The sequence below is a fragment of the Tachyglossus aculeatus genome, chromosome 1 (assembly GCF_015852505.1).
Source record: "Tachyglossus aculeatus isolate mTacAcu1 chromosome 1, mTacAcu1.pri, whole genome shotgun sequence".
NCBI classification, from domain to species: domain Eukaryota; kingdom Metazoa; phylum Chordata; class Mammalia; order Monotremata; family Tachyglossidae; genus Tachyglossus; species Tachyglossus aculeatus.
Genome location: NC_052066.1, coordinates 29,234,669 through 29,523,026, shown reverse-complemented (window position 1 = coordinate 29,523,026; position 288,358 = coordinate 29,234,669). Strand labels below are relative to the sequence as shown.

Below are 288,358 nucleotides of genomic sequence, written 5' to 3'. Positions count from 1 at the left end.
ACAGAGAGCTTACAGTCTGGAACAGGAGACAGACATTAATATAAATAAATATAATAATAATAATGTCATTTATTAAGTGCTTACTATGTGCAAAGCACTGTTCTAAGTGCTGGCGAGGTTACAAGGTGATCAGATCACAGTCTTAATCCCCATTTTACCGATGAGGTAACTGAGGCACAGAGAAGGTTAAGCTGACAAGTGGCGGGAGCGGGATTAGAACCCATGACCTCTGACTCCAAAGCCCGGGCTCTTTCCACTGAGCCACGAGACACGTATGTAAGTGCTGTGGAGCTGGGAGGGAGGATGAATAAAGGGAGCAACTCAAAAGTGATGCAGAAGGGTGTGGGAGAAGGGGAAAAGAGGCTTAGTCAGGGAAGGCCTCTTGGAGGAGGAGGGCCTTCAATAAGGCTCTGGAGATGTGGAGAATCATTGTCAAATATGAGGAGGGAGGGCGTTCCGGGATGTGGGCAACAAATTGGCGGTGAGTTAGACGAGAACAACACGCAGTGGGAAGGTGAACGTTACAGGAGCGAAGCGTGCGAGCTGGACTGTAGTAGAACAGCGAGATAAGGGAAGAGGGGGCAAGACGATGGACTGCTTCAAAGCCAATGCTGACAAGTTTCTGTTGGCTGTGGAGGTGGCTGGACACCGACTTTTTATTCTCTGTCTCCCCCTTTTAGACTGTGAGCCCACTGTTGGGCAGGGACCGTCTCTAAATGTTGCCAACTTGTACTTCCCAAGCGCTTAATACAGTGCTCTGCACACAGTAAGCGCTCAATAAATACGATTGATTGATTGATTGATTGATTGACTGGAGTTTCTTGAGAAGCGGGGAAGCGTGCCCTAAATATTTTTTGTAGAAAAAGGATCCCGAAAGACCAGAGTGAAGTAAGGGGCTCTCTTCCTCCCTTCAAGGCCCTACTGAGAGCTCACCTCCTCCAGGAGGCCTTCCCACACTGAGCCCCTTCCTTCCTCTTCATCCCCCCATCTTACCTCCTTCCCTTCCCCACAGCACCTGTATATATGTATATGTGTTTGTACAGATTTATTACTCTATTTATTGATTTATTTTACTTGTACGTATCTATTCTATTTATTTTATTTTGTTAATACGTTTTGTTTTGTTCTCTGTCTATTTATTTTACTAGTACATATCTGTTCTATTTATTTTATTTTGTTAATATGTTTGGTTTTGTTCTCTGTCTCCCACTTCTAGACTGTGAGCCCACTGTTGGGTAGGGACCGTCTCTATATGTTGCCAACTTGTACTTCCCAAGCGCTTAGTACAGTGCTCTGCACACAGTAAGCGCTCAATAAATATGATTGATTGATTGATTGATTGACTGGAGTTTCTTGAGGAGCGGGGAAACATGCCCTAAATGTTTTTTGTAGAAAAATGATCCCGAAAGGCCAGAGTGAAGTAAGGGGCTCTCTTCCTCCCTTCAAGGCCCTACTGAGAGCTCACCTCCTCCAGGAGGCCTTCCCACACTGAGTCCCCTCCTTCCCCCCATCTCCATCCCCCCCGCCTTACCTCCTTCCCTTCCCCACAGCACCTGTATATATGTATATATGTTTGTACGGATTTATTACTCTATTTATTTATTAATTTTACTTGTGCATATCTATTCTATTTATTTTATTTTGTTAATATGTTTTGTTTTGTTCTCTGTCTCTATTTATTTATTTTACTAGTACATATCTATTGTATTTATTTTATTTTGTTAATATGTTTGGTTTTGTTTTCTGTCTCCCCCTTCTAGACCGTGAGCCCACTGTTGGGTAGGGACCGTCTCTATATGTTGCCAACTTGTATTTCCCAAGCGCTTAGTACAGTGCTCTGCACACAGTAAGCGCTCAATAAATACTATTGATTGATTGATTGATTGATTGATGAGTTTCTTGAGGAGCGGGGAAACATGCATATATGTATATATGTTTGTACGGATTTATTACTCTATTTTTACTTGTACATATCTATTCTATTTATTTTATTTTGTTAATATGATTTGTTTTGTTCTCTGTCTCCCCCTTCTAGACTGTGAGCCCACTGTTGGGTAGGGACCGTCTCTATATGTTGCCAGCTTGTACTTCCCAAGCGCTTAGTACAGTGCTCTGCACACAGTAAGCGCTCAATAAATACGACTGATTGACTGATTGATTGATTGGAGTGGGGAGAGACAGGAGATGGGAAGGTCAGCAAGGAGGTTGATGAGAAGCAGTATGGCTCAGTGGAAAGAGCGTGGGCTTTGGAGTCATGGGTTCACATCTCGGCTCTGCCAACTGTCAGCTGTGTGACTTTGGGCAAGTCGCTTCACTTCTCTGGGCCTCAGTTCCCTCAGCTGGAAAATGGGGATTAGAACTGTGAGCCCCCGGTGGGACAACCTGATCACCTTGTAACCTCCCCAGCGCTTAGAACAGTGCCTTGCCCATAGTAAGTGCTTAACAAATACCATCGTTATTATTATACAGTAATCAAGGTGGGAGAGGATAATGCCTAGAATAACATGGTAGCAGAAAGGGATTTTAGCGATGTTGTGAAGGTGGGACCAGCAGGTTTTAGTGACGGATTGAATATGTGGGTTGAATCCTCTCTCTCACTGTGAGACAGGAAGGCTTGTGAGACAGGAAGGATGGAGGTACCACCTACAGTGATGGGAAAGTGAGGGGGAGGACAGGGTTTGGGTGGGAAGATGAGTTCTGGTTTTGACATGTTAAGTTGCCAACTTGTACTTCCCAAGTGCTTAGTCCAGTGCTGTGCACACGGTAAGCGCTCAATAAATACGACTGAATGAATGAAGAAAAGGTGACGGGAGGACACCCAAGTAGAGAAGTCTCGAAGGCGGGTGGAAATGCGAGACTGCAGAGAAAGAGAGATCAGGGCTGGACATGTAGATTTGGGAATCATCTCCGTAAAAATGGCAGTTGAAACCATGGGAGCGAATGAGTTCACCAAGGGAGGGGGTGTAAGTGGAGAATAGAAGGGGTATCAGAACTGAACCTTGAGGGACCCCCACATTTAGGGGGTAAAAGGCAGGGGAGGAGCCCGTGAAAGAGACTGAGAAGGAGCGACCAGAGAGGTAGGAGGAGAATCAGGAGAGGACAGTGTCAGTGAAGACGAGGTTGGGTAATGTTTCCAGGAGAAGGGGGTGCTCAACAATGTTGAAGGCAGATGAGAAACTGAGGGGGGATTAGGAGGGACATTGGATTTGGCAAGAAGGAGATCATTGGTGACCTTTGAAAAGGCGGTTTCTGTGGGGTGAAGGGGATGGAAGCCAGAATAGAGGGGGTCCAGGAGGGAATTGGAGGAGGTGACGTTGAGATAGCAGGGGTAGACAACTCTCCCAAGGAGTTTGGAGAGGAAGGGTTGGAGGGAGATGGGGCGGTAACTGGAAGGAGCTGTGGGCTTCTTTAGGATGGGGAGACTTGGGCGTGTTTGAAAGCAGTGGGGAAGAAGCCAGTGAGGATTGAACACTTGAAGATGGCAGTCAGGGAGGGAGGAATAATAATAATGACGATGGTATTTGTTAAGCGCTTAGTATCATCATCAATCGTATTTATTGAGCGCTTACTGTGTGCAGAGCACTGGACTAAGCGCTTGGGAAGTACAAGTTGGCAACAAATAGAGACAGTCCCTACCCAACAGTGGGCTCACAGTCTAAAAGGGGGAGACATAGAACAAAACCAAACATACTAAAAAATAAAATAAATAGAATAGATATGTACAAGTAAAATAAATAAATAAATAAATAAATAGAGTAATAAATATGTACAAACATATATACATATATACAGGTGCTGTGGGGAAGGGAAGGAGGGAAGATGAGGGGGATGGAGAGGGGGACGAGGGGGAGAGGAGGGAAGGGGGTCAGTCTGGGAAGGCCTCCTGGAGGAGGTGAGCTCTCAGTAGGGCTTTGAAGGGAGGAAGAGAGTGAGCTTAGCGGATGGGCAGAGGGAGGGCATTCCAGGCCCGGGGGATGACGTGAGCCGGGGGTCGATGGCGGGACGGGCGAGAACGAGGCCTAACGGTGAGGAGATTAGCGGCGGAGGAGCGGAGGGTGCGGGCTGGGCTGGAGAAGGACAGAAGGGAGGTGAGGTAGGAGTACAGTGCTCTGCACACAGTAAGCGCTCAATAAATATGATTGATTGATTGATTGATTAAGCACTTACTATGTGCCAAGCACTGCTCTAAGCACTGGGGTAGATACAAGGTAATCAGGTTGTCCCACGAGGAAGGGAGGCAAGCAGCACGGCCTCGTGGCAAGAGCACGGAATTAGGAGTCAGAGGTCGTGGGTTCTAATCCCGCCTCCGCTACTAATCAGCTGTGTGACCTTGAGCAAGTTTCATTTCTCTATGCCTCAGTTACCTCATCTGTAAAATGAGGATTAAATGGGATCTGATTATCTTGCCTGTATCTTCACCTGTATGTATGTATATCACCTGTATATATGTATATATGTTCGTACATATTTATTACTCTATTTATTTATTTATTTTACTTGTACATATCTATTCTATTTATTTTATTTTGTTAGTATGTTTGGTTTTGTTCTCTGTCTCCCCTTTTAGACTGTGAACCCACTGTTGGGTAGGGACCGTCTCAATATGTTGCCAACTTGTACTTCCCAAGTGCTTAGTACAGTGCTTTGCACACAGTAAGCGCTCAATAAATGCGATTGATTGATTGATTGATTGATTGATCTTGCGTCTACCCCAGCTCTTGACATCAAGAAGCAGCGTGGCTTAGTGGAGAGAGCCCGGGCTTCGGAGTCAGAGGTTGTGGGTTCTAATCCTGGCTCTGCCACTTGCCTGCTGTGTGACTTTGGGAGCGTCACTTCACTTCTCAGAGCCTCAGTGGCCTTGTCTGGAAAATGGGGATGAAGATTGTGAGCCCCATGTGGGACAACCTGATTACCGTGTATCTACCCCAGTGCTTAGAACAGTGCTCGGCACATAGTAAGCGCTTAACAAATGCCAACATTATTATTAGCAGTAGTAAGTGCTTAAATACCACAATTATGGGGTAATTGGTGTGCTGCTGGCAAAATGAGGAAGGAAACGCAATACTATTTCAAATGATAGACTTGAAAATCCCCTTCTACTGAGAGGATTATTTCTCTAAACTCATGCCTCCTTATCTTAATCATAATAATAATAATAATAATGGCATTTGTTAAGCACTTACTATGTGCAAAGCACTGTTCAGGATAAAAGGTGATCAGATTATCCCACGGGGGGCTTACAATCTTCATCCCCATTTTACAGATGAGGTAACTGAGGCCCAGAGAAGTAAAAGTGACTTGCCCAAAGTCCCACAGCTGACAAGTGGCAGAGCCGGGATTTGAATCCACGACCTCCGACTCCCAAGCCCGGGCTCTTCAATAATAATAATAATAATAATAATAATAATGGCATTTATTAAGCGCTTACTATGTGCAAAGCACTGTACGAAGCACTGGGGAGATTACAAGGAGATCAGGTTGTCCCACGGGGAGCTCACAGTCTTAATCCCCATTTTACAGATGAGGGAACTGAGGTCCAGAGAAGTGAAGTGACTTGCCCAAAGTCACACAGCTGGCAAGTGGCAGAGCCGGGATTTGAACCCACGACCTCCGACTCCCAAACCCGGGCTCTTTCCATTGAGCCACGCTGCTTCTCTGCTACCTATAGGTGAACAATTCAATTTCTGCAACAATTTATAGGTTTTATGGATCGGTCATTGGAAATGGAAATAAAAACATGGGCATCCTCTTGGTAATTAAAGGAGAGGCCTTGTCACTCAGGGTCCGAAACTGCAAATTCCTTTTAGGTAGGAAATGTGTTTACTGACTCCGTTTGACTGTTTCCTCCCAAGTTCTCAGTACAGCGCCTTGCCCACAGTAAGCGCTCAATAAATACGATTGATTGATCCTTCTTTACTATCGTTCCTCTTCCTCATCTTCATCATCCACCACAGCATCCGTAAGCATCCTTGGATGATTCAGGGTCTCTCAGATTTTTCTACCTCCAATTCCGTCATCAAGCCCCAACCCGTGGAAGGGCAACACGGCTTACCGCTTCGCTTTAAAAGACATTCATTTTCAATCAATCGTATTTATTGAGCGCTTAGGATGATTGTACATATCTATTCTATTTATTTTATTTTGTTAGTATGTTTGGTTTTGTTCTCTGTCTCCCCCTTCTAGACTGTGAGCCCGCTGTTGGGTAGGGACTGTATGTGTTGCCGACTTGTACTTCCCAAGCGCTTAGTACAGTGCTCTGCACACAGTAAGCGCTCAATAAATATGATTGATTGATTGATTGATTCAGGGTCTCTCAGACTTTTCTACCTCCAATTCTGCCATCAAGCCCCAACCAGTGGAGGGGCAACACTGCTTACCGCTTCGGTCCCACTGTTGGGTAGGGACCGTCTCTAGATGTTGCCAACTTGGACTTCCCAAGCGCTTAGTCCAGTGCTCTGCACACAGTAAGCGCTCAATAAATACGATTGATTGATTGATTTAAGAGACATTCATTTTCATTCAATCGTATTTATTGAGCACTTACTGTGTGCAGAACACTGTACTCAGCTTCTTCTGTACAAAGATAGAGCCCGGGCTTAGGAGTCAGAGGACGTGGGTTCTAATCCCGACTCCCGCCACTTGTCTGCTGTGTGACTTTGGGCAACAAAGCGCTTGGTACAGTGCTCTGCACACAGTAAGCGCTCAATAAATACGATTGAATGAATGAATGAATCAATCAATCAATCGTATTTATTGAGCGCTTACTGTGCGCAGAGCACTGTACTAAGCGCTTGGGAAGTACAAGTTGGCGACATATAGAGACAGTCCCTACCCAACAGCGGGCTCACAGTCTAAAATGAACGAATGAATGAAAGTCATCTTACCTCCTTCCCTTCCCCACAGCACCTGTATATATGTATATATGTTTGTACACATTTATTACTCTATTTATTCATTTATTTATTTTACTTGTACATATCTATTCTATTTATTTTATTTTGTTAGTATGTTTGGTTTTGTTCTCTGTCTCCCCCTTTTAGACTGTGAGCCCACTGTTGGGTAGGGACTGTCTCTATATGTTGCCAATTTGTACTTCCCAAGCGCTTAGTACAGTGCTCTGCACATAGTAAGCGCTCAATAAATACGATTGACGATGATGATGATGAAAGTCACTTCACTTCTCTTGCTTCAGTGCTTAGAACAGGGCTCTGCACCTAGTAAGCGCTTAGTAAGTGCCATCATTATTATTCTCTGGGCCTCAGTTACCTCAACTGTATAATGGGGATGAAGACTGTGAGCCCCCCGTGGCACAACCTGATGACCTTGTATGTACCCCAGCACTTAGAACAGTGCTCAGCACATAGTGAGCACTTAACAAATACCACAATTATTAATTATTCTCTGTGCCTCATTTATCTCATCTGTAAAATAGAGATTAAGACTGTGAGCCCCATTTGGGTCAGGGATTTTGTCCAACCTGATTTGCTTGTATCCACCCCTCCACTTAGGGCAGTGCCTGGCACATAATAAGCACTTATTATACCCCAATTATTATCATTATTATTATTATAGCACAGGCTTGTGAGTCAGAAGGACCTGGGCTCTAATTCCAGCTCCGCCATTTGTCTGCTGTGTCACTTTGACTTCTCTGTGCCTCAGTTCCCTCATCTATCCCTCAAGCGCTTAGTACAGTGCTCCGCACACAGTAAGCACTCAATAAATACGATTGATTGATTGATTGATCTATAAAATGGGGATTTAGACTGGGAGCCCCACGTGGGACAAGGGCTGTGTCCAACCCGGTTACCTTGTATCCACCCCAGCGCTTAGTTCAGTGCCAACTTGTGCTCCCCAAGCACTTAGTCCAGTGCTCTGTACACAGTAAGCGCTCAATAAATACGATTGATTGATTGATTGATTCTGTGCCTGCCACAAAGTAAATGCCCAACAAATACCACAATTATTATTATTATTCTGGAAGACCATCCCGATTAATACAGATGTGCCTACTGAGAAGCAGCGTGGCTTAGTGGAAAGAGCCTGGGCTTGGGAGTCAGAGGTCATGGGTTCAAATCCTGGCTCTGCTAACTGTCAGCTGGGTGACTTTGGGCAAGTCACTTCACTTCTCTGGGCCTCAGTTCCCTCATCTGTACTTGTACTTGTACTTCCCAAGTGCTTAGTACAGTGCTCTGCACACAGTAAGCGCTCGATAAATACTCGATTTATTGCGAGTATAAAGCACTCGATTGATTGATTGATCTGTAAAATGGGGATTAAGACTGTGAGCCCCCCGTGGAACAACCTGATCACCTTGTAAAATCCCCAGCGCTTACAACAGTGCTTTACACATAGTAAGTGCTTAATAAATGTCATTATTATTACTACCCCCTACCATCCAAATCACCATCACTTCTGACAAGTGAAGGTGCAGACATTTATGTGTCTCATAGAACGTCATTTTGGAATTTTTTTAATGGCATTTGTTAAGCGCTCACTACGTGCCAGGCACTGTACTAAGCCCCGGGGTAAATACAAGTTGATCAGGCCGGACACCTAGGTCTCAAGGTCTTACTCCCTGTTTTGCATTCATTTATTCATTCATTCAATCGTATTCATTGAGCGCTTACTGTGTGCAGAGCACTGGACTAAACGCTTGGGAAGTACAAGTTGGCAACGTATAAAGATGAGGTAAGTGAGGCATAGAGAAGTGAAATGACTTGCCCAGGGTCACACACAGGCAAGTGGCAGAGCCGGGATTAGAACCCAGGTCCTCTGATTGCCAGGCTCACGCTCTTTCAATTACCCTCAAGGAGCTTACAGTCTAATGGGGAAGGCAGACTTTAAAATAAATTACAGATAAGGGAAAAGGTAAGAGAAGAGGGATAGGTACACAAGTTCTGTGGGGCTGGAGGTGAGGAGGCTCTCAAAGGGCTTAATAATAATGATGGTATTTTTCACTCATTCGTTCAATTGTATTTATTCCCCCTCCCCATCCCCCCCGCCTTACCTCCTTCCCCTCCCCACAGCACCTGTATATATGTATATATGTTTGTACAGATTTATTACTCTATTTATTTATTTTATTTGTACATGTTTATTCTACTTATTTTATTTTGTGAATATGTTTTGTTTTGTTCTCTGTTTCCCCCTTTTAGACTGTGAGCCCACTGTTGGGTAGGGACCGTCTCTAGATGTTGTCAACTTGTACTTCCCAAGCGCTTAGTACAGTGCTCTGCACACAGTAAGTGCTCAATAAATACGATTGAATGAATGAATGAATGACTATTTATTTTATTTGTACATATTTATTCTATTTATTTTATTTTGTTAATATGTTTTGTTTTGTTGTCTGTCTCCCCCTGCTAGACTGTGAGCCTACTGTTGGGTAGGGACTGTCTCTATATGTTGCTGACTTGTACTTCCCAAGCGCTTAGTACAGTACTCTGCACACAGTAAGCGCTCAATAAATACGATTGAATGAATGAATTACTCTATTTATTTTATTTGTACATATTTATTCTACTTATTTTATTTTGTTAATATGTTTTGTTTTGTTGTCTGTCTCCCCCTTCTAGACTGTGAGCCCACTGTTGGGTAGGGACCGTCTCTATATGTTGCCGACTTGTACTTCCCAAGCGCTTAGTACAGTGCTCTGCACACAGTAAGCACTCAATAAATACAACTGAATGAATTACTCTATTTATTTATTCATTTTATTTGTACATATTTATTCTACTTACTTTATTTTGTGAATATGTTTTGTTTTGTTCTCTGTCTCCCCCTTCTAGACTGTGAGCCCACTGTTGGGTAGGGACCGTCTCTAGATGTTGTCAACTTGTACTTCCCAAGCACTTAGTACAGTGCTCTGCACACAGTAAGTGCTCAATAAATACGATTGAATGAATGAATGAATGAATGACTCTATTTATTTATTTTTTTTTGTACATATTTATTCTATTTATTTTATTTTGTGAATATGTTTTGTTTTGCTGTCTGTCTCCCCCTTCTAGACTGCGAGCCTGCTGTTCGGTAGGGACCATCTCTATATGTTGCCGACTTGTACTTCCCAAGCGCTTAGTACAGTGCTCTGCACACAGTAAGCGCTCAATAAATGCGGTTGACTGAATGAATTACTCTATTTATTCGTTTTATTTGTACATATTTATTCTGTTTATTTTATTTTGTTAATGTGTTTTGTTTTGTTGTCTGTCTCCCCCTTCTAGACTGTGAGCCCACTGTTGGATAGGGACCGTCTCTATATATTGCCGATTTGTACTTCCCAAGCGCTTAGTACAGTGCTCATTCATTCATTCATTCATTCAATCGTATTTACTGAGCGCTTGCTGTGTGCAGAGCACTGGACTAAGCGATTGGGAAGTACAAGTCGGCAACATATAGGGACTGTACCTACCCAACAACGGGCTCACAGTCTAGAAGGGGGAGACAGACAGCCAAACGAAACACTGTACTAAGCGCTTGGGAGGTACAAATCGGCAACACATAGAGACGGTCCCTACCCAACAACGGGCTCACGGACTAGAAGGGGGAGACAGACAACAAAACAAAACACTGTACTAAGCGCTTGGGAAGTACAAATCGGCAACATATGGAGACGGTCCCTTCCCCATAACGGGCTCCCAGTCTAGAAGGGGGAGACAGACAACAAAACAAAACAAGTAGACAGGTGTCAATACCATCGGAATAAGTAAAATTATAGCTATCTACACAATAATAATAATGGTATTTGTTAAGCGCCTACATAACAATAATAATAATAATAATAATGGTATCTGTTAAGCGCCTACTGTGTGCCAAGCACTGTTAAGTGCTTAGTATGTGCCAAGCACCGTTCTAAGCGTTGGGATAGATACAAGATAATCAGGTCCTGTTCCACATAGGGCTCTCAATCTTAATCCCCTTTTTCCAGATGAGGTCACTGAGGCACAGAGAAGTTAAGTGACTTGCCCGAGGTCACACAGCAGACAAGTGGCGGAGCCGGGATGAGAACCCATGTCCTTTGGACTCCCGGGCCTGCTCTCTATCCACCCGGCCAAGCTGCAGGCCCAAGTCTATAGACAACGTGGAAGGGAGGGTGACTAGGGTAGGGAAGCGCTTAGTACAGTGCTCTGCACACAGTAAGCGCTCAATAAATACGATTGACAATAAATACGATCGATGGAAAAGAGCGGTGAATCAGAGAAGGAAATATGATTTAAATTGGGCTTTGAAGACCAGGAGAGTGATGATCTGTCAGATGAGAAGGGGGAGGGAGTTCCGGGCCAGGAGGAGGACGGCCCGTATGTATTTGTACTTGTATTTGTACGTATTTATTACTCTACTGATTTATTTATTTTACTTGTACATATCTATTCTATTCATTTCATTTTGTTAATATGTTTGGTTTTGTTCTCCGTCTCCCCCTTCTCGACTGTGAGCCCGCTGTTGGGTAGGGGCCGTCTCTATATGTTGCCGACTTGGACTTTCCAAGCGCTTAGTACAGTGCTCTGCACACAGTAAGCGCTCAATAAATACGATTGATTGACTGATTGACAGGAATAAGGAGCCGGCAGCGAGAGAGACGAGATCAAGGAGCGCTAAATAGATTGGTGTCTCTTCGGCAAGCTGTTTGGGGCAGGTCACAGAAGGAGATCAGCGAAGTAAGATAGGAAGGAAGAACCTTCTCTGTGCCTCAGTTACCTCATCTGTAAAATGGGGATGAAGACTGTGAGCCCCATGTGGGACAACCTGATCACCGTGAATCCCCCCGGTGCTTAGAACAGTGCTTGGTGCATAGTAAGCGCTTAAGAAATGCCATTATTATTATTAGTATTATTCAGATTTGCATTATAAGCGTGGTATTTGTTAAAGCCATTGGTAAGAAGTTTCTGCTCAATGCAGAGATGCCTGGGATGTTTTGTTTTGTTGTCCGTCTCCTCCTCCGCTGTTGGGTAGGGACCGTCTCTCTATGTTGCCAACTTGTACTTCCCAAGCGCTTAGTCCAGTGCTCTGCACACAGTAAGCACTCAATAAATACGATTGAATGAATGAATGAATGAACCACAGGAGGTTTTTGAAGAGTGCGGAGACAGGCACAAAACTTTTTTTTAGAAAAACATCTGGGCAGCAGAGCAAATAATAATAATGATGGCATTTGTTAAGCGCTTACTATGTGCAAAGCACTGTTCTAAGCGCTGGGGAGGATACAAGGTGATCAGGTTGTCCCACGTGGGGCTCACAGTCTTCATCCCCATTTTCCAGATGAGGGAACTGAGGCCCAGAGAAGTGAAGTGACTTGCCCAAAGTCACCCAGCTGACAAGTGGCGGAGCCGGGATTTGAACCCATGACCTCTGACTCCAAAGCCCGGGCTCTTTCCACTGAGCCACGCTGCTTCTCTTGACTAGAGAAGACTACTAAAGACTAGAGTGGGGAGAGACAGGAGGCAGGGAGGTCAGTGAGGAGGCTGATGTGGGACTCAAGGTGAGATATAACACACGCTTGGACCAGTGTGTTTTATAGAATGTCATTTTGGACTTTTTTAATGCAGTAAGCGCTCAATAAATACGATTGATTGATATGTTTGTACGTATTTATTACTCTATTTATTTTACTTGTACATATTTATTCTATTTATTTTATTCTGTTAATATGTTTTGTTTTGTTCTCTGTCTCCCCTTTCTAGACTGTGAGCCCGCTGTTGGGTAGGGACCGTCTCTGGAAGTTGCCAACTTGGACTTCCCAAGCGCTTAGCACAGTGCTCTGCACACAGTAAGCGCTCAATAAATACGATTGATTGATATGTTCGTACGTATTTATTACTCTATTTATTTTACTTGTACATATTTATTCTATTTATTTTATTCTGTTAATATGTTTTGTTTTGTTCTCTGTCTCCCCCTTCTAGACTGTGAGCCCGCTGTTGGGTAGGGACCGTCTCTAGATGTTGCCAACTTGGACTTCCCAAGTGCTTAGCACAGTGCTCTGCACACAGTAAGTGCTCAATAAATATGATTGATTGATATGTTTGTAAGTATTTATTACTCTATTTTACTTGTACATATTTATTCTATTTTACTCTGTTAATATGTTTTGTTTTGTTCTCTGTCTCCCCCTTCTAGACTGTCAGCCAGCTGTTGGGTAGGGACCGTCTCTAGATGTTGCCAACTTGGACTTCCCAAGTGCTTAGCACAGTGCTCTGCACGCAGTAAGCACTCAATAAATATGATTGATTGATAGATATGTTTGTACGTATTTATTACTCTATTTATTTTACTTGTACATATTTATTCTATTTATTTTATTCTGTTAATATGTTTTGTTTTGTTCTCTGTCTCCCCCTTCCAGACTGTGAGCCCACACAGTTGGGTAGGGACCGTCTCTAGATGTTGCCAACTTGGACTTCCCAAGCGCTTAGTACAGTGCTCTGCACACAGTAAGTGCTCAATAAATATAAATAAAAATATAAATATAATATAAATGAATGAATGAATGAATAATAAGCACTTACTATGTGATAGGGAAAGAGGATGGAAAGGGAAGGGCAGATTCTAGAGCTGTTTGGAACTTAGAACCGAGAGGAATTTGGTGACAGATTGGATATGTGGATGGATTTTTTTAATGGTATTTGTTAAGTGCTTGGCTTGGCTCATGCTGTTGAGTTGTTTTCGACCCATAGCGACTCGGTGGAAGCATCCGTTCCAGAACATCCCTCTCTCCATCTGCAATCGTTCTGGAAGTTTATCCAGGGAGTTTTCTTGATAAAAATCAGGAAGTGGTTGACCATTGCCTCCTTCTGCGTGGTAAACTCGAGTCTCCCCCCTCGACTCTCTCCCAGGCGGGGAGTTTGGACTTGTAGCCGATCAATCAATCAATCAATCAATCAATCGTATTTATTGAGAGCTTACTGTGTGTAGAGCACTGTAGTAAGCGCTTGGGAAGGACAAGTTGGCAACATATAGAGAGAGTCCCTACCCAACAGTGGGTTCAATCGATCGCCAGCCACTCGACTCTCCCTCCCTTAGCCGAGACTGGTAACCGGTAACTAGAAATTCTCCGGGTGTGATCCTGAGGAGGGGGTTAAATTAATCAATCAATCAATCAATTGTATTTATTGAGCGCTTACTGGGTGCAGAGCACTGTACTAAGCGCTTGGGAAGTACAAGTTGGCAACACACAGAGACGGTCCCTACCCAACCGTGGGCTTTAAAGCGTGGCTCTATGGAAAGAGCCTGGGCTTTGGAGTCAGAGGCCTTGGGTTCAAATCCCGGCTCCGCCAATTGTCCGCTGTGTGACTTTGGGCCAGTCACTTAACTCCTCTGTGCCTCAGTTACTTCATCTGTTAAATGGGGATGTGAGCCCCACGTGGGACAATCTGATCACCTTGTACTTCCCCAGCCCTTAGAACAGTGCTTTGCACATAGTAAGCGCTTAACAAATGCCATCATTATTATTAGCATGTGTCAAACACCGTCCTGAGCACTGGGGCAAGTTAATTAGGTTAGATGCAGTCCCTGTCCTGAATGGGACTCGCAGTCTAAGTAGGAGGGAAAACAGGTATTTAATCTCCACTTTACAGTTGAGGAAACTGAGGCATAGAAAAGTTAAGTGACGTACCTAAGGTCACACTGAAAGTAATTATTAGGACTGGGACTGGAACCCAGGTCCTCTAATAATAATAATAATAATGATGGCATTTGTTAAGCGCTCACTATGTGCAGAGCACTGTTTTAAGTGCTGGGGAGGATATAAGGTGATCGGGTTGTCCCACCTGGGACTCACAGTCTTAATCCCCATTTTTACAAATGAGGGAACCGAGGCCCAGAGAAGTGAAGTGACTTGCCCAAAGTCACACAGCGGACAAGTAGCGGGGCCGGGATTCGAACCCATGACCTCTGATTCCCAAGCCCGGGCTCTTTCCACTGAGCCACGACCTCTGATTCCCAGGCCCACGCTCTTTCCACGTTGCTTTTCTAATATTATTATTACTGTGGTATTTGTTAAGCGCTTTCTAAGTGTCAAACACTGTTCTAAGTACTGGGGGAGATTCATTCATTCATTCATTCAATCGTATTTATTGAGCACTTACTGTGTGCAGAGCACTGGACTAAGCGCTTGGGAAGTACGAGTCGGCAACTTAGAGAGACGGTCCCTACCCAACAGCGGGCTCACAGTCTAGAAGGGGGAGATAAAAGTAACCAGGCCAGACATAGTCCCTGTCCCATATGGGGCTCACAAGATGAGTGGAGGATAATGCCAAGGTTATGGGCTGATGAGAAAGGGAGGTTGGTGGTTCATTCATTCATTTATTCATTCATTCATTCATTCATTCAATTGTATTGATTGAGCACTTACTGTGTGCAGATCACTGTACTAAGCGCTTGGAAAGTCCAAGTTGGCAACATATAGAGACGGTCCCTACCCAACAGTGGGCTCACAGTCTAGAAGGGGGAGACAGACAACAAAACAAAACACATTAACAAAATTTTTCATTCATTCATTCATTCAAAAGTTTTTATTAAGCGCTTACTGTGTGCAGAGCACTGGACTAAATGCTTGGGAAGTCCAAGTTGGCAACATATGGAGACGGTCCCTACCCAGCAGTGGGCTCGCAGTCTAGAAGGGGGAGACAGACAACAAAACAAAACACATTAGCAAAATTTTTCATTCATTCATTCATTCAACCGCATTTATTAAGCGCTTACTGTGTGCAGAGCACTGGACTAAGCGCTTGGGAAGTACAAGTTGGCAACATATAGAGACGGTTCCTACCCAACAGCAGGCTCACAGTCTAGAAGGGGGAGATACAAGTAACCAGGCCAGACATAGTCCCTGTCCCATATGGGGCTCACAAGATGAGTGGAGGATAATGCCAAGGTTATGGGCTGATGAGAAAGGGAGGCTGGTGGTTCATATTCATTCATTCATTCATTCAATCGTATTTATTAAGCACTTACTGTGTGCAGAGCACTGTACTAAGCGCTTGGGAAGTCCAAGTTGGCAACATCTAGAGATGGTCCCTACCCAACAGCGGGCTCACAGTCTACAAGGGGGAGACAGACAACAAAACAAAACATATTAACAAAATAAAATAAATAGAATAAATATGTACAAATAAAATAAATAAATAGAGTACTAAATAGGTACAAACATATATCCATATATACAGGTGCTGTGGGGAGGGGAAGGAGGTAAGGCGGGGGGGATGGGGAGGGGGAGGAGGGGGGGTGGTTCTGTCTACAGTGATGGGAATAATGATAATAATAATAACTGTGGTATTTGTAAGCACTTACTATGTGTGAATCACTGTTCTAAGCCCTGGGGTAGATCAAGACAAATCAATCAATCAATCAATCAATCGTATTTATTGAGCGCTTACTATGTGCAGAGCACTGTACTAAGTGCTTGGGAAGTACAAATTGGCAACACATAGAGACAGTCCCTACCCAACAGTGGGCTCACAGTCTAAAAGGGGGAGACAGAGAACAGAACCAAACATACCAACAAAATAAAATAAATAGGATAGAAATGTACAAGTAAAATAAATAAATAAATAAATAAATAAATAAATACATAAATAAATAAATAAATAGAGTAATAGAGTAATAGACAAATGCCATTATGATAATCAAGGTAATCGGATTGGACACAGCCCACGTCCCACATGGGGCTCATATTCTTCATCCCCATTTTACAGATGAGGGAACCGCCAGAGAAGTGAAGTGACAAGCCCAGGGTCACACAGAAGACAAGTGGCAGCGCCAGGATTAGAACCCGGGGTCTTCTGACTGTCTAGGCCCTTGTTCTGGTCGGGAGATGAGGGGCTCTGTTTTGGACGTGCTTAGTTTTAGGGGTCAGCGGGGCACCTAAGTCGATTTCTAGACTGTGAGCCCACTGTTGGGTAGGGACTGTCTCTATATGTTGCCACTTGTATTTCTCAAGCGCTTAGTACAGTGCTCTGCACACAGTAAGTGCTCAATAAATACGACTGATTGATTGATTAGGGAATCAGACGATGTAAGCACTCACGCATAGCAAAGCCCCCCAGACGAGGATGAGTGAATGTTGAGGGGCGGTCCACAAATGAAGGAGTGGATTCATTCTTTCATTCATTCAATTGTATTTATTGAGCACTTACTGTGTGCAGAGCACTGTACTAAGCGCTTGGGAAGTACAAGTTGGTAACATATAGAGACGGTCGCCTTGGTGGGCTTCCACAGCTACAGAGAAGGATGGACAACACTACAGCTCTGTAGACCTTGAGTTTGGTCAGGATCGCTTAGTACAGAGCTCTGCATGCAGTAAGCACTCAATCATCATCATCATCATCAATTGTATTTATTGAGTGCTTACTGTGTGCAGAGCACTGTACTAAGCGCTTGGGAAGTACAATTTGGCAACATATAGAGACGGTCCCTACCCAACAGTGGGTTCACAGTCTAAAAGTCTCAATAAATACCATTGATTGATTGATTGGAACCTATTGAGGGAAGGTTTCCCTTCCCTATTAAGGGAAGCAGCGTGGCTCAGCTAGACTGTGAGCCTGCTGTTGGGTAGGGACCGTCTCTATATATTGCCAACTTGTACTTCCCAAGCACTTAGTACAGTGCTTTGCACACGGTAAGCGCTCAATAAATACGATTGAATGAATGAAAGAGCAAGGGCTTTGGAGTCAGAGGTCATGGGTTCAAATCCTGACTCCGCTAAGAGCCCCCTCCTTCCTTTCCTCCTCCTCCCCCTTACCTATCCCCCCCACCTTACCTCCTTCCCCTCCCTACAGCACCTGTATATATGTATATATGTTTGTACATATTTATTACTCTATTGATTTATTATTTTACTTGTACAAATTACTTGTACATATTACTTGTACATATTTATTCTATTTATTTTATTTGGTTTATATGCTTTGTTTTGTTGTCCATCTCCCCCTTCTAGACTGTGAGCCCACTGTTGGGGAGGGACCGTCTCAATATGTTGCCAACTTGTCCTTCCCAAGCGCTTAGTCCAGTGCTCTGCACACAGTAAGCGCTCAATAAATACGATTGAATGAATGAATTGCCAGCTGTGTGACTTTGGGCAAGTCACTTAACTTCTCTGTGCCTCAGTTACCTCATCTAGAAAATGGGGATTAAGACTGTGAGCCCCATGTGGGACAACCTGATCACCTTGTCACCTCTCCAGCGCTTACAACAGTGCCTTGCACATAGTAAGTGCTTAATAAATGCCATCATTATTATTATTATTATTGGGAGTCAGAGGTCGTGGGTTCAAATCCCAGCTCTGCCACTTGTCGGCTGTGTGACTTTGGGCAAGTCACTTCACTTCTCGGGGCCTCAGTTCTCTCATCTGTAAAATGGGGATTAAGATTGTGAGCCCACGTGGGACAGCCTGATCACCTTGTATCGCCCCAGCGCTTAGAACTGTGCTTGGCACATAGTAAGTGCTTAACAAATACCAACATTATTATTATTATTATTATTATTATTATTATTCAAATTTGCATTATAAGTAGACTCTCAGTGCCTAAGACCAAAGTAAAGACTGCCCTCTGGAGGTCAATTCTTCAAAGTAAAAAAAATTATGGCATTTCTTAAGCGCTTACTACGTGCAAAGCACTGTTCTAACCGCTGGAGATATTTACTATACTATTCTATTTATTTTATTTTGTTAATATGTGTTGCTTTGTTGTCTGTCTCCCCCTTCTAGACTGTGAGCCCGCTGTTGGGTAGGGACCGTCTCTAGATGTTACCAACTTGTACTTCCCAAGCGCTTAGTACAGTGCTCTGCACACGGTAAGCGCTCAATAAATACGATTGAATGAATGAATGAATGAGTACAAGGGGATCAGGTTGTCCCATGTGAGGCTCACCATCTTCATCCCCATTTTACAGATGAGGTCACTGAGGCCCAGAGAATCAATCAATCAATCAATCGTATTTATTGAGTGCTTACTGTGTGCAGAGCACTGTACTAAGTGCTTGAGAAGTACAAGTTGGCAACATATAGAGACGGTCCCTACCCAACAGTGGGCTCACAGTCTAAAAGGGGGAGACAGAGAACAAAACCAAACATACTAACAAAATAAAATAAATAGAATAGATATGTACAAGTAAAATAAATAAATAAATAGAGTAATAAATATGTACAAACATATATACATATATACAGGTGCTGTGGGGAGGGGAAGGAGGTAAGATGAGGGGGATGGAGAGGGGGAGGAGGGGGAGACTAAAGAGGGGGCTGAGTGTGGGAAGGCCTCCTGGAGGAGGTGAGCTCTCAGTAGAGCCTTGAAAGGAGGAAGAGAGCGAGCTTGGCGGATGGGCAGAGGGAGGGCATTCCAGGCCAAGGGGAGGACGTGGTCCAGGGGTTGACGGCAGGACAGGCGAGAACAAGGCCCGGTGAGGAGGTGAGCGGCAGAGGAGCGGAGGGTGTGGGCTGGGCTGGAGAAGGACAGAAGGGAGGTGAGGTAGGAGGGGGCGAGGGGATGGACAGCCTGGAAGCCCAGGGTGAGGAGTTTCTGCCTGATGCGCAGATTGATTGGTAGCCACTGGAGATTTTTGAGGAGGGGAGTAACATGCCCAGAACGTTTCTGGACAAAGACAATCCGGGCAGCGGTGTGAAGTATGGATTGAAGTGGGGAGAGACATGAGGATGGGAGATAGGAGAGAAGGCTGATGCAGTAGTCCAGACGGGATGGGATGAGAGCTTGAACGAGAAGGGTAGCGGTTTGGATGGAGAGGAAAGGGCGGATCTTGGCAATGTTGCGGAGCTGAGACCGGCAGGTTTGGGTGACGGCTTGGATGTGAGGGGTGAACGAGAGAGCTGAGTCGAGGATGACACCGAGGTTGCGGGCCTGTGAGACGGGAAGGATGGTAGTGCCGTCACCAGAGATGGGAAAGTCAGGGAGAGGGCAGGGTTTGGGAGGGAAGACAAGGAGTTCAGTCTTGGACATGTTGAGCTTTAGGTGGCGGGCAGACATCCAGATGGAGATGTCCTGAAGGCAGGAGGAGATGCGAGCCTGGAGGGAGGGGGAGAGAGCAGAGGCAGAGATGTAGATCTGGGTGTCACCAGCGTAGAGATGATAGTTGAAGCCGTGGGAGCGAATGAGGTCACCGAGGGAGTGCGTGTAGATCGAGAACAGAAGGGGACCAAGCACTGAACCTTGGGGAACCCCCACAGTAAGGGGATGGGAGGGGGAGGAGGAGCCTGCCAAAGAGACTGAGAATGAACGACCGGAGAGGTAAGAGGAGAACCAGGAGAGGATGGAGTCTGTGAAGCCAATGTCCGATAGCGTGTTGAGGAGAAGGGGGTGGTCCGCAGTGTCAAAGGCAGCTGAGAGGTCGAGAAGGATTAGGACAGAGTAGGAGCCGTTGGATTTGGCAAGCAGGAGGTCATTGGTGACCTTTGAGAGGGCAGTTTCCGTGGAGTGTAGGGGACGGAAGCCAGATCGGAGGGGGTTGAGGAGAGAGTTGGTGTTGAAGAATTCGAGAAATTAAGTGACTCACCCAAGGTCAACCAACGGACAATTGGTGGAGCTGGGATTTGAACCCACGACCTCTGACTTCCAAACCCGGGCTCTTTCCATTGAGCCACGCTGCAATGATTAAGAAAAACCAAAGAACAAACAAAACCCCAAAACCCCTAACCCGCTGAATAGTCGATTCTTCAATCGTTCCGGTTATTTTTCCAGGTTTTATGTTGTTGTGGCTGGGATTCTCCTTCGGGATGTTTCACTTTTTGTTAGTTCTTTCCCCAAAGAGCGAGTCGGGAAAGGGAGAGGAGGTGAAACTTCAATCTGTTGTCTCCTTGAAAATAGCTTTATAAAATGGGGATTAAAAAAAGCTATTCTCTCTCTCTCCATTTGTCAGTGAGCTTTATAGGGGATGGGGTCTGTGTCTCACCTAATTGTAATGTACCTCAGTGCTTGGCACATAATAATAATAATAATAATAATAATAATAATAGTATTTGTTAAGTGCTTACTATGTGCAAAGCACTGTTCTAAGCACTGGGGAGGTTACAAGGTGATCAGGTTGTCCCACGGAGGGCTCACAGTCTTCATCCCCATTTTACAGATGAGGGAACTGAGGCCCAGAGAAGTGAAGTAACTTGCCCAAAGTCACACAGCTGACAGTGGGCGGAGCCGGGATTTGAACCCATGACCTCTGACTCCAAAGCCCGGTCTCTTTCCACTGAGCCACGCTGCTTCTCTAGTAAGCATAGTAAGCACTTAATCAATCAATCAATCGTATTTATTGAGCGCTTACTGTGTACAGAACACTTAAAGACCTCAATGACTGTTAATATTGTTATTTTACCCAGGTTTTTCTGTCTAATTGCTCTAGAGGAGAGGCCGGGAACGTGTCTACCTATTGGAGGGAACAATGCCAAAGCGTTAGGTACACATTTATAATAATGATGGTCTTTGTTAAGCACTTACTATGTGCAAAGCCCTGTTACCTGCCGTCGAGTCAATCAATCAATCGTATTTATTGAGCGCTTACTGTGTGCAGAGCACTTAAGACCTCAATGATTGTTAATATTGTTATTTTATCCAGGTTTTTCTGTCTCATTGCTCTAGAGGCGAGGCCGGGAAAGTGTCTACCCGTTGGAGGGAACTCTGCCAAAGTGTTAGGTATGCAATTATAGTAATGATGGTCTTTGTTAAGCGCTTACTATGTGCCAAGCCCTGTTGCCTGCCGTCGAGTCAATCAATCGTATTTATTGAGCGCTTACTGTGTGCAGAGCACTGTACTAAGTGCTTGTGAAGTACAAGTTGGAGTCGTTTCCGATTCATAGCGACTCCATGGATGATAATGATAATGGCATTTGTTAGGTGATTACTATGTGCCAAGCACCGTTCTAAGTGCCGGGGTAGATACGAGGAAGTCAGGGTGTCCCCGTGTGGGGCTCACAGACTCAGTCCCCATTTTACGGATGAGGAAATTGAGGCCCAGAGAAGTTAAGTTCATTCATTCATTCATTCATTCAATTGTATTTATTGAGTGCTTACTGTGTGCAGAGCACTGTATTAAGCGCTTGGGAAGTCCAAGTTGGCAACATACAGAGACGGTCCCTACCCAACAACGGGCTCACAGTCTAGAAGGGGGAGATAGGCAACAAACCAAAACATGTGGACAGGCGTCAATTCATTCATTCATTCATTCATTCATTCATTCATTCAATTGTATTTATTGAGCGCTTACTGTGTGCAGAGCACTGTACTAAGCGCTTGGGAAGTACAAGTTGGCAACATACAGAGATGGTCCCTACCCAACAGTGGGCTCACAGTCTAGAAGGGGGAGACAGAGAACAAAACAAAACATATTAACAAAATAAAATAAATAGAATAAATATCAATCAATCAATTGTATTTATTGAGTGCTTACTGTGTGCAGAGCACTGTACTAAGTGCTTGGGAAGTACAAGTTGGCAACATCTAGAGACGGTCCCTACCCAACAGTGGGCTCACAGTCTAGAAGGGGGAGACAGAGAACAAAACAAAGCATATTAACATTATGCTTTGTACAATATTTGTACATATTAGTACATATTTGTACAATAAATATGTACAAATAAAATAAATAAATAGAGTAATAAATACATACAAACATATATACATATATACAGGTGCTGTGGGGAGGGGAAGGAGGTAAGGCGGGGGGGATGGGCGGGGGAGAGTTGCCCAATGACTTCCCCAAAGTCACACAAAGTCACACAAAATCTTCTAGACTGTGAGCCCACTGTTGGGTAGGGACCGCCCCTGTATGTTGCCAACTTGGACTTCCCAAGCGCTTAGTACAGTGCTCTGCACACAGTAAGCGCTCAATGAATATGATTGAATGAATGAATGAATGAATGAATGAACACATTCTTTCTCGAGGACGTCCCGTCCTCTGCCATGATCTGCAACCTATCTGAGGGTTCTTTTTCTTTTTAATGGAATTTATTAAAAGTGCTTACTATGTGCAAAGCACTGTTCTAAGCACTGGGGAGTTTACAAAGCGATCAGGTTGTCCCCCGTGGGGCTAACAGTCTCAATCCCCATTTTCCAGATGAGGGAACTGAGGCCCAGAGAAGTGAAGTGGCTTGCCGAAAGTCACACAACTGACAGGTGGAGGAGACGGGATTTGAACCCATGACTTCTGACTCCAAAGCCCGGGCTCTTTCCACTGGGACACGCTGCTTCCCTGTTCTTCCATTATCGTTGTCTGAATCGAAGCCTTTCGGAGGCAGGAGAGTTGGAGGACGCCACTGATTCAATCAATCAATCAATTGTATTTATTGAGCGCTTACTGTGTGCAGAGCACTGTACTAAGCGCTTGGGAAGTACAAGTTGGCAACATATAGAGACAGTCCCTACCCAAGCTGTGCCATGGAGCGAAAGGTGAAAGTGGAGTCACCTCAGCTGGGCTGCAGCGGCCTGGGAAAGAGTCAAAGGCGTCGGATCAAATGATCAAAATGTGAATTAATTCATTCAATCATATTTACTGAGTGCTTACTGTGTGCAGAGCACTCTACTAAGCACTTGGGAACTACAAGTCGGCAACATTCATTCATTCAATCGTATTTATTGAGCGCTTACTGTGTGCAGAGCACTGTACTAAGCACTTGGGAACTACAAGTCGGCAACATTCATTCATTCAATTGTATTTCTTGAGCGCTTACTGTGTGCAGAGCACTTACTAAGCACTTGGGAACTACAAGTCGGTAACATTCATTCATTCAATCATATTTATTGAGTGCTTACTGTGTGCAGAGCACTCTACTAAGCACTTGGGAACTACAGGTCGGCAACATTCATTCATTCAATCATATTTATTGAGCGCTTACTATGTGCAGAGCACTTACTAAGCACTTGGGAACTACAAGTCGGCAACATTCATTCATTCAATCATATTTATTGAGCACTTACTGTGTGCAGAGCACTTACTAAGCACTTGGGAACTACAAGTCGGCAACATTCATTCATTCAGTCATATTTATTGAGCGCTTACTGTGTGCAGAGCACTGTACTAAGCGCTTGGGAAGTACAAGTCGACAACATATAGAGACGGTCCCCACCCAACAACGGGCTCACAGTCTAGAAGGGGGAGACAGACAATTAAACAAAACATGTTGATCAAAGACAATGCCAGAGACTCAAGCCTGGGTTAGATACAAGGAGATCCGGCTTCCCAAGCCCAACTTGTACTTCCCAAGCGCTTAGTACAGTGCTCTGCACACAGTAAGCACTCAATAAATACGATCGATTGATTGATTCATCCCCATTTTGCAGATGAGGGAACTGAGGCCCAGAGAAGCGAAGTGACTTACCCAAGGTCACACGGCTGACAAGCGGCGGAGTCAGGATTAGAACCCACGACCTGTGACTCCCAAGCCCGGGCTCTTTCCACTGAGCCGCGCTGCTTCTCAAACCCCAGTTCTTGATACAGTATTTGACATAATGATAATATTAATAATGGCATTTATTAAGCACTATGTGCAAAGCACTGTTCTAAGCGCTGGGGAGGTTACAAGGAGATCAGTGTGGGGGCTCACAGTCTTCATCCCCATTTTACAGATGAGGGAGCTGAGGCCCAGAGAAGTGAAGTGACTCGCCCAAGGTCACACGGCTGACAAGCGGCGGAGCCAGGATTAGAACCCACGACCTGTGACTCCCAAGCCCGGGCTCTTTCCACTGAGCCGCGCTGCTTCTCAAACCCCAGTTCTTGATACAGTGCTTGGCATAATAATAATAATAATAATAATAATAATAATGGCATTTATTAAGTGCTTACTATGTGCAAAGCACTGTTCTAAGCGCTGGGGAGGTTACAAGGAGATCAGTGTGGGGGCTCACAGTCTTCATCCCCATTTTACAGATGAGGGAGCTGAGGCCCAGAGAAGTGAAGTAACTCGCCCAAAGTCACCCAGCTGACAATGGGCAAAGCTGGAATTCGAACCCACGACCCCTGACTCCAAAGCTCATGCTCTTTCCACTGAGCCACCCTGCTTCTCTAGTAAGCGTTTAACAAATATCAAAACGATTATTATTAAGGGTATTTAGTAAGCATCTTCTGCATGCAAGTCCCGATCTAGTGGTGGGGGAAAAAAATACAGGATTTGAGAATCAGACACGGTCCCTGGGTCCCAACGGATCGACGACCTAAGAATTAATAATAATAAAATAATAATAATAATAATAATGGCATTTTTGAAGCGCTTACTATGTGCCAAGCACTGTTCCAAGTGCTGCGGGAGATACAAGGTGATCAGGTTGCCCCACGTGGGGCTCACAGTCTTAATCCCCATTTTATTTATTCAATTGCATTTATTGAGTGCTTACTGTGTGCAGGGCACTGTACTAAGCGCTTGGGAAGGGATTGACGCCCTAAGAATTAATAATAATAATGATGGCATTTGTGAAGCGCTTACTACGTGCCAAGCACCGTTCTAAGCGCTGGGGGAGATACAAGGTGATCAGGCTGTCCCACGTGGGGTTTACAGTCTTAATCCCCATTTTATTCATTCAATTGTATTTATTGAGCGCACTGTACTAAGCGCTTGGGAAGTCCAAGTGGGTAACATATAGAGACAGTCCCTACCCAACAATGGGCTCACAGTCTAGAAGGGGGAGACAGACAACAAAACAAAACATGGACACAGATCCCACCCAGTTTTTCCCACTCAGGCATTGATCAATGCTCCTTTTGGGCAAGAAGCGTGTAGGGAAGCAGGGCGTGAGGTGTTGCTACAAATAATAATAATAATAATAATAATAATAATAATAATAATAGTATATGTTAAGCGCTTACTATGTTCCAATCACTGTTCTAAGTGATGGGGGGAGATCCAGTTACCTCATCTGGAAAATGGGGATGAAGACTGTGAGCCCCCCATGGGACAACCTGATCACCTTGTAACCTCCCCAGTGCTTAGAACAGTGGTTGGCACATAGTAAGCGCTTCATAAATGCCATCATTATTATTATTATTATTATTACAAGGTGATCAGGTTGTCCCACGTGGGGCTCACAGTCTTAATCCCCATTTTACAGATGAGGTAACTGAGGCCCAGAGAATAATAATAACAATAATACTGGTGGTATTTGTTATAATAATAATAATGGTGGTATTTGTTAAGCACTTACTATGTGCAAAGCACTGTTCTAAGCACTGGGGCGGATACAAGGTGATCAGGTTGTCCCACTTAGGGCTCACAGTCTTCATCCCCATTTTAAAGATGAGGTCACTGAGGCACAGAGAAGTTAAGTGGCTTGCCCAAGGTCACACAGCTGACAAGTGGCGGAGCCGGGATTCGAACCTGTGCCCTCTGACTCCAAAGCCTGGGCTCTTTCCACTGAGCCACGCTGCTTCAAGTGACTTGCCCAAAGTCACCCAGCTGACAAGAGACGGAGCCGGGATTAGAACCCACGCCCTCTGACTCCCAAGCCCGGGTTTTGGAGTCACAGGTCATGGGTTCAAATCCCGGCTCCCCCACTTGTCAGCTGGGTGACCTTGGGCAAGTCACTTCACTTCTCTGGGCCTCCGTTCCCTCATCTGTAAAATGGGAATGAAGACTGTGAGCCCCACGTGGGACAACCTGATTACCCTGTATTCCCCCCAGTGCTTAGAACAGTGCTTGGCACATAGTAAGCGCTTAACAAATGCCAACATTATTATTGGTAGTACTATTAGAGTGCCTGGCTATAGTAAGCGCTTAATAAATACCACAATTATTAGTATTATTATTCATTCATTCATTCAATCGTATTTATTGAGTGCTTACTGTGTGCAAAGCACTGTATTAAGCGCTGGGGGAGTACAAGTTGGCAAAATATAGAGACGGTCCCTACCCAACAACGGGCTCACAGTCTATTAATCACAATCACAGCCACATTCGAGAAGCCGCGTGGCTCAGTGGAAAGAGCCCGGGCTTTGGAGTCAGAGGTCGTGGGTTCAAATCCCAGCTCCGCCAATTGTCAGCTGTGTGACTTTGGGCAAGTCACTTAATAATAATAATGATGGCATTTATTAAGCGCTTACTATGCACAAAGCACTGTTCTAAGCATTGGGGAGGTTACAAGGTGATCAGGTTGTCCCATGGAGGACTCACAGTCTTCATCTCCATTTTACAGATGAGGTCACTGAGGCGCAGAGAAGTTCAGTGACTTGCCCAAAGTCACACAGCTGACAGTTGGCAAAGCTGGGATTTGAACCCACGACCTCTGACTCCAAAGCCCGGGCTCTTTCCAGTGAGCCATGCTGCTTCCCCCAGAGACTTAACTTCTCTGGGCCTCAGTTCCCTCATCTGGAAAATGGGGATTAAGACTGCGAGCCCTCCGTGGGACAACCTGATCACCTTGTAACCCTCCCAGCGCTTAGAACAGTGCTTTGCACATAGTAAGTGCTTAATAAATGCCATCATTGTTATTATTATTATTATTATTATTAACTTCTCTGGGCCTCAGTTACCTCATCTGGAAAATGGGGATGAAGACTGTGAGCCCCAGGTGGGACAACCTGATCACCTTGTAACCTCCCTAGCGCTTAGAACAGTGCTTTGCACATAGTAAGCGCTTAATAAATGCCATCATTATTATTATTAAGACCCAAACAGCGTGGTTCAGTGGAAAGCGCAAGGTCTTTGGAGTCGGAGGTCATGGGTTCAAATCCCGGCTCCGCCACTTATCAGCTGTGTGACTTTGGGCAAGTCCACTTCTCTATGCCTCAGTTCCCTCATCTGGAAAATGGGGATTAAGACTGTGAGCCCCCCGTGGGACAACCTGATCACCTTGTAAATGCCCCAGCACTTAGAACAGTGCTTTGCACATAGTAAGCGCTTAACAAGTGCCATCATCATCACTATTATTATTATTATTATTATTATTATTATTATTATTATTATTATCGGCATCCTACAAGTTCCGGAGGCCCTGCTGCTTGCGGCCACCGCTTCTGTCTCTCCGGTCGCACAGAACAGAACGCGGGGGTGGACTTTAGGGAGGGGATGGCAAGGATTCAGGGTGATCAATCAATCAATCAATCAATCGTATTTATTGAACGCTTACTGTGTGCAGAGCACTGTACTAAGCACTTGGGAAGTACAAGTTGGCAACATATAGAGACAGTCCCTACCCAACTCACAGTCTAAAAGGGGGAGACATGGAGCATGGCGGCCTAATGGCGTGGAAACTGAGGCCGTGTGCCAAGGCCACAAGCACTCTGGGTATTGCCAGAGAAGCAGCGTGGCTCAGTGGAAAGAGCCCAGGCTTTGGAGTCAGAGGTCATGGGTTCAAATCCCGGCTCCCCCACTTGTCAGCTGGGTGACCTTGGGCAAGTCACTTCACTTCTCTGGGCCTCCGTTCCCACCTCTGTAAAATGGGGATGAAGACTGTGAGCCCCACATGGGACAACCTGATCACCTTGTATCCCCCCCAGTGCTTAGAACAGTGCTTGGCACATAGTAAGCACTTAACAAAGGCCAACATTATCATTATTAGTATTATTACAGTGCCTGGCTATAGTAAGTGCTTAATAAATACCACAATTATTAGTATTACTATTCATTCATTCATTCAATCGTATTTATTGAGTGCTTACTGTGTGCAAAGCACCGTACTAAGCGCTGGGGGAGTAAAAGTTGGCAAAATATAGAGATGGTCCCTACCCAACAGTGGGCTCACAGTCTAGAAGGGGGAGACAGACAACAAAACCAAACATCATATTAAGCACTCTATTAATCACAATCACAGCCACATTAGAGAAGCAGCGTGGCTCAGCGGTAAGAGCCCGGGCTTTGGAGTCAGAGGTCATGGGTTCAAATCCCGGCTCCGCCAACTGTCAGCTGTGTGACTTCTCTGTGTGTAAAATGGGGATTAAAACTGTGAGCCCCCTGGGGGACAACCTGATCGCCTTGTCACCTCCCCAGTGCTTAGAACAGTGCTTTGCACATAGTAAGCGCTTAATAAATACCATTATTATTATTATTATTGTCTCCCTTAGTGCGCCCACGCCCTTCTCACGGTCGCACCTGGAGATTTTCCGGTCCTCTGCCGGTCTCGGCTACGGCAGGGAAAGTCCAGCAGAGGCCTACCCATAAGCGCTTAGTACAGTGCTCTGCACACAGTAAGCGCTCAATAAATACGATTGATGATGACCTTGGCCGGTGGCCAGCGAGTGGCCGGCCATCGGCTACAAGTCCAAACTCCCCCGTACTGGGCAGCGGCGGCCTGGGCGAGAGTCGAGGGGGGAGACTCAAGTTGACCGCGTGGAAGGAGGCACTGGTCAACCACCTCCCCCAGCACTTAGAACAGTGCTTGGCACATAGTAAGCGCTTCACAAATGCCATCATTATTAGTATTATTAATCAATCAATCAATCAAGCGTATTTATTGAGCGCTTACTGTGCGCAGAGCACTGGACTCCGCGCTTGTGGGCAGAGGGATTTCCTGAAGTTGGGGCCCTGAGTCGGTGACCCCACCTTCTGAAAAAGTGGCAGGAGAGTCAGGGGAGGGAGAAACTCGGAATGACATGGGATATCAGAAAATGTGTGTGTGTGTATAGAAGCAGTGTGGCCCATCATCATCATCATCAATCGTATTTATTGAGCACTTACTACGTGCAGAGCACTGTACTAAACGCTTGGGAAGTACAAGTGGGCCACATCTAGGGACAGTCCCTACTCAACAGTGGGCTCACGGTCTAAAAGGGGGAGACGGAGAACAAAACCAAACATACTAACAAAATAAAATAAATAGAATAGATAGGTACAAGTAAAATAAATTAATAAATGAATAAATGGAGTAATAAATCTGTACAAACATATATACATATATACGGGTGCTGTGGGGAAGGGAAGGAGGTAAGATGGGGGGGATGGAGAGGGGGACGAGGGGGAGAGGAAGGAAGGGGCTCAGTCTGGGAAGGCCTCCAGTGGAAGGAGCCCTGGGCTTGGAGTCGGAAGGATCTGGGTTCAAATCCCGGCTCCACCACTTTCATTCATTCATTCAATCGTATTTGTTGAGCGCTTACTGTGTGCAGAGCGCTGTGCTAAGCGCTTGGGAAGTCCAAGTTGGCAACATAGAGAGAGGGTCCCTACCCAACAACGGGCTCACCATCTAGACGACAGGCTCACAGTCTAGGAGCTGTCAGCTTGTGACCTTGAGCAAGTCATTTCACTTCTCCGTGCCTCGTTTACCTCATCTGTACAATGGGGATTTAAGACCGTGAGCCCCATGTGGGACAGGGACTGCGTCCAACCTGATTACCTTCGGGCAAGTCACTTCTCTGGGCCTCAGTTACCTCATCTGTAAAATGGGGATGAAGACTGTGAGCCCCCCGAGGGACAACCTGATCACCTTGTTAACCTCCCCAGCGCTTAGAACAGTGCTTTGCACATAGTAAGCGCTTAATAAATGCTATCATTATTATTATTATTATTATTATTACAAGTTGGCAACATATAGAGACAGTCCCTACCCAACAGTGGGCTCCTTAGGTCATCGATCCCTTGGGACCCAGGGACCGTGTCTGGCCGTGTCCCCCTTCTAGACCGTGAGCCCACTGTTGGGTAGGGACCGTCTCTAGATGTTGCCAACTTGGACTTCCCAAGCGCTTAGTCCAGTGCTCTGCACACAGTAAGCGCTCAATAAATACGATTGATTGATTGATTGATTCTCAAATCCTGTATTTTTGTTCCCCCACCACTAGATTGGGGCTTTGCGCGCAGTAGATGCTTACTAAATACCCTTAATAATAATCATTTTGATATTTGTTAAACGCTTAATAGACAAGCAGCATGGCTCAGAGGAAAGAGCCCGGGCTTTGGAGTTAGGGGTCGTGGGTTCGAATCCCGGCTCTGCCCATTGTCAGCTGGGTGACTTTGGGCGAGTCACTTCACATCTCTGGGCCTCAGCTCCCTCATCTGTAAAATGGGGATGAAGACTGTGAGCCCCCAGTGGGACAACCTGGTCATCTTGTAACCTCCCCAGCGGTTAGAACGGTGCTTGGCACATAGTAAACACTTCACAAATGCCATCATTATTATTATTAATTCTTATGTCGTCGATCCATGGGGACCCAGGGACCGTGTCTGATTCTCAAATCCTGTATTTTTTTCCACCCACCACTAGATCGGGGCTTTGTGTGCAGTAGATGCTTACTAAATACCCTTAATAATAATCGTTTTGATATTTGCTAAATGCTTAATAGACAAGCAGCGTGGCTCAGTGGAAAGAGCATGGGCTTTGGAGTCAGGGGGCATGGGTTCGAATTCCGGCTCTGCCCACTGACAGCTGGGTGACTTTGGGCGAGTCACTTCACTTCTCTGGGCCTCAGCTCCCTCATCTGTAAAATGGGGATGAAGACTGTGAGCCCGCAGTGGGACAACCTGATCACCTTGTATCTCCCCCAGTGCTTAGAATGGTGCTTGGCACATAGTAAACGCTTCACAAATGCCATCATTATTATTATTATTAATTCTTAGGTCATCCATCCCTTGGGACCCAGGGACTGTGACTGATTCTCAAATCCTGTATTTTTTTCCCCCACCACCAGATTGGGGCTTTGCGCGCAGTAGATGCTTACTAAATACCCTTAATAATAATCGTTTTGATATTTGATATTGGCTCTGCCAATTGTCAGCTGTGTGACTTTGAGCGAGTCACTTCACTTCTCTGGGCCTCAGCTCCCTCATCTGTAAAATGGGGATGAAGACTGTGAGACCCCAGTGGAACAACCTGATCTCCTTGTATCTCCCCCAGCGCTTAGAACCGTGCTTGGCACATAGTAAGCGCTTCACAAATGCCATCATTATTATTCTTAATTCTTAGGTCGTCAATCCATTGGGACCCAGGGACCGTGACTGATTCTCAAATCCTGTATTTTTTTCCCCCACCACCAGATCGGGGCTTTGCGCGCAGTAGGTGCTCACTAAATACCCTTAATAATAATCGTTTTGATATTTGTTAAACGCTTACTAGAGAAGCAGCATGGCTCAGTGGAAAGAGCATGGGCTTTGGAGTCAGGGGTCATAGGTTCGAATCGCGGCTCTGCCCATGGTCAGCTGTGTGACTTTGGGTGAGTCACTTCACTTCTCTGGGCCTCAGCTCCCTCATCTGTAAAATGGGGATGAAGACTGTGAGCCCCCACTGGGACAACCTGATCACCTTGTATCTCCCCCAGCGCTTAGAACGGTGCTTGGCACATAGTAAGCGCTTCACAAATGCCATCATTATTATTATTATTAATTCTTAGGTTGTCGATCCCTTGGGACCCAGGGACCGTGACTGATTCTCAAATCCTGTATTTTTTCCCCCACCACTAGATCGGGGCTTGGCGCGCAGTAGATGCTTACTAAATACCCTTAATAATAATCGTTTTGATATTTGCTAAATGCTTAATAGACAAGCAGCGTGGCTCAGTGGAAAGAGCATGGGCTTTGGAGTCAGGGGGCGTGGGTTCGAATCCCGGCTCTGCCCATTGACAGCTGGGTGACTTTGGGCGAGTCACTTCACTTCTCTGGGCCTCAGCTCCCTCATCTGAAAAATGGGGATGAAGACTGTGAGCCTCCAGTGGGACAACGTGATCTCCTTGTAATCTCCCCAGTGCTTAGAACAGTGCTTTGCACATAGTAAGTGCTTAATAAATACCATTATTACTATTATCATTGTTATTATTATATTCCTTATTTTTACCAAGAAAACTCTCTGGATCCACTAGCGGAATGATTGCAGACGGAGAGCGGGGCGTTCTGGGAGAGATGTGTCCGTGGCGTCACTACGGGACAGGCGGTTTAAGGCAAGAGTGAGCTTGCAGGTGTGGTGTTTTACCTTGCTGCAGAAAGTCCTTGCTTTAAAATTGTCCAAATAATAATAATAATAATAATAATAATAATAATAACAATAATAATAATAGCATTTATTAAGCACTTACTATGTGCAAAGCACTGTTCTAAGCACTGGGGAGGTTACAAGGTGATCAGGTTGTCCCACGGGGGGCTCACACTCTCTTAATCCCCACTTTACAGATGAGGTAACTGAGGCCCAGAGAAGTCAAGTGACTTGCCCAAAGTCACACAGCTGACAATTGAGGGTGCCGGGATTTGAACCCCTGACCTCGGACTCCAAAGCCTGTGCTCTTTCCACTGAGCCACGCTGCTTCCCCACCATGCTGCTTCCCCAAATGAAGCTGAAGGGCCTTTATGGTCCCAACGCTACGTTGTTTAACTTTAGCGCTTAGTACAGTGCCTGGCGCATAGTAAGAGCTTAACAAATACTGCTAAAAAAGAACTTTACTAGTCACCTGATGATAATCATTCTGGGCCCCCCTCCCCTTCTAGACTGTGAGCCCGTTGTTGGGTAGGGACCGTCTCTATATGTTGCCAACTTGGACTTCCCAAGCGCTTAGTACAGTGCTCTGCACACAGTAAGCGCTCAATAAATACGATTGAATGAATGAATGAATGAATGAATGAATGGGGGAACAGGGGCACACAGGACCCAGGAGGAAATAGGGATTTATGGACTGGAAGCTCATTATGTCCGTTTATTCTCATATTGTACTCTCCCAACACTTAGAACAGTGCTCTGCACATAGTGAGCACTCAATAAATACCACTGATTGACTGATTCATCCTTTTAGACTGAAGAGTCCCAATCGTTTCAATAAAATTGGGAGATCTTACCCTCCCGTGGAGCTTTTGTCCGACCCAATATAAATACATTAACGTCGCTCTATTACTCATCTGTAAGGGATGGGTTATACAGTTCTGGTGAAAAAAAATCAGTGTATCCCATCTGGGTCAGGTCCAAATCCTCCATTTATAATGATAATAATAATAATAATAATGGCATTTATTAAGCGCTTACTATGTGCATAGCACTGTTCTAAGTGCTGGGGAGGTTACAAGGGGAAGCAGCGTGGCTCAGTGGAAAGAGCCCGGGCTTTGGAGTCAGAGGTCATGGGTTCTAATCCCGGCTCTGCCACTTGTCGGCTGTGTGACTTTGGGCAAGTCACTTAACTTCTCTGGGCCTCAGTTACCTCATCTGGAAAATAGGGATTAAGACTGTGAGCCCCCCCGTGGGACAACCTGATCACCTTGTATCCTCCCCAGCGCTTAGAACAGTGCCTTGCACATAGTAAGCGCTTAATAAATGTCATTATTATTATTATTATTATTACAAGGCGATCAGGTTGTCCCACGGGGGGCTCAGTCTTAATCTATTACTAAGCACTAATAGTAATTAGTAATACTAATAGTCTTCATCTATTACTCTATTTATTTATTACTCTATTTATTTATTTTATTTGTACATATTTATTCTATTTTATTTGGTCAATATGTTTTGTTTTGTTCTCTGTCTCCCCCTTCTAGACTGTGAGCCCGCTGTTGCGTAGGGTTATTCTATCTATTTTGTTTTGTTAATATGTTTTGTTGTCTGTCTCCCCCTTCTAGACTGTGAGCCCGCTGTTGCGTAGGGACCGTCTCTATACGTTGCCAACTTGACTTCCCAAGCACTTAGTACAGTGCTCTGCCCACAGTAAGTGCTCAATAAATACGATTGAATTGAATTGAAATTAATCCCCATTTTCCAGATGAGGTCACTGAGGCCCAGAGGAGTGAAGTGACTGGCCCAAAGTCACACAGCTGACAACTGGCGGAGGCGGGATTCGAACCCCTGACTTCGGACTCCAAAGCCCGGGCTCTTTCCACTGAGCCACGCTGCTTCTCCACCATTATTCCCATGGAGAAGTAGGTTCCGGCCGCCAACGCTTCCACCTGAAATGCGGTACTGGGGCACCAATCAGCGTGGCTTAGTGGAAAGAGCCCGGGTTTGGGAGTCCGAGGTTGTGGGTTCTAATCCCGGCTCCACCCCTTGTCTGCTGTGTGACTTTGGGCCGGTCACTTCACTTCTCTGGGCCTCAGTTCCCTCATCTGGAAAATGGGGATGAAGACTGTGAGCCCCACGTGGGACAAGCTGATTACCTTGTATCTCCCCCAGTGCTTAGAAGAGCGCTTGGCACATAGTAAGTGCTTATCAAATGCTATCATTATTATTTTTATTATTATTATTATTATTATCAAAAGTTCAAGGACTTCCTGGATTCTGTGTAAGAGGGGATGGTGCTGACTGTCTTACGCTGAGTCTCGGGCTCCGGGGCCGGCAGAGGGGCAAGTCAGAAGGTCACGGGTTCTAATCCCGGCTCCGCCGCTTGTCAGCTGTGTGACCTTGGGCCAGTCACTTCACTTCTCTGGGCCTCAGTTCCCTCATCTGGAAAATGGGGGTTAAGACTGTGAGCCCCATGTGGGACAGGGTCAGTGTCCAACCCCATTTGAGAAGCAGCGTTGCTTAATGGAAAGAGCCCGGGATTGGCAGTCAGAGGTCATGGGTTCTAATCCCCGTTCCGCCGCTTGTCAGCTGTGTGACCTTGGGCCAGTCACTTCACTTCTCTGGGCCTCAGTTCCCTCATCTGGAAAATGGGGATTAAGACTGTGAGCCCCGTGTGGGACAGGGTCTGTGTCCAACCCCATCTGAGAAGCAGCGTGGCTTAATGGAAAGAGCCCGGGCTTGGCAGTCAGAGGTCATGGGTTCTAATCCCCGTTCCGCCGCTTGTCAGCTGTGTGACCTTGGGCCAGTCACTTCACTTCTCTGGGCCTCAGTTCCCTCATCTGGAAAATGGGGGTTAAGACTGTGAGCCCCATGTGGGACAGGGTCTGTGTCCAACCCCATTTGAGAAGCAGCGTGGCTTAACGGAAAGAGCCCGGGCTTTGGAGTCAGAGGTCATGGGTTCTAATCCTGGCTCCACCGCTTGCCAGCTGTGTGACCTTGGGCAAGTCACTTCACTTCTCCGGGCCTCAGTCACTTCATCTGGAAAATGGGGATTAAGACTATGAGCCCCATGTGGGACAGGGTCTGTGTCTAACCCCATTTGAGAAGCAGTGTGGCTTAACGGAAAGAGCCCGGGCTTGGCAGTCAGAGGTCATGGGTTCTAATCCCGGCTCCGCCGCTTGTCAGCTGTGTGACTTTGGGCAAGTCACTTCACTTCTCTGGGCCTCAGTTCCCTCATCTGAAAATGGGGATTAAGACTGTGATCTCCATGTGGGACAGGATCTGTGTCTAACCCCATTTGAGAAGCAGCGTGGCTTAACAGAAAGAGCCCGGGCTTGGCAGTCAGAGGTCATGGGTTCCAATCCCGGCTCCGCTGCTTGTCAGCTGTGTGACCTTGGGCCAGTCACTTCACTTCTCTGGGCCTCGGTTCCCTCATCTGTAAAATGGGGGGTGAAGACTGTGAGCCCCACGTGGGACAACCTGATGACCTTGTACCTACCCCAGCACTTAGAACAGTGCTTGGCACATAGGAAGCGCTTAACAAATACCGACATCATCATCTGTGGGTTCTCCACCCGTCAATGCTTAGTACTGCGCCTGGCACTGAGCAAGCGCTTAACAAATACAATTATTATTATGATTATTCTTGTCCTTTGGGATGAAAGGGCTGTCGTCCAGGACACATAAACCTACCCCTCCTTGGTGTGGGAATCCTTCAGCGTTTGGGGAAATGTCGGCCCAATGATGTTCTCTGTTATCGGAAAGTGGATCGTGCTTCTAGGTCTATTTAATCCATGGATGTTTAGAGCAGAGTCACACATAGATAAAAATTTATTTATTTTACTTGTACATATTTATTTTACTTATTTTATTTGGTCAATATGTTTTGTTTTGTTCTCTGTATCCCCCTTCTTCTAGGTCTATTTAACCCACAGATGTTTAGAGCAGAGTCCCACATAAATAAAAATTTATTTATTTTACTTGTACATATTTATTTTACTTATTTTATTTGGTTAATATGTTTTGTTCTCTGTCTCCCCCTTCTTCTAGGTCTATTTAACCCACGGATGTTTAGAGCAGTCACACATAAATAAAAATTTATATATTTTACTTGTACATATTTACTCTACTTATTTTATTTGGTTAATATGTTTTGTTTTGTTCTCTGTCTCCCCCTTCTTCTAGGTTGATTTAACCCACGGATGTTTAGAGCAGGGTCACACGTAAATAAAAATGTATTTATTTTACTTGTACATATTTATTCTACTTCTTTTATTTGGTTAATATGTTTTGTTTTGTTCTCTGTCTCCCCCTTCTTCTAGGTCGATTTAACCCACAGATGTTTAGAGCAGAGTCACACGTAGATAAAAATTTATTTATTTTACTTGTACATATTTATTCTACTTATTTTATTTGGTTAATATGTTTTGTTTTGTTCTCTGTCTCCGCCTTCTTCTAGGTCTATTTAACCCACAGATGTTTAGAGCAGAGTCCCACATAAATAAAAATTTATTTATTTTACTTGTACATATTTATTTTACTTATTTTATTTGGTTAATATGTTTTGTTCTCTGTCTCCCCCTTCTTCTAGGTCTATTTAACCCACGGATGTTTAGAGCAGTCACACATAAATAAAAATTTATATATTTTACTTGTACATATTTACTCTACTTATTTTATTTGGTTAATATGTTTTGTTTTGTTCTCTGTCTCCCCCTTCTTCTAGGTCGATTTAACCCACGGATGTTTAGAGCAGGGTCACACATAAATAAAAATGTATTTATTTTACTTGTACATATTTATTCTACTTATTTTATTTGGTTAGTATGTTTTGTTTTGTTCTCTGTCTCCCCCTTCTTCTAGGTCGATTTAACCCACGGATGTTTAGAGCAGAGTCACACATAGATAAAAATGTATTTATTTTACTTGTACATATTTATTCTACTTATTTTATTTGGTTAATATGTTTTGTTTTGTTCTCTGTCTCCCCCTTCTAGACTGTGAGCCCGCTGTTGGGTAGGGACCGTCTCTATATGTTGCCAACTTGGACTTCCCAAGCGCTTAGTCCAGTGCTCTGCACACAGTAAGCGCTCAATAAATATGATTGATTGATTGATTGATTGTTCTCTGTCTCCCCCTTCTAGACTGTGAGCCCACTGTTGGGTAGGGACTGTCTCTATATGTTGCCAACTTGGACTTCCCAAGCGCTTAGTACAGTGCTCTGCACACAGTAAGTGCTCAAAAAATACAATTGATTGATTGTTTTGCTTTCTGTCTCCCCCTTCTAGACTGTGAGCCCGCTGTTGGGTAGGGACCGTCTCTATATGTTGCCAACTTGGACTTCCCAAGCGCTTAGTCCAGTGCTCTGCACACAGTAAGCGCTCAATAAATACGATTGATTGATTAATTGATTGTTCTCTGTCTCCCCCTTCTAGACTGTGAGCCCATTGTTGGGTAGGGACCGTCTCTATATTGTTGCCAATTTGGACTTCCCAAGTGCTTAGTACAGTGCTCTGCACACAGTAAGCGCTCAACAAATACAATTGATTGATTGTTTTGTTGTCTGTCTCCCCCTTCTAGACTGTGAGCCCACTGTTGGGTAGTGACCGTCTCTATATGTTGCCAACTTGTACTTCCCAAGTGCTTAGTACAGTGCTCTACACACAGGAAGCGCTCAATAAATATGATTGAATGAATGAATTACGGCTCCTAATGGGCCAGAACGTGCAGGGAAGCAGGGAGTGAGGTGGGCTGCACGACCGTGATGGAAAAGTGGGACCCCCACCCAGTTTTTCCCGCTCAGGAATCGATCACGGCTCCTTTTGCGCAGGAAGAGTGCAGGGAAGCGGGGCGTGAGGTGTTGCTACAAATAATCATAATAACGGTTATTTGTTAAGCGCTTACTATGTGCCAAGCACTGCTCTAAGCGCTGGGGGAGATACAGGGTCATTGGGTTGTCCCACGGGGGGCTCACATAGTCCCCATTTTCAGATGAGGTAACTGAGAAGCGATGAGATTTCAGATCCCTTATTAACTTATTTTGTTAATGATGTGCATTTAGCTTTAATTCTATTTATTCTGACGACTTGACACCTGTCCACACGTTTTGTTTTGTCGTCCGTCTCCCCCTTCTAGACCGTGAGCCCGTTGTTGGGTAGGGACCGTCTCTCTATGTCGCCGACTTCTGTAAAATGGGGATGAAGACTGTGAGCCCCCCCGTGGGACAACCTGATCACCTTGTAACCTCCCCAGCGCTCAGAACAGTGCTTTGCACATAGTAAGCGCTTAATAAATGCCATCGTTATTATTATTATTGCTATTAGTCCAGTGCTCTGCACACAGTAAGCGCTCAATAAATACTATTGAATGAGTGAATGAATGAAGCCAAGTGACTTGCCCAAAGTCACACATCTGGCAGAGAAGCAGCGTGGCTCAGTGGAAAGAGCCCGGGCTTGGGAGTCAGAGGTCGTGGGTTCAAATCCCGGCTCCGCCGCTTGTCAGCTGTGTGACCCTGGGTGAGTCACTTTACTTCTCTGTGCCTCAGTTCCGCTCATCTGTAAAATGGGGATGAAGACTGTGAGCCCTATGGGGGACAACCTGAATAGCTTGTATCTACCCCAGTGCTTAATACCAACATTATTATTATTATTATTCCCTTCTAGGGCAACCCGCGGGGACCCTCTCGAGGCTGCAAGCTCGTTGCGGGCAGGGACGTAGTACAGTGCTCTGCACACAGTAAGCACTCAATAAATACGATTGATTGATTGATTGATTGATTGCCAACTCTGTCTACTGTGCTCTCCCAAGCACTCAGTACAGCGCTCTGCCACGGTCAGCGCCTCGATAAATAGAGAAGCAGAGTGGCTCGGTGGAAGGAGCCTGGGCTTTGGAGTCAGAAGCCATGGGTTCAAATCCTGGCTCTGCCAACTGTCAGCTGGGTGACTTTGGGCAAGTCACTTCACTTCTCTGGGCCTCAGTTCCCTCACCTGGAAAATGGGGATGAAGACTGTGAGCCCCACGTGGGACAACCTGATCACCTTGTAACCTCCTCAGTGCTTAGAACAGTGCTTTGCACATAGTAAGCGCTTAATAAATGCCATTATTATTATTATTATTATTATTACCGCTGGTTCTTATGGGGCTTTGGCCAAGTGACTCTCAGTTCACACAGACAAGTTTGCGCCAACCTGCTGAACCACTTTGGCTACGGCTCGGGAACTAAGTGGACCGTGAGCCCGCTGTTGGGTAGGGATTGTCTCTATCTGTTGCCGAATTGCACTTTCCAAGTGCTTAGTAATGATAATAATAATAATAATAATAATGATGGCATTATTAAGCACTTACTATGTGCAAAGAATCAATCAATCAATCGTATTTATTGAGCGCTTACTGTGTGCAGAGTACTGTACTAAGTGCTTGGGAAGTCCAAGTTGGCAACATATAGAGACAGTCCCTACCCAACAGTGGGCTCACAGTCTATGTTGCCAATTTGTACTTCCCAAGCGCTTAGTACAGTGCTCTGCACACAGTAAGCGCTCAATAAATACGATTGATGATGATAAAAGCACTGTTCTAAGCGCTGGGGAGGTTACAAGGTGATCAGGTTGTCCCCCGAGGGGCTCACAGTCTTCATCCCCATTTTCCAGATGAGGGAACTGAGGCCCAGAGAAGTCTGTGAGCCCACTGTTGGGTAGGGGCCGTCTCTGTATGTTGCCAACTTGCGCTTCCCAAGCGCTTAGCACAGTGCCCTGCACGCAGTAAGCGCTCAATAAATATGACTGAATGAATGGACTTGCCCAAAGTCACACAACTGACAATGTCACACAACTGACAATTGGTAGAGCTGGGATTTTTTTTTTTTTTATAATGGCATTTATTAAGCACTTACTATGTGCAAAGCACTGTTCTAAGTGCTGGGGAGGATACAAGGTGATCAGGTTGTCCCTCGGGGGGCTCACAGTCTCAATCCCCATTTTACAGATGAGGGAACTGAGGCACAGAGGCCTTCCCAGACTGAGCCCCTTCCTTCCTCTCCCCCTTGTCCCCCTCTCCATCCCCCCTTCTTACCTCCTTCCCTTCCCCACAGCACCTGTATATATGTATATATGTTTGTACAGATTTATTACTCTATTTATTGATTTATTTTACTTGTACACATCTATTCTATTTATTTCATTTTGTTAGTACGTTTGGTTTTGTCCTCTGTCTCCCCCTTTCAGACTGTGAGCCCACTGTTGGGTAGGGACTGTCTCTAGATGTTGCCAATTTGTACTTCCCAAGCGCTTAGTACAGTGCTCTGCACATAGTAAGCGCTCAATAAATACGATTGATGATGATGATGATATGTATATATGTTTGTACATATTTATTACTCTATTTATTGATTTATTTTACTTGTACACATCTATTCTATTTATTTCATTTTGTTAGTACGTTTGGTTTTGTCCTCTGTCTCCCCCTTTCAGACTGTGAGCCCACTAGTGGGTAGGGACCGTCTCTATATGTTGCCAATTTGTACTTCCCAAGCGCTTAGTACAGTGCTCTGCACACAGTAAGCGCTCAATAAATACGATTGATGATGATGATGATGATGATGAAGGGACTTGCCCCAAGTCACACAGCGGACAATCGGCGGAGGCGGGCTTTGAACCCGCAACCTCTGACTCCATCATCATCATCATCATCCTCAATCGTATTTATTGAGCGCTTACTGTGTGCAGAGCACTGTACTAAGCGCTTGGGAAGTACAAATTGGCAACATCTAGAGACGGTCCCTACCCAACAGTGGGCTCACAGTCTAAAAGACGTCTAAAAGTCTAAAAGACTCCAAAGCCGTCCTTCCACTGCGCCACGCTGCTCTCTACACGTAGTAAGCGCTCAATAAATACGACCGAATGGATGAGCGAACGAATGAGACAATGTCAGCCGTCGGTTTCTTCATCGCCTGCCTAGGACGAACGCCGTCCCCCGGCCCTTCCGGGCCCTTCGTGTCCCCCTCCGCTCCCCGTTCTTCCTCCTGTCCCCGCGGACCCTTCCCCGGCCCCGGGATCAGAATTCCTCGTCGGCGGACTCCGCGTCCCAGCCGCAGGCCTGCTCGCCCCGAGGGAATTCGACTTCGACGTCGTAGACGAAGTTGGGGTCGTCTTCCTTCAACCGGTTCTTCTCGAAGAGCTCGTCCATGATGCTCTTGCGCTTGGCGAGCTCCTCGTCGTCCAGTTTGTTGAGGTCTTCCTCGGGATCCACGGTCGTTTCCCGCTGGAGCTGTCCCGCGGTCTGGGCCACGCTCCGTCCCCGCAGGTGACCTCTTAGGACACTGAATAATCTCTCCAGTTGGCAGAGGGATACGTCCTCCAGGTATTCCCTGTGCCGGTGGTTGTTCTTCAGCTGTTCGGCGGCTCTTCTGCTGTCTGCCAAAAAATAAAAAAATAAACGGGGAAGGGTAACTGTGGTGTTTGTTAAGCATTTTCTCTGTGCCGTGCACTGCAATAATAATAATAATGATGATGGTATTTGTTAAGCGCTTACTATAATAATAATAATGATGGTATTTGTTAAGCGCTTGCTATGTGCAAAGCACTGTTCTAAGTGTTGGGGAGGTTACAAGGTGATCAGGTTGGGGGGCTCACAGTCTTCATCCCCATTTTCCAGATGAGGGAACTGAGGCCCAGAGAAGTGAAGTGGCTTGCCCAAAGTCACACAGCTGACAGTTGGCCGAGCTGGGATTTGAATAATAATAATGATAATAATAATTGGCATTTGTTAAGCGCTTGCTATGTGCAAAGCAGTGTTCTAAGCACTGGGGAGGTTACGAGGTGATCAGGTTGTCCCGCGGGGGGCTCACAGTCTTCATCCCCATTTTCCAGATGAGGGAACTGAGGCCCAGAGAAGTGAAGTGGCTTGCCCAAAGTCACACAGCTGACGGTTGGCCGAGCTGGGATTTGAATAATAATACTAATAATAATTGGCATTTGTTAAGCGCTTGCTACGTGCAAAGCACTGTTCTAAGCGCTGGGGAGGTTACGAGGTGATCAGGTTGTCCCACGGGGGGCTCACAGTCTTCATCCCCATTTTCCAGATGAGGGAACTGAGGCCCAGAGAAGTGAAGTGGCTTGCCCAAAGTCACACAGCTGACGGTTGGCCGAGCTGGGATTTGAATAATAATAATAATGATAATAATAATTGGCATTTGTTAAGCGCTTGCTATGTGCAAAGCACTGTTCTAAGCGCTGGGGAGGTTACGAGGTGATCAGGTTGTTCCACGTGGGGCTCACAGTCTTAATCCCCACTTTACAGATGAGGTAACTGAGGCCCAGAGAAGTTAAGACATGTGGTGGAGTAGGGATTCGAACCCATGACCTCTGACTCCAAAGCCCGGGCTCTTTCCACTGAGCCATGCTGCTTCTACTACTGTAGTACTGTAGTACTGTACTACTGTACTGTACTACTTCTACTAATAATGATTTTGGTATTTGTTAAGGGCTTACTATGTGCAAAGCACTGTTCATTCATTCATTCATTCAATCATATTTATTGAGCGCTTACTGTGTGCAGAGCACTGGACTAAGCCCTTGGGAAGTCCAAGTTGGCAACATCCAGAGAGGGTCCCTACCCAACAGCGGGCTCACAGTCTAGAAGGGGGAGACAGAGAACAAAACCAAACATACTAACAAAATAAAATAAACAGAATAGATAGGTACAAATAAATAAATAAATAAATAGAGTAATAAATACGTACAAACATATACACATATATACACTGTTCCAAGCACTGGGGAGGTTACAAGGTGATCAGGTTGTCCCATGTGGGGCTCACAATCTTAATCCCCATTTTACAAATGAGGGAACTGAAGCCCCGAGAATAATAATAATGATAATGATGGCATTTATTAAGCACTTACTATGTGCAAAGCACTGTTCTAAGCGCTGGGGAGGTTACAAGGTGATCAGGTTGTCCCACGGGGGGCTCACAGTCTTCATCCCCATTTTATAGATGAGGGAACTGAGGCCCAGAGAATAATAACAATAATAATAATGATGGCATTTATTAAGCACTTACTATGTGCAAAGCACTGTTCTAAGCGCTGGGGAGGTTACAAGGCGATCAGGTTGTCCCACGGTGGGCTCACAGTTTTCATCCCCATTTTACAGATGAGGGAACTGAGGCCCAGAGAAGTGAAGTGACTTGCTGGGATTTGAACCCATGACCGCTGACTCCAAAGCCCAGGCTCTTTCCACTGAGCCACGCTGGGGTGGAGATAAGCAAATCGGGTCGGCCGCAGTCCCTGTCTCACGTGGGGCTCATGGTCTCAATCCCCATTGAGATTGGGTTCGAATCCCGGCTCCGCCACTGGTCTGCTGTGTGACCTTGGGCAATTCACTTAACTTCTCTGGGCCTCGTTGACCTCATCTGTAAAATGGGGATTGAGACTGTGAGCCCCACGTGGGACCACCTGATCGCCTTGTATCTTCCCCAGCTCTTAGAACGGTGCTTGGCACATAGTAAGCGCTTAACAAATACCATCATTATTATTATTTTTACAGAAGAGGTGGCTAAGGCCCAGAGAAGTGCAGTGGCTTGCCGAAGGTCACACAGCAGACAAGCGGAGGAGCTGGGATTAGAACCCATGACCTTCTGACTCCCAGGACTCCCATGCTCTAGCCACCACGCCACGTACTCAGAACCGACGTTTTGCTCAGCGTAACTCGCTTGCCTCCTCTGATAGCGATGCCGCCTTTAAGTGCTTAACAAATACCGTCATCATCATCATCATCATCATCCTGGAGAAGCAGCGTGGCTCAGTGGAAAGAACACGGGCTTTGGAGCCAGAGGTCGTGGGTTCAAATCCCAGCTCCGCCAATTGTCAGCTGTGGGACTACTTCACTTCTCTGGGCCTCAATTACCTCACCTGTAAAATGGGGATTAAGACTGTGAGCCCCCCATGGGACAACCTGATTACCTTGTAACCTCCCCAGCGCTTAAAACAGTGCTTTGCACATAGCAAGCGCTTAATAAATGCCATCATCATCATTATTATTATTATTATCCTCATCGACAGAGCTGGACCTCTTGAAATGATGATGACTGCTTTCTAATAGAGACGGAGCTTTTGAGTGTCAAAGAGAGAAGGGCGTCATTCCATTGTATTTATTGAGCGCTTACTGTGTGCAGAGCATTGGACTAAGCGCTTAGGAAGTACAAGTCTCTATATGCTGCCAACTTGTACTTCCCAAGCGCTTAGTCCAGTGCTCTGCACACAGTACGCGCTCAATAAATACGATTGAATGAAAAGTCGGCAGCATATAGAGACGGTCCCTACCCAACAGCGGGCTCACAGTCTAGAAGTGGGGAGACAGACAACAAAACATGGACACAGATGTCAAAATCATCAGAACAAATTGAATTATAGCTCTATTCATTCATTCAATCAATCGTATTTATTGAGCGCTTACAAATAGAATTATAGCTCTATTCATTCATTCAGTCGCATTTATTGAGCGCTTACTGTGGGCAGAGCACTGTGCTAAGCGCTTGGGAAGTACAAGTTGGCAACATATAGAGACGGTCCCTACCCAACAGCGGGCTCACAGTCTAGAAGACATCATTAACAGAATAAATAGAAGAGTAAATATGTACAAGTAAAATAAATAGAGTAATAGATCTGTACAAATATATACAGGTGTTGTGGGGAGGGGAAGGAGGTAAGGCGGAGGGATGGGGAGAGGAGAGGAAAATGGGGGCTCAAGTGTGGGAAGGCCTCCCGGAGGAGGTGAGCTCTCAGGAGGGCTTTGAAGGGAGGAAGAGACCTAGCTTGGCGGATGTGCAGACCTCCGCCACATCAATCAATCAATCGTATTTATTGAGCACTTACTGTGTGCAGAGCACTGTACTAAGCACTTGGGAAGTCCAAGTTGGCAACACATAGAGACGGTCCCTACCCAACAGTGGGCTCACAGTCTAAAAGGGGGAGACAGAGAACAAAACCAAACATATTAACAAAATAAAATAAATAGGATATGTACAAGTAAAATAAATAGAGTAATAAATACGTACAAATATATGCATATATACAGGTGTTGTGGGGAAGGGAAGGAGGTAAAGCGGGGGAGTGGAGAGGAGGAGGAGGGGGAGAGGAAGGAGGGGACTCAGTCTGGGAAGGCCTCCTAATGTCACATGTCTGCTGTGTGATCTTAGGCAAGTCACTTCACTTCTCTGAGCCTCAGTTCCCTCATCTGTAAAATGGGGATTAAAACTGTGAGCCCCATGTGGGACAACCTGATCACCTTGTGACCTCCCCAGCGCTTAGAACAGTGCTCTGCACATAGTAAGCGTTTAACAAATGCCATCATTATTATTATTATTCCAGGCCAGGGGGAGGACGTGGGCCGGGGGTCGACGGCGGGACAGGCAAGAACGAGGCCCGGTGAGGAGGTGAGCGGCCAAGGAGCAGAGGGTGCGGGCTGGGCTGGAGAAGGACAGAAGGGAGGGGAGGTAGGAGGGGGCGAGGGGATGGACAGCCTTGAAGCCCAGGGTGAGGAGTCCTAAACACTGTCCTAAGCGCTCAGTACTGCTTGGCACATAGGAAGCACTTAGCACAGACCACAGTTATTATTCCTGTTGGGGATTTACTCACTGTAGGTTTGAAGGCCAGGAATCACCCCGCTCCCCATCGCCCCAACTCCCTCCCTCTACTCTACCCCCTTCCCCGCCCCACAGCACTTGTGTCTATTTGTACATATTTATTATTCTATTTACTTTATTTATGATGTGTCTATAGCTATAGCAGCGTGGCTCAGTGGAAAGAGCCCGGGCTTGGGAGTCAGAGGTCGTGGGTTCTAATCCCGGCTCTGCCACTTGTCAGCTGTGTGACCTTGGGCAAGTCACTGAACTTCTCTGGGCCTCAGTTCCCTCATCTGGAAAATGGGGATGAAGACTGTGAGCCCCATGGGGGACAACCTGATTACCTTTTATCTCCCCCAGTGCCTGGAACAGTGCTTGGCACATAGTAAGTGCTTAACAAATACCAACATGCACATAGCAAGTGCTCTGCACACAGTAAGCGCTCAATAAACACGATTGAATGAATGAATGAATGAATGAACAAATACCAACGTTATTATTATTTATTTGATGTTATGATGCCTGTCTACTAGTTTTGTTTCATTTTGTTGCCTGTCTCCCCACTTCTAGACTGTGAGCCCACTGTTGGGTAGGGACTGTCTCTATATGTTGCCAACTTGGACTTCCCAAGCGCTTAGTCCAGTGCTCTGCACACAGTAAGCGCTCAATAAATACAATTGATTGATTGACTGACTGATTGACTGTTTCTATTTGTTGCCGACTTGTACCTTCCAAGCGCTTAGTACAGTGATCTGTACTAAGTGATGTCCCCCTCCTGCCCCTCTCCATCCCCCCCGCCTTACCTCCTTCCCTTCCCCACAGCACCTGTATATATGTATATATGATTGTACATATTTATTACTCTATTTATTTATTTATTTTACTTGTACATATCTATTCTATTTATTTTATTTTGTGAATATGTTTTGTTTTGTTCTCTGTCTCCCCCTTCTAGACTGTGAGCCCGCTGTTGGGTAGGGACTGTCTCTACATGTTGCCAACTTGTACTTCTCAAGCGCTTAGTACAGTGCTCTGCACACAGTAAGCGCTCAATCAATCAATCAATCAATCGTATTTATTGAGCACTTACTGTGTGCAGAGCACTGTACTAAGCGCTTGGGAAGTACACTGATTGACTGATCTGCACAAAGTAAGCACTCAATAAATACAACTGAATGAATGAATGCTTAACAGATACAATCAAAAAAAGATAGAATAATCCATCTTCATCATCAATCGTATTTATTGAGCGCTTACTATGTGCAGAGCACTGTACTTCTTCTTCTGAATACTTCTGCTGTCTAGAAAATCCTGAAGTTGTACACGCCAGAAGAAATGCGCCCAAAAAGGCACTCAATTACTTCTTTAATAATTTAAAATGCAGACGGTGTGGAGAGGGATTGGTGGGTGGTGGGAGGGAGAGAATCTAAATTGATGATGATGATGATGATGATGGCATTTGTTAAGCGCTTACTATGTGCCAAGCACTGTTCTAAGAGCTGGGGGAGGTTACAACGTGATCAAGTTGTCCCACAGGGGGCTCACAGTTTTAATCCCCATTTCACAGATGAGGTAACTGAGGCCCAGAGAAGCGAAGCGACTTGCCCAAAGTCACACAGCTGACAGTTGGCAGAGCAGGGATTTGAACCCATGATCTCTGACTCCAAAGCCCGGGCTCTTTCCACTGAGCCAGATTAAAGACACGTACCTGAATATTTGGAAAAGTTTCGGACCGGCATGATTCGCTGTCGAACTTGGCTCGTCGCCTTCCCTTCGTAGACGAGGATTACGGCGGGGGGCTGGAATCGGATCCCACATTTTTTGGCGGTGTACATCCTGACGATTCCTGCTGCTCGCTCAATCAGGGGAAATCTGATGGAAACGAGCTCACCGACGGATTCCCGGATCCCTGCCAAAGATGAGGAGACTTCCTAGGTTTGCAATCCCATAAAGTACCAAATGCGAGATCGGCTGAGGACCAACTGGCATTATTTGGCTTTCGCGGGGGGGAAAACCCTCCTCAAAATCTTTCTTTGTGCTTGAATAATAGTTAATAATCATCAATCGTATTTATTGAGCGCTTACTGTGTGCAGAGCACTGTACTAAGCGCTTGGGAAGTACAAATTGGCAACATATAGAGACAGTCCCTACCCAACAGTGGGCTCACAGTCTAAAAGGGGGAGACAGAGAACAAAACCAAACATACTAACAAAATAAAATAAATAGAATAGATATGTACAAGTAAAATAGAGTAATGAATATGTACAAACATATATACAATATATATCAATAAATACGATTGATTGATTGATTGAGCGCTTACTGTGTGCAGAGCATTGTACTAAGCACTTGGGAAGTACAAGTTGGCAACATATAGAAACAGTCCCTACATATACATAATAATAATAATGATGGTATTTGTTAAGCGCTTACTAAGTGCCGAGCACTGTTCTAAGCGCTGGGGGGGATACAAGGAAATCAGGTTGTCGCACTTGGGGCTCACAGTCTTCATCCCCATTTTACAGCTGAGGTAACTCAGGCACAGAGAAGTGAAGTGACTGGCCCAAGGTCACTCAGTTGATGAGTGGCGGTGCCGGAATTAGAACCCACGACCTCGGACTCCCAAGCCCGGGCTCTCATCATCTCCTACCGCTGCACTGTGTCCACCCTCACCAACTCTGTGATCCCTCTCTCTGATCATAATCTTCTCACCTGCCTCCTCACTCACACTCCTTTCCCCTGTAAATCCGTATTACTCCCTCACAGAGATCTCCGCTCTCTGGACCCCACCCATCTTTCGGAGCGCCTCACACCCCACCTCGCCGCCCTCTCCTCTCTACCCAGTCTTGATGATCAGATTACTGCTCTCAACTCTACCCTTTCTACTCAGCTAGACTCCCTCGCTCCCCTTTCCCTTCGCCGCTCTCGCACCACTAACCCACAGCCCTGGATCACTGCCACTGTCCGCCTCCTTCGCTCTTATGCTCGAGCTGCCGAACGCTGCTGGCGAAAGTCTAAACACCATGCCAACCTCATTCACTTCAAGTTTATCCTTTCCTGCCTTAACTCAGCCCTCTCTTCTGCCAGACAAAACTATTTCTCCTCCCTTATTGACACCCATGCCCATCACCCCCGCCAGCTCTTCCGTACATTCAACTCCCTTCTCAGGCCCCCGGTTCCTCCCCCTCCTCCTTCCCTCACCCGCAACGATCTGGCCTCCTACTTCATTAACAAAATTCAATCCATCAGGTCCGACCTCCCCAAAGTCTCTTCCCCCCTTTCTCCAACCCCCCGGCTCTCAACACTCTCTGCTACTCTCCCATCCTTCCCAGCGGTATCCTCAGAGGAGCTCTCCTCCCTCCTCTCAAGTGCTACTCCGGCCACCTGTGCTTCTGACCCCATTCCCTCTCATCTCATGAAATCTCTCGCTCCAGCCCTTCTCCCCTCCTTAACTTCCATCTTCAACCGCTCACTCTCCACTGGTTCCTTCCCCTCTGCCTTCAAACATGCCCATGTCTCTCCCATCCTAAAAAAACCCTCTCTTGACCCCACCTCACCTTCTAGTTATCGTCCCATATCCCTCCTACCATTCCTTTCCAAACTCCTTGAACGAGTTGTCTACACGCGCTGCCTAGAATTCCTCAACAACAACTCTCTCCTCGACCCCCTCCAGTCTGGCTTCCGTCCCCTTCATTCCACAGAAACTGCGCTCTCAAAGGTCACCAATGACCTCCTGCTTGCCAAATACAACGGCTCCTACTCTGTCCTAATCCTCCTCGACCTCTCAGCTGCCTTTGACACTGTGGACCACCCCCTTCTCCTCCACACGTTATCTGACCTTGGCTTCACAGACTCCGTCCTCTCCTGGTTCTCCTCCTATCTCTCCGGTCGTTCTTTCTCAGTCTCTTTTGCAGGCTCCTCCTCCCCCTCCCATCCTCTTACTGTGGGGGTTCCCCAAGGTTCAGTGCTTGGTCCCCTTCTGTTCTCAATATACACTCACTCCCTTGGTGACCTCATTCGCGCCCACGGCTTCAACTATCATCTCTACGCTGATGACACCCAGATCTCCATCTCTGCCCCTGCTCTCTCCCCCTCCCTCCAGGCTCGCATCTCCTCCTGCCTTCAGGACATCTCCATCTGGATGTCCGCCCGCCACCTAAAGCTCAACATGTCGAAGACTGAGCTCCTTGTCTTCCCTCCCAAACCTTGTCCTCTCCCTGACTTTCCCATCTCTGTTGACGGCACTACCATCCTTCCCGTCTCAGAAGCCCGCAACCTTGGTGTCATCCTCGACTCCGCTCTCTCATTCACCCCTCACATCCAAGCCGTCACCAAAACCTGCCGGTCTCAGCTCCGCAACATTGCCAAGATCCGCCCTTTCCTCTCCATCCAAACTGCTACCCTGCTAATTCAAGCTCTCATCCTATCCCGTCTGGACTACTGCACTAGCCTTCTCTCTGATCTCCCATCCTCGTGTCTCTCTCCACTTCAATCCGTACTTCATGCTGCTGCCCGGATTATCTTTGTCCAGAAACGCTCTGGACATATCACTCCCCTCCTCAAAAACCTCCAATGGCTACCGATCAATCTGCGCATCAGGCAGAGACTCCTCACCCTGGGCTTCAAGGCTCTCCATCACCTCGCCCCCTCCTACCTCACCTCCCTTCTCTCCTTCTACTGCCCAGCCCGCACCCTCCGCTCCTCCACCACTAATCTCCTCACTGTACCTCGCTCTCGCCTGTCCCGCCATCGACCCCCGGCCCACGTCATCCCCCGGGCCTGGAATGCCCTCCCTCTGCCCATCCGCCAAGCTAGCTCTCTTCCTCCCTTCAAGGCCCTGCTGAGAGCTCACCTCCTCCAGGAGGCCTTCCCAGATTGAGCCCCTTCTTTCCTCTCCCCCTCGTCCCCCTCTCCATCCCCCCGCCTTACCGCCTTCCCCTCCCCACAGCACCTGTATATATGTATATATGGTTGTACATATTTATTACTCTGTTTATTTATTTATTTATTTATTTTACTTGTACATTTCTATCCTACTTATTTTATTTTGTTGGTATGTTTGGTTCTGTTCTCTGTCTCCCCCTTTTAGACTGTGAGCCCACTATCGGGTAGGGACTGTCTCTATGTGATGCCAATTTGTACTTTCCAAGCGCTTAGTACAGTGCTCTGCACATAGTAAGCGCTCAATAAATACGATTGATTGATTGATTGATTGATTGCACACAGTAAGCGCTCAATAAATACGACTGAATGAATGAATGAATGATTGATTCATAATATTACATTTCTTTATTCATTCACTCAATCGTATTTATTGAGCGCTTAGTGTGTGCAGAGCACCGGACTAAGCCCTTGGGAGAGTACCACACAACAATATAACAGACATTTGAGCGTTTAGTGTGTGCAGAGCACTGGACTAAGCGCTTGGGAAGTACAAGTTGGCGACGTACAGAGACGGTCCCGACCCAACAGTGGGCTCACAGTCTAGAAGACTAGACGTCTCTACATGGTGCCAACTTGTACTTCCCAAGCGCTTAGTACAGTGCTCTGCACACAGTAAGCGCTCAATACGATTGATTGATTGATTGATAGAAGGGGGAGACAGAGGACAAAATAAAACACGTAGATAGATGTCAAGTCGTCAGAACAAATAGAATTACAGCTATATGCACGTCATTTACAAAATAAATCGAATAGTAAATATGTATGAGGAAAATAAATAGTACAGTGTTTTGCACCCAGTAAGCGCTCAATAAATACGACTGAATGAACGAAGGGGCTGTCCACTTGTCCAGTTTGCCTAGAGGAGTTGAGAGAATTAACAGAACAAGTTAAATCTGTCTTCTCTGTTCACTTCTCTCTACGTTTTTATTCATTCATTCATTCAATCGTATTTATTGAGCGCTTACTGTGTGCAGAGCACTGTACTAAGCGCTTGGAAAGTACAAGTCGGCAACATATAGAGACAGTCCCTACCCAACAGTGGGCTCACAGTCTAGAAGGGGGGAGAAGAAGAAGAAGAATGTTGGCATTTATTAAGCGCTTACTATGTGCAAAGCACTGTTCCAAGCGCTGGGGAGGTTACAAGGTGATCAGATTCTGCACACAGTAAGCGCTCAGTAAATAAAGCTGAATGAGTGAATGCCTATTTATTTTATTTTGTTAGTATGTTTGGTTTTGTTGTCTGTCTCCCCCTTTTAGACTGTGAGCCCACTGTTGGGTAGGGACTGTCTATGTCGCCAACTTGGACTTCCCGAGCGCTTAGTCCAGTGCTCTGCACACAGTAAGCGCTCAATAAATACGATATTGATGAATGCCCTCCCTCTGCCCATCCGCCAAGCTAGCTCTCTTCCTCCCTTCAAGGCCCTGCTGAGAGCTCACCTCCTCCAGGAGGCCTTCCCAGACTGAGCCCCTTCCTTCCTCTCCCCCTCGTCCCCCTCTCCATCCCCCCATCTTACCTCATTCCCTTCCCCACAGCACCTGTATATATGGATATATGTTTGTACATATTTATTACTTTATTTATTTATTTATTTTACCTGTACATATCTATTTATTCTATTCTATTAATTTTATTTTGTTAGTATGTTTGGTTTTGTTGTCTGTCTCCCCCTTTTAGACTGTGAGCCCACTGTTGGGTAGGGACTGTCTCTAGATGTTGCCAACTTGGACTTCCCAAGCGCTTAGTACAGTGCTCTGCACACAGTAAACGCTCAATAAATACAATTGATTGATTGATTGATGATGATGAATGCCCATGAGGGCGGGGCAGGGGTGACCATCCCTCCGTTTCCATGGTGACGCGCCCGGCCCCGCCCCGTAGGCCTCCTACCTCTGGGCCTCGACCGCACGAGTCTCCAACCAGGCGCTCGAGGCGGGCGTCGTGCGCATGCGCCCTACACGCGCCTGGCTGAGGCCCGAGGCGGGGAGGGAGGGCGATGCGCGCGCATCTGCCCGCCCCTCGGCCGGGGGGAGCGGCCTGCGCATGCGCTTTACCCTCGGCTGGCCGAGGCCCGAGGAGGGGAGGGAGGGCGATGCGCGCGCATCCGCCCGCCCCTCGGCCGGGGGGGGGGGGGGGGGGGGGAGCGGCCTGCGCATGCGCTTTACCCGCGGCTGGCCGAGGCCCGAGGCGGGGAGGGAGGGAGATGCGCGCGCATCCGCCCGCCCCTCGGCCCAGGGCGTCGTGCGCATGCGCCCTCCCCGCGGTTGGACGGGGCCCGAGCCAGAGAGGGCGGGCGATGCGCGCGCTTCCGCCCACCCCTCGGCCCGGGGAGTAGTGTGCGCATGCGCTCTCCCCGCGGTTGGACGGGGCCCGAGCTGGAGAGGGCGGGCGATGCGCGCGCATCCGCCCGCCCCTCGGCCCGGGGAGTGGTGTGCGCATGCGCTCTCTCCTCGGCCGGGGCCCGAGGCGCGGAATAATAATAATAATAATGGCATTTATTAAGCGTTTACTATGTGCAAAGCACTGTTCTAAGCGCTGGGGAGGTTACACGGTGATCAGATTGTCCCACAGGGGGCTCACAGTCTTAATCCCCATTTTACAGATGAGGGAACTGAGGCACAGAGAAGTTAAGTGACCTGCCCAAAGTCACACAGCTGACAATTGGCGGAGCCGGGATTTGAACCCATGACCTCTGACTCCATAGCCTGTGCTCTTTCCACTGAGCCACGCTGCGGAAGGTTGGGTAGGCGCCGTCTCTATATGTTGCCAACTTGTACTTCCCAAGCGGTTAGTACAGTGCTCTGCACATAGTAAGCGCTCAGTAAATACGACTGAATGAATGAGGGAGGGCGATGCGCGCGCATCTGCCCGCCCCTCGGCGCGGGGCGTCGTGCGCATGCCCGCGGCCGGCCGGGGCCCGAGGCGGAGAGGGAGGGCGATGCGCGCGCATTCGCCCGCCCCTTGGCCCGGGAAGCGGTGTGCGCATGCGCTATGACCGCGGCCGGCCGGGGCCCGAGGCGAAGGAGCGCGATGCGCGCGCATCCGCCCACCACTCGGCCCGGGAAGCGATGTGCGCATGCGGTATTACCGCGGCCGGCCGGGGCCCGAGGCGGAGAGGGAGGACGATGCGCGCGCATCCGCCCGCCCCTGGGCCCGGGGAGCGGTGTGCGCATGCGCTCTGCCCACGGCCGGCCGGGGCCTGAGGCGGGGGACGGTGGGTAGGGATCGTCTCTATATGTTGCCAACGTGTACTTCCCGAGCGCCTAGTACGGTGCTCTGCACACAGGAAGCGCTCAATAAAAGCGATTGAATGAATAAATGAGGGGGGAGATGTGCGCGCATCCTCCCGCCCCTCGGCTCGGGGCTTCGGGCGCATGCGCTCTACGCTCGGTCGGCCGGTGCCCGAGGCGGGGAGGGAGATGCGCGCGCATCCGCCGGCCGGGGCCTGAGACGGGGGAGGTTGGGTAGGGACCGTCTCTATATGTTGCCAATTTGGACTGCACAAGCGCTCCGCACACAGTAATTGCTCAATAAATACGATTGATACGTATTACGATTTAAATACGATTAAGTACGATGGAATGAATGAATGAGGGAGGGAGATGCGCGCGCACCCGCCCGCCCCTCGGTCCGGAGAGCGGAGTGCGCATGCGCTCTTCCCGCGGCCGGGACGGGGAGGGCGGGCGATGCGCGCTTATCCCCGCCCCTCGGCTCGGGGAGCGCTGTGCGCATGCGCTCTTCCTGCGGCCGGCTTGGGACCGAGACGGGGAGGGAGGGCGATGCGCGCGCATCCCCGTCCCTCGGCTCGGGGAGCGCTGTGCGCATGCGCCCTTCCCGCGGCCGGCTTGGGCCCGAGACGGGGAGGGAGGGAGATGCGCGCGCAGCCCCGCTCCTCGGCCCGGGGGAGCGACGTGCGCGGCCCCGTCCCTCGGCGTGCGCGCCCTCGGCGGCTCCCCTCAGGTCGCCGCCATGTTGGTGGCCTGCGCGTTTCTCCTCAGCCTCAGCGCCCACACCGACGCCAACCAAGGTCACTGACACTGCTATTAATAATAATATAATTATTATTATATATTATAATATAATAATAATAATTTATTGTCGTTATTAATAGTATTAGTAGTGTTAAGGGCTTTGTTAAGAGGGCCAGCAGGGCCTATTGGCGAGAGCCCGGGCCTGGGGGTCAGAGGTCATGGGTTCCTTCATTCATTCATCATCATCATCATCAGTCGTATTTATTGAGCGCTTACTATGTGCAGAGCACTGTACTAAGCGCTTGGGAAGTACTAATTGGCAACATATAGAGACGGTCCCTACCCACCAGGGGGCTCACAGTCTAAAAGGGGGAGACAGAGAACAAAACCAAGCATACTAACAAAATAAAATAAATAGAATAGATATGTACAAATAAAATAAATAAATAAATAGATAGAGTAATAAATATGTACAAACATATATACATATATACCATTCATTCAATGGTATTTATTGAGCGCTTGCTGTGTGCAGAGCACTGTACTAAGCGCTTGGGAGCTACAAGTTGGCAACATATAGAGACGGTCCCTACCCAACAGCGGACTCATTTATTTATTTTACTTGTACATATCTATTCCATTTATTTTATTTTGTGAGTATGTTTGGTTTTGTTCTCTGTCTCCCCCTTTTAGACTGTGAGCCCACTGTTGGGTAGGGACCGTCTCTAGATGTTGCCAACTTGGACTTCCCAAGCGCTTAGGACAGTGCTCTGTACACAGTAAGCTCTCAATAAATATGATTGATTGATTGATAGAAGCTCCCGCCTCCGCCACTTAATAATAATAATAATAATAATAATGACATTTATTAAGCGCTTACTATGTGCAAAGCACTGTTCTAAGCGCTGGGGAGATTACAAGGTGATCAGGTGGTCCCACGGGGGGCTCATGGTCTTAATCCCCATTTTCCAGATGAGGGAACTGAGGCCCAGAGAAGCGAAGTGACTTGCTCAAAGTCACACAGCTGACAGTTGGCGGAGCTGGGATTTGAACCCATGACCTCTGACTCCAAATAACAATAATAATAATGGTATTAAGCGCTTACTATGTGCAAAGCACTGTTCTAAGCGCTGTGGAGGTTACGAGGTGATCAGGTTGGCCCACGGGGGGCTCACAGTCTTAATCCCCATTTTACAGATGAGGGAACTGAGGCCCAGAGAAGTGAAGTGACTTGCCCAAAGTCACACAGCTGACAGTTGGCGGAGCTGGGATTTGAACCCATGACCTCTGACTCCAAATAACAATAATAATAATGGTATTAAGTGCTTACTATGTGCAAAGCACTGTTCTAAGCGCTGTGGAGGTTACGAGGTGATCAGGTTGGCCCACGGGGGGCTCACAGTCTTAATCCCCATTTTACAGATGAGGGAACTGAGGCCTAGAGAAGCAAAGTGACTTGCCCAAAGTCACACAGCTGACAATTGGCGGAGCGGGGATTTGAACCCATGACCTCCGACTCCAAATAACAATAATAATAATGGTATTAAGCGCCTACTATGTGCAAAGCACTGTTCTAAGCGCTGTGGAGGTTACGAGGTGATCAGGTTGGCCCACAGGGGGGCTCACAGTCTTAATCCCCATTTTACAGATGAGGGAACTGAGGCCCAGAGAAGTGAAGTGACTTGCCCAAAGTCACACAGCTGATAAGTGGCGGAGCTGGCATTTGAACCCATGACCTCTGACTCCAAAGCCCAGGCTCTTTTCCACTGAGCCACGCTGCTTTGTGAGCCCGTTGTTGGGTAGGGACCGTCTCTATCTGTTGCCGACTTGTGCTTTCCAAGCGCTTAGTACAGTGCTCTGCACACAGTAAGCACTCAATAAATACGAATGAATGAATGAGTTGGACCCAGTCCCTGCCCCACGTGGGGCTCACAGTCTTAATCTCCATTTTAATAATAATAATAATAATAATGATGGTATTTATTAAGTGCTTACTATGTGCTAAGCACTGGGGGAGATACAAGGTGATCAGGTTGTCCCATGTGGGGCTCACAGTCTTCATCCCCATTTTGCAGATGAGGGAACTGAGGCACAGAGAAGTGAAGTGACTTGCCCAAGGTCACACAGCAGACAAGTGGACCAGCAGGGATTTGAACCCATGACCTTCTGGCTCCCGGCTGTGTGACTCTGGGCAAGTCACTTACCCTCTCTAGGCCTGAGTTACCTCGTCTGTAAGATGGGGATCAAGTCTGTGATCCCCACATAGGAAACCCAATAAACTTGTATAATAATAATAATAATAATGCTAATGATGGTATTTGTTAAGCACTTACTATGTGCCAAGCACTGTTCGTTCATTCAGTCGTATTTATTGAGAGCTTAGTGTGTACAGAGCACAGTACTAAACGCATGGAAAGTACAATTCCAAGTGCTGGTGTAATAATAATAATAATAATAATGGCATTTGTTAAGCGCTTACTAAGTGCAAAGCACTGTTCTAAGCGCTGGGGGGGATGCAGAGTGGTCAGGTTGTCCCCCGTGGGGCTCATAGTCTTAATCCCCATTTTACAGATGAGGGAACTGAGGCCCAGAGAAGTGAAGTGACTTGCCCAAGGTCACACAGCAGACAAGTGGATGAGCAGGGATTAGAACCCATGACCTTTTGGCTCCCAGCTGTGTGACTTCGGGCAAGTCGCTTACCATTTCTGGGCCGAGTTACCTCGTCTGTAAGATAGGAAACATAGGAAACCCGATTGACTTGTATAATAATAATGATAATAATGGTATTTGTTAAGCACTTACTATGTGCCAAGCACTGTTCATTCATTCAGTTGTATTTATTGAGAGCTTTCTGTGTACAGAGCACAGTACTAAGCGCTTGGAAAGTACAATTCTAAGTGCTGGTGTAATGATAATAATAATAATGGCATTTGTTAAGCGCTTACTAAGTGCAAAGCACTGTTCTAAGCTCTGGGGAGGGATACAGAGTGATCAGGTTGTCTCACATGGGGCTCACAGTCTTCCTCCCCATTTTACAGATGAGGTAACTGAGGCACAGAGAAGTGAAGTCACACAGCTGACAAGTGGCAGAGCCGGGATTAGAACCCATGACCTCTGACTCCCAAGCCCGCGCTCTTTCCACTGAGCCACCCTGCTTCTCTAATGATGGTGTTCGTTAAGCGCTTACTATGTGCCCAACGCTGTTCTAAGCACTGGGGGAGATACAAGGTGAGCAGTTTGTCCCACGTGGGGCTCACAGTCTTCATCCCCATTTTACAGATGAGGGAACTGAGGCCCAGAGAAGTGACGTGACTTTCTCAAAATCACAGCGGACATGTAGTGGAGTCGGGATTAGAACCCATGACCTTGCGACTCACAGGCCCAGGCTCTAGCCGCTGGGCCACACTGCTTCTCTTAAGCACTCACTGTGTGCCAGGCACTGTACTAAGCGCTGGGGTAGATCCAAGCAAATCGGGCTGGACCCAGTCCCTCTCTGACATGGGGCTCACAGTTTCAATCCCCATTTTACAGAGGAGGGAACTGAGGCCCAGAGAAGTGAAGTAATATTAATAATAATGATGGTATTAAGCGCTTACCATGTGGCAGGCACTGTACCCCGGATGAAGTAATAATAATAATAATAATAATAATAATGATGGTATTAAGCGCTTACTATGTGGCAGGCACTGTACCCCGGATCCTGCTGTGTGACCTTGGGCAAGTCTCTTCACTTCTCTGGGCCTCAGTCTAGAGGGAGAGCTTGCAGTCAAGAGGACTGTAAATTTAAATTACAGTTTTCTTTTAATAATAGTAATAATTATAACCATGGTATTGAGGCAGAGCAGGGATTTGAACCCATGACCCCTGATTCCAAAGCCCAGGCTCTTTCCACTGAGCCACGCTGCTTCTCTACTGCTTCTGCTTCTCTGTTGACACCTGTCTACTTGTTTTGTTGTCTGTCTCCCCCTTCTAGACTGTTGCCGAATTGTACTTCCCAAGCGCTTAGTACAGTGCTCTGCACACAGTAAGCGCTCAATAAATATGATTGAATGAATGAATTAATTAAGTGCTTACTATGTGCCAAGCCCTGTTACCAACCAGTTGGGTTAAACTGACCTGGAAAGCATTATTTTCTTTCCGTTCTGGCATTTAGCAATATGTTTCCTGTCCATTCATTCATTCAATCATATTTATTGAGCGCTTACTGTGTGCAGAGCGCTGTACTAAGCGCTTGGGACGTCCAAGTTGGCAACATATAGAGACGGTCCCTACCCAACAGTGGGCTTACAGTCTAGAAGGGGGAGGCAGAGAACAAACTGTGGTGGTCTATTTCTCTACAGAATATATAGGCGTTGCATGGACGAGTGGAAAGAGCCCGGACCTGGGAATCCGATGTCATGGGTTCAAATCCCGGCTCTGCCGCTTGTCAGCTGTGTGACTTTGGGCAAATCCCTTCACTTCTCTGTGCCTCAGTTCCCTCACCTGTCAAATGGGGATTAAGACTGAGCCCCACATGGGACATCCTGATCACCCTGTATCCTCCCCAGCGCTTAGAATCAATCAATCAATCATATTTATTGAGCGCTTACTGTGTGCAGAGCACTGTACTAAGCGCTTGGGAAGTACAAGTCGGCAACACATAGAGACAGTCCCTACCCAACAGTGCTTTGCACGTAGTAAGAGCTTAACAAACACCGAAATTATTATTATTATTATGTGCGATTATTATAGAGACCTTAATTTGTTATCTTCTTACCCCATCAACCGTTTGGGGCAAATGTGAAAAACGATTCCCTTTTAGACTGTGAGCCCACTGTTGGGTAGGGACCGTCTCTACATGTTGCCAGTGTGTACTTCCCAAGCGCTTAGTACAGTGCTCTGCACACAGCAAGCGCTCGATAAATACGATTGATGATGATGATTCCCGGTTGATGGAGATGGCCGAAAGGATTAAAATTGCCGCAATTCCCGTCGAGTTTAGTTTTCCCGTATTTAGAAGGGGATGTCGTTTCAGGTTCGCGTGGGCAAAGAAAGTACCGTAAACAAGAACATACTGATGATTTGCTCTATGTTTATGTGTTTTCAGATGTCCAATCCACTTGTCCTGAAATTCAGGTGACGCAAGATCTCCTGAAGGAAGGCTTTCACAGGTAAATAGTTATGTCTCCTCAACAGTTTGGGGCTGATGGTTTTCATTCTAAAGTCTTGATTCGCTTTTTATGCTACAAATCGACTTCATTGGCACCTGTACCGCGGTTTGCAGTTTTAAGGTAACAAGATCAGCTGATCTTTTAGACTGTGAGCCCACTGTTGGGTAGGGACCGTCTCTATATGTTGCCAACTTGGACTTCCCAAGCGCTTAGTCCAGTGCTCTGCACACAGTAAGCGCTCAATAAATACGAATGATTGATTGATTGAAATCTGTTGTGGGTTTACCGTAGGCGGAGAACTGTGCTAAGCGCTCGGGAGAGTATACAGCATGACCTAATGGAAAGAGGATGGGCTTCGGAGTTCGAGGACATGGGTTCTAATCCCGGCTCCGAAACATGTCTGCTGGGTGACCTTGTGCCTTCCACCTCACTTCATTCATTCATTTCATTCAGTCGTATTTATTGAGCGCTTACCGTGTGCAGAGCACTGTGCTAAGCGCTTGGGAAGTCCAAGTTGGCCACATATAGAGACGGTCCCGACCCAACAACGGGCTCACAGTCTAGAAGTGGGGGGGGGACAGACAACAAAACAAAACGTGTGAACAGGTGTCAAATCACCACTTGTACTTCCCAAGCGCTTAGTACAGTGCTCTGCACACAGTAAGCGCTCAATAAATATGGTTGATTGATTGATTGATCAGAATAAATAGAAGTAAAGCTAGATGCGCATCATGAACAAAATAGAATGAATAGAATAGTAAATATGTACAAGTAAAATGAATAGAGTAATAGAGTAATAAATAATAGTAGTAATAGTAATAGAGCAATAAATAAATAAATAAATAAATAAGTAGTAATAAACAGAGTAATAAATCTGTACAAACGTATCTTTGTCCAAATAGTAATAGTAGTAACAGAGTAATAAATAAATAAATAAGTAGTAATAGAGTAATAAATCCGGACAAACGTATCTTTGTTCAAAGCCCGGTCTTTGGAGTCAGAGGTCATAAGTTCGAATCCCGGCTCCGCCACTTGTCAGCTGTGTGACTTTGGGCAAGTCACTTCACTTCTCTGTGCCTCAGTTACCTCATCTGTAAAATGGGGATTAAGATGGTAAGCCTGATTACCTTGTATCCTCCCCAGCGCTTAGAACAGTGCTTTGCACATAGTAAGTGCTTAAGAAATACCATTATTATTAATCAATCAATCAATCAATCATATTTATTGAGCACTTACTGTGTGCAGAACACTGGACTAAGCGCTTGGGAAGTACAAGCTGGCAACATATAGAGACAGTCCCTACCCAACAGTGGGCTCACAGTCTAAAAGGGGGAGACAGAGAACAAAACCAAACATACTATCAAAATAAAATAAATAGAATAGATATGTACAAGTAAAGTAAATGAATAGAGTAATAAATCTGTACAAACATATATACATATATACAGGTGCTGTGGGGAAGGGAAGTAGGTAAGATGGGGGAGATGGAGAGGGGGACGAGGGGGAGAGGAAGGAAGGGGCTCAGTCTGGGAGGCCTCCTGGAGGAGGTGAGCTCTCAGTAGGGCCTTGAAGGGAGGAAGAGAATATTATTATTATTACTATATACAGGTGCTGTGAGGAGGGGAAGGAGGTAGGGCAGGGGGGAAGGGGAGAGGAAGGAAGGGACTTCTCTGTGCCTCAGTTCCCTCATTTGTAAAATGGGGATTAAAGACTGGGAGCCCCACGTGGGACAACCTGATTACCTTGTATCTACCCCAGTGCTTAGAACAGTGCCTGGCACATAGTAAGCGCTTAACAGACACCTTCCGTCTCCCTTCGGGTTGGCAGCGCACTGAGCGGGGCCGGGGGTGTTGTCAACTTGTACTTCCCATGCGCTTAGTACAGTGCTCTGCCCACAGTAAGCTCTCAATAAATACGATTGAATGAATGAATGAATGAATGCGCCGCCGCCATCCGCCCGCATCGGGGCCGGAGCAGGTTGTAGAAGATGGCCAAGTTCAAGTCTTTTAGACTGTGAGCCCACTGTTGGGTAGGGACTGTCTCTCTATGTTGCCAACTTGTACTTCCCAAGCGCTTAGTACAGTGCTCTGCCCACAGTAAGCGCTCAATAAATACTATTGAATGAATGAATGAATGAATGAATCCGCCGCCGCCATCTGCCCGCATCGGGGCCGGAGCAGGTTGTAGAAGATGGCCAAGTTCAAGTCTTTTAGACTGTGAGCCCACTGTTGGGTAGGGACTGTCTCTATATGTTGCCAATTTGTACTTCCCAAGCGCTTAGCACAGTGCTCTGCACATAGTAAGCGCTCAATAAATACGATTGATGATGATGATGCCCGTGACCCAGGACAACCCCTCCGGCCGGGGGCCCTGTGCCGTCCCGGAGCAGTTTCGGGACGTGCCTTAATCAGCCGTTCAGCAAAGGAGATCGACTCGGAAAGGTTGCCGACCGGACTGGAGCCACCTACCAGGACAAGAGGTACCCAAATAAATACTGGTCCCAGTCTGGAGGCGGCGGCCAGTATGCGTATTCCCACGAGACCAGCTTCCAACTGGTGGACACGGCCCGGACCCAGAAGACGGCCTACCAGCGGAACAGGATGCGGTTTGCCCAGAGGAGCCTTCGGAGGGACGAGGACCGGCGGAATAGACTGTGAGCCCACTGTCGGGTAGGGACCGTCTCTCTGTGTTGCCAACTTGTACTTCCCAGGCGCTTAGTCCGGTGCTCTGCACACAGTGAGCGCTCAGTAAATACGATTGAATGAACTGAATGAACATGCTGCAGTTCAACGTGCAGACGCCACCGAAGGGGGCCAAGCAGAAAGAGAGAGACGGCTTACGACTGCAGAAAAAGTTCCAGAAGCAGCTTGGGGTGCGGCAGAAATGGGACCTCGTTGTCGCCCGTCCCGCCGTCGACCCCCGGCCCACGTCCTCCCCCTGGCCTGGAATGCCCTCCCTCCCCACATCCGTCAAGCTAGCTCTCTTCCTCCCTTCAAGGCCCTACTGAGAGCTCACCTCCTCCAGGAGGCCTTCCCACACTGAGCCTCCTCCTTCCTCTCCCCCTCCTCCCCCTCTCCATCCCCCCCCATCTTACCTCCTTCCCTTCCCCACAGCACCTGTATATATGTATATATGTTTGTACATATTTATTACTCATTTATTACTCATTATTACTCAGAGAAGCAGCGTGGCTCAGTGGAAAGAGCACGGGCTTTGGAGTCAGAGGTCATGGGTTCAACTCCCGGCCCCGCCAGTTGCCCGCTGGGTGACTTTGGGCAAGTCACTTCACTTCTCTGGGCCTCAGTTCCCTCATCTGTAAAATGAGGATTAAGACTGTGAGCCCCAAGTGGGACAACCTGATCACCTTGTAACCTCCCCAGTGCTTAGAACAGTGCTTTGCACATAGTAAGCGCTTAATAAATGCCATTATTATTATTATTTATTTTTTTATTTATTTATCTTCCTTGTACATATCTATTCTATTTATTTTATGTTGTTAATATGTTTGGTTTTGTTCTCTGTCTCCCCCTTCTAGACTGTGAGCCCACTGTTGGGTAGGGACCATCTCTATATGTTGCCAACTTGGACTTCCCCAGCGCTTAGTCCAGTGCTCTGCACACAGTAAGCGCTCAATAAATACGATTGATTGATTGACCAGAAATCCCAGAAGCCCTTGTACTTCCCAAGCGCTTAGTCCAGTGCTCTGCACACAGTAAGCGCTCAATAAATATGATTGATTGATTGATTGATCAGAAATCCCAGAAGTTCCGAGACTCTTCTGTGGAAGTCTGCAGCGACTGGGAGGTGAAGGAGGCGATGGATTTCCCCCGCCTGATGAGGATGCGTTTCGTGGAGGTGTCGGAGCCCCGAGACGTAGAATGCAGCGAAGCCCTGGAATACTATGATAAGGCCTTTATTCATTCATTCATTTATTCATTTGTATTTATTGAGTGCTTACTGTGTGCAGAGCACTGTACTAAGCGCTTGGGAAGTCCAAGTCGGCAACGTATGGAGGCGGTCCCTACCCAACAGCGGGCTCACAGTCTAGAAGGGGGAGACAGACAACAAAACAAGACACATTGACAGAATAAAATAAGTAGAATAAATATGTACAAGTAAATCAATCAATCGTATTTATTGAGCGCTTACTGTGTGCAGAACACTGTACTAAGCGCTTGGGAAGTGAAGCAGTGAAGTAAAATTAAGAGAGTAATAAATACATATATACCACGAGGAACGAGAAGACCCCGCGGAGCAGCAAGCGCATCTTCCACACCGTCGCGACCGCCGACGACCCCGTCATCCACAAGCTGGCAAAAACGCAGGGGGACGTGTTTGCCGCTGATTCCATCCTGGCCCCGTTGATGAGCTGCACCCGTTCGGTCTGTTCCCGGGACGTCGTCGTCCGGAGAGTCGGCTCCAAGCCCTTCTTCGACGAGAGAGACAACTCTGACTTTGACTGCAAGCTCCTAACAGGCAGGGATCATGTCTAGCAACTCTACTGCGTGACTCAGTGGGTAGAGGATATCCTATTTATTGTATTTTGTTAATGTGTTTTGTTGTCTGTCTCCCCATTCTAGACTGTAAGTCCGTTGTTGGGTAAGGACCGTCTCTATCTGTTGCCAGCTTGGACTTCCCAAGCGCTTAGTACGGTGCCCTGCACACAGTAAGCGCTCAGTAAATACGATTGAATGAATGAATGAATATCAGACTTTCCCAAGCGCTTCATACAGGGCTCTGCACACAATAAGCACTCAGTAAATACCATTGATTGATTCATTAATTCTGTATTTCCATGGTCAGGGACCCTGATCCGCAAGTACGGTTTCAGCTGCCACCACTGAACGGGCAACCCCCAGATCTACCTCTAGCCCTGACCTCCCTCCCCCTGTTCCTTCTCAGCTCTCGCCTTCAGGGCATTTCAATCAATCAATCAAGCAATCAATCGTATTTATTGAGCGCTTACTGTGTGCAGAGCACTGTACTAAGCGCTTGGGAAGTACAAGTTGGAAACATATAGAGACGGTCCCTACCCAACAGTGGGCTCACGGTCTAGAAGACCATTCATTCATTCATTCAATCAATTGTATTTATTGAGCGCTTACTGTGTGCAGAGCACCTCGGCAACATATAGAGACGGTCCCCACCCAACAACTGGCTCACAGTCTAGAAGCGGGAGACAGACAACAAAACAAAACAAGTAGACAGGCATCAATACCATCAAAATAGATAAAGAGAATTATAGCTATATACACATCACTACATCAGTACACATCAGTATGTCCAAGACTGAACTCCTTGTCTTCCCTCCCAAACCCTGCCCTCTCCCTGACTTTCCCATCTCTGTTGACGGCACTACCATCCTTCCCGTCTCACAAGCCCGCAACCTCGGTGTCATCCTCGACTCCGGTCTCTCGTTCACCCCTCACATCCAAGCCGTCACCAAAACCTGCCGGCCTCAGTTCCGCAACATTGCCAAGATCCGCCCTTTCCTCTCCATCCAAACCGCTACCCTGCTCGTTCAATCTCTCATCCTATCCCGACTGGATTACTGCATCAGCCTCCTCTCCGATCTCCCATCCTCCTGTCTCTCCCCACTTCAGCGTATACTTTACTCTGCTGCCCGGATCATCTTTGTCCAGAAACGCCTTGTATCCCCCCCAGTGCTTAGAACAGTGCTTCGCACATAGTAAGCGCTTAACAAATGCCATTATTATTATTATGTGGCTAGGTACAGACCTGTCGGCGATTCCAATCAAAATGCTCACCGGTTTTCCGTGGATTTCTTGGAAGGGATCTGCTGATCGAAGTGGAACTCGGCGGAAGCGTCCAGGACGCCGGCGGCTGCCAGGTGTTACTGAAGCAGGAGATCCCGTCGGGACTGTACGTCGACCCCTACGAGTTGGCGTCGTTACGGGAAAGCAATACAACCGAGGTACCGTCGTCGAGCTCGGACGGGGCGGGTGGTACCTGGGGTTTTCTCTCTGGAGACGCGGCGGGGTGTTTTCGGGGAGGGGACTGTAACGATGACTGAGCCCCTTCCTTCCTCTCCCCCTCGCCCCCCTCTCCATCCCCCCCATCTTACCTCCTTCCCTTCCCCACAGCACCTGTATAGATGTTTGTACAGATTTATTACTCTATTTATTTTACCTGTACATAGCTATTCTATTTATTTTATTTTGTTAGTACGTTTGGTTTTGTTCTCTGTCTCCCCCTTTTAGACTGTGAGCCCAATGTTGGGTAGGGACAGTCTCTGTATGTTGCCAATTTGTACTTCCCAAGCGCTTAGTACAGTGCTCTGCACACAGTAAGCGCTCAATAAATGCGATTGATGATGATGATGATGACGAGCAGCAGCGTGGCTCAGGGGCGGCCTAGGGGGCCGTCATGGGGCCTCGGGCCGCCTCCTCCGTGCTGCCTCCCGGCCCGCAGGGCTTCCCCGATGGGCTCCCCTGATCCCTGAAGCGGCGTGGCTCAGTGGAAAGAGCCCGGGCTTTGGAGTCAATCAATCAATCAATCGTATTTATTGAGCGCTTACTGTGTGCAGAGCACTGTACTAAGCGCTTAGGAAATACAAGTTGGCAACATATAGAGACGGTCCCTACCCAACAGTGGGCGCACAGTCTAAAAGGGGGAGACAGAGAACAAAACCAAACATACTAACAAAATAAAATAAAGAGAATAGATATGTACAGGTAAAATAAATAAATAAATAGAGTAATAAATCTGTACAAACAATAATAATAATGGTATTTGTTAAGTGCTTACTATGTGCCAAGCACTCTACTACGTACTAGGGTAGATACAGGGCAATGGGGTGAGGCCCAGTCCCTGTCCTTAAGCAGGCTCACAGTCCAAGGAGGAGGGAGAACAGGTATCGAATCCCCACTTTGCCGATGAAACAGAGGCACAGAGTTCCTTGACCTGCCCAAGGCCCCACGGCGGACAGGTGGCAGAGCCAGAATTAGAACCCAGGGCCTCTGAGACCCAGGCCCGTACTTTTTCCACTACACCACCCTGCTTCTCAGAGGTCATGGGTTCGAATTCCGAACCCATGTACTCCACCACATAATAATAACGGCATTTATGAAGCGCTTACTGTGTGCAAAGCACGGCTCTAAGTGCTGGGGAGGTTACAAGGTGATCATGGGGGGCTCATGGTCTTAATCCCCATTTGACAGATGAGGGAACTGAGGCCCAGAGAAGTGAAGTGTGAGACTGTGAGTTAGACTGTGAGCCCACTGTTGGGTAGGGACTGTCTCTATATGTTGCCAATTTGTACTTCCCAAGCGCTTAGTACAGTGCTCTGCACATAGTAAGCGCTCAATAAATACGATTGATTGATTGATTGATTGAAGTGACTTGCCCAGAGTCACCCAGCTGACAAGTGGCGGAGCCGGGATTTGAACCCGTGACCTCTGACTCCAGAGCCCGGGCTCTTTCCACTGAGCCACGCTGCTTCTCCGACGTCTGCTGTGTGACCTTGCGCAAGTCACTTAGCTTCTCTGAGCCTCAGTGACCTCATCTGTAAAATGGGGATGAAGACTGTGAGCCGCACGTGGGACAACCTGATCACCTTGTATCCCCCCCAGTGCTTAGAACAGTGCTCTGCACATCGTAAGCGCTTAATAATCATAAAATAATAATGTTGGTATTTGTTAAGCGCTTACTATGTGCCAAGCACTGTTCAAAATGCTGGGGTAGATACAAGGTAATCAGGTTGTCCCACGTGGGGCTCACAGTCTTCATCCCTATTTTACAGATGAGGGAACTGAGGCCCAGAGAAGGGAAGTGACATGCCCAGAGTCACCCAGCTGACAAGTGGCGGAGCCGGGATTTGAACCCACGACCTCTTGACTCCAAAGCCCGGGCTCTTTCCACTGAGCCGCGCTGCTTCTCTAAATGCCATCATCATTATTATCATTATTATTATTATTATTATTACTAGCTCTCTTCCTCCCTTCAAGGCCCTGCTGAGAGCTCACCTCCTCCAGGAGGCCTTCCCAGACCGAGCCCCTTCCTTCCTCTCCCCCTCGTCCCCCTCTCCATCCCCCCCATCTTACCTCCTTCCCTTCCCCACAGCGCCTGTATAGATGTATATATGTTTGTGCAGATTTATTACTCTATTTATTTTACTTGTACATATCTATTCTATTTATTTTATTTTGTTAGTATGTTTGTTGGTTTTTTTTGTTTTTTTTCTCTGTCTCCCCCTTTTAGACTGTGAGCCCAATGTTGGGTAGGGACCGTCTCTATATGTCGCCAGTTTGTACTTCCCAAGTGCTTAGTACAGTGCTCTGCACATAGTAAGCACTTAATAAATAGGATTGATTGATTGATTATTATTATTATCATTATTATTAGCCCAAGATGACGGGCAGCGGACTCGCTGCGGCGGGAGCTGCAGGGGCAGGAGCCGGCCATGCTGCCCATCCTGGTGGCCCTGGGGCTGCTGCTGCTCACCACCGGTCAGTCCCCTGCCCCAGCCTGGGGGCATCTCCTCCTCCTCCCCCCCATCATCGTCACGATGGCATTTATTAGGCGCTCACTATGTGCCAAGCACTGCTTCTAGACTGTGAGCCCGCCGTTGGGTAGGGACCGTCTCTGTCTCGTGGCTCAGTGGAAAGAGCCCGGGCTCTGGAGTCAGAGGTCATGAGTTCAAACCCTGGCTCTGCCAATTGTCAGCTGGGTGACTTGGGGCAAGTCACTTCACTTCTCTGGGCCTCAGTTCCCTCATCTGGAAAATGGGGATGAAGACTGTGAGCCCCCAGTGGGACAACCTGATCACCTTGTAACCTCCCCGGCACTTAGAACAGTGCTTTGCACATGGTAAGCGCTTAATAAATACCACCATTATTATTATTATCTGTTGCCAAATTGTACTTCCTAAGCGCTCAGTCCAGTTCTCTGCACACAGTAAGCGTTCAATAAATGCGATGGAGTGAATGAATGAATGTTCTAAGCGCTGGGGTAGATAATTGTATTTATTCTGATGGTATTGACACCTGTCTACTCGTTTCGTTGTGTTGTCTGTCTCCCTCTTCTAGACTGTTGCCGAATTGTGCTTCCCAAGCGCTTATTACAGTGCTCTGCACACAGTAAATGCTCAATAAATTCGATTGGATAAATGAATGTTCTAAGCGCTGGGGTAGATAATTCTGTTTATTCTGATGGTATTGACACCTGTCTACTTGTTTCGTTGTGTTGTCTGTCTCCCCCTTCTAGACTGTTGCCAAATTGTGCTTCCCAAGCGCTTAGTACAGTGCTCTGCACACAGTAAATGCTCAATAAATTCGGTTGAATGAATGAATGTTCTAAGCGCTGGGGTAGATCATTCTGTTTATTCTGATGGTATTGACACCTGTCTACTTGTTTCGTTGTGTTGTCTGTCTCCCTTGTCTAAACTGTTGCCGAATTGTACTTCCCAAGCGCTCAGTCCAGTGCTCTGCACACAGTAAGCGCTCAATAAATACGATTGAATGAATGAATGCGGATGAAGACGGTGAGCCCCACGTGGGACAACCTGATAATCTTGTATCCTCCCCAGCGCTTAGAACAGTGCTTTGCACAGAGTAGGTGCTTAATAAATGCCATCATTTATTAATTAATTAAGTATTAATTATCATCATTAGAGAAGCAGCGTGGCTCAGTGGAAAGAGCCCGGGCTTGGGAGTCAGAGGTCGTGGGTTCTAATCCCGACCCCGCCACTTGTCAGCTGTGTGACCTTGGGCGAGTCACTTGGTTTCTCTGTGCCTCAGTTTCCTCATCTTCTTCTAGACCGTGAGCCCGCTGTTGGGTAGGGACCGTCTCTAGGTGTTGCCAACTTGGACTTCCCAAGAGCTCGTCCGCTGTGTGACCTTGGGCAAGTCACTTGGTTTCTCTGTGCCTCAGTTCCCTCATCTTCTTCTAGACCGTGAGCCCGCTGTTGGGCAGGGACCGTCTCTAGATGTTGCCAACTTGGACTTCCCAAGCGCTTAGTCCAGTGCTCCGCACACAGTAAGCGCTCAATAAATACGAATGAATGAATGAATGGGGATGAAGACTGTGAGCCCCACGTGGGACAACCTGATAATCTTGTATCCTCCCCAGCGCTTAGAACAGTGCTTTGCACAGAGTAGGTGCTTAATAAATGCCATCATTTATTAATTAATTAAGTATTAATTATCATCATTAGAGAAGCAGCGTGGCTCAGTGGAAAGAGCCCGGGCTTGGGAGTCAGAGGTCGTGGGTTCTAATCCCGACCCCGCCACTTGTCAGCTGTGTGACCTTGGGCGAGTCACTTGGTTTCTCTGTGCCTCAGTTTCCTCATCTTCTTCTAGACCGTGAGCCCGCTGTTGGGTAGGGACCGTCTCTAGGTGTTGCCAACTTGGACTTCCCAAGAGCTCGTCCGCTGTGTGACCTTGGGCAAGTCACTTGGTTTCTCTGTGCCTCAGTTCCCTCATCTTCTTCTAGACCGTGAGCCCGCTGTTGGGCAGGGACCGTCTCTAGATGTTGCCAACTTGGACTTCCCAAGCGCTTAGTCCAGTGCTCCGCACACAGTAAGCGCTCAATAAATACGATTGAATGAATGAATGAATGGGGATGAAGACGGTGAGCCCCACATGGAACAACCTGATAATCTTGTATCCTCCCCAGTGCTTAGAACAGTGCTTTGCACAGAGTAGGTGCTTAATAAATGCCATCATTTATTAATTAATTAATTATTAATTAATTATCATCATTAGAGAAGCAGCGTGGCTCAGTGGAAAGAGCCCGGGCTTGGGAGTCAGAGGTCGTGGGTTCTAATCCCGGCCCCGCCGCTTGTCAGCTGTGTGACCTTGGGCAAGTCACTTGGTTTCTCTGTGCCTCAGTTCCCTCATCTTCTTCTAGACTGTGAGCCCACCTGTTGGGTAGGGACCGTCTCCCGATGTTGCCAACTTGGACTTCCCAAGCGCTTAGTCCAGTGCTCCGCACACAGTAAGCGCTCAATAAATACGATTGGATGAATGAATGGGGATGAAGACGGTGAGCCCCACGTGGGACAACCTGATAATCTTGTAGCCTCCCCAGCGCTTAGAACAGCGCTTTGCACAGAGTAGGTGCTTAATAAATGCCATCATTAATTAATTAATTAATTATTAATTAATTATCATCATTAGAGAAGCAGCGTGGCTCAGTGGAAAGAGCCCGGGCTTGGGAGTCAGAGGTCGTGGGTTCTAATCCCGGCCCCGCCGCTTGTCAGCTGTGTGACCTTGGGCAAGTCACTTGGTTTCTCTGTGCCTCAGTTCCCTCATCTTCTTCTAGACCGTGAGCCCACCTGTTGGGTAGGGACCGTCTCTAGGTGTTGCCAACTTGGACTTCCCAAGCGCTCGTCCGCTGTGTGACCTTGGGCAAGTCACTTGGTTTCTCTGTGCCTCAGTTCCCTCATCTTCTTCTAGACCGTGAGCCCACCTGTTGGGTAGGGACCGTCTCTAGATGTTGCCAACTTGGACTTCCCAAGCGCTTGTCCGCTGTGTGACCTTGGGCAAGTCACTTGGCTTCTCTGTGCCTCAGTTTCCTCATCTTCTTCTAGACCGTGAGCCCGCTGTTGGGTAGGGACCGTCTCCAAATGTTGCTAATTTGGACTTCCCAAGCGCTTGTCCGCTGTGTGACCTTGGGCAAGTCACTTGGTTTCTCTGTGCCTCAGTTCCCTCATCTTCTTCTAGACCGTGAGCCCACCTGTTGGGTAGGGACCATCTCTAGATGTTGCCAACTTGGACTTCCCAAGCGCTTAGTCCAGTGCTCCGCACACAGTAAGCGCTCAATAAATCCGATTGAATGAATGAATGGGGATGAAGACGGTGAGCCCCACGTGGGACAACCTGATAATCTTGTATCCTCCCCAGCGCTTAGAACAGCGCTTTGCACAGAGTAGGTGCTTAATAAATGCCATCATTAATTAATTAATTAATTATTAATTAATTATCATCACTAGAGAAGCAGCGTGGCTCAGTGGAAAGAGCCCGGGCTTGGGAGTCAGAGGTCGTGGGTTCTCATCCCGGCCCCGCCGTTTGTCAGCTGTGTGACCTTGGGCAAGTCACTTGGCTTCTCTGTGCCTCAGTTCCCTCATCTTCTTCTAGACCGTGAGCCCACTGTTGGGTAGGGACCGTCTCTAGATGTTGCCAACTTGGACTTCCCAAGCGCTTGTCAGCTGTGTGACCTTGGGCAAGTCACTTGGTTTCTCTGTGCGTCAGTTCCCTCATCTTCTTCTAGACCGTGAGCCCGCTGTTGGGTAGGGACCGTCTCTAGATGTTGCCAACTTGGACTTCCCAAGCGCTTAGTCCAGTGCTCCGCACACAGTAAGCGCTCAATAAATACGATTGAATGAATGAATGAATGGGGATGAAGACGGTGAGCCCCACGTGGGACAGCCTGATAATCTTGTATCCTCCCCAGTGCTTATAACAGCGCTTTGCACTGAGTAGGCGCTTAATAAATGCCATCATTCATTAATTAATTAATTATTAATTAATTATCGTCATTAGAGAAGCAGCAGTGGCTCAGTGGAAAAGAGCCCGGGCTTTGGAGTCAGAGGTCACGGGTTCAAATCCCAGCTCTGCCACTTGTCAGCTGTGTGATTTTGGGCAAGTCACTTCACTTCTCTGAGCCTCAGTTCCCTCATCCGTAAAATGGGGATGAAGACTGTGACCTCCCCCATGGGACAACCTGATCACCTTGTAACCTCCCCAGCGCTTAGAACAGTGCTTTTAGACTGTGAGCCCACTGTTGGATAGGGACTGTCTCTATATGTTGCCAACTTGGACTTCCCAAGCGCTTAGTCCAGTGCTCTGCACGCAGTAAGGGCTCAATAAATACGATTGATTGATTGATTGCTTTGCACATAGCAAGCGCTTAATAAATGCCATCATTTTATTATTATTATTGTCTCCATTTTACAGGCGAGGGAACGGAGGCCCAGAAAGTGAGGTGCCAGTCCTTTTCACTGTCTGAATTCTGTTTGATAGGCAACCGTAGTACCAGATTCCGTGGACGTAGAAGCCCCCGAATATTTGGCCGAAGGATTGGACGTCTTTATCTCTGCCAGAGCAGCCCCTGAGCATCCTGGCTTGTTCCGCGCTGTGTTTCCTGTTCACTGCCGCTATCACCGCCCGCAAGAGAAAGATGGGGTAGCTACGGTCGTGCTGAAGAAACCAGACGTACTGGTCCGCTGCTCCAAAGGTGAGGAGGGAGTCCCCCATTTTGGGGGGAAGGGCCAGCCAAGAAGCTCTCTCCGCTTAGGGCGGAGGGCTGACTGTGTGTCAAGCACTTTTCCGCGCACTTGGGACAGCTGTGACTTCATCAGGTCTGTCTCCCCGTCTAGACGGTCAGCTGGCCGAGGGCAATCAATCAGTCAATCAATCGCATTTATCGAGCGCTTACTGTGCGCAGAGCACTGTATTAAGCGCTTGGGAAGTCCAAGTTGGCAACATCTGGAGACGGTCCCTACCCAACAGCGGGCTCACGGTCTAGGAGAAGATGAGGGAACTGAGGCACAGAGAAACCAAGTGACTCGCCCAAGGTCACACAGCGGACAAGCGCTTGGGAAGTCCAAGTTGGCAACATCGGGAGACGGTCCCTACCCAACAGCGGGCTCACGGTCTAGGAGAAGATGAGGGAACTGAGGCACAGAGAAACCAAGTGACTCGCCCAAGGTCACACAGCGGACAAGCGCTTGGGAAGTCCAAGTTGGCAACATATGGAGATGGTCCCTACCCAACAGCGGGCTAACGGTCTAGAAGAAGATGAGGGAACTGAGGCACAGAGAAACCAAGCGACTTGCCCAAGGTCACACAGCTGACAAGCGGCGGGGGCGGGATTAGAACCCACGGCCTCTGACTCCCAAGCCCGGGCTCTTTCCACTGAGCAACGCTGCTTCTCTAATGATGATAATTAATTAATAATTAATTAATTAATGATGGCATTTATTAAGCACCTACTCTGTGCAAAGCACTGTTCTAAGCGCTGGGGAGGATACAAGATTATCAGGTTGTCCCACGTGGGGCTCACCGTCTTCATTCCCATTCATTCATTCAATCGTATTTATTGAGCACTTACTGTGTGCGGAGCACTGGACTAAGCGCTTGGGAAGTCCAAGTTGGCAACATCTGGAGACGGTCCCTACCCAACAGCGGGCTCACGGTCTAGGAGAAGATGAGGGAACTGAGGCACAGAGAAACCAAGTGACTCGCCCAAGGTCACACAGCGGACAAGCGCTTGGGAAGTCCAAGTTGGCAACATCTGGAGACGGTCCCTACCCAACAGCGGGCTCACGGTCTAGGAGAAGATGAGGGAACTGAGGCACAGAGAAACCAAGTGACTCGCCCAAGGTCACACAGCGGACAAGCGCTTGGGAAGTCCAAGTTGGCAACATATGGAGACGGTCCCTACCCAACAGCGGGCTAACGGTCTAGAAGAAGATGAGGGAACTGAGGCACAGAGAAACCAAGCGACCTGCCCAAGGTCACACAGCTGACAAGCGGCGGGGGCGGGATTAGAACCCACGGCCTCTGACTCCCAAGCCCGGGCTCTTTCCACTGAGCAACGCTGCTTCTCTAATGATGATAATTAATTAATAATTAATTAATTAATAAATGATGGCATTTATTAAGCACCTACTCTGTGCAAAGCACTGTTCTAAGCGCTGGGGAGGATACAAGATTATCAGGTTGTCCCACGTGGGGCTCACCGTCTTCATTCCCATTCATTCATTCAATCGTATTTATTGAGCACTTACTGTGTGCGGAGCACTGGACTAAGCGCTTGGGAAGTCCAAGTTGGCAACATCTAGAGACGGTCCCTACCCAACAGCGGGCTCACGGTCTAGGAGAAGATGAGGGAACTGAGGCACAGAGAAACCAAGTGACTTGCCCAAGGTCACACAGCGGACAAGCGCTTGGGAAGTCCAAGTTGGCAACATCTGGAGACGGTCCCTACCCAACAGCGGGCTCACGGTCTAGAAGAAGATGAGGGAACTGAGGCACAGAGAAACCAAGCGACTTGCCCAAGGTCACACAGCTGACAAGCGGCGGGGGCGGGATTAGAACCCACGACCTCTGACTCCCAAGCCCGGGCTCGTTCCGCTGAGCCACGCTGCTGGGATGAAGACTGTGAGCCCCATGCAGGACAGAGACTGCGTCCAACCCGATTTGACTGCATCCACCCCAGAACTTAGTACAGTGTAAGTGTACGGCGCACACAGTAAGCGCTTAACAAATACCATAATTATTACTTTTATTCATTCAATCGTATTTAGTGAGCGCTTACTGTGCACAAAGCACTGTTCTAAGCGCTTGGGAGAGTACCAGCAGCGTAGTTTAGTAGAAAGAGCTCGGGCTTGGGAGTCAGGGGTCGTGGGTTCTAATCCCGGCTCCGCCACTTATCAGCTGTGGGACTTTGGGCCAGTGGCTTAACTTCTCTGTGCCTCAGTTACCTCATCTGTAAAATGGAGATTAAAACTGCATGGGACAACCTGATTACCCTCTAGCTACCCCAGCGCTTAGAACGGTGCTTGGCACATAGTAAGCGCTTAACAAATACCATCATTATTATTACAATATAACAGTAAACATACACTTTGCCCGCCCACGGTGAGTTTACAATCTAGTGGATTAATGTACTGTCTCGATACAGCAGACAGTAATAATAATCATCACAATGATGGTATTTGTTAAGCGCTTACTATGTGCAGAGCACTGTTCAAAGCGCTGGGGAGCTTACAAGGTGATCAGGTTGTCCCACAGTTTTAGCTTAACAAATGCCATTATTATTATTATTATTATCCCCATTTTACAGGTGAGGGAACTGCGGCCCAGAGAAGTTGTGACTTGCCCAAGTCCACACAGCTGACAGTTGGCAGAGCCGGGATTTGAACCCATGACATTTAATGGGGAACGCTTCCTTTTCCCCGAGTCTCCCGGAGGACATCCTGAAGGCGAGCCTGGAGGGAGGGAGACGTCCCTCTGTGCCTCCAGCGCTTATAACAGCGCTTCGCACATAGTAAGAGCTTAACAACTGCCATCATCATTATTATTGTTATTTTAGTAAGAGCTTAACAATTGCCATCATTATTATTATTTGTGGCTGTGTTACTGGAAGAACACCCCTTGATCCCCAAAGGTCTCCCCGCCAAAACACATATTAAAAAGACAGAGGGGGTCAGGGTCTCCGATAGCTGTGGGTTCTCCGAAGACGTGCGCTGGTTGTTATAGTCGGTAACTCTCTCGACCACCGAAACTGCGTCGTCACCGAACGTTTCGTCGTATTCCTTGGTTTCTGCCCAGATGAGTTGCAGAGCAGCATCCGGCGTGGCTCGATGGAAAGAACCCGGGCTTTGGAGTCAGAGGTCATGGGTTCAAATCCCGGCTCCGGCAATTGTCATCTGGGTGACTTCGGGCAAGTCACTTCACTTCCCTGGGCCTCAGTTACCTCATCTGTAAAATGGGGATTAAGACTGTGAGCCCCCCGTGGGACAACCTCATCACCTTGTAACCTCCCCAGTGCTTAGAACAGTGCTTTGCACATAGTAAGCGCTTAATAAATGCCATCATTATTATTATTATTATTATCCAAGGGCGGCTAGAACTGAAATGAATTTTGCCAGTGACATCCAGCGCTTAGAACAGTGCCCGGCACATAGGAAGCGCTTAACAAATGCCATCGTGATGATAAAACGGAACGGAACAAACCCGTTTCCCCCTCTGTCTTTTTAATATGTGTTTTGGTGGGAAGACCTTTGGGGATTAAGGGGTGTTCTTCCAGTAACACAGCCACAAATAATTATAATAATGATGGCGATTGTTAAGCTCTTACTATGTGCGAAGCACTGTTATGAGCGCTGGAGGTACAGAGGGACGTCTCCCTCCCTCCAGGCTCGCCTTCAGGACGTTTCCACCTGGATGTGCTCCCGCCTCCTCCAACTCAACATGTCCAAGACTGAGCTCCTTATCTTCCCTCCCAAACCTTGCCCTCTCCCCGACTTTCCCGTCAGTGTAGACGGCACTACCATCCTTCCCATCTCACAAGCCCGCAACCTCGGTGTCATCCTCGACTCCACTCTCTTCATTCACCCCCCACATCCAATCCATCACCAAAACCTGCCGGTCTCACCTCCGCAACATCACCAAGATCCGCCCTTTCCTCTCCATCCAAACCGCTACCTTGCATGTTCAGTCTCTCATCCTGCCCCGACCAGATGACTGCGTCGGCCTCCTTCGTCTGATCTCCCATCCTCCTGTCTCTTCCTGCTTTTGTCTATACTCTGCTTCCCGGATTGTCTTTGTACAGAAACGCTCTGGGCATGTTACTCCCCTCCTCAGAAATCTCCAGCGGCTGCCTGTCAACCTACGCATCAGGCAAAAACTCCTCCCCCTGGGCTTCCAGGCTGTCCATCCCCTGGCCCCCTCCTCCCTCCCCTCCCTTCTGTCCTTCTCCAGCCCAGCCCGCACCCTCCGCTCCTCTGCCGCTAATCTCCTCACCGTACCTCGCTCTCGCCCGTCCCGCCGTCGACCCCCGGCCCACGTCATCCGCCGGGCCCGGAATGCCCTCCCTCCTCACATCCGCCAAGCTAGCTCTCTTTCTCCCTTCAAAGCCCTACTGAAAGCTCACCTCCTCCAGGAGGCCTTCCCACACTGAGCCCCCCTATTCCTCTGCTCCTCTTCCCTTCCCCATCGCCCCGACTCCCTCCCTCTGCTGTATGCGCCCTACCTGCCTCAAAGCACTTGTGTATATATCAATCAATCAATCAATCGTATTTATTGAGCGCTTACTGTGTGCAGAGCACTGGACTAAGCGCTTGGGAAGTACAAGTTGGCAACGTATAGAGACGGTCCCTACCCAACAGTGGGCTCACAGAAAACAAAACAAAACATATTAACAAAATAAAATAAATAGAATAGATATGTACAAGTAAAATAAATAGAGTAATAAATCTGTACAAACATATATAACATATATACAGGTGCTGTGGGGAAGGGAAGGAGGTAAAGCGGGGAGGATGGTGGCGGGGGAGAGGAAGGAGGGGGCTCAGTCTGGGAAGGCCTCCTGGAGGAGGTGAGCTCCCAGTAGGGCCTTGAAGGGATATATATGTACGTATTTATTATTCTATTTATTAATGATGTGTATATATTACCTGTATATATGTAATATGTTTGTGCATATTTATTACTCTATTTTACTTGTACATATCTATTCTATTTATTTTATTTTGTTAGTATGTTTGGTTTTGTTCTCTGTCTCCCCGTTATAGACTGTGAGCCCACTGTTGGGTAGGGACTGTCTCTATATGTTGCCAACTTGTACTTCCCAAGCGCTTAGTCCAGTGCTCTGCACACAGTAAGCGCTCAATAAATACGATTGATTGATTGATTGATATATCTATAATTCCATTTATTTATATCGATGCTATTGATGCCTGTCCACTTGTTTTGTTGTCCGTCTCTCCCTTCTAGACAGTGAGCCCGTTGTTGGGTAGGGATTGCGTCTATTTGTTGCCGAATTGTACTTTCCAAGCGCTTAGTACAGTGCTCTGCACACAGTAAGCGCTCAATAAATACACTTGAATGAATGAATGTTGGAAGGAACAGTTGTGGGCTCGGCCTTAGGGTGCTGGGACAGGCGCAGGTGAATACTTAATAGATTCCTTAATACAGGTTGTCCCAGCCCACACCGAACAGGAGAACCGGGTGGACGTAGGTGAAAGAATCATTTCCTGAAATGATCCATTTCCTGCAATAATCCATTTCAGCCTCTGTTCTGAAATAGCACACATCTGCTAATTTTGTTGTTTTACTACCTTTTCCAGCTTTCCCAACCAGGAAGTGTTGGAAGCCTTCAGAAGTGGCAGCTCCTTGTTCTCTGAGAAGTGAACAGCTGTGTCGCTGGAGCAGCGTGGAGTATAAATTGGTGAGCTGTTGTTCATTTTTTGCCCTTCGATTTTTTAATCTGTTAGCCATACCTACTAGTCTTACTTGGATTTTTTTTTTAAATGGTATTTGCCAAGTGCCTACTGTGTGTCAAGCACTGTTCTAAACGTTGGGGTAGATACGGATCAATCAGGTTGGACACAGTCCCGGTGCCACGTGGGGGGGGGCAGCCTAAGGAGGAGAGAGAACAGGTATTGAATCACCATTTTACAGGTGAGGAAACTGAGGCACACTTTACAGGCACCGATTAAACCCTCACTTTCCTCAGGCACATTTTATAGGCACCGATCAAAACCTCAATTTCCTCAGGCACATTTTATTGGCACCGATCAAAACCTCAGTTTCCTCAGGCACGTTTTACAGGCACTGATTAAAACGCAGGTCCTCTGCCCCCCAGCCCATATGTGTGTACATATTTATTACTCTATTTATTTATTTTACTTGTACATATCTATTCTATTTATTTTATTTTGTTAGTATGTTTGGTTTTGTTCTCTGTCTCCCCCTTTTAGACTGTGAGCCCACCGTTGGGTAGGGACTGTCTCTATATGTTGCCAATTTGTACTTCCCAAGCGCTTAGTACAGTGCTCTGCACATAGTAAGCGCTCAATAAATACGATTGATGATGATGATGATGATTTATTTTATTTTGTTAGTATGTTTGGTTTTGTTCTCTGTCTCCCCCTTTTAGACTGTGAGCCCGCCGTTGGGTAGGGACTGTCTCTATATGTTGCCAACTTGGACTTCCCAAGCGCTTAGTACAGTGCTCTGCACACAGTAAGCGCTCAATAAATATGATTGATTGATTGTCTAGAATAGAACATTTTCTCTATTTTTTACTATTCGGAGGGCTGGCATTTCAGGTAAGCTGTTAGAAACAGCTACCCCGTTTGCTTTCACAGTTGCTGCCACCACATCATTCATTCATTCAATCGTATTTATTGAGCGCTTACTGTGTGCAGAGCACTGGACTAAGCGCTTGGGAAGTACAAGTGGGCAATATATAGAGATGGTCCCTACCCCACAGTGGGCTCACAGTCTAGAAGGGGGAGACAGACAACAAAGCAAAAAAAAAAATATTAACAGAATAACGGAGTGCACATAGTAAGCACTCAATAAATGCCATCATTATTATTATTATCATTATTATTATTATTATTATCATATATACACACAAGTGTTATGGGGAAGAGAGGAGGGTAAAGCAAAGAGAATGTGTCGGGGTGATGGAGGGGGAAGAGAAGCAGAGGAAGAGGGGGACTTAGTCTGGGTTTATGTCCTTTTCTTTACATCTGCTTCTTTCCCCTATCTCCAAATAATAATTACCCTACCCTGAATTTTGAGGAGGGAATAAAAGACTATTTTTTGTACCGCACAACTGAAAGCAGCAATAACCAGGCGTCCCGCGGGCTGGGGAGGTGTAGAAGGGAGATGATGTGTAACGTGGCTCGGGTTGAGATGATGTTTTCGGCGCACTGAAATGATACAGTCTGTGGGCCGCGCTTGAAAAAATGCAATATCATCAATCGTATTTATTGAGCGCTTACTGTGTGCAATAGAAGTAAGAGTGTCAGTCTCAGCTGCCCTCAATCCTTTCTTTACTTTCATCCTTACTTTACTTCTAGACTGTGAGCCCACTGTTGGGTAGGGACTGTCTCTATATGTTGCCAACTTGTACTTCCCAAGCGCTTAGTACAGTGCTCGGCACACAGTAAGTGCTCAATAAATATGATTGAATGAAAGAGCATGGGCTTTGGAGTCAGAGGTCATGGGTTCAAATCCCGGCTCCGCCAAGAGCCCCCTCCTCCCCCTCCCCATCCCCCCCCGCCTTACCTCCTTCCCCTCCCCACAGCACCTGTATATATGGATATATGTTTGTACGCATTTACATATTTATTCTATTTATTTTATTTTGTTAATATGTTTTGTCTTGTTGTCTGTCTCCCCCTTCTAGACTGTGAGCCCGCTGTTGGGTAGGGACCGTCTCTATATGTTGCCAACTTGGACTTCCCAGGCGCTTAGTACAGTGCTCTGCACACAGTAAGCACTCAATAAATACGATTGAATGAATGAAAGAGCATGGGCTTTGGAGTCAGAGGTCATGGGTTCAAATCCTGGCTCTGCCAAGAGCCCCCTCCTTCCTCTCCTCCTCCTCCCCCTCCCCATCCCCCCCGCCTTACTTCCTTCCCCTCCCCACAACACCTGTATATATGTATATATGTTTGTACGCATTTATTACTCTATTTTATTTGTACATATCTATTCTATTCATTTTATTTTGTTAATATGTTTTGTCTTGTCTGTCTCCCCCTTCTAGACTGTGAGCCCACTGTTGGGTAGGGACCATCTCTATATGTTGCCAACTTGGACTTCCCAAGCACTTAGTCCAGTGCTCTGCACACAGTAAGCGCTCAATAAGTACGATTGAATGAATGAATGAATGCTAAGCGCTGGGGAGGTTAACAAGGTGATCAGGTTGTCTCACAGGGGGCTCTCAGTCTTCATCCCCATTTTCCAGATGAGGTAACTGAGGCGGCACAGAGAATAATAATAATAATAATGATGGCATTTATTAAGCGCTTACTATGTGCAAAGCACTGTTCTAAAAGCGCTGGGGAGGTTGCAGGGTGATCGGGTTGTCCCACGGGGGGCTCACCGTTTTCATCCCCACTTTACAGATGAGGTAACTGAGGCCCAGAGAAGTGAAGTGACTTGCCCAAAGTCACCCAGCTGACAATTGGCAGAGCCGGGATTTGAACCCACGACCTCTGACTCAGCCCACTGTTGGGTAGGGACCATCTCTATATGTTGCCAACTTGTACTTCCCAAGCGCTTAGTCCAGTGCTCTGCACACAGTAAGCACTCAATAAATACGATTGATTGATTGACTCCAAAGCCCGGGCTCTTTTCCACTGAGCCACGCTGCTTCTCATGAGAACAGAGAAGTTAAGTGACTTGCCCAACGTCACACAGCTGACAATTGGCGGAGTCAGGATGTGAACCCGTAACCTCCAGAGTCCAAAGCCTGTGTTCTTTCCACTGAGCCACGCTGCTTAGTACAGTGCTCTGGAAACAGTAAGCGCTCAATAAGTACGATTGAATGAATGAATGAATGTTTAACAAATATGATAATAATAATAATAATGATAGTAATTTCTGGAGAGCGATTTTTCATTCTCACCTATTTAGAAATGAAGCACGTAAAGGAGTTTGTGGCCCAGTGGTTAGAGCAAAGGCCCGAGAGTCAGAAGGACCTGGGTTCTAAACCCGGCACCGTCACCCGTCAGGCTCTGTGACCTCGGGTAAGTCACTTCACTTCTCTGTGTCTCAGTCACCTCATCTGTAAAATGGGGATTAAGACCCTGAGCCCCATGTAGGTCGTGGACCGTGTCCAACCTGATTAGCTTGTATCTGCCCGAGCGTTTGGTCCAGCGCCGAGCACGTAGTAAGCGCCTAACAAATACCATAGAAAACAGCGCCGGGAAACGACCTCAGAATGCCGATTACAAGTTTCTCTGGAAAAAACAAAGCTTGGGATTTGAGATCCGCCCGGTTCGAGGTAAGGAGGGCAAACTCTGACCAGTAATAGTGGCATTTATTAAGCACTTACTATAATAATAATAATAATGGCATTTATTAAGCGCTTGCTATGTGCAAAGCACTGTTCTAAGCGCTTGGGGAGGTTACAAGGTGATCAGGTTGTCCCTCGTGGGGCTCACAGATTTAATCCCCATTTTCCAGATGAGGTAACTGAGGCCCAGAGAAGTGAAGTGACTTGCCCAAAGTCACCCAGCTGACAATTGGCAGAGCTGGGATTTGAACCCATGACCTCTGACTCCAAAGCCCGGGCTCTTTCCTACTGAGCCGCGCTGCTTCAAAGCGCCTGTTCTAAGCGCTGAGGAGGTAACAAGGTGATCAGGTTGTCCCACGGGGGGCTCACAGTCTTAATCCCCGTTTTACGGATGAGGGAACTGAGGCCCAGAGAAGTGAAGTGGCTTGCCCAAAGTCACACAGCTGACAATTGGCGGAGCCAGGATTCGAACCCATGACCTCTGACTCCAAAGCCCGGGCTCTTTCCACTGAGCCACCCTGCTTCCCCAGTCAGCTCAAACGTCAAGAAGCAGTAGAAGGGAGGAAGTAGCGTCTCATATCCAGCTCTTTTACAATAATAATAATAATAATGGCATTTGTTTCTAGACTGTGAGCCCACTGTTGGGTAGGGACCGTCTCTATATGTTGCCAACTTGTACTTCCCAAGCGCTTAGTACAGTGCTCTGCACACAGTAAGTGCTCAGTAAATGCGATTGATTGATTGATTAGGCGCTTACTATGTGCCAAGCACTGCTCTAAGCGCTGGGGGGGATACAAGGTAATCAGGTGGTCCCCTGTGGGGCTCACAGTCTTCATCGCTGTTTTAGAGGTGAGGGAACTGAGGCCCAGAGAAGTGAAGTGACTTGCCCAAAGTCACACAGCAGACAAGTGGCAGAGCCGGGATTAATAATAATAATAATAATAATAATAATAATGGGATTTGTTAAGCGCTTACTATGTGCCAAGCACTGTTCTAAGCGCTGGGGGGGATACAAGGTAATCAGGTGGTCCCCTGTGGGGCTCACAGTCTTCATCGCCGTTTTAGAGATGAGGTAACTGAGGCCCAGAGAAGTGAAGTGACTCGCCCAAAGTCACACAGCAGACAAGTGGCAGAGCCAGGGTTAATAATAATAATAACAATAATAATGGCATTTATTAAGTGCTTACTATGTGCAAAGCGCTGTTCTAAGCGCTGGGGAGGTTACACAAGGTGATCAGGTTGTCCCACGTGAGGCTCACAGTCTTCATCCCCATTTTACACATGAGGGAACTGAGGCCCAGAGAAGTGAAGTGATTTGCCCAAAGTCACACAGCAGACAAGTGGCAGAGCCGGGGTTAATAATAATAATAATAATAATGGCATTTATTAAGCGCTTACTATGTGCAAAGCCCTGTTCCAAGCGCTGGGGAGGTTATACAAGGTGATCAGGTTGTCCCACGGGGGGGCTCACAGTCTTAATCCCCATTTTACAGACGAGGTAACTGAGGCCCAGAGAAGTGACTTGCCCAAGGTCACACAGCAGACATGTGGCGGAGTCGGGATTCGAACCCATGACCCCTGACTCCAAAGCCCGCGCTGCTTCCACTGAGCCACGCTGAGGTCCCGGGACCTCCTTGCTGTATCACCCCTGGACCTTATCGCTGTACTGTCCTCTCCCAAGCGCTTAGTACAGCGCTCTGCACACAGTAAGCGCTCAATAAATGCAAATAAATGAATGCGATGCAGGCCTTCTGCCTTAGGAGAAGCGTGGTTCCTTAAGGAAGGTTTTTCTCCCTCCCCCCGGCCCTCAGTTATTTGGATATTTCCGTTAGTGATGAGCTTTGGTCTAAAATATACTGGTCGGTCAGGCTAAATTACAGAAATAGCTGGTTTATTCAGTTAGTTTGTGGGGGTGGTCCTGTGACGTTCATTCATTCATTCATTCGATCGTATTTATTGAGCGCTTATTCTGCACACAGTAAGCACTCAATAAATACGATTGATTGATTGATTGCAGAGCACCGTACTAAGCACTTGGGAAGTTTAAGTTGGCCACATATAGAGACCCAATGGTCCCCAACAGTGGGGACCATTGATAATAATAATAATAATAATGATGATGGTATTAATTAAGCGCTTACTATGTGCAGAGCACTGTTCTAAGTGCTGGGGGGTGGGGGGGATACAAGGTGATCAATTTGTCCCCCGGGGGGCTCACAGTCTTCATCCCCATTTTCCAGATGAGGGAACGGAGGCTCAGAGAAGTGAATTGACTTGCCCAGAGTCACACAGCAGACATGTGGCGGAGTCGGGATTCAAACCCATGACCCCTGACTCCAATCAGTCAATCAGTCAGTCATATTTATTGAGTGCTTACTGTGTGCAGAGCACTGTACTAAGCGCTTGGGAAGTACAAGTTGGCAACATATAGAGACGGTCCCTACCCAACAGAGGGGACCATTGACAATAATAATAATAATAATAATAATAACAATGGCATTTATTAAGCGCTTACTATGTGCAGAGCACTGTTCTAAGAGTTGGGGGGGATACAAGGTGATCAAGCTGTCCCCCAGGGGGCTCACAGTCTTCATCCCCATTTTCCAGATGAGGGAACGGAGGCTCAGAGAAGTTAAGTGACCTGCCCAGGGTCACACAGCAATCAGTCAATCAATCAATCGTATTTATTGAGCACTTACTGTGTGCAGAGCGCTGTACTAAGTGCTTGGGAAGTCCAAGTTGGCAACATCTAGAGACGGTCCCTACCCAACAGTGGGCTCACAGTCTAGACATGTGGCGGAGTCGGGATTCGAACCCATGACTCCAAAGCCCGTGCTCTTTCCACTGAGCCGCGCTGCAGCCCCTAATTGCTGTTGGATCCGTAGTGTTACGTGCTGAAGAACCACCCCAACCGCAGCCCCACAGCACATATGCACGTATCCCTAATTTTGTATTTACTTTAAAGTCTTCCCCTAGACGTAGGCTCCTTGTGGGCAGGGAATGAGCTTCCCAACTCTGGCGCAGTGTAGTGTACTCCCCCGAGTCATAGTGATAATCATGATGGTATTTGGTAAGCGTTTATATGTTTGGTTTTGTTCTCTGTCTCAATCAATCAATCGTATTTATTGAGCGCTTACTATGTGCAGAGCACTGTACTAAGCGCTTGGGAAGTACAAATTGTCAACACATAGAGACAGTCCCTACCCAGCAGTGGGCTCACAGTCTAAAAGGAGGAGACAGAGAACAGAACCAAACATACCAACAAGATAAAATAAATAGGATAGAAATGTACAAGTAAAATAAATAAATAAATAAATAGAGTAATAAATATGTACAACCATATATACATATATACAGGTGCTGTGGGGAAGGGAAGGAGCTCCCCTTCCTAGACTGTGAGCCCGCTGTTGGGTAGGGACCGTCTCTATGTGTCGCCAACTTGTACTTCCCAAGCGCTTAGTTCAGTGCTCTGCACACAGTAAGCCCTCAATAAATGCGACTGAATGAATGAATTGATATGAATGAATGAAGAAGACCAAAATCTAGATGGGTTTGGTTTTTTTTTTATTAGTATTTGTTAAGCGCTTATTTTGTGCCAGGCACCGGGGTGGATACAGACTAATCAGGGTAGACACAATCCCTGGCTCGCAGCCCTAATCCCCATTTTATGGGCGAGGTAACTGAGGCACAGAGAGGTGAAGCCACCAGCCCAAGGTCACCCAGCAGACAAGTGGCCGGACCTGAGCCGGCCTGTCGGTGAGCCACTTCTCCTGAGTTGAGTGAGAACTGAACACTCACTACGTGCAGCGCACTGTACTAAGCGCCTGGGAGGATATTCATCTTAAATACTCTATTTTATTTGTGCATATTTATTCTATTTATTTTATTTTGCTAATATGTTTTGTTGTCTGTCTCCCCCTTCTAGACTGTGAGCCCACTGTTGTGTAGGGACCGTCTCTGTACGTTGCCAACTTGGACTTCCCAAGCGCTTAGTCCGGTGCTCTGCCCACAGTAAGCGCTCAATAAATACGATTGAAGGAATGAATGGGTGAAATACCCATTTCAGGGTGTCTCCGTTATCCTCGCGACCGTAACGCGGTGATTTTTCTTGCTTATTTTGTAGGTCAGCAAGGAGGTGAGGTGGAGCGTCCCGGTGGGGCTGACGGGACACACTCCCTGGGTGTGTGGCCTGACCCTGCTCACCACAATCCTCTGTTCCAGTTACGTTGTGGCCGCGCTTCTCAAACACGGCCATTTCTCCGGAGACGCGTAATGCCCGGCTCGACCCTCGGCACCTCGAAACGCCGCTCACCGCTTGGAAAAGGAGGTTCCCCTTCTCTACCGTTATTTCAAGTTGTGAAGAATCCAGGAGAATAAAACTGCTTCGGAAGAGGAGCCGTTATCGCCAGAAACGGCGGAGAGTTCCCGTCTCCTCTAATTCTGGGATTCTTAGATGTGTTTTTTTGTTTGTTTATTTTTGGGGGTTTTTTCATTCATTCATTCAGTCGTATTGAGCGCTTACTGTGTGCAGAACACTGCACTAAGGGCTTGGGAAGTACAAGTTGGCAATGTCTAGAGACGGTCCCTACCCAACAGTGGGCTCACAGTCTAGAAGGGGGAGACAGAGAACAAAACAAAACGTATTAATAAAATAAATAGAATAAACATGTACAAATAAAATAGAGTAATAAATACGTACAAGCGTATATACAGGTGCTGTGGGGAGGGAGGGGGGGAGAGGAAGGAGGGGGCTGAGTGTGGGAAGGCCTCCTGGAGGAGGTGAGCTCTCAGTAGGGCCTTGAAGGGAGGAAGAGAGCTAGCTTGGCGGATGGGCAGAGGGAGGGAGGGCATTCCGGGCCTGGGGGATGACGAGGGCCGGGGGTCGATGGCGGCACGGGCGAGAACGAGGGACGGTGAGGAGATCAGTGGTGGAGGAGCGGAGGGTGCGGGCTGGGCTGGAGAAGGACAGAAGGGAGGGGAGGTAGGAGGGGGCAAGGGGATGGATGGACAGCCTGGAAGCCGAGAGTGAGGAGTTTTTGGTTGATTGGTAGCCACTGGAGATTTTTGAGGAGGGGAGTAACGTGCCCAGAGCGTTTCTGCACAAAGACAATCCGGGCAGCAGCATGAAGTGTGGATTGAAGTGGGGAGAGACATGAGGATGGGAGATCGGTGCAGTGCTCTGCACATAGTAAGCGCTCAATAAATACAATTGATTGATTGATTGATTGATCGGAGAGGAGGCTGATACAGTAGTCCAGACAGGATAGGATGAGAGCTTGAACGAGCAGGGTAGCGGTTTGGGTGGAGAGGAAAGGCTGGATCTTGGCAAGGTTGCGGAGCTGAGACCGGCAGGTTTGGGTGACGGTTTGGATGTGAGGGGTGAACGAGAGAGCCGAGTCGAGGATGACACCGAGGTTGGGGGCTTGTGAGACGGGAAGGATGGTAGTGCCGTCAACAGTGATGAGAAAGTCAGGGAGAGGGCAGGGTTTGGGAGGGAAGACAAGGAGTTCCGCCTCATGGTGGACGGGACGGTGTCCAGCCGGATTGGCTTGTATCCAATCCAATTAAGCGCTTAGTACAGTGCTCTGCACATAGTAAGCCCTCAATAAATACGATTGATTGATTGATTGTATCCGCCCCAGTGCCTAGCAGAGCACCTGGCACATAGTAAGCACTTAACAAATACCAAAGACCATATTTATTGTTATTGTTATTCTGTGGCCCTCAGTTACCTCATCTGTCATATGGGGGATTGAGACTGTGAGACTCATGGGGGGCAGGGGACGTTGTCCTGCCGGATAGGCTTGTATCCACCCCAGTGCCTAGTACAGCACCTGGCACATAGTAAGTGCTTAACAAATACCAAAAACCGTAATTATTATTATTATTCTGTGGCCCTCAGTTACCTCATCTATCATATGGGGATTGAGACTTTGAGCCTCATGGGGGACAGGGGAAGGTGGCCAACCTGATTGGCTTCTATCCACCCCAGGGCCTAGTACAGCGCCTGGTATATAGTAAGCGCTTAACAAATACCAAAGACCATATTTATTATTTATTATTTATTATTATTATTCTGTGGCCCTCAGTTACCTCATCTGTCATATGGGGATTGAGACTGTGAGCCTCATGGGGGACAGGGGAAGGTGGCCAACCCGATTGGCTAGTATCCACCCCAGCGCTTAGTACAGCGCGTGGCACATAGTAAGCGCTTGACAAATGCCAGTTATCGTCATTAAAAGGAAGAGTGAGAGAGACAGCATGGCGAGGGAGCCCGCCATGGAACTACAGCTCCCGGCAGCCCTTGGGGCAGGAGGGGGCCCGCCACGGAACTACAATTCCCGGCAGTCCTTGGGGCAGGAGGGAGGGGCCCGAAACGGAACTACAGCTCCCAGGAGCCCTTGGGGCAGGAGGAAGGGCACGGAACTACAGCTCCCAGCAGCCCTTGGGGCAGGAGGGCGGGGCCCGAAACGGGACTACAAGTCGCAGCAGGCCTTGGGGCAAGGGGGGGGGGGGGGGGGCGCCACGGAACTACAACTCCCAGCAGCCCTTGGGGCGGGGCGGAACTACCAGTCCCAGCAGGCCTTGGGGCAGGAGGGAGGGGGGCCAACACGGAACTACAACTCCCGGCAGCCTTTGGGGCAGGAGGGAGGGGGCCCGCCACGGAACTACAGAGAAGCAGCGTGGCTCTAGTGGAAAGAGCACGGGCTTTGGAGTCAGAGGTCATGAGTTCAAATCCCGGCTCAACCAACTCTCAGCTGTGTGACTTTGGGCAAGTCACTTCACTTCTCTGTGCCTCAGTTCCCTCATCTGTAAATTGGGGATTAAAACTGCGAGCCGCCAGTGGGACAACCTGATCATCGATCGTATTTATTGAGCGCTTACTGTGCGCAGAGCACTGTACTAAGCGCTTCGGAAGTACAAGTTGGCAACATATAGAGACAGTCCCTACCCAACAATGGGCTCACAGTCTAAAAGGGGGAGACAGAGAACAAAACCAAACATACTAACAAAATAGAATAGATATGTACAAGTAAAATGAATAAATAAATAGAGCAATAAATATGTACAAACATATAGACTTATATACACTTCACTTCTTTGTGCCTCAGTTTCCTCATCTGTAAAATGGGGATTAAAACTGTGAACCCCCAGTGGGACAACCTGATCACCTTGTATCCTCCCCAGCGCTTAGAACAGTGCTTTGCACATAGTAAGCGCTTAACAAATACCATTATTATTGTTAGTAACTACAACTCCCGGCAGCCCTTGGGTCAGGAGGGGCCCGCCACGGAACTGCAGCTCCCAGCAGCCCTTGGGGCGAGATGGGGGGGCCCACCACGGAACTACAGTTCCCAGCAGTCCTTGGGGCAGGAGTGAGGGAGCGCCTCGGACCTACAGTTCCCAGCAGCCCTTGGGGCGAGATGGGGGCCTACCACGGAACTACAGCTCCCAGCAGCCCTTGGGGCGAGATGGGGGGGCCCACCACGGAACTACAGTTCCCAGCAGCCCTTGGGGCAGGAGTGAGGGAGCGCCTCGGACCTACAGTTCCCAGCAGCCCTTGGGGCGAGATGGGGGCCCACCACGGAACTACAGGTCCCAGCAGCCCTTGGGGCAGGAGTGGGGGCGCGCCACGGTACTACAGTTCCCAGCAGCCCTTGGGGCAGGAGGGAGGACGCACCACGGAACTACAGCTCCCAGCAGCCTTTGGGGCGAGATGGGGGCCCACCACGGAACTGCAGCTCCCAGCAGCCCTTGGGGCGAGATGGGGGGGCCCGCCACGGAACTACAGTTCCCAGCAGTCCTTGGGGCAGGAGCGGGGGCCCGCCACGGAACTACAGCTCCCAGCAGCCCTTGGGGCGAGATGGGGGCCCACCACGGAACTACAGCTCCCAGTAGCCCTTGGGGCGAGATGGGGGGCCCACCACGGAACTACAGTTCCCAGCAGCCCTTGGGGCAGGAGTGAAGTAGCGCCTCGGACCTACAGTTCCCAGGAGCCCGTGGGGCGAGATGGGGGGGGGCCCACCACGGAACTACAGCTCCCAGCAGCCCTTGGGGCGAGATGGGGGGGGCCCACCACGGAACTACAGTTCCCAGCAGCCCTTGGGGCAGGAGTGAGGGAGCGCCTCGGACCTACAGTTCCCAGCAGCCCTTGGGGCGAGATGGGGCCCACCACGGAACTACAGTTCCCAGCAGCCCTTGGGGCAGGAGGGAGGACGCGCCACGGAACTACAGCTCCCGGCAGCCCTTGGGGCGAGATGGGGGGGGCCCACCACGGAACTACAGGTCCCAGCAGCCCTTGGGGCAGGAGTGGGGGCGTGCCAAGGAACTACAGCTCCCGGCAGCCCTTGGGGCAGGAGTGGGGGCCCGCCACGGAACTACAGCTCCCGGCAGCACTTGGGGCGAGATGGGGGCCCGCCACGGAACTACAGTTCCCAGCAGCCCTTGGGGCAGGAGTGAGGGCGCGCCACGGAACTACAGCTCCCGGCAGCCCTTGGGGCGAGATGGGGGGGGCCCACCACGGAACTACAGGTCCCAGCAGCCCTTGGGGCAGGAGTGGGGGCGTGCCAAGGAACTACAGCTCCCAGCAGCCCTTGGGGCAGGAGTGGGGGCCCACCACGGAACTACAGCTCCCAGCAGCCCTTGGGGCGAGATGGGGGGCCCGCCACGGAACTACAGTTCCCAGCAGCCCTTGGGGCAGGAGTGAGGGCGCGCCACGGAACTACAGCTCCCGGCAGCCTTTGGGACAAGATGGGGGCCCGCCACGGAACTACAGCTCCCAGTAGCCCTTGGGGCGAGATGGGGCCCACCACGGAACTACAGTTCCCAGCAGCCCTTGGGGCAGGAGGGAGGACGCGCCACGGAACTACAGCTCCCGGCAGCCCTTGGGGCGAGATGGGGGGGGGCGGCCACCACGGAACTACAGCTCCCAGCAGCCCTTGGGGCAGGAGTGGGGGCGTGCCACGGAACTACAGCTCCCGGCAGCCCTTGGGGCAGGAGGGAGGACGCGCCACGGAACTACAGCTCCCGGCAGCCCTCGGGGCGGGGGCGGAACTACAAGTCCCGGCAGGCCTCGGTCCGTCCCGGAAGTCCGGCGGCGGCGCCCCTGCCGGGCCCCTGAGGGGACGAGGACGACGACGACGACGACGACGAGGAAGCGGCGGCGGCTGAGGCGGCGGTGGCGGCTCCGCTTCCCCTTCCCCGGTCGGTCCGGCAGCAGTATCACAGGTCAGTCCGTCACGGCCGTCCGGGTGTGTGTGTGTGTGTGTGTGTGTGTGTGGGTCTCTCTGGGTTTCCCCGTCTCTGGGTGTGTTAGAGTTATTCATTCATTCATTCATTCATGCATTCATTCAATCGTCTTTATCGGGCGCTGACTGTGTGCAGAGCACTGGACTGAGCGCTTGGGGAGATTCAGGCCCTTCGACGGCACTTCCGCCCGAACCCCCATCTCCTCCCCCCCCCCCCCCTTCCTTCCCCTCCCCACAGCACCTGTATATATATGGATATATGTCTTTACGGATTTATTACTCCATTTTAGTTGTAAAGATTTATTCTATTTATTTTATTTCGTTAATTTGTTTTGTTCTCTGTCACCCCCCTCTAGGCTCAAAATCCAGAAGTGGGTTACCATTCTAGTGTCTGTCCCCACCTGTATATATATATATATATACACATATATATACATGTATATATGTTTGTATAGATTTATTACTCTATTTATTTATTTTACTTGTACGTATCTATTCTATTTGTTTTATTTTGTTGATAGGTGTTGTTTTGTTGTCTGTCTCCCCTTTCTAGGCCGTGAGCCCGCTGTTGGGTAGGGACCGTCTCTAGATGTAGCCAACTTGTTCTCCCCAAGCGCTTAGTACAGTGCTCCGCACACAGGAAGCGCTCAATAAATACCATTGAATGAATGACTGACTGACTGAATGAATCTCTCCTCCTTCCCCTCCCCCCTTCCCCTCCCCCTCCTCCTTCCCCTCCCCACAGCACCTGCATATATGTCTGTATGTTGGTACGGATTCATTACTCTATTTATTTTACTTGTCCATATTTATTCTGTTTATTTTATTTTGTTAATACGTTTGCTTTCGTCGTCTGTCTCCCCCTTCTAGACCGTGAGCCCACTTTTGGGTAGGGACCGTCTCTATAAGTTGCCAACCTGGACTTCCCAAGCGCTTAGTACAGTGCCCTGCACTCAGGAAGCGCTCAATAAATACGATTGAATGAGTGAATGAATGAATGAATGAATCTTCCCTCCTCCCCCTGCCCATCTTCCTCCTCCCCGCCTCCCCCCTTCTCCATCTCCCCCATCTCCTCCCTCCCCATCAATCAATCAATCAATCAATCAATCGCATTTATTGAGCGCTTACTGTGTGCAGAGCACTGGACTAAGCGCTTGGGAAGTCCAAGTTGGCAACATCTCGAGTCGGTCCCTACCCAACAGTGGGCTCACAGTCTAGAAGGTTAAGCGCTCAATAAATCCGATTGAATGAATGAATGATTGACTGAATCTCCCCTCCCCATTTCCCCTCCCTCCCATCCCCCCATCTTCCCCTCCTCCCCCCCATCTCATTCATTCATTCAGTCGTCCTTACTGAGCACTTACTGTGTGCAGAGCACTGTACTGAGCGCTTGGGAAGTCCCAAGTCGGCAACATATAGGGACGGTCCCTACCCAACAACGGGCTCACAGTCTAGAAGGGGCGCCCAGTCTATCTCCCCCTCCTTCCCATCTCCCCTTTCCCCTCCCTCCCCTCTTCCCCTTCACCCTCCTCTCTCATTCATTCATTCAATCGCATTTATTGAGCGCTTACTGTGTGCGGAGCACTGTACTAAGCGCTTGGGAAGTCCAAGTTGGCAACATCCAGAGACGGTCCCTACCCAACAGCGGGCTCACAGTCTAGAAGGTTAAGCGCTCAATAAATCCGATTGAATGAATGAATGATTGACTGAATCTCCCCTCCTCCCCCCTCCCCATTTCCCCTCCCATCCCCCCATCTTCCCCTCCTCCCCCCCCCATCTCGTTCATTCAATCATTCAGTCGTACTTACTGAGCGCTTAACTGTGTGCAGAGCACTGTACTGAGCGCTTGGGAAGTCCAAGTCGGCAACATATAGAGACGGTCCCTACCCAACAGCGGGCTCACAGTCTAAAAAGGGCGCCCAGTCTATCTCCCCCTCCTTCCCATTTCCCCTTTCCTCCTCCTCCATCTCCCCTTTCCCCTCCCTCCCCTCTTCCCCTTCACCCTCCTCTCTCATTCATTCATTCAGTCGTATTTATTGAGCGCTTACTGTGTGCGGAGCACTGTAGTAAGCGCTTGGGAAGTCCAAGTTGGCAACATCTAGAGACGGTCCCTACCCAACAGCGGGCTCACAGTCTCTCCCCCCTCCTCCTCTGTCCTTCTTCAGTCCTTCCTCAGTTTCCCCCTCCCCTCCGTCCCTGAGGGCTGCTGCTGTTTACGGGACTAGCAGCAATAAGGGGGATGCTATACTTGCTAAGCGCCAAGCAGCCCCATTCCGTAGTGAGCACTTCCAGCCCATGAGGAGGTCACCGAGGCCCAGAGAGGTGAAGGGACCGGCCCGAGGGAGCCCAGCAGAAAGGAGCGGAGCCGGGATTAGAAGCAGCGTGGCTCAGTGGAAAGAGCCCGGGCTTTGGAGGCAGAGGTCATGGGTTCAAATCCCGACTCCGCGAGCTGTCAGCTGGGTGACTTTGGGCAAGTCGCTTCTCTGGGCCTCAGTTCCCTCATCTGGAAAATGGGGGTTAAAACTGTGAGCCCCCCGTGGGACAACCTGATCACCTTGTAGCCTCCCCAGCAGTTAGAACAGTGCTTTGCACATAGTAAGCGCTTAACAAATACCATCATTATTATTATTACTAATTATTATTATTATTATTATTATTATAACCCATGACCTCTGACGCCCAGGCCCGGGCTCTGGCCACTACAGCCACCCCAGGCCTCTCCCCCTTCCCAACCCCCCAATTCCCCCCCTTTGGCAGGGACTCTTCCCCAAATCCCTTTTCCTGGGCTGGGGGAGAGTCTCCCCCCAACCCCCACTTCCAGGCTGGGGGCATCAGCCGGATTTCCCGAGCCCCTACCCTTCCCAGGCCACTGTACTGAGCGCTCTGGAGAGGACTCATTCATTCAGTCGTATATGTGGAGAGCTTACTGTGTGCAGAGCACTGTACTGAGCGCTTGGAAAGTACAATTTGGCAACAGAGAGAGACGATCCCCACCCAACAATGGGCTCACCATCATCAATCGTATTTATGGAGCGCTTACTGTGTGCAGAGCACTGTACTAAGCGCTTGGGAAGTACAAGTTGGCAACATATAGAGACAGTCCCTACCCAACAGTGGGCTCACAGTCTAAAGTTGGTAGTGAACCGCAAGTTTCATTCATTCATTCAATCGTATTTATTGAGCGCTTACTGTGTGCAGAGCACTGTACTAAGCGCTTGGGAAGTACAAGTTGGCAACATCTAGAGATACTGCCGTACTGCTTCTCATACTGCCTCCCTCTCTCTCTCTCTTTCAGTTTGTAAAAATGAAAGACCCCCGCCTTGCTCTCTGGAACCCCACTCCCAACATTCAGCAGTATTTATTGAGCGCTTACTGTGTGCAGAGCACTGGACTGAGCGCTTGGAAAGTACAATTCGGCCACAGACAGACTGCGGCCTAATTGATAGTTTCGGATCTATGGATAGCCGATAGATTTGTTCCGTCTAGACTGTGAACCCGCAGTTGGGTAGGGACCGTCTCTATATGTTGCCAACTTGGACTCCCCAAGCGCTCAGTACAGTGCCCTGCACGCAGTAAGCGCTCAATAAATACGATTGATGGAGATAGAGACCATCTGGACCCATCAACGGGCTCTTAGGGCCTGCGGATGCCCCGTCTGCCCCCCAGAAATTCAAATTTACAGAGAGATCGGCCCCAACCTGTATAGATGTTTGTACGTATGTATTACTCTATTTTATTTGTACATATTTATTCTATTAATTTTATTTTGTTAATTTGTTCTGTCGGCCGTCTCCCCCTCCTAGACTGTGAGCCCGCTGTCGGGTAGGGACCGTCTCTGGATGCTGCCGACTCGGACTTCCCAAGCGCTTAGTCCACCCAGTAAGCGCTCAATAAATACGATTGAGTGAACGAACGACTGCATCCCCAAAGGGGCCATCCTGCGAGTTATAACTTTTTTTTTCCCTGCAAGTCCTAGCCCTTTCTCCCCCGCCCCGTCTCCTTTAAAAGGACTAAAATTAGACCTTCAAGCCGTGTTTTGGATCAAGGCGGTGCGCGTCACGTTTCTTTTTTTCTCCCCCCGCTGGGTTTCGACTCTCTTCCGCTCTTTTGAGCGGGCAGGATATTGAAAATAGCCCGAGTTGTGCTCTCGGAGAGGTTTGTTTTGGTTGGGTTGTCGAGCACAATCCCGTCGGAAAGAGACCGAGGCGAAGGCTGGCGGGATGATCGCAGCGCCTAGTAATTTTTCAGGCAAGTGGAAACCTGTCGGTATCTGCCGAATCCTTTGTATCAGCTTGGAAAAAGGATCCCAAGGCCGTGCGAGCAAGACTGAGGATTTCAGACTAGACTGTGAGCCCACTGTCGGGTAGGGACCGTCTCTATATGTATATATGTTTGCACATATTTATTAATTTATTTTACTTGTACATATTTATTCTATTTATTTTATTTAGTTAGCCTGGTTTTGTTCTCCGTCTCCCCCTTTTAGACTGTGAGCCCACTGTTGGGTAGGGACTGTCTCTAGATGTTGCCAATTTGTACTTCCCAAGCGCTTAGTACGGTGCTCTGCGCATAGTAAGCGCTCAATAAATACGATTGATGATGATATGCTGCCAACTTGGACATATTTATTACTCTATTTATTTATTTATTTATTTATTTTACTTGTACATTTCTATCCTACTTATTTTATTTTGTTGGTATGTTTGGTTCTGTTCTCTGTCTCCCCCTTTTATTACTCTGTTTATTACTCTGTTTATTTATTTATTTATTTATTTTACTTGTACATTTCTATCCTACTTATTTTATTTTGTTGGTATGTTTGGTTCTGTTCTCTGTCTCCCCCTTTTAGACTGTGAGCCCACTATCGGGTAGGGACTGTCTCTATGTGATGCCAATTTGTACTTCCCAAGCGCTTAGTACAGTGCTCTGCACATAGTAAGCGCTCAATAAATACGATTGATTGATTGATTGATTTTAGACTGTGAGCCCACTGTTGGGTAGGGACTATGTGATGCCAATTTGTACTTCCCAAGCGCTTAGTACAGTGCTCTGCACATAGTAAGCGCTCAATAAATACGATTGATTGATTGATTGATTGGACTTCCCAAGCGCCTAGTCCAGTGCTCTGCACACAGTAAGCGCTCAATAAATACGATTGATTCAGACAGTCCTTCCGTTGGTAGAAATCTGAGTTTAGATCCGAGCCGCTCAGTGGGTGCCCATCCCTTCCGTACCCTAATAAGTGAGGTTCTCGACCCGGTCGGTTATCGTAGAACCCATCGCCAGATATCGAAGGAAAGTGTATTTTTTTTCTGCAAGATAACGAAGGAAAGCGTGTGTTTTTCTTCCGTGAGATAGCGAAGGAAAGCGTATTTTTTTTTTTCACTCTGGCCTTTTGTCACAGGCGCTTTTATTCGGAGAGGACCGGGGAGCGAGGGTGAATCGGGAGGAAGCGGAGGAAAAGGGAATGATTCGGAAGCAATATTTAAGAGAAAAAGAGACTGGTATTCACACAAAAGTTAAAGATTTTAAACTCCGGTTCCTCAATTTTTTATTTTTTCTGTTTTACAGCAAACTCTTTCGAATGCTGTTATTTTCTGTGTGTGTAAAGGATGCTTTTATGGGACTTGGATATTTGGTTTCTTTATATTTTAACAGCAGACTCTTGAATGCTGCTATATTCTGTGTGTGTGTGGCTATTGTCAGAAAAGGATGCTTTTATGGGACTTGGATATTTGGTTTATTTATATTTATTTATTTTAACAGCAAACCCTTTTGAATGCTACTATTTTCTGTGTGTGTGTTAGGCTATTGTCAGAAAAGGATGCTTTTATGGGACTTGGATAGTCGGTTTATTTATTTTAACAGCAAACTCTTTTGAATGCTGTTATTTTCTGTGTGTATGTTTGGCTATTGTCAGAAAAGGATGCTTTTATGGGACTTGGATATTTGGTTTATTTGTTTGTTTGTTTGTTTATTTATTTATTTTAACAGCAAACTCTTTTGAATGCTGTCATTTTCTCTGTGTGTGTTTGGGTGTTGTCAGAAAAGGATGCTTTTATGGGACTTGGATATTTGGTTTCTTTATATTTTAACAGCAAACTCTTTTGAATGCCATCATTTTCTCTGTGTGTGTTTGGCTATTGTCAGAAAAGGATGCTTTTATGGGCCACAGCACCTGTATATATGTATATATGTTTGTACATATTTATTACTCTATTTATTTATTTTACTTATGCATATCTATTCTATTTATTTTATTTTGTTAATATGTTTGGTTTTGTTCTCTGTCTCCCCCTTCTAGACTGTGAGCCCGCTGTTGGGTAGGGACTGTCTCTGCATGTTACCAACTTGTACTTCCCAAGCGCTTAGTACAGTGCTCTGCACACAGTAAGCGCTCAATAAATACGATTGATTGATTGACTTGGATAGTTGGTTTATTAATTTATTTTAACAGCCAACTCTTTTGAATGCTACTATTTTCTGTGTGTGTGTTAGGCTATTGTCAGAAAAGGATGCTTTTATGGGACTTGGATAGTTGGTTTATTTATATTTATTTTTTTTTAACAGCAAACCTTTTGAATGCTACTATTTTCTGTGTGTGTGTTAGGCTATTGTCAGAAAAAGATGCTTTTATGGGACTTGCATAGTTGGTTTATTTATTTATTTATTTATTTTAACAGCAAACTCTTGAATGCTATTATTTTCTGTGTGTGTGTTTGGCTATTGTCAGAAAAGGATGCTTTTATGGGACTTGGATAGTTGCTTTATTTATTTATTTATTTTAACAGCAAACTCTTTTGAATGCTATTATTTTCTGTGTGTGTGTTTGGCTATTATCAGAAAAGGATGCTTTTATGGGACTTGGATAGTTGGTTTATTAATTTATTTTAACAGCGAACTCTTTTGAATGCCATCATTTTCTCTGTGTGTGTTTGGCTATTGTCAGAAAAGGATGCTTTAATGGGACTTGGATAGTTGGTTTATTTATATTTATTTATTTTAACAGCAAACTCTTCTGAATGCTACTATTTTCTGTGTGTGTGTGTTAGGCTATTGTCAGAAAAGGATGCTTTTATGGGACTTGGATAGTTGGTTTATTTATATTTATTTTTTTTAACAGCAAACCCTTTTGAATGCTACTATTTTCTGTGTGTGTGTGTGTGTGTGTGTGTGTGTTTGGCTATTGTCAGAAAAGGATGCTTTTATGGGACTTGGATAGTTGGTTTATTTATTTATTTTAACAGCAAACTCTTTTAAATGCTGTCATTTTATCTGTGTGTGTTTGGCTATTGTCAGAAAAGGATGCTTTTATGGGACTTGGATATTTGGTTTCTTTATATTTTTACAGCAAACTCTTTTTAATGCTATCATTTTCTATGTGTGTGTTTGGCTATTGTCAGAAAAGGATGCTTTTATGGGACTTGGATAGTTGGTTTATTAATTTATTTTAACAGCACACTCTTTTGAATGGTACTATTTTCTGTGTGTGTGTTAGGCTATTGTCAGAAAAGGATGCTTTTATGGGACTTGGATAGTTGGTTTATTTATTTTAACAGCAAACTCTTTTGAATGCTGTTATTTTCTCTGTGTGTGTGTGTGTGTGTGTGTGTGTGTTTGGCTATTGTCAGAAAAGGATGCTTTAATGGGACTTGGATAGTTGGTTTATTTATTTATTTATTTTAACAACAAACTCTTTTGAATTCTATTATTTTCTCTGTGTGTGGCTATTGTCAGGAAAGGATGCTTTAATGGGACTTGGATATTTGGTTTATTTATTTATTTTATTTGTGCATATTGATCCTATTTTTATTTTGTTAATACGTTTTGTTTTGTTGTCTGTCTCCCGCTTCTAGACTGTGAGCCCGCTGTCGGGTAGGGACCGTCTCTAGATGTTGCCGACTTGGGCTTCCCAAGCGCTTAGTCCAGTGCTGTGCACACAGGAAGCGCTCAATAAATGCGATTGAATGAATGAAATGGTTCTGTTAAGTGGAGTAAAATGCATTTTGCAGAACGTTTCAGTGCCGAGACTCGTACGTTGCAGTCGGCATTGGATTTTGTGCAAGATGTGCATTCCGGTTTGTGAGGATTGTCAAGTGAGCCATAAAACATTTGAGAGGCTGATGCCAATGCCCTAATTGCACCGAAGAGCCAAAAGGGTGTGTTTATAATTATATAGTTGTTAATATGTTTTGTGCTGTTGTCTGCCTCCCCCTTCTAGACCGTCTCTATGTGTTGCCAGCTTGGACTTCCCAAGCGCTTAGTCCAGTGCTCTGCACACAGTAAGCGCTCAATGAATGCGATGGAATGAATGAATGAATTTATTTTATTTGTCCATATTTATTCGACTTATTTTATTTTGTTAATATGTTTTGCTTCATTGTCTGCCCTTCTAGACCGTCTTTATATGTTGCCAGCTTGGACTTCCCTAGCGCTTAGTGCAGTGCTCTGCACACAGTAAGCGCTCAATGAATGCGATTGAATGAATGAATGAATTTATTTTATTTGTCCATATTTATTCGACTTATTTTATTTTGTTAATATGTTTTGCTTCATTGTCTGCCCTTCTAGACCGTCTTTATATGTTGCCAGCTTGGACTTCCCTAGCGCTTAGTGCAGTGCTCTGCACACAGTAAGCGCTCAATAAATGCGATTGAGTGAATGAATGAATTTGTTTTATTTGTCCATATTTATTCGACTTATTTTATTTTGTTAATATGTTCTGCTTCGTCGTCTGCCCTTCTAGTCTCTATATGTTGCCAGCTTGGACTTCCCAAGCGCTTAGTCCAGTGCTCTGCACACAGTAAGCGCTCAATGAATGCGATTGAGTGAATGAATGAATTTATTTTATTTGTCCATATTTATTCTAGATATTTTATTTTGTTAATATGTTTTGTTTCGTTGTCCATCTCCCCCTTCTAGAGTGTCTCTATATGTTGCCAACTTGGACTTCCCAAGCGCTTAGTACAGTGCTGTGCACACAGTAAGCACTCAGTAAATGCGACTGAATGAATGAATGAATCCTGTGGAGAAGGGAGGGAGGCAGGTGCCTCCTCCTCCTCCTCCTCTTTTCCTCCTCCTCCTCCTCCTCTTTTCCTCCTCCTCCTCCTCCTCCTCCTCTTCTTCTTTCTTCTTCTTCTTCTTCTTCTTCTTCTTCTTCTTTCTTCTTCTTTCTTCTTTCTTCTTCTTTCTTCTTCTTTCTTCCTTCTTCTTCTTCTTCTTCCTTCTTCTTCTTCCTTCTTCTTCCTCCTTCTTCTTCTTCCTTCTTCTTCTTCTTCTTCTTCTTCCTTCTTCTTCCTTCTTCTTCTTCTTCTTCCTTCTTCTTCTTCCTTCTTCTTCTTCTTCTTCCTTCTTCTTTCTTCTTCTTCTTCTCTCCCCTGCACCGAGATGAAAGGGAGGGGACACGGTGCAAACACCATGTCCTGGCCTCTGATATCATCACTGACACAAAAAAGGGAGGTTTTTTTCCTCCCCGCCCTCTTTCATTCATTCATTCATTCAATCGTATTTATTGAGCAGTTACTGCGTGCAGAGCGCTGTACTAAGCGCTTGGGAAATCCAAGTTGGCAACTTTTAGAGACGGTCCCTACCCAACAGCGGGTTCACGGTCTAGAAGGGGGAGACAGACAACAAAACAAAACATGTTAACAAAATAAAATAAATAGAATAAATATGGATAAATAAATACATAAATAAATAGAGTAATAAATATGTACAAACATATATACATATATATGCCCTCCTTCCCCCCCAGTAAAAGAAGGAGAATCTTCTTCTTTTGATATCTGTATCAGCTGCTCTCTTTCCTAGGAACAATGATGGTCATTTGGGGGCTAGGCTGGTGATAGCTGTGTCTGATCTTATAACGGTAATAATAATATTAATAATAATGGTATTAAGCACTTACTATGTGCCAAGCACTGTTCTAAGCACCGGGGGAATACAAGGTGATCAGGTTGTCCCACGTGGGGCTCACACTCTTAATCCCCATTTTACAGATGAGGTAACAGGAAAGGAGAAGTGAAGTGACTTGCCCAAAGTCACCCAGCTGACAATTGGCGGAGCCGGGATTTGAACCCATGACCTCTGACTCCAAAGCCCGGGCTCTTTCCACGGAGCCACGCTGCTTCTCCAGGAGTGTCTTTAGGAAAGCAGTGTGGCCTGGTGGAAAGGCGGACTGGGGTTCAAATTCTGGCTCTGCCCCTTGCCTGCTGTGTGACCTGGGGCACGGTACTTAACTTCTCTGTGCCTGTGACCTCATTTGTAAGATGGAGATTCATTTCCCCCTTCTAGACTGTGAGCCCACTGTTGGGTAGGGACTGTCTCTAGATGTTGCCAACTTGGACTTCCCAAGTGCTTAGTGCAGTGCTCTGCACACAGTAAGCGCTCAATAAATACGATTGATTGATTGATTGATTGATTGATTGATTTCCTGTTCTCCCTCCCACTTAGACTGTGAACCCTCTGCGGGGGGGCAGACCATAAGCTCATTGTGGGCGGTGAGGATGTTTGTACCCTCCCGAGCTCTCTGCACACAGTAAGTGCTCAGTAAATAATAATAATAATGGTATTTAGTAAGCGCCTACTATGTGCAAAGCCCTGTTCTAAGCGCTGGGGAGGTTACAAGGTGATCAAGTTGTCCCACAGCGTGGCTCAGTGGAAAGAGCCCGGGCTTTGGAGTCAGGGGTCATGGGTTCGAATCCCGACTCCGCCACATGTCTGCCGTCTGACCTTGGGCAAGTCACTTAACTTCTCTGAGCCTCAGTTCCCTCATCTGTAAAATGGGGATTAAGACTGTGAGCCCCACGTGGGACAACCTGATCACCTTGTATCCCCCCCAGCGCTTAGAACAGTGCTCTGCACATAGTAAGCGCTTAACAAATGCCATCATTATTATTATTATTATTATTAATCCCTATTTTACAGGTGAGGTAACCGAGGCACAGAGAAGTAAAGTGACTTGCCCGAAGTCACACAGCTGACATTTGGCGGAGTAAATCAATCAATCGTATTTATTGAGCGCCTACTGTGTACAGAGCACTGTACTAAGCGCTTGGGAAGGAAATGCGATTGAATGAGCGACTCTCCCCGGTTTGATCGTCTTGTGTCTCACCCAGGGCTGTGTGTAATAATTGATACCGGTTATTCTTATTAGTAGTTGAACTTCAGGAGAGTGTCATAGCCCCCTCCCTCCGGCATTTGTGGGTGGAGATAAATGACCCATTTTAAACATATTTGCTCACTGGGTCTCTATATGTTGCCAACTTGTACCTCCCAAGCGCTTAGTACAGTGCTCTGCGCACAGTAAGCGCTCAATAAATACGATTGATGATGATGATGATGCCTAAATATCAAAGAGAACAGCAAGTCACGCTGTGGTTAGAGAAGCAGCGTGGCTCAGCGGAAAGGGCACGGGCTTCGGAGCCAGAGGTCATGGGTTCGAATGTGCTGCGTGACCTTGAGCGAGTCACTTCAATTCCCTGGGCCTCAGTTACCGCATCTGTAAAACGGGGATTCATTCAATCGTATTTGTACTTCCCAAGCGCTTAGTACAGTGCTCTGCACACAGTAAGCGCTCAATAAATGCGATTGATGATGATGATGATTTATTGAGCGCTTACCGTGTGCAGAGCACTGTACTGAGCGCTTAAGATGAGAGCCCCATCTGGGATATAGACTGGATCTAACGGTTCCTTTGGTTCTACCCCAGCGCTTAGTACAGTGCCTGGCACACAGTAAGTGTTTAACAAATACCATAATAAAGGGCCGGGGGGTGGGGGCAGGCATGACTGGCAGATCCCTGTTTTTGGAATCGGACAAGAGTCATTTGGCCGGACCTGGGGTTTAATCCCAGTTTTGGGAATTCTTCCCCTCAGGCAGAGCAGAATGACAGAACAATGACTGTACGGAGGGGAAATCAAAGGAAAAGTTGGAAGTGTCTGTTTTTAACTTCCGTTTAGTCTGATTCATTCATTCAGTCGTATTTATTGAGCGCTTACTGTGTGCAGAGCACTGTACTAAGCGCTTGGGAAGTACAAGATGACTTGACACCTGTCCACATATTGTGTTTTGGTGCCTGTCTCCCCCTTCTAGACTGTGAGCCCGTTGTTGGGTAGGGACCGTCTCATATGTTGCCAACTTGTACTTCCCAAGCGCTTAGTACAGTGCTCTGCACACAGTAAGCGCTCAATAACAATGATTGAATGAATGAATCTCTACTTTGCCAGTTGTCAGCTGTGTGACTTAACTTCTCTGAGCCTCAGTTCCCTCATCTGTAAAATGGGGATGAAGACTCTGAGCCCCACCGGGGGGACAACCCGATCTCCTTGTAACCTCCCCAGCGCTTAGAACAGTGCTTTGCATGTAGTAAGTGCTTAATAAGTTCCATCATTCCTTCTAGACTGTGAGCCAACTGTTGGGTAGGGACTGTCTCTATATGTTGCCAATTTGTACTTCCCAAGTGCTTAGTACAGTGCTCTGCACACAGTAAGTGCTCAATAAATACGATTGATTGATTATTATTATTATCTGCAGTTGAGACGGGAAGGGATCAATGGTGGCAGCATTTTAAGGATGAAAGTTCCCCAGCGAGTTGCGTGCCCTGAGGCAGATGCCCCTTTGACTCTACGCCCAGATTCATTCATTCATTGTCATATTTATTGAGCGCTTACTGTGTGCAGAGCACTGTACTAAGCGCTTGGGAAGTCCAAGTTGGCAACATCTAGAGACGGTCCCTACCCAACAGTGGGCTCACAGTCTAGAAGGGGGAGACAGAGAACAAAACAAAACATATTAACAGAGTAGAATAAATAGAATAAATATGTACAAGTAAAAAAATAAATAAATAGAGTAATAAATACAGATCTGGTCACTCAGACCCTGAGCAAGTGGGCACTGGGGAGTTCCTGCCCATTACAGCGTTTTTAGGTGGAGAAGCAGCGTGGCTCAGTGGAAAGAGCCCGGGCTTTGGAGTCAGAGGTCATGGGTTCGAATCCCGGCTCCGCCAGCTGTGTGACTTCGGGCAAGTCACTTCACTTCTCTGGGCCTCAGTTCCCTCATCTGTAAAATGGGGATGAAGACTGGGAGCCCCCCGTGGGACAACCTGATCACCTTGTAACCTCCCCAGCGCTTAGAACCGTGCTTTGCACGGAGTAAGCGCTTAATAAATGCCATTATTATTATTATTATTATTATTATTATTATTATTATTCTCTGGGCCTCAGTTACCTCATCTGTAAAATGCGGATTAAGACTGTGATCCCCACGTGGGACAACCTGATCATCATCATCATCATCAATTGTATTTATTGAGCGCTTACTATGTGCAGAGCACTGTACTAAGCGCTTGGGAAGTCCAAATTGGCAACATCTAGAGACAGTCCCTACCCAACAGTGGGCTCACAGTCTAAAAGGGGGAGACAGAGAACAAAACCAAACATACTAACAAAATGAAATAAATAGAATAGATATGTACAAATAAAATAAATAAATAGAGTGAAAAATATGTACAAACATATATACAGGTGCTGTGGGGAAGGGAAGGAGGTAAGATGGGGGGGATGGAGAGGGGGACCTTGTAACCTCCCCAGCGCTTAGAACAGTGCTTTGCACCTAGTAAGCGCTTAATAAATGCCATTATTATTATTATTACTATTATTTAGGTTGGGAGTCCCCCTCCCTCCCTGCCCCAGGAACGGGAACCCTGTCTCATTCCCACCTGGGTGGGTGGTTTTATTCTCCCCACGGCTTGACACAGTGCTTTGCGCTCAGTAAGGGCTCGACAGATACAGTCACTTCTTCGGCAGCAGAGAGGAGGGAGGGCAGATTCACACATGAACCCAAGTGTCAGACCATGGCAACAGATAAGATTCAGAAAAAAAAGTGGCAGAAATGGATGTGATCTGATCATAATGATAACTTGGACTTCCCAAGCGCTTAGTCCAGTGCTCTGCACACAGTAAGCGCTCAATAAATACGATTGAATGAATGAACTGTGGTATTTACAAGCGCTTCCTTGGTGCCAGGCACTGTTCTGGAAGCGGGGAGAAGCACTGTAGAGAAGCAGCGTGGCTCAGTGGAAAGAGCCCCGGCTTTGGAGTCAGAGGTCACGGGTTCAAATCCTGACTCCGCCAACTGTCAGCTGTGGGACTTTGGGCAAGTCACTTCTCTGGGCCTCGGTTCCCTCATCTGGAAAATGGGGATGAAGCCTGTTGGCCTCCCGTGGGACAATCTGATCACCTTGTAGGGAAGCAGCGTGGCTCAGTGGAAAGAGCACGGGCTTTGGAGTCAGAGGTTATGGGTTCAAATCCCGGCTCCGCCACTTGTCAGCTGTGTGACTTTGGGCAAGTCACTTAACTTCTCTGAGCCTCAGTTACCTCATCTGTAAAATGGGGATGAAGACTGTGAGCCCCCCGTGGGACAACCTGATCACCTTGTAAACTCCCCAGCGCTTAGAACAGTGCTTTGCACATAGTAAGCGCTTAATAAATGCCATTATTATTATTATTATTATTATTGTAACCTCCCCAGTGCTTAGAACAGGGCTTTGCACCTAGTAAGCGCTTAATAAATGCCATCATTATTGTTATTACTAAACGCTAGGGTGGATACAGGCAAATTGGGTTGGACACAGTCCCTGTCCCACATGGGGCTCACAGTCTCAATCCCCATTTTGCGGATGAGGTCACCGAGGCACCGTGAAGTGAGTTGCCCAAGGAGAAGCAGTGTGGCTTATTGGGTAGAGCCTGGGCCGGAGAGTCGGAAGGTCATGGGTTCTAATTCTGGCTCCACCACGTTTCTGCTGTGTGACCTTGGGCAAGTCACTTCACTTCTCCATGCCTCAGTTCCCTCATCTGTAAAATGGGGATTAAGACTATGAACCCCCCGTGGGACAATCTGATCACCTTGTAACCTCCCCAGCGCTTAGAACAGTGCTTTGCACATAGTAAGCGCTTAATAAATGCCATTATTATTATTAGTAGTAGTATTAGTATTACTAAGCACTAGGGTGGATACAGGCAAATTGGGTTGGACCCGGTCCCACATGGGGCTCACAGTCTCAATCCCCATTTTGCGGATGAGGTCACCGAGGCACCGTGAAGTGACTTGCCCAAGGAGAATAATAATAATAATGTTGGTATTTGTTAAGCGCTTACTATGTGCCAAGCACTGTTCTAAGCGCTGGGGTAGATACAAGATAATCAGGTTGTCCCACGTGGGGCTCACAGTCTTCATCCCCATTCTCCAGATGAGGGTCACTGAGGCCCAGAGAAGTTAAGTGACTTGCCCAAGGTCACATAGCTGACAAGTGGCGGAGCCGGGATTTGAACCCACGACCTCTGACTCCAAAGCCCGGGCTCTAAGCAGCGTGGCTTAGTGGATAGAGCCCGGGCCTGAGAGTCAGAAGGCCATGGGTTCTAATTCTGGCCCCACCGCGTGTCTGCTGTGTGACCTTGGGCAAGTCACTTCACTTCCCCGGGCCTCAGTTACCTCATCTGTAAAGTGGGGATTTCGAGTGTGAGCCTCGCCCCCTTACCTCGCTTCTCTAGAACAGTGCTTTGCACATAGTAAGCGCTTAATAAATGCCATTATTATTATTACTATTATTATTATTATTATTATTATTATTATTATTATTCTCTCTTTCTCCAACCCAGCCCTCACACTTGGCTCCTCTGGTGCTAACCTTCTCTCTGGACCTCCGTCTCCAGCCCCGCCACCCACCCCCGGCCCCCGTCCTTCCTCTGGACGACTCCTCTCCTTCCCCTTCAAAGCCTTACTGAAGGCCCCTCTCTTAGAACAGTGCCCAGCGCTTAGAACAGTACTTTGCACATAATAAGCGCTTAATAAATGCCATCATCATTATTATTATTATCTCCTCCAAGAGGCCTTCCCAAACTAAGCCCCACTTTTCCTCATCTCCCGCGCCCTTCAACGTCGCCCGGACTCGCTCCCTTTGCTCTTCCCGCCTCTCTGTGCTCCCCAGCGCTTTTCATTCATTCATTCAATCAGTCGTATATTTATTGAGCGCTTACTGTGTGCAGAGCACTGTACTGAGCGCTTGGGAAGTCCAAGTCGGCAACATATAGAGACGGTCCCTACCCAACGGCGGGCTCACAGTCTAGAAGGGGGAGACAGACAACAAAACCAGACACACTCGGTCCGGTGCTGTGCACACCGTAGGCGCTCAATAAATGCGGTCGAATAAATGAATGCGCAGAGGCGAGTGGAGTAAGAAAAGCGAAATTCCACTCGTTTCTGAGTCGGAACGGATTCCTGCTTGAGGCTAGCCGTCCCAAACTGGCCCCTAACACGGGCCACCATTTTAGGGCTTCGTATTAACCGCTCCAGTTTTGGCGGGGAGCGTGGAAAGGGATGAGCCCACTGTTGGGTAGGGACCGTCTCTCTATGTTGCCAACTTGGACTTCCCAAGCGCTTAGTACAGTGCTTTGCACACAGTCAGCGCTCAATAAAGACGATTGAATGAATGAATCGGGGAGCTTGATGTGGAGGTTTTTGGAGGGCGGACTGGGTGGGGGGATAGTTCCGGGCTGGAAGGTAGCCCTCGGTGGGCTAGTGTAAGCCCCTCTTGGTCTGGGAACTTCTTCTTCTGCACTTCCAAGCACCGAGTGCGGTGTCCTGGAGCGTGAGGAAGCTGGGTAGGTTCATTCATTCATTCAGCCGTATTTATTGAGCGCTTACTGTGCGCAGAGCACTGTACTAAGCGCTTGGGAAGTACAAGTTGGTTGTTCTCCTGCCAAGGAGAGGCCGTGAGCCCCTGGGTTGGGGCTGGGGCTTCGGCCCATTGCGTCCATGTCCATAGCTCTCTTCCTCCCTTCAAAGCCCCACTGAGAGCTCACCTCCTCCAGGAGGCCTTCCCACACTGAGCCCTCTTTTTCCTCTCCTCCTCCCCATCCCCGCCGCCCTACCTCCTTCCCCTCCCCACAGCCCCTGTATATATATTTGTACAGATTTATTACTCTACTTATTTTACTTGTACATATTTACTACTCTATTTTCTTAATGATGTGCATAGAGCTCTAATTCTGTTTATTCTGACGGTTTTGACACCCATCTACATGTTTTGTTGTCTGTCTCCCCCTTCTAGACTGAGCCCGTGGTTGGGTAGGGACCGTCTTTATATGTGGCTGACGTATTCATTCATTCAGTCGTATTTATTGAGCGCTGACTGTGTGCGGAGCGCTGTACTAAGCGCTTGGGGAGTCCAAGTTGGCAACATCTAGAGACGGTCCCTACCCAACAGTGGGCTCACAGTCTAGAAGGGGGAAACAGACAACAAAACAAAACATATTAACAAAATAAAATAAATAGAATAAATATGTACAAGTAAAATAAATAGAGTAATAAATGCGTACAAACATATATACATATATACAGGTCCCTCCACACATCTGCCAAGCTAGCTCTCTTCCTTCAATGCCCTACTGAGAGCTCACCTCCTCCAGGAGGCCTTCCCACACTGAGCCCCCGTTTTCCTCTCCTCCTCCCCATCCCCGCCGCCCTACCTCCTTCCCCTCCCCACAGCCCCTGTATATATATTTGTACAGATTTATTACTCTATTTACTTTACTTGTACATATTTACTACTCTATTTTCTTAATGATGTGCATAGAGCTCTAATTCTGTTTATTCTGACGGTTTTGACACCCGTCTACATGTTTTGTTGTCCGTCTCCCCCTTCTAGACTGAGCCCGTGGTTGGGTAGGGACCGTCTCTATATGTGGCCGATGTATTCATTCATTCAGTCGTATTTATTGAGATCTTAGTGTGTACAGAGCGCTGTACTAAGCGCTTCGGGAGTACAAGTTGGCAACATACAGAGACGGTCCCTACCCATTAAGCATTAATCGCTGAGAGGGGAAAAGGGCATTAACCGGACATTAACAGACCTGATCCCTGTGCTTACATTCTCAATCAAAGTGATGGTATTTATTGAGCGCTTACTGTGTGCAGAGCACTGCACTAAGCGCTTGCAAGAGAACAATACCGCAGAGTTGACATTCATTCATTCATTCCTTCAAACGTATTTATTGAGCGCTTACTGTGTGCAGAGCACTGCACTAAGCGCTTGCAAGAGAACAATACCGCAAAGCTGGCATTCATTCATTCATTCCCTCAAACGTATTTATTGAGCGTTTACTGTGTGCAGAGCACTGTACTAAGCGCTTGGGAAGTCCACGTTGGCAACATCTAGAGACGGTCCCTACCCAACAGCAGGCACACAGTCTAGAAGGGGGAAACAGACGACAAAACAAAGCGTATTAACAAAATAAAATAAATAGAATAAATATGTACAAGTAAAATACAGTAATAAATATGTACAAACATATGTACATATATGCAAGTCCCTCCGCACATCCGCTCTTCAGAGCCCTACTGAGAGCTCACCTCCTCCAGGAGGCCTTCCCACACTGAGCCCCCTTTTTCCTCTCCTCCTCCCCATCCCCGCCGCCCTACCTCCTTCCCCTCCCCACAGCACCTGCATATATGTTGGTACAGATTTATTACTCTATTTATTTTACTTGTACATATTTACTACTCTGTTTTGTTAACGATGAGAATATAGCTCTAATTCTATTTATTCTGACAGTTTTGACACCTGTCTACATGTTTTGTTGTCTGTCTCCCCCTTCTAGACTGAGCCCGTGGTTGGGTAGGGACCGTCTCTAGATGTGGCTGACTTGTATTCATTCATTCAAAAGTATTTATTGAGCGCTTACTGTGTGCAGAGCACTGTACTGAGCGCTTGGGAAGTACAAGTTGGCAACAGATAGAGGCGGTCCCTACCCAACAGCGGGCTCACAGTCTAGAAGGGGGAAACTGAACGAAAAAAAGGATGTTAACAAAATAAAGTAAATAGAATAGTAAATACGTACAAGTAAAATAGAGTAATAGATCTGTACAAACGTGAGCACTTACTGTGTGCAGAGCGCTGTACTAAGCGCTTGGGAAGTTCAAGTTGGCAACATATAGAGACGGTCCCTACCCAAAAGCGGGCTCATAGTCTAGAGGGGGGAGACAGAGAACAAAACAAAGCATATTAACAAAATAAAATAAATAGAATAAATATATACAAGTAAAATAAATAGAGTAATAAATCTATACAAACATATATACAGGTGCTGTGGTGAGGGGAAGGAGGTAAGGCAGAGGGACACATTCATTCATTCAATCATATTTATTGAGCACTTACTGTGTGCAGAGCACTGTGCTAAGCGCTTGGGAAGTACAAATTGGCAACATCTAGAGACAGTCCCTACCCAACAGCGGGCTCACAGTCTAGAAGGGGGAAACAGACAACAAAACAAAGCATATTAACAAAATAAAATAAATAGAATAAATATATACAAGTAAAATAAATAGATTAATTAATCTGTACAAACATATATACAGGGGCTGTGGTGAGGGGAAGGAGGTAAGGCAGAGGGATTCATTCATTCATTCAGTCGTATTTATTGAGCGCTTACTGTGTGCAGAGCACTGTACTAAGCGCTTGGGAAGTCCAAGTGGACAACATATAGAAACGGTCCCTACCCAACAACAGGCTCACAGTCTAGAAAAGACTAGAGTCCAGAAGAGATGGGGGGGGCTCAGTGTGGGAAGGCCTCCTGGAGGAGGTGAGCTCTCAGTAGGGCCTCGAAGGGAGGAAGGGACTTGTACTTCCCAAGCGCTTAGTCCAGTGCTCTGCACACAGTCCGTGCTCAATAAATCCAGTTGAATGAATGACTGTCCTTGGAGTGGTCCCCAGCTGGATCTGTGGCCACTGGAAACGTTTTTCCCGAGAGCTGGGAAAGGTGCCCAGAGAATTCCCGGTGCAAAGCCGGACTCGAAACCAAGGGGATCCTGCCAGCAGCCCTGGGAGGCCCTGGGTGGCTTGTGGTCAAGCGTCTCCAGTTGTTTGGCCCCCTCACCGGGTCGCCGTTGGAGCCGGACCAGACCAGACGGAAGTGACTTGCCCAAGGTCACCCGGCAGACAGGTGGCGGAGCGGGGATTTAGCTTTTAGCCTTCAGCTATAATTCTATTTATTCTGACGACTTGACACTCGTCCACCTATTTTGTTTTGTTGCCTGTCTCCCCCTTCTAGACTGTGAGCCCGTTGTTGGGTAGGGACCAACTCTACATGTTGCCAGCTTGGACTTCCCAAGCGCTTAGTACAGTGCTCTGCACACAGTAAGCGCTCAATAAATATGATTGAATGAATGAATGACGGAACCCCTGGCTATCCACCTCTTCCGGGCTACCTCTGGTAGCAGGGTCACGGCCCCGGGGGATGCCAGAGGGCCCTGCCAGGTGATGCTGGCTGATGACATAATAATAATAATAATAATAATAATAATAATAATAATGGCATTTATTAAGCGCTTACTATGTGCAAAGCACTTGCATGACCTCCCTCTCTACTGCGCTATCAAGCTCTTCCCAGGAGCTCGTTGGGGTCACGGAACGCGTCCACCAACTCCCTTGTATTGTACTCTCCCGACTGCCCGGAGGACTGCCCGGAGGAAGCGCTCAATAAATACGATCGAGCGATCGATTGGTAGTGTGTGTGAGTCGGGGAGAGATGATCTAGTTCGGTCCATTTAATGGTAAGTAAAGAAGCAGCGTGGCTCAGTGGAAAGAGCCCGGGCTTTGGAGTCAGAGGTCATGGGTTCAAATCCCGGCTCCGCCAGTTGTCAGCTGTGTGACGTTGGGCGAGTCGCTTGGCTTCTCTGGGCCTCAGTGACCTCATCTGTAAAATGGGGATGAAGACTGAGGCCGCCCCCCCCCCCCGCCCCCCCGTGGGACCACCTGATCGCCTTGTAATAATGATAATGTTGGCATTTGTTAAGCACTTACTATGTGCAAAGCACTGTTCTAAGCGCTTGAGGGGATACAAAGTGATCAGGTTGTCCCACGTGGGGCTCACAGTCTTAATCCCCATTTTACAGATGAGGTAACTGAGGCTCAGAGAAGTGAAGTGACTTACCCAAGGTCACACAGCAGACATGTGGCGGAGTCTGGATTCAAACCCATGACCTCTGACTCCAAAGCCCGTGCTCTTTCCACTGAGCCACGCTGCTTGTACCCTCCCCGGCTCTTAGAGCAGTGCTTTGCACATAGTAAGCACTTAATCCATGCCATCATGATTATTCCCTTCTAGACGGTGAGCCCGCTGTTGGGTAGGGACTGTCTCTATATGTTGCCAACTTGGACTTCCCAAGCGCTTAGTCCAGTGCTCTGCACACAGTAAGCGCTCAATCAATACGATTGAATGAATGAATGAATAAATACGATTGAATGAATGAATAATAGTATTTGCTGACAGCCTCGGAACCCTTTCTTGGTCGTAAAAGTGTGGATGAACAGAAAACCCCTCTCCTCCTCCTCCCCACCCCCTGCCCGACTCAAATGCACAGTTTAAGCAGAGTGAGGCGCCGCACACTTTTCATTCATTCAATCGCATTTATTGAGCGCTTCCTGTGTGCAGAGCGCTGTACTAAGCGCTTGGAAAGTCCAAGCTGGCAACATATAGAGATGGTCTAGAAGGGGGAGGCAGATCACGAAACAAAACATATTGACAAAATAAAATAAATAGAATAAATACGGACAAATAAAATAAATAAATTGTCACCCAGCTCAGTCTGCCGACCCTGCGCGGGGCCCGGAGGTGCGCCTTCGGCGTGACCTTGAGCGAGTCACTTCAGTTCTCCGGGCCTCAGTTACCTCATAATAATAATAATAATGATGTTGGTATTTGTTAAGCACTTACTACGTGCAAAGCACTGTTCTAAGCGCTGGGATCGATACAAGGTAATCAGGTTGTCCCACGGGGGGGGCTCACAGTCTTCGTCCCCATTTTACAGATGAGGGAACCGAGGCCCAGAGAAGTGAAGTCACCCAGCTGACAAGTGGCGGAGCCGGGATTGGAACCCACGGCCTCTTGACTCCAAAGCCCGGGCTCTTTCCGCTGAGCCACCATCTGTAAAATGGATTCATTCAGTCATATTCATTGAGCACTTAGTGTGTGCAGAGCACTGTACTGAGCGCTTAAGATGAGAGCCCCATCTGGGATATAGACTGGATCCAATGGTTACTTTGGTTCTACCCCAGCGCTTAGTACAATGCCTGGCACACAGTAAGTGTTTAATAAATATCATAATAAAGGGTGGGGGGGGGCAGGCATGACTGGCAGATCCCTGTTTTTGGAATCAGACAAAAGTCATATGGCCGGACCCAGGGTTTAATCCCAGTTTTGGGAATTCTTCCCCTCAGGCGGAGCAAAATGACAGAACAATGACTGTATGGAGGGGAAATCAAAGGAAAAGTTGGACTTGTCTGTTTCTAACTTCTGTTTATTCTGATTCATTCATTCATTTAATCATATTTATTGAGCGCTTCCCGTGCGCAGAGTACCGTACTGAGCACTTAAGATGAGAGCCCCATCTGGGATATAGACTGGATCCAACGGTTACCTTGATGATGATGGTGGCATTTATTAAGCGCTTACTATGTGCAAAGCACTGTTCTAACCTTGATTCTACCCCAGCGCTTAGTACAGTGCCTGGCACACAGTAAGTGTTTAACAAATACCATAAAAAAGGGCGGGGGGTGGAGGGGGCAGGCATGACTGACAGATCCCTGTTTTTGGAATCAGACAAGAGTCATTTGGCCCGACCCGGGGTTTAATCCCAGTTTTGGGAATTCTTCCCCTCAGGCAGAGCAGAATGACAGAACGATGACTGTATGGAGGGGAAATCAAAGGAAAAGGTGGAAGTGTCTGTTTCTAACTTCTGTTTATTCTGATTCATTCATTCAATCGTATTTATTGAGCGCTTACCGTGCGCAGAGCACTGTACTGAGCGCTTAAGATGAGAGCCCCATCTGGGATATAGACTAGATCCAACGGTTACCTTGATTCTACCCCAGCGCTTAGTACAATGCCTGGCACACAGGAAGTGTTTAATAAATATAATAAAGGGCCGGGGGGTGGGGGGAGCAGGCATGACTGACAGATCCCCGTTTTTGGAATCAGACAAGAGTCATTTGGCCGGACCCAGGGTTTAATCCCAGTTTTGGGAATTCTTCCCCTCAGGCAGAGCAAAATGACGGAACAATGACTGTATGGAGGGGAAATCAAAGGAAAAGGTGGAAGTGTCTGTTTCTAACTTCTGTTTATTCTGATTCATTCATTCAATCATTCATTCAATCGTATTTATTGAGCGCTTACCGTGCGCAGAGCACTGTACTGAGCGCTTAAGATGAGAGCCCCATCTGGGATATAGACTGGATCCAACGGTTACCTTGATTCTACCCCAGCGCTTAGTACAATGCGTGGCACACAGTAAGTGTTTAATAAATATCATAATAAAGCGTTGCGGGGGGCGGGGGGCAGGCATGACTGACAGATCCCCGTTTTTGGAATTGGACAAGAGTCATTTGGCCAGACCCAGGGTTTAATCCCAGTTTTGGGAATTCTTCCCCTCAGGCAGAGCAAAATGACGGAACAATGTATGGAGGGGAAATCAAAGGAAAAGTTGGAATTGTCTGTTTCTAATATCTGTTTATTCTGATTCATTCACTCATTCAGTCGTACTTATTGAGCGCTTACCGTGCGCCGAGCACTGTACTTTGCGCTTAAGATGAGAGCCCCATCTGGGATATATACTGGATCCAACAGTTATCTTGATTCTACCCCAGCGCTTAGTACAGTGCCTGGCACACAGTAAATGTTTAGCAAATACCATAAAAAAGGGCGGTGGGAGGGCAGGCATGACTGACAGATCCCTGTTTTTGGAATCGGACAAGAGTCATTTGGCCGGACCCAGGGTTTAATCCCAGTTTTGGGAATTCTTCCCCTCAGGCAGAGCAAAATGACGGAACAATGACTGTATGGAGGGGAAATCAAAGGAAAAGTTGGAAGTGTCTGTTTCTAACTTCTGTTTATTCTGATTCATTCATTCATTCATTCATTCAATCATATTTATTGAGCGCTTACCATGCGCAGAGCACTGTACTAAGTGCTTAAGGTGAGAGCCCCATCTGGGATATAGACTGGATCCAACGGTTACCTTGATTCTACCCCAGCGCTTAGTACAGTGCCTGGCACACAGTAAGTGTTTAATAAATACCATAATAAAGGGCTGGGGGGTGGGGGGTGGGGGGGCCAGGCATGACTGACAGATCCCCATTTTTGGAATCAGACAAGAGTCATTTGGCCGGACCCAGGGTTTAATCCCAGTTGTGGGAATTCTTCCCCTCAGGCGGAGCAAAATGATGGAACAATGACTGTATGGAGGGGAAATCAAAGGAAAAGGTGGAAGTGTCTGTTTCTAACTTCTGTTTATTCTGATTCATTCAATCATTCATTCAGTCGTATTTATTGAGCGCTTACCGTGCGCAGAGCACCGTACTGAGCGCTTAAAATGAGAGCCCTGTCTGGGATACAGACTGGATCCAACGGTTACCTTGATTCTACCCCAGCGCTTAGTACAGTGCCTGGCACACAGTAAGTGTTTAACAAATACCATAAAAAAGGGCAGGGGGTGGCAGGGGCAGGCATGACTGGCAGATCCCTGTTTTTGGAATCAGACAAGAGTCATTTGGCCGGACCCAGGGTTTAATCACAGTGTTGGGAATTCTTCCCCTCAGGCAGAGCAGAATGACAGAACAATGACTCTATGGAGGGGAAATCAAAGGAAAAGATGGAAGTGTCTGTTTCTAACTTCTGTTTAGTCTGATTCATTCATTCAGTCGTATTTATTGAGCGCTTACTGTGTGCAGAGCACTGTACTAAGCGCTTGGGAAGTACAAGATGACTTGACACCTGTCCATATGTTTTGTTTTGCTGTCTGTCTCTCCCTTCTAGACTGTGAGCCGGTTGTTGGGTAGGGACCGTCTCACATGTTGCCAACTTGTACTTCCCAAGCGCTTAGTACAGTGCTCTGCACACAGTAAGCGCTCAATAAATACAATTGAATGAATGAATCCCTCTGCCTTACCTCCTTCCCCTCACCACAGCACCTGTATATGTGTTTGTACAGATTTATTACTCTATTTATTTTACTTGTATATATTTATTCTATTTATTTTATTAATATGCTTTGTTTTGTTGTCTGTTTCCCCCTTCTAGACTGTGAGCCCGTTGTTGGGTAGGGACCGTCTCATATGTTGCCAATTTGTACTTCCCAAGCGCTTAGTACAGTGCTCTGCACACAGTAAGCGCTCAATAATAGATTCGGATCTATAGATAGCCGATAGATTCGGCCCTTCCAGACTGTGAGCCCACTGTTGGGTAGGGACCGTCTCTATATGTTGCCAACTTGGACTTCCCAAGTGGTTAGTACAGTGCTCTGCACACAGTAAGCGCTCAATAAATACGATTGATTGATTGATTGAGATAGAGACCATCCTGACCCATCAACAGGCTCTTAGGGCCTGCAGATGTCCCGTCTGCTCCCCAGGAATTCTAATTTACGGCGCGATCACGCCCAACCTGTATATATGTTTGTACGTATGTATTACTGTATTTATTTTATTTGTACATAGTTATTCTGTTTATTTTATTTTGTTAATATGCTTTGTTTTGTTGTCTGTCTCCCCCTTCTAGACTGTGAGCCCGCTGTTGGGTAGGGACCGTCTCTGTATGTTGCCGACTTGCACTTCCCAAGCGCTTAGTCCAGTGCTCTGCACACAGTAAGCGCTCAATCAATACGATTGAATGAATGAATGAATAAATACGATTGAATGAATGAATCATATTATTTGCTGACAGCCTCGGAACCCTTTCTTGGTCGTAAAAGTGTGGATGAACAGAAAACCCCTCTCCTCCTCCTCCCCACCCCCTGCCTGACTAAAATGAACAGTTTAAGCATCCGAAAAGTTAAAACTAATTTTTATTAATGCTGCACTTTAGAAAATAAAATGTAGAGTTGACCTCATTGTGGGCAGGGAATGTCTGTTACGTTCTGCTCTCCCAAGTACAGTGCTCTGCACACAGTAAGCGTTCAAAAACTGTGATTGGGGTTTTTTTTTTTCTTAAAACATCTTGGTAAAGACTTTAAAGTATGAATGTGTCCCCACTGGAAGATAATTACATGGTTTTAGACTGTCTCCAGTAATCAGTTCGCAGCTTTCATCTGAATAAATGTATTATACATTTGCTTAGTTATTGACTATTCGAGTAAGTACACCACAGATTTTGTCTCTCTGTGGAAGGTTTTAATCAGTTTCGTTTAAAAGCTCAGTCCAAAAATTGCCCTTTGGGTATATGATGATGGTGATGATGATGGTATTTGTTAAGTGCTTACTATGTGCAAAGCACTGTTCTAAGCGCTGGGGGGATACAAGGTGATCAGGTTGTCCCACATGGGGCTCACAGTCTTCGTCCCCAGTTTCCAGATGAGGGAACTGAGGCCCGGAGAAGTGAGGTGACTTGCCCAAAGTCACACAGCTGACAGTTGGCGGAGCCGGGATAATAATAATAATGATGGCATTTATTAAGCGCTTCCTATGTGCAGAGCACTGTTCTAAGTGCTGGGGAGGTTACGAGGTGATCAGGTTGTCCCACGGTGGGGGGCTCACAGTCTTCATCCCCATTTTACAGATGAGGGAACTGAGACCCAGAGAAGTGAAGTGACTTGCCCAAAGTCACCCAGCTGACAATTGGTAGAGCTGGGATTTGAACCCACCACCTCTGACTCCAAAGCCCGGGCTCTTTCCACTGAGCCACGCTGCTTCTCTAAGCATCTAAGGGTAGAGAAGCAGCGTGGCTCAGTGGAAGGAGCCCAGGCTGGAGAGCCAGAGGTCGTGGGTTCTAATCCCGGCTCCGCCACTTGTCAGCTGTGTGACCTTGGGCAAGTCACTTCACTTCTCTGGGCCTCAGTTCCCTCATCTGTAACATGGGGATAAAGACTGTGAGCCCCACGTGGGGACAACCTGATCACCTTGTATCTACCCCTGCGCTTAGAGCAGTGCTTGGCACATAGTAAGCGCTAAACAAATACCAACATTATTATTCTGTCTGTCTTCACTTGAGCACTGAAATGGAAATAGCTTGAGTGAAGCCAAGATTGAAGAATCTCTACAACTCTATTTCTTTGTAAATAAAGAAATTTTTACTTTTCTTTTATTCCTCCCCCCCCCCCCCCCCCCCACTTTTAGACTGTGAGCCCACTGTTGGGTAGGGACCGTCTCTATATGTTGCCAACTTGGACTTCCCAAGCGCTTAGTACAGTGCTCTGCACACAGTAAGCGCTTAATAAATATGACTGATTTGTAGCTTGCTCTTTAGAAGGCTTGTGATTCAGCTATCTGAGGATCCGACTGTAGGAAATAGCGAAACGTCCGAACCTGGCCCGAGTTTCGTACTTCTGCCATTTTCCTCGCACAGGTTCTCCCTCCTCTCAGACGCTCCCTGATCAATCAATCGATCAATCAGTCGTATTTATTGAGCGCTTACTGTGTGCAGAGCACTGGGCTAAGCGCTTGGGAAGTCCATGTTGGCAACATGTAGAGCCTTCCCAGACTGAGCCCCCTCCTTCCTCTCCCCCTCGTCCCCCTCTCCATCCCCCCCATCTTACCTCCTTCCCTTCCCCACAGCACCTGTATATATGTATATATGGTTGTACATATTTATTACTCTATTTATTTATTTATTTTACTTGTACATATCTATTCTATTTATTTTATTTTGTTAGTATGTTTGGTTTTGTTCTCTGTCTCCCCCTTTTAGACTGTGAACCCACTGTTGGGTAGGGACTGTCTCTATATGTTGCCAATTTGTACTTCCCAAGCGCTTAGTACAGTGCTCTGCACATGGTAAGCACTCAATAAATACGATTGATGATGATGATGAAGTCACTTAACTTCTCTGAGCCTCAGTTCCCTCATCTGTAAAAATGGGGATTAAGACTGTGAGCCCCACGTGGGACGACTTGATCACATTGTATCTCCCCCAGCGCTTAGAACAGTGCTTTGCACATAGTAAGCGCTTAACAAATGCCGTCATTATTATTATTTTGAGAAGGGGGAGACAGACGACAAAACAAAACATGTGGACAGGTGTCTAAATCGTCAGAATAGAATTAGAGCTGTAGGCGCATCTCTCTATATGTTGCCAACTTGTACTTCCCAAGCGCTTAGTCCAGTGCTCTGCACACAGCAAGCGCTCAATAAATGCAATTGAATGAATGAATGAATGAATCATTAACAAAATAGAATAGTAAATATGTACAACTAAAATAGAGTAATAAATCTGTATATAAATATATAAATATATATATATATATATATATATATATATATATATATATATATATATATATATATATATACAGGTGCTGTGGGGAGGGGAAGGAGGTAGGGTGGGGGGGTTGGGGAGGAGGAGAGGAAAAAGGGGGTTCAGTCTGGGAAGGCCTCCTGGAGGTCTAATTCAGTTCTTGGTGCCTACATAATAATAATAATAACATAATGATAATGATGGTATTTGTTAAGTGCTTACTGTGTGCCAAGCAGCGTGGCTCAGTGGAAAGAGTCCCAAGCACTTGGGAGAGCACAATACAACAGAATTAGAGATAGGTTTCCTGCCTATAATGAACTTACAATCTAAAGAAATTTGGAAACGGTGACGGAATAATCCCGGGGAAAAGGCAGCGTGGCTCAGTGGAAAGAGCCCGGGCTTTGGAGTCCGAAGTCATGGGTTCAAATCCCGGCTCCGCCACTTGTCAGCTGGGTGACTTTGGGCAAGTCACATCACTTCTCTGCGCCTCAGTTACCTCATCTGGAAAATGGGGATGAAGACTGTGAGCCCCCCCGTGGGACAACCTGATCACCTTGTAACCCCCCCCCAGCGCTTAGAACAGTGCTTTGCACATAGTAAGCGCTTAATAAATGCTATCATTATTATTATTATTAAGCACTGTTCTAAGCACTAGGGGGGGATACAAGGTAATCAGGTCGTCCGACGTGGGGCTCACAGTCTTAATCCCCATTTTAGAGATGAGGGAACTGAGGCACGGAGAGGTTAAGTGACTTGCCCATAGTCACCCAGCTGACAAATATGTTGCCAACTTGTACCTCCCAAGTGCTTAGTACAGTGCTCTGCACACAGTAAGCGCTCAATAAATGCGATTGATTGATTGAGCTGGGATTAGAACCCAGGCCCTCTGACTCCCCTGCTCTTCCCGCTGAGCCACGCTGCCTTTTCCCCAGGATTATTCCGTCACCGTTTCCAAATTTCTTTCGATTGTAAATTCATTATAGGCAGGAAACCTATCTCATTCTGTTGTGCTCTTCCAAGTGCTTAGGACAGTGCTCTGCGTGTAATAAGCTCTCAGTAAATACCACTGATGGATTCCAAGTAGGGAATCATTGTTCCTACCTGGAAGAGAGTCTGCATGTAAAGCGAATCGGTTGTTCAATCAATCAATCAATCATATTAATTGAGCGCTTACTTTGTGCAGAGCACTGTACTAAGCGCTTGGGAAGCACAAGTTGGCAACATATAGAGACGGTCCCTACCCAACAGTGGGCTCCCAGTCTAAAAGGGGGAGACAGAGAACAAAACCAAATATGCTAACAAAGTAGAATAAATAGAATAGATATGCCCAAGTAAAATAAATAAATAAATAGAGTAATAAATATGTACAAACATATATGCATATATACAGGTGCTGTGGGGAAGGGAAGGAGGTAAGATGGGGGGGATGGAGAGGGGGACGAGGGGGAGAGGAAGGAAGGGGCTCAGTCTGGGAAGGCCTCCTGGAGGAGGGGAGCTCTCATTCATTTTCAGCCATTCAATCATATTTATTGAGCGCTTACTGTGTGCAGAGCACTGTACTAAGCGCTTAGGAAGCCCAAGTTGGCACATTCATTCATTCATTCAATCGTATTTATTGAGCGCTTACTGTGTGCAGAGCACTGTACTAAGCGCCTGGGAAGTCCAAGTTGGCACATTCATTCATTCATTCATTCATTGTCGTATTTATTGAGCGCTTACTGTGTGCAGAGCACTGGACTAAGCGCTTGGGAAGTCCAAGCTGGCAACATCTAGAGACGGTCTAGAAGGGGGAGACAGACAACGTGGGGACTGTGTTCTCTTAAAACCTTTTTGTCACGGAAAACGAGCCTGTTTCTTCTTCCGGGCCGGATCCCGGAGAAGTGTGCGCCCTCGGCGGAACGGACCGTAGTTCTTCCAGAGCCTTCTTCCCGAAACACTTGGGGAAGACACTTGCTCTGGAAGAACTGACCGTCTTCGCGTCGGTTAACGTCCCCTGTGACTCCAGCAAAAAGCCATCAATCAATCAATCAATCAATCGTATTTATTGAGCGCTTCCTGTGTGCAGAGCACTGTACTAAGCGCTTGGGAAGTCCAAGTTGGCAACATATGGAGACGGTCCCTACCCAACAGTGGGCTCACAGTCCATTACAGCTTCTTTCCACGGCGTCCATTTTAAACGGGAAATAGCCGTCGAGGTTTTTGCCAATAATGATTCATTATTCGGAAAGTCACAGATCACGGAACTGGTTGTGAGGCTGATTAAAAAAACCGATTAAAAAACGACAGAAACCACTCGCCTGGAGTGATGAGGAGGCCAGCTTACGAGAAGCGGCGTGGCTCAGTGGAAAGAGCCCGGGCTTGGGAGTCGGAGGTCGTGGGTTCGAATCCCGACTCTGCCGCTCGGTCAGCTGTGTGACGTTGGGCAAGTCTCCTAACTTCTCTGTGCCTCCGTCACCTCATCTGGAAAATGGGGATCAGGACCCTGAGCCCCAAGTGGGACGACCTGATAACCCTGTATCCCTCCCAGCGCTCAGAACAGTGCTTGGCACATAGTAAGCGCTTAACAAATGCCATCGTTAATTTAAAAAGCGAGGGCTAGTGAGAGTCAGATTTGCTGTTTAATTATTTGGGGTAATAGAGGCAAACGTGGTGACGGGTTTGTTTTTTTTTTTGATAGTATTTGTTTAGTGCATACTATGTTCCAGGCCCTGTACTAAGCGCTGGGGTCGATTCAAGCTAATCAGGTTGGACGCAGTCCCTGTTCCGCATTTCTAGACTGTGAGCCCACTGTTGGGTAGGGACCGTCTCTATATGTTGCCAACTTGGACTTCCCAAGCGCTTAGTACAGTGCTCCGCACTCAGTAAGCGCTCAGTAAATACGATTGAATGAATGAGGCTCAGACTGTAAGGTCGTTGTGGGAAGAGAATGTCACTGTTTATCGGTGTATTGTAGTTTCCCACCTCCCTAGCGCTTAGTACAGTGCTCTGCACACAGTAAGTGCTCAATAAATGCAATTGAATGAATGAGGTTCAGACTGTAAGGTCGTTGTGGGAAGAGAATGTCACTGTTTATCGGTGTATTGTAGTTTCCCACCTCCCTAGCGCTTAGTACAGTGCTCTGCACACAGTAAGTGCTCAATAAATGCAATTGAATGAATGAGGTTCAGACTGTAAGGTCGTTGTGGGACGAGAATGTCACTGTTTATTGGTGTATTGTAGTTTCCCACCTCCCTAGCGCTTAGAACAGTGCTTTGCACATAGTAAGCGCTTAATAAATGCCATTATTATTATTATTAGTAGTAGTAGTACAGTGCTCTGCACACAGTAAGTGGTCAGTAAAAACAGTTGAATGAATGAATGGAATACTGTCACACAGATACAATCTCGCCGTCTGTATTGTAGTTTCCCACCTCCCTAACGCTTAGTACAGTGCTCCGCACACAGTAAGCGCTCAATAAATACGATTGAATGAATGAGGCCCAGACTGTAAGGTCATTGTGGGAAGAGAATGTCACGGTTTATTGGTGTATTGTAGTTTCCCACCTCCCTAGCGCTTAGAACAGTGCTTTGCACATAGTAAGCGCTTAATAAATGCCATTATTATTATTATTATTATTATTAGTAGTAGTAGTAGTAGTAGTACAGTGCTCTGCACACAGTAAGTGCTCAGTAAATACAATTGAATGAATGAATGGAATACCGTCACACAGATACAATCTTGCTGTCTGTATTGTAGTTTCCCACCTCCCTAGAGCTTAGTACAGTGCTCTGCACACAGTAAGCGCTCAATAAATAGGATTGAATGAATGAGGCTCAGACTATAAGGTCGTTGTGGAAAGAGAATGTCACTGTTTATTGGTGTATTGTAGTTTCCCACCTCCCTAGCTCTTAGAACAGTGCTTTGCACATAGTAAGCGCTTAATAAGTGCCATTATTATTATTAGTAGTAGTAGTAGTACAGTGCTCTGCACACAGTAAGTGCTCAGTAAATACAATTGAATGAATGAATGGAATACCGTCACACGGATACAATCTCGCCATCTGTATTGTAGTTTTCCACCTCCCTAACGCTTAGTACAGTGCTCTGCACACAGTAAGCGCTCAATAAATACGATTGAATGAATGAGGCCCAGACTGTAAGGTCGTTGTGGGAAGAGAATGTCACAGTTTATTGGTGTATTGTAGTTTCCTACCTCCCTAGCGCTTAGTACAGTGCTTTGCACATAGTAAGCGCTTAATAAATGCCATTATTATTAGTAGTAGTAGTACAGTGCTCTGCACACAGTAAGTGCTCAGTAAATACAATTGAATGAATGAATGGAATACCGTCACACAGATACAATCTCGCCGTCTGTATTGTAGTTTCCCACCTCCCTAGCGCTTAGTACAGTGCTCCGCACACAATAAGCGCTCAATAAATAGGATTGAATGAATGAGGCTCAGACTGGAAGGTCGTTGTGGGAAGAGAATGTCACTGTTTATTGGTGTATTGTAGTTTCCCACCTCCCTAGCGCTTAGAACAGTGCTTTGCACATAGTAAGTGCTTAATAAATGCCATTATTATTATTATTATTATTATTGTTATTAGTACAGTGCTCTGCACACAGTAAGTGCTCAGTAAATACAATTGAATGAATGCATGGAATACCGTCACACGGATACAATGTCGCCGTCTGCCGCAGGCGCCTTGGGTGCACTGAGGCGGTAAAGTAGTGAATGCCATTCTTGGCATTTCAGAATTAATGCAGATTCCTTAGGTGCTTGACTTAATCCCGGGAATTCAGGCCCCGGAAGAGTCGGGTTTGAGATTTAATTGTCTGGGGTAAGAGAAGTGAGCATTCATTCATTCATTCAGTCCTATTTATCGAGCGCTTACCGTGTGCAGAGCACGTGAGCCGCATCTGGGGCGAGCCGATCGCCGGCGTTGGGCCTAATTCCAGTTGCGTGTCTTTTTAACTCTGTTGAAATGGCTGATTGTAGTCGCTTCCTGTGGGGGGAGAAGATCGTGAAATGCGTTATGTGCTTCCCCTTAAAATCAGGAACTGCCGCTTTCAAAATAGGAAGCTACTTTTATTGCTATTTTAATAGGGACTTAAACTTATCCGGAAGAATTTAGTTCGTAATATCAAACTGGCGGCATCAACCAAATCTACACTGTGAGCCCACTGTTGGGTAGGGGCCGTCTCTATATGTTGCCAACTTGGACTTCCCAAGCACTTAGTCCAGTGCTCCGCACACAGTAAGCGCTCAATAAATACGACTGAATGAATGAATGACAATCGGTGGGATTTATCGAGTACTTACTGTGTGCAGAGCACTGGACTAAGGCAATATAAAAAAGTCAGTGGACACATTCCCTGACCCCAAGGAGTAGCATTCATTCATTCATTCATTCATTCAATCATATTTATTGAGCGCTTACTGTGTGCAGAGCACTGGACTAAGCGCTTGGGAAGCCCAAGCTGGCAACATATAGAGACGGTCTAGAAGGGGAAGACAGACAACGAGACAAAACATATTAACAAAATAAAATAAAAAGAATAAATATGGACAAATAAAATGAATAAATTCATTCATTCATTCAGTTGCATTTATTGAGCGCTTACTGTGTGCAGAGCACTGTAGTAAGCGCTTGGGAAGTCCAAGCTGGCAACATACAGAGACGGTCCCTACCCAACAGCGCGTTCACAGTCTGGAAGGGGGAGACAGACAACGAAACAAAACATATTAACAAAATAAAATAAATAGAATAAATATGGACTAATAAAATAAATACATTCAGTCATTCATTCAATCATATTTATGGATCATTTAAATCCTACCTGTCAGCTGACTGATTGCCGGGCAGGGCCGAGGGAGAATCGCGCATGGCTTTCCATAGACGTGCGGTTAGTTTCAGTAGGCTGCTCTAGACTGTGAGCCCACTGTTGGGTAGGGACCGTCTCTACATGTTGCCAACTTATACTTCCCAAGCGCTCAGTACAGTGCTCTGCACACAGTAAGCGCTCAATAAATACGATTGATTGATTGATTGACAAGGCCCGGGAGCTCTTGGGATGTGTCCCCCTTGTCCCCCTCTCCATCCCCCTCATCTTACCTCCTTCCCTTCCCCACAGCACCTGTATATATGTATATATGTTTGTACAGATTTATTACTCGATTTATTTATTTATTTTACTTGTACATATCTATTCTATTCATTTTATTTTGTTAGTATGTTTGGTTTTGTTCTCTGTCTACTCCTAGACTGTGAGCCCACTATTGGGTAGGGGCCGTCTCTATATGTTGCCAACTTGGACTTCCCAAGCGCTTAGTCCAGTGCTCTGCACACAGTAAGCGCTCAATAAATACGATTGATTGATTGATCTGTCAGTTGCTTGCTGGGTGACCTTGGGCAAGTCACTTCACTTTTCTGTGCCTTTGTTCCCTAAACTATAAAATCAATCAATCAATCGTATTTATTGAGCGCTTGCTAATCATCGTTCCTGCCTGGAAGAGAGTCTGCGTGTAAAGCCAATCGGTTGTTCAATCAATCAATCATATTTATTGAGCGCTTACTGTGTGCAGCGCACTGGACTAAGCGCTTGGGAAGTCCAAGTTGGCAACAGATAGGGACGGTCCCTACCCAACAGTGGGCTCACAGTCTAAAACGGGGAGACAGAGAACCAAACCAAACATACTAACAAAATAAAATAAATAGGATAGATATGTACAAGTAAAATAAATAGAGTAATAAATATGTGCAAACATATATACAGGTGCTGTGGGGATTTAACTCCCAGTTCTCCCCCCTCTTCATGCGGGACAGGGATTGTGTCCCGCCTAATTAACTTTTATCTACCCCAGCGCTTAATACAGCGCTTGATATATAGTAAGAGCGTAACAAATGCCATTTAAAAAAGGAACTTACATTATAGAGGGGGAAGCAGCCGTTAAACTCTACTAAGGATACGGATATAAGTACTGTGGGGCTGAGGGTGGGGTGGATAAAGGGTACAAATCCAAGGGCCTAGGAAATGCAGAAGGAAGAGTGAGTTGGGGAAATAACGGCTTAGTTGGGGAAGGCTTTTTGGAGGAAATAATAATAATAGCATTTATTAAGTGTTTACTATGTGCAAAGCACTGTTCTAAGCACTGGGGAGGTTACAAGGAGATCAGGTCGTCCCACGTGGGGCTCACAGACTTAATCCCCATTTTATAGATAAGGTAACTGAGGCCCAGAAAAGTGCAGTGACTTGCCCAAAGTCACACAGCCGACAAGTGGCGGAGCCGGGCTTTGAACCCATGACCTCTGACTCCAAAGCCCGGGCTCTTTCCACTGAGCCACGCTGCGTCTCTAAGCACCAGGGAGGATACAAGGTGGTCAGATTGTCCCGTGTGGGGCTCACAGTCTTAATCCCCATTTTACAGATGAGGGAACTGAGGCCCAGAGAAGCTGACTTGCCCAAGGTCACACAGCTGACACTTGGAGGAGCTGGGATTTGACCCCATGACCACCGACTCCAAAGCCCGGGCTCTTTCCATTGAGCCACGCTGCTTCTCAGTCAGCGCTCAATAAATACGATTGATTTTGATTGACTGATTGACAGGATCATTTCTCTTCGAAAACGTTCAGGACGTGTCTCCCCGCTCCTCAAAAAACTCCAGTAATTGCCCGTCCACCTCCACATCACACATCATTGGCCTTAGAGCACTTATTAGAGAAGCAGCGTGGCTCAGGAGAAAGAGCCCGGGCTCTGGAGTCCGAGGTCAGGGGTTCAAATCCCGACTCCGCCACTTGTCCGCTGGGTGACTTTGGGCAAGTCACTTCTCTGGGCCTCAGTTCCCTCATCTGGAAAATGGGGATTAAGACTGTGAGCCCCCCGTGGGGGCAACCTGATCACCTTGTAACCTCCCCAGTGCTTAGAAGAGGGCTTTGCACAGAGTAAGCGCTTAATAAATGCCATCATAATGATTATTATTATTACTCCATCACCTTGCCCACTCCTATCTCACCACTTTCCTATTACAACCCAGCCTGCAAACTTCAATCCAGTCATGCTAACCTTTTCGCTTTGCTTCCACCTCGCGTATTTCCGCCGCCGACTCCTCGCCCCCGTCCCGCCTTTGGCCTGGAACTCTCTCCCTCCTCAAATCCTCAAATCCAGTGGGGTAGACGATTACTCCCCCAGCTTTAAAGACTTATTGAAAGTCCGTTTCCTCCAAGAGGCCTTTCCTACTCCCTCCTTCTCCTCTTCTCCCACTCCCTTGCTCCCTTTGTTCTTCCCCCCTCCCAGCCCTTATATACCTGCCATTTTATTTATTTGCCTTGATGTCCGTCTCCCCCCCGCCTCTAGACTGTAAGCTCACTGTGGGTAGAGAACGTCCCCGTTTATTGTTGCACTGTACTCTCGTACGATTGTATTGTACTCTCTTGGATGGGGAGGAAAAGACGGATTTTAGCCATGTTGTGAAGGTGGGACCGACGGGAAGCGATGGGTTGAATATGTGAGTTGAATGAGAGAGAGGAGTCAAGGATTAACATCAAGATTGGGGGATTGGGAGACGGGAAGGATGGTGGTGCCCGTCTACAGTGATGGGAAATCATGGGGAGGACAAGGTTTGGGTGGCAAGATGAGGAGCTCTATTCTGGGCATGTTAAGCTTGAGGTAACGGGAGGACATCCAGGTATATATGTATGCATATATATATATGCATCCTGTATATATGTATATATGCTTGTACATATTTATTACTCTATTTATTTATTTATTTATTTTACTTGTACATATCTATTCTATTTATTTTATTTTGTTAGTATGTTTGGTTTTGTTCTCCGTCTCCCCCTTTTAGACTGTGAGCCCACTGTTGGGTGGGGACCGTCTCTGTATGTTGCCAACTTGGACTTCCCAAGCGCTTAGTACAGCGCTCTGCACACAGTAAGCGCTCAATAAATACGATTGATGAGGATGATGATGATGATCCAGGTGGGGCTGTCTTGAAGGCAAGAGGAAATGTGAGACTGTAGAGAGGGAGAGACACGAGGGCTGGAGATGTAGATTTGGATATCATCCGCGTAGACTTCGCAAATCATTAGTACAGTGCTAAGCGCTTAGTGCAGTGCTCTGCACACAGTAAGCGCTCCATAAATGCGATTGAATGAATGAATGAATTTCTCACGTGCCCTGTAATACTTGGGAGAATACCATCGCCCAAAAGATATTTTGCCTATCTTTGTTTTTTCACCTAAACCGGTATTCTTCTCCTTTGTATTTTCTTTTCCTGTTTTCATATTTTTTACTTCGTTTACTTTGGTCGGCCTCCTGTTCGGCTTCAGCAGTGTTCAGCTTTTGTTATATTGTTCTTTTGGGCCAAATTCTGGGTGGCTGTTTTTCTTATTTTTTTTTTTTTTTCCCAGAGGCCTGATTGTGGGAACTAGATATTGTATTTCTGCCTTACTCCGGGTTCCTGGTACAGTCCTCTAGACTGTAAGCGCGTTGTGGACACGGAGCATATTTGCTAATTCTGTTGTACTCTCCCAAATGCTTAGTACAGTTACAAGGTGATCAGGTTGTCCCACGGGGGGCTCGCAGTCTTCATCCCCATTTTGCAGATGAGGTAACTGAGGCACAATAAATAATTAGTGCCATCATAATTATAATAATAATAATATAATAATCATTATTATAATATAATGAGTCACATAGTCAATAATAATAATAATAATGGCATTTATTAAGCGCTTGCTATGTGCAAAGCACTGTTCTAAGCGCTGGGGAGGTTACAAGGTGATCAGGTTGTCAATCAGTCAATCAGTAAATCGTATTTATTGAGCACTTACTGTGTGCAGAGCACTGTATTAAGCGCTTGGGAAGTACAAGTTGGCAACATATAGAGACAGTCCCTACCCAACAGTGGGCTCACAGTCTAAAAGGGGGAGACAGAGAACAAAACCAAACATACTAACAAAATAAAATAAATAGAATAGATATGTACAAGTTAAATAAATAGAGTAATAAATATGTACAAATATGTAGTATTTGTAATACGCAATAAATATTTACATACATATATACAGGTTGTCCCATGTGGGGCTCACAGTCTTCATCCCCATTTTACAGATGAGGGAACTGAGGCCCAGAGAAGTGAAGTGACTTGCCCAAAGTCACACAGCTAAGTGGCGGAGCCGGGATTTGAACCCACGACTCCAAAGCCCGGGCTCTTTCCACCGAGCCACGCTGCTTCTCGATTACTTGGCGTGGTAGTTCACTAATCAGGGGCAACCCTGAAGTGTCCCTTGACGCAGCGGTTGCCTTCATTAAAAAGTTGAAATGAGGTTGATGTACTTTTTCCATTTTCTTTAGCGGGCCAGGTAGTTGTTCGTAAAATGATGCTCTCTATATTGCCAACCTGTACTTCCCAAGCGCTTAGTACAGTGCTCTGCACACAGTAAGCGCTCAATAAATACGATTGATTGATTGATTGATTGATTGATGTAACTGCTTGTTGAGCGTCTTGGCCTCTGTGACTCTTAGCCCTGGGAGAACGGAAGCGGCAGCAGTAATTAAATATTAGTAATTGGCAACAACAACCAGAGAAGCAGTGTGGCCTGGTGGATTCAGTAAGCGGACCTGGGTTCTAATCCCTGCTCTTCTACTTGTTTGCTGTGTGACCTTGGGCAAGTGGCTTCACTTCTGTGCCTGAATCCCCTCACCTGTAAAATGGGGATTAAGACTGTGAGCCCCTTTGTGGGACAAGGACTGTGTCTGACCTGATTATCTTACCTCCTTCCCTTCCCCACAGCACCTGTATATATGTGTATATGTTTGTACTTATTTGTTACTCAATTAATTAATTAATTTATTTATTTTACTTGTACATATCTATTCTATTTATTTTATTTTGCTAGTATGTTTGGTTTTGTTCTCTGTCTCCCCCTTTTAGACTGTGAGCCCACTGTTGGGTAGGGACTGTCTCTAGATGTTGCCAGCTTGGACTTCCCAAGCGCTTAGTCCAGTGCTCTGCACACAGTAAGCGCTCAATAAATACGATTGATGATGATGATGATGATGATGATTAGCTTGTGTCTGTCCCCTTGCTTGCTTAGTACAGTTCCTGGCACATAATAAGTGCTTAATGAGTACCATTAAAAAAAAAAAAAAGAAATTCTCCCCATCCTCATGTGATAGACCGTTACTCTCCCTGCCGTCAAAGCCTTATTAAATGATAGCTGTGGTATTTGTTCAACACTTACTATGGGCCAGAAAGATTGATCAATAAATAGGATTGATACGATTAGTGATTAATAAATACGATTAAATAATCGTATACGAATACGAATAAATAATGATTAATAAATACGATTGATGATTAATTTTTGGTGTCCTGTTCCGGTAATCACACCGAGTGGCCCTTAGAATCAATCCGTCGATCGTATTTATTGAGCGCTTACTGTGTGCAGAGCACTGTACTAAGCGCTTAAACCAGTATTATCATCATCAAGAGCAGCAGTGGGGGGATGTACACTAATTGGCTGAATTTAAATGATAGGGGAACGAATTCCTTGTCAACCTGTACAAGTGAAATTTCGTTGCCTGTCTCCCCCTTCTAGACCGTCTCTAGATGTTGCCAACTTGGACTTCCCAAGCGCTTAGTCCAGTGCTCTGCACACAGTAAGCGCTCAATAAATACGAATGAATGAATGAATAAATGTGATTGAATGAATGACTGAATTTATTTATTTTATTTGTCCATATTTATTCTATTTATTTTATTTTGTTAATATGTTTTGTGTTGTCTGTCTCCCCCTTCTAGACCATCTCTATATGTTGCCAACTTGGACTTCCCAAGCGCTTAGTCCAGTGCTCTGCACACAGTAAGCGCTCAATAAATACGATTGAATGAATGAATGAATAAACGTGATTGAATGAATGACTGAATTTATTTATTATATTTGTCCATATATATTCTATTAATTTTATTTTGTTAATATGTTTTGTTTTGTTGTCTGTCTCCCCCTTCTAGACCGTCTCTATAGGTTGCCAGCTTGGACTTCCCAAGCGCTTAGTGCAGTGCTCTGCACACAGTAAGCAATCAATAAATACAATTGAATGAATGAATGAATGAATAAATATGATTGAATGAATGACTGAATTTATTATATTTGTCCATATGTGTTCTATTTATTTTATTTTGTTAATATGTCTTGTTTCGTTGTCTGTCTCCCCCTTCTAGACCGTCTCTATATGTTGCCAGCTTGGACTTCCCAAGCTCTTAGTGCAGTGCTCTGCACACAGTAAGCGCTCAATAAATGATTGAATGAATGAATGAATGAATATGATTGAGTGAATGACTGAATTTATTTATTTTATTTGTCCATTTTTATTCTATTTATTTTATCTTGTTAATATGTTTTGTTTCGTTGTCTGTCTCCCCCTTCTAGACCGTCTCTATGTGTTGCCAACTTGGACTTCCCAAGCGCTTAGTCCACTGCTCTGCACACAGTAAGCGCTCAATAAATATGATTGAATGAATGAAAAAGGCACTTTTTGATACACACTGCACTCACTGTGGTTGAGCTCTGCATTAACGTGACCCTAAGGAGGCGTTTTCCATTTGATTATTTTACTGACCAGTCACTACTAGAGGAATATGTTTGACTTCTTTAAAGAAGAAAATGAATTCGCTGCGGAATATAGTTTTTGAAAGACAGCCGATGACTAGCGAAGGGAAAGAGCTTATTTTTCTTACAGGGTTCTTTTCAACAGGAGCAAAAATACCTGTTGACTAATAAATATTCAACAAATAATAATTCAATAAATAAATAAATTCCAATAAATAAATAACAGCGTGGCTCAGTAGGAAAGAGCCCGGGCTTTGGAGTCAGAGGTCATGGGTTCAAATCCTGGCTCCGCCAATTGTCAGGTGTGTGACTTTGGGCGAGTCACTTCACTTCTCTGTGCCTCAGTTACCTCATCTGGAAAATAGGGATTAAATCTGTGAGCCCCACGAGGGACAACCTGATCACCTTGTAAGCTCCCCAGCGCTTAGAACAGTCCTTTGCATCTAGTAAGCACTCAATAAATGCCATCATTAATTAATTAATTAATTAGAAGACTTTCACCCAGAAAGAGACTGCAAGCTCTTTGTGGGCAGGGATGGTCACTGTTTATCGTTGTTCGAGATACTTTCCCAAGTGCTTAAAACAGGGCTGTGCACACAGTAAGCGCTTAATAAATGCGACTGACAATGGGTAGGAATAATAATGATGGCATTGATTAAGCGCTTCCTATGGGCAAAGCACTGTTCTAAGCGCTGGGGAGTTTACAGAGTGATCAGGTTGTCCCCCGTGGGGCTCACAGGCCTCATCCCCATTTTCCAGATGAGGGAACTGAGGCCCAGAGAAGCGAAGTGACTTGCCCAAAGTCACACAGCTGACAGGTGGCGGAGCCGGGATTTGAAACCATGACTCCACTGAGCCACGCTGCTTCCCCAATAATAATAATAATAATAATGATGGTATTTGTTAAGCGCTTACTATGTGCAAAGCACCGTTCTAAGCGCTGGGGAGGTTACAAGGTGATCAGGTGGTCCCACGGGGGCTCGCAGTCTTCATCCCCGTTTTACAGATGAGGGAACTGAGGCCCAGAGAAGCGAAGTGACTGGCCCAAAGTCACCCAGCTGACAGTTGGCGGAGCCGGGATTTGAACCCATGACTCCACTGAGCCACACTGCTTCCCCAATAATAATAATGATGGTATTTGTTAAGCGCTTACTATGTGCAAAGCACCGTTCTAAGCGCTGGGGAGGCTACAAGGTGATCAGGTTGTCCCACGGGGGGCTCACAGTCTTCATCCCCATTTTACAGATGAGGGAACAGAGAAGTGAAGTGACTTGCCCAAGGTCACCCAGCTGACAAGTAGCGGAGCCTGGATTCGAACCCATGACCTCGGACTCCCAAGCCCGGGCTCTTTCCACTGAGCCACGCTGCTTCTCCCAGTGAGAAGTGGATGCTTGCTGTGCTTGATGCTGAGCATTTTTGACCTCTCCTTCTTGTTCTGTATGAAACATTTCCTCAAAAAGAGACGCTGCTTTCATGGTTGCAGAATGTCCCGCTGCTGTATATTGGGCAGTTCCTTCATTCAGTCGTATTTATTGAGCGCTTACTGTGTGCAGAGCACTGTACTAAGCGCTTGGGAAGTGCAGTTCGGCAACAGTCCGGAGTTCAGCTGGAAAGAAGCGGCTCAGTGTGGGCAGGGAAAGCGTCTACCAACTCTCTTATAATTCATTCATTCATTCAATCGCATTTATTGAGCGCTTACTGTGTGCAGAGCACTGTACTAAGCGCTTGGGATGTGCAATTCGGCATCAGTCTGGAGTTCAGCAGGAAAGAAGTGGCTCAGTGTGGGCAGGGAAAGCATCTACCAACTCTCCTATAATTCATTCATTCATTCAATCGCATTTATTGAGCACTTACCGTGTGCAGAGCACTGTACTAAGCGCTTGGGAAGTACAAGCTGGCAACATATAGAGACGGTCTAGAAGGGGGAGGCAGACTACGAAACAAAACATAGTAACAAAATAAAATAAGTAGAATAAATATGGACAAATAAAATAAATAAATTCAGGCATAATGTTCCCTCCCAAGCGCTTAGTACGGTGCTCTGCGCACAGCAACCACTCAATAGATACGATTGAGTGAATGAATGAATGAATAAATATGATTGAATGAATGACTGAATTTATTTATTTTATTTGTCCATATTTATTCTATTTATTTTATTTTGTTAATATGTTTTGTTTCATTGTCTGTCTCTCTCTTCTAGACTGTGAGCCCACTGTTGGGTAGGGACCGTCTCTAGATGTTGCCAACTTGGACTTCCCAAGTGCTTAGTCCAGTGCTCTGCACACAGTAAGCGCTCAATAAATGAATGAATGAATGAATGAATATGGTTGAATGAATGACTGAATTTATTTATTTTATTTGTCCATATTTATTCTGTTTATTTTATTTTGTTAATAAGGTTTGTTTCGTTGTTTGTCTCCCCCTTCTCGACCATCTCTATATGTTGCCACCTTGGACTTCCCAGGCGCTTAGTCCAGTGCTCTTCACCCAGTAAGCGCTCAATAAATGCGATTGAATGAATGACTGAATTTATTTAATTTGTCCATATTTATTCTATTTATTTTATTTTGTTAATAAGTTTTGTTTCGTTGTCCATCTCCCCCTTCTAGACCATCTCTATATGTTGCCAACTTGGACTTCCCAAGCGCCTACTCCAGTGCTCTGCCCCTAGTAAGCGCTCAATAAATATGATTGAATGAATGACTGAATTTATTTAATTTGTCCATATTTATTCTATTTATTTTATTTTGTTGTTAAGTTTTGTCTCGTTGTCTGTCTCCCCCTTCTAGACCGTCTCTATATGTTGCCAACTTGGACTTCCCAAGCGCTTAGTCCAGTGCTCTGCACTCAGTAAGCGCTCAATAAATACGATTGAATGAATGAATGAATGAATAAATATGATTGAATGAATGACTGAATTTATTTATTTTATTTGTCCATATTTATTCTATTTATTTTATATTGTTAATATGTTTTGTTTCGTTGTCTGTCTCCCCCTTCTAGACCGTCTCTATATGTTGCCACCTTGGACTTCCCAAGCGCTTAGTCCAGTGCTCTGCACCCAGTAAGCGCTCAATAAATGTGATTGAATGAATGACTGAATTTATTTATTTTATTTGTCCATATTCTATTTATTTTCTTTTGTTAATAAGTTTTGTTTCATTGTCCGTCTCCCCCTTCTAGACCGTCTCTATATGTCGCCAACTTGGACTTCCCAAGCGCTTAGTCCAGTGCTCAGCACACAGTAAGCGCTCAATAAATGCGATTGAATGAATGACTGAATTTATTTATTTTATTTGTCCATATTAATTCTATTCATTTTATTTTGTTAATAAGTTTTGTTTCATTGTCCATCTCCCCCTTCTAGACCGTCTCTATATGTCGCCAACTTGTACTTCCCAAGCGCTTAGTCCAGTGCTCTGCCCCCAGTAAGCGTTCAATAAATGCGATTGAATGAATGACTGAATTTATTTATTTTAGTTGTCCATATTTATTCTATTTATTTTATTTTGTTAATAAGTTTTGTCTCGTTGTCCGTCTCCCCCTTCTAGACCGTCTCTATATGTTGCCACCTTGGACTTCCCAAGCGCTTAGTCCAGTGCTCTTCACCCAGTAAGCGCTCAATAAATGCGATTGAATGAATGACTGAATTTATTTAATTTGTCCATATTTATTCTATTTATTTTATTTTGTTAATAAGTTTTGTTTCATTGTCCGTCTCCCCCTTCTAGACCGGCTCTATATGTTGCCAACTTGGACTTCCCAAGCGCTTAGTCCAGTGCTCTGCACCCAGTAAGCGCTCAATAAATGCGATTGAATGAATGACTGAATTTATTTAATTTGTCCATATTTATTCTATTTATTTTATTTTGTTAAGAAGTTTTGTTTCATTGTCTGTCTCCCCCTTCTAGACCGTCTCTATATGTTGCCACTTTTGACTTCCCAAGCACTTAGTCCAGTGCTCTTCACCCAGTAAGCGCTCAATAAATGCGATTGAATGAATGACTGAATTTATTTAATTTGTCCATATTTATTCTATTTATTTTATTTTGTTAATAAGTTTTGTTTCGTTGTCCGCCTCCCCCTTCTAGACCGTCTGTACATGTGAGCCCACTGTTGGGTAGGGACCGTCTCTATGTGTTGCCAACTTGGACTTCCCAAGCGCATAGTCCAGTGCTCTGCACACAGTAAGCGCTCAATAAATGCGATTGAATGAATGAATGACTGATTGACTCTTTTGCGGCTTTGTTTTTCAGTGTCTTGAGACCCCTTTCCCCGCCCTGCTTGACTTGCGTTTCATTTGTCCACACAGCAGCTGTTTTGGGCATCCTGCCGTCTGCCGCGCCAGTCTCCTACGCAGAATTTGCCGCGCTGAGGTGAGCACAGCCTCTTGTTCAGCGTTGCGGTCCGGCCTTGCCGGTTGATAATGGGTCGAGGCCCTGTAAATTCTGCTTAAAATGATCTCAGATAATTAATCTATAAAAGTACAGGCACTGTACTGCTGAAATAAAATCCCCATTTCTGTTGTGCCTGCTTGGCTCAGGAAAGACTGACCCATCTTAGGAGCTGAGAGGTGGAATGCTTTCCCCCTGAGTCACTGTGTACACAGTGACCATTTTTTCTTCCTATAATTCCATAATAATAACAATAATAATAATAATAATGATGGCTTTTATTATTGTTATGGAACCATAGGAAGAAAAAATAATGATGGCATTTGTTCAGCGCTTACTCCGTGCAAAGCACTGTTGTAAGCACTGGGGAGGATACAAGGTGATCAGGTTGGCCCATGTGGGGCTCACAGTCTCCATCCCCATTTTCCAGATGAGGGAACTGGGGCACAGAGAAATTAAGTGACCTGCCCAAAGCCACACAGCTGACAGGTGGCGGAGCCGGGATTCGAACCCATGACCTCTGACTCCCAAGCCTGGGCTCTACTTTTTGACTGTGAGCCCCACTGTTGGGTAGGGACCGTCTCTATATGTTGCCAACTTGGACTTCCCAAGCGCTTAGTACAGTGCTCTGCACCCAGTAAGCGCTCAAGGAATATGATTGATTGATTGATCGATTTCCACGGAGCCACGCTGCTTCCCTGTTGTTAAGTTCCATTGTTACGCCACACCGTACTCCATTAGCTCCGTGAAAATGAATGGAAAAAAGTTCGAATTGTTTCTTTTGCTGAACTTCAAGGGACACTGTTCAATGAGCAGAATCAGTGTGCTTATAGGACCACGTAGAATGCTGCCGAACACCATTCACCGGTGTATTCTTTTATTTTTATCAGTCAGTCAATCAGTCAATCAGTTGTATTTATTGAGTGCTTACTGTGTGCAGAGCACTGGACTAAGCGCTTGGGAAGTACAAGCTGGCAACATCTAGAGACAGTCCCTACCCTACAGTGGGCTCACAGTCTAGAAGGGGGAGACAGGGAACAAAACCAAACATATTAACAAAATAAAATAAATAGATACGTACAAGTAAAATAAATGAATAAATAGAATAATAAATATGCACAAACATATATACATATATACAGGTATATATATATATACATATATATACATATATACAGGTGTGTGTGTATATATATATACATATATATATATATATATATATATAGTCCTTTAATGATTGTATATTTGGTCAAATGCTGCAAAATCAACTAACAACTTGGGGACTAGTTCTACCCTTGGGCAAGTCACCATTTGCAAGACTTATTATTCTGTCCTTTAAAAGAATGAAGGGAAGGGCAGTGGTTGCCCCCACCCACTATTGGTTTTTGTTTGTTTTATCAATCAATCAATCGTATTTACTGAGCGCTTACCGTGTGCAGAGCACTGTACTCAGCGCTTGGGAAGTCCAAGTTGGCAAAGTATAAAGACGGTCCCTACCCAACAGTGGGCTCACAGTCTAGAAGGGGGAGACAGAGAACAAAACCAAGCATACTAACAAAATAAAATAAATAGAATAGGTATGTACAAGTAAAATACATAAATAGAGTAATACATATGTACAAACATATATACATATATACAGGTGCTGTGGGGAAGGGAAGGAGGTAAGATGGGGGGGGATGGAGAGGGGGACGATGTGCTTACTATGTGCCAGGCACTATATATGTTGCCAACTTGTACTTCCCAAGCGCTTAGTACAGTGCTCTGCACACAGTAAGCGCTCAATAAATACGATTGAATGAATGAATGAATGAACTCTACTAGTCGCTGGGGAAGATACAAGCTAATCAGGCAGGACACAGTCCATGTCCCACGTGGGGCTCACTGCCTTAAACTTAATAGATGAGGTAACTGAGGCCCAGAGAAGTGAAGTGACTTGCCCAAGGTCATACAGGCTTCGGACCCGGGATTAGAACCCAGGTCCTACTGACTCCCAACCCTGTGTTCTTCCCACGAGGCTGTGAGCCAACTGTTGGGTAGGGACCGTCTTTATATGTTGCCAACTTGGACTTCCCAAGCGCTTAGTACAGTGCTGTGCACACAGTAGGCGCTCAATAAATATGATTGACGATGATGATGAGGCCACGTTACTGCTCACCGTCCCTGTCTTCCTTTCCAGTAATAATGACGGCGTGTGTTGCTCTGCCACTTTCACATCTATTATGCTATTTCATTTCACCTATCTTCGCATATTTTCCCATGCTGCTCCTCACAGATGGGAAGCGGCACGGCCTAGTCATTCATTCCTTCAATCGTATTTGATGATGATCAATCAATCAATCAATCAATCAATCGTATTTACTGAGCGCTTACTGTGTGCAGAGCACTGTACTAAGCACTTGGGAAGTCCATGTTGGCAACATATAGAGACGGTCCCTACCCAACAGTGGGCTCACAGTCTAGAAGGGGGAGACAGAGAACAAAACCAAGCATACTAACAAAATAAAATAAATAGAATAGATATGTACAAGTAAAATAAACAAATAAATAAGTAAATAGAGTAATAAATATGTACAAACATATATACAGGTGCTGTGGGGAAGGGATGATGATGGCATTTATTAAGCGCTTACTATGTGCAAAGCATTGTTCTAAGCGCTGGGGGGATACAAAGTGATGAGGTTGTCCCACGTGGGGCTCACAGTCTTCATCCCCATTTTCCAGATGAGGGAACTGAGGCCCAGAGAAGTGAAGTGGCTTGCCCAAAGTCACACAGCTGACAAGTGGCGGAGCCGGGATTTGAACCCATGACCTCTGACTCCAAAGCCCGGGCTCTTTCCCACTGAGCCACGCTGCTTCTCTGTATTTATTGAGCGCTTACTGTGTGCGGAGTGTACTAAGCGCTTGAGAAGTGAGCCCCACATGGGACAACCTGATCACCTTGTATCCCCCCCCAGCGCTTAGAACAGTGCTTTGCACATAGTAAGCGCTTAATAAATGCATCACTATTATTATTATTACAAGTTGGCAACATATAGAGACGGTCCCTACCCAACAGCGGACTCACAGCTGTTTTTAGTGGATAGAACACAGGCCTGGGAGTCTGGAGGTCATGAGTTTGAATCCTGACTGCGTTTTGTCTTCAGTGTGACTGGGGAAGTCCCTCACTTCTCTGGGCCTCAGTCACCTTATCTGTAAAATGGGGATGAAGACTGTGAGCGCCACGTGGGACAACCTGATCACCTTGTAACCTCCCCAGCGCTTAGAACAGTGCTTTGCACATAGCGCTTAATAAATGCCATCATTATTCTTCTAGACTGTGAACCCGCTGTTGGGTAGGGACCGTCTCTATATGTTGCCAACTTGGACTTCCCAAGCGCTTAGTACAGTGCTCTGCACACAGTAAGCGCTCAATAAATACGATTGATTGATTGATTGATTGTCGCTGCGTCCTAGTGTGCTCAAATATTGCAGCCTCGTGGAAAAAGCGTAGACATCCTGGGTTTAGTCCTGGCTCTGTCACTGGCCTGGCATTCATTCATTCATTCAGTCGTATTTAAAGAGCGCTTACTGTGTGCGGAACACTGGACTAAGCGCTTGGGAAGTCCAAGTTGGCAACATCTAGAGACGGTCCCTACCCAACAGCGGGCTCACAGTCTAGAAGGGGGGAGACAGACAACAGAACAAAACATATTAACAAAATAAAATAAATAGAATAAACATGTGCAAGTAAAATAAATAAATAGAGTAATAAATTCATTCATTCATTCAATCGAATTTATTGAGCACTTACTGTATGCAGAGCACTGTACTAAGCGCTTGGGAAGTACAAGTTGGCAACATCTAGAGACGGTCCCTACCCAACAGTGGGCTCACAATCTACAAGGGGGAGACAGAGAACAAAACCAAACATACTAACAAAATAAAATAAATAGAATAGATATGTACAAGTAAGATAAATAAATAGAGTAATAAATATGTACAGACATATATAAATATATTCAGGTGCTGTGGTGCAGACAACAGAACAAAACATATTAACAAAGTAAAATAAATATGTACAAGTAAAATCAATAGAGTAATAATAAATAAATAGAGTAATAATAAATAGAGTAATAATAGAGTAATAATAAATAGAGTAATAATAGAGTAATAATAAATAGAGTGATAATAAATAGAGTAATAATGAATAGAGTAATAATAAATAGAGCCCACTGTTGGGTAGGGACCATCTCTATATGTTGCCAACTTGTACTTCCCAACCGCTTAGTACAGTGCTCTGCACACAGTATGTGCTCAATAAATACGATTGAATGAATGAACGAATGAATAATAAATAGAGTAATAATAAATAAATAGAGTACATGACCTTGGACAAATCATCTAACCTTCGGCTTTCTCGTCTGACAAATGAGGATAGATTCCTGCTCTTCCTCCAGTTTAGATTATCTCGTATTTGCCCCAGTATTCAGTTCAGTCTTGGCCGATAGTAAGTGTTTAACAGTTAGTCATTCTTTCAGTTGTATTTATTGAGCGCTTACTGTGTGCAGAGTGTGGTACTAAGTGCTTAGGAGAGTCGAGTAATAATAATAATAATTATAATAATGGCATTAAGCGCTTACTTTGTGCAAAGCACTGTTCTAAGCGCTGGGGAGGATACAAGGTGATACAAGTAGAGTAGAACAATAAACAGACACATTCCCTGCCCACAACGCGTCTAGAGGGGGAGGCAGACATTACTATAAGTAAATAATAATAATAATGATAATGATGGCATTTGCTAAGTGCTTACTATGTGTGCTGTTCTAAGCACTGGGGGGGATATAAGGTGATCAGGTTGTCCCATGTGGGGCTCACAGTCTTCATCCCCATTTTCCAGATGAGGGAACTGAGGCTCAGAGAATAATAATAAATAATAATAATAATAATGGCGTTTATTAAGCGCTTACTATGTGCAAAGCACTGTTCTAAGCGCTGGGAAGTGAAGTGACTCGCCCAAAGTCACACAGCTGACAAGTGGCGGAGCTGGGATTAGAACCCGTGACCTCTGACTCTTGTGCTCTTTCCCCTGAGCCACGCTGCTTCGCCAATAAATAATAATAATAATGATGGTATTTGTTAAGCTCTTACTATGTGCAAAGCACTGTTCTAAGCGCTGGGGAGGCTACAAGGTGATGAGGTTGTCCCACCGGGGGCTCACAGTTTTAATCCCCATTTTCCAGATGAGGGAACTGAGGCCTAGAGAAGTGAAGTGACTTGCCCATAGTCACCCAGCTGACAGTTGGCGGAGCCGGGATTCGAACCCATGACCTCTGACTCCAAAGCCCGGGCTCTTTCCACTGAGCCACGCTGCTTCTAATCCCGGCTCCGCTCCTTTCTGCTGGGCTCCCTTGGGCCGGTCCCTTCACCTCTCTGGGCCTCGGTGACCTCCTCACGGGCTGGAAGCGCTCACTACGGGTAAATACATAAATGACAGATGTGTACGTTGATTCAATCATTCAATCAGTCGTATTTATTGAGCGCTTCCTGTGTGCAGAGCACTGTATGTACTAAGCGCTTGGGAAGTACAAGTTGGCTGGGAGGCTGGGAGGAGGGATGAATAAAGAGAGCAAGTCAGGGCGACGAAGAAGGGAATGGGAGAAGATATAAGGAGGTCGTAGGGAACCTCTCGGAGATTATTTTTATTATCACGCCATCACTTAGCACAGTGCCTGATCAATTAAAGCACCAACGCATCCTATAAATTAATGCTTTGCACATAGTAAGCGCTTAATCAATGCCATTATTATTATCATTATTATTAATCTATTCCGACCCCATTTCTTAACTTAACGGGTGAGAGTAGTTTAAAGGTGGGAATATTTCAGAAATGGGAATACAAATAATGTACTGTTTGCATGTATTTATTACTCTGTTTATTTTATTTGTACATATTTATTCTATTTTGTTAATATGTTTTGTTTTGTCCTCTGACTCCCCCTTCTAGACTGTGAGCCCACTGTTGGGTAGGGACCGTCTCTAGATGTTGCCAACTTGGACTTCCCAAGCGCTTAGTCCAGTGCTCTGCACACAGTAAGCGCTCAATAAATGCGATTGATTGATATGTTTGTACGTATTTATTACTCTATTTTGCTTGTCCACACTTATTCAATTTATTTTATTCTGTTAATATGTTTGGTTTTGTCCTCTTACTCCCCCTTCTAGACTGTGAGCCCGCTGTTGGGTAGGGACTGTCTCTATATGTTGCCCACTCGTACTTCCCAAGCACTTAGTACAGTGCTCTGCACACAGTAAGCGCTCAATAAATGCAATTGATTGATATGTTTGTACGTATTTATTACTCTATTTTGCTTGTCCATACTTATTCAATTTATTTTATTCTGTTAATATGTTTTGTTTTGTTCTCTGACTCCCCCTTCTAGACTGTGAGCCCGCTGTTGGGTAGGGACTGTCTCTATATGTTGCCCACTCGTACTTCCCAAGTGCTTAGTACAGTGCTCTGCACACAGTAAGCGCTCAATAAATGCGATTGAATGAATGAATTTCTTTTGTTTAGGGGATTGCGAGTGCCTGCTTTGCTCCGTGCATGCAGTTCCTCGTAGAGGGGTGACCTCTTTCAGAGTCTTAGGAGGTTGTTTAGTACAGGTGCCCTCAAATAGGTGCGTGAGAAGCCTTGGAAATTCTTCAGAGAATTTAGGAGATAAAACTCTCATGGGCGGGGGCAAGGAGCGGCCACAGCTCCTGCTTGCTTTTGACTCTCTCTCTCCTTGGGCAATCAATCAATCAATCGTATTTATTGAGCGCTTACTGTGTGCAGAGCACTGTACTGAGCGCTTGGGAAGTCCAAGTTGGCAACATCTAGAGACGGTCCCTGCCCAACAGTGGGCTCACAGTCTAAAAGGGGGAGAGAACTCCAGAAAGCAGCAGAACGGTTCATCATCATCATCTGTGCTATTTATTGAGCGCTTACTGCAGGCGGAGCGCTTGGGAGAGGGCCGTAGAAGAGAATTGGCGGACACGGGTCCTTGGCCACAGTGAGCTAGCCAAGGGGAGAGACCCTGTGATGAGACCTGTATATTTGTTTGCATGGCTCCGTGGAAAGAGCCCGGGCTTTGGAGTCAGAGGTCATGGGTTCAAATCCCGGCTCCACCAACTGTCAGCTGGGTGACTTTGGGCAAGCCACTTCACTTCTCTGGGCCTCAGTTCCCTCACCTGTAAAATGAGGGTTAAGATCGTGAGCCCCCCGTGGGACAACCTGATCACCTTGTAACCCCCCCAGCGCTTAGAACAGTGCTTTGCACATAGTAAGCGCTTAACAAATACCATCATTATTATTATTATTATTATTATTACTCTATTGTACTTGTACATATCTATTCTATTTATTTTATTTTGTTAATATGTTTGGTTTTGTTCTCAGTCTCCCCCTTCTAGACTGTGAGCCCGCTGTTGGGTAGGGACCGTCTCTAGATGTTGCCAACTTGTACTTCCCAAGCGCTTAGTACAGTGCTCTGCACACAGTAAGCACTCAATAAATACGATTGATTGATTGTACATATCTATTCTATTTATTTTGTTAATATGTTTGGTTTAGTTGTCTGTCTCCCCCTTCTAGACTGTGAGCCCACTGTTGGGTAGGGACTGTCTCTATGTGTTGCCAACTTGCACTTCCCAAACGCTTAGTACAGTGCTCTGCACACAGTAAGCGCTCAGTAAATGCAATTGATTGATTGTACATATCTATTCTATTTATTTTATTTTGTTAATATGTTTGGTTTTGTTCTCTGTCTCCACCTTCTAGACTGTGAGCCCACTGTTGGGTAGGGACTGTCTCTAGATGTTGCCGACTTGGACTTCCCAAGCGCTTAGTGCAGTGCTCTGCACACAGTAAGTGCTCAATAAATACTATTGATTGATTCATTCATTCATTCAGTCATATTTATTGAGCGCTTACTGTGTGCAGAGCACTGGACTAAGCGCTTGGGAAGTCCAAGTCGGCAACATACAGAGACGGTCCCTACCCAACAGCGGGCTCACAGTCTAGAAGGGGGAGACAGACAACAAAAGAAAACATATCAACCAAATAAAATAAATAGAATAAATATGTACAAGCAAAATAAATAAATGGAGTAATAAATATGTACAAACATATACGATTGATTGATTGATGTAGGAAGTTTTTGTGGGCCAGCTCTCCAGTCGAACACTGTCGCTGGGAAGGTTAGGCCAAAGTAAGCTCCACCGAGGAGATTGAATTTTAGGCTTTTGGAAGGAGCTGGGAAACGTAATTTTAGAAAAAGGAACCTACCAGAAGCCTGGGGACTATTAAAAGACTACACATTAGGAGCCCACAGGAAAAACAAGACAAAACCAAGAGGAAACACTTCGTGCCAGAATGGTGGAGTAAGTCAGGCGGTCATCCCAAAGTTATGCTAAGCACGGAAAGCTCAGTCAAGGGCCGAGAATCCAAAACTGCAGGGAGTGGCAGGATCCGATGCAGACCAAATCGGTCACCTATTGAGCGCTTACTGGCTGCAGGGGGAGAGGAAAATGTCACCGTAGAACAGAGTTGGGGGACACATTCCCTCCCCAGATGAAATTAAGAGGGTCTTGCCACGGGCACCGAAGCTAATAATGAAAAATGCGCCCATGATATCATCAGCAGGAAGCTGGCGAGATAAGTAAAGAGACCAGTTTTACAGTGCTCTGCACATAGTAAGCGCTCAATAAATACGATTGATGATGATGATGATGATGATGCGATGGCATTTATTGAGCGCTCACAGTGTCCAGACCACCAAGTGCTTGTATGTATATATGTTTGTTGTGTGTATATGTGTTTGTACGTATTTATTACTCTATTTTACTTGTACGTATTTATTCTGTCTATTCTGTTAATATGTTTTGTTTCATTGTCTGTCTCCCCCTTCTAGACTGTGAGCCCGCTGTTGGGTGGGGACCGTCTCTATGTGTTGCCTGCTTGGACTTCCCAAGCGCTTAGTACAGTGCACTGCACACAGTAAGCGCTCAGTAAATGTGATTAAATGAATGAATTTATTCTACTTGTCCATATAATAATAATGATGCCATTTGTTAAGCGCTTACTATGTGCAGAGCACTGTTCTAAGCGCTGGGGGGGGGGATACAAGGTGATCAAGTTGTCCCACGTGGGGCTCACAGTCTTAATCCCCATTTTACAGATGAGGTAACTGAGGCTCAGAGAAGTTAAGTGACTTGCCCAAGGTCACACAGCAGACATGTGGCAGAGCTGGGATTCGAACTCATGACCTCTGGCTCCAAAGCCCGTGCTCTTTCCACTGAGCCACGTTCTATTTATTTTATTTTGTTAATATGTTTTGTTTCGATGTCTGTCTCCCCCTTCTAGACCGTCTCTATATGTTGCCAACTTGGACTTCCCAAGCGCTTAGTGCAGTGCTCTGCACACAGTAAGCGCTCAATAAATACAATTGAATGAATGAATGAATGAATATGATTGAATGAATGACTGAATTTATTTATTTTATTTGTCCATATTCTATTTATTTTATTTTGTTAATATGTTTTGTTTTGATGTCTGTCTCCCCCTTCTAGACCGTCTCTATATGTTGCCAACTTGGACTTCCCAAGCGCTTAGTCCAGTGCTCTGCACACAGTAAGCGCTCAATAAATACGATTGAATGAATGAATGAATTTATTTATTTTATTTGTCCATATTTATTATATATATATATTATTACTCTATTTTACTTGTACATATCTATTCTATTTATTTTATTTTGTTAGCATGTTTGGTTTTGTTCTCTGTCTCCCCCTTTTAGACTGTGAGCCCAATGTTGGGTAGGGACTGTCTCTATAAGTTGCCAACTTGTACTGCCCAAGCGCTTAGTCCAGTGCTCTGCACACAGTAAGCGCTCAATAAATACGATTGATTGATTCTATTTATTTTATTTTGTTCATAAGGTTTGTTTCATTGTCTGTCTCCCCCTTCTAGACCGCCTCTGTATGTTGCCAACTTGGACTTCCCAAGCGCTTAGTGCAGTGTTCTGCACACAGTAAGCGCTCAATAAATGCGATTGAATGAGTGAATTTATTACTCTATTTTACTTGTACGTATTTATTCTATCTATTTTATTCTGTTAATATGTCTTGCTTTGTTCTCTGTCTCCCCCTTCTAGACTGTGAGCCCGCTGTTGGGTAGGGACCGTCTGTAGACGTTGCCAACTTGTACTTCCCAAGCGCTTAGTCCAGTGCCGTGCACACAGTAAGCGCTCAATAAGTACGATCGAACGAATGAATGAAAGTGCTTGGAAAAGTACAGGGCTGCAGAGTTGGTAGACGCGATTCCTGCTGCAAGGAACTTTCAAGGGGAGGCATTAAAATAAATTGCAGTTAGGGGAAATAGCTGTGTAGAAGAATATTGGCCTAAGTATTGTGGAAGTGGGGTGACTATCGAAATGAGTATCAAGTTCATAGTAAATGAGGAAGGATTGGATAGGGGAAATGAAGGGCTTGATGTGACGAAGGACTCTTGGAGGAAATGTGATTTTAGGGAAGGGCTTTGCGGGTGGGGAGAGGGACCAGCTGTCAGATATGTCACTGTGAGCCCGCTGTTGGGTAGGGACCGTCTCTACATGTTGCCGACTTGTAATTCCCAAGCGCTTAGTACAGTGCTCTGCACACAGTAAGCGCTCAATAAATACGATTGAATGAATGAATGAATTTGCTTGTGCCCACACGAGCACTTATATATAGATCAATCAGTCAATCAATCAATCGTATTTATTGAGCGCTTACTATGTGCAGAGCACTGTACTATGCGCTTGGGAAGTACAAATTGGCAACACAGAGACAGTCCCTACCCAACAGTGGGCTCACAGTCTAAAAGATATATATAGATATATATATATTATATATATATATCTTATTATATATATATATCTATATATGATGGCATTTATTAAGCGCTTACTATGTGCAAAGCACTGTTCTAAGCACTGGGGAGGTTACAAGGTGATCAGGTTGTCCCAGAGGGGGCTCCAGTCTTCATCCCCATTTTACAGATGAGGTAACAGGCCCAGGGAAGTGAAGTGACTTTCCCAAGGTCACACAGCTGACAATTGGCGGAGCCGGGATTTGAACCCATGACCTCTGACTCCAAAGCCCGGGCTCTTTCCACTGAGCCACGCTGCACTTAGTACAGTGCCGGGCAGCGACCGGGCCGGGGACGGACAGATTGGGCTTGCCGAGCGCTTAGACCAGTGCTCTGCACTCGGTAAGCCTCATTAGAGAAGCGGCGTGGCTCAGCGGATAGAGCCCGGGCTTTGGAGTCGGAGGTCGTGGGTTCAAATCCCAGCTCTGCCAATTGTCAGCTGGGTGACTTCGGGCAAGTCACTTCACTTCTCTGGGCCTCAGTCACCTCATCTGTAAAATGGAGATGAAGACTGTGAGCCCCCCGTGGAACAATCCGATCACCTTGTAACCTCCCCAGCGCTTAGAACAGTGCTTTGAACATAGTAAGCACTTAATAAAGGCCATCATTATTATTATTATTATTTTTATATCTGTAAAATGGGGATGAAGACTATGAGCACCCCGTGGAACAACCTGATCACCTTGGAACCTCCCCAGCGCTTAAAACAGTGCTTGGCACGTAGTAAGTGCTTAAGAAATTCTAGACTGTGAGCCTGCTGTTGGGTAGGGACCGTCTCTAGATGTTGCTGACTTGGACTTCCCAAGCGCTTAGTCCAGTGCTCTGCACACAGTAAGCGCTCAATAAATACGATTGATTGATTGATTGAATAAATACGATTGGTGAGCTTAGTCCAGTGCTCTGCACACAGTAAGCGCTCAATAAATACGATTGATTGATTGATTGAATAAATACGATTGGTGAGCTTAGTCCAGTGCTCTGCACACAGTAAGCGCTCAATAAATACGATTGATTGATTGATTGAATAAATACGATTGGTGAGCTTAGTCCAGTGCTGTGCACACAGTAAGCGCTTAATAAATATGATTGACTGATTGAATACGATTGGTGAGCTTAGTCCAGTGCTCTGCACACAGTAAGCGCTCAATAAATACCATTGATTGATTGATTGAACAAATACGATTGGTGAGCTTAGTCCAGTGCTCTGCACACAGTAAGCGCTCAATAAATACGATTGAATGAATGAAGGAATGAATATGAAGGGGGAGAGAATTCCAGGCCTAAGGGAGAACTGGGGGAAGGGGTCGGTGACGGGATACACAAGCTGGAAGTACGGAGAGTGCATTGGTGTGTTAGAGGGAAGTGCACGGGTTTTTGGGGTTTTTTTGTTTTTGATGGTATTTGTTAAATGCTTACTATGTGTGAAACACCGTTCTAAGCACTGGAGGGATGGCTCAGTGGGAGGAGCACGGGCTATGTTGCCAACTTGTACTTCCCAAGCGCTTAGTACAGTGCTCTGCACACAATAAGCGCTCAATAAATACGATTGATTGATTGATTGATTGATTTGGATTCAGCAGTCATGGGTTCAAATTCCGACTGCCACATGTCTGCTGTGTGACCTTGGGCAACTTCTCTGAGCCTCAGTTCCCTCATCTGTAAAATGGGGATTTAGACTGTGAGCCCCCTGTGGGACAACCTGATCACCTTGTGACCTTCCCAGCGCTTAGAACAGTGCTTTGCACATAGTAAGCGCTTAACAAATGTTATTATTATTATTATCATTATTATTATTACAAGGTGATCAGGTTGTCCCACGTGGGGCTCACAATCTTCATCTCCATTTTACAGACAAGGGAACTGAGGCACAGAAGTGGTGACTTTCCCAAAGTCACACAGCTTACACACAGTGTAAGCGCTTAAAAAATACCATTATTAGTATTATTATTGTATCCCCCCAGTGCTTGGAACAGTGGTTTGCACATAGTAAGCGCTTAACAAATGTTGTTATTATTATTATTATTATTATTATTATTATTATTACAAGGTGATCAGGTTGTCCCACGTGGGGCTCACAATCTTCATCCCCATTTTACAGACAAGGGAACTGAGGCACAGAAGTGAACTGACTTTCCCAAAGTCACACAGCTTACACACAGTGTAAGCGCTTAAAAAATACCATTATTATTATTATTATTGTATCCTCCCAGTGCTTAGAACAGTGGTTTGCACATAGTAAGCACTTAACAAATGTCATTATTATTAGTACTATTATTATTATTATTACAAGGTGATCAGGTTGTCCCACGTGGGGCTCACAATCTTCATCCCCATTTTACAGACAAGGGAACGGAGGCGCAGAAGTGAAGTGACTTTCCCAAAGTCACAGAGCTTACACACAGTGTAAGCGCTTAACAAATACCATTATTATTATTATTATTGTAATTATTATTATTATTGTATCCCCCCAGCGCTTAGAACAGTGCTTTGCACATAGTAAGCGCTTAACAAATGTCATTATTATCATTACTATTATTATTATTATTACAAGATGATCAGGTTGTCCCACGTGGGGCTCACAGTCTTCATCCCCATTTTACAGAAGAGGGAACTGAGGCCCAGAGAAGTGAAGTGACTTGCCCAAAGTCACACAGCTGACAAGTGGCGGAGCCGGGATTAGAACCCATGACCTCCGACTCCAAGCCCGGGATCTTGCCGCTGAGCCATGCTGGGTTGTCTCCCCCTTCCAAGGCTGTGAGCCCGCTGTTGGGTAGGGACCGTCTCTAGATGTTGCCAACTTGGACTTCCCAAGCGCTTAGTACAGTGCTCTGCACACAGTAAGCGCTCAATAAATACGATTGAATGAATGAATCTCCCTCTAGAAGAAAGGTTCTAGAGGTGATCCCGGGAATTCTAGACCAGCGAGTCCCACTTTGGGGAAACTGGACAAATCCATTCGAGTTTAGCATTAGCGAGCACCTGGAAGCAGCATGGCATAGTGGATAATAAGAACGATGGCATTTAAGCGCTTACTATGTGCCAAGCACTGGTCTAAGCGCTGGGGTAGATACAGGGTGATCAGGTTGTCCCACGGTGGGCTCACGGTCTTCATCCCCATTTTCCAGATGAGGTCACTGAGGCCCAGAGAAGTGAAGTGATTTGCCCAAGGTCACCCAGCTGACAAGGGACCGTCTCTATATGTTGCCCACTTGTACTTCCCAAGCGCTTAGTACAGTGCTCTGCACACAGTAAGCGCTCAATAAATACGATTGAATGAATGAATGAATGAATGAAAGTGGCAGAGCCGGGATTAGAACCCAGGACCTCTGACTCCCAAGTCCGGGCTCTTTCCCCTGAGCCACACACAAGCCTGGGAGTCAGAAGGTCATGGGTTTTAATCCCCGCTCTTCCACTTGCCTGCTGTGTGCTCTTGGGCAAGTCACTTAACTTCTGTGGGCCTCAATTACTGCCTCTGTAAAATGGGGATCGAGACTGTGAGCCCCATGTGGGAAAGGGACTGTGTCCAACCCGATTAGCTCATATAATAATAATAATAATAATAATGATGGTTTTTGTTAAGCGCTTACTATGTGCAAAGCACTGTTCTAAGCGCTGGGGAGCTTACAAGGTGATCAGGTCGTCCCACAGGGGGCTCACAGTCTTCATCCCCATTTTCCAGATGAGGGAACTGAGGCCCAGAGAAGTGAAGTGACTTGCCCAAAGTCACACCCAGCTGACAGTTGACGGAGCCGGGATTTGAACCCCTGACCTCTGACTCCAAAGCCTGGGCTCTTTCCACTGAGCCACGCTGCTTCTCTTATCCACCCCAGCGCTTAGTACAGTGCCTGATGCACAGTAAGCGCTTAATCAATCAATCAATCATATTTATTGAGCGCTTACTGTGTGCAGAGCACTGTACTAAGCGCTTGGGAAGTCCAAGTTGGCAACATATAGAGACGGTCCCTACCCAACAGCAGGCTCACAGTCTAGAAGGGGGAGACAGAGAACAAAACCAAACATACTAACAAAATAAAATAAATAGAATAGATATGTACAAGCAAAATAAATAGAGTAATAATAATAATGATGGTATTTGTTAAGTGCCTACTATGTGCAAAGCACTGTTCTAAGCGCGGGGAGTTACAAGGTGATCAGGTTGTCCCACTGGGGGCTCACAGTCTTAATCCCCATTTTACAGATGAGGTCACTGAGGCCCAGAGAAGTGAGTGGCTTGCCCAAAGTCACCCAGCTGACAGTTGGTGGAGCCGGGATTTGAACCCATGACCTCTGACTCCAAAGCCCGGGCTCTTTCCACGGAGCCGTGCAAACATATGTACAGGTCTCATCACAGGGTCTCTCCCCTTGGCTAACTCGCTGTGGCCAAGGACCCGTGCCTGCCAATTCTCTTCTACGGCCCTCTCCCAAGCGCTCCGCCTGCAGTAAGCGCTCAATAAATAGCACGGATGATGATGATGAACCGCTCGGCTGCTTTCTGGAGTTCTCTCCCCCTTTTAGACTGTGAGCCCACTGTTGGGTAGGGACCGTCTCTAGATGTTGCCAACTTGGACTTCCCAAGCGCTTAGTACAGTGCTCTGCACACAGTAAGCGCTCAATAAATGCGATTGATTGATTGATTGCCCAAGCAGAGAGAGAGTCAAAAGCAAGCGGGAGCTGTGGCCTGCTCCTTGCCCCCGCCCATGAGAATTTTATCTCCTAAATCCTCTGAAGAATTTCCAAGGCTTCTCAGGCACCTATTTGAGGGCACCTGTACTAAACAACCTCCTAAGACTCTGAAAGAGGTCACCCCTCTACGAGGAACTGCATGCACGGAGCAAAGCAGGCACTCGCAATCCCCTAAACAAAAGAAATTCATTCATTCAGTCGTATTTATTGAGCGCTTACTGTGTGCAGAGCACTGTACTAAGCGCTTGGGAAGTACAAGTCGGCAGCACATAGAGACGGTCCCTACCCAACAGCGGGCTCACAGTCTAGAAGGGGGAGACAGAAACAGAGAACAAAACATATTAACAGAATAAGAGGATCTGGGTTCTAATCCCAGCCTCACTTGCCTGCTGGGTGGCCTTAGGCTAGTCACTTCACTTCTGTGCCTCAGGTACCTCATCTTTGTGCTGGGGAATACAAGTCATCATCATCAATCGTATTTATTGAGCACTTACTGTGTGCAGAGCACTGTACTAAGCGCTTGGGAAGTCCAAGTCCGTAACATATAGAGACATTTCCTGCCCAACAACGGGCTCACGGTCTAGAATGGGGAGACAGGCAACAAAACATGAAGACAGGTGGTCATTCATTTTTGGTTGCGGGGAAGAGGAGGTAAAGCTCTCCTATCAAATTATTGGGAAACGTGGTAGAACTGGCGCTCGTTTCTTGTTGGGGCCATTTTTCCTGGATCCCCTTGCTTCCAATTTTCTTCTGGGATAAAGAATGCCAGTGGAGTCTCCAGGGATCATCATCATCAATCGTATTTATTGAGCGCTTACTATGTGCAGAGCACCGATCTGTACTTCCCAGGCGCTTAGTACAGTGCTCTGCACACAGTAAGCGCTCAATAAATACGATTGAATGCGCTCAATAGATACTATTGAATGAATGAATGAATACATGTATATATGTTTGTACGTATTTACTGCTCTTAGTTGTACATATTTCTTTTTATTTTGTTATTGTTTTGTTGTCTGTCTCCCCCTTTTAGACCGTAAGCCCGTTGTTGGGTAGGGACCGTCTCTACGTCACCGATCTGTACTCCCCAGGCGCTTAGTACAGTGCTCTGCACACAGTTAGGGCTCAATAAATACGATCGCATGCATACTAAGCGCTTGGGAAGTATAAATTGGCAACATATAGAGACAGTCATCATCATCATCATCATCAATCGTATTTATTGAGCACTTACTATGTGCAGAGCACTGTACTAAGCACTTGGGAAGTACAAATTGGCAACATATAGAGACAGTCCCTACCCAATAGTGGGCTCACAGTCTGAAAGGGGGAGACAGAGAACAAAACAAAGCATACCAACAAAATAAAATAAATAGAACAGATATGTACAAGTAAAATAAATAAATAAATAAATAGAGTAATAAATATGTACAAACATATATACAGTCCCTACCCAACAGTGGGCTCACAGCCTAAAAGGGGGAGACAGAGAACAAAACCAAACATACTAACAAAATAAAGTAAATAGAATAGATATGTATAAGTAAATAAATAGAATAAATAAATAAATAGAATAAATAAATAAATAAATAAATAAATAAATAAATAAATAAATAGAATAAATAAATAGGGATCCAAATTCTCAGTAGAAGGGGCAATCTAATGATTCTGCGTTGGAAAAGGAATAGTGCTAGTGTAGTGGGAGGAGGGGTATAAAAAAGCGGACCTAAGTGCCGAGTTGGTCAGAATGCACAATTTCTACAGTAAAATCTATTGTACCTTTTGGGAAATGCTGCAAATAGGAGCAAGTAATTATTGTCTTTCCTCAGTTAACTCTTATTTGGGTCTATGAAAACTGTGTTGAGCCAAAGTGGCGATTCCCCCGAGAAAAGGTGAGGTAAATTTATCTAAAACAGAGCATGGTAAAAATTCAGTAGCTTTATCGTGAGGGAGTGCTAAAAATCTGGGGATTGCTGTAGTGGGAAATTAGGATGTAATCTGGCACTAATATAAGTTATTCCATGGTTGAATATTCACGTGTAGACTGTGTAGACTGAATATTCACATTTAGACTGTGAGCCCACTGTCGGGTAGGGACCGTCTCTCTATGTTGCCAACTTGTACTTCCCAAGCGCTTAGTACAGTGCTCTGCACACAGTAAGCGCTCAATAAATACAATTGATGATGATGATGATGACATGTCCCACTTCTATCACCTATGTTCATGAAGAATATCACTTAGGGGAAATGCATTTTTGTTCTGTCTACTGACACTGTTGCATTGTACGCTCCCAAGCACTTTGTACAATGCTCTGCACACAGTCAGTGCTCAGAAAATATCACTGATGGTGATTTATGTGGATGAATGAATGTTAGCATGAATGAAAATTGAATAAGACGGAAAAAAGGTGAAATTGTAACATACAGTACCATAAATATAGAATTTCATTGTAGCAGAGATACTCCATCTTTCCATTTTTATCACCAATATTACAGTTGGTGATTGGTGAGCCCTACTGAGAGCTCCCCTCCTCCAGGAGGCCTTCCCAGACTGAGCCCCCTTTTTCCTCTCCCCCTCCCTATCCCCCCCCCACCCTACCTCCTTCCCCTCCCCACAGCCCCTGTATATATGTTTGTACAGGTTTATTACTCTATTTATTTTACTTGTACATATTTACTATTCTATTTATTTTGTTAATGATGTGCATCTAGCTTTACTTCTGTTTATTCTGATGACTTGACAGGTGTCCACATGTTTTGTTTTGTTGTCTGTCTCCCCCTTCTAGACTGTGAGCCTGCTGTTGGGTAGGGACCGTCTCTATATGTTGCCAACTTGGACTTCCCAAGCGCTTAGTCCAGTGCTCTGCACACAGTAAGCATTCAATAAATATGATTGAATGAATAATAATAATAATGTTGGTATTGGTTAAGCGCTTACTACGTGCAAAGCACTGTTCTAAGCGCTGGGGAGGTTACAAGGTGATCAGGTTGTCCCACGGGGGGGCTCACAATTTTAATCCCCATTTTCCAGATGAGGTAACTGAGGCCCAGAGAAGTGCAGTGACTTGCCCAAAGTCACCCAGCTGACAGTTGGCAGAGCTGGGATTTGAACCCACGACCTCTGACTCCAAAGCCCGGGCTCTTTCCATTGAGCCACAGCTGGGGGTATTTGGTATTTGTTGAGCGCTTTCTTTGTGCAGACTACTCTCATAAGAGAAGCAGCGTGGCTTAGTGGAAAGATCCCGGGCTTTGGAGCCAGTGGTCATGGGTTCAAATCCCGGCTCTGCCAATTGTCAGCTGTGTGACCTTGGGCAAGTCACTTAACTTCTCTGGGCCTCAGTTACCTCGTCTGAAAAATGGGGGTTGACTGTGAGCCCCCCGTGGGACAACCTGATCACCTTGTATCCCCCCAGCGCTTAGAACAGTGCTTTGCACATAGTAAGTGCTTAATAAATGCCATTATTATTAATTATTATTATTATTATTATTATTATTATTATAAGCACTTGGGAGAGTACAAAACAGCGTGGCTTAGTAGAAAGAGCGCAGGCTTGGCAGTCAGAGGTCATGGGTTCGAATTCCGGCTCTGCCACATATCAGCTGTGTGACCTCAGACAAGTCACTTCACTTCTCTGTGCCTGTTCCCTCAAGAATGAATGAATTTATTTGTACATATTTATTCTATTCATTTTATTTTGTTAATATGTTTTGTTTCGTTGTCTGTCTCCCCCTTCTAGACCATCTCTATATGTTGCCAACTTGTACTTCCCAAGCGCTTAGTACAGTGCTCTGCACACAGTAAGCGCTCAATAAATGCAATTAAATGAATGAATTAATCTGTATTTGGGGATTAAGACTGTGAGCCCCACGTGGGACAACCCGATTACCTTGTATCTCCCCCAGTCATCATCATCATCATCAATCGTATTTATTGAGTGCTTACTGTGTGCAGAGCACTGTACTAAGCGCTTGGGAAGTACAAGTTGGCAACATATAGAGACAGTGTTTAGAACAGTGCTTGGCACATAGTAAGCGCTTAAATACTATTATAATTATTATTATTGCAGAGAGAGACAAAGACTGTGTCCAACCCGATTATCTCGTATCTACCCCAGCGCATAATACAGTGCCTGGCGCGTAGTAAGCACTTCTCAACCGCCATAAAAAAAAGTTTCATACGGATACGGGGGGAACCAGTGGGAAAAGTAGGAGGGGAAAAGTTCACGCGAGGGGAACCAGTGGGCATAAGCGGTTTAGGTTTCCGTAAGGACTTGGACGGGATTCCAAACCGACGGCTTTCCCAAAAAGAAAGAAAACATTACACACAGTAAGCGCTCAGTAAATACGATTGATGATGAAAAGTTCTGTCATGAATAGAAAATGACTAGCAGTTTCACCGAAGCCGAGAGGGACCATCCATTCAGTCGTATTTATTGAGCGCTTACTGTGTGCCGAGCACTGTACTCAGCGCCTGGGAAGTGCAGCGTGCTTCAGCACCTGTATATAATAATAATAATGATAATAATGGCATTTATTAAGCGCTTACTATGTGCAAAGCACTGTTCTAAGCGCTGGGGTGGTTACAAGGTGATCAGGTTGTCCCCCACGTGGGGCTCACAGTCTTAATCCCCATTTAACAGAGGAGGGAACTGAGGCACTGAGAAGTGAATCAATCAATCAATCGTATTTATTGAGCGCTTACTGTGTGCAGAGCACTGTACTAAGCGCTTGGGAAGTACAAGTTGGCAACATATAGAGGTGACTTTTTTTTTTTAATGGCATTTATTAAGCACTTACTATGTGCAAAGCACCGTTCTAAGACTTGCCCAAAGTCACACACCTGACAAGTGGCGGAGCCGGGATTTGAACCCATGACCTCTGACTCCAAAGCCCGGGCTCTTTCCCCTGAGCCACGCTGCTTCTCTGAGCTCTGTACTGAGCTCCGGGGTAAATGCAAGATAATCCGTTCGGAGACGGTCCGTGTCCCACATGGGGCTCACAGTCTTCACCCCCATTTTAAAGAGGAGGTAACTGAGGCAAAGACATGTGAAGTGACTTGCCCAAGGTCACTCAGCATATGTATATATGTTTGTACATATTTATTACTCTATTTTACTTGTACATATCTATTCTATTTAATTTGTTTTGTTAGTATGTTTGGTTTTGTTCTCCGTCTCCCCCTTTTAGACTGTGAGCCCACTGTTGCGTAGGGACTGTCTCTATCTGTTGCCAACTTGGACTTCCCAAGCGCTTAGTACAGTGCTCTGCACACAGTAAGCGCTCAGTAAATCCGACTGATTGATTGATTGATTGATTCAGCAGCGTGGCTTGGTGGAAAAGAGTACAGGCTTTGGAGTCAGAGGTTATGGGTTCAAATCCCAGCTCTGCCAACTGTCAGCTGGGTGACTTTGGGCAAGTCACTTTACTTCTCTGGGCTTCAGTTACCTCCTCTGCAAAATGGGGATTAAAACTGTGAGCCCCCCGTGGGACAACCTGATCACCTTTGTAACCTCCCCAGCGTTTAGAACAGTGCTTTGCACATAGTAAGCGCTTAACAAATACTTTATTATTATTATTATTATTACTAATCGGCAATGTATAGAGACGGCCCCTACCCAATAACGGAAACGGCCAGTTTGGAAAACTAAAGCCTGGGGGTCTCTAAGGGAGCCCACTGTTGGGTAGGGACCGTCTCTTTATGGTGCCAACTTGTACTTCCCAAGCGCTTAGTCCAGTGCTCTGCACACGGTAAGCGCTCAATAAATGCGATGGATTGATTGATTGAGATAGAGACCATCCCGACCCATCAATGGGCCTGCGGATGCCCCGTCTCTCCCCCAGAAATTCTAATTTACAGAGAGATCGGGCCCAACCTGTATATATGTTTGTACATATGTATTACTCTATTTATTTTATTTGTACATATTTATTCTATTTATTTTATTTTGTTAATATGTTTTGTTCTCTGTCTCCGCCTTCTAGACTGTGAGCCCACTGTTGGGTAGGGACTGTCTCTAGATGTTGCCAACTTGGACTTCCCAAGCACTTAGTCCAGTGCTCTGCACACAGTAAGCGCTCAATAAATAAGATCGATTGATTGATTGATTGAGGTAGAGACCATCCCGACCCATCAACAGGCTCTTAGGGCCTGCGGATGCCCCATCTGCCCCCCAGAAATTCTAATTTGCGGAGAGATCGGGCCCAACCTGTATAGATGTTTGTACATATGTATTACTCTATTTATTTTATTTGTACGTATTTATTCTATTTATTTTATTTTGTTAATTTGTTTTGTTGTCTGTCTCCCCCTTCTAGACTGTGAGCCCGCTGTTGGGTAGGCACCGTCTCTAGGTGTTGCCACCTTGTACTTCCCAAGCGCTTAGTACAGTGCTCTGTACACAGTAAGCACTCAATAAATACGATTGATTGATTGATTGATTGAGATAGAGACCATCCCGACCCATCAACGGGCTCTTAGGGCCTGCGGATGCCCCGTCTGCCCCCCCAGAAATTCTAATTTACAGAGAGATCGGGCCCAACCTGTATATATGTTTGTACGTATGTATTACTCTATATTTTATTCGTACGTATTTATTCTATTTATTTTATTTTGTTAATTTGTTTTGTTGTCTCTCTCCCCCTTCTAGACTGTGAGCCCGCTGTTGGGTAGGGACCGTCTCTAGATGTTGCCACCTTGTACTTCCCAAGCGCTTAGTCCAGTGCTCTGCACACAGTAAGCGCTCAATAAATACGATTGAATGAATGAGTTCTGACTTTGTTTTGGACCCAAACGGGGAGGGGGTGGAAATTTTCATACAGTGGTAGCTTCCGCTCTCAGACCCAACTAGTTCCAATCAATCACTCAATCAATCGTATTTATTGAGCGCTTACTGTGTGTGGAGCACTGGACTAAGCGCTTGGGAAGTACAAGTTGGCATCTGTGTGCGTGTTTGCCTGTCAGAAAAGGATGCTTTTATGGGACTTGGATAGTTGGTTTATTTATTTATTTATTTATTTATTTATTTATTTTAGCAACAAACTCTTTTGAATGCTATTATTTTCTGTGTGTGTGGCTAGTGTCAGAAAAGGATGCTTTAATGGGACTTGGATAGTTGGTTTATTTATTTATTTATTTATTTTATTTGTGCATATCGATTCTATTTATTTTTATTTTGTTAATACGTTTTGTTTTGTTTTCTGTCTCCCGCTTCTAGACTGTGAGCCCGCTGTCGGGTAGGGACCGTCTCTAGGTGTTGCCAACTTGGACTTCCCAAGCGCTTAGCACAGTGCTCTGCACACAGTAAGCGCTCAATAAATACGATCGAATGAATGAACATCTAGAGACGGTCCCTACCCGACAGCGGGCTCACCACTCCCTCTGTGTTTTCCGTTGTAGATTTAGCTTGTCCCAGCCTCATCCATCCGAGACAATCCCGGGCTTGTTAGGGTTCACATCTAGTTAGGGGTGAACAATGGGCTTGTTAGAAGAGTACAGGGTGTGTTTTGGGCCGGCTGTTTATTTCCCCCCGCTTGTTTTCCCATGAAATGGAGCAAAAAGTGATCCTTTCATTCATTCATTCATTCATTCATTCATTCATTCATTCAATCATTTATTGAGCGCTGTGTTTTGGGCCGGCTGTTCATTTCCCCCGCTTGTTTTCCCATGAAATGGAGCAAAAAGTGATCCTTTCATTCATTCATTCATTCATTCATTCATTCATTCAATCATTTATTGAGCGCTTACTGTGTGCAGAGCACTGGACTAAGCACTTGGGAAGTACAAGTCGGCAACATATAGAGACGGTCCCCACCCAACAGTCAATCAATCAGTCAATCGTATTTATTGAGCACTTACTGTGTGCAGAGTACTGTACTAAGCGCTTGGGAAGTACAAGTTCAAATGGACGCGCTATTTTACGCTCATTTGTTTCGGGAAAAAATGGGTTGAGGTGACGTTGGCATGTGATGGACTTCCCAAGCGCTTAGTCCAGTGGTCTGCACACAGTAAGCGCTCAATAAATGCGATTGAATGGATGACTGAATTTATTTTATTTGTCCATATTTATTCTATTGATTTTATTTTGTTAATAGGTTTTGTTTCGTTGTCTGTCTCCCCCTTCTAGACCGTCTCTATATAATAATAATAATAATAATGGCACTTAAGTGCTTACTATGTGCAGAGCACTTTGTTAATAGGTTTTGTTTCGTTGTCTGTCTCCCCCTTCTAGACCGTCTCTATATAATAATAATAATAATAATAATAATAATAATAATAATAATGGCATTTGTTAAGCGCTTACTATGTGCAGAGCACTGTTCTAAGCGCTGGGGGGATACAAGGTGATCAAGTTGCCCCACGTGGGGCTCACCATCTTTTAATCCCCATTTTACAGATGAGGTAACTGAGGCTCAGAGAAGTTAAGTGACTTGCCCAAGGTCACACAGCAGACGTGGCGGAGTCAGGATTTGAACCCATGACCCCTGACTCTAAAGCCCGTGCTCTTTCCACTGAGAACCGCTTCCTATGTGCCACGCACTGTACTAAGCGCTGGGGTAGATACAAGGTGATTGGGTTGGACACAGTCCTTGTCATTCATTCATTCATTCATTCAATCATATTTATTGAGCGCTTACTGTGTGCAGAGCACTGGACTAAGTCTCTATATGTTTCCAGCTTGGACTTCCCTAGCGCTTAGTACAGTGCTCTGCACACAGTAAGCGCTCAATAAATACGATTGAATGAATGAATGAGTGAATGAATGAATGAAAGAAACTATAAGGTGTCTTTGTAGTTTCCTATAAGGCCTTTCATGCCTCCAGCTTAGTTTTTTTTTTTTTCGGTTTTTGTTTCTGTTTTTTTTTTTTTTTTTTTGAGGAGTGATGGTTTAGTTTTCATGACCGTCTCTATGTGTTGCCGACTTGTACTTCCCAGGCGCTTAGTACAGTGCTCCGCACACAGTAAGTGCTCAATAAATACGATTGATTGATTGATTGATTGATTGGAACTAGTCGGGTCTGAGAGTGGAAGCTACCACTGTATGAAAATTTCCACCCTCTCCCCGTTTGGTTCCAAAACAAAGTCAGTGCAGTGCAGTTGGTACAGTGCTCTGCACACAGTAAGCGCTCAGTACTCTATTTTATTTGTACATATTTATTGTATTTATTTTATTTTGTTAATATGTTTGGTTTTGTTCTCTGTCTCCCCCTTCTAGACTGTGAGCCCACTGTTGGGTAGGGACCGTCTCTAGATGTTGCCAACTTGGGCTTCCCAAGCGCTTAGTACAGTGCTCGGCACACAGTAAGCGCTCAATAAATACGATTGATTGATTGATTATCCCCAGCCCCCCAGCTAGCCCATAACCCAGACTGAGCAGACCTTCCCAAACTGAGCCCCCTCCTTCCTCTCCCCCTTGTCCCCCTCTCCATCCCCCTCATCTTACCTCCTTCCCCTCCCCACAGCACCTGTATATATGCATATATGTTTGTACGGATTTATTACTCTATTTTATTTGTGCATATTTATTCTGTTGATTTTATTTTGTTAATATGTTTTATGTTCTCTGTCTCCCCCTTCTAGACTGTGAGCCCGCTGTTGGGTAGGGACTGTCTCTAGATGTTGCCAACTTGTGCTTCCCAAGTGCTTAGTACAGTGCTTTGCACACAGTAAGCGCTCAATAAATGCAATTGATTGATTGATTATCCCCAGCCCCCCGGCTAGCCCATAACCCAGACTGAGCAGGCGTTCCCAGACTGAGCCCCCTCCTCTCCCCTCCATCCCCCCATCTTACCTCCTTTCCTTCCCCACAGCACCTGTATATATGTATATATGTTTGTACAGATTTATTACTCTATTTTATTTGGACATATCTATTCTATTTATTTTATTTTGTTAATATGTTTTGTTTAGTTCTCTGTCTCCCCCTTCTAGACTGTGAGCCCACTGTTGGGTAGGGACCATCTCTAGATGTTGCCAACTTGGACTTCCCAAGCGCTTAGTACAGTGCTCTGCACACAGTAAGCTCTTAATAAATGCGATTGATTGATTGAAGCAGAAGAGAAGCGTCAGAACGTAAGAAGAGAGGCAGTCCTCACCTGCTTTAAGTCTTCCCCCTCCTCTGCCTGGCGGCAATAAATACTTCCCCCTCAATCAATCAATCAATCAGTCGTATTTATTGAGCGCTTACTGCGTGCAGAGCACTGGACTAAATGCTTGGGAAGTGCAAGTTGGCAACATATAGAGACGGGCCCTACCCAACAGTGGGCTCACAGTCTAGAAGAGGGAGACAGAGAACAAAACAATCATTCAGTCAATCAATCAATCAATCAATCAATCGTATTTATTGAGCGCTTACTGTGTGCAGAGCACTGTACTAAGCACTTGGGAAGTCGAAGTTGGCAACATCTAGAGACGGTCCCTACCCAACAGTGGGCTCACAGTCTAGAAGGGGGAGACAGAGAACAAAACCAAACATATTAACCAAATAAAATAAATAGAATAGATATGTACAAGTAAAATAAATAGAGTAGTAATAATAATAATAATGATATTTGTTAAGCGCTTACTATGTGCAAAGCACTGTTCTAAGCGCTGGCCCTCCTTATTGACTCCCGAGCCCACTGCCCAAGACAGCTGTGTGTGACTTCTGATGCCCCTCCTCAATCCCCCTGCTCCTCGGACCCCTCGTCTTGTCCTTAATGACGGTGTGACGAACTTCTGTTGATAAAATTAAAACCAATCAATCAATCGTATTTATTGAGCGCTTACTGTGTGCAGAGCACTGGACTAAGCGCCTGGGAAGTCCAAGTTGGCAACATCTAGAGACGGTCCCTACCCAACAGTGGGCTCACAGTCTAGAAGGGGGAGACAGACAACAAAACAAAACATATTAACAAAATAAAATAAAAACAATAAATATGTACAAATTAAATCAATAAATAGAGTAATAAATCCATACAAACATATATACATATATACAGGTGCTGTGGGGAAGGGAAGGAGGTAAGGTGGGGGGGACGGAGAGGGGGAGGAGGGGGAAAGGAAGGAAGATCTCCTTGTATCAATCCCAGCGCTTAATACAGTGCTTCGCACATAGTAAGTGCTTAACAAATACCATTATTATTATTATTATTATTATTATTATTATTATTATTATTATTATCCCTCATCCCTCCTCATCTTATCAAGAGATGCAACATGGTTTAGCAGTAGGAGCCCGGGCTTGGGAGTCAGAGGCCATGGGTTCTAATTCCGACTCCACCACTTATCAGCTCTGTGACTTTGGGCAAGCCACTTAACTTCTCTGGGCCTCAGTTTCCTCATCTGTAAAGTGGGGATTAAGACTTTGAGCTCCAAGTGGGACAACCTGATCACCTTGTATCAATCCCAGTGCTTAGAACAGTGCTTCGCACATAGTAAGCGCTTAACAAATACCATTATTATTATTATTATTATCCCTCATCCCTCCTCATCTTAACAAGAGATGCAACATGGCTTAGCAGAAGGAGCCCGGGCTTGGGAGTCAAAGGACATGGGTTCTAATTCCGACTCCACCACTTATCAGCTGTGTGACTTTGGGCAAGCCACTTAACTTCTCTGGGCCTCAGTTTCCTCATCTGTAAAATGGGGATTAAGACTGTGAGCCCCACGTGGGACAACCTGATTGCCTTGTATCTACCCCAGCGCTTAGAACAGTGCTTTGCACATAGTAAGCGCTTAACAAACACCATCATTATTATTATTATCATCAAGAGAAGCAGCGTGATTTAGCAATAATAAATAATGATGGCATTTAATAAGCGCTTACTATGTGCAAAGCACTGTTCTAAGTGCTGAGAAAGAGCACAGGCTTGGGAGTCAGAGGACATGGGTTCTAATCCTGGCTCTGTCACTTGTCTGCTGTGTGACCTTGGCCAAGACACTTAATAACAATAATGACGGTAGTTGTTAAGCGCTTACTATGTGCCAGGCACTGTGCTAAGAGCTGGACTTCTCTGTACCTCAATTACCTCATCTGTAAAATTGGGATTAAGACTGTGAGCCCCACATTGGACAGCCTGATTACCTGGTATCTACCCCAGCGCTTAGAACAGTGCTTGGCACCTAGTAAGCGCCTAACAAATGCCATAATAATAATTATTATTATTGAATCAATCGCCCCTTCCATTCTTTCCTCCCTGACTGCCATCCTCAACCCATCACTTAATAATAATCGTGCTATTTGTTAAGCGCTTACTACATGCCGAGCACTGTTCTAAGCGCGGGGGTAGATAACAAGGTAATCAGGTTGTCCCACATGGGGCTCACAGTCTCAATCCCCATGAGGTAACTGAGGCCCAGAGAAGTTAAATCAATCAATCAATCGTATTTATTGAGCGCTTACTGTGTGCAGAGCACTGTACTAAGCGCTTATAATGATGATGGCATTTATGAAATGCTCACTATGTGCAAAGCACTTTTCTAAGCACTGGGGAGATTACAAGGTGATTGGGTTGTCCCACGTGGGGCTCACAGTCTTCATCCCCATTTTACAGGTGAGGTCACTGAGACACAGGGAAGTAAAGTGACTTGCCCAAAGTCACACAGCTGATAATTGGCGCAGCCGGGATTCGAACCCCTGACCTCTGACTCCAAAGACCGGGCTCTCTCTGCTGCGCCACGCTGGTGACTGGCCCAAGATCACCCGGCAGACACGTGGCGGAGCCGGGATTAGAACCCAGGTCCTCGGACCCCCAAGCCCGGGCTCTTGCCAGTAAATAGGCCATGCGGCTTCTCTTGCCAGTCATTCCTTTCCCACCACTTTCAGGACGTCCGTGTATCCCGTGCCTTAACAAAAAGCCCCTCCCTCAAACTCATGGCACCTTCCAGTTATCACCCCACCTCCCTCCTCCCATTCCTCTCCAGACTCCTTGAGCAAGTTGTCTACACTTTTGCTTCCTCCCAGAGTCTTCTTAAGCAGTTACTACGTGCCATGTTCCGTACTTAAATCCTCACATCCACCAAATTAGCTCTCTTCCCCTCTTCAAAGCCCTACTGAGGACTCACCTCCTCCAGGAGGCCTTCCCAGGCTGAGCCCCCCTCTTTCCTCTGCCCCATCTCCCCTCCCCATGGCCCCAACTCCCTCCCTCTGCTCTACCCGCTTCCCTGCCCCACAGCACTTGTGGATATTTGTACATATTATTCTATTTATTTCAAGCAGTGGTCTCCCTCCTACCTGTTCTTACTACAGCCCAACTCACACCCTAATAAATACCATTATTATTATGATTATCTCCCCATTCCTCAAAAAAGTTTCCAGCGTTTGCCCTTCCACCTCTGCATCAAACAGAAACTCCTTACCACCGACAGTAAGTGCCCAGTAAATGTAATTGATTGATCGATTCAAGCAGCGGTCTTCCTCCTACCTGTTCTTACTACAACCCAACTCACACCCTAATAAATACCATTATTATTATGATTATCTCCCCATTCCTCAAAAAAGTTTCCAGCATTTGCCCTTCCACCTCTGCATCAAACAGAAACTCCTTACCACCGACAGTAAGTGCCCAGTAAATGTAATTGATTGATCGATTCAAGCAGCGGTCTTCCTCCTACCTGTTCTTACTACAGCCCAACTCACACCCTAATAAATACCATTATTATTATGATTATCTCCCCATTCCTCAAAAACATTGCCAGCGTTTGCCCTTCCACCTCTGCATCAAACAGAAACTCCTTACCACCGACAGTAAGTGCCCAATAAATATAATTGATTGATCGATTCAAGCAGCGGTCTCCCTCCTACCTGTCTTATTACAACCCAACTCACCCCCTAATAAATACCGTTATTATTGTGATTATCTCCCCATTCCTCAAAAACGTTTCCAGCGTTTGCCCTTCAACCTCTGCATCAAACAGAAACTCCTTACCACTGACAGTAAGCGCTCAAGATATATAATTGATTGATTCAAGCAGCGGTCTCCCTCCTACCTGTTCTTACTACAGCCCAACTCACCCCCTAATAAGTACCATTATTATTATGATTATCTCCCTATTCCTCAAAAACGTTGCCAGCACTTGCCCTTCCACCTCTGTGTCAAACAGAAACTCCTTACCACTGACAGTAAGCGCTCAATAAATATAATTGATTGATCGATTCAAGCAGCGGTCTCCCTCTCACCGCTGTGCCCTCCTGATGGTCCGTCTCTTCCTCCCTCTTGGGCTCTGACCGGCCACCTCTCTCGCCACCTTTAAAACCCTCCTAAAATCACCACCTCCTCCAAGAGGCCTTCCCTGGCTGAGCCCTCATTTTCCCTATCCGCCGTCCCCGCCTTTGGCAGTGTACCACTTAAGCACTTGGATAGACACCCCCAGATCGTAGCCCTTATGTACATTTCTGGACTGTGAACGCGCTGTTGGGTAGGGATTGTCGCTGTCTGTTGCCGAATTGTACTTTCCAAGTGCTTATTTTTTTCATTTAATCGTATTTATTCATTCATTCAATCACATTTATTGAGCGCTTACTGTGTGCAGAGCACTACTAAGCGCTTGGGAAGTACAAGGCAGCAACATAACATAGTACAGTAAGCTCTCAATAAATGCAATTGAGTGACTATCCTTATACTCCATTTCCCCTATTTGTAATTTGTTTTAACGCCAGTTTCTCACTGCAAATAGGGATCGAATCAGCAAACTCTGTAGGGACCGTCTCTATATGTTGCCAACTTGTACTTCCCAAGCACTTAGCACAGTGCTCTGCACACAGTAAGCGCTCAATAAATACGATTGATTGTTTTATTGTACTCTCCCCAACACTCAGTACAACGCTGCCCGTAGTAAACAATAAATACTAGCGATTGTAAGCTTACTGGGGCAAGGACAGTCTAGTCCCTTCTAGACTGTGAGCCCGCTGTTGGGTAGGGACCGTCTCTATATGTTGCCAACTTGGACTTCCCAAGCGCTTAGTACAGTGCTCTGCACACAGTAAGCGCTCAATAAATACGATTGAATGAAAGGGACGTGTCCTCCAAATTAATCACATTGTACTTTCCCAAGTGCTTATTCATTCATTGGTTCATTGTCGTATATACCTGTATATATATATACAGGTGCTGTGGGGAGGGGAAGGAGGTAAGGTGGGGAGGGGATAAGGAGGGGGCTCAGTCTATGTGCAAAGCACTGTTCTAAGCGCTGAGCCAGAGAAGGGCCGGTGTGGTGATCACAGAGGAACGGAAAAGCTTCCGTCTAGGGATGGGGATATAATAATAATAATAATAATTAATCAATCAGTCAATCAATTGTATTTATTGAGCGCTTACTATGTGCAGAGCAGTGTACTAAGCGCTTGGGAAGTACAAATTGGCAACATATAGAGACAGTCCCTACCCAACAGTGGGCTCACAGTCTAGAAGGGGGAGACAGAGAACGAAACCAAACATAGTAACAAAATAAAATAAATAGAATAGATATGGACAAGTAAAATAAATAAATAGAGTAATAAATCTGTACAAACATATAGACATATATACAGGTGCTGTGGGGAAGGGAAGGAGTTAAGACGGGGGGATGGAGAGAGGGCGAGGGGGAGAGGAAGGAAGGGGCTCAGTCTGGGAAGGCCTCCTGGAGGAGGAATTAAGCGCTTACTATGTGTCAAGCACTGTTCTAAGCACTGGGGTAGGTACAAGCTAATCAGGTTGGACACAGTCCGTGTTCCACGTGGGGCTCACAGTCTCAATCCCCATTTTACCACAGAAGGTCGTGGGCGCTAAGCCCAGCTCTGCCATTTGTCTGCTGTGGGTCCTTGGTCCAGTCATTTCACTTCTCCGTTCCTCAGTTAAGTCATCTGTAAAATGGGGATTAAGACTGGAAGCCCCACGCGGGACAGGGACCGCGTCCAACCTGATTTGCTTGTCTCCCCCGTCTAGACTGGGAGCCCACTGTTGGGTAGGGACCGTCTCTAGATGTTGCCAACTTGGACTTCCCAAGCACTTAGTCCAGCGCTCTGCACACAGTAAGCGCTCAATCAATACGATTGATTGATTGATTGCGTCTGGCACGTGGTAAGTGTGTAACAAATACCGCAATTATGATTATTTCAGTGCAGCAGAATTAGCGGACACGTTCCCGGCCCATAACGAGCCATAACGTTGGCCGTCGGCCGGAATCGTCGACACAGTGGACTGGGTGAACCCGCAATTGTTGTCCTTCACCAAGTCCCGGAATAACAGGATGAGGGAAGTGGGGGGGGGTCGCCCGTTGAAACTCAAAGGTGGCAGGTTCGAAACAGCCCAAAGGAAACGCTGTTTCGCTCGGTGGATGGAAGCGTAATTAATTTGTTACCACAGGAAGCCGGGCAGGCGGAAGAGCGCGGGCCGGAGCAGTCCGGGTTAAGTGACCGAGTGGAAAGTGTGAGGGGTAGAGGGAAAAGTAGGGATGTACATGTGATCATGGTGATATTTAATCAATCAATCAATCAATCGTGTTTATTGAGCGCTTACTGTGTGCAGAGCACTGTACTAAGCGCTTGGGAAGTAATAATAATAATTTTGGTATTTGTTAAGCGCTTACTATGTGCCAAGCACTGTTCTAAGCACTGTGTTTTGTTGTCTGTCTCCCCCTTCTAGACTGTGAGCCCGCTGTTGGGTAGGGACCGTCTCTAGATGTTGCCACCTTGTACTTCCCAAGCGCTTAGTACAGTGCTGTGCACACAGTAAGCGCTCAATAAAAACGATTGAATGAATGAATGAATGATTTATTTATTTTACTTATACATATTCATTCTATTTATTTTACTTTGTTCATATGTTTTGTTTTGTTGTCTGTCTCCCCCTTCTAGACTGTGAGCCCGCTGTTGGGTGGGGACCGTCTCTATGTGTTGCCACCTTGTACTTCCCAAGCGCTTAGTACAGTGCTGTGCACACAGTAAGCACTCAATAAAAACGATTGAATGAATGAATGAATGATTTATTTATTTATTTTACTTATACATATTCATTCTATTTATTTTATTTTGTTCATATGTTTTGTTTTGTTCTCTGTCTCCCCCTTCTAGACTGTGAGCCCGCTGTTGGGTAGGGACCGTCTCTATATGTTGCCACCTTGTACTTCCCAAGCACTTAGTACAGTGCTCTGCACACAGTAAGCGCTCAATAAATACGATTGATTGATTGATAAGGGGCAGTGAGCAGAGCAATGTTACAACTGCAGGCGCTGTTTTAGAGGAACGCAAGACAATGCCTTCTGGTGTTTTCGATCCGCTTCCAATGACGCTCATTATTCTGCCAGCGTTTTAGGTGACTGCTGCACGGTGGACTGATGCGCTAAAGAAATTTCCATCAGGACTCCAAAGTCCGTTGGCATTACATCAACCGTCATCATCGGTACTTAATAATAATAATAATAATAATAATAATAATAATAATAATAATAATAATAATAATAATTTTGGTATTTGTTAAGCGCTTCCTATGTGCAAAGCACTGTTCTAAGCGCTGGGGAGGTTACAAGGTGATCAGGTTGTCCCATGTGGGGCTCACAATCTTAAACCCCATTTTACAGATGAGGTAACTTAGACACGGAGAAGTTAAGTGACTTGCCCACTTATTGAGCGCTTACTTTGTGCGGAGTACTCTCCTCCTTCCCCTCCCCAAAGCACTTGTATATATATTTTGTACAGATTTATTACTCTATTTTACTAGTACGTATTTACTAGTCTATTTATTTTGTTAATGATGTGCATCTAGCTTTAATTCTATTCGTTCTGACGATTTGGACACCTGTCTACATGTTTTGTTTCGTTGTCCGTCTCCCCCCTTCTACAAGTTGGCAATCAATCAGTCGTATTTATTGAGCGCTTACTATGTGCAGAGCACTGGACTGAGCGCTTGGGAAGTATAAGTTGGCAACATATAGAGACGGTCCCTACCCAACAGTGGGCTCACAGTCTGGAGACACAGAACAAAGCAAGACATATTAACAAAATAAAATGAATAGAAATGTACAAGTGAAATAAATAGAGTGATAAATACGTACAAACATATATACATAGTCTAGAAGGGGGAGACAGACAACAAAACCGAACATATTAACAAAATAAAACGAATAGAATAGATATGTACAAGTAAAATAAATAGAGTAATAAATACGTACAAACATATATACATAGTCTAGAAGGGGGAGACGGACAACAAAACCGAACATATTAACAAAATAAAATGAATAGAGTAGATATGTACAAGTAAAATAGAGTGGTAAATACGTACAAACATATATACATAGTCTAGAAGGGGGGAGACAGACAACAAAACCGAACATATTAACAAAGTAAAATAAATACAGTAGATATGTACAAGTAAAATAAATAGAGTAATAAATACGTACAAACATATATACATAGTCTAGAAGGGGGAGACGGACAACAAAACCGAACATATTAACAAAGTAAAATAAATACAGTAAATATGTACAAGTAAAATAGAGTAATAAATACGTACAAACATATATACATAGTCTAGAAGGGGGAGACGGACAACAAAACCGAACATATTAACAAAGTAAAATAAATACAATAGATATGTACAAGTAAAATAGAGTAATAAATATGTACAGACATATATACATATATACAGGTGCTGTGGGGAAGGGAAGGAGGTAAGGCGGGGAGGATGGAGAGGGAGAGGAAGGAGGGAGCTCAGTCTGGGAAGGCCTCCTGGAGGAGGTGAGCGCTCAGTAGGGCCTTGAAGGCTAGTAAGCACTTAATAAATGCCATTATTATTATTATTATTATTATTATTAAGGGAGGAAGCTTACTTTGCACTTCCTATGTGCCAAGTGCTGTTCTAAGTGTTTACTATGTGCCAAGCGCTGTTCTAAGCATGTACTATGTGCTCTGCACACAGTAAGCGCTCAATAAATACGAATGAATGAATGAATGAATATGATTGAATGAATGACTGAATTTATTTTTTTTATTTGTCCATATTTATTCTATGTATTTTATTTTGTTAATATGTTTTGTTTCGTTGTCTGTCTCCCCCTTCTAGACCGTCTCTATATGTTGCCAACTTGGACTTCCCAAGCGCTTAGTCCAGTGCTCTGCACACAGTAAGCGCTCAATAAATACGATGAATGAATGAATGAATTTATTTATTTTATTTGTCCATATTTATTATATATATTATTACTCTATTTTACTTGTACATATCTAGTCTATTTTATTTTGTTAGTATGTTTGGTTTTGTTCTCTGTCTCCCCCTTTTAGACTGTGAGCCCACTGTTGGGTAGGGACTGTCTCTAAGTGTTGCCAACTTGCACTTCCCAAGCGCTTAGTACAGTGCTGTGCACAAAGTAAGTGCTCAATAAATACGATTGATTGATTGATTGATTGCCAAGCGCCGTTCTAAGCGCTGGGGCAGATACAAGGTAATCAGTTTGTCCCACGTGGGGCTCACAAACGAGCTCCACGTAGCCAAATCAGGTCCCTTAAATTCCAGCGAGGCTGTCAGCAGGAAATATTTCCCAGGGAATGGAAAAACAAAAAAAAAAATCAAAGAGTTTTCCCAGCGGGGGGAAGTCTCTACAAGTCGCCCCAGGTCGTCAGATGGTGGCTGAGTCAGGCCAGTGGTCTGTCTGTCGCCCTAGAAGTCTGTGTCCAACAGTGGCAACAGGAAGGAGAGTGACTTAATGGGTCAATCAATCAATCAATCGTATTTATTGAGCACTTACTGTGTGCAGAGCACCGGACTAAGCGCTTGGGAAGGACAAGTTGGCAACATATAGAGACGGTCCCTACCCAACAGCGGGCTCACAGTCTGGAAGTCTAAATTCTAAATAGTCTAATAGTCTAGTCTAAATACTATTTATATTAATTCTGTGTATATATCTATAATTCTATTTATATTGATGCTGTCGATGCCTTTTGACTTGTTTTGATATCTGTCTCCCCCCCCTTCTATACTGTGTGCCCATTGTGGGTAGGGATTGTCTCTATTTGTTGCTGAATTGTACTTTCAAAGCGCTTAGTACACTGCTCTGCACACAGTAAGGGCTCAGGAAATATGAATGAATGTGCTAAACACTGTTCTAAGTGCTGGGGTAGATACAAGATAATAATAATAATGGCATTTATTAAGCCCTTAACTATGTGCAAAGCACTGTTCTAAGCACTGGGGAGGTTACAAGGTGATCAGGTTGTGTCACGGGGGGGGCTCACAGTCTTGATCCCCATTTTCCAGATGAGGTAACTGAGGCACAGAGAAGTGAAGTGACTTGCCGAAAGTCACGCAGCTGACAATTGGCGGAGCTGGGATTTGAACCCATGACCTCTGACTCCAAAGCCCGGGCTCTTTCCCCCTTTTAGACTGTGAGCCCACTGTTGTGTAGGGACTGTCTCTATATGTTGCCAACTTGTACTTCCCAAGCGCTTAGTACAGTGCTCTGCACACAGTAAGTGCTCAATAAATACGATTGATTGATTGATTTCCACTGAGCCATGCTGCTTCTCTAATCATTTATTTATTTATTTTATTTGTCCATATTTATTCTATTTATTTTATTCTGTTAATATGTTTTGTTTCGTTCTCTGTCTCCCCCTCCTAGACTGTGAGCCCACTGTCAGGTAGGGACCGTCTCTATATGTTGCCGACTTGTACTTCCCAAGCGCTTAGTCCAGTGCCCTGCACACTGTAAGCGCTCAATAAATACGATTGAATGAATGAATAATCAAGTAGGACATAGCCCCTGCCCCACGTGGGGCTCACAGTCTCAATCTCCATTTTCCAGATGAGGTAACCGAGGCCCAGAGAAGTGAAGTGACTTACCCAAGGTCACACAGCCAGGAGCCGGAATTAAAAACAATCAATCGTATTTATTGAGCGCTTACTGTGTGCAGAGCACTGTACTAAGCGCTTGGGAAGTACAAGTTGGCAACATATAGAGACAGTCCCTACCCCACCACCTTTGTGGGGTGTGGATTAGAACCCACAACCTCTGGCTTCCAAGCCGGGGCTCTCACCTGTAATTCCTGCCGCTCCTCTAGTGCCAACACAGTAAGCGCTCAATAAATACGATTGAATGAACACATTTTTTTACTTGTTAAGACATGTTTGTGAGTTTTCTTGTATTTTGGGGGTTTTTTCCCTTGTTAATACATGTTTGTGAGTTTTTTTGTTTTCGGGGGGTTTTTTTCCCAGGCTTGTTTGTGACTTTTCTTGTCTTTGGGGGTTTTTTTCCCAGGCTTCGGTGCAACCTTGGTAAATCATGTCTGATAACGGCGAGCTGGAAGACAAACCCCCCGCGCCCCCCGTCCGGATGAGCAGTACCATTTTTAGCGCAGGAGGCAAAGACCCCCTGTCAGCAAACCACAGCTTGAAACCTCTGCCCTCGGTGCCGGAGGAGAGGAAACCTCGCCATAAAATCATCTCCATCTTCTCCGGCAATGAGAAAGGTAAGCCACTGTGCGGTGCGGCGGCGGGGATCGATCAATCGTATTTATTGAGCGCTTACTGTGTGCGCTTGGCCGTGGCGGCTGGGGCACGAACCCTCACGCTCCCGTTTTGGTGGGGAGAGTACGGTGGGCTTCCCAAAAATTAGACTTATTGCTCTGACGGGCCTTGTGCTTAGTACAGTGCTCTGCACACAGGAAGCGCTCAATAAATACGATTGATTGATTGTGTGAAAGGCGGTTTCTTTTCAAACCTCGGCTGAGCAGGCTGATTTTTTTGCCGGATCATGCTTCTGAGTTTGCTTCGGTTTTTCTTGCCGTTCAGTGGTGGGGACTCAATTCCTAGGCTTAGCTAATAATAATAATAATGGCATTTATTAAGCACTTACTACGTGCAAAGCACTGTTCTAAGCGCTGGGGAGGTTTCCAGGTGATCAGGTCACAGTCTTCACCCCCATTTTGCAGATCATCAATCGTATTTATTGAGCGCTTACTGTGTGCAGAGCACTGTACTAAGCGCTTGGGAAGTCCAAGTTGGCAACATAGAGAGACAGTCCCTACCCAACAGTGGGCTCACAGTCTAAAAGGTGAGGTAACTGAGGCACAGAGAATAATAATAATAATAATAATAATAATAATAATGATGGTATTAGAAGTGAAGTGACTTGCCCAAGGTCACCCAGCTGACAGTTGGTGGAGTCGGGATTTGAACCCATGACCTCTGAATCCAAAGCCCGGGCTCTTTCCACTGGGCCACGCTGCTTCTCTAATCAGGCTGGACACAGTCCCTGTCCCATATGGGGCTCACAGTCTCAATCTCCATTTTCCAGATGAGGTAACTGAGGCCCAGAGAAGTGAAGTGACTTGCCCAAAGTCACACAGCTGACAGTTGGCAGAGCCGGGATTTGAACCCATGACCTCTGACTCCAAAGCCCGGGCTCTTTGCACCGAGTCACGCTGCTTCTCTTCGATGCTCCTGGGCTGTACCGTTATAAAATTGTGAATTTTCACGGTATTTAAGCGCTTAGCGAGGTGTCACTGTGCTAAGCGCTGGGATAGATAAGTGTTAATTCATGCAATCGTTCATTCAGTCGTATTTATTGAGTGCTTACTGTGTGCAGAGCACTGTACTAAGCACTTGGGAAGTACAAGTTGGCGACATATAGAGACGGTCCCTGCCCAACAGTGGGCATCAGGTTAATCAGGTTGGACAGATTCTCTGTACCACATGAGATAATAATAATAATAACAATCAATCAATCAATCAATCGTATTTATTGAGCACTTACTGTGTGCAGAGCACTGTACTAAGCGCTTGGGAAGTACAAGTTGGCAACATATAGAGACAGTCCCTACCCAACAGTGGGCTTACAGTCTAGAAGGGGGAGACAGAGAACAAAACCAAACATATTAACAAAATAAAGTAGAATAGATATGTACAAGTAAAATAAATAGAGTAATAAATATGTACAAACATATATACATATATACAGGTGCTGTGGGGAAGGGAAGGAGGTAAGATGGGGGGACGGAGACGGGGGCGAGGGGGAGAGGAAGGAAGGGGCTCAGTCTGGGAAGGCCTCCTGGAGGAGGTGAGCTCTCAGCAGGGCCTTGAAGGGAGGAAGAGAGCGAGCTTGGCGGATGGGCAGAGGGAGGGCATTCCAGGCCCGGGGGTCGATGGCGGGACAGGCGAGAGCGAGGCCTAACGGGGAGGAGATTAGCGGCAGAGGAGCAGAGGGTGCGGGCTGGGCTGGAGAAGGACAGAAGGGAGGGGAGGTAGGAGGGGGCCAGGGGATGGACAGCCTGGAAGCCCAGGGTGAGGAGTTTCTGCCCGATGCGCAGATTGATCGGTAGCCACCGGAGATTTTTGAGAAGGGGAGTAACATGCCCAGAGGGTTTCTGGACAAAGACAATCCGGGCAGCGGCATGAAGTATGGATTGAAGTGGGGAGAGACAGGGGGATGGGAGATCAGAGAGAAGGCCGATGCAGATGTCCAGATGGGATAGGAGGAGAGCTTGAACAAGCAGGGTAGCGGTTTGGATGGAGAGGAAAGGGCGGATCTTGGCAATGTTGCAGAGCTGAGGCCGGCAGGTTTTGGTGACGGCTTGGATGTGAGGGGTGAATGAGAGAGCGGAGTCGAGGATGACACCAAGGTTGCGGGCCTGTGAGACGGGAAGGATGGTAGTGCCGTCAACAGAGATGGGAAAGTCAGGGAGAGGGCAGGGTTTGGGAGGGAAGACAAGGAGCTCAGTCTTGGACATGTTGAGTTTGAGGTGGCGGGCAGACATCCAGATGGAGATGTCCTGAAGGCAGGAGGAGATGCGAGCCTGGAGGGAGGGGGAGAGAGCAGGGGCAGAGATGTAGATCTGGGTGTCATCAGCGGAGAGATGATAGTTGAAGCCGTGGGAGCGAATGAGGTCACCAAGGGAGTGCGTGTAGATCGAGAACAGAAGGGGACCGAGAACAGACCCTTGGGGAACTCCCACAGTAAGGGGATGGGAGGGGGAGGAGGAGGAGCCTGCAAAAGAGACTGAGAATGAACGGCCGGAGCGATAAGAGGAGAACCAGGAGAGGACGGAGTCTGTGAAGCCAAGGTCAGATAACGTGCTGAGGAGAAGGGGGTGGTCCACAGTGTCAAAGGCAGCTGAGAGGTCGAGGAGGATTAGGACAGAGTAGGAGCCGTTGGATTTGGCAAGCAGGAGGTCATTGGTGACCTTTGAGAGGGCAGTTTCTGTGGAATGTAGGGGACGGAAGCCAGATCGGAGGGGGTCGAGGAGAGAGTTGGTGTTGAGGAATTCTAGGCAGCGCATGTAGACAACTCGTTCAAGGAGTTTGGAAAGGAATGGTAGGAGGGATATGGGGCGATAACTAGAAGGTGAGGTGGGGTCAAGAGAGGGTTTTTTTAGGATGGGAGAGACATGGGCATGTTTTAAGGCAGAGGGGAAGGAACCAGTGGAGAGTGAGTGGTTGAAGATGGAAGTTGAGGGGAGAAGGGATGGAGTGAGAGATTTCATGAGATGAGAGGGAATGGGGTCAGAAGCACAGGTGGCCGGAGTTGCACTTGAGAGGAGGGAGGAGAGCTCCTCTGAGGATACCGCTGGGAAGGATGGGAGAGTAGCAGAGAGTGTTGAGGGCCGGGGGGTTGGAGAAAGGGGGGAAGAGACTTTGGGGAGGTCGGACCTGATGGATTGAATTTTGTTAATGAAGTAGGAGGCCAGATCGTTGGGGGTGAGGGAAGGAGGAGGGGGAGGAACCGGGGGGGGCCTGAGAAGGGAGTTGAATGTACGGAAGAGCTGGCGGGGGTGATGGGCATGGGAGTCAATGAGGGAGGAGAAATAGTTTTGCCTGGCAGAGGAGAGGGCTGAGTTAAGGCAGGAAAGGATAAACTTGAAGTGAACGAGGTTGGCATGGTGTTTAGACTTTCGCCAGCAGCCTTCGGCAGCTCGAGCATAAGAGCGAAGGAGGCGGACAGTGGCAGTGATCCAGGGCTGTGGGTTAGTGGTGCGAGAATGGCGAAGGGAAAGGGGAGCGAGCGAGTCTAGCTGAGTAGAAAGGGTAGAGTTGAGAACAGTAATCTGATCATCAAGACTGGGTAGAGAAGAGAGGGCGGCGAGGTGGGGTGTGAGGTGCTCCGAAAGATGGGTGGGGTCAAGGGAGCGGAGATCTCTGTGAGGGAGTAATATGGATTTACAGGGGAAAGGAGTGTGAGTGAGGAGGCAGGTGAGAAGATTATGATCAGAGAGAGGGATTTCAGAGTTGATGAGGGTGGACAGAGTGCAGCGATAGGAGATGATGAGGTCGAGGGTAAGACCAAGTTGGTGAATGGGTGAGGTGGGGTGGAGCAAGAGCTCATCGGCCTTGTGGTTGACTTGCATTATCTCAGCATTCATAATAATAATAATAATAATAATAATAATAGCATTTGTTAAGTGCTTACTATCTGCAGAGCACTGTTCTAAGTGCTGGGGGGGATACAAGGTGATCACATTGTCCCACGTGGGGCTCACAGTCTTAATCCCCATTTTACAGATGAGGTAACTGAAGCTCAGAGAAGTTAAGTGACTTGCCCAAGGCCACACAGCAGCCATGTGGCGGAGCTGGATTGGAACCCATGACCCCTGACTCCAATGCCCAGGCTCTTTCCACTGAGCCACGCTGCTTCCCATCTTAATTGGGAGAGCAGGGTTTGTCAATAACACATTTTTAGTGTGCCACCATATTGGTTCTTTGGCAGATGGGCAGCAAATGATAATAATAATAATAATAATAATGGTATTTAAGTGCTTACTATGTGCAGAGCAATGGTCTAAGCAAAGCTGTGTCAAACTCCTCTTTATAGTTAGACTGTGAGCCCAATCTACCTTATCTACTTTTTCACTTTTTTATGTGGTATTTGTTAAGTGTGTATTGTGTACCAGGCCTGTACTAAGTGCGTTTGTGTCAACCTCCTCTATATAGTTAGACTGTGTGAGCCCAATCTACCTTATCTACTTTTTTCACTTTTTTATGTGGTATTTGTTAAGTGCGTATTGTGTGCTAGGCCTGTACTAAGTGTGTTTGTGTCAACCTCCTCTTTATAGTTAAACTGTGTGAGTCCAATCTACCTTATCTACATTTTTCACTTTTTTATGTGGTGTTTGTTAAGTGCGTATTGTGTGCTAGGCCTGTACCAAGTGCATTTGTGTCAACCTCCTCTTTATAGTTAGACTGTGTGAGCCCAATCTACCTTATCTACATTTTTCACTTTTTTATGTGGTGTTTGTTAAGTGCGTATTGTGTGCTAGGCCTGTACTAAGTGTGTTTGTGTCAACCTCCTCTTTATAGTTAGACTGTGTAAGCCAATCTACCTCATCTGCTTTTTTCACTTTTTTTGTGGTGTTTGTTAAGTGCATATTGTGTGCTCGGCCTGTACCAAGTGCGTTTGTGTCAACCTCCTCTTTATAGTTAGACTGTGTGAGCCCAATCTACCTTATCTACTTTCTTCACATTTTTATATGGTGTTTGTTAAGTTCGTATTGTGTGCTAGGCCTGTACCAAGTGCTTTTGTGTCAACCTCCTCTTTATAGTTAGACTGTGTGAGCCCAATCTAACTTATCTACTTTTTTCACTTCTTTATGTGGTGTTTGTTAAGTGCGTATTGTGTGCTAGGCCTGTACTAAGTGTGTTTGTGTCAACCTCCTCTTTATAGTTAGACTGTGTGAGTCCAATCTACCTTATCTACTGTTTTCACTTTTTTATGTGGTGTTTGTTAAGTGCGTATTGTGTGCTAGGCCTGTACTAAGTGCGTTTGTGTCAACCTCCTCTATATAGTTACACTGTGTGAGCCTAATAATAATAATAATGATAATAATGGCATTTATTAAGCACTATGTGCAGAGCCTAATCTGCCTTATCCACTTTTTTCACTTCTTTATGTGGTATTTGTTGTTAAGTGCGTATTGTGTGCTAGGCCTGTACTAAGTGTGTTTGTGTCAACCTCCTCTTTATAGTTAGACTGTGTGAGCCCAATCTACCGTATCTACTCTTTTCACTTTTTTATGTGGTGTTTGTTACGTGCGTATTGTGTGCTAGGCCTGTACCAAGTGCTTTTGTGTCAACCTCCTCTTTATAGTTAGACTGTGTGAGCCCAATCTAACTTATCTACTTTTTTCACTTCTTTATGTGGTGTTTGTTAAGTGCGTATTGTGTGCTAGGCCTGTACTAAGTGTGTTTGTGTCAACCTCCTCTTTATAGTTAGACTGTGTAAGCCAATCTACCTCATCTGCTTTTTTCACTTTTTTATGTGGTGTTTGTTAAGTGCATATTGTGTGCTCGGCCTGTACCAAGTGCGTTTGTGTCAACCTCCTCTTTATAGTTAGACTGTGTGAGCCCAATCTACCTTATCTACTTTCTTCACATTTTTATATGGTGTTTGTTAAGTTTGTATTGTGTGCTAGGCCTGTACCAAGTGCTTTTGTGTCAACCTCCTCTTTATAGTTAGACTGTGTGAGCCCAATCTAACTTATCTACTGTTTTCACTTTTTTATGTGGTGTTTGTTAAGTGCGTATTGTGTGCTAGGCCTGTACTAAGTGCCTTTGTGTCAACCTCCTCTTTATCGTTAAACTGTGTGAGTCCAATCTACCTTATCTACTTTTTTCACTTTTTTATGTGGTGTTTGTTAAGTGCGTATTGTGTGCTAGGCCTGTACTAAGTGCGTTTGTGTCAACCTCCTCTATATAGTTACACTGTGTGAGCCTAATAATAATAATAATGATAATAATGGCATTTATTAAGCACTTACTATGTGCAGAGCCTAATCTGCCTTATCCACTTTTTTCACTTCTTTATGTGGTATTTGTTGTTAAGTGCGTATTGTGTGCTAGGCCTGTACTAAGTGTGTTTGTGTCAACCTCCTCTTTATAGTTAGACTGTGTGAGCCCAATCTACCGTATCTACTCTTTTCACTTTTTTATGTGGTGTTTGTTACGTGCGTATTGTGTGCTAGGCCTGTACCAAGTGTGTTTGTGTCAACCTCCTCTTTATAGTTAGACTGTGTGAGCCCAATCTACCTTATCTACTATTTTCACTTTTTTATGTGGTGTTTGTTAAATGCGTATTGTGTGCTAGGCCTGTACCAAGTTCGTTGGTAAATACAGGCTAATCAGGCTAATCTTAGACTGTGAGCCCACTGTTGGGTAGGGACTGTCTCTATATGTTGCCAACTTGTACTTCCCAAGCGCTTAGTACAGTGCTCTGCACACAGTAAGCGCTCAATAAATACGATTGATGTTGATGATGATGATGATGACACCTCCTCCAGGAGGCCTTCCCGTACTGAGCCCCCTTTTTCCTCTCCTCCTCCCCATCCCCCCCGCCCTCCCTCCCCACAGCACTTGTCTATGTTTATCCAGATTTATTACTCTATTTATTGTACTTGTATATATTTATTTATTTATTTATTTTACTTGTACATATCTATTCTATTTATTTTATTTCGTTAGTATGTTTGGTTTTTTTCTGTCTCCCCCCTTTAGACTGTGAGCCCACTGTTGGGTAGGGACTGTCTCTATATGTCAGAGGTCATGGGTTCGAATCCTGACTCCGCCACCTGTCTGCTGTGTGACCTTGGGCAAGTCACTTAACTTCTCTGAGCCTCAGTTACCTCATCTGTAAAATGGGGATTAAGACTGTGAACCCCACATGGGACAACCTGATCACTTTGTATCCCCCCAGCGCTTAGAACAGCGCTTTGCACATAGTAAGCGCTTAACAAATGCCAACATTATTATTATTATTATTATTATATGTAGCCAACTTGTACTTCCCAAGCGCTTAGTACAGTGCTCTGCACACAGTAAGCACTCAGTAAATACAATTGATTGATTGATTGATATTTACTATTCTATTTATTTTGTTAATGATGTGCATAGAGCTGTAATTCTATTCTGAAGATTTTGACACCTGTCTCCGTATTTTGTTTTATTGCTCGTCTCCCCCTTGTAGACAGCGAGCCTGCTGTTGGGTAGGGACCGTCTCTAGATGTTGCCGACTTGGACTTCCCAAGCGCTTAGTACAGTGCTCTGCACACAGTAAGCGCTCAATAAATACGATTGAATGAATGAATGACACAGTCCGGGCCCCAACAGTGCTCTGCATACAGTAAGCGCTCAATGAATACGATTGAATGAATGAATGACACAGTCAGGTCTCCCACGTGGGTCTCACAGTCTGGTACAGTGCTCTGCACACAGTAAGCGCTCAATAAATACGATTGAATGAATGAATGACACAGTCCGGGCCCCAACAGTGCTCTGCACACAGTAAGCGCTCAATAAATACGATTGAATGAATGAATGACACAGTCCGGGCCCCCACGTGGGTCTCACAGTCTGGTACAGTGCTCTGCACACAGTAAGCGCTCAATAAATACGATTGAATGAATGAATGACACAGTCCGGGCCCCCACGTGGGTCTCACAGTCTCGATCCCCGTTTTAGAGATGAGGTCACGGAGGCCTTGAGAAGTGAAGTGACTTGCCCAAGGTCACCCAGCAGCCAAGTGGCAGAGCCGGGATTAGAACCCAGGTCCTCCGGACTCCCGGGCCCGGCCTCTTCCCACTTGGCCATCTGGTTGTCCTTCTCAGACAACCAGAGAAGCAGCGTGGCTCAGTGGAAATCAATCAATCAATCAATCATATTTATTGAGCGCTTACTGCGTGCAGAGCACTGTACTAAGCACTTGGGAAGTCCAAGTTGGCAACATATAGAGACGGTCCCTACCCAACAGTGGGCTCACAGTCTTGAAGGAAAGAGCGCGGGCTTTGGAGTCAGAGGTCAGGGGTTCGAATGCCGACACCGCCACATGTCTGCTGTGTGACTTTGGGAAAGTCACTTCATCATCATCATCATCAATCGTATTTATTGAGCGCTTACTATGTGCAGAGCACTGTACTAAGCACTTGGGAAGTACAAATTGGCAACATATAGAGACAGTCCCTACCCAACAGTGGGCTCACAGTCTAAAAGGGGGAGACAGAGAACAAAACCAAACATACTAACAAAATAAAATAAATAGAATAGATATGTACAAATAAAATAAATAAATAAATAGAGTAAAAAATATGTACAAACATATATACATATATACAGGTGCTCTGGGGAAGGGAAGGAGGTAAGATGGGGGGATGGAGAGGGGGACGAGGGGGAGAGGAAGGAAGGGGCTCAGTCTGGGAAGGCCTCCTGGAGGAGGTGAGCTCTCAGCAGGGCCTTGAAGATGAATCCTCATCTGTAAACTGGGGATTAAGACTGTGAGCCCCACGTGGGACAACCTGATCACCTTGTAACCCCCCCCCCCCAGTGCTTAGAACAGTGCTCTGCACATAGTAAGCGCTTAACAAATGCCATTATTATTATTATTATTATTATTATTATTATTATTATTATTATTATTATTATTCTCTGGCCCTCCATGTCCCGGAGGTGGCATAGCCCTGGAAGGGGTGGGAAGGCTTCCCACAAGAGCTCGGTTTCCCGATCCTGTGTCCGTTGGCCTAAATGGAGATAGAGCGTGACATTGGCTGGGTTCCCTCTGGCTTTGTCCTTGGAGTCTTCCTCTTGGCCCAGCGCTCTGCACACAGTAAGCGCGCAATAAGTAGGATTGAATGAATGAATGAATGGGGAGGTGTGGGTGGGTTCATTCAAGCTCTCATCCTATCCCGTCTGGACTACTGCACCAGCCTTCTCTCTGATCTCCCATCCTCGTGTCTCTCTCCACTTCAATCCATACTTCATGCTGCTGCCCGGATTATCTTTGTCCAGAAACGCTCTGGACATATTACTCCCCTCCTCAAAAACCTCCAATGGCTACCGATCAATCTGCGCATCAAGCAGAAACTCCTCACCCTGGGCTTCAAGGCTGTCCATCCCCTGGCCCCCTCCTCCCTCACCTCCCTACTCTCCTTCTCCAGCCCAGCCCGCACCCTCCGCTCCTCTGCCGCTAATCTCCTCACCGCACCTCGTTCTCGCCTGTCCCGCCATCGACCCCCGGCCCACGTCATCCCCCGGGCCTGGAATGCCCTCCCTCTGCCCCTCCGCCAAGCTAGCTCTCTTCCTCCCTTCAAGGCCCTACTGAGAGCTCACCTCCTCCAGGAGGCCTTCCCACACTCAGCCCCTTCCTTCCTCTCCCCCTCGTCCCCCTCTCCATCCCCCCATCTTACCTCCTTCCCTTCCCCACAGCACCTGTATATATGTATATATGGTTGCACATATTTATTACTCTATTTATTTATTTATTTATTTATTTTACTTGTACATTTCTATCCTATTTATTTTATTTTGTTGGTATGTTTGGTTCTGTTCTCTGTCTCCCCCTTTTAGACTGTGAGCCCACTGTTGGGTAGGGACTGTCTCTATGTGTTGCCAATTTGTACTTCCCAAGCGCTTAGTACAGTGCTCTGCACATAGTAAGTGCTCAATAAATACGATTGATTGATTGATTGATTGATTGGGTTTAAAGAAGAAAGAGAAAGCCCTCTTTGGACCCAGGCCTAGGGTTAGGCATCAGAAGAGAAGCAAGCGGGGTGCTCTCTCTTATTTCCTGGGCACCTTTTTCCCTCTTATTATTCCATATTATTAATAATAATAATAATAATGATGGCATTTATTAAGCGCTTACTATGTGCCAAGCACTGTTCTAAGCGCTGGGGTAGATACAAGGTCATCAAGTTGTCCCACGTGGGGCTCACAGATTTCCTCCCTATTTTCCAGATGAGGGAACTGGGGCCCAGAGAAGTGAAGTGACTTGCCTTATTCCAATAATATTGACAATATTCCATATTAATATTTATTAATATTAATGGAATAGTCCTTATTCCATTCTTATTCCTTCTCTCTTATTTCCTGGGCACCCAGACACACCCTCCCCCGGCCCCCGACGCACTCGCCATGCCAGTGGGGGAGGAAACACGTTAGGTGAAGTGCTCCATTGCTTCAGACAGCTGCAGAAACCACTCCCTTAATAATAATAATAATAATAATTATTATTATAATAATAAATAATGGCAATTATTAAGCGCTTACTCTGTGCAAAGCACTGTTCTAAGCGCTGGGGAGGTTACAAGGTGATCAGGTGGTCCCACGGGGGGCTCACAGTCAGTCCCCGTTTGACAGATGAGGGAACTGAGGCCCAGAGAAGTGACATTCATTCATTCATTCATTCACTCAATCGTATTTATTGAGCGCTTACTGTGTGCAGAGTACTGTACTAAGCGCTTGGGAAGTCCAAGTTGGCAACATATCGAGACGGTCCCTACCCAACAGCGGGCTCACAGTCTAGAAGGGGGAGAGTGAGGCCCAGAGAAGTGAAGTGACTTGCCCAAAGTCACACAGCTGACAATTGGCGGAGCCGGGATTTGAACCCATGACCTCTGACTCCAAAGCCCGGGCTCTTTCCACTGAGCCACGTTGCTTCTCTACCTAAGGGTACATGCCCGGCACAGAGTAAGCACTGAGCAGATACCACAGTTATTACTAGGATCAGTGGGGTATTTTCTGTTGGGCACAGAAAAGTAGCTGAAATTTGGGGGAAAAAAAAGCTGGCTTATTCACTAATTTGTTTTTTGGTTAAGCTTCCTGAAAGGGGGAGATGAATGTAGAGAATCAATCAATCAATCGTATTTATTGAGCGCTTACTGTGTGCAGAGCACTGGACTAAGCACTTGGGAAGTACAAGTTGGCAACATGTAGAGACAGTACCTACCCAACAGTGGGCTCACAGTCTAGAAGAAGCAGCGTGACTCAGTTTCCTCATCTATAAAATGGGGATTAAGACTGTGAACCCCACAAGGGACAGGGACTGTGCCCAACCGTGTGTGCTTGTATCCACCCCAGCGCTTAGTACAGTGCCTGGCACATAGTAAGTGTTTAACAAATGCACCAGTTGTGTGTGTGCATATGTATAGTTTTTTATTTATTGATAATTTTTATAATAATCATAATAATAATGATAGCATTTATTAATCAATCGTATTTATTGAGCGCTTACTGTGTGCAGAGCACTGTACTAAGCGCTTGGGAAGTACAAGTTGACAACATATAGAGACGGTCCCTACCCAACAGTGGGCTCACAGTCTAGAAGACGCAGTGTGACTCAGTTTCCTCATCTATAAAATGGGGATTAAGACTGTGAACCCCACAAGGGACAGGGACTGTGCCCAACCTAATGTGCTTGTATCCACCCCAATGATTAGTACAGTGCCTGGCACATAGTAAGTGTTTAACAAATGCACCAGTTGTGTGTGTGCATATGTATAGTTTTTTATTTATTGATAATTTTTATAATAATCATAATAATAATGATAGCATTTATTAAGCGCTTACTATGTGCAAAGCACTGTTCTAAGCGCTGGGAAGGTTAGCAAGGTGATCAGGTTGTCCCAAGTGGGGCTCACAGTCTTCACCCCCATTTTACAGATGAGGGAACTGAGGCCTAGAGGAGTGAAGTGACTTGCCCAGAGTCACACAGCTGATAAGTGGTGGAGCTGGGATTTGAACCCACGACCTCTGACTCCGAAGCCCGGGCTCTTTCCACCGAGCCACATATGTATATAGTTTTTTTATTATGTACAATATAATAATATTGTCAATCAATCAATCAATCAATCGTATTTATTGAGCGCTTACTGTGTGCAGAGCACTGTACTAAGCGCTTGGGAAGTACAAGTTGGCAACATATGGAGACAGTCCCTACCCAACAGCGGGCTCACAGTCTAAAAGGGGGAGACAGAGAACAAAACCAAACATACTAACAATAAATAAACAATAAAATAAAAATCAGATGAACAATAAAATAACTTTTATTTCAGTTTGTAAGTTGATGACGATGGCATTTATTAAGCGCTTACTATGTGCAAAGCACTGTTCTAAGCGCTGGGGAGGTGACGCGGTGATGAGGTTGTCCCACGGGGGGGCTCACAGTCTTAATCCCCATTTGACAGATGAGGGAACTGAGGCACAGAGGAGTTAAGCGCTTAATAAATGCTGTCATTATTAAATGCTATCATTATTATTAAGTGACCTGCCCAAAGTCACACAGCTGACAGTTGGCAGAGCCGGGATTTGAACCCATGACCTCGAACTCCAAAGCCCGGGCTCTTTCCACTGAGCCACGCTGCTTCAGCCCGTCAAAAATTAGGGGTTGTAGGCTGAATCCTTACCGTTTTCCAGGTGTTGACTCCGCGGCCCTTTTATAGAAATAACTTCGAACACCAAGGCACGAGTATATGTTGCCAACTTGGACTTCCCAAGCGCTTAGTACAGTGCTCTGCACACAGTAAGCGCTCAATAAATATTTGCTCTGCACATAGTAAGCGCTCAATAAATACGATTGATGATGATGATGATATAATTGATGATGAGGAGGAGGAGGAGCAATGCCTCTGCTAGGAAATTCCCGACTCGCCTCTACAAGGCCGGCGTCGGAATTCCAGGCATAATTTTCAAATCACTTTTTCTCCCAAGTAAACAGTTCGCGCATTCCTGGCGGGAGTCTCCTCGATTAAGGACTTGCAACTCAGGGTATTTCCGACTCTCGGGCTTTTAGACTGCGAGCCCGCCGTTGGGTAGGGACCGTCTCTAGATGTTGCCAACTTGGACTTCCCAAGCGCTTAGTCCAGTGCTCTGCACGCAGTAAGCGCTCAATAAATACGATTGATTGATTGATTCCGAAATATTGGAAAAGCTTTGGCCCCGTTTCTGTGGGTCAGCCCGGCTGCTCCTGACATGGGGTCAGAGAAGGCTCCGTGGGTGTCACTCAGCCGTCTGGGGATTCCCAAGACCCAGGATTCCCGCTTGCTCCGGGGAATGACGCGTGGGCCGACTTGGGGCTTTGGGAAAAACCTTCCGAGAGCCCTAAAAACAGCTTGGTTTCCCCTAAAACATCCATATTTCTCCCAGAACCGGTTGCCCCGCTCTGGGGTTCTTGAGACTCCACTTACCTTCATTCATTCATTCATTGGAGAAGCAGCGTGGCTTAGTGGAAAGAGCCCGGGCTTGGGAGTCCAAGGTCGCGGGTTCGAATCCCGGCTTCGCCACTTATCAGCTGTGTCACTTTGGGCAAGTCGCTTCACTTCTCTGTGCCTCCGGTACCTCATCTGTAAAATGGGGATCAAGACTGTGAGCCCCACAAGGGACAACCTAATTACCTTGTATCTACCCCAGCGCTTAGAACAGTGCTTGGCACATAGTAAGCGCTTAACAAATACCATTATTATTATTATTATTAATTATTCATTCATTCAATAGTATTGAGAATAGTATTCTCATTCCATAGTAATGGAGAAGCAGTGTGGCTCAGTGGAAAGAGCACGGGCTTGGGAGTCAGAGGTCATGGGTTCGAATCCCAACTCCACCACTTGTCAGCTGTGTGATGTGACCTTGGGCAAGTCACTTAACTTCTCTGGGCCTCAGTTCCCTCATCTGTAAAATGGGGACTAAGACTGTGAGCCCCACGTGGGACAACCTTGATCACCTTGTATCCCCCCCACCCAGCGCTTAGAACAGTGCTTGGCACATAGTAAGCGCTTAACAAATACCACCATTATTATTATTATTATTATTCTTTATTGAGTGCTTACTGTGTGCAGAGCACTGTACTAAGCGCTTGGGAAGTACAAGTCGGCAACAAATAGAGACAATCCCTACCCAGCAACAGGCTCACAGTCTAGAAGAGGGGAAATAGTCAACAAAACAAGTAGGCATCAGTAGCATCAATATAAATAAGTAGAATTATATGCATCAGTAACATCTATATAAATAAATAGAATTATATATATCATCATCATCATCAATCGTATTGAGCGCTTACTGTGTGCAGAGCACTGTACTAAGCGCTTGGGAAGTAGAAATTGGCAACATATAGAGACAGCCCCTACCCAACAGTGGGCTCACAGTCTAAAAGGGGGAGACAGAGAACTAAACCTAACATACTAACAAAATAAAATGAATAGGATAGATATGTACAAGTAAAATAAATAAATAAATAGAGTAATAAATATGTGCAACCATATATACATATATGCAGGTGCTGTGGGGAACGGAAGGAGGTAAGATGGGGGGGATGGAGAGGGGGAGAGGAAGGAAGGGGCTCAGTCTGGGAAGGCCTCCTGGAGGAGGTGAGCTCTCAGCAGGGCCTTGAAGGGAGGAAGAGAGCGAGCTTGGCGGAGGGGCAGAGGGAGGGCATTCCGGGCCCGGGGGAGGACGTGGGCCGGGGGTCGATGGCGGGACAGGCGAGAACACACGCACACACCATTAATAAAATCAATGGAATAATAAATGTGTACATATATACACAAGTGTTGTGGGGCTGGGAAGAGGGTAAAGCAGAGGGAAGGAGTCAGGGCGATGGGGAGGGGAGGAGGAGCAGAGGAAAAGGGGCTCAGTCTGGGAAGGCCTCCTGGAGGAGGTGAGCTCTCAGTAAGGCTTTGAAGGGAGGAAGAGAGCTAGCTTGGCGGATGGGCAGAGGGAGGGCATTCCAGGCCCGGGGGATGACGTGGGCCGGGGGTCGATGGCGGGACAGGCGAGAGCGAGGCCTAAAGGTGAGGAGATTAGCGGCGGAGGAGCGGAGGGTGCGGGCTGGGCTGGAGAAGGACAGAAGGGAGGGGAGGGAGGAGGGGGCGAGGGGATGGAGTGAAAACACCTTCCCCTTGTTTTCACTCAGCCTTCCGATGAGATGGCGAGGTCCCGGATTCCCAGTCAGAGGACTCTTGGGCCTGCACTTTGCCCCCTGCCACGCCCTTCCTGGTCCTCGGCCCATCTGGCGGCTGGCCGTAGGGCCCATCTGCTGGGAATCGGAGGGCCAGTGCTAAGCTCCGGACAGCCAGTTACCCGGTTGGAATACTTGATTGGGCCCCTTAAACCATTGGGATTGCTTTTCTGATCCAGGTTGGCATTGCTCGGCTTCCAGGCTGTCCGTCCCCTCGCCCCCTCCTACCTCCCCTCCCTTCTGTCCTTCTCCAGCCCAGCCTGCACCCTCCGCTCCTCCACCGCTGATCTCCTCACCGTACCTTGCTCTCGCCTGTCCCGCCATCGACCCCCGGCCCACGTCATCCCCCGGGCCTGGAATGGCCTCCCTCTGCCCCTCCGCCAAGCTAGCTCTTCCTCCCTTCAAGGCCCTGCTGAGAGCTCACCTCCTCCAGGAGGCCTTCCCAGACTGAGCCCCTTCCTTCCTCTCCCCCTCATCCCCCTCTCCATCCCCCCGTCTTACCTCCTTCCCTTCCCCACAGCACCTGTATATATGTATATGTGGTTGTACATATTTATTACTCTATTTATTGATTTATTTTACTTGTGCATGTCTATTCTATTTTATTTTGTTACTATGTTTTGTTTTGTCCTCTGTCTCCCCCTTCTAGACTGTGAGCCCACTGGTGGGTAGGGACCGTCTCTATATGTTGCCAACTTGTACTTCCCAAGCGCTTAGTGCAGTGCTCTGCACACAGTAAGCGCTCAATAAATACAGTTGATTGATTCTCTGGGCCTCAGTTTCCTCGTCGGCAAAGCAGGGACTTCATCCCTCCAGCTCCAATTGTGAGCCCGCTGTTGGGTAGGGACCGTCTCTATGTGTTGCTGACTTGTACTTCCCAAGCACTTAGTACAGTGCTCTGCACACAGTAAGCGCTCAGTAAATACGATTGAATGAATGAATGAATCAATAAAGAAGCAGTGTGGCCCAGTGGATAGAGCACTGTCCCGGGAGTCATAATAATAATAATAATAATAACGGTACTTGCTAAGCACTTACTATGTGCAAAGCACTGTTCTAAGCGCTGGGGAGGTTACAAGGTGATCAGGTTGTCCCACATGGGGCTCACAGTCTTCACCCCCATTTTACAGATGAGGGAACTGAGGCACAGAGAAGTGAAGTGACTTGCCCAAAGTCACACAGCTGACAGTTGGCGGAGCCGGGATTTGAACCCATGACCTCTGACTCCAAAGCCCGGGCTCTTTCCACTGAGCCATGCTGCTTCCCCAGAAGCTCATGGGTTCTTATTCCGGCTCTGCCGCTTGTCCACTGGGTGATCTTGGGCAAATCACTTCCTTCTCTGGGCCTCAGTCATCTCAGTTATCTCATCTGGGTAGGGACCGTCTCTATGTGTTGCCAACTTGGACTTCCCAAGCGCTTAGTCCAGTGCTCTGCACACAGTAAGCGCTCAATAAATACAATTGAATGAATGAATGAATCTGTGAAATGGGGATTGAGACTGTGAGCCCCACTTGGGACGGGGACTGGGTCCAATTTGACTTGCTTGTGTTATAATAATAATAATAATAGCATTTGCTAAGTGCTTACTATGTGCCAGGCACTGTTCTAAGCACTGGGGTAGATCCAAGGTAATCAGGTTGTCCCACATGGGGCTCACAGTCTTCATCCCCATTTTACAGATGAGGGAACTGAGGCACAGAGAAGTCAAGTGACTCGCCCAAAGCCACACCCGTTGCTGGGTAGGGACCGTCTCTAGATGTTGCCAACTTGTACTTCCCAAGCGCTTAGTCCAGTGCTCTGCACTCAATAAGCGCTCAATAAATACAATTGAATGAATGAATGAATCTGTGAAATGGGGATTGAGACTGTGAGCCCCACTTGGGACAGGGATTGGGTCCAACTTGATTTGCTTGTATTATAATAATAATAATGATAGCATTTGCTAAGCGCTTACTATGTGCCAGGCACTGTTCTAAGCACTGGGGTAGATCCAAGGTAATCAGGTTGTCCCACATGGGGCTCACAGTCTTCATCCCCATTTTACAGATGAGGGAACTGAGGCACAGAGAAGTCAAGTGACTCGCCCAAAGCCACACCCGTTGCTGGGTAGGGACCGTCTCTACATGTTGCCAACTTATACTGCCCAAGCGCTTAGTACAGTGCTCTGCACACAGTAAGTGCTCAATAAATACAATTGAATGAATGAATGAAAGTGGCAGAGCCGGGGATTCGAACCCCCACCCTCTGACTCCCAAGCCACTAAGCCAAGCTGCGCTTAGTACAGTGCCCGGCAGATAGTAAGGGCTTCGCTAATACCATCGTAATTATGACAGAGACCACAGCGACCAAGTTTTAAGGTGAATAGAAAGGAAAGCCCCAGGGAGAGCCACAGGCCGGGAGGGAGGAAGCTCGCTTAGATAGGAAGCAGGTGGGCGTCACATAAGTCCTCAGCCCAAAGCCCACCACCTCCTGTGGGGGCCAGATTTCACCCTGTCCGGCCAAGATGGGAGAGAGAGGAGGCAGGAGCTTACGTGACCCCCCCCGGGGAAGGACGAAGACGTCCCTGCTTCTTGTCATCATCATCATCAATCGTATTTATTGAGCGCTTACTATGTGCAGAGCACTGGACTAAGCGCTTGGGAAGTACAAATTGGCAACATCTAGAGACAGTCCCTACCCAACAGTGGGCTCACAGTCTAAAAGGGGGAGACAGAGAACAAAACCAAACATACTAACAAAATAAAATAAATAGAATGGATATGTACAAGTAAAATAAATAAATAGAGTAATAAATAGGTACAAGCATATATACAGGTGCTGTGGGGAAGGGAAGGAGGTAAGGCGGGGGGGATGGAGAGGGGGACGATCCCACTGTCGCCCGCGATCCCACTGGAGCAGTCATGGAGCAGCCTCCCCTGAAGACCGTCGTGTCCTACTCATTCATTCAGTCGTCGTTATTGAGCTCTTACTGTGCGCAGAGCACTGTACTAAGCGCTGGGAAAGTACAGTTCTCCTGTAGGCAGCACACGGGTGGCCGGCGGGCTGGGAAGTAAGGGTCTCATCGTGGTTTGCCGCCATTTCTCACAGCCCGGGGCGATGGAAGAGCTCGGAAAAGATAATAAGAATAATGACGGCATTTGTTAAGCGCTTACTACGCGCAAAGCACTGTTCTGAGCACTGCGGGGGATGCAAGGTGATCAGGTTGTCCCACATGGGGCTCGCAGACTTCATCCCCATTTTGCAGATGAGGGAACGGAGGCTCAGAGAAGGGAAGTGACTTGCCCAAGGTCACCCAGGTGGAGCCGGGATTAGAACCCATGACCGCTGACTCCAAAGCCCGGGCTCAAGATGGGAAGCAGCGTGGCCTAGTCAGTCAGTCGTAGTTATTGAGCGTTTACCGTGTGTAGAGCATGGTACTGAGCGCTCGGGAGAGTGTAATATTCATTCATTCATCAGAGAAGCAGCGTGGCTCAGTGGAAAGAGCCCGGGCTTTGGAGTCAGAGGTCATGGGTTCAAATCCCGGCTCTGCCAACTGTCAGCTGGGTGACTTTGGGCAAGTCACTTCACTTCTCTGGGCCTCAGTGACCTCATCTGTAAAATGGGGATTAAGACTGTGAGCCCCCAGTGGGACAACCTGATCACCTTGTAACCTCCCCAGCAATTAGAACAGTGCTTTGCTCATAGTAAGCGCTTAATAAATGCCATTATCATTATTATTATTCAATCGTATTTATTGAGCGCTTACTGTGTGCAGAGCACTGTACTAAGCGCTTGAAAAGTACAGGTTGGCAACATATAGAGACGGTCCCTACCCAACAGTGGGCTCACAGTCTAGAAGATATAATAATGCAACAGACACATTCCCTGCCCACGGTGAGTTTACAGTCTAGGTTCTCTACCACTTGTCTGCTGTGTGACTTCTCCTTTTTTTTTTTTATGGCATTTAAGTTCTTACTATTTTCCAGGCACTGTTCTCATCATCATCATCAATCGTATTTACTGAGCGCTTACTATGTGCAGAGCACTGTACTAAGCGCTTGGGAAGTACAAATTGGCAACATATAGAGACAGTCCCTACCCAACAGTGGGCTCACAGTGTAAAATGGGGAGACAGAGAACAAAACCAAACATACTAACAAAATAAAATAAATAGAATAGACATGTACAAATAAATTTAATAAATAAATAAATAGAGTAAAAAAAATATGTACAAACATATATACATATATACAGGTGCTGTGGGGAAGGGAGGGAGGTAAGATGGGGGGATGGAGAGGGGGACGAGGGGGAGAGGAAGGAAGGGGTTCTCTTCATCCCCATTTTACAGATGAGGTCACTGAGGCCCAGCGAGGTGAAATGACTTACCCAGGGTCACACAGCGGACATGGGGCGGAGCCGGGATTGGAATCTAGGTCCTTCTGATTCCCGGGCCCGGGCTCTGTCCATTAAACCACGTTCTCAGTCAGTCAATCAGTCGTATTTATTGAGCGCTTACTGTGTGCAGGGCACTGTACTAAGCGCTTGGGAAGTACAAGTTACTTCTCAGCAGACACATTCCCTGCCCACAACGAGTTTATAGTCTCCAGTCTGTTCTCCCACTCCCTTCATTCACCCCTCCCTCAGTCCCGCAGCGCTTATGTCCAAATCCATAATTTGTTTATTTCTATCAATGTAACCTGACTCTGGGAAGGGAGCGTGTCTGCCAACTCTGTTGTCTTCTCTTAATCAATCAATCAATCATTCAATCGTATTTATTGAGCGCTTACTGTGTGCAGAGCACTGTACTAAGCGCTTGGGAAGTCCAAGTTGGCAACGTATAGAGACGGTCCCTACCCAACAGTGGGCTCACAGTCTAGAAGGGGGAGAAGCGCTTCATAGCCCGGTGTGGGCAGGGATTGTCTCTCTTTATTGCTGAATTGTACTTTCCAAGCGCTTAGTACAGTGCTCTGCACCCAGTAAGCGCTCAGTAAATGCAGTTGAATCAGTCAGTCAGTCATATTTATTGAGCGCCTACTGGGTGCAGAGCACTGTACTAAGCACTTGGGAAGTACAAGTTGGCAACATATAGAGGCGGTCCCTACCCAACAGCGGGCTCACAGTCTAGAAGGGGGAGACAGAGAACAAAACCAAACATAATAACAAAATAAAATAAATAGAATAGATATGTACAAGTAAAATAAATAGAGTAATAAATATGTACAAACATATATACATATATACAGGTGCTGTGGGGAAGGGAAGGAGGTAAGACTGGGGGGAGAGGGGGACGAGGGGGAGAGGGAAACCTCCTCGTGTTAACAAAATAGAATGAGTAGAATAGATATGTACAAGTAAAATAAATAGAGTAATAAATATGTACAAACATATATACATATATACAGTTGAATGAATAAGTGCTGGGGATAGATATACGATAATCAGGTTGGATATAATAATAATGATGGCATTTATTAAGCGCTTACTATGTGCAAAGCACTGTTCTAAGCGCTGGGGAGGTTACAAGGTGATCAGGTTGTCCCACGGGGGGCTCACAGCCTTCATCCCCGTTTTACAGATGAGGGAACTGAGGCCCAGAGAAGTCAAGTGACTTGCCCAAAGTCACCTAGCTGACAAGTGGCGGAGCCGGGATTTGAATCCCTGACCTCTGACTCCAAAGCCCGGGCTCTTTCCACTGAGCCACGCTGCTTCTCCACATACAGCTCATAGTCTTAATCCCCATTTTACAGATGAGATCACTGAGGCACAGAGAAGTGACTTCGCCAGGGTTTTACAGCAGACAAGTGGCGCAGCCGAGATTAGAACTCGGGTCCTTCTGTCTTCCAGGCCCGTGCTCTATCCACTAGACCCTGCTGCTTCTCTTGGGCAAGTCAGTTCACTTCTCTCTGCCTCAGTTGCCTCATTTTTTAAATGGGGATTAAGATTGTGGGTGCCGTGTTCATTCATTCAGTCATATTTATTGAGCGCTTACTACGTGCAGTGCATCGTACTAAGTGCTTGGGAGAGTACAACAATAAACAGACTAAACAGACACATTCCCCGCCCACAACGAGCTCACAATATAGAGCAGGGGAGACAGACATCATATTGATTACCTTAATAATAATAAAATAATGGCATTTACTAAGCGCTTACTATGTGCAAAGCACTGTTCCAAGCACTGCGGGGGTTACAAGGAGATCAGGTTGTCCCACAGGGGGCTCACAGTCTTCATCCCCATTTTACAGCCGAGGGAACCGAGGCCCAGAGAAGTGAAGCGACTTGCCCAAAGTCACCCAGCTGACAGTTGGCGGAGCCGGGATTTGAACCCGTGACCTCTGGCTCCAAAGCCCGGGCTCTTTCCACTGAGCCACGCAGCTTCTTACCTTTGTATCCACCCCAGCGCTTAGTACAGTACCTGGTACATAGGAAGTCCTTAACAAATTCCATTAAAAATAAGAAGTCGACTCTTTTAGACTGTGAGCCCACTGTTGGGTAGGGACTGTCTCTGTATGTTGCCAGTTTGTACTTCCCAAGCGCTTAGTACAGTGCTCTGCACATGGTAGGCGCTCAATAAATACGATTGATGATGATGATGATGACTCGCTGCTGCCCACGGGCTCCTGATTCATCTTTTTTTTTTTTTTAACATATAGAAGCAATCAACTACTTTCATTATTTCCAAATCTTTTAGGATTTCGACCGTACAGCGTAAATTTAAGTCTGCCTCACCAAATTTGGCCCAGGGGACCCTCGGAGACCACAAACTATGAGTCTTAAATACTAATCCGTAGATGGAACTGATAAATTTCTGCCAGAAAATTAAACCCCGATGTTCTGAAAATTAGTTCCTGCGTGTTGCCTTCACTGTGCTGGGCCCAGTCTGGATTTTTCTGTTTCTGTGCTATTTTTTCTTTCTTTTCTTTCCTTTTTTTTCTCTCCTTCCCCTTCCCCGCCCCGCCACCGGTTGACGGAACCAGCCACTGCGTCGGATAACGGAGCTTTTTACCTTCTTTCCACACGTTGGCTTTTTAGGAAATAAGAAAAAGGAAAAGGAGCGGCCAGAAATCTCTCCCCCGTCGGATTTTGAGCACACCATCCACGTGGGGTTTGATGCCGTTACCGGAGAATTCACTGTAAGTATTTTTAGGCAGGATTTTCAGCTGATAGCCGGTGAAAAATGGAATTGTGGTGGCGGGAAGGGCCTTCCTATTTCGCCCCATCTGTCTTCGCAGCGTGGCTCCGTGGAAAGAGCCCGGGCTTTGGAGTCCGAGGTCATGGGTTCAAATCCCGGCTCCGCCAATTGTCAGCTGGGTGACTCTGGGCAAGTCCCTTCACTTCTCTGGGCCTCAGTTCCCTCATCTGTAAAAATGGGGATGAAGACTGTGAGCCCCCCGTGGGACAACCTGATCACCTTGTAACCTCCCCAGCGCTTAGAACAGTGCTTTGCACATAGTAAGTGCTTAATAAATGCTATTATTATTATTATTATTATTATTATTCTCTGGCCTTGTGGTATCCTGGACTGTGGGCGGATTCAGGAGCTCCCTGCACCCTGGAGCCGTTCCAGCTTTCCCGGTTCTTGGAGGCCGGGGCAGCTCTGGGTCTCATCCCAGGGACAGCCAGGGCATGAATTCCTCTCATTCATTCATTCGGTTGTATTTATTGAGCTCTTACTATTCATTCATTCAGTCGTATTTATTGAGCGCTTACGGTGTGCAGAGCACTGTACTAAGCGCTTGGGAAGTACAGTTTGGCAACAGAGAAGCAACGTGGCTCAGTGGAAAGAGCCCGGGCTTTGGAGTCAGAGATCATGGGTTCAAATCCCGGCTCCGCCAATTGTCAGCTGTGTGACTCTGGGCAAGTCACTTCACTTCTCTGGGCCTCAGTTCCCTCATCTGTAAAATGGGGGTGAAGACTGTGAGCCCCATGTGGGACAACCTGATCGCCTTGTAACCTCCCCAGCGCTTAGAACAGTGCTTTGCACATAGTAAGCGCTTAATAAATGCCATCATTATTATTATTATCTAGAGACGGTCCCTACCCAACAGTGGGCTCACAGTCTAGAAGGGGGAGACAGAGAACAAAACCGAACATATTAACACAATAAAATAATTATGTGCAAGTAAAATAAATAGAGTAGTAAATCCGTACAAACATATATACATATATACAGGTGCTGTGGGGAAGGAAAGGCGGTAAGGTGGGCGGGATGGAGGGGGGGCTGAGTGTGGGAAGGCTTCCTGGAGGAGGTGAGCTCTCAGCAGGGCCTTGAAGGGAGGAAGAGAGCTAGCTTGGCGGATGGGCAGAGGGAGGCCATTCCAGGCCCAGGGGAGGACGTGGGCCGGGGGTCGAATGCCAAAGATTAAAAAAAATGACTGATAATTATTCTGAAGAAAGGGATTATAAGGCAAAATAGGGCACAGATAAAAATGGCATTATAATTTCACCAAAGAATGACCCAAAACCTCGGAGGTGGTGGAGGAATCAGTCCAAACTGCTCTTGTGGGATTAGGGCCCTGCCTGGATCACTGATCACAGGCCACATGTCGGCTGCCTTTCAATCAATCAATCAATCAATCAATCAATCGTATTTATTGAGCGCTTACTGTGTGCAAAGCACTGTACTAAGCGCTTGGGAAGTCCAAGTTGGCAACATATAGAGACAGTCCCTACCCAACAGTGGGCTCACAGTCTAAAAGGGGGAGACAGAGAAGAAAACCAAGCATACTAACAAAATAAAATAAATAGATTAGATATGTACAAGTAAAATAAATAAATAAATAGAGTAATAAATCTGTACAAACATATATACATATATACAGGTGCTGTGGGGAAGGGAAGGAGGTAAGATGGGGGGGACGGAGAGGGGGACGAGGGGGAGAGGAAGGAAGGGGCTCAGTCTGGGAAGGCCTTCTGGAGTTCCTTCCAGGAACTCTCAATGCCCAAGTGCCAAAGCTCAGAAGGCAAAGATCATCATCATCATCATCAATCGTACTTATTGAGCGCTTACTGTGTGCAGAGCACTGTACAAAGCGCTTGGGAAGTACAAGTTGGCAACATATAGAGACAGTCCCTACCCAACAGTGGGCTCACGGTCTTAACTTCTTTGGGCCTCAGTTCCCTCATCTGTAAAATGGGGATGAAGACTGTCCCCCATGTGGGACAACCTGATTACCTTGTTTCAACCGCAGCGCTTAGAACGGTGCTTGGCACATAGTAAGCACTTAATCAATCGTATTTATTGAGCGCTTACTGTGTGCGGAGCACTGTACTAAGCGCTTGGGAAGTACAAGTTGGCAACATATAGAGACAGTCCCTACCCAACACTGGGCTCACAGTCTAAAAGGGGGAGACAGAGAACAAAAACAAACATACTGACAAAAGAAAATAACCATTATCAACCAGGTCATTTTATGTACAGGCTCATAAAGGAATTCAAACTTACTATGTGCAGAGCACTGTACTAAGCGCTTGGGGAAGTGCAGTGCTGCAATAAAGAGAGACAATCCCTGCCCACAACGAGCTCACAGTCTAGAGGGGTGCGACAGCCATCAGTAGAAGTAGACATCAATATAAATAAATAAAATGACAGATCTATACATCAGTCAGTGCTGTGGGGCAGGGAGAGGGGGGAATAATAATAATAATGGCATTTATTAAGCACCTACTATGCGCAAAGCACTGTTCTAAGCGCTGGGGAGGTTACAAGGTAATCCCACGGGAGGGTCCCAGTCTTAATCCCCATTTTCCAGATGAGGGAACTGAAGCACAGAGAAGTGAAGTGACTTGCCCGAAGGCACACAGCTGACAATTGGTGGAGCTGGGATTTGAACCCCTGACCTCTGACTCCAAAGCCTGGTCTCTTTCCACTGAGCCACACTGCTTCTCGAGACCAAAGGGAGCGAGTCAGGGTGATGCGGAAGGGAGTGGGAGATGAGTAAAAGTGGGGTTTAGTCTGGGAAGGCCTCTTGGAGGAGATGGGCCTTCATTACGGCTTTGAGGGGCACCCTTCTTCCTCTCCCCCTCCGCAAGAAAGAACACTCTGCCTTGCCTGTTCACCCTTGGGTGGCTGAAGGTTGTATATATTTATTACTCTATTTATTTTACTTGTACATATTCTATTTATTTTATCTTGTTAATATGTTTTGTTTTGCTGTCTGTCTCCCCCTTCTAGACTGTGAGCCCGCTGTTGGGTAGGGACCATCTCTATTTGTTGTAAACTTGTACTTCCCAAGCACTTAGTACAGTGCTCTGCACAAAGTAAGCGCTCAATAAATACGATTGAATGAATGAATGAATGAAGGAAGGCCAGAGTTGGTCCCCTTGGAGAATAATAATAATAATAATAATGATGATAGCATTTATTAAGCGCTTACTATGTGCAAAGCACTGTTCTAAGCGCTGGGGGGGATACAAGGTGATCAGGTTGTCCCACGGGGGGCTCACAGTCTTAATCCCCATTTTACAGATGAGGGAACTGAGGCCCAGAGAAGTGAAGTGACTTGCCCAAAGTCACCCAGCTGACAAGTGACGGAGCCGGGATTCGAGCCCATGACCTCTGACTCCTAAGCCCGGGCTCTTTCCACTGAAAGTTAGGTGGGCCATCCCTACAGGCGAGGGTCCGTGCCCAGGACCGCACTTCGCTCCTCTCCCACTTGTCCGGTTGCCCCTGGGTCGGAGGCCCGTTTAGGGGATTTGGGCATCTCTTAGGGTCGCGGTCTAAACCTCAACCAATTCCAGGATCCCACGCTGGCCAACCTGGGCTCTGGGCACCGTCACCCGGTTCTCAATCTTAGGGAGACTCCTCCCTCGGGGGGGCCCCTCAAGTTTTAGGAAAAAAGTTACGTGTCGTCATAGTCCTGGAAGCAAGCTGATGCCGGAAGGTGAGATGGAGCAAAATCATCATCATCATCATCATCAATCGTATTTATTGAGTGCTTACTATGTGCAGAGCACTGTACTAAGTGCTTGGGAAGTACAAATTGGCAACATGTAGAGACAGTCCCTACCCAACAGTGGGCTCACAGTCTAGAAGGGGGAGACAGAGAACAAAACCAAACATACTAACAAAATAAAATAAATAGGATAGATATGTACAAGTAAAATAAATAAATAAATACATAAATAGAGTAATAAATATGTACAAACGTATATACATATATACAGGTGCTGTGGGGAAGGGAAGGAGGTAAGATGGGGGGATGGAGAGAGGGACGAGGGGGAGAGGAAGGAAGGGGCTCAGCCTGGGAAGGCCTCCTGGAGGAGGTGAGCTCTCAGCAGGGCCTTGCAAAATGCCATTTCTCCCTTTAGAGCAAAATGCCATTTCTCCCTTTAGAGCAAAATGCCATTTCTCCCTTTAGAGTTCCAAGGTTGGGCTGTTTCTCTGGCTACGGTCTATGAATTCCAAATGTTTTATAATAATAATAATAATAATGGCATTTATTAAGCACTTACTATGTGGAAAGCGTTTTGTTTTTTAACCACTTGGCGTTTGTTCCTAAAACCGTCTTCTCTTCTCCAAATTCTGGGAATGATTTTAAGAAGAGCCTCACATATGGATTAAATAATAGGTCTTTAAAATAACCCCATAGATGGAAGGAAAGGATGCTCTCTCCCCAACCTGGGCGAAATAGAATTTCAGAACATCCGACGGTGTCCTTTCAGTCAATCAGTTAATCGTATTTATTGAGCTCATACTATTCAATCGTATCTATTGAGCGCTTACTGCGTGCAGAGCACTGTACTAAATATGAACAATCAATCAATTGTATTTATTGAGCGCTTACTGCGTGCAGAGCACTGTACAAAATATGAACAATCAATTGTATTTATTGAGCGCTTACTGCGTGCAGAGTCTGTACCAAACATGGACAATCAATCAATTGTATTTATTGAGCGCTTACTGTGTGCAGAGTACTGTACTAAATATGAACAATCAATCAATTGTATTTATTGAGCGCTTACTGTGTGCAGAGCACTGTACTAAGCGCTTAACAGAGAACTGTACTAAACGCTTGGGAGAGTACAACACAACAGAGTTGGTAACGCTTAGAATAGTGCTCGTCACGTAGTAAGCGCTTAACAAATACTATTATTATCATCATTAGACACATTTCCTGATTTCTGGGATCCAGCGTACGCTGAGATGATACCAAATTTGGGGAATGATCGTAGATCTAATTTCTTGTACTGCAGGCTACCGTCTGGGTTCAATTCACCTCGGTAAGATTTCAACACGTTCCCAATTTGCTCCGTCTCTGACTCCTACCTCTGATCATCATCATCGATCGTATTTATTGAGCGCTTCCTGTGTGCAGAGCACCGTACTAAGCGCTTGGGAAGTCCAAGTTGGCAACGCATAGCGACGGTCCCTCCCCAATCGTGGGCTCCCAGTCTAAAAGTAATCCTAAAAGCGATCATAAAACTGCGGTTTCTGCCTCGGATTTTCGCAGGGAATGCCAGAACAATGGGCTCGGTTGCTGCAGACTTCAAATATCACGAAGCTGGAGCAGAAGAAGAATCCCCAAGCCGTGCTGGACGTCCTGAAGTTCTACGACTCCAACACGGTGAAGCAGAAATACCTGAGCTTCACTCCCCCGGGTAAGTCAGTCCTCCGTCTTCTCGGAAGAGGGATTCGGCGCCCGAAAGCCTGGGTTCCCTCTGGGCGCTTGTACGTGCCCTGAAGAAATTAAACCAACTCGTACCGTCGAGTTGAGCGAGGAAGACGGGCGTAACTTGACTGAAGCCGTCCGTTTTTTTTTTTTTAATCATCATCAATCATCATCAGTCGTATTTATTGAGCGCTTACTTATGTGCAGAGCACTGTACTAAGCGCTTGGGAAGTAGAAATTGGCAACATATAGAGACAGTCCCTATACAGACAGTTTTAATGGCATTTGTTAAGCGCTTACTATGTGCCAAGCACTGTTCCAGGGGATCAGGTTGGCCCGCGTGGGGCTCACAGTCATCCCCATTTTACAGCTGAGGGAACTGAGACTCCGAGAAGTGGAGTATATATATATATACCTGTTTATATGTATATGTGGTTGTACATATTTATTACTCTATTTATTTATTTATTTTGCTTGTACATTTCTATCCTATTTATTTTATTTTGTTGGTATGTTTGGTTTTGTTCTCTGTCTCCCCCTTTTAGACTGTGAGCCCACTGTTGGGTAGGGACTGTCTCTGTGTGTTGCCAATTTGTACTTCCCAAGCGCTTAGTACAGTGCTCTGCACATAGTAAGCGCTCAATAAATACAATTGATTGATTGATTGATTGATTGATTGGAGTGACTTGCCCAAGGTCACACAGCAGGCGGGGGATTCGAACCCACGACCTCGGACTCCGAAGCCCGGGCTCTGTCCACTGAGCCACGCTGCTTCTCTAAATCTGCTTCAGTCTGGCGGTTGAAGGGGACGGGGGAACGTTTATCAGCATGAAGGTTGGTGGCCCTTTGGGGACAGAGCCTTTTGAATCAAGAAGTAGCAGAAGTTACCATCGTCCCACCTACTACAGTCTCGCTTTTGGACCTTTTTGTTAGGAGAGGTAGCTGGTGGGTTCTCAATCAGTCCATCAGTGGGATTTCTTGAGCACCCAACTGTGTGCCGCACACCGGACTGAACACTTGGGAGAGTACAATGTTCCTAAAATAATGCGCCCTTCGTGTACGTCCTCATTCTTATCTCCTCTAGACTGTGAGCCCGTTGTTGGGTAGGGACCGTCTCTATGTTGCCAACTTGTACTTCCCAAGCGCTTAGTACAGTGCTCTGCACACAGTAAGCGCTCAGTAAATAATAATAATAATAATAATAATAATAATAATAATAAAGGCATTTATTAAGCGCTTACTATGTGCAAAGCACTGTTCTAAGCGCTGGGGGAGGTTACAAGGTGATCAGGTTGTCCCACGGGGGGCTCACAGTCTTAATCGCCATTTTACAGATGAGGGAACTGAGGCCCAGAAAAGCGAAGTGACTTGCCCAAAGTCACACAGCTGACAATTGGCGGAGCCGGGATTCGAACCCCTGACCTCTGACTCCAAAGCCCGGGCTCTTTCCACTGAGCCATTGAACGAATGAATGTATGAATTTCCGCTTCCCCCCACCACCCCCTTTCACACCTACACCCCAAAACAATTATTCCCAACCTCTTCCACGCCCATCAATCAACCAGTGGTATTTATTGAGCGCTTACTGTGTGCAGAGCGCTGTACTAAGCGCTTGGGAGAATACAATGCAGTAGAGTCGGTGGGTACACTCCCTGCCCATAATGAGCTCACAGTGCACAGAGAACATCTGCCCACTGTTGGGTGGGGACCGTCTCTATATGTTGCCAACTCGTACTTCCCAAGCGCTTAGTACAGTGCTCTGCACACAGTAAGCACTCAATAAATACGATTGATTGATTGATTGATTGATCTGCAGGACTTTGGTGACCAAAGTAAAGAGCGCCCGTATTCCTCAAAACCTGGAGGACTAAATCGAGTCATCACCTGCTCTTGGTTTCTCGCTACCGCCTCCCACCCCGCCTTCCACCGTCTCCTTCATAGTAGTAATAGTAATATTAATAAGAATAGTGTATATATATATATATATATATATATATAATGGCATTTATTAAGCGCTTACTATGTGCAAAGCACCATTCTAAGCGCTGGGGAGGTTACAAGGTGATCAGCTTGTCCCACAGGGAGCTCACAATCTTAATCCACATTTTACAGAAGAGGGAACTGAGGCATGGAGAAGTTAAGTGACTTTCCCAAAGTCACCCAGCTGACAATTGGCGGAAGCCGGGATTTGAACCCACGACCTCTGACTCCGAAGCCTGGGCTCTTTCCACCGAGCCACGCTGCTTCCCAGGAATAATAGTAATAATTATGGTATTTGTTAAGCGCTTGCAATGTGCCAGACACTGTACCAAGCGCTGGGGTGGATACAAGCAGATCGGGTCGGACACGGTCCCTGTTTTTTTTTTTTTGTTTTTTTTTTTAAATGGCATTTATTAAGCGCTTACTATGTGCAAAGCACTGTTCTAAGCGCTGGGGAGGTTGCAAGGTGATCAGGTTGTCCCACGGGGGTCTCACAGTTTTAATCCCCATTTTACAGAGTGACAAAGCGCTGTTCTAAGCGCTGAGGGGGGATACAAGGTGATCAGGGCGTCCCGCGTGGGGCTTACAGTCATCATCCCCATTTTACAGATGAGGTAACTGAGGCACAGAGAAGTTAAGTGACTTGCCCAAAGTCACCCAGCTGCCAAGTGGCGGAAACCCCCCGTTCCACGTGGGGCTCACGGGTTCGATCAATCCCCATTTGACAGATGAGGAAAGCGAGGCCCAGAGAAGTGACGTGACTCGCCCAAGGGCACACAGCAGACAGCTGGCGGAGCCGGGAGTAGAACTCATGACCTTCTGACTCCTACGCCGGTGCTCTATCCACTGTGTTGCTTCCCCAATCCTCCCCTTCCTTCCGTACACATCAATCAGTCCTTCAACCACTGGTATTTATTAAGCGCTTACGGGGTTCAGTGAATACGATTGATTGATTTGGCCAAGTCACTTCACTTCTCTGGGCCTCAGTTCCCTCATCTGTAAAATGGGGATGAAGACTGTGAGCCCCGCGTGGGGCAACCTGATCACCTTGCAACCCCCCAGCGCTTAGAACAGTGCTTCATTCATTCATTCATTCCGTCATATTTATGGAGCGCTTACTGTGGGCGGAGCACTGTACTAAGCGCTTGGGAAGCTGGGAAGCAGTGTGGCTCAGCGGAAAGAGCCCGGGCTTTGAAGTCAGAGGTCATCGGTTCAAATCCCGGCTCTGCCACTTGTCAGCTGTGTGACTTTGGGCAAGTCACTTCACTTCTCTGGGCCTCAGTTACCTCCTCTGTAAAATGGGGACTAAGACGGTGAGCCCCACGTGGGACAACCTGGTCACCTTGTAAATTCCCCAGCGCTTAGAACAGTGCTTTGCACATAGTAAGCGCTTAATAAATGCCATCATTATTATTATTATTATTCAGAGCACCGTACTAAACCACTTCCTCTTCCCCTCCCTTCCATAGACATCAATCAGTCCTTCAACCACTGTTATTTATTAATAATAATAATAACGATGGCATTTGTTAAGCGCTTACTATGTGCAAAGCACTGTTCTAAGCGCTGGGGGGGGATACAAGGTGATCAGGGTGTCCCGCGTGGGGCTCACAGTCATCATCCCCATTTTACAGATGAGGTAACTGAGGCACAGAGAAGTTAAGTGACTTTCCCAAGGTCACACAGCGGACGTGGTGGAGCTGGGATTCGAACCCACGACCTCTGACTCCAAAGCCCGGGTTCTTTCTACTGAGCCACGCTGCTTACGGTGTTCAGAACACCGTACTAAGCCGCTTCGTCTTCCCCTCCCTCCCGTACACATCAATCAGTCCTTCAGCCGGTGGTGTTTATTGTGTCCAGAGCACCGTACTAAGCGCCTTCCATACACATCAATCAGTCCTTCAACCGGTGGTGTTTATTGTGTCCAGAGCACCGTACTAAGCGCCGGGAGGAAACCCACAGGTGGGAGTGAAACATAGTCCCTGTCCCTTGCGGGGCCCGCAACCTCCAAGTTCAAGAGAATCAGCGTGGCTCAGCGGAAAGAGCTCGGGCTTTGGAGAGGTCATGGGTTCAAATCCCGACTCCACCAACCGTCAGCTGGGTGACTTTGGGCAAGTCACTTCACTTCTCTGGGCCTCAGTTCCCTCATCTGGAAAATGGGGATCAAGACTGTGAGCCCCCTGTGGGACAACCTGATCACCTTGTGGCCTCCCCAGCGCTTTGAACAGTGCTTTGCACATAGTAAGCGCTTAATAAATGCCATCATTATTATTATTAGAAAGTGGAATTTTTATCTAAACCACCGTCTATACATACAGTGCTCTGCACACAGTAAGCACTCGATAAATACGATTGAATGAATGAATGAATATTTGGTATTTATGTATTACCTAGCCATTAATTTCAGACCAGTCATCAAAATAATGGCCCCAAAATATTTTATGAAATCATCATTTGTCTGATATACCCTTAAGAGAAGCAGCGTGGCTTAGTGGAAAGAGCGCGAGCTTGGGAGTCAGAGGACGTGGGTTCTAATCCCGGCTCCGCCACTTATGAGCCGTGTGACTTTGGGCAACTCACTTCACTTCTCTGGGCCTCAGTTCCCTCATCTGTAAAATGGGGATGAAGACTGTGAGCCCCACGTGGGACAACCTGATTACCTTGTATCTGCCCCAGCTCTTCCACTTATCAGCCTTGTGGCCTTGGGTAAGTCCCTTCACTTCCCTGAGCCTCAGTTCTCTCATCTGTAAAATGGGGATTAAGTCTGTGAGCCCCATGGGGGACAACTTGTTTTACGTTGTATCTGCGCAGCGCTTACAACAGTGCTTGGCATATAGTAAGCGCTTAACAAATGCCCAAATTATAATTATTAATAAGCACTTAACATTATTATTATTAATTAAGAGCATTATTCAATTTTTCAGTGCTACGCCATGATTTTATTCTGTTTCAACACTGGCATTTTCTCTTTTCAGAAAAAGATGGGTTCCCTTCAGGCACGCCCATGGTAAGTCTACGGTCTGGTTTTTTTAAACTCTTCAAATTGCCCCCCTAATTTAGCTTCCCGGGGTCATTGGGGATTTTTTTTTTTTTTAATCACGCGTTGTAAAATGAAGGGCAGGCTTCCCCGTGCCTCAGAAGTGGACGCAGGGCCAGAGGACGTTTAATAGACGCGTCTTCCCATCTGATTAGAAGTGGGTGTTGTAATAAAGAAGCAAGCTGCCCCGTTGCTTTCAAGCAGTGGAGATAACTATAATTACTTTTATCATGTTGTCCTGTGTTTCACTTTAGTCCCTTTGGCTTTCCTCCTTCTGGCCTTGCTCCAGTTTTCTCTGGACATTAGATTGAGCGCTCGAGTTTCCTGAAGCGTAAGCTGGTCTCCCAGACTCTGAAAAAGCAACGCAACTTAAGCGCTTAGTACAGTGCTGTGCACGCAGTAAGCGCTCAAGAAATGCGATTGGATGAATGAACTACGTCGTGTTTTAACTGAAGGCCTTTTACTTGGGGAGAACCGTACCCATTTTGCATATTTGGTTTTTCGACCGCAGCTGAACGCCAAAGGGTCCGAGCCCTCGACCGTGGTGACGGAAGACGACGACGACGACGACGACGAAGAAGCCCCTCCTCCGGTTATCGCTCCCAGACCGGATCATACAAAATCGGTATGTCTTATTTCTTTTAAAAGTCAATTTTCTTTCAACCTGTGTCTTTTGTCAGCTCTGTAGTCCTGATGAAAGAAGGCGTCTGTAGCATACAACTATTTTGAAGGATTTTATTTCTCTCAGGCCAGTCTAGGTTCATTCATTCATTCAATCGTATTTATTGAGCGCTTACTGTGTGCAGAGCACTGGACTAAGCGCTTGGGAAGTACAAGTTGGCAACATATAGAGACGGTCCCTACCCAACAGCGGGCTCACAGTCTAGGCGACCTCCTGAACTTGAAACTGTGTGTCCCGAGACTTTTTTTCTTTCGAATTACAGTTAATCTGTTTAAGGATGATTTACTGTAATCCTCAGGTGTTTGTTTTTTTTTAAAAAAATTAGATCTGTTCATTCATTTTAATGTATTTTGAATCAATTCAGTCCCTGGTAGTGATTACCTTGAAAAATATGATAACTGAATTTACCCTTTTACACAAAACCAGTTCAACTGAATAGAGCTACAAGCACGTCAGTGTCCACTGACTGAGTTTTGTGCACCTATTGCAAGATACTGAAGTTCTCACTGAAAATTACAATTGTTAAAATTTACCTAAATAGCTTTCAACTTCAGAACCATCAGACTAATTTTACATCAGCGTGGTCACAAAAGCACGCCAGCTGCAGCAAGGGTCACAGCCCCCGATGTTCTTTAGAGCCACAGATACGGCCGCCGAAGGAAATCGTGAAATTTGCGCGTTTGTTACACAAGAGTTATCTTGCAAAAGAAAGATGGGGAAACTCGTAGACTTTTTAAACCCCTCCTTGGCTTCCCTCCTCCCCTTCTTTGGTTCTCGGAGAGTTTTCGGGCTCTCGTTTTTCGATGTGAACTTACGCAGATCTGCCTTTATGAACAGGGACGCCAACTTTTGATTTTGAACAGGAAGAGGGAGGGGCTTTGAGAGAATGGGGAGGAAATGTGGGAGAGAAAGGGGAACTCAAGAGGAAGAAAGGAGCTGAGCAATGTGGGAGGTAGTGGCCAGCAAGATATGGGTAAAGGTGAGCTGGATTGGCACGGGGAGGGAAGGAAGGGGAAGATACAAATATCCTTCGTTTCCTCTGTGTTGTTTTTCAACCTCACCGGTCTCTGGGGGCCACCAGATTGACTCAGTTTCCCAGGACCAACCGATCCAGCTGGACGACAGGGCCGTTCTCTGGCACGCCGTTTTAAAGCCACTGGGGCTGTAGGTGCCAAGCCTTTTCCCACCTAGCACCCGTCGCAGCCATAAGACGTAAAAGATTTCCGTTTCAGTCGTATGTTTGCATCCCAGAATCTTGACCAGTATGGCAGGAACTGAACAAGGTTTTAGGGTTTCAAAAAGGGTCTTTGATTTAAGGGCTGTAAACATGTTCTGTTTTTCACTTACGTAAAGTGAAAGCCAACGTCGGGGTTGTTATGTAGGCCCTCGGAGTGGGATCTGAAAAACTCACCCGAGGAGAGTTCCCGACGAGCCCGTTTCTCCCCGCAGATTTACACCCGCTCCGTGATCGACCCCATTCCCGCACCGGCCGGCGACTCCAACGTCGATGGCGCCGCCAAGTCTTCGGACAAACAGAAGAAGAAGACCAAGATGACGGACGAAGAGATTATGGAGAAACTAAGTATGCTAAACTGTCCCTTTCGACGTATTTCCAGAAAACCGGGCTCCCTTGCGGTCCATTCCGTGCCCTCCTTGTCGAAATGCGTCGAGATGGGTGAAACTTCAACGTACCGTGTGTGTTGTGTAACAGAAGTCCACCGCAGAACTGGGCCTGGGGGAAAGCTGGCCCGGGGGATGAGGGAAAAGCGCGGGAAGCTGCCCGATCCGGTCCCTCGCTTGGCTGGATTGGCCTTTGGGCCTCATCCTGCCTCCCGGACGCAGGCCCTGTGGGCTGAGCCAACTGCAGGGTAGAAATCCTAAGATTTAGAGCCCTCTCATCTGTCACCAAGCCCTGAAAGCCAGGGGCCGGGCATTCGGGCCATTTTTGGAGTCTTTCTGGGACCAAGAGCGTAGAAAACCATAGCTGCCCGCTGGGGATGAACGGGGCTTTCTAAACCAGTGAGCCCAAGTGCCTCTTTCACAGCTGTCTCGATGCATTTGGTCCCTGGCTGTTGATGGCCTTTTAATAATAATAATGGCATTTGTTAAGCGCTTACTATGTGCAAAGCACCGCTCTAAGCGCTGTGGGGGGGATACAAGGTGACCAGATTGTCCCGTGTGGGGCTCACAGTCATCATCCCCATTTTACAGATGAGGTAACTGAGGCTCCGAGAAGTTAAGTGACTTGCCCAAGGTCACACAGCAGATGTGGCGGAGCCAGGATTCGAACCCACCGACCTCTGACTGCAAAGCCCGTGCTCTTTCCACTGAGCCACGCTCCTTCTCTTTTGTAATAGTAATGATGGTATTTGTTCATTCATTTATTCATTTATTTATTTTATTTTGTTAGTCTGTTTGGTTTTGTTCTCTGTCTCCCCCTTTTAGACTGTGAGCCCACTGTTGGGTAGGGACTATCTCTATATGTTGCCAACTTGTACTTCCCAAGTGCTTAGTACAGTGCTTTGGGCCTGCTGAGAGCTCACCTCCTCCAGGAGGCCTTCCCAGACTGAGCCCCTTCCTTCCTCTCCCCCTCGTGCCCCTCTCCATCCCCCCATCTTACCTCCCTCCCTTCCCCACAGCACCTGTATATATGTATATATGTTTGTACATATTTTTTTACTCTATTTATTTATTTAATTTATTTGTACATATCTATTCTATTTATTTTATTTTGTTAGTATGTTTGGTTTTGTTCTCTGTCTCCCCTTTTTAGACTGTGAGCCCCCTGTTGGGTAGGGACTGTCTCTATATGTTGCCAATTTGTACTTCCCAAGCGCTTAGTACAGTGCTCTGCACATAGTAAGCTCTCAATAAATACGATTGATGATGATGATGATGAGTGCTCTGCACACAGTAAGCGCTCAATAAATACGATTGATGATGTTGATGATGACGATTCATTCATTCAGTCGTATTTATTGAGCGCTTACTGTGTGCAGAGCACTGGACCAAGCGCTTGGGAAGTACAAGTCGGCGACATATGGAGCCGGTCCCTACCCAACAGCGGGCTCACGGTCTAGAAGGGGGAGACGGACAACAAAACAGAACATGTGGACAGGTGTCAAGTCGTCAGAACAAATAGAATTGTCTTACTATGTGCCAAGCACTGTTCTATTTCTATTAGAAGTTCAGGTAAGACGCCCAGTTGGCGGTCAAAAGTGCCGACGCCATTGAGGTTTGAGTACTCTGGGTGGATTGAACTGACGCACGTCACCCCTTTCTTTGTCAAATCTGAAAAAAACGGAGTCGTTGGCTCGTCTGCCGATACCCAAGGCGGTAATCGGCTGCTGGGGGGAATTTCGGGACAGAAAGCCCAAAATTGTCAACAGCATCAGATTTTCCAAGCTTGTTATCAGCCTCTTCCATTTTTGGAACCGATGACCAAAACAGAGGCTGGATAGTTGACGCGGAGGGAGGGAGGGAGGGGGAGAGAGAGACAGAGAGAGACAGACAGAGAGAGCTCATTCACCTTTTCCCTATCCCTTTCCCCGCCCACCCGAAAAACAGTGAAGGAAGAACGATCCCGTCCAGGTTGCCACAAAAGAATCAATCAATCGTATTTATTGAGCGCTTACTGTGTGCAGAGCACTGTACTAAGCGCTTGGGAAGTACAAGTTGGCGACAAGAACTGTGCCGATGGCCCAGTTGGGATTCACTGGGAGGGCTGGAGCAAGGGATGAGACATTTTTCCAGAATATTCATGAGTCTTATCTGGCACCATCATCTACCAGGTAGCAGTCAAGCCATGAAACTGCAGCCTAGACCATCTTTAACTACATGATGTAGTGGATGGAGCCTGGGCCTGGGAATCAGAAGGTTATGGGTTCTAATCCCAGCCCTGCCACTTGTCTGCTGTGTGGCCGTGGGCCAGTCACTTCACTTCTCTGGGCCTCAGGTACCTCATCTGTAAAATGGGGATTGAGACTGTGAGTCCCATGTGGAAACAGGGACTGTGTCCAACCCGATTTGCTTGTATCCACCCCAGCGCTTAGCAGCGTGGCATCGTGGAAAGAGCCCAGGCTTAGGAGTCAGAGGTCATGGGTTCTAATTCTGGTTCTGCTGTGTGACTTTGGGCAAGTCACTTCTCTTCTCTGGGCCTCAGTTATCTCATCTGTAAAATGGGGATGAAGACTCTGAGCCCCACGGGGAACAACCAGATTACCTTGTATCTACCCCAGCCCTTAGAACAGTGCTTGGCACATAGTAAGCGCTTAACGAAAACCATTTTTTTCTATTCCTTGGCACATAGTAAGCACTTAACAAATACCATTATTATTATTATTATTGTTATCTGGACCGTCACTGTAGGCAACTCCACCATCCTCCCTGCCTCAAAAGCCTGTAACCCTGGCATTGTGTCTAACACATCTCCCTTAGTCAACCCTCACATTCAACCAAATCCTCTTGGTTCTACCTTCACAACACCTCCAGAACCTCCCCCTTCCTTTCCCCCCAGAACTGCTACCATGCTGATCCAGACACTTATCATATCCTGCCTTAATTATTGCATGAACTTTCCTGCCTCCTGTCTCTCCCCCTCTTTTTGAACTCCCTCCTCTTTCATAGAGCCCTCCGTGGGACAACCTGATCACCTTGTAACCTCCCCAGCGCTTAGAACAGTGCTTTGCACAGAGTAAGCGCTTAATAAATGCTATTAGTATTATTATTATTATTATATCTGATGGACCACCACTCTCCCCATCTTCAAAGCCCTCCTCAAAGCCCTCCTCCAAGTTGCCTTCCCTGACTGACTCCTCGTTTCCATACCGAATTTGCCCTCCCCTCTGTGTCGCCTGTGCTCTTGGGAGTGTTCCCCTTAAATACATCGATACCCAGTCCTACGGCACTTATGGTCAGAATTATAATAATTGTGACAGTGCCTGGCACATAGTAAGCGCTTAACAAACACCATTATTATTATTATTATCTGGACTGTCACTGTAGGCAACTCCACCATCCTCCCACTTACGGTCGGAATTATAATAATTTTGACAGTCCTTGGCACGTAGTAAGTGCTTAATAAATGCCATAATTATTATTATTACTATCTGCCAAGCACTGTACCAAGCGCTGTAGTAAATACAAGATAATCAGGTCTTAAATGAGGCTCACAGTCCAAGTACTACTAATAATGATGGCATTTATTAAGCGCTTACTATGTGCAAAGCACTGTTCTAAGCGCTGGTAGGAAGGAGCATAGGTATTGGATCCCCATTTTGCAGATGGGGGGAACTGAAGCACAGTGAAGCGACTTGCCCAAGGTCACACAGCAGGTCACACAGCAGGTACGTGGCAGAGCTTAGCTTTCCACTGGGCCACACTGCACTTTTGTCCACATTGTACTTCCCAAGCGCTTGGTACAGTGCTCTGCAGACAGTAAGCGCTCAATAAATACGATTGATTGATTGATTGATTGTACATATTTATTCTATTTATTTTATTCTGTGAATATGTTTTGTTTTGTTCTCTGTCTCCCCCTTCTAGACTGTGAGCCCCCTGTTGGGTAGGGACCGTCTCTATATGTTGCCAACTTGGACATCCCAAGCGCTTAGTACAGTGCTCTGCACACAGTAAGCGCTCAAAAAATACGACTGAATGAATGAATGAATATTCTTATACTCTGCCATTTCCCCTATCTGCGACTATCCTCCCGCCATAGACTGCAGATTCCTTTTTGGCAGGGATCGTGCCTGCCAACACCGTTGTTTTGTGCTCTCCAAGCGCTTAGTACAGTGCTCTGCACACAGTAAGCACTCAGTAAATATCATTTGATTGAAGGGGGGAAAAAGGGTAAAATGGCAGAAAGTGCTCAAATGTAGGGGTGGTTCAAAAGGTGCACTGTGGCAACCCTCGACTTTGAAAGGAAAGATGTTCTCTAAAATCTTTAAAAGCCGACACAATTCACGCCTTTTAGACTCATCTCTGGTATGAAAGGCTAGTATGGCTTAGTGGCTTCCCTTCCCCACAGCCCCTGTATATATGTATATATGTTTGTACATTATCATCATCAATCATATTTATTGAGCGCTTACTATGTGCAGAGCACTGTACTAAGCACTTGGGAAGTACAAATTGGCAACATCTAGAGACAGTCCCTACCCAACAGTGGGCTCACAGTCTAAAAGGGGGAGACAGAGAACAAAACCAAACATACTAACAAAATAAAATAAATAGAATAGATATGTACATATTTATTACTTTATTTTACTTGTACATATCCATTCTATTTATTTTATTTTGTTAATATGTTTGGTTTTGTTCTCTGTCTCCCCCTTTTAGACTGTGAGCCCACTGTTGGGTAGGGACTGTCTCTATATGTTGCCAACTTGTACTTCCCAAGCGCTTAGTACAGTGCTGTGCACACAGTAAGCACTCAATAAATGCGATTGATTGATTGGAAAACAGGAGTCTTTTTGGAGTCGTGAAGCCTGGGTTCTAGTCCCTAGTCTTCCTCGATCCCGTTGGCAGTTTCGTACGTTTTCGGTCCTTCAGTTTCCTCATCTGTTAAATTGGACTTTCTGCGAACTTAAACTGAGGCCATTAATGTAACAGTGATTTTGAGGGGAGAAGCGTTATGCAGATGAAGTGCAGTGAAAATTCAAGATATAATTGTCATGGGGAAATATTCATTTTAAAATTTTTAAGACCCAGACTGTCTGTCATACTGTCTTCCCACTTATTTTTTCACTTCACGTTTCTATTTTACTTTCTCTTGAGGCTTCGCAAAACTCTGAGAACGGATTCTTCTGTTTGTCAGAGCTGGAACAATGGCAAGGAGTTGTATTTGAAAATCATTTTTTACTTGATCTCCAAATTGATCTTTCCTTTTCTTTTTTAACAGGAACTATAGTCAGCATAGGTGACCCCAAGAAAAAATACACCAGATATGAAAAAATTGGGCAGGGGTAAGTATTCGTGAAAATATCTGCCAAGACCCTTCAGGACAAGTTCTTATCGATATGATTTACTCTGCTTTATCTCTTGTTGCCGTGCACCCACTATTGAATAAGAAAGAAATACCAGGCTGCATTAGTGTAAACAGGAGTAACCAGATGCAGTGGATTTCAAATGGTGTTGGAATTCCCATAATTTCCTCGTGAGTGATGATTTTCCATCATTGATTCTACCTGGTTACCATTTCTTTTTTTTTGCCCCCGCAATTTTTGTCATGAGGGATAGTGATGGAAGGATTGGAGCCTGCCAGATTAATATCCGTACGTCCTTCTCACGCAGATAAATTACTTTGCTTCCTCGAGAGTATTCCGATTAGCCACTCTAACCATCCTTCCATCCACGCCTTGTCAGTTGGATGGCTTTGGCTCCGCTCCCATGAATATAAGGTTCGAAAGCACGTCGGCACAAAAGGGGACAGTCACGATGTGGTGGGGACCCCGCCAGCCCCTCGGTAGCTCTCAGAGTAAACCTCCAGGTCAGCGACATCACACTCACATCCCCATTTTACAGATGAGGTAACTCAGAGAAGTTAAGTGACTGGCCCAAGGTCAACCAGCAGACAAGTGGTGGAGGCAGGATTAGAACCCAGGACCTATTTATGTACATATTGGCAGTCAATCATATTTGTTGAGCACTTACTGTGCGCAGAGCGCTGTGGTAAGCATTTGGGAGAGTACGATATAGCGGAGTTGATAGACACATTCGCTGTCTATAAGGTATTTATACCATTGTCTGTCTCCCCCTCTAGACTGTAAGGTCATCATCGTCATCATCAATCGTATTTATTGAGCGCTTACTATGTGCAGAGCACTGTACTAAGCGCTTGGGAAGTACAAATTGGCAACATAATTGGCAACGTCGTGGGCAGGGAACGTGTCTACCGGCTCTGTTGTATTGTACTTTCCCAAACACCTAGTTCAGTGCTCTACCCAAAGTAAGCACTCAGTAAATACCAGCGATTGATCAATTGATCAACCTTGAACACGATAGACACCTATTTATAACATCCCGTCCATAGAAAGTTGGCTCCAGGTATAATTTTTCCCTTAAAGCGCGTTACTATTATTTTAACCTTTTTTTCTCAGTCTTGACAGAATTGGAAATGATTTTCGCTCTTTCTCTTTTCGCGACATAATCCTTGCCCCATAGAAAGGTACCTGCACACCTAGGTCTCTTAAACCTGGGTATGTACATCATCATGTACATAATGTAAAAAAAAAACATGTAGTTATGTACATAGCTGTAATTTATTTATTAGTATTAATGTCAGTCTCTCCCTCTAGACTGTAAGCTCGTTGTGGGTCTGTTTATTGTTATATTGTTCTCTCCCAAGCACTTAGTACAGTGCTCTGCACACAGAAAGCGCTCAATAAATACCAGCGATTGATCAATTGATCAACTTTGAACACGATAGACACCTATTTATAACATCCCGTCCATAGAAAGTTGGCTCCAGGTATAATTTTTCCCTTAAAGCGCGTTACTATTATTTTAACCTTTTTTTCTCAGTCTTGACAGAATTGGAAATGATTTTCGCTCTTTCTCTTTTCGCAACATAATCCTTGCCCCATAGAAAGGTACCTGCACACCTAGGTCTCTTAAACCTGGGTATGTACGTCATCATGTACATAATGTAAAAGAAATCATGTAGTTATGTACATAGCTGTAATTTATTTATTAGTATTAATGTCAGTCTCTCCCTCTAGACTGTAAGCTCGTTGTGGGTCTGTTTATTGTTATATTGTTCTCTCCCAAGCGCTTAGTACAGTGCTCTGCACACCGAAAGCGCTCAATAAATAATAATGATGGGTTTTTTTAAGCACTTACTATGTGCCAGGTACTGTTCTAAGCACTGAATGTGATCGAGTAATCGTAGAAAAATAATCTACCCCAGTGCTTTTTATTTCTGGCTTGTGGAAAGCTTTCAGTCAAGCGGTTAGTGCAAATTTAGGCCTTTTTTAAAAAATCACATTCCCCTCTCGCTTTTATTTTTATCAGTTATGCTTTAGATTCCCTTGCTGATGGGTGTTTCACTTCACGACCGTGAAACTTAATGCTTGGGTATTTACTGAAAAGTAACTTAAATCTGGTCATGTCTTTCCCTCCCGCAGGGCTTCAGGTACAGTTTTCACAGCCACTGATGTGGCGTTAGGGCAAGAGGTAAGTCTTCCTTACTATATTAAATACCATATTTAGTAGCAGCAGAAGCAGCGTGGCTCAGGGGAAAGAGCCCGGGCTTTGGAGTCAGAGGTCGTGGGTTCAAATCCCGGCTCCGCCGATTATCAGCTGTGTGACTTTAGGCAAGTCACTTCAATCAATCAGTCAATCGTATTTATTGAGCGCTTACTGTGTGTAGAGCACTGTACTAAGCTCTTGGGAAGGCCAAGTTGGCAACATATAGAGACGGTCCCTACCCAACAGTGGGCTCACAGTCTAGAAGGGGGAGACAGAGAACAGAACCAAACATATTAACAAAATAAAATAAATAGAATAGATATGTACAAGTAAAATAAATAAATAGAGTAATAAATATGTACAAACATATATACATATATACAGGTGCTGTGGGGAAGGGAAGGAGGTAAGGCAGGGGGGATGGAGGGGGGAGGAGGGGAGGGGGAGGAGGCACTTCTCTGTGCCTCAGTTACCTCATCTGTAAAATGGGGATTAAGACTGTGAGCCTCCCGTGGGACAACCTGATCACCTTGTAACCTCCCCAGCACTTAGAACAGTGCTTTGCACATAGTAAGCGCTTAATAAATGCTATTATTATTATTATATTTAAATCCCCATGTGGCAGTGATAGCTTCAGCATTGTTCACTCCGTCTCTTAACTTTATTCTGTCTTATACAGTTTTTTATTTTTTAATAATAATAATAATAATGATAGAATTTATTAAGCACTTACTATGTGCAAAGCACTGTTCTAAGCGCTGGGGAGGTTACAGGGTGATCAGGTTGTCCCACAGGGGGCTCACAGTCTTCATCCCCATTTGACAGATGAGGGAACTGAGGCCCAGAGAAGTGAAGTGACTTGCCCAAAGTCACACAGCTGACAAGGGGCGGAGCCGGGATTAGAACCCATGATCTCTGACTCCAGAGCCCGGGCTCTTTCCTCTGAGCCACGCTGCTTCTCTGCTTTTCTGTGCACAGTTGCCTCGTGAATATTTAAATACTTCCTCCCTCCAAACAAACCCCGCAAAACTCAAAACAACCCGGTGAGGTTTGGCTTGGAAAGCTAACCAATTTAAAGGAACAATTGATATAAATAGTATACTTTCCAAGCTCTAGGATTTGATAGGCTTGTCCCTTAGAATGGAGGGTCATTTTTACAGAGCTTTAAAGGTCAGCCTATCCGTTTGCCTAAGTTAAATAGTTTCAGAAACCTTAGTTGATCAGTAATTTGCCTGATTCGATTTTTAAAGTCCACACTTGGTTGGTGAACTGTTTCATTCATTCATTCATTCAATCATATTTATTGAGCGCTTACTGTGTGCAGAGCACTGCACTAAGCGCTTGGGAAGTACAAGTTGGCAACGTATAGAGACGGGCCCTACAAAACAGTGAGCTCACAGTCTAGAAGGGGGAGACAGAGAACAAAACATATTAACAAAATAAAATAATTAGAATAAATATGTACAAATAAAATAAATAAATAGAGTAATAAATCCGTACAAACATATATACATATATACAGGTGCTGCGGGGAGGGGAAGGAGGTAAGGTGGGAGGGATGAGGAGAGGAAGGAGGGGGCTCAGTCTGGGAAGGCCTCCTGGAGAAGGTGAGCTCTCAGTAGGGCTTTGAAGGGAGGAAGAGAGCGAGCTTGGCGGATGGGCAGAGGGAGGGCATTCCAGGCCAGGGGGAGGACGTGGGCCGGGGGTCGATGGCGGGACAGGCGAGAAGGAGGTACGGTGAGGAGATTAGTGGCGAAGGAGTGGAGGGTGAAGGGTGGGCTGGAGAAGGAGAGAAGGGAGGGGAGGTAGGAGGGGTCCAGGGGAGGGACAGCCTTGAAGCCGACGGTGAGGAGTTTCTGCCTGATGCGCAGATTGATTGGTAGCCACTGGAGATTTTTGAGGAGGGGAGTAACATGCCCAGAGCATTTCGGGACAAAGACAATCCAGGCAGCGGCGTGAAGTATGGATTGAAGTGGGGAGAGACAGGAGGATGGGAGATCGGAGAGGAGGCTGATGCAGTAATCCAGACGGGATAGGATGAGAGCTTGAACGAGCAGGGTAGCGGTTTGGATGGAGAGGAAAGGGCGGATCTTGGCGATGTTGCGGAGCTGAGACCGGCAGGTTTTGGTGATGGCTTGGACGTGAGGGGTGAACGAGAGAGCAGAGTCGAGGATGACACCGAGGTTGCAGGCCTGTGAGACAGGAAGGATGGTAGTGCCGTCAACAGTGATGGGAAAGTCAGGGAGAGGGCAGGGTTTGGGAGGGAAGACAAGGAGTTCAGTCTTGGACATGTTGAGCTTTAGGTGGCGGGCAGACATCCAGATGGAGATGTCCTGAAGGCAGGAGGAGATGCAAGCCTGGAGGGAGGGGGAGAGAGAAGGGGCAGAGATGGAGATTTGTTGTTCGAGTGCCACAGCTGTCTGAAATGCATGCCCTAAAAGCTATTGCAACCAGCATAAAGCCTTAGAGCCTTGGAGGGAATGATAAATATTTAATTTAAAGGTTATATTTTCGTGTTAGTTTTTTTTATAGTACTTGAGTGATTTGTTAAGCGCTACTCTGTGCCATGCACTGTACTAAGCGCTGGGGTAGATGCAAGTTAATCAGTTTGGACACAGTCCGTGTCCATCGTGGGGCTCATAATCTTAATCCCCATTTTACAGATGAGGGACCTGAGGCACAGAGAAGTGAAGTGACTTGCCCAAGGTCACACAGCAGACAAGGGGCCGAAACCAGGATTAGAGCCTCGGTCCTTCTAACTCCCAGGCCTGTGATCCACCCATTAAGCCATGCTGCTTCTCTAATTTTACAAACTATAACTTCTTTTTTAGATTTATTTTTAAATGGTATATGTTAGATGCTTACCGTGTGTCAAACACTGTTCTGAGCACTGTGAATTAGATTGGACACAGTCCCTGTCCCACGTGAGGCCCACATGAGGCTCACAGTCTTAAGGAGGAGGGAGAACAGAAGAACTGAGGCATGGAGAAATATAGTGACATTTCCAGGGTCACACAGAAAGCATTTAGCTGAGGCAGGATTAGAACCCAAGTCCCCTGATTCCCAGGCCTGTGCTCTTTCCCCTCGGCTATGCCGCTTCTCATTTATTTTTTTAATCTCTTATTTTTGCCCCCTTGCTTTAGGTTGCCATCAAACAAATAAATTTGCAGAAGCAGCCCAAGAAAGAATTGATCATTAATGAAATTTTGGTGATGAAAGAACTGAAGAACCCCAACATAGTCAATTTCTTAGACAGGTAAATACGAAACCTTCAGGGACTTTGGGGTGAAACTGAGGTAAGCTTAAAAAGCATGTGGCAGGTGTTCTTAGGTAATGAATGGCAGAATGACAGGTGGTTTTTACTTTTGAATGTGGTTAATATTCATCGTATTTATTGAGTGCTTACTGTGTGCAGAGCACTGTATATTAATCGCTTGGGAAGTACAAGTCGGCAGCATATAGAGACGGTCCCTACCCAACAACGGGCTCCAGTCTAGAAGGGGAAGATAGAAAACAAGACAAAATATATCAGCATTCACACTGACTTAGTTCTCTGCCCGGGGAAAGTGGCTCCCTCACGATGTAAAATACTTCATCATCATCATCAGTCGTATTTATTGAGCGCTTACTAAGTGCAGAGCACTGTACTAAGCGCTTGGGAAGTACAAATTGGCAACATATAGAGACAGTCCCTACCCAACAGTGGGCTCACAGTCTAAAAGGGGAAGACAGAGAACAAAACCAAACATACCAACAAAATAAAATAAATAGAACAGATATGTACAAGCAAAATAAATAAATAAATAAATAAATACTTCGGCTCATCCCCACTTCTCATGCTGTCCCCACCGTGAAGTAGCCGTGCCGCTTCTTATCCGCTTTAGTTCCAGAGTCAATCAATCAATCGTATATATTGAGCACTTATTGTGTGCAGACCAACAGTCGTTTCGTGAGGGGAGGAACCAAAAAAACCCCCAAAATCCGCAAAAGAAATTTTCTGTTGAGGAGACCCAATTTAGCCAGCAGTGAAGGCAGGGAAAGTGGCAGTGAGATGACCTTGTGAATCTGCTCGTAGTTACCTGGTGGGAGACGAGCTGTTTGTGGTGATGGAGTACCTGGCCGGAGGATCGCTCACCGACGTGGTAACGGAGACGTGCATGGATGAAGCCCAGATCGCTGCCGTGTGCCGAGAGGTGGGCTTGATCTCCTTTTCTCCTTGGTTGGGGCGATTAAATGGTTTGCTTCGCCGCTAGATCATAAGCTCCTTGAGGGGAGGGGTCGTAACTGCTGTAGCGATTAGTCCATCAATGGCATTTATTGAGCACTTTCTGTGCACCGAGCATTATACTGACTGATGATGTGTGCAGGGCTTGGGAGGGTACAGTAAAATAGAGTTGATCGACCCGATCCCTTCCCAACGATCTAGTCGCAGATTCGGACAAGGAAATCAATCGAATCTAGGGGAAAATGGCAGAGTATGAGGATTGTCCTCTCCCAAGCTCCTTGTGTAGCGTTCTGCTCAAGGCAAGTACTCGATAAATTCCTTTGATTAGGAAGCAAAGAAAGAGAAACATTTCTCTTCAGCTGCTTTATACGTTAGCAGTAGATCTAGGAAGTGGTTCGAGAAGTTCCTCTGGTTTTTGTAGCCCTTTTGGGAAATGTAGTAGATACTACTCATAGAAACAATGCAAAAGGAAAACCGTATTAGGGACCACTGCTACAGGTGAGGAAAGGAAAAATAAAAAAGTGTTCTGCATCCCATTATCAGTGGACCTGAAGAGGGGAGTGATTCCAAGTCACTCAGGATGTCACAAGTGCCATATTTTCAGAAATGTTTACTTAGAGATAGTTCAATCGTGCATTTTTAAATGGTATTTGGTAAATGGTAATGGTAAATGGTATTTGTTATTACTATACGCTAGGCACTGTACTAAATGCTGGGGTGGATACAAGCCAACCAGGTTGGATCCAGTCCATGTCCCACGTGGGGCTCACAGTCTTGATCCCCATTTTACAGATGAGGGAACCGAGGCCCAGAGGAAGAGAAGTGATTTGCCCAAGGTCACACAGCAGATACATGGTGGAGTCGGGATTAGAACCCAGGTCCTGTGACTCCCAAGCTTGTGCTCTTTCCAGTAGGCCAGGCTGCTTCTCCATGAGCTTATGGGTTTCTCCCATATGTACATATTTATTACTCTATTTATTTATTTTACTTGTATACATCTATTCTATTTATTTTATTTTGTTAGTATGTTTGGTTTTGTCTCCCCCCTTTAGACTGTGATCCCACTGTTGGGTAGGGATTGTCTCTATATGTTGCCAATTTGTACTTCCCAAGCACTTAGTACAGTGCTCTGCACACAGTAAGCGCTCGATAAATACGATTGATTGATTGATTGATTTCTCCAACTCAAATGGAAGTCATCTCAAATTCCTCCTTTCTTAAAGAGTAAGCTCCCGCACAAAATCCCTAGAGCTCGAGGTGCGGCCCACCTGTCGTCATAATTGTCCCTGGTGTTTATCGAGTGCGAGGGGACACACAAAAGAAATAAAGACACTGGCCTGGACCTTGGTGTGGGTAAAACGAGCCGACACAAATTGTGAGATAAGATAGAATGCAAGCAAGTGGTTGGATAAATCACACAAGCACCTGCAGCAGAATCCTGAGGTAATTTTGGTTGTGACGGGTTCTAATCCCGCTACCCCCCTTGCCTGTTGTGTGACTTTGGGCAAATCACTTCGCTTCTCTGGGCCTCAGTTTCCTCAACAGTAAAGTATTCCTTACCCGTCCTCCCTCCTATTTAGCCTGCGAGCCCCATGTGAGACAGGATACGAGATGATCGGGATGGTCGCAGTCCCCATGTGAGACAGGGACTGCGTCCATCCCGATTTTCTTGTATTTACCCCAGTGCTTAGAATAGTGCTTGACACATAGTAACTCGTTAACCAATGCCATCGTCAGTATTAGAGAAGCAGCGTGGCTCAGTGGAAGGAGCACGGACTTTGGAGTCAAGAGGCCATGGGTTCGAATCCCGGCTCCTCCACATGTCTGCTGTGTGACCTTGGGCAAGTCACTTAACTTCTCTGAGCCTCAGTTCCCTCATCTGTAAAATGGGGATTAAGACTGGGAGCCCCATGTGGGACAACTTGGTCACCTTGTACCCCCCCAGCGCTTAGAACAGTGCTTGGCACATAGTAAGCGCTTAACAAATGGCATCGTTATTATTAACCACCGGTATCTGAGCAGAATTCCCCTAGATGACGTAGTACAGTGCATCACTGTACTACACACACATTACACACAGTGAGCGCTCGATACTCTCATGGGTTCAAATCCTAGCTCCCGCACTTGTCAGATGTGTGACTTTGGGCAAGTCACTTCACTTCTCTGGGCCTCAGTTCCCTCATCTGTAAAATGGGGATGAAGACTGTGAGCCCCATGTGGGACAACCTCATGACCTTGTATCCCCCCAGCTCTTAGAACAGTGCTTTGCACATAGTAAACGCTCAATAAATGTCATTATTATTACTATCATTATTATTTATTTTACTTGTACATATTTATTCTATTTTATTTTGTTAATATGTTTTGTTTTGTTGTCTGTCTCCCCCTTCTAGACTGTGAGCCCACTGTTGGGTAGGGACCGTCTCTATACGTTGCCAACTTGGACTTCCCAAGCGCTTAGTCCAGTGCTCTGCACACAGTAAGCGCTCAATAAATACGATCGAATGAATGAATGAATGATAAATGCGATTGAATGAATGACGTGAAGCCAGATAAAGGAGTAGAACGCTCTTTTCGTAGACATGACGCGCAAGAGATCCTCACTCAAAGACTCAAACTCCCGGCTGCGCCGTCGTCTTTGAACCGGACAGCTCTACCTCCCGGATGACCCGGCAGGGGCTCTTCCCAAGTGTCCGTTTTCCAAGAGATGTCATGGACATTTTCTCTCTCTTTATGCCCGCAGTGTTTACAGGCCCTGGAATTTCTCCACGCCAATCAAGTGATCCACAGGGACATCAAGAGCGACAATGTGCTTTTGGGCATGGAGGGATCAGTTAAACTCAGTGAGTAGAGGGACTTGGTGGGTGTTCAACTTTCCTCTCGTAAAACTCGACCGCTCTTCCTCAGCCTCCTTTTACGAGTCATCATCATCATCAATTGTATTTATTGAGCACTTACTGTGTGCAGAGCACTGTACTAAGCGCTTGGGAAGTACAAACTGGTAACATAAAGAGACAGTCCCTGCCCAACAGTGGGCTCACAGTCTAAAAGGGGGAGACAGAGAACAAAACCAAACATACTAACAAAATAAAATAAATAGAATAGATATGTACAAGTAAAATAAATAGAGTAATAAATATGTACAAACATATATACATATCGACAGGTGCTGTGGGGACGGGAAGGAGGTAAGATGGGGGGGATGGGGAAGGGGAAGGATGCAATATAATTGCAGTAATGGGCAAATGTCACATGGATATTTGATGTTTTATCGTTGGAACTAAGCTCGTTTTACAAGGACTCTCTGATTAATCCTCCCAAACCCCTCATGGAGTGGATAGGAGCTCTGATGAGGCCCAGTTTCACAAGAGTTACTTTTTCACTCCCTGGCCTTCATTCCTCTGACAAAAATGGAGTTGAGGGACTCTGACACACCAGTAAGAAGTGCAAGCCAGGGGAGCTCAGTCTTTCCCTGCCGAAAGTCTTCTTGCATTGTCCCATGAACAGCATCTTGCACTGATTTCATATGTGCACTAAGCATGCTGTTGGGTAGGGACTGTCTCTACATATTGCCAACTTGTACTTCCCAAGCACCTAGTACAGTGCTCCGCACACAGTAAGCGCTCAATAAATACGATTGAATGAATGAATGAATATGAGCGGGCAACGGTTTCAAATTGTTCCCAAATAAAGCTGTTAACCAAACAAGCTGGTATAAGACGCTTGTCAGCAAGAGGAGAGCATTCATCGGTTCACGTTTAAAGCAAAAATGAGGTCTTTTAACCCAATCAGGGTGCCTCTCGCAGGTTACGAATCACAAGGGAGAGATGTCCGGAGATTGTTTTCCACCCTCAACAATGACCGGTTTCCGCGAGTGACCGCACCACGGGGCAAACCTGCCTCGAGTGAGTGAGCGTACGAGTGAGACGTACGCTCCATTCGTGGCAGAAGGGGTTCGTGGTCGTGGGTTCAAATCCCAGCTCCGCCAGTTGTCAGCTGTGTGACTTTGGGCAAGACATTTAACTTCTCTGTGCCTCAGTTACCTCATCCGTATAAAGGGGATTAAGGCTGGGAGCCCCACGTGGGCCAACCTGATCACCTTGTATCCTTCCCAGCGCTTAGAACAGTGTCTAGACTGTGACTAGACTGTGAGCCCACACCGTCTCTATATGTTGCCAACTTGTACTTCCCAAGCTCTTAGTACAGTGCTCTGCACACAGTAAGCGCTCAATAAATACGATTGATTGATTGATTGATTGCTTTGCACATAGTAAGCGCTTAACAAATTCCATCATCATTATTATTATTAGAATGGGAAAGGTGCTAATAAGAAAACGGAAGCAAAGATAGGACATTACTTTCAAACGCCCTGAGAAAACGGGCATAACTTGACTAAAACCATCTTGCAGTTGAAGGGGACGGGGGAACGTTTATCAGCGTGAAGGTTGCCGGCCCTTTGGGGACAGAGCCTTTTGAATCAAGAAGTACCAGAAGTTGCCATCGTCCCACCTACTACAATCTCATTTTTCGACCTTTTTGTCAGGAGAGGTAGCTGGTGGGTTCTCAATCAGTCCGTCAGTGGGATTTCTTGAGCACCTAACTGTGTGCAGCACACTGGACTGAACACTTGGGAGAGTACAATATTCCTAAAATAATGTGCCCATCGCGTACGTCCTCATTCTTATCTCCTCTAGACTGCTAGCCCGTTGTTGGGTAGGGACCGTCTCTATACGATGCCAACTTGTACTTCCCAAGCACTTAGTACAGTGCTCTGCACACAGTAAGCGCTCAATAAATACGATTGAGTGAATGAATGAAAAAGATTTTAATGTTAAGCACCTGGCTGGTAACATTCGATACTGGAATCGATTTTTGGTTGCTGTGACTTTTTCCCAATGCGTTCAATAGCACTGTCATCCTCCGGGGCTCCTGAAGCCTGCACAACCTTAGCATTTTCCCTGACTTCCCCCTCTCAGTCAATCCCCACATTCAGTCCGTCACCAAATTCAGTTCTTCTTCTTTCAGTCAATCATCAATCAGTCGTATTTATTGAGCGCTTACTGTGTGCAGAGCACTGTACTAAGCGCTTGGGAAGTACAAGTTGGCAACATATAGAGACAGTCCCTACCCAACAGTGGGCTCACAGTCTAAAAGGGGGAGACAGGCAACTAAACCATACTGACAAAATAAAATAAATAGAATAGATATGTACAAGTAAAATAAATAAATAAATGGAGTAATAAATATGTACAAATTCATAATGAATTATTAGTTTTCATAATTTTGCCAGAATCCGTTACTTTCCCCTCCATCGTAGGTGTCACGATGCTCATCTAAGGCTGTCATCCTCTCCCGGCTTGACTGCTGTGTTGGCCTCCTCACTGGTCTCCCGTCCTCAAATCAATCAATCAATCAATCAATCGTATTTATTGAGCGCTTACTGTGTGCAGAGCACTGTACTAAGCGCTTGGGAAGTACAAGTTGGCAACATAAAGAGACGGTCCCTACCCAACAGTGGGCTCACAGTCTAGAAGGGGGAATTAACCGCGACGCTTTTCAAATCTCTCCCCTCTCCAGTCTCTACTGGTGCCTGGATGGTTTTTTTTTTTAAAATGTCGCTCTGCACATGCCTCCCCCTTCCTCAAAAACCTTCAGCAGCGTGGCTCAGTGGAAAGAGCCCGGGCTTTGGAGTCAGAGGTCATGGGTTCAAATCCTGGCTCCGCCAGTTGTCAGCTGGGTGACTTTGGGCAGGTCACTTCACTTCTCTGGGCCTCAATTACCTCCTCTGTAAAATGGAGGTGAAGACTGTGAGCCCCCCGTGGGACAACCTGATCACCTTGTAACCTCTCCAGCGCTTAGAACAGTGCTTTGCACATAGTAAGCACTTAATAAATGCCATTATTATTATTATTATTATTATTATTATTATTATTATTATTATTATTCAGCAGGTACCAGTTCATAGGTTGGGATGTCCCTTGAGGGACAGGGTCTGTGGCTATTTCCCACCTGCATATTCTTTCCCAGCGCTTAGTACAGTACTTGGCACATGCAGTAAGCGCTTCATAAATATTATCACTCCTTTTAATCACTGTTTTTAGGAAGATACTCCAGTAGAGATATTGCTGCCATCTGTTACATTGGCAGGTCTGCTTGCTGAGGGCTGAAAAGGCCAGCAAGTCTTTTCATGGGTAGTGGATAACTAATAATAATGATGGCATTTATTAAGCGCTTACTATGTGCAAAGCATTGTTCTGAGCACTGGGGAGGTTACAAGGTGATCAGGTTGTCCCACGGGGGGGGCTCACAGTCTTCATCCCCAGTTTACAGATGAGGTCACTGAGGCTCAGAGTAATAAATATTATACATTTATTTATTTTTAAATAAATAAATAAATAAATATTACTCTATTTTACTTGTACACATCTATTCTATTTATTTTATTTTGTTAGTATGTTTGGTTTTGTTCTCTGTCTCCCCCTTTTAGACTGTGAGCCCACTGTTGGGTAGGGACTGTCTCTATCTGTTGCCGAATTGTACTTTCCAAGCGCTTAGTACAGTGCTCTGCACACAGTAAGCGCTCAATAAATACGATTGATGATGATGATGATGATGATGAAGTGACTTGCCCAAAGTCACACAGCTGACAATTGGCGGAGCCAGGATTTGAACCCATGACCTCTGACTCCAAAGCCCGGGCTTTTTCCACTGAGCCACGCTGAGAGTGGCTCCTGATTTCTTGTGTGGTCTGTGGTGATTTGGGACTGATAATAATCAATCAGTGGTATCAATGAATTAATTCAATCGTATTTATTGAGCGCCTACTGTGTGCAGAACACTGTAGTAAGTGCTTGGAAAATACAATTCGGCAACAGATAGAGACGGTCCCTACCCAACAACGGGCTCAAAGTCACAAGTAGATAGGGGTCAATACCGTCAGAAGAAATAGAATTATAGCTATATACACAGTTTAATAATAATAGTAATAATGATGGCATTTGTTAAGCACTTACTATGTGCAAAGCACTGTTCTGAGCACTGGTGGGGGGATACAAGGTGATCAAGTTGTCCCACGGGGAGCTCTCAGTCTTAATCCCCATTTTACAGATGAGGTAACTGAGGCTCAGAGAAGTTAAGTGACTTGCCCAAGGTCACACAGCAGACATGTGGAGATAGCAGCTTGCTTTTCAGTTGGGTCGCCCCCCTTCATTCATTCATTCCATCGTATTTATTGAGCTCTTACTGTGTGCAGAGCACTGGACTAAGCACTTGGGTGCTACAAATCAGAGGCTGAATCCCTGCGGGGCCCTTACTGTGCGCAGAGCACTGTACTGAGCGTTTGGGACAGTACAGTGTAACAGAATAGCAGAGTTGGTAGCCACATTCCTTGCCCACAGTGAGCTTACAATCTAGAGAGGGAGACTGCATCGTCATTGAGAAGAACAAGGGATCTTTTAAAATGACGTAATCAGATGCAAGATCTAGAGAAATAGAAAAATTGCTGAAACGAGTGCGTTTGTGAAAGTTGCACTCATCATCATCATCAATCGTATTTATTGAGCGCTTACTGTGTGCAGAGCACTGTACTAAGAGCTTGGGAAGTACAAGTTGCTCATCTGACACTCTGATCTGGGCTCCTGGTTTTGCAAAGGATGGATGGGGGGGAGCCAGGGGGTGGGCATTGGGAACAGGGGGTGATGGGTGGTATTGATAGTTGTGTGTTTGTGTATGTATACACACACCTACACACATACACACTGGTACTCATTTTTCAAATAGCCTCCACTCTACTTATTCCAACCAGTTCGTCATTGTTCCGACTTCAAAAACGTTGGGGGAAAAGATTTCTGGCTGTGGATTCACAGATTAATAAAGAATAATAATAATAATAATGGCATTTATTAAGCACTGACTATGTGCAAAGCACTGTTCTGAGCGCTGGGGAGGTTACAAGGTGATCAGGTTGTCCCGGGGGGGCTCACAGTGTTTCATCCCCGTTTTCCAGATGAGGGAACTGAGGCCAGAGAAGTGAAGTGACTTGCCCAATGTCACACAGCTGACAATTGGCGGAGCCGGGGTTTGAACCCATGACCTCCGGCTCCCAAGCCCGGGCTCTTTCCACGGAGCCACGCTGCTTCTTTAAATAAATTCAAAGAATGAATTTGATAGGTAAAAGTTAAGATTGGTTCATGCAATGAAAGGCGTAGTCTGGTCTCTTTTATAAAAGAAAGATGAGGATTTGCTCTCTGATATGTTCTTTGGGTGCTCCTTTTTTTTTAACTTACTGGCAGTGGATAAAAATCTAAATTGGGAGAAGTCGATATGAAAGTTTAGTGTTTTGGGAATTTCTGGGAGCGGTTGTCATACGGTAGGAAATATGGAAATGTTGTTGAGTAAAAGATATATTTTTCAGAAAAAAGAAAACCTTTGTGCTATGGTTGGTTAACTCATTTTTTCCATTCGATAATTAAACTGTTAAGCCAGTGGGTTTCGGGTAGAATTGTTAGACTAAGCACTTTCATTTCTATTCTTCAATAGTCTTGACTGTGCTGGAGGCTGAGTGTATGCTAAATTAATCAATCAATCATCAATCGTATTTATTGAGCACTTACTGTGTGCAGAGCACTGTACTAAGCGCTTGGGAAGTACAGGTTGGCAACATATAGAGACAGTCCCTACCCAACTGTGGGCTCACAGTCTAAAAGGAGGAGACAGAACAAAACCAAACATACTAACAAAATAAAATAAATAGAATAGATATGTACAAGTAAAATAAATAAATAAATACATTGAGTAATAAATATGTACAAACATATATATACATATATACAGGTGCTGTGGGGAAGGGAAGGAGGTAAGATGGGGGAGTGGAGAGGGGGACAAGGGGGAGAGGAAGGAAGGGGCATGGTCATGCCCTCTCATTTTCTTCCTGGCTCTAAACAGTCCTTTCGAAGTTGTCTGCGGGTATTTTTTCACTATAAATAGATATGATACCTAATGAAACTCACTAAAATCCCGATTGGAAAAACTACCCAGCAGAGAACTGTTATTTAGTACCAATACTTTTCTACATCACCGCCTTGGTTTTTTTTTTTTTTTTGCTAACTGCAGAGCGATCAATTTTATTTTGGAAATGGGAGAGGAAAAAGTAATTGACCAGATGAATAGAAAATAGACGAAACAGGTCATCACTCACCCGTTTCATTCATTCATGCAATCGTATTTATTGAGCACTTACTGTGTGCAGAGCACTGTACTAAGCGCTTGGGAAGTACAAGTCGGCAACATATAGAGACGATCCCCACCCAATAACAGGCTCACAGTCTAGAAGGGGGAGACAGGCAACAAAACAAAACTTGTTCGTATTCATTATTTGCCCTCAAGGCACTAGACTCTGCCGAACAGAGCATACGTGATGTCTTTGAACTAAGCATGGCTTAGTGGAAAGAGCCCGGGCCTGGGTTCTAATCCTGACTCTGCCAATTGCTTGCCATGTGACCCTTGGCAAGTCACCTCACTTCTCTGTCCCTCAGTTTCCTCAACTGTCCAGTGGGGATTCACTACCTGTTCTCCCTCCTATTTAGACCACGAGCCCATTACGGGACAGAAACCGTGTCCAACCTGATTGCCACGTAGTAAACGCTTAAAAAATACCAGGAACACCTCCCCACACTAAGAATAATAATAATGATGATGGCATTTATTAAGCGCTTACTACGTGCAAAGCACTGTTCTAAGCGCTGGGGAGGTTCCAGGGTGATCAGGTTGTCCCACGGGGGGCTCCCAGTCTTCATCCCCTTTTTACAGATGAGGGAACTGAGAAGTGAAGGGACTTTTCCAAAGTCACCCAGCTGGCCATTGGCGGAGCTGGGACTTGAACCCAAGACCTCTGACTCCAAAGCCCGGGCTCTTTCCACCGAGCCACGCTGCTTCTGTAGCACAGACAGGTTAACGTACGGAAGATGCATTTCTGTGAAAAGGAAATGTAGTTTAACAGAAACTAGCGACGACCTCAGAGCTACTTCCTCACCATTACAACAAAGTCATACAGCTCCTTTCCACTTTTAAACCCATTCAAAGCGAAGTGTTTGTGGCCTCTTCTCTTTCCATGGTTGCCCCAGCCGTTTTCAGCGTACGCAGCAGACGGCTTATTCTGGGACAGAGTCCCTAAAAACCGCCATTTGGCAGAACAGCGTGTCTCTGTGATGTCTAAAGTAGTGTCTCTTTACCTCACGAGTGTAGTCTGAACTCTGCATCAGTCATTTATCAATCAATCAATTGCATTTATTGAGCGCTTACTGTGTGCAGAGCACTGTACTAAGCGCTTGGGAAGTCCAAGTTGGCAACATATAGAGACAGTCCCTACCCAACAGTGGGCTCACAGTCTAAAAGGGGGAGACAGAGAACAAAACCATACTAACAAAATAAAATAAATAGAATAGATATGTACAAGTAAAATAAATAAATAGAGTAATATGTACAAACATATATACATATATGCAGGTGCTGTGGGGAAGGGAAGGAGGTACATATTGTACATATTTATTACTCTATTTATTTTACTTGTACATATCTATTCTATTTATTTTATTTTGTTAGTGTGTTTGGTTTTGTTCTCTGTCTCCCCCTTTTAGACTGTGAGCCCACTGTTGGGTAGGGACTGTCTCTATGTGATGCCAATTTGTACTTCCCAAGCGCTTAGTACAGTGCTCTGCACACAGTAAGCGCTCAATAAATGCGATTGATTGATTGATTGATTGATTGAAGGAGGTAAGATGGGGGGATGGAGAGGGGGACGAGGGGGAGAGGAAGGAAGGGGCTCATCTGAGAAGGCCTCCAAGATGAGGCCTTGTAAGATGAGAAGAAATATTTCAGGGCCAACGGTGGGGTACGAGGAGCATCTTTTCATAGAGCATCTTATCACATCTAATGGTATTTTAGAGTATTTGTACGTGCTCTAAAAGTATTCAGTGTGAAGAAACATTATTATTATTTACAAAACTTTTTTAAAAAATTTAGTCTACATTTTCCCTTTTCTTCCAGAATTGGTTTTTTTGGGGGCGGTGTTTAGAGCAGGTCAGTCGTAAACATTGAGCGTCCATCAGGGGCAGAACGTTAGAAGTAAAAGTTATCGTCCCTGCCCTCCAAAGCCTTACGGTCTAAAGGGGGAGACGGTCACACGGTATTTAGGGAGTCAGAAGAACCCGGGTTCTAATCCTGGCTTTGCCACCTGCTTGCTGTGTGACCTTGGGCAAGTCACTTCACGTCTCTGTGCCTCAGTTCCCTCATCTGTAAGACGGGGATGAAAGCTGCGAGCCCAGTGTGAGACGTAGACTGTGCCTGATGTGGTTAGCTTATATAAGCGCTTACTATGTGCAAAGCGCTGTTCTAAGCGCTGGTAGGAAGGAGCAACTGAAGCACAGTGAAGTGACTTGCCCAAGGTCACACAGCAGGTCACGCAGCAGGCACGTGGCAGAGCTTAGCTTTCCACTGGGCCACACTGCACTTTTGTCCACATTGTACTTCCCAAGCACTTAGTACAGTGCTCTGCACACAGTAAGCGCTCAATAAATACGATTGATTGATTGTACATATTCTGTTTATTTTATTCTGTGAATATGTTTTGTTCTCTGTCTCCCCCTTCTAGACTATGAGCCCCCTGTTGGGTAGGGACCGTCTCTATATGTTGCCAACTTGGACATCCCAAGCGCTTAGTACAGTGCTCTGCACACAGTAAGCGCTCAATAAATACGATTGAATGAATGAATGAATCTATCCCAGTGCTTGATACAGAGAGTGGCACATAGTAAGCGCTCAACAAATTCCATTAAAAAAAAAAAATTTACAAACTATGGGAACAGAACAGCCAATTCACCGTCATTGAACACTTACCCTGTGCAGAGCACTGTACTAAGTGCTGTCTTACTGGAACTTACACTCCCAGGGGAGAAAGACACTAAAGTATATTACAGATGGGGGAAACCATAGAGTGTGAAGGCGTGTATACAGATGCTATGGAGGAGGTCAGTCAGTTGTATTTATGGAGTGATTACTGTGAGCAGAGCACTGTACTAAGCGTTTGGGAGAGTACAATATAACAGACCTGCTCCCTGCCCACGGCGATCTCACAGTTTAGAGGGAGAGACAGACATTAATATAAATAAAGAAATGACAGATACGTACGTAAGGACTTTGGGGCTGGGAGTGGGGGATCAATCAATCGTATTTATTGAGCGCTTACTGTGTGCAGAGCACTGTACTAAGCGCTTGGGAAGTACAAGTTGGCAACATATAGAGACAGTCCCTACCCAACAGTGGGCTCACAGTCTAAAGGGGGATGAATAAAGGAAGCAAGTCAGGGTGACACAGAAGGGAGTGGGAGAAGAGGAAAGGAGGGCTTAGTCTGGGAAGGCCTCTTGGAAGAGATGGGCCTTCAGTAAGGCAGTGCAGGCCGTCGGATGGGAAAAGGGAAGATATTCATTCAGTCGTATTTATTGAGCGCTTACTGTGTGCAGAGCCCTGTACTGAGCGCTGTACTAAGATATTCCAGGCCAGAGGCAGGAAGTTGGCAAGAAGTCAGTGGTGAGAAAGACGAGATCGAGGTACTGTGAGAAGGTTTGCATCAGAGGAGCAAACTGTGCGGGCTGGGTTGTAATAGGAGAGTAGTGAGGTGAGGTAGGAGGGGCCGAGTAATAAAGTGATTTAAAGTCTAGAGTGAGGAGTGTCTGTTTTAATGCGGAGGTGGATAGGCAACCACTGAAGTTTCTTGAGGATGGGGAAACATAGCCTGAACATTTTTGTAGAAAAAATGATCTGGGGGCAGAGTGAAGTACGGACTGGAGTGGGGAAAGACGGGAAATGGGGTGGGTCAGCAAGGAGGCTGATAGGGCAGTCGAAGTGGGATAGGATAAGTGCTAGGATTAACGTGATAGCAATCTGGATGGAGAGGAAAGGTAGATTTTAGCCAAGATGTTGTCAAACCGACAAGATTTAGTGATGGATTGAATATGTCGGTTGATTGAAAGGGAGGAGTCAAGGATAATGCCAAGCTTACGGGGTTGTGAGACAGGAAAGATGGGGGTGCTGTCTACAGTGATGGGAAGTCAGGGGAAGGCAGGATTTGGGTGGGAAGATGAGTTCTCTTTTAGACATGTTTAATTTGAGTTGAAGGTGGGACATCCAAGTGGAAATGCCTTGAAGGCGAAAGGACATACAAGATTGCAGAGAGGGGGAGGGATCAGGGTTGGATATGTAGATTTGGGAATCATCCCTATAGGGATGGTAGTTGAAGCCAGGCGAACGAATGAGTTCTCCAAGGGAGTGGGGGTAGAGGGAGACTAGGGGGGGACCGAGAACTGAACCCTGGGGGACCCCCACGGTTAGGAGGTGGGAAGCAGAGGAGGAGCCCGTTAAAGAGACCGAGAAATAGGAGAACCAGGAGAGGACAGTGGCAGTGAAGCCGAGTTTAGATAGTGTTTCCAGAAAAAGGGGACGGTCGACAGCGTCGAAGGCAGCTGTGAAGTTAAGGAGGATTAGAAAGGGGTAGAGGCCGTTGGGTTGGGCAAGAAGGGGATCATCATCATCATCATCAATCGTATTTATTGAGCGCTTACTGTGTGCAGAGCACTGTACTAAGCGCTTGGGAAGTACAAATTGGCAACATATAGAGACAGTCCCTACCCAACAGTGGGCTCACAGTCTAAAAGGGGGAGACAGAACAAAACCAAACATACTAACAAAATAAAATAAATAGAATAGAATAGGTTACAGGGTGATCAGGTTGTCCCACGGGGGGCTCACAGTCTTCATCCCCATTTTACAGATAAGGGAACTGAGGCCCAGAGAAGTTAAGTAACTTGCCCGAAGTCACACAGCTGACAATTGGCGGAGTCGGGATTTGAGATGATGCAGGACGGGAGGAAATAGTGTGGGGAGGTGAGAGATGTGTCGGGGAAGGCCTCTCGGAGGAGAGATGATTTTGGTAGGGCTTTGAAGGTCAATCCAACAATGGTATTTTTTTGAGTGCTGTGTGCAGCTCACTGTACATAGTACTTAGGAGAGCACAGCAGAAGTCGGTAGACACACTCCATTCTCTTGGGGCTGAGGCAGACATTAAAAGCAATAAAAGAATTAGGGGGCCGAGTAAAGGTTTGCCGGATTTTAAGCAGAAGGGAGTTCCAGGGAGGGTGTGAGAGACAAGAGTTCAGTGAGAGAGGTGAGTGTGAGGCGCAGCGAGTAGCCGGGCATCAGAGGATTGAAGCGTGTGGGCTGGGGAGCAGGAGCGGGGATGAATAATGCGGAGAAAGCAGATTGAGTGTCTCAAAGCCAGTGGGGAGGAATTCCTGCTTGGTGCGGGGAGGGATGGGCAACCAGTGGGGGATTTTGAGGAGTAAGGGGACGTGGTAATAGCAACAGTGTAGAAAGATGAATAAATGAGTATATCGGTGTCTATGTTATCATCAGTCGTCATCACCAATCGTATCTATTGAGCGCTTACTATGTGCAGAGCACTGTACTAAGCGCTTGGGAAGTACAAATTGGCAACATATAGAGACAGTCCCTACCCAACAGTGGGCTCACAGTCTAAAAGGGGGAGACAGAGAACAAAACCAAACATACTAACAAGATAAAATAAAAGGAATAGACATGTACAAGTAAAATAAATAAATAAATAAATAAATAGAGTAATAAATCTGTACAAACATATATACGTATGTACAGGTGCTGTGGGGAAGGGAAGGAGGTAAGATGGGGGGGATGGAGAGGGGGACGAGGGGGAGAGGAAGGAAGGGGCTATGTTAGTAGTAAGCATGGCTATATATATATACATACATATATATGCTCTGGGTGGCTGTAGAAAAAGAAGCATCATTCATTCAGTCATATTTATTGAGCACTTACTGTGTGCAGAGCACCGTACTAAGCGCTTGGGAAGTACAAGCTGGCAACATATAGAGACGGTCCCTACCCAACAGTGGGCTCACAGTCTAGAAGCGTCATGGCATAGTGGTTAGAGTATAGTGGATAGGGCCTGGCTCTGCCCTGCCACTTGTCCCCTGTGTGACCTTGGGCAAGTCACTTCACTTCTCTGTGCCTCGTTACCTCATTTGTGAAATGGGGATTGAGACTGTGAGTCCCATATGGGGCAGGGGCTGTGTCCAACCTGATTACCTTGTATCTACCCCAGCGCTTAGAACAGTGCGGCTTAGTGGAAAGAGCCCGGGCTTGGGAGTCAGAGGCCACGGGTTCTAATCCCGGCTCCGCCACTTGTCAGCCCTGTGACTTTGGGCAAGTCACTTCATTTCTCTGTGCCTCAGTTACCTCTACTGTAAAATGGGGATTAGTAATAATAATAATAATAATAATGGCATTTAAGCGCTTACTATGTGCAAAGTACTGTTCTAAGCGCTGGGGAGGTTACAAGGTGATCAGGTTGTCCCACGGGAGGCTCACGGTCTTAATCCCCATCTTACAGATGCGGTAACCGAGGCGCAGAGAAGTGAAGTGACTTGCCCAAAGTCACACAGCTGACAAGTGGCAGAGCCGGGATTTGAACCCGTGACCTGACTCCAAAGCCCGGGCTCTTTCCACTGAGACGCTGATTAAGACTGTGAACCCGTTGTTGGGTAGGGACCGTCTCTATATGTTGCCAACTTGCACTTCCCCACCGCTTAGTACAGTGCTCTGCACACAGTAAGCGCTCAATAAATACGATTGAATGAATTAATGAATGAAAGACTGTGAGCCCCACGTGGGACAACCTGATTACCTTCTACCCACCCCAGCTCTTAACAAATACCCTAAAAAAAAAAGTGTAACACTCTGTGGGATTTCTCAGACCGGTGTCGAGTGACTAACTCTCAACTGTCTCTCCCTTCCTGCAGCCGACTTTGGTTTTTGTGCTCAGATCACCCCAGAGCAGAGTAAGCGAAGCACCATGGTCGGAACGCCTTATTGGATGGCACCTGAAGTGGTCACCCGGAAAGCCTACGGGCCCAAAGTGGACATTTGGTCACTCGGGATCATGGCGATTGAGATGGTGGAAGGAGAACCCCCGTACCTCAATGAAAACCCCCTGAGGGTGAGTTGGAATGTCAGTCATTTAGTTGTAGGTCGTGGGTGTGAATATAATGAGTGGTGAGTTAAGACTGTTCAGTGATGAGTCAGTGGTTTCGGAATGCTCCATTAGTAAGCCCAGGTCTGCGTGTGAAAGACAAAAGTTCTCTTCTGACTCTAATTATTAACTTCCTGGAGATGGCCCTCGTACAAACAACTTGAGTGGTAATGCCTGTTCCAACCCTTGAAACAAAACACATTAAAAGGCATTTTGAAATGAGATTACCCGTGGCGGGCTGCTTATTGTTGGGGCGGCTCCCACGTCGCCCATTCGGCTTTTCCAAACGGTGGATAGAGACTGTATTTATGATCCAGTAGTCCGAAGAATAAAAATGTCCGAAAAACCAGTGCTGGGACTGAACTCCTGTGTAAGTGTGCATTCCGCATTTCCAGCGTCTGGTTTGAGTTTTTTTGGCAGAAGTAGATTCATTTTTGTTTTGGTAACCTCCCCAGATTAAAACGCATTGTTATGGTGAACTGTCACCGCTTCAGCTTTTAGCGTGTTCTCGACGTGATACGAGCCGGAAATTTCTTTTAACGGTCAAGAGGGTCCAGATAGTAGGTATTGTTTTGACTGCAGCTATATTATTATATATTTTTCCAGAAGGAAAACCTCTAGGAAAGAGGAAAATCTAAGCCTATCGGAACAAAATAAAGTTTTAACGGAGCAAATATGACTTCACGGTCATGTTTTTTTGATGATTAATCCAGACCACGAGATACCCGAGCTAGAGCGCTGTGCCAATCCTTGAAACAAAAGCATATTAAATGGGATTTTGCCACGAGATTACCCCTGACAAGGCCGCTCTCTTTTCAGGCCTTGTATTTGATAGCAACTAATGGAACCCCAGAACTTCAGAACCCAGAGAAACTCTCCCCGATATTCCGTGATTTCCTAAATCGGTGTTTGGAAATGGACGTAGAGAAGAGGGGCTCTGCCAAAGAACTGTTACAGGTGAGTTCGGATATGTGGCATCGTTAGAAACTAGAGCAGCCTTTTGGAAGGATCCCCGCCAAACGGGATCAGTCAGGATCACCAGGGCTGCATATCTTGTCTTGTCTTACGCCGTCGAGGCGTCTCCGACCCGTAGCGGCACCATGGATGCATCTCTCCCAGAACGCCCCATTTCCATCTATAGTTGTTCTGGCAGTGTTACCGTAGAGTGGTTTTTTTTGGTCAGAATCCAGAAGTGAAGTGACTTTCCCAAGATCACACAGCTGACAATCGGTGGAGCCAGGATTTGAACCCATGACCTCTGACTCCCAAGCCCGGGCTCTTCCCATTGAGCCACGCGCATCATCCTTGAATACAGAGGGCAGCCCTGTACCGATATGTCCGTGTGTGTCTCTGTGAGAACCCTTGAACTCTAGAAAGGTAGTGATTTTTATGGAGGGGTGAGGAGGTCTCTGAAATGACTGTTCTCACAAATGAATCATTTCATCCTTTTTGTTTGTTTGTTTGTTTTTCTTTCTAACAGCATCCCTTCCTGAAACTGGCTAAACCTCTGTCTAGCCTGACGCCGCTAATCATGGCAGCCAAAGAAGCAATGAAGAGTAATCGTTAACATCCTCGTCATGGCCTTCATCTTCCTTTTGTTTAAAAAGAATCTTTATAATATATTAAATTGATGCTCTTTTTAGGGTTTTGCAAGAAATTTTCTACAAAAATGGGCGGGGGGGGTGGGGGCGGGCAGGGAAATGTCATCCAAGAAAACTTCAAGGGAAAATCAAGAAAAAGAAATGGACTCTTTTATAAACCCCTTTTTTGGGTCCAGAGGAATTGTGGACTGAATCGCTGACCTTTTCCGCCTTCCCGCAGGTGGCTCGGAAAGGTCACTTCTCCGACCTGGGATTTGTATTTCCTTTTCGCTGACTTTGCTGTAGCAGATCCCATTCGTTGTGCCTTGAGGGATACTTGAACGGAAGATTCAAGCTTTCCGAGAAAGGCCTTTGCGTGTTCTGCTAGTCTTCCTTCTCCCCTCCGCCCTTCTTCCAACTATACCTGCCTCTTTTTGGATTGCTTTGAGAAACTTTCTCTTTTCCTTCATATCTAACTTAAAGCCAAGTGTGATTAAATAGTTCTGCGCCTCCCCAGTAGTAGCAGAAGGGGCTTTTCATGGTTCAGCTTTGCAAAGAAACCCTGAACAGCTGACTTAAGTAGCCATTTTCATTTAATAACGCATCTGGGTTAAGAACGCTATGAACTCCGTAGAAAGAGCTGATTTTTTTCGGGGGGGGGTTGGGCTTCAAAAATATGTCTAAATGATAGGCACTGGTCGAAACTAGTAAAAACGCTGGTAGTTAAAGGACGAAAGGTGTTTTTTATTTATGAATCATCGGGGACCGGGAAGGAGAATTCCATTGCCTATCGAGCGCCTGCAGCGTTTACCTTCCTCTCCTCGTGAAGCTTTGTTCGGCCACAATTCCAAGGGATATCCCGATCGATCGGGTTTCAGAAACCAAAAGATTGCAAGTTTGGCTGGTGCCTCATTTGTCCTCGTTTTTCCTCTTCCAATTAAGTTTTTATGTATATGTTGTCATTTTGGTTTCTTCCGCCCCGAGGGCAAATAATGCAATAAGCAAGGAGTTTTCAGGATTTAAGTATGAAATAGTTATTTTTCGTTTTGACCTATGCTACACTTAAGCAGACGCAGATCATTCAGCAGATTGGGAATGTTTTAAGATTTTAGAGACTTGAAAAGTAAGCGCCTTTACAACCCACCGGCGGCAGAGACAGACTCCCCGTCACGCGCGTGTAGTTGGCGTGACCCAAGACCCGTCAACCCAACGGCTTCCCGAGAAACCGTGCGCGCAAAGGCTCTTGGCAAGGAGTCGGCAGGACCTCCAGAGCGTGGCCGTGTCTGTCACTGGGCGAGCCCCCGGGGACATTTCTTTGCCCTCCCGGGTCCAGGGAAACACGGGGCTCTGCCTCCGAGCTGCACCACAAAGGCGGGCGCGGGAAAACGAAAGATGACGGATGGACGGTCCACCCCTCCACTAAGCTCTCAGGGTCTGCGGTGGCGTCGTTGAAGAATGCTGCGAGGGACACTGTGGAAGACACTGCGCGGATTTGGACTCTCTTTTAGGCAGTGGAGAGGAGAGTGGGGCGACGGCGGGTTCTCGTGTTTCCGAAACGGTCCGAGGGTTTGCGGGTAAAGAGAGCGGAGGAGAAACGATAAGCGAAGAAAGACGGAGTTTACCTGACGAAGTCAGCCGGGCCCTGCCCTGCCCGTAGCTCACGTTTCAGAGGAGCATTTTTTTCTTTTTAACGTTTCTGCAGGGCAAAGATCTGCGATCTGAACGCAAGCCTTTATTTCCTTTTTCAGGGGATATTTCCCTTTCCAACATGCCAGGAGCAGTTCCTCAAGGACTTGCCATTGCTGTTCGTATTTTGAAAATCTAAACCTGGTCAGGGGCGTTAGGGAAGGATGTTTTGGAAATTAGGGAAGGAAAGCGAACTGCGGCAGGGTTATTTCACGTCATCTCCACCATCCAGCCGGAGATGGAAGGCTCTGGATTTCCTCTCTTCGACTTCGATGTCAGGATACGGCTGTTGGAACGGGAACGACCGCCGGGAACCTATGGGATGGCAGATTTCAGAAGGAGCAAAAAGAAGCTTTTACCCCTAGCACTTACTAGGATAGACTCTCTGCTTTCCGAGCTGGGTCTTGGTTTCATTTGCCTCCAGATTCCCGTTCTTCCTGCAGTAGGTTTCTGTCTCCCAGTGATGATGCTGATGACTTGTAACAGCTGATCCTTGGGCGCTTTGCGGTGCCACGTTTCGCTCTTAACCGTGTTGCCGTCCGTCGGAAAGGGGCCTCTCGGGCGACTGTTTGAAGGAGGGAGATGCTACCGAAGGACCGGACAGACCACTAGTTGAACAAGCCCGGTGATTTTTATCGATTACTCAAAAAAAAACCTTAACAACTTTGAGAGTGCGGAGCTTAGATGTGCTTACCTACGGTGAAGATGGAAGGCCAGAAAAATCACGGCCGATGGACGCCGTGGCAGCCTATCCAGCGTGTCACATGGCTCAGCCCCCAAGGTGGGCGGAGTGGGGGAAATGGGTGGTCTTGGCTTGTATTTAACTTTCCATTGATGGTCCCCTGCACATCCATTGCCGGCAACGGGCCTTGCGTCCTGAAATTTGTTTCTTTGAATTGGGGACGTACCTCCCTTTGTCCTTAATCAGAACACATTCATCGGCAGTGGGGAATATACCGTTGTTCGGGCTGAAATTGGTAGTTTGGGAGCAGAAGAACCGAAGCGCGAGACGGAATTGTGATTGAGTTCATTGTTCTCCCTGAAAATTTCCTTCAGGTTTTGTGGAATGAGCGGCATTTACGCAAGTCAGTATTCCTGTCATTTTAACAGTCGTTTTTGCAGTGTCAAGTTTTTGCTTTGAAATGAACTATCTCTTTCTAACCCAGGCCTTGCCCCTAACAGTTCTGTTGGATTTTTCAGGCCACGCTATCTAGCACTGCAGCGGTAGCCGTGACTTGGAGAGGTGAATATTTACCTGCTTCCTCTAGCTCGTATTGCAGTCGTTGTAGGAGCACGGAGCCAGCTAAGCCACTCAATTTTTCTCAAGGGATGAGGCGGGCGAGAGTAGGGTCCCGTGGATTACAAAGTCTTAAACCCCCCAAAGTGTTGCCCGCCCAATCCTAAACAAAGCAGTGTGCCTTTGACGTGTGATTCAAAAAAAAAAAACCCTGAGTGATGTGTCTCTCGGGACCACTTTGAAGAATTCTTGAATTCTTGAATTCATGCTGCACTCTGACCAGAAAAAATTTTAGCGAGTCAGATAAACTAGCTACGGCTAACCCAACTGGGATCTGAAAGAGTCGATCACGTTTTTTGCAGACCCACTCGGGTTTCCAAATCTCGACTCCCTATTTCCACCTGCAGAATGACTTCCCTAATCGACCTAATCACTTTGTACCCTAGTTCCAAACATCCGGATTAATCCTTGGCAGCATCTGATGTTTGGCAGTGCAATTCCATAGCTCGCGGTATAATACGAACCGCCATCGCCAAACGTGCAAGGGAGCGTTTTTAAAGAAAGATAGTCCTCCCATCTTCTCCCGCTTTGTCCCCCGTAACGGAATCGTTCAGTTTTAGAATGTAGATATTTCCTGGAGGTGTTTATTTCCGACCAGAGAGGCTGTCGAAAACGTAGCTGTCAGAGAAACCGTGTCCTTAAATTTCAGTTTGGGAGTGAAAGGGGTGGAGGAACTGTAGTTGGAACAGACAGCTCTGGTCAAATTTGTTGCTTTGTTTTTTCTCTCTCCCTTAATCTGACAGATGGAAATGGAAGTAGGTGCAAGTAGCCATCTCTGTTTTATTTTTTACAGTCTTCAAATCGTATGTCGCCTATTGTTTAATTTAATCCCATTCTGTTATTTAATTGTTACTGCAACATTAACTACTGTATTTGATGAGTGTGTTGGATAACTTTGTTCTTTCAGGGCTAGAAATAAATTTTTTTTAACGTTTCCTCCTTGCCGGTTTTTGCCGTCTTGGGATCCCAGCAGCGGAAAGGTGGATAGGTTTCCAGTTGGCTACTTGGGTGGCATTCTTGGCATTCCAGATGGTTTTAAAAACAGAAACGATTCAACACGTAGCTTGCTTGATTTGAGAGGCCTCGCGATAAGGGTAAGTTCTTCAGCCTGGTGCATTTAAAGCATCAGCTCATCGCGATTTTGATCTGGGGCAGAAAACTCCAGATCCCTGAGGGAATTGGCCCTATGACACCATTGATCGTCCCCTGACTCCGTTTGTTTGGAAACGGATGCTGAAAGTAGATTGGATTCTACCCCTTTTAGACTGTGAGCCCACTGTTGGGTAGGGACTGTCTCTATGTGTTGCCAATTTGTACTTCCCAAGCGCTTAGTACAGTGCTCTGCACATAGTAAGCGCTCAATAAATACGATTGATTGATTGATTGGATTCCAACCTGACAGCCAACAAATGTAGTTGGCGATGGGACCGGGGGCGGAGGAGAATGAAAAATCAACCTAAATGATCCTGCTGGCTTCTTTCCGGGGTGAGTGGCCGATTTGGTTTTCACCTAGCGGGATGAGATGAATTGTACTTTCCAAGCGCTTAGTACAGTGCCCTGCACACAATGCTCAATAAATACGATTGAATGAATGAAAGTGTTTTTAATCTTTTCATTCAATCGTATTTATTGAGCGCTTACGGTGTGCGGAGCACTGGACTAAGCGCTTGGGAAGGACAAGTCGGCAACATATAGAGACGGTCCCTACCCAACACTGGGCTCACAGTCTAGAAGGGGGAGACAGACAACTAAACAAAACATTAACAAAATAAAATAAATAGAATAATATGTACAAGTCGACATGACAGAGTAAAGAGCTGGAGAGTGCAGCTAGATTCATTCATTCATTCAATTGTATTTATTGAGCGCTTACTGTGTGCAGAGCACTGTACTAAGCGCTTGGGAAGTCCAAGTTGGCAACATATAGAGACTAGAAAGGGGAGACAGACCACAAAACAAAACATATTAATAAAATAAAATAAATAGAATAAATATGTACAAGTTGACGTGACAGAGTAAAGAGCTGGAGAGAGTGCAGCTAGATTCATTCATTCATTCAATTGTATTTATTGAGCGCTTACTGTGTGCAGAGCACTGTACTAAGCGCTTGGGAAGTCCAAGTTGGCAACATATAGAGATGGTCCTACCCCAACAGCGGGCTCACAGTCTAGAAGGGGGAGACAGACCACAAAACAGAACATATTAGCAAAATAAAATAAATATATACATGTAGATGTGACAGAGTAAAGAGCTGGAGAGAGTGCAGCTAGATTCATTCATTCAATCATTTATTGAGCACTTACTGTGTGCAGAGCACTGTACTAAGTGCTTAGGAAGTCCAAGTTGGCAACAAAGAAAGATGGTCCCTACCCAACAGCGGGCTCACAGTCGAGAAGCAGCGTGGCTCAGTGGAAAGAGCATGGACTTTGGAGTCAGAAGTCATGGGTTCGAATCCCAACTCTGCCACTTGTCAGCAGGGTGACTTTGGACAAGTCACTTCTCTGGGCCTCAGTTACCTCATCTGTAAAATGGGGACTAAGACTGCGAACCCCCCTGGGACAACCTGATTACCTTGTAACCTCCCCAGCGCTTAGAACAGTGCTTTGCACATACTAAGCACTTAATAAATGCCATTATTATTATTATTATTATTATTATCTTGTATCCCCCCAGCGCTTAGAACAGTGCTTTGCACATAGTAAGCGCTTAACAAATGCCATCATCATCATCACCTTGTATCCCCCCAGCGCTTAGAACAGTGCCTTGCACATAGTGAGCGCTTAATAAATGCCATTACTATTATTGTTATTAGAAAGGGGCGACAGACAACAAAACCAAACATATTAACAAAATAAAATAAATAGAATAAATATGGACAAGTAGATGTGACAGTAAAGAGCTGGAGAGGGTGCAGCTCGATCCGTGGCAGGGCGCAGTACTGAGCGGGTGTGTTCTCGTGTTTGCCTCAACTTGCTACGATTTCGGGCCGCCTGCGGAGATTCATTCATTATTACATTCAATCGTATTTATTGAGCGCTTACTGTGTGCAGAGCACTGTACTAAGCGCTTGGAAAGTACAGTGTGGCAATAAAGAGAGACAATCCCTGCCCACAACGGGCTTACAGTCTAGAGGGGAGGGGACAGACATCAAAACAAGTAAACGGGCATCAATATAAATAAATAGAAGTATAGATATGTACATGTCTATATACATATAGATATATACTTGTCCGTGGTGACGCAGAAGGAGATAAGATTGGGGTGTCAAAGACGTTGGGAGGCCCCGCTCTGGGGGGCCGGGAGAGCCTGGGAAAGAGGAGTCCAGAGGGACATATTTATACATATTTATTACTCTTTTTGTTTAATTTACTTGTACATCTCTATTCTATTTATTTTATTTTGTTAGTATGTTTGGTTTTGTTCTCTGTCTCCCCCTTTTAGACTGTGAGCCCACCGTTGGGTAGGGACCGTCTCTAGATGTTGCCAACTTGGACTTCCCAAGCGCTTAGTACGGTGCTCTGCACACAGTAAGCGCTCAATAAGTACGATTGATTGATTGATTGATTGATTGATGAGGGAACCTTGTTTACCTTGTATCCCCCCCCCCCTCCCAGCGCTTAGAACAGTGCTTGGCGCATAGTAAGCGCTTAACAAATACCAACATATTATTATTATTGTTATTTCCACTGGGCCAGGCTGCTTCCCTTGTCACCTCCCAGCTTAAAAAGTGCATTAGCCTCCCTGCCTCCATTCTTTCCCTTTTCCAGGACAGACTTCACTCTGCTGCCCAGTTGAATTCCTAAAAATCACGTGGCTCTCCATGTCCCCGCTATTCCAAAGTCTTCAGCGATGACCCATTCCCCCTGAATCCAGGAAAATCTCCTGACCCCTGGCTTATATGTTTGTACATATTTATTACTCTATTTATTTATTTTAATTGTACATATTTGTACATTATGTTGCCAACTTGGACTTCCCAAGCGCTTAGTCCAGTACTCTGCACACAGTAAGCGCTCAATAAATCCGATTGATTGAGTTTTATTCTATTTATTTTAATTTGTTTTGTTGTCTGTCTCCCCCTTCTAGACTGTGAGCCCACTGTTGGGTAGGGACCGTCTCTATATGTTGCCAACTTGGACTTCCCAAGCGCTTAGTACAGTGCTCTGCACACAGTAAGCGCTCAATAAATCCGATTGATTGATTGATTGAGTTTTATTCTATTTATTTTGTTAATTTGTTTTGTTGTCTGTCTCCCCCTTCTAGACTGTGAGCCCACTGTTGGGTAGGGACCGTCTCTATATGTTGCCAACCTGTACTTCCAAAGCGCTTAGTCCAGTGCTCTGCACACAGTAAGCGCTCAATAAATACAATTGATTGATTGATTGATATTTATTCTATTTATTTTATTTTGTTAATATGTTTTGTTTTGTTGTCTGTCTCCCCCTTCTAGACTGTGAGCCCACTGTTGCGTGGGAACCATCTCTATATGACTCCACCACACGTCTGCTGTGTGACCTTGGGGAAGTCACTTAACTTCTCTGAGCCCCAGTTACCTCATCTGTAAAAATGGGGATTAAGACTGTGAGCCCCATGTGGGGCAACTTAATCACACTGTATCCCCCCCAGCACTTAGAACAGTGCTTTGCACATAGTAAGCGCTTAACAAATGCCATCATTATTATTATTATTATTATGTTGCCAACTTGTACTTCCCAAGCGCTTAGTACAGTGCTCTGCACACAGTAAGCGCTCAATAAATACGATTGAATGAATGAATGAACCCAGGCAACAGCCGCTCCAGCCAGGGAAACGAGGCTCACGGCAGGCCGGCCGGGGAGAAATACCACCCTCTGTTTGACTAGTTCGTTCATTCAGTCGTATTCATTCATTCAATCAATCATATTTATTGAGCGCTTACTGTGTGCAGAGCACTGGACTAAGCGCTTGGGAAGTACAGCTTGGCAACATAAAGAGACGGTCCCCACCCAACAATGGGCCCACAGTCTAGTTAGAAGTAGCGTGGCTCAGTGGAAAGAGCACGGACTTTGGAGTCAGAGGTCATGGGTTCAAATCGCGGCTCCACCCCGTGTTAGCTGTGTGACTCTGGGCAAGTCACTTCACTTCTCTGCACCTCAGTTCCCTCATCTGGAAAATGGGGATTAGGACTGTGAGCCCCCCGTGGGACGACCTGATAAATCAATCAGTCAATCAATCAATCGTATTTATTGAGCGCTTACTGTGTGCAGAGCACTGTACTAAGCGCTTGGGAAGTACAAGTTGGCAACATATAGAGACAGTCCCTACCCAACAGCGGGCTCACAGTCTAAAAGGGGGAGACAGAGAACAAAACCAAACATACTAGTTATGTAAAATAAATAAATAAATAAATAGAGTAATAAATATGTACAAACATATATACATATATACCTGATCACCTTGTAACCTCCCCAGCGCTTAGAACAGTGCTTTGCACATAGTAAGCGCTTAGTAAAATGCCTCTATTATTATTATTATTAGTTACTGTGTGCAGAACACTTTTCTAAGCGCTTAGGGAAGCAGCGTGGCCTAGTGGAAAGAGCCCGGGCTTGGGAGTCAGAGATCGTGGGTTCTAATCTTGGTTCCACCACTTGTCAGCTGTGGGACTTTGGGCAAGTCACTTCACTTCCCTGTGCCTCAGTTACCTCATCTGTAAAATGGGAATGACGACGGGGAGCCCCACGTGGGACAACCTGCTTACCTTGTATCTATCCCAGCGCTTAGAACAGTGCTTGGCACATAAAAAGCGCTTAACAAATACCGTCATTATCAGTGCTTAGAACAGTGCTTGGCACATAGTAAGCGCTTAAATGCCATCATTATTGTTATTATTGACTGTGAGCCCACTGTTGGGTAGGGACTGTCTCTATATGTTGCCAACTTGGACTTCCCAAGCGCTTAGTACAGTGCTCTGCACACAGTAAGCGCTCAATAAATACGATTGATTGATTGATTATTATTACAATATAGCAGACAATTTCCTGCCCACAACGAGCTCACAGTCTAGAGGGGGAGACAGGCATTAATATAAATAAATAGATAAATGAATTACAGATATATACATACGACAGATACATCTATATGTAGTTGCAACACCTCATCTGCTGCTTCTAAGGGGTCAAGTTCATCCATAGTCTGAAAGGGACACTTCACCTACCTGCCCTTGAGGAGCAGCATGGCTCAGTGGAAAGAGCCTGGGCTTTGGAGTCAGAGGTCATGGGTTCAAATCCCGGCCCCTCCACGTGTCAGCTGGGTGACCTTGGGCAAGTCACTTCACTTCTCTGGGCCTCAGTTCCCTCATCTGTAAAATGGGGATTAAGACTGTAAACCCCATGTGGGACAACCTGATCACTTTGTATCCCCCCCAGCGCTTAGAACAGTGCTTTGCACATAGTAAGCACTTAACAAATACTATCGTTATTATTATTATTAAGCAGTTGCCTGGAGAGAGTGAGAAGCTGTTCTGGAATTGATTTCTCTCTGTCAGTAAAGCCACTGTATTTATTGAGTGCTTACTGTGTGCAGGACACTAATAATAATAATGATGATGGTCTTTGTTAAGTGCTTACTATGTGCAAAGCACTGTTCTAAGCGCTGGGGAGGTCACAAGGTGATCAGGTTGTCCAACGGGGAGCTCACAGTCTTCATCCCCATTTTCCAGATGAGGGAACTGAAGCACAGAGAAGTGAAGTGACTTTCCCAAAGTCACACAGCTGACAGTTGGCGGAGCCAGGGTTTGAACCCATGACCTCTGACTCCAAAGCCCGGCCTTTTTCCACTGAGCCGCGCTGCTTCTCTAGGAGACCCCTTCCCCCTCTAGACTTCATTCATTCCCCCTCATTCATTCATTCATTCAATCGTATTTATTCATCATCATCATCATCAGTCGTATTTATTGAGCGCTTACTATGTGCAGAGCACTGTACTAAGCACTTGGGAAGTACAAATTGGCAACATATAGAGACAGTCCCTACCCAACAGTGGGCTCACAGTCTAAAAGGGGGAGACAGAGAACAAAACCTTATTGAGCGCTTACTGTGTGCAGAGCACTGTACTAAGCGCTTGGGAAGTACAAGTCGGCAACATATGGAGACGGTCCCTACCCGACAACGGGCTCACAGTCTAGAAGGGGGAGACGGACAATGAAACAAAACATGGAGACCGGTGTCAAAGTCGTCAGAACAAATAGAATTCAAGCTAAGTGCACAACATTAACAAAATAAATAGAATAGAAAATATGTACAGGTAAAATAAATAGAGTAATATTTCTGTACATGTATATATACAGGTGCTGTGGGGAGGGGAAGGAGGTGGGTGGGGAGGAGGAGAGGAAAAAGGGGGCGCAGACTGGGAAGGCCTCCTGGAGGAGGTGAGCTCTCAGTAGGGCTTTGAAGGGAGGAAGCAGAGTGAGCTTGGCGGATGGGTGGAGGGAGGGCATTTCAGGCCTGGGGGAGGACGTGGGCCGGGGGTCGACGGCGGGACGGGCGACAACGAGGCATGGCGAGGAGATTAGCGGCGGAGGAGCGGAGGGTGCGGGCTGGGCTGGAGAAGGAGAGAAGGGAGGAGAGGTAGGAGGGGGCCAGGGGATGGACAACCTGGAAGCTGACAGTGAGGAGTTTTTGCTTGATGTGTAGGTTGATTGGTAGTCACTGGAGATTTTTGAGGCGGGGAGTAACATGCCCAGAGCGTTTCTGCACAAAGATAATCCAGGCAGCATGGGCTGGATTTGTCCGGCTGCAGTAGCCGGCCCCGGTCTCTGCCGAGCCAATGCCCCTTAGACCCTCAGAGGCCCCCGAAGGCTCCTCCGACCCCAAGGGCGGCCATACCGGCTCCAGGCCTCCAGCTCGTCCATCCTCGGCAGGGCCCCAACTGGGGCCGAGGGAACGTGTAGGAACCTGAGAGGCTCTTGGAGACCATCTGGGCCGCGGAAACAAGGCGGTTGGTAGCACAGCTCTCCGCTGAGGTCCATAATTACGGGACGCTTTAAGCGTTTACAGCATCCAAAGGCACGCTGACTGCAGGGGTGGGTACCAGCTAATCAGGCCTCACAGCCCCGTCCTTCCTGGTGCTCACGACATGGAGAGCGGGTTTCTTTGGACAAGTCACTTCTCTGGGCCTCAGTTCCCTCATCTGTAAAATGGGGATGAAGACTGTGAGCCCCCCGTGGGACAACCTGATCACCCTGTAACCTCCCCAGCACTTAGACCCGTGCTTTGCACATAGTAAGCGCTTAACAAATACCATCATTATCAATCAATCAATCAATCGTATTTATTGAGCGCTTACTGTGTGCAGAGCACTGGACTAAGCGCTTGGGAAGTACAATCAACCAATCAATCGTATTTATTGAGCGCTTACTGTGTGCAGAGCATTGTACTAAGCGCTTGGGAAGTACAATCAATCGTATTTATTGAGCACTTACTGTGTGCAGAGCACTGGACTAAGCGCTTGGGAAGTCCAAGTTGGCAACATATAGACACGGTCCCTATCCAACAGCGGGCTCACAGTCTAAAAGAGGGAGACAGAGAACAAAACCAAACATACTAACAAAATAAAATAAATAGAGTAGATATGTACAAGTAAGGTAAATAAATAGAGTAATAAATATGTACAAACATATATACATATATACAGGTGCTGTGGGGAAGGGAAGGAGGTAAGATGGGGGGATGGAGAGGGGGACGAGGGGGAGAGGAAGGAAGGGGCTGAGTGTGGGAAGGCCTCCTGGAGGAGGTGAGCTCTCAGTAGGGCCTTGAAGGGAGGAAGAGAGTGAGCTCATTATTAGTAGTATTCTACGGATGAGGTGACCGAGGCCCTTCATTGATTCCTAGCCCGGAAGTCATTAGGACTAGATTAGATTGGCTTTGGCTTGCCCTCCGGCCTGCTTGGCCTGTCTTTGGAGCGAACCGGGAGTGGGCATTGAGTTCCCAGAGATCCTTGGAGCTGGCAGCCACCCGGCAGCATTCCTAGAGGTTTTTGTGTCCTGACGGAAATCTCAGCATATCACTGCTTACAAAGCCTTCCATTCTAGTTCTTCACGGAGAGTGGATGCGTGGGAAATGTATCCCATAAGAATACATCTAGCAATGCCTCGCCTTATTTTATTATCATCATTATTATTATTATTGTTATTATTTGCGGGTAAGTAGTTGGATTAAAATTTAAAAAATCATATACACACACATATGTATATAGACACAAACATATATATATGCGCACATACATATCCTGTATATATGTATATATGTTTGTATGCATTTATTACTCCATTTATTTTATTTGTACATATTTATTCTATTTATTTTATTTTGTTAATATGTTTTGTTTTGTTCTCTGTCTCCCCCTTCTAGACTGTGAGCCCACTGTTGGGTAGGGACCGTCTCTATAAGTTGCCAACTTGTACTTCTCAAGCGCTTAGTACAGTGCTCTGCACACAGTAAGTGCTCAGTAAATAAGATTGAATGAATGAATGAATATTCATATATATGTACACACATACATATATGTATATACATATATGCATGTGTGAGTATGTACACACATGTATATGCATGTATACATATATGTCTATGCACACATATACATATATATGCACATATACACACATATGTATACACATATATGTGTGTGTGTGTGTGTGTATACATATATACTCATCCTTTTAGGGCTCTGAGAACAAGCAAGGTTACATATATATACATATACACACACACACACATATATATATGTATTTGTAACCTTACTTGTTCTGAGAGCCCTAAAAGGATGAGTTAGGGCTTTTTCAGAGAATTCATGAATACATAAATTAATGGGTTTTTTTTTCCAAACCTCAGAAGAGGTTTGACATTTGACACGATCAAGTTCACATTCATTCATTCAATCAATCGTATTTATTGAGCGCTTACCAAGTGCAGAGCACTGTACTAAGCGCTATCACATATAGTGTTTGGGCTCTGGAAACTGAGGAGAAAGTTAATTTCGAACTCATTTAGAAGGAATTACATTTGGAGGCAGAAAAGATGGTTGTTGGGGTAGAGGGGATGCATGTCTGGTAACAGTGCTATAATCTGCCTTTGTTTTAGGAGTGTGTATTTATTTTTCATTGGTTTCATCTCACCCTCACTATTTCAACCTCCCTGCTGTTTGAACAGATCGCATATACCGCTTAAGCACTTAGTACAGTGCTCTGCACAGAGTAAGCGCTCAATAAATACGATTGATTGATTGATTGGTTGATATACCAGTTCCATTCTACTCTCCCAAGCACTTAATACAGTGCTCTGCACTCAGTAAGTGCTACATAAATACTGTTCCATCATCTTGCTGTATAGAGCCAGCTCTCAATGATTTTAAGGATTGATTTATCTGGTTTCTACATTGTCCATTTCTCCAACTTCTCCTGCTCTTTTGGATACATCACTTTTTGCTAAAGAGTATACAGTCAGTGGAAATCCTTGAGGCCAGCTCTTGTTAAAAGAGGTGGTGAGGACTATCTTGAAAGTAATATCTAAATGATAGCAGTTCTGCAATCCTGCCATCCCCAGGTTTTATCCCGAAAGACCTTATCATCACCACTTCATTTCTCTGTGCCTCAGTTACCTCATCTGTAAAATGGGGATTAAGACTGGGAGCCCCCCGTGGGACAACCTGATCAACTTGTAAACTCCCCAGCGCTTAGAACAGCGCTTTGCACATAGTAAGCGCTTAATAAATGCCATCGTTAATAATAATAATAGTGATGGTATTTGTTAAACACTTTACTATGAGCCAGGCACGGTACTAAGCACGGGGGTGGATAGAAGCAAATCGAGTTGGACACAGCCCCTGTCCCACGTGGGGCTCACGGTTTCAACCCCCATTTTACAGATGAGGTGACTGAGGCACAGAGAAGTGAAGTGACTTGCCCAAGGTCACACAACACGCAAGTGGCGGAGGTGGGATTAGAACCCAGGTCTTTCTGATTCCCAGGCCTGGGCTCTATTCCCTGGGTCATGTTGTTTTCCCCTGCTTTCTGAAAGGGGATATAATAATAATAATAATAATAATAATAATAATAATAATAGTATTTGTTAAGCGCCTACTATGTGCAAAGCACTGTTCTAAGCGCTGGGGAGGTTACAAGGTGATCAGGGTGTCCCATAGGGGGCTCACAGTTTTAATCCCCATTTTACAGATGAGGTAACTGAGGCACAGAGAAGTGAAGTGTCCTGCCCAAAGTCATCCAGCTGACAGTTGGCGGAGCCGGGATTTGAACCCATGACCTCGGACTCCAAAGCCTGGGCTCATTCCACTGAGCTACGCTGCTTCTCCATTAGCTTCTCTCTCAGCTGCACGGATTGATCGGAGCCCTGTGATGCTCTTACTCGCTCCTTCACTCAGCCTCCCTCCCAGCCCCACAGCACACATGGCTGCATCTGTATATAAGCTGTAATTGATTCATTTATTTCATTCATTCATTCAACAAATTGAGCGCTTACTGTATGCAGAGCACTGGACTAATCAATCAATCAATGGTATTTATTGAGCGCTTACTGTGTGCAGAGCACTGGACTAAGTGCTTGGGAAGTCCAAGTTGGCAACATATAGAGACGGACCCTACCCAACAGTGGGCTCACAGTCTAAAAGGGGGAGACAGAGAACAAAACCAAACATACTGACAAAATAAAATAAATAGAATAGATATGTTCAAGCAAAATAAATAAATAAATAAATAAATAGAGTAATAAATATGTACAAACATATATACATTATATATATACATATATACAAACGTATATACATATATACAGGACTAAGCGCTTGGGAAGTCCAAGTTGGCAACATCTAGAGACGGTCCCTACCCAACAGCGGGATCACAGTCTAGAAGGGGGAGACGGAGAACGAAACCAAACATATTAACAAAATAAAATAAATAGAATAGATATGTACAAGTAAAATAAATAAATAGAGTAATAAATATGTACAAACATATATGCATATATATATATATATATACATACAGTGCTCTGCACAGTAAGCGCTCAATAAATACGATTGAATGAATATATACAAACATATACATATATATGTATATATATATATATATATACACACATACAGTGCTCTGCACACAGTAAGCACTCAATAAATACGATTGAATGAATATATACAAACATATATACATATATACAGGACTAAGCGCTTGGGAAGTCCAAGTTGGCAACATCTAGAGACGGTCCCTACCCAACAGCGGGCTCACAGTCTAAAAGGGGGAGACGGACAACAAGACAAAACATAGCAAAATAAAATAAATAGAATAGATATGTACAAGTAAAATAAATAAATAGAGTAATAAATATGTACAAACATATATACATATATATACCTACAGTGCTCTGCACACAGTAAGCGCTCAATAAATACGATTGAATGAATATATACAAACATATATACATATATCAATCAATCAATCATATTTATTGAGCGCTTACTGTGTGCAGAGCACTGTACTAAGCGCTTGGGAAGTGCAAGTTGGCAACATATAGAGACAGTCCCTATATATATATATATACACATACAGTGCTCTGCACACAGTAAGCGCTCAATAAATACGATTGAATGAATATATACCAACATATGTACATATATACAGGACTAAGCACTTGGGAAGTCCAAGTTGGCAGCATCTAGAGACGGTGCCTACCCAACAGCGGGCTCACGGTCTAGAAGGGGGAGATGGACAAGACGAAACATATTAGCAAAATGAAATAAATAGAGTAATAAATCCGTACAAACATATATACATATATACAGGTGCCGTGGGGAAGGGAAGGAGGTAAGGCGGGGGGGATGGGGAGTCGTTTCTGACCCATAATGACACCGCAGACGCGTCTCTCCCAGAACGCCCCCGCTCTCCGTCTGCCATCGCTCTGGCTGTGGATCCATAGTTTTCTTGGTCAAAATCCAGAAGTGGTTGACCATTGCCGCCTTTTTTCGCCGTCAACTCAAGTCTCCGTCCTCAACTCTCTCCGGTGCCGCTGCTGTCCAGAATGAGTGAGTTTTGACTTGTAACTGATTGCTTTCCACTCACTAGCCACTGGCCAAGCTAGGAATGGAAGGGGTAGGCCTCTGCTTGACTCTCCCTCCCGTAGCCGAGGCTGGTGGAGTCCTGGAAACTCTCCAGGTGCCACCCTGATTGGGGAATTTATTATTTAAATGTATTGAAATTTATCTATATTTATTTATTTCAATGCATTTAAATATATCTATTTATTTATATCAGTGTATGTCTCCCCCTCTGCACTGTGAGTTTGTCGTGGGCAGGATTGTGTCTGTTTATTGCAATACTATATTCTCCCGAGTGCTTAGTACAGGGCTTCACACACAGTAAGTGCTCAGTAAATACGATTGAGTGAATGAATGAATGACGGGGAGCCTGCCCGAGATGTTAGGCGTGAAAGACAGTGTGCCTGCCCTCCCGAAGCTTTCTGTCTTGGAGAAATAGAGGAGAGTGGACCACGTTGGGATTTGAGGGTCTGTTCTCTCCCACTAGCCTGTCTTGGCTTCACTTGGCTATGGGTGGGCAGCATGGGGCCGAGACTGGAGGCCTCTCTTTAATAATAATAATAATAATAATAATAATAATAATAATAATAATGGCATTTGTTAAGCGCTTACTATGTGCCGAGCACTGTTCTAAGCGCTGGGGTAGATACAGGGTAAGCAGGTTGCCCCACGTGGGGCTCACAGTCTTCATCCCCATTTTTCATATGAGGGCACTGAGGCCCAGAGAAGTGAAGTGACTTGCCCAAAGTCACACAGCTGACAGTTGACGAAGCCGGGATTTGAACCCGTGACCTCTGACTCCAAAGCCCGGGCTCTTTCCACTGAGCCATGCTGCTTCTCGCCTGCTGTGCTCTGCCGGGAAGGAGCTTCCCAACTTCCCTTCCTCCATTCTTCCAGTGAGCCCCTCCCCTCTGGACAGCCGGTGGTCACGGAGGACTTGACAAAGGCCAAATGATGACCACTGCTGTTCAAGCGCTTAGTACAGTGCCAAGCGCTTAGTACAGTGCTCTGCACACAGTAAGCTCTCAATAAATGCAATGAATTGATTGATTCATTCATTCATCCATTTATTCATTCAATTGCATTTATTAAGCTCTGACTGTGTGCACAGCACTGGACTAAGCGCTTGGGAAAGTAGTGTGGCTCAGTGGAAAGAGCCCGGGCTTTGGAGTCAGAGGACATGGGTTCAAATCCCAGCTCCGCCATCTGTCAGCTGGGTGACTTTGGGCAAGTCACTTAGCTTCTCTGGGCCTCAGTTACTTTATCTGTAAAATGGGGATTAAGACTGTGAGCCCCCCCGTGGGACAACGTGATCATCTTGTAACCTCCCCAGTGCTTAGAACAGTGCTTTGCACATAATAAGCGCTTAATAAATGCCATCATTATTATTAGAAGAGAAGCAGCGTGGCTCAGTGGAAAGAGCATGGGCTTTGGAGTCAGAGGTCATGGGTTCGAATTCCTGCTCCACCACATGTCTGCTGTGTGACCTTGGGCAAGTCACTTCACTTCTCGGAGCCTCAGTTCTTTCATCTGTAAAATAAGGATGAAGACTGTGAGCCCCACGTGGGACATCCTGATCACCTTGTAACCTCCCAGCACGTAGAACAGTGCTTTGCACATAGTAAGCGCTTAACAAATGCCACCATTATTATTATTATTATTACAATACAACAATAAAGAGTGACAATCCCTGCCCACAACGAGCTCACAGCCTAGAAGGGGAGACTGTGAACTGTTGACTCCCGGGGTGCCTCGTCTGGGAGAGATTACCTCTGCTGGGCTCGGAGCATCATTCATTCAATCGTATTTATTGAGCGCTTACTGTGTGCAGAGCACTGTACTAAGTGCCTATGGGACTTACCGCCTTGGGCCCGGAAGACACTTCCTTTCTACGTCCACAGAGGTGGCTTGGGGAAGATCCGCTCAGCCATCTCAAAGATGATGCGATCGCCAATGACCCTTTGCTGTCTGTCGCTGATAATAATAATAATAATGATGAAGATGGTACTTGTTAAGCGCTTACTATGTGCGAGGCATTGTACTAAGCGCTGGGGCGGATAATAATAATAATAATGGTATTTGTTAAGCGCTTACTATGTGCCAGGCACTGTACTAAGCGCTGGGGCAGATACAGGCAAATCGAGTTCTTCTTTCTCTGTCTCCCCCTTCTAGACTGTGAGCCCACCGTTGGGTAGGGACTGTCTCTATATGTGGCCAACTTGGACTTCCCAAGCGCTTAGTACAGTGCTCTGCACACAGTAAGCGCTCAATAAATACGATTGAATGAATGAATGAATGAATGAGTTGGATCCAGTCCCTGCTCCACGTGGGGCTCACAGTCTTAATCCTCATTTTAATAATAATAATAATGATGGTATTTGTTAAGCACTTACTATGCGCCAGGCACTGTTTTAAGCACTGGAGTAGATACAAGGTCAGTAGTTTGCCCCAGGTGGGGCTCACAGTCTTAATCCCCACTTTACAGATGAGGTCACTGAGGCCCAGAGAAGCTAAGTGACGTGCCAAAAGTCACACAGCTGACAAGTGGCGGAGTCGGGATTAGAACCCACAACTTCTGACGTCCAGCCTCTTTCCACTAATCAATCAATCGTGTTTATTGAGCGCTTACTGTGTGCAGAGCACTGTACTGAGCGCTTGGGAAGTTCAAGTCGGCAACATATAGAGACGGTCCCTACCCAACAATGGGCTCACTAAGCCACGCTGCTTCTCATCCTGTTGTACCGTACTCTCCCAGGCACTTAGTACAGTGCTCTGCATACAGTAAGCGCTCAGCCAATATGATTGATTGATATACGATCGAGTTGGTGGACGCGACCCTTGCCCTCAAGGAGCTTATGGATTAGCGGGGGGGACGGGCTTTGAAATAAGTTACGGAGAGGGGAATGGGCAGAGCTTGAGGATCCGTCCATAATGCCGAGGGGCTGGGAGTGGAGTGGCTATTGAGTTCAGGCTGAAGGGGCATCATCATCATCATCAATCGTATTTATTGAGCGCTTACTGTGTGCAGAGCACTGTACTGAGCGCTTGGGAAGTACAAGTTGGCAACATATAGGGACAGTCATCATCATCATCATCAATCGTATTTATTGAGCGCTTACTATGTGCAGAGCACTGTACTAAGCGCTTGGGAAGTGCAAATTGGCAACATATAGAGACAGTCCCTACCCAACAGTGGGCTCACAGTCTAAAAGGGGGAGACAGAGAACAAAACCAAACATACTAAATAGAATAGATATGTACAAGTAAAATAAATAAATAAATAAATAGAGTAATAAATATGTACAAACATATATACATATATACAGTCCCTACCCAACAGTGGGCTCACAGTCTAAAAACTTGCTGTGGGAAGAGCCCAGGCTTGGGAGTCAGAGGCCGTGGATACAAGCGAATCGGGTTGGACACAGTCCCCTGTCTTATGTGGGGTTCATAGTCTCAATCCCCATTATACAGATGAGGGAACTGAGGCCCAGAGAAGTAAGGCAGCGTGGCTCAGTGGAAAGAGCCCGGGCTTTGGAGTCAGAGGTCATGGTTCAAATCCCAGCGTGGATACAAGCGAATCGGGTTGGACACAGTCCCCTGTCTTATGTGGGGTTCATAGTCTCAATCCCCATTTTACAGATGAGGGAACTGAGGCCCAGAGAAGTAAGGCAGAGTGGCTCAGTGGAAAGAGCCCGGGCTTTGGAGTCAGAGGTCATGGGTTCAAATCCCAGCGTGGATACAAGCGAATCGGGTTGGACACAGTCCCCTGTCTTATGTGGGGTTCATAGTCTCAATCCCCATTATACAGATGAGGGAACTGAGGCCCAGAGAAGTAAGGCAGCGTGGCTCAGTGGAAAGAGCCTGGGCTTTGGAGTCAGAGGTCATGGTTCAAATCCCAGCGTGGATACAAGCGAATCGGGTTGGACACAGTCCCCTGTTTTATGTGGGGTTCATAGTCTCAATCCCCATTTTACAGATGAGGGAACTGAGGCCCAGAGAAGTAAGGCAGAGTGGCTCAGTGGAAAGAGCCCGGGCTTTGGAGTCAGAGGTCATGAGTTCAAATCCCAGCGTAGATACAAGCAAATCGGGTTGGACACAGTCCCCTGTCTTATGTGGGGTTCATAGTCTCAATCCCCCTTTTACAGATGAGGGAACTGAGGCCCAGAGCCGTAAAGCAGCATGGCTCAGTGGAAAGAGCCCGGGCTTTGGAGTCAGAGGTCATGGGTTCAAATCCTAGTGTGGATACAAGTGAATTGGGTTGGACACAGTACCCTGTTTTATGTGGGGTTCATAGTTTCAATCCCCATTATACAGATGAGGGAACTGAGGCCCAGAGAAGTAAGGCAGCATGGCTCAGTGGAAAAGAGCCCAGGCTTTGGAGTCAGAGGTCATGGGTTCAAATCCCGGCATGGATACAAGCGAATCGGGTTGGACACGGTCCCCTGTCTTATGTAGGGTTCATAGTCTTAATCCCCATTTAACAGATGAAGGAACTGAGGCCCAGAGCAGTAAAGCAGCGTGGCTCAGCGGAAAGAGCCCGGGCTTTGGAGTCAGAGGTCATGGGTTCAAATCCCGGCTCCGCCAATTGTCAGCTGTGTGACTTTGGGCACGTCACTTAACTTCTCTGGGCCTCAGTTCCCTCATCTGGAAAGTGGGGATTAAGACTGTGAGCCCCCCGTGGGACAACCTGATCACCTTGTAACCTCTCCAGTGCTTAGAACGGTGCTTTGCACATAGTAAGAGCTTAATAAATTCCATTATTATTATTATTGTTATTATTATTATTATTAAAGCAAGTAAAAACTCCTCACTCTCAGCTTCAAGGCTCTCCAGCCCCCCTCGCCCCCTCCTACCTCACTTCCCTATTCTCCTTCTCCAGCCCCTCAGTGGGCCTCGTTCCCACTGTTGGCCTTGGCCCACGTCCTACCACTGGCCTGGAATCAATCAATCAATCAATCAGTCGTATTTATTGAGCGCTTACTGTGTGCAGAGCACTGTACTAAGCACTTGGGAAGTACAAGTTGGCAACACATAGAGATGGTCCCTACCCAACTGTGGGCTCACAGTCTAGAAAATACCTTCCCTCCACACATCCGCCAAACCCTGAGAGCTTACCTCCTCCAGGAGGCCTTCCCAGACTGAGCCCCCCCTTTCTCCTTTCCTCCTCCTCCTCCCTTTGCTGGCCCTTTGCTGTCTGTCACTGATAATACTAATAATAATGAGGAGGAGGCTGGTACTTGTTAAGCACTTACTATGTCTGAGGCATTGTACTAAGCGCTGGGGTGGTTAATAATAATAATAATAATTATAATAATGGTATTTGTTAAGCGCTTACTATGTGCCAGGCATTGTACTAAGCGCTGGGGTGGTTAATAATAATAATAATTATTATTATAATAATGGTATTTGTTAAGCGCTTACTATGTGCCAGGCACCCCCATCACCCCCTCTCCCTCCCTCTGCCCTACCCCCTTCCCCTCCCCACAACACTTGTATATATTTGTACATATTTATTACTCTAATTTGTACATATTTATTACTGCATATATGTATATATGTTTGTACATATGTATTACTCTATTTTATTTGTACATATTTATTCTATTTATTTTATTTTGTTAATATGTTTCGTTTTGTTGTCTATCTCCCCCTTCTAGACTGTGAGCCCATTGTTGGGTAGGGACCGTCTCTATATGTCGCCGATTTGTACTTCCCAAGTGCTTAGTATAGTGCTCTGCACACAGTAAGCGCTCAGTAAATACGATTGAATGAAAGAATGAATGCTCTATTTTATTAATGATGTATATATAGCTATAATTCTTTTTATTCTGATGGTATTGACACCTGTCTACTCGTTTTGTTTTGTTGTCTGTCTACCCCTTGTAGACTGTGAGCCCGCTGTTGGGTAGGGACCGTCTCTACATGTCGCCGATTTATACTTCCCAAGCGCTCAGTACAGTGCTCTGCACACAGTAAGTGCTCAATAAATACGATTGAATGAATGAATGAATGAATACTCTATTTTATTAATGATGTGTATATAGCTATAATTCTGTTTATTCTGATGGCATTGACACCTGTCTACTTGTTTAGTTTTGTTGTCTGTCTCCCCCTTCTAGACGGTGAGCCCGCTGTTGGGTAGGGACCGTCTCTATACGTTGCCGACTTGTACTTCCCAAGCGCTCAGTCCGTGCTGTGCACACAGTAAGCGCTCAATAAATACGATTAAATGAATGAATGAATGAATAAAGTGACTCTCCCAAGGTCACACAGCAGGTTAGCGGCAGAGCCAGGATCAGAACCCATGACTTTCTGACTCCCGGCCCACACTCCAGCCTGACAGGGCATCGGAGTCATTCGGATGCGAAGCAGCGTGGCTCAGTGGAAAGAGCCTCGGCTCTGGAGTCAGAGGTCATGGGTTCGAATCCCGGCTCCACTAGTTGTCAGCTGTGTGACTTTGGGCAAGTCACTTCTCTGTTCCTCAGTTCCCTCATCTGTAAAATGGGGATTAAGACTGTGAGCCCCCCGTGGGACAACCTGATCATCTTGTAACCTCCCCAGCGCTTAGAACAGTGCTTTGCACATAGTAAATGCTAATAATAATAATAATAATAATGGCATTTGTTAAGTGCTTACTATGTGCAGAGCACTGTTCTAAGCGCTGGGGGGGATACAAGGTGATCAAGTTGCCCCACGTGGGGCTCCCAGTCTTAATCCCCATTTTACAGATGAGGGAACTGGGGCTCAGAGAAGTGAAGTGACTTGCCCAAAGCCACACAGCTGACAGGTGGCGGAGCTGGGATTCGAACCCATGACCTCTGACTCCAAAGCCCGGGCTGTTCCCATTGAGCCACGCTGCTTCCCATAAATTATTAGTATTATTATTATTCAGCTCTCTGAGCAACGCCGCCGTTCCTGCCGGGATCAGGGGCCTGGGAACGTGGGACTGGCAGGCAAGGATGAAAGAACGCTCTTACCAGAGACTATTATTATTATTATTATTATTATTATTAGTCTTAGCACTCTCTCTCTCATCACCTGCTCTAAGAACCGCCACCCCGCCTTGGGCGTGGAGAGCGTGCAGGAAGGGACAGCTGTGGGAAAGAGATGCTATCGCCCGTGACTCAAACCGAGGACGGCCCGTAGACGCCGGCGGCCGGTCTCGCCCCATCGGGGCTGGTGGAAGGTCTCCGGCCTGGCAAGCGCGAGGGCGTCGAGCAAGCCGGACGCACGCTCGGTTGGGACCAAGATAAGGAGGCCGGGCCGTCGCGCTCCGGCTCGTTCCCGTGGCCTCCACACACATGGGGATTTTCCCACCGGTCTCCTTGAGCCGGTGCCCCGCGTCACCGTGGGTTTCTGCCACGTTGGACGGGGGAGCGGGGCAGGCCGGCTGTTTCTCTCTCCTGGGCTAGCGTCGGCTCCAGGATGGCCGGCTTGAACGTCTCCCTGTCCTTCTTTTTCGCCGTGGTGGCCGCCTGCGAAGTGGCCAGGAGGCTCTCCGGGAGGCGTCTCCCGGCCTGGGCGTACGGCGGCCTTTGCCGGGAGCTGCTGGGCGCCTTCCAGCTGGCCGCCTGCTGCCTGGAGCTCCGCATGCTGGTGGTGGTCGGCCCCTGGGGAGGGGGCTACGGCCCCGACGTCATCCTCACCCTCCTGTTCCTCCTCTTCCTGGTCCACGGCCTGACCTGGGACGGGGCCTCGGCCAACCCGGTGACCTCCCTCCAGGAGTTCCTGAGGGCGGAGGCGTCGGGGCCGGGGGCGGCCGTGCAGGCCGCGGCTCACTTGGCGGGGGCCTACGCCGGCGACGTCCTGACCCGGCTCTACTGGTCCTGGGAGCTGACGGACTTCCACCTCATCCAGAACCTGATGGGCCGGGAATGCGGCTCTTCCCTGCAGACAACCGTGGCCTGGGGGGTCCTGGTGGAAGCCGCCTGCTCCTTCTTCTACCACCTGACCCTCCTCCGCTTCCGACACAGTCGCCCCCTCTTCAGGGCCCCGGCCACGGCCCTCACCGTCACCCTCTTGGCTTACACGGGTAAAATCCCCCCCATCTTACCTCCTTCCCTTCCCCACGGCACCTGTATATATGTATATATGTTTGTACATATTTATTACTCTATTTTATTTGTACATATCTATTCTATTTATTTTATTTTGTTAGTGTGTTTGGCTTTGTTCTCTGTCTCCCCCTTTTAGACTGCGAGCCCACTGTTGGGTAGGGACTGTCTCTAGATGTTGCCAATTTGTACTTCCCAAGCGCTTGGTGACTGTCTCTAGATGTTGCCAATTTGTACTTCCCAAGCGCTTAGTACAGTGCTCTGCACATAGTAAGCGCTCAATAAATACGATCGATGATGATGATGATGATGATAATGATGATGGCATTTATTAAGCGCTTACTATCATCATCATCATCAATCGTATTTATTGAGCACTTACTGTGTGCAGAGCACTGTATTAAGCGCTTGGGAAGTACAGGTTGCTATGTGCAAAGCACTGTTCTAAGGGCTGGGGAGGTTGCAAGGTGATCAGGTTGTCCCACGGGGGGCTCACAGTCTTCATCCCCGTTTTACAGATGAGGGAACTGAGGCACAGAGAAGTTGTGACTTGCCTGAAGTCATACGGGATTTGAACCCATGACTTCTGACTCCAAAGTCCGGGCTCTTTCCACTGAGCCACGCTGCTTCACGCCAGTGGCCTTCTCTCCTTGGTGTCTCTGGGCTCCGGTATTGTTGACTAGTGCCTGCCACATTCATTCAGTCGTATTTATTATTTTTATTATCATTATTATTATTATTATTATTATTATTATTATCATTATTATCATTATTATTAAATATTGACGAATATTTATTTGTTTTTTATTTATTAAGATATTCATTAAAATAAATAATAATAATAATAATGTTGGTATTTAAGTGCTTACTACATGCAAAGCACTGTTCTAAGCGCTGGGGTAGATACAAGGTAATCAGGTTGTCCCACGGGGGGCTCACAGTCTTCATCCCCATTTTACAGATGAGGGAACTGAGGCCCAGAGAAGTGAAGTGACTTGCCCAAAGTCACACAGCTGACAGGTGGCGGGGCGGGATTTGAACCCACGACCTCTGACTCCTAAGCCCGGGCTCTTTCCACTGAGCCACGCTGCTTCCGTAATAATGGCATTTATTAAGCGCTTACTATGTGCTAAGCACCGTTCTAAGCGCTGGGGAGGTTACAAGGTGATGGGCCGAGCACTGTACTAAGTGCTTTGGAAAGTGCAATTTGGCCGACCTCTGTTTCCCCGTCTGCGAAATGGGAATGAATCGCATCTGTCTCTTCCTAAGGATTTGTACATTTGTCTTCCCTGTTAGTATGGAAGCTCCTGGTGGGCTGGGGATAAGCCTTGGGCATCTATGACACTTTCCCAATCAACCGATAGTATTTATTGAGTGTTTACTGTGTGCAGAGCACTGTGTCTGCTCATTCTGTGGTAGTGTACTTTCCCAAGCGCTTAGTTCAGTACTCTGCACAGTCATTCAATCGTATTTATTGAGCGCTTACTGTGTGCAGAGCACTGTATTGAGCGCTTGTAGCACTCAATAAGTAGCGTTGATTGACTGGGGGAGTGCAACACACCAGAGTTGGTAGGGAGCTTACAAATTAGGGAGAAAGGCAGATGTTGCAAAGAAATTGGAGAAGGGTGGAATGGAAGGGTATAAGATCCATTCACTCCTACTTACTGAGCGCTTCCTGTGTGCCGAGCAGTGTACTACATTCATTCATTCATTCAATCGTATTTATTGAGCGCTTACTGTGTGCACGGCACTGTACTAAGCGCTTGGAAAGTACGATTCAGCAACAGATAAGAGACCATCCCTACCCAACAACCGGGCTCACAGCCTTACTTGGGAGACGTAACATGCCCTAATGGAAAGAGCATGGGCCTGGAAGCAAGAGGTCGTGGGTTCTAATTCTGGCTCTGCCACTTGTCGGCTGTGTGACCTTGGGCGAGTCACTTCACTTCTCTGGGCCTCAGTCACCTCATTTGTAAAATGGGCATCAGGACTGTGAGCCCCATGAGAGACAGGGACTGTGTCCAGATGGATTACATTGCATCTACTCCATCACTTCGAACAGTACTTGGCACATAGTAAGCGTTTAACATATACCACAATCATTATTATTATTATTGGTAATAAATAATAATAAATAAATAATGATGGCATTTATTAAGCACTTACTATGTGCAAAGCACTGTTCTAAGTGCTGGGGAGGATACAAGGTGATCAGGTTGTCCCACGGGGGGCTCACAGTCTTAATCCCCATTTTACAGAGGAGGGAACTGAGGCCCAGAGAAGTGAAGTGACTTGCCCAAAGTCACACAGCTGACAGTTGGCGGAGTCAGGATTAGAACCCATGACCTCTGACTCCAAAGCCCGGGCTCTTTCCACTGAGCCACGCTGCTTAGAGTACAATATAACGATAAAGAGACATAATTCCCTGCCCACAAGGATCTGGACATAAGTTCTGTGGGCCTGAGGGTGGGATGAATATCAGCTGTTTTAAACAAGTACTCAGTCCATTGTTCTGCACTCAGCTGGTGTTCAGTGAACACCACTGGTATAATAATCATAATAATAATAATAAAATGGCATTTATTAAGCGCTTACTATTTGCAAAGCAGTGTTCTAAGCGCTGGGGAGGTTACAAGGGGATCAGGTTGTCCCACGGGGGGCTCACAGTCTTCATCCCCATTTTATAGATGAGGTAACTGAGGCCCAGAGAAGTGAAGTGACTTGCCCGAAGTCACACAGCTGACAAGCAGCAGAGCTGGGATTTGAACCCATTACCTCTGACGCCAAAGCCCGGGCTCCTTCCACTGAGCCATGCTGTTTCTGACTGCTGCTAATCATTCTCCCCTTTCTAGACTGTGAGCCCGCTGTTGGGTAGGGACCGTCTCTATATGTTGCCGACTTGTACTTCCCAAGCGCTTAGTACAGTGCTCTGCACACAGTAAGCGCTCAATAAATGCAATTGGATGAGCGACTGAATGAATGAAATAAAGCTATTTCATGTCAGTTGTACATGAAGGGGGAGGGAGGATGCAAGCGGGGGTTGTTGGCATAATAGACTGTGAGCCCACTGTTGGGTAGGAACTGTCTCTATATGTTGCCAATTTGTACTTCCCAAGCGCTTAGTACAGTGCTCTGCACATAGTAAGCGCTCAATAAATACGATTGATGATGATAATAGAGGAGGTACAATGAGTCAAGTTGGCATTAGTGTGCTGCATCACCTTGGGCAAGTCACTTCACTTCTCTGTGCCTTCGTTTCCTCGTCTGTAAACAGGGGATTGAGACTGTGAGCCCCACGCGGAACAAGGACTGTGTCCAACCCGATTTGCTTGTGTTCACCCCAGCGCTTAGTACAGTGCCTGGCACATAGTAAGCACTTAACAAATGTCATGGTTATTATTATTAGTACTAATAGCAGGAAATCAGGGTGATGGGGTAGGAGAGGGCAAGGTGATTGGCCCCTTATTCTCCCGCCCACCATCCCTTCCCTGGCCCCTAATGTCCTGCCTTAAAGCTGATGGAAAGGAGTGTCTATTCATTCATTCAATTGTATTTATTGAGTGCTTACTGTGCGCAGAGCACTGTACTAAGCGCTTGGGAAGTCCAAGTTGGCAACCTATAGAGATGGTCCCTACCCAACAGAGGGGCTCGCAGTCTAGAAGGGGGAGACGGACAACAAACCGAAACATATGGACAGGTGTCAAGTCATCAGAATAAATAGAAATAAAGCTAGATGGTTATGTAGAATTATTTAACAGCTATCATTTCCCATGAAAGGATATTTAGAAATAATTTATTACAAATTAGATAGATGAAAAGTCAGATGACTATTCCTGTTTTCAAATCTAAACGTATTTTGCAAATCACTTTTCAGCATCATCAATGGCATTTATTGAGTGCTTATTATGTCCAGAGCCCTGTATTAAGCCTTTGGGAGAGTACAAAGCTACAGAGTTGGCAGAAATGTTCCCTACCCATAGCAAGCTTTCAGTCTAGATGGGGAGGCAGACAGTAATGTAAATAAATTATTTATAATATATCATTTATAGATTTGATGTGGAGATGGATGGGCAACCACGGAGGTTTTTATTTGAGCCATTTCAGATGAGGTTGGCTTCAGAAACAGTCCTTGCCCTATAATAATAATAATAATAATGGCATTTATTAAGCACCTACTATGTGCAAAGCACTGTTCCAAGTGCTGGGGAGGTTACAAGGTGATCAGGTTGTCCCATGGGGTGCTCACAGTCTTCATCCCCATTTTACAGATGATGTAACTGAGGCCCAGAGAAGTGAAGTGACTTGCCCAAAGTCACACAGCTGACAAATGGCGGAGCCGGGATTTGAACCCATGACCTCGGACGCCAAAGCCTGGGCTTTTTTCCACTCAGCCACGCTGCTATAAGCACTTTGATAGTTACCCCCCAACCCAGCCACAAAGCAATAATAATAACAATAATGGCATTTTGACATTTATAATAATAATAATAATAATAATAATGGCAATATTAGTGGCATTTATTAAGTGCTTACTATGTGCAAAGCACTGTTCTAAGCGCTGGAGTAGCCTGGCGTAGTGGATAGAGCCTGGGCCTGGAAATCAGAAGGTCATGGATTTAATCCTGGCTCTGCCACTTGTCTGCTGTACGGCCTTGGGCAAGTCACTTGGCTTCTCTGGGCTTCAGTTACCTCTTCTGGAAAATGGGGATTGAGACTATGACCAACCCAATTTGCCTATATAATAATAATGATAATGATGGCATTTATAAAGCACTTACTAGGTGCAAAGCACCTTTCTAAGCGCTGGGGAGGTTACAAGGTGATCAGGTTGTCCCACGGGGGGCTCACAGTCTTCATCCCCATTTTACAGATGAGGTAACTGAGGCACAGAGAAGTCAAGTGACTTGCCCAAAGTCACACAGCTGACAGTTGGTGGAGCCAGGATTTGAACCCATGACCTCTGACTCCAAAGCCCGGGCTCTTTTCCACTGAGCCACGCTGCTATAAGCACTTTGATAGTTACCCCGCACCCCAGCAACAAAGCAATAATAATAATAATAATAATAATAATAATGGCATTTATTAAGTGCTTACTATGTGCAAAGCACTGTTCTAAGCACTGGAATAGCCTGGCGAAGTGGATAGAGCCTGGGCCTGGAAATCAGAAGGTCATGGGTTTTAATCCTGGCTCTGCCACTTGTCTGCTGTATGGCCTTGGGCAAGTCACTTGGCTTCTCTGGACTTCAGTTACCTCTTCTGGAAAATGGGGACCGAGACTGTGACCAACCCAATTTGCCTATATAATAATAATAATAATGGTGTCATTTATTAAGCACTTACTAGGTGCAAAGCACTGTTCTAAGTGCTGGGGAGATTACAAGGTGATCAGGTTGTCCCACGGGGGGCTCACAGTCTTAATCCCCATTTTTCAGATGAGGTAACTGAGGCACAAAGAAGTGAAGTGACTTGCCCAAAGTCACGCAGCTGACAATTGGTGGAGCTGGGATTTGAACCCATGAACTCTGACTCCAAAGCCCGTGCTCTTTCCACTGAGCCACGCTGCTTCTCTCTATATCCACCTCAGTGCTTAGTACAGTGCCTGGCACATAGTAAGCACTTAACAACAATAACAACAATAATGTTATTGGTTAAGTGCTTACTGTGTGCAAAGCACTGTTCCAAACACTGGGGAGGTTACAACATGATCAGGTTGTCCCATGGGGGGCTCACAGTCTTAATCCCCATTTTACAGGTGAGGGAACAGAGGCACAGCAAAGTGAAGTGACTTGCCCAAAGTCACCCAGCTGACAATTGGCGGAGCCGGGATTGGAACCCATGACCTCTGACTCCAAAGCCCGGGCTCTTTCCACTGAGCCACGCTGCTTCTCTCTATATCCACCCCAGTGCTTAGTACAGTGCCTGGCACATAGTAAGCATTTAACAAATACCAGCATTATTATTATTTACGTACATGTCGATAATTTATTTTAATTTCTGTTTCCCCTCTAGAATAGGAGCTCCTTGAGGGCAGGAAACATGTCTCCCAGCTCTATCATCATCATCATCATCATCAATCGTATTTATTGAGCGCTCACTGTGTGCGCTTGGGAAGTCCAAGTTGGCAACATATAGAGACAGCCCCTACCCAACAGCGGGCTCACAGTCTAAAAGGGGGAGACAGAGAACAAAACCAAACATACTAACAAAATAAAATAAATAGAATGGATATGTAAATAAATAGAATAGATATGTATTATATAATCTCCCAAGTGCTTAGAACAGCGCTCTGCGCACAAGAAACACTCAAGCAGCAAGCAGCATGGCCTAATGGAGAGAGCACACGCCTGGGAGTCGGAAGGACCTGGGTTCTAATCCTGGGTCTGCCAAGTGCTTGCTGTGTGACCTTGGGCAAGTCCCTTACCTTCTCTGTGCCTCTGTTTCCTCGACTGTAAAATGGGTATTCAATACCTCTTCTCCCTCCAGCTGAGACGGTGAGCACCTGTCGTCCCCCTCTCCATCCCCCCGTCTTACCTCCTTCCCTTCCCCACAGCACCTGTATATATGTATATATGTTTGTACAGATTTATTACTCTATTTATTTATTTTACTTGTACATATCTATTCCATTTATTTTATTTTGTTAGTATGTTTGGTTTTGTTCTCTGTCTCCCCCTTCTAGACTGTGAGCCCACTGTTGGGTAGGGACTGTCTCTATATGTTGCCAACTTGGACTTCCCAAGCGCTTAGTACAGTGCTCTGCACACAGTAAGCACTCAATAAATACGATTGATTGATTGATTGGATGGTTTCGTTCGGGAATCGGTGCAGAGAGAGAGAGAGGGAGAGACAGACAGACAGAGACACTGGGGACAGAAAGCCTGAGTTTTATACAAAGTTTATTACGCGAGGAGAAGTGAATTACTTGATTATTTTGGATGTGGTGAATTGAACTTCCCCTTTGGGAGGAATCTGATTATTTAGTCATATTGGTCAGGGGTTCAAATCCCGGCTCCGCCACTTGTCAATCAATCAATCAGTCAATCGTATTTATTGAGCGCTTACTGTGTGCAGAGCACTGTACTAAGTGCTTGGGAAGTACAAGTTGTTAACAAGTTGTCAGCTGTGTGTCTTTGGGCAAATCACTTAACTTCTCTGGACCTCCGTTCCCTCATCTGTAAAATGGAGATTAAGACTGTGAGCCCCCCATGGGACAACCTGATCACCTTGTAACCTCCCCAGCGCTTAGAACAGTGCTTTGCACATAGTAAGCGCTTAACAAATGCCATCATTATTATTATTATTATTATTATTAGTGATATTGGAGCTTCTCTAGTGGGAGGAATATATTTGTATGTTACTTGCGTGTGGCAGAACACCCGGGTCCCACCCAGGAGAGATTCACTTATGGCTCAGTGGAAAGAGTCCAGGCTTTGGAGTCAGAGGTCGTGGGTTCTAATCCCGGCTCCGCCACTTGTCAGCTGTGTGACTTTGGGTAAGTCACTTCACTTTTCCGTGCCTCAGTTCCCTCATCTGTAAAATGGGGGATTAAGACTGTGAGCCCCACGTGGGACAACCTGATTACCTTGTATCCCCCCCACCCCAGAGCTTAGAACAGCGCTTGGCCTATAGCAAGCGCTTAACAAATGTCATCATTAATTAATTAATTAATAGTGTTTGACACATAATAATAATAATAATAATAATAATGATGGCATTTATTAAGTGCTTACTATGTGCAGAGCACTGTTCTAAGCACTGGAGAGGTTACAAGATGATCAGGTTGTCCCACGAGGGGGCTCACAGTCTTCATCCCCATTTTACAGATGAGGGAACTGAGGCCCAGAGAAGTTAAGTGACTTGCCCAAAGTCAGACAGCTAACTGGCGGAGCCGGGATTTGAACCCATGACCTCTGACTCCAAAGCCCGTGCTCTTTCCCACTGAGCCACAACACATAGTAAGCATTTAACAAATGCCATTTATAAATATGATAAATACCACTGATGGATTGATGGTTTGATCTGTCCAGTGGGGATGTTCCTGCTTTCTTAATCAGTCAGTCGTATTTATTGAGCGCTTACTGTGTGCAGAGCACTGTACTAAGCGCTTGGGAAGTCCAAGTTGGCAACATATAGAGACAGTCCCTACCCAACAGTGGGCTCACAGTCTAGAAGGGGGAGACAGAGAACAAAACCAAACATACTAACAAAATAAAATAAATAGAATAGATATGTACAAGTAAAATAGAGTAATAAATATGTACAAACATATATACATATATACAGGTGCTGTGGGGAAGGGAAGGAGGTAAACCTATGCAATTAAATATACATGTATGTAACATGTATAACAAAACAAAATAAATAAAATAGATATGTACAAGTAAAATAAATAAATAAATTGAGTAATAAATATGTACAAACATATATACATATATACAGGTGCTGTGGGGAAGGGAAGGAGGTAAATCTATGCAATTAAATATACATGTATGTATATATATGTAATTTAGACTGTGAACCCCATGTGGAACAGGGACTGAGTCCCTGATTAGTTTGTATCTACCACATTGTTTGGCATAGAGTGAGCATTAAGCACTGTCTCCCTCTCTAGACTGTATGCTCGGTGTAGACAGGGAACGTATCTACCAACTCGAATATATTGTATTCTGTATATTGTATATTAGAGAAGCAGCGTGGCTCAGTGGAAAGAGCCCGGGCTTTGGAGTCAGAGGTCATGGGTTCAAATCCCGGCTCCACCAACTGTCAGCTGTGCGACTTTGGGCAAGTCACTTAGCTTCACTGTGCCTCAGTTCCCTCATCTGTAAAATGGGGATTAAGACGGTGAGCCCCACGCGGGACAACCTGATCACCTTGTATCCCCCCAGCGCTTAGAACAGTGCTTTGCATATAGTAAGCGCTTAACAAATACCATCATTATTATTATCATTATTATTCTCCCAAGTGCCTAGTACAGTTTTTTGCGGAAACTGAGGCCCAGAGAAGTGAAGTAACTTGCCCAAGTTCCCACAGCAGACTAGGGGAGGAGCCAGGATTAGAACTCAGGACCTTTTGACTCTCAGATCTGTGCTCTATCCAATCTGATTATCTTGCACCCAGCCCGGCCTTCAGCAAAGTGCTTGGCACCCAGCACTTAATTATTGTTACAGTTGGGTTGATTTCTCCACCGCTCTTCAGAAAGCAGGAGACTTTGGAAAGCCAGGCTCCGTGTGGTTGGTTTAATCTGAAGCAGAAGGATCTGCAAGCTATTCCCAATTTTCCTCATCTCCCACTCCCTTCCGCATTGCTCTGACTTGTTTCCTTTGCTCTTCCCCGCTCCCAGCCCACAGCACCTGTGAGCATATCTCTAACTTTATTAATTTTCTTTGATGCCTGTCTCCCCGCTTCTAGACTGTAAGCTGGTTGTGGGTATTGTGGGTAGGGACACACTATTTATTGTTGTATTGTACTTTCCCAAGCTTAGTACAGTGCTCTGCACACAGTAAGCGCTTAATAAATATGACTGAATGAATGAATTGGGGGTGGGCTGCCAGGGAAACGGTTGGTGTTGCGGAGGGGTGGGGCAGATGTTTAGCCTCTATTTGCCCTGTACCCCATTTGTCCGGGAATAATAATAATTGTGGTATTTGTTAAGTGCTTCCCATGTGTCAGGCGCTGTACTAAGTGCTGGGGTGGATGCAAGCAAATCAGGTTGGACACAATCCTGGTCCCAGTCTCAATTGTTCTCACCTGTCCCGCCGTCGACCCCCGGCCCACATCCTCCCCCGGCCAGGAATGCCCTCCCTCTGCACATCCGCCAAGCTAACTCTCTTCCTCCCTTCAAAGCCCTACTGAGAGCTCACCTCCTCCAGGAGGCCTTCCCACACTCAGCCCCCTTTTTCCTCTCCTCCTCCCCATCCCCCCCGCCCTACCTCCTTCCCCTTTGCACAGTACTTGTCTATATTTGTACAGATTTATTACTCTATTTATTTTACTTGTACATATTTACTATTTATTTTGTTGATGATGTGCATTTAGCTTTAATTCTATTTATTCTGACGACTTGACACCTGTCCACATGTTTTGTTTTGTTGTCTGTCTCCCCCTTCTAGACTGTGAGCCCGTTGTTGGGTAGGGACCGTCTCTCTATGTTGCCGACTTGTCCTTCCCAAGTGCTTAGTCCAGTGCTCTGCACACACTAAGCACTCAATAAATACGATTGAATGAATGAATGAATGAATTTGGCAGGTGAGAGAACTGAGGCCCAGAGAAACAAGGTAATCAGGTTCATTCATTCAATCATATTTATTGAGCGCTTACTGTATGCAGAGCACTGTACTAAGCACTTGGGAAGTACAAGTTGGCAACATATAGAGACGGTCCCTACCCAACAGCGGGCTCACAGTCTAGAAGGAGGAGACAGACAACAAAGCAAAACATATTAACAAAATAAAATAAATAGAATAAATATGTACAAGTAAAATAAATAAATAGAGTAATAAACATGTACAAACATAGATACATATAAACAGGTGCTGTGGGGAGGGGAAGGAGGTAAGGCAGGGGGGAGGGGGAGGAGGGGGAGAGGAAGGAGGTGGCTGAGTGTGGGAAGTCCTCCTGGAGGAGGTGAGCTCTCAGTAGGGCTTTGAAGGGAGGAAGAGAGCTAGTTTGGCGGAAGTGCTAGATGGACCTCATTAACAAAATAAATAGAATAGTAAATATGTACAAGTAAAATAAATAGAGTAATAAATCTGTACAAACATATATACAGGGGCTGTGGGGAGGGGAAGGGGGGATGGGGAGGAGGAGAGGAAAAAGGGGGCTCAGTCTGGGAAGGCCTCCTGAAGGAGGTGAGCTGGATGCAGTCCCTGTCCCAGGTGTTGCTCCCAGTCTTAATCCCCATTTTACAGATGAGATAACTGAGGTCCAGATAAGTAAAGTGATTTGACCAGTGGCACCCAGCGGACAAGTGGCAGAGGTAGGATTAGAATCCAGGCCTCTATCCACTAGGGCAGCTCAGCCCTGGCCAGGCCTCTGTCAGCCCACCAGACCCTTTCCTGCCTGAGGCTGCTCTGGGGAGAGGGATGGGGGGCGTCAGCGGCTTCGGTGGGGCGCCTGATCCGTGGATGCTGTCCCGTCTCTTCCAGCCGGCCCCTTCACCTCGGCCTTCTTCAATCCCGCCCTGGCGACCGTGGTCACTTTCCACTGCTCCGGAAACACCCTGCTGGAATACGTCCAGGTCTACTGGCTTGGGCCCACTGCAGGTAAGGGGGGCTCCAGGGGGCTGCCCAGCCCGGCCCCGGGGGGCGGGAGGTGGGCCCCATCAGGCCCCCGGCACCGCAGCAGGGGAATGGCTCCCAGTGGATTTCTGAGACGCGGCCTCCACCTGACCGAGACCCATCTGGGCCCGGTAAGAGACGGGAGGAAGAAGGGCACCCCCCGCCTCCACCTGGCCCCCTCATCTCCCACCCTCTTGGCCCTGTCCCTGGAATTCATTCTCGCCTTTCCCGCCATCGACCCCCGGCCCACGTCCTCCCCCGGCCCGGAATGCCCTCCCTCTGCCCATCCGCCAAGCTTGCTCTCTTCATCATCATCAATCGTATTTATTGAGCGCTTACTGTGTGCAGAGCACTGTACTAAGCACTTGGGAAGTACAAGTTGGCAACATATACAGTCCCTACCCAACAGCGGGCTCACAGTCTAAAAGGGGGAGACAGAGAACAAAACCAAACATACTAACATCTTTTCCTCCCTTCAAAGCCTTACTGAGAGCTCACCTCCTCCAAGAGGACTTCCCACACTGAGCCCCCTTTCTCCTCCTTCCCTCCCCACCCTCCCCGGCACCTGTATATATGTTTGTACAGATTTATTACTCAATTTATTTTACTTGTACCTATTTACTATTCTGTTTATTTTGTTAATGATGTGCATCTAGCTTTATTTGTTCTGACAATTTGACACCTGTCCACATGTTTTGTTTCTTTGTCTGTCTCCCTTTTCTAGACTGTGAGCCCGTTGTTGGGTAGGGACCATCTCTTTATGTTGCCAACTTGTATTTCCCAAGCGCTTAGTGCAGTGCTCTGCACACAGTAAGCGCTCAATAAATACAATTGAATGAATAAATGAATGAATGAATTCCACTCACCCGGCCTTGGCTCCTGGGTCTCCTGCCCAGGTCCGGTGGCGGGTGGGTCTGCTCATCATGGGCTGGAGGATTTGGTGGGGGCCGGAGTGAGGGCAGTGCCCTGGACGGTCACGTTCAGCCCACCCTTACCGTCTGAGGCACATCACTTTTGGGGCTGTCACCAATCTCCATGGCGAAGCAGTGTGGCATAGTGGCTAGAGCTCAGGCCTGGAAGTCTATGTGTCAGTGTTTGAAACTTTAAAGTAGGTACAAATTAATTTGGCTGGACAATCCCAGTGACAATCCCTGCCCACAACCAGCTCACAGTCTAGAAGTGGGGAGACAGGCATCAGAGCATCAGTGGGGCTCGCAGTCTACGTTGGAGGGAGAACAGGTATCCCCATTTTACAGTTGAGGAAACTGAGGCCTAGAGAAATTAAGTGATTTGCCCAAGGTCACACAGCAAGCAATTGGTGGAGCTAGGATTAGAACCCAGGTCCTTCTGGCTCCCAGGCCCGGAAAGATCCGGCCTCTTTCCTCTAGGCCACACTAAACTCCTCACTCTTGGCTTCAGGGATGTCCATCCCCTCGCCCCCTCCTACCTCCCCTCCCTTCTGTCCTTCTCCAGCCCAGCCCGCACCCTCCGCTCCTCTGCCACTGCTCACCTCCTCACTGGGCCTCGTTCTCGCCTGTCCCGCCGTCGACACCCAGCCCACGTCCTCCCCCTGGCCTGGAATTAATTAATTCATTCATTCAATCGTATTTATTGAGCGCTTACTGTGTGCAGAGCACTGTACTAAGCGCTTGGGAAGTACAAGTTGGCTACATATAGATGGTCCCTACCCAACAGTGGGCTCACAGTCTAGAAGGGGGAGACAGACAACAAAACAAAACATATTAACAGAATAAAATAAATAGAATAAATATGTACAAGTAAATCAATCAATCAATCAATGAATCAATCGTATTTATTGAGCACGTACTGTGTGCAGAGCACTGTACTAAGCGCTTGGGAAGTACAAGTTGGCAACATAAAGAGACGGTCCCTACCCACCAGCGGACTCACAGTCTAGAAGAGACAGACAACAAAACAAAACATTCATTCATTCATTCATTCAATCATATTTATGGAGCGCTTACTGTGTGCAGAGCACTGTACTAAGCGCTTGGGAAGTACAAGTTGGCAACATATAGAGACGGTCCCTACCCAGTAGCGGGCTCACAGTCTAGAAGGGGGAGACAGACAACAAAACAAAACATATTAACAAAATAAAATAAATAGAATAAATATGTACAAGTAAAATAAATAGAGTAATAAATATGTACAAACATATATACATATATACAGGTCCCTCCGCACATCTGCCAAGCTAGCTCTCTGCCTCCCTTCAAAGCCCTACTTAGAGTTCACCTCCTCCAGGAGGCCTTCCCACACTGATCCCCCTTTTTCCTCTCCTCCTCCCCACCCCACTGCCCTACCTCCTTCCCCTCCCCACAGCACCTGTATATATGTTTGTACAGATTTACTACTCTATTTTACTTTTACATATTTACTATTGTATTTATTTTGTTAATGATGTGCATTTAGTTTTAATTCTGTTTGTTCTGGCGTCTTGATACCTGTCCACATGTTTTGTTTTGTTGTCCATCTCCCCCCTCTATACTGTGAGCCCGTTGTCGGGTAGGGACCGTCTCTGTATGTTGCCAACTTGTACTTCCCGAGTGCTTAGTACAGTGCTCTGCATACAGTAAGCGCTCAATACATACGATTAAATTGAATTCTTGACCCGGCTTCAGCCCGGGCCGGCGAGGAACACAGCGCCCATCTTCCTGGAGCGGGAATCCGGGGATCCCTTCAGGACAGGCAGGGAAGACTGTGTGGGGAGGCAATGTGATGTAGTGGAAAGAGTACGGCCTTAGAGTCATGAGACCCGGCTTCTAGTCCCAGCAACGCCACTGGGTCTCTGGGTGACCTTGGCCCGGTCATTCATTCACTCATTCAATCGTATTTATCGAGCGCTTACTGTGTGAAGAGCACTGTACTAAGCGCTTGGGAAGTACAAGTCGGCAACATATAGAGACGGTCCCTACCCAACAGCGGGCTCACAGTCTAGAAGGGGGAGGCAGACAACAAAACGTGTAGACAGGAGTCAAAATCGTCAGAAGAAATAGAATTAAAGCTATGTGCACATCATCAACAAAATAAATAGAATAGTAAATATGTACAAGTAAAATAAGTAGAGTGATAAATCTGTACAAATATATACAAGTGCTGTGCGGAGAGGAAGGAGGTAGGGTGGGGGGATGGGGAGGAGGAGAGGAAAAAGGGGGCTCAGTCTGGGAAGGCCTCCTGCAGGAGGTGAGCTCTCAGTAGGGCTTTGAAGGGAGGAAGAGAGCTAGCTTGGCGGATGTGTGGAGGGAGGGCATTCCACTTGTCATTTGTCATTCATTCATTCAGTTGTATTTATTGAGTGCTTACTGTGTGCAAAGCACTGTACTAAGCACTTGGGAGAGTACAATGCAACAATCAACAGACACATTCCCTGCTTACAACGAGCTCATAGCTGAGAGGGACCTTAGTTTTCTCACCTGCAAGTGGGGACTGGGGTAGGATAAGACTGTGTCCAAGCTGATATTTGTACCCCAGCGCTTAGCACATAATAATAATAACGATGATGGTGCTTGTTAAGCTCTTACTATGTGCCAAGCGCTGTTCTAAGCACTGGGTTAGATACAAGTTAATCAGGCTGGACACAATCCCTGTCCCTTACTCTCCCCAGCTTTCAAAGCCGTATTCTTTGTGTCTCAGTTCCCTCATCTGTAAAATGGGGATTGACTGTGAGCCCCCCATGGGACAACCCGATCACCTTGTAACCTACCCAGCGCTTAGAACACTGCTTTGCACATAGTAAGCGCTTAATAAATGCCATCATCATTATTATTATTATTATTATTGAAGGCCCATCTCCTCCAAGAGGCCTTCCCAGACTAAGCTCCACTTTTCCTCATCTCCCACTCCCTTCTGCTTTGCTCCCTTAGCTCTTCTCCCCCCTTCCCAGCCCCACAGCACTTATGCCTATATCTGCTATTTTATTTATTTCTGTTCATGTCTGCCTCCCCCCCCATCTAGACTGTGTGCTCGTTGTGGGCAGGGAATATCACTGTTGTTGTATTGTACTTTCCCAAGTGCTTAGTACTGTGCTCTGCACACAGTAAGCGCTTAATAAATGCCATTATTATTATTATTATTATTATTATTATTGAAGGTCCATCTCTTCCAAGAGGCCTTCCCAGACTAAGCTCCACTTTTCCTCATCTCCCACTCCCTTCTGCTTTGCTCCCTTAGCTCTTCTCCCCTCTTCCCAGCCCCACAGCACTTATGCCTATACCTGTTATTTTATTTATTTCTGTTCATGTCTGCCTCCCCCCCATCTAGACTGTGTGCTCGTTGTGGGCAGGGAATATCACTGTTGTTGTATTGTACTTTCCCAAGTGCTTAGTACTGTGCTCTGCACACAGTAAGCGCTTAATAAATGCCATTATTATTATTATTGAAGGCCCATCTCCTCCAAGAGGCCTTCCCAGACTAAGCTCCACTTTTCCTCATCTCCCACTCCCTTCTGCTTTGCTCCCTTAGCTCTTCTTCCCCCTTCCCAGCCCCACAGCACTTATGCCTGTATCTGTTATTTTATTTATTTCTGTTCACGTCTGCCTCCCCCCGATCTAGACTGTGTGCTCGTTGTGGGCAGGGAATGTCACTGTTGTTGTATTGTACTTTCGCAAGTGCTTAGTACTGTGCTCTGCACACAGTAAGCGCTTAATAAATGCCATTATTATTATTATTGAAGGTCCATCTCCTCCAAGAGGCCTTCCCAGACTAAGCTCCACTTTTCCTCATCTCCCACTCCCTTCGGCTTTGCTCCCTTAGCTCTTCTCCCCCCTTCCCAGCCCCACAGCACTTATACCTATACCTGTTATTTTATTTATTTCTGTTCATGTCTGCCTCCCCCCCATCTAGACTGTGTGCTCGTTGTGGGCAGGGAATGTCACTGTTGTTGTATTGTACTTTCCCAAGTGCTTAGTACTGTGCTCTGCACACAGTAAGCGCTTAATAAATGCCATTATTATTATTATTGAAGGCCCATCTCCTCCAAGAGGCCTTCCCAGACTAAGCTGCACTTTTCCTCATCTCCCACTCCCTTCTGCTTTGCTCCCTTAGCTCTTCTCCCCCCTTCCCAGCCCCACAGCACTTATGCCTATATCTGTTATTTTATTTATTTCTGTTCATGTCTGCCTCCCCCCCATCTAGACTGTGTGCTCGTTGTGGGCAGGGAATGTCACTGTTTTGGTATTGTACTTTCCCAAGTGCTTAGTACTGTGCTCTGCACACAGTAAGCGCTTAATAAATGCCATTATTATTATTATTATTATTGAAGGTCCATCTCCTCCAAGAGGCCTTCCCAGACTAAGCTCCACTTTTCCTCATCTCCCACTCCCTTCGGCTTTGCTCCCTTAGCTCTTCTTCCCCCTTCCCAGCCCCACAGAACTTATGCCTATGTCTGTTATTTTATTTATTTCTGTTCATGTCTCTGTCACCCCCCATCTAGACTGTGTGCTCGTTGTGGGCAGGGAATGTCACTGTTGTTGTATTGTACTTTCCCAAGTGCTTAGTACTGTGCTCTGCACACAGTAAGCACTTAATAAATGCCATTATTATTATTATTATTATTGAAGGTCCATCTCCTCCAAGAGGCCTTCCCAGACTAAGCTCCACTTTTCCTCATCTCCCACTCCCTTCTGCTTTGCTCCCTTAGCTCTTCTCCCCCCTTCCCAGCCGCACAGCACTTATTCCTATATCTGTTATTTTATTTATTTCTGTTCATGTCTGCCTCCCCCCCATCTAGACTGTATGCTCCTTGTGGGCAGGGAATGTCACTGTTGTTGCATTGTACTTTCCCAAGTGCTTAGTACTGTGCTCTGCACACAGTAAGCGCTTAATAAATGCCATTATTGTTATTATTGAAGGTCCATCTACTCCAAGAGGCCTTCCCAGACTAAGCTCCACTTTTCCTCATCTCCCACTCCCTTCTGCTTTGCTCCCTTAGCTCTTCTCCCCTCTTCCCAGCCCCACAGCACTTATGCCTTTATCTGTTATTTTATTTATTTCTGTTCATGTCTGCCTCCCCCCCATCTAGACTGTATGCTCCTTGTGGGCAGGGAATGTCACTGTTGTTGTATTGTACTTTCCCAAGTGCTTAGTACTGTGCTCTGTACACAGTAAGCGCTTAATAAATGCCATTATTATTATTATTATTGAAGGCCCATCTCCTCCAAGAGGCCTTCCCAGACTAAGCTCCACTTTTCCTCATCTCCCACTCCCTTCTGCTTTGCTCCCTTAGCTCTTCTCCCCGCTTCCCAGCCCCACATTTATGCCTATATCTGTTATTTTATTTATTTCTGTTCATGTCTGCCTCCCCCCCATCTAGACTGTGTGCTCGTCGTGGGCAGGGAATGTCACTGTTGTTGTACTTTCCCAAGTGCTTAGTACTGTGCTCTGCACACAGTAAGCGCTTAATAAATACGATTGAATGAACGAATGAATGGGGCTCCCAGTCTTCATCCCCATTTTACAGATGAGGTAACTAGGCCTAGAGAAGCGAAGCGATTTACTCAAGGTCCCAGAGCGGAGAAGCAGACAGCAGAGCCAGGACTAGAACCTACTCACAGGCCTGGACTCACTCAGCTTGGCCAGGCGGGATAGCGGACACAGGAATAACCTCCCCAGGGAGTCTGAGAGCCTCCATCCCAAAAAACCTTAGAGCTGAGCCACTGCAAGGGTGATAATAAGAGCTAGGTACACTTCTCTGCACACAATAAGCACTCAATAAATCCCAGTGATCGATTGAGAGCAGGGGATGACCCATTCAATCAGATCAGAGAAGAAGTGTGGCTCAGTGGGGAAAGCACAGGCTTTGGAGTCAGAGGTCACGGGTTCAAATCCCGGCTCTGCCCCTTGTCAGCTGTGTGACTTTGGGCAAGTCACTTCACTTCTCTGTGCTTCAGTTATCTTGTCTGTAAAACGGGGATGAAGACTGTGAGCCCGCCGTGGGACAACCTGATCACCTTGTAACCTCCCCACCGATTAGAACAGTGTTTTGCACATAGTAAGTGCTTAATAAATGCCATTATTATTATTATTATTATTATTATTAATCAGCCCCAGTCCTCCCAGCACTCTTGGAAGCAGCAGTGTGGTCTAGTGGGTAGACCCCAGGCCTGGGTGTCAGAAGGACCTGGGTTGTAATCCCAGCTCCCCCAGTTTTCTGCTTTTTAACCCGGGGGGAGTCTCGTCACTTCTCTGAAAAGCAGCGTGGCTCAGTGGAAAGCCTGGGCTTTGGAGTCAGAGGTCATGGGTTCAAATCCCGGCTCCACCACCTGTCAGCTATGTGACTTTGGGCAAGTCACTTCACTTCTCTGGGCCTCAGTTCCCTCATCTGTCAAATGGGGATTAAAATTGTGAGCCCCCCCGTGGGACAACCTAATCACCTTTTAACCCCCAGTGCTTAGAACAGGGCTTTGCACATAGTAAGCACTTAACAAATACCGTCATTATTATTACTATTATTCTCTGTGCCTCAGTTCCCTCATCTGGAAAACGGGGATGAAGACTATGAGCCCCATGTGGAACGTGGACTGTGTCCAATCTGATTTGCTTGGAACTACCCCAGGGTTTAGTACAGTGCCCGGCACATAGTAAGCGCTTAACAAATAGCATAAAAGAAGGGATTCGTGCCCTGTGGTGCCTCCTGAGAGTGATGTGAGGACAAATGGGGCAGCAGCATGGGGGAAGGAGAGGTGCGGGGCAAAACCAGCTTTGGATAATAATAATAATAATAATGGCATTTATTAAGCGCTTGCTATGTGCAAAGCACTGTTCTAAGCGCTGGGGGGATACAAGTTGATGAGGTTGTCCCACGAGGGGCTCACAGTCTTCATCCCCATTTTACAGATGAGGGAACTGAGGCACAGAGAAGTTAAGTGACTTGCCCAAAGTCACACAGCTGACAAGTGGTGGAGCTGGGATTTGAACCCATGACCTCTGACTCCAAAGCCCGGGTTCTTTCCCACTGAGCCATGCTGCTTCTCTAATGGAAGCTACAATGCTAGCTAATGGATGGAAGCTACAATGCTAGGCTGAGAGGTGGACCCAGAGGCCAGCCGGCTGTCCTTGGCACGTGGCTCAGGCCATCATTATTATTATTCTCTGGGCCTCAGTGACCTCATCTGTCAAATGGGGATGAAGACTGGGAGCCCCCCATGGGACCACCCGATCGCCTTGTGGCCTCCCCAGCGCTTAGAACAGGGCTTTGCACCTGGTGAGCGCTTAATAAATGCCATTATTGTTATTATAATTATGAGGGAACTGAGGCATGGGAGAAGAGAGGTGACTTGCCCGCGGTCACCCGGCGGACAAGTGGCAGAGCCAGGATTAGAACCCAGGTCCTGCTGACTCTCAGGCCTGGGCTCTAGCCATTAGGCTGCCGCCCTGCCTTCCTAGGGGAGTCTGCTGGTATGAGCCTGCTGTTGGGTAGGGACCATCTCTATATATTGTCAACTTGTACTTTCCAAGCGCTTAGTACAGTTCACTGCACGCAGTGAGTGCTCAGTAAATACGATCAAATGAATGAATGACACCCCCCCCCCCCCCACCCCCAAAGGACTCCTCCCCTTCACCCTGGGATAGGGAGGAGGAGGAGGAGAGGGAAAAGGAGGAGGAGGAGGAGAGGGAAAAGAAGGAGGAGGAGGAGAAGGAAAAGGAGGAGGAAGAGGAGGAAGTGAACTTTTGTTAATGATGTGTATTTAGGTTTAATTCTATTTGTTCTGACAATTTGACCCCTGTCCACATGTTTGGTTTTGTTGTCTGTCTCCCCCTTCTAGACTGTGAGCCCGTTGTTGGGTCGGGACTGTCTCTATATGTTGCTAACTTGTTCTTTCCAAGCACTTAGTACACTGCTCTGCACATAGTAAGCACTCAATAAATATGATTGAATGAATGAATGAATGGAAGTCTCCCCTCCTCAAAAATCTCCAGTGGCTACCAGTCAACCTACAAATCAAGCAAAAACTCCTCACTCTCGGCTTCAAGGCTGTCCATCCCCTCGCCCCCTCCTACCTCACCTCCCTTCTTTCCTTCTCCAGCCCAGCCCGCACCCTCCGCTCCTCTGCCACCGCTAACCTCCTCACTGTAGCTCATTCTTGCCTGTCCCACCTTCGACCCCCGACCCACGTCCTCCCCCGGGCCCGGAATGCCCTCCCTCCCCACATCCGCCAAGCTAGCTCTCTTCCTCCCTTCAAATCCCTACTGAGAGCTCACCTCCTCCCAGAGGCCTTCCCAGACTGAGCCCCCTTTTTCCTCTCCTCCTCCCCATCCCCCCCACCTCCTTCCCCTCCCCACAGCACCTGTACATATGTTTGTACAGATTTATTACTCTATTTATTTTACTTGTACATATTTACTATTCTATTCTGTTAATGATGCGCATCTAGCTTTATTTCTATTTATTCTGATGCCTTGACCCCTGTCCTCATGTTTTGTTTTATTGTCTGTCTCCCGCTTCTAGACTGTGAGCCCGTTGTTGGGTAGGGACCAACTTGTACTTCCCAAGCGCTTAGTACAGTGCTCTGCACACAGTAAGTGCTCAATAAATACGATTGAATGAATGAATGATAGAATGAATGAATGGTAGTGGAGGCTCTGTGAGGCTCTGAGAGGCCTTGGCGTGGGTGGGCAGGTGGCCGGATGGCCAATAGACAGGGACAACCCCTCCGGCTCATGGATGCTTCTCTTTCAGGGATGGTCACGGCTCTCCTGCTGCACCAGGGCAACATCCCCCGCCTCTTCCGGAGGAACCTCCTCTACTCTCAGAGGAGCAAGTACCGCGCCCCCAAGGCCAAGCAGGGCCCGACCTCGGGCCCTGAGCAAACTGGGAAGCAGGAGAAAACGAGGAAGAAGAGGGCTGGTGGAGAGCCGGGTCTCAAAGCCCAGTGACGGAGTTTGGCCCCCAGACGTCTGGCCCTCCCGGCTGACTTGCCCTCCCTGGTCGGACAGTTGAACGGAGGCCATCCTGGCTCTGAGCGGCGAGGCGGAGGCGACCCGGAGAATGGGCAAGCTTCCTCCGGCCGGGAGCGAGCAGAAATCCCAGAAGCTCTCAGGGACCACCTCTGCCCTCCGCCCTCCCCCATTCCCACCCTCAAATGGACCAGCTTCTGGGGAGCAGGCCCGGGGTGAACCTGCTATTAAATAATAATAATAATGATGGTATTTGTAAGCGCTTACTATGTGCCAAGCACTAGGGTAGATACAAGGTCATCGGGTTGCCCCACATGGGGCTCACAGTCTTCATCCCCATTTTACAGATGAGGGAACTGAGGCACAGAGAAGGGAAGTTGACTTGCCCAAAGTCACACAGCTGACAAGTGGCGGAGCTGGGATTAATAATAATAATAATAATGATGGCATTTGTTAAGCGCTTACTATGTGCCAAGCACTGTTCTAAGCGCTGAGGGGATCCAAGGTAATCAAGGTTGTCCCACGTGGGGCTCACAGTCTTAATCCCCATTTTACAGATGAGGGAACTGAGGCACAGAGAAGTGAAGTGACTTGCCCAAAGTCACACAGCTGACAATTGGCAGAGCCAGAGTTTGAACCCATGACCTCTGACTCCAAAGCCCGGGCTCTTTCCACTAAGCCACGCTGCTTCTCTACGATAATAATAATAATAATAATAATAATGGTATTTGTAATAATAATAATAATGATGGTATTTGTAAGCGCTTACTATGTGCCAAGCACTGGGGTAGATACAAGGTCATCAGGTTGCCCCACATGGGGCTCACAGTCTTCATCTCCATTTTACAGATGAGGGAACTGAGGCACAGAGAAGGGAAGTTGACTTGCCCAAAGTCACACAGCTGACAAGTGGCGGAGCCGGGATTAGAATCCACGACTTCTAACTCCTAAGCCCGGGCTCTTCCTACTGAGCCATAGTGCTTCTCTGATTCCTCCGGGACTTGGTGAAGATGTCCGGCCTCACGGAAGAATGGGCGAGGGCTGGGACGTAAGGGGCCGGGGGTCTCCAGTACAGGATCAGACTGCCCTGAACTTTGAGATCTGACGGCGTGCGGGCCTGGTTCCAGACTTTCCAAATCACGTGAAGGAGACCTCGGCTCTGCTCTCCTTGGGGGCCGGAGGAAGAGGGTGGAGGAGCGCTGAGGTGACAGTTGATGATGGCATTTGTTAAGCGCCTACTATGTGCAAAGCGCTGTTCTAAGCGCTGGGGAGGTTCCAAGGTGATCAGGTTGTCCCACGGGGGGCTCACAGTTTTCATCCCCATTTTACAGATGAGGCACAGAGAAGTGAAGCGACACAGCTGACAGATGGTGGAGCCAGGATTTGAACCCATGACCTCCGACTCCAAAGCCCGGGCTCTTTCCACTGAGCCGTGACAGTTGTGGTGGGGGCTGACCCAGACGGCAGATACGGCGGGAGCCCCTCCTGACCTCTGAGCGGCAAGGACTAGCTTTGCATGGCTTCTGCGGGCCATGTGAAAGGGCCTTTCAGGGGGTGCAGGTGGCCCTGTGGACAGCCCAAGTGGGGGCTGACGGTGGAAAGAGTCCGGGCTTTGGAGTCAGAGGTCATGAGTTCAAATCCTGGCCCTGCCAACCGTCCGCTGTGTGACTTTGAGCAAGCCACTTCGCTTCTCTGTGCCTCAGTTCCCTCATCTGTAAAAAGGGAATTAAAACTGTGAGACCCCCATGGGACAACCTGATCACCTTGGAACCTCCCCAGTGCTTAGAACAGTCCTTTGCACATAGTAAGGGCTTAATAAATGCCATTATTATTATTATTATTATCTCCTTTTGATATGGCCAGCCATGCCCTTGTACTCCTGATAGGAGAAGGATGATAACCGGGTGGGGGAGGAGAGGTGGGCTTTGATGAGCGCTTACTGAGGGAAAGTCCAGCGGAAAGAAAGCGCACATTCTTCCCTGTCCAGGAGGTATTCCACCACTTCATCATCATCCTCATCATCATCAATCGTATTTATTGAGCGCTTACTGTGTGCAGAGCACTGTACTGAGCGCTTGGGAAGTGCAGGTTGGCAACATATGGAGACAGTCCCTACCCAATAGTGGGCTCACAGTCTAAAAGTGCCATCCACTGATCATACGGGATTAAACGTTAACATTTTTTGAGCTGCGAGTTAATATAGTTAGCCGTGGACAGGACGACGACCCTGGAAAAGAAAATGCAGGTAACCCGTATTCTGCGTGCAGAAAGCCGCAGTAACCTGCGAGGTCAGTTTCCCTTGAGATGCACAGTCTTCTAGTGACCTTCCCCACAGCACCTGTATATATGTATATATGTTTGTACATATTTATTACTCTATTTATTTATTTATTTTGCTTGTACATATCTATTCTATTTTATTCTGTTAGTATGTTTGGTTTTGTTCTCCGTCTCCCCCTTTTAGACTGTGAGCCCACTGTTGGGTAGGGACTGTCTCTATGTGTTGCCGACTTGGACTTCCCAAGCGCTTGGTACAGTGCTCTGCACACAGTAAGCGCTCAATAAATACGATTGATGATGATGATGATGGGTGCCTCAGAGGTCAGTCTGTCCCCACGTCCACGCTCCGCTTTGGAGCCTCCCTCGCGTGGGTCCTAAGGCCTTCCTGCTCCCTGATGGGAATTCCCAAAGCTTGGGCTGGAGTGGTCAGTCTGGGGTGCGGGGCAGCAGCCACGTGGCGCTTGGGGCCGGACTCTCCCCGTCGCAGGACGCGGGGATGGGGTGTACTGGGCGGCAGCCAGCTCCGCCTTCTGGGTTCGGTTACGGAGCGAGTGAACTGAGTACCCATATGCCAAACCGGCCGGCCGCTGGGCTAGAGGAAACTCGGCGGTGGAAGCGGAAATCCCAGGGCAGGAAACTGAAACCGGATCATCAGATCTGTTTTTCAGGGGGAGGTCTGGCTGGGAAAGGCCACTGGGAAATCTAGTTAAGTGCCATATTCACTCTGGATTCTTGGGAGAATAGAGCGGATAATCCAGGCCCCTGGCAGCGAACCCACTTAGCTTAGGCCTGGGCACCACTCGCAGGCTGGTGAAACTCTGCGGGCATGTGTCCGCGTTTTTGGACTTATTGGCATGGCAAGCCCAGTCCCTGCCACTCTCTGTTAATAATAATAATAATAATAATAATGGCATTTGTTAAGCACTTACTATGTGCAAAGCACCGTTCTAAGCGCTGGGGGGATACAAGGTGATCAATTTGTCCCACGTGGGGCTCCCCATTTTACAGATGAGGGAACTGAGGCTCGGAGGAGTTAAGTGACCAGCCCAAGGTCACACAGCAGACATTTGGTGGAGCCGGAATTCGAACCCATGGCCTCTGACTCCAAAGTCCGGGCTCTTTCCACTGAGCCGCGCTGCAATTCATGCCCCGGGAAAGACATGGAAGGAGTAGTAGAAATATTAATTAGGTGCTTGCTTCTACCCTTTCAATCAACACCTTACTGTGGCAGGAGAGTTTGCAGATTCCAAAGAGGCGTAGAGCTATGGCATTGAGAGAGGTTCTCCCGCCACTGAAGTGACAAAGTTGATTCACCTGTACTGAGCGGCAGTGGATTCGCTTGTATCCACCCCAGTGCTTAGTATAATGCCTTGTACTTGTACTTCCCAAGCGCTTAGTACAGTGCTCTGTACACAGTAAGCGCTCAATAAATATGAATGAATGAATGAATTTGCTCGTGCCCACCTGAGCACTTAGTACAGTGCCGGGGAAGGACAAGTTGGGCTTGCCGAGCGCTTAGACCAGTGCTCTGCACTCGGTAAGCCTCATCTGTAAAATGGGGATGAAGACTGTGAGCCCCCC

At 46.3% G+C, this 288,358-nt stretch overlaps 4 protein-coding genes across 7 annotated transcripts; 3 read left to right on the top strand and 1 right to left on the bottom strand.

Moving 5' to 3' along the window:
* Window positions 1-41,647: 41,647 nt before the first annotated feature.
* Window positions 41,648-53,345, bottom strand: CEP19 (centrosomal protein 19). The gene is made up of 3 exons (XM_038743704.1): window positions 53,262-53,345; window positions 48,137-48,337; window positions 41,648-42,217 (listed from the first exon to the last, which is right to left on the bottom strand). The coding sequence occupies exons 2-3, from the start codon at window positions 48,261-48,263 to the stop codon at window positions 41,859-41,861; spliced, it is 486 nt and encodes a 161-aa protein (XP_038599632.1). The 5' UTR covers window positions 48,264-48,337; window positions 53,262-53,345; the 3' UTR covers window positions 41,648-41,858.
* A 1,674-nt stretch (window positions 53,346-55,019) lies between these two features.
* On the top strand, window positions 55,020-87,524 carry PIGX (phosphatidylinositol glycan anchor biosynthesis class X). The gene is made up of 7 exons (XM_038744522.1): window positions 55,020-55,398; window positions 60,429-60,492; window positions 66,286-66,427; window positions 73,476-73,689; window positions 79,310-79,410; window positions 87,125-87,136; window positions 87,223-87,524. Exons 1-7 carry the CDS (start codon window positions 55,020-55,022, stop codon window positions 87,376-87,378), a joined length of 1,068 nt encoding a protein of 355 aa, XP_038600450.1. The 3' UTR covers window positions 87,379-87,524.
* Window positions 87,525-92,081: 4,557 nt separating this feature from the next.
* PAK2 (p21 (RAC1) activated kinase 2) lies at window positions 92,082-239,274 on the top strand. 4 transcript variants are annotated; one of them, XM_038749852.1, is made up of 16 exons: window positions 92,088-92,229; window positions 137,446-137,506; window positions 174,343-174,553; window positions 196,801-196,901; window positions 202,221-202,368; window positions 207,335-207,366; window positions 207,908-208,021; window positions 209,528-209,660; window positions 214,980-215,043; window positions 217,204-217,252; window positions 220,411-220,523; window positions 221,343-221,460; window positions 224,236-224,335; window positions 237,377-237,573; window positions 238,426-238,563; window positions 239,087-239,274. In XM_038749852.1, the coding sequence occupies exons 3-16, from the start codon at window positions 174,367-174,369 to the stop codon at window positions 239,171-239,173; spliced, it is 1,581 nt and encodes a 526-aa protein (XP_038605780.1). In that variant the 5' UTR covers window positions 92,088-92,229; window positions 137,446-137,506; window positions 174,343-174,366; the 3' UTR covers window positions 239,174-239,274. The 4 variants fall into 4 exon arrangements, with proteins under 4 accessions (XP_038605781.1, XP_038605780.1, XP_038605779.1 ...); XM_038749851.1 differs by having other exon boundaries at window positions 137,443-137,506; XM_038749853.1 differs by lacking the exon at window positions 137,446-137,506 and having other exon boundaries at window positions 92,082-92,229.
* Window positions 239,275-262,677: 23,403 nt separating this feature from the next.
* Window positions 262,678-284,476, top strand: LOC119932704 (aquaporin-12-like). Its single transcript, XM_038751929.1, has 3 exons — window positions 262,678-263,284; window positions 274,451-274,567; window positions 284,280-284,476. Exons 1-3 carry the CDS (start codon window positions 262,678-262,680, stop codon window positions 284,474-284,476), a joined length of 921 nt encoding a protein of 306 aa, XP_038607857.1.
* Window positions 284,477-288,358: the final 3,882 nt, after the last annotated feature.

Excerpts from the sequence above, each read along its gene's own strand:
- CEP19 (XM_038743704.1), bottom strand. The coding sequence starts at position 48,263 with ATGTACACCGCCAAAAAATGTGGGATCCGATTCCAGCCCCCCGCCGTA. Across the intron at positions 42,218-48,136 it reads AAACTTTTCCAAATATTCAG|ACAGCAGAAGAGCCGCCGAA; the intron begins GTACGTGTCTTT and ends ATTTTTTGGCAG.
- PIGX (XM_038744522.1), top strand. The coding sequence starts at position 55,020 with ATGCGCTCTTCCCGCGGCCGGGACGGGGAGGGCGGGCGATGCGCGCTT. Across the intron at positions 66,428-73,475 it reads GGGAAAGCAATACAACCGAG|GCAACCGTAGTACCAGATTC; the intron begins GTACCGTCGTCG and ends TCTGTTTGATAG. Across the intron at positions 73,690-79,309 it reads ACTGGTCCGCTGCTCCAAAG|CTTTCCCAACCAGGAAGTGT; the intron begins GTGAGGAGGGAG and ends TACCTTTTCCAG.
- PAK2 (XM_038749853.1), top strand. The coding sequence starts at position 174,367 with ATGTCTGATAACGGCGAGCTGGAAGACAAACCCCCCGCGCCCCCCGTC. Across the intron at positions 174,554-196,800 it reads CTTCTCCGGCAATGAGAAAG|GAAATAAGAAAAAGGAAAAG; the intron begins GTAAGCCACTGT and ends TTGGCTTTTTAG. Across the intron at positions 209,661-214,979 it reads AGAGATTATGGAGAAACTAA|GAACTATAGTCAGCATAGGT; the intron begins GTATGCTAAACT and ends CTTTTTTAACAG.
- LOC119932704 (XM_038751929.1), top strand. The coding sequence starts at position 262,678 with ATGGCCGGCTTGAACGTCTCCCTGTCCTTCTTTTTCGCCGTGGTGGCC. Across the intron at positions 263,285-274,450 it reads CACCCTCTTGGCTTACACGG|CCGGCCCCTTCACCTCGGCC; the intron begins GTAAAATCCCCC and ends CGTCTCTTCCAG. Across the intron at positions 274,568-284,279 it reads CTGGCTTGGGCCCACTGCAG|GGATGGTCACGGCTCTCCTG; the intron begins GTAAGGGGGGCT and ends CTTCTCTTTCAG.